At 44.0% G+C, this 262163-nt stretch overlaps 2 protein-coding genes and 1 long non-coding RNA gene across 9 annotated transcripts; all 3 read right to left on the minus strand.

Moving 5' to 3' along the window:
• Positions 1 to 3338: 3338 nt before the first annotated feature.
• On the minus strand, positions 3339 to 6893 carry LOC135969718 (uncharacterized). Its single transcript, XR_010585118.1, has 2 exons — positions 6458 to 6893; positions 3339 to 4163 (listed from the first exon to the last, which is right to left on the minus strand). It is a non-coding gene; the product is annotated as an uncharacterized lncRNA (long non-coding RNA).
• Positions 6894 to 18372: 11479 nt separating this feature from the next.
• On the minus strand, positions 18373 to 36081 carry CSPG5 (chondroitin sulfate proteoglycan 5). 6 transcript variants are annotated; one of them, XM_065540516.1, is made up of 5 exons: positions 35944 to 36081; positions 33755 to 34838; positions 29786 to 29974; positions 26276 to 26351; positions 18373 to 18905 (listed from the first exon to the last, which is right to left on the minus strand). In XM_065540516.1, the coding sequence occupies exons 2-5, from the start codon at positions 34531 to 34533 to the stop codon at positions 18744 to 18746; spliced, it is 1206 nt and encodes a 401-aa protein (XP_065396588.1). In that variant the 5' UTR covers positions 34534 to 34838; positions 35944 to 36081; the 3' UTR covers positions 18373 to 18743. The 6 variants fall into 6 exon arrangements, with proteins under 6 accessions (XP_065396588.1, XP_073888071.1, XP_045242296.2 ...); XM_074031970.1 differs by having other exon boundaries at positions 26195 to 26351; XM_045386361.3 differs by lacking the exon at positions 35944 to 36081 and adding an exon at positions 35497 to 35764.
• Positions 36082 to 42876: 6795 nt separating this feature from the next.
• Positions 42877 to 237430, minus strand: SMARCC1 (SWI/SNF related BAF chromatin remodeling complex subunit C1). 2 transcript variants are annotated; one of them, XM_045386358.3, is made up of 28 exons: positions 237140 to 237430; positions 224758 to 224877; positions 200501 to 200586; positions 191013 to 191094; positions 189064 to 189156; positions 180910 to 180979; positions 175892 to 175961; positions 169310 to 169385; positions 167757 to 167882; positions 162876 to 162997; positions 157455 to 157579; positions 149948 to 150007; positions 146088 to 146125; positions 143200 to 143321; positions 141674 to 141745; positions 139403 to 139516; positions 137847 to 138000; positions 136710 to 136823; positions 131275 to 131334; positions 123289 to 123547; positions 122444 to 122605; positions 99940 to 99995; positions 96990 to 97104; positions 95864 to 96018; positions 82307 to 82441; positions 68329 to 68590; positions 48134 to 48310; positions 42877 to 45808 (listed from the first exon to the last, which is right to left on the minus strand). In XM_045386358.3, exons 1-28 carry the CDS (start codon positions 237332 to 237334, stop codon positions 45711 to 45713), a joined length of 3318 nt encoding a protein of 1105 aa, XP_045242293.1. In that variant the 5' UTR covers positions 237335 to 237430; the 3' UTR covers positions 42877 to 45710. The 2 variants fall into 2 exon arrangements, with proteins under 2 accessions (XP_045242293.1, XP_045242294.1); XM_045386359.3 differs by lacking the exon at positions 224758 to 224877.
• Between the last annotated feature and the right edge of the window lie 24733 nt (positions 237431 to 262163).

Consider the following 262163-nt stretch of genomic DNA (forward strand, 5'->3'; position numbering starts at 1 on the left):
ATGCCTCTTGCACTCCAGCCTGGATGACAGCAAGACTCCGTCTCAAAAAAAAAAGAAATACTGGGTTGAAGTAGGACATCTTGAATGAGTGACTTCCCCACACTGCAACCTCGATGAAATTCACTGAACTTCAGGTTCCTCCTGTTTTTGAGACAAGGTCTCCTCTGTTGCCCAGTCTGGAGTGCAGTGGTGCGACCATAGCTCCCTGTAGCCTTGACCTCTTTGCCTCCTCCTGCCTTGGCCTCCCAAAGTGCTGGGATTACAGGCGTAATCGTTTTTCTTTTTTTTTTTTTTGAGATGGAGTCTTGTTCTGTCACCCAGGCTGGAGTGCAGTGGCGTGATCTTGGCTCACTGCAACCTCCACCTCCTGTGTTCAAATGATTCTCCTGCTTCAGCCTCCCAACTAGCTGGAATTACAGGTGCACACCACCACACTCCCTGCTATTTTTTGTGTTTTTAGTAGAGGCGGGGTTTCATCATGTTGGCCAGGCCGGTCTTGAACTCCTGGCCTCAAGTGTTCTGCCCACCTCAGCCTCCCAAAGTGCTGGGATTACAGGTATGAGCCACTGCGCCTGGCTGATTTTTTCAAAAGGTTAGGCCAGGCGCGGTGGCTCACGCCTTTAATCCCAGCACTTTGGGAGGCTGAGGCTGGTGGATCACCTGCAGTCAGGAGTTCGAGACCAGCCTGGCCAACATGGTGAAACCCCATCTCTACTAAAAATACAAAATTAGTTGGGTGTTGTGGCAGCCTGTAATCCCAGCTACTTGAGAGGCTGAGGCAGGAGAATCGCTTGAACCTAGGAGGCAGAGGTTACAGTGAGCCGAGATCACGCCACTGCACTCCAGCCTAGGTAACGAGAGCGAAACTCCATCTCAAAAAAAAAAAAAAAAAAAAAGAAAGGAAAGAAAAGAAAAAGAAAGAAAAACAGTAAAGGTAATGCCTACATACATCTGTGGGTTGTCATGAGAATTAAATGAAATAATGCTGTTGAGAACTGTGCATAGTATCTGGCTGTGTGACAGTTATTACTAAGCTTATGAATCATGGCTTAATAAAGCCTGAGGATTTGAGGGTTACTCTGGAAGGAATTTCTTGGCCATCCAAGGGTTGAGCAGAAATCTCCTAAGTTTCCTCATCAAGCCCACTGTCCTCAGCAGTCCTGTGTGCAGTGCTGTGCAGAGTGACCTGCCACCTGCAGGTTAAGTCAGCTAAGCCAACAGGCTGGGAAACAGTCAACTAGGGACTCAGGAAACAAGAACAGGAGCGTCACAGTTTCCAAAGCATTGTTCACACTCCCCACCACCGCACCCCTCATCAGCTTGCTTTTAGTGCCACTAACACTGCACCCTGGGACCAGCCACCACAGGCAGAGAGGAGTGTGATGCCAAGTGAAGCAGCCAGGCTCTGGGGTTGAGACTGGTGAAGGTCTTGGTTGGGGGTACAAATGACACATCCAACAAAGGTGCACATGGCAGGTGGCACTTGTAGTTAGCTCAGAATTCTGGAGGATAGAATTGGAGCTCAAAAGAATTTCAACAGGTTAGAAATATGATACTCGCCGGGCGCGGTGGCTCAAGCCTGTAATCCCAGCACTTTGGGAGGCCGAGACGGGCGGATCACGAGGTCAGGAGATCGAGACCATCCTGGCTAACACGGTGAAACCCCGTCTCTACTAAAAAATACAAAAAAAAACTAGCCGGGCGAGGTGGCGGGCGCCTGTAGTCCCGGCTACTCGGGAGGCTGAGGCAGGAGAATGGCGGGAACCCGGGAGGCGGAGCTTGCAGTGAGCTGAGATCCGGCCACAGCACTCCAGCCTGGGTGACAGAGCGAGACTCCATCTCAAAAAAAAAAAAAAAAAAAAGAAATATGATACTCAGTTTTTACAAAGGCCAAGTCTGTCCTTGTGCCCCCAAACCCATCTGAACAAATGGAGTAGTACTTTTTTTTTTTTTGAGACAGAGTCTCGCTCTGTCGCCCAGGCTGGAGTGCAGTGGTGCAATCTTGGCTCACTGCAACCTCCGCTGCCCGGGTTCACACCATTCTCCTGCCTCAGTCTCCCAAGTAGCTGGGACTACTGGAGCCCGCCATCTCGCCCGGCTAATTTTGTGTATTTTTAGTAGAGATGGGGTTTCTTTTTTTTTTTTTTTTGAGACGGAGTTTCGCTCTTTTTGCCCAGGCTGGAGTGCAATGGCGTGATCTCGGCTCACCGCAACCTCCACCTCCCAGGTTCAAGCGATTCTCCTGCCTCAGCCTCCCAAGTAGCTGGGATTGCAGGCATGCGCCACCATGCCTGGCTAATTTTGTGTTTTTAGTAGAGACGGGTTTCTCCATTTTGGTCAGGCTGGTCTTGAACTCCCGACCTCGGGTGATCCACCCGCCTCAGCCTCCCAAAGTGCTGGGATTACAGGCGTGAGCCACCGCACCCGGCCAGAGATGGGGTTTCAACGTGTTAGCCAGGATGGTCTCTATCTCCTGACCTCGTGATCCGCCCGCCTTGGCCTCCCAAAGTGCTGGGATTACAGGCATTAGCCACCGTGCCTGGCCTGGAGTAGCACTTCTATCAGAAAAATGACACTGGGGACCAGCTCAGGGTGACTAAACTGAGAGAGGCATGATGTTAGCAAGTCACTGAGGTCCTCAGACCTGGGCAAGAAGGGCTGTGATCTTCCCTATGGGGTAATGTTCCTCAGGGCCAAGGGACATGCCCACTCAGAAGCCACACTCACACCACGCTTGGCCCCGGGGACCCCAGAATCTATTGCCCAAAAGGCCCCAAACCCCTGCTCCGCAAGCGATGGGGTCTGAGAGGAGGCTAAGGGATTGTGAACAGAACCAGAACGTGTGGTCTCAGGGGGCCACACATGGATCCCTGAAATCCCCTGCATTACAAGTACAGCCTGGGGATACAAGGAGAGGGACCAGGTTGGGGTCAGCAGGGCTCCTCTCCTGGCCCCAGCACATTCTCAAACAGAACTCTGAAGAGTCCAAGAAATCTAAATTCAAACTTGGCCTTCCAAGTCATCATGAAGGTCAGAGTGGAGATTTGCTTATTGAATGGTTTGCTTGTACGATTGCTTGTAAACTTTCAGGCATGGGCCTCTGTGCATCCCCCAGTACTGTCCTGCAGATGTTCGTGTGTGCCGGGGCGAGGAGGCGTGTGTGCTCCTCTGAGTTCAGGCAGCACCTAGAGAAGTGCAACCCCTTCCGAACCCCCACAAATGTCCTAAGAAAAGCACCTGTGACATTGAGGGGCCAGGAGAGCTGTCATGTGAGGGTCAGCTGAGGGAACTAAAGACATTCAGCCAGGAGGAGAGAAGGTTCAGGAGCGGCACTCTGGTTGTATTTTGTTTTTGGAAAGTTGATGAAAGAAAAAGGAGGACTTACTCGTTTATTCCAAGTGCTGAGAGAGTAGACTAGGTCCACAGTGTGACTCAGGGAGGCAGGAGGGCTCAGTGAAAAAATGACCCATCTGACAAAAGGTGGGGAAGGCGGGGAAGGGGTAGAAGAACAAAACAGGGAGTAGAGCACGGTGGGAAGTCGTGAGGGCCTTCCTGCTGGAGGAAGTCCGACTGTGCGAGGCACGTGATCTTTGGAATTTTGCAGGGGTGATTTCAGCCGCAAATGGAGGTCGGGGCCAGCCTATGATCACGCTCGTCCTGCCCGGAGAGTCTCTCTGAGTCTGCCTGGGGAAAGCACGTTGCAAGTCCCTCACAGACCAGCCTCCCTTGGTCCCTGACATCATGTATCTGAAACTCTTTCCATTTTCCAGGAAGGGTAAGTTGAGGCACAGGACAGGGAAGTCACAGTGGTATGTGGTCACCAGCTTGTCCCGCTCCGTGTCAGAGGGGCCTGCAGTGTGCTCCTGCTGGTCATGCTCTCCTCCACCTTTTTCAGGTTGGCAGGGTCTCTAGGGTGGGTGACAGTTCTCACATGGACAGTTCTCCATGAATGCCAGAAGTTAGAGTCTGGTGTCTGGCATTTGGCAGGGCCTGGGAAGCCAGGGGAGCCAAAGGGAGGTCCTTTTTCCTGTGGGAACTCATTCCAGCTGCCAGCAGAGTGAGGAGCAAAGCCATGTCACTTGGCTTTCTGGTGGTTACTCCTGGCAACCTTGTCGTGGCCTTGGACATGGACCCGGTCTGCCCCAGGGTTTCTGTTTCTCCATCTGTAGAACAAGGGTGAACTTCTGCCCTGGCTGTCCATAGAGCTGGCCAGACCAGGAAGCATGCTGTCCTCCTCGAGAGGGCCAACCAGTCGCCAGAGTAAAGACAAGTGGGAATCAGGGCCTGCCGCCTCCCAGGAGAGGCCCAATTAGAGCAGAGAGCAGTTCCCACCAGAGGCTCTGGCCGGCCCTCAAAGCTAGCCGCGTGGGCAGGCAGCAGCAGGCTGTGTGATTAACGATGGCAGCTCGGGCCGCCCACTGGGCCTGGCCTTGGGAACTTCCAATGAGCACACATAGTGCCAAGGGGGAAGAGGACCAGTTCCCTTTCTTCTGCAGCGAAGGGATGAGGGAGCCGGCCAAGGGAGCACCCGGCAACCAGAGGGCAAACCCAAACAAAGGGCCACGCTTTTGAGGGCTCCTGAGACCTCAGCACAGGCCTCCCCGAGGGCCTCAGAGTGGGGGTGGCATCAGGGGTCCAGAGTTCAGCTCACTCCACAGGCTCCATCAATACATCCTGAGGAAGGCTCAGCCCTCTTCCAAGCCCAGGGCCATGATGCAAACAAGAAACTGCTCCATCCTCAAGGAAACAGAGTCTACCATTCATTCATTCATTCATTCATGCATTCATTCATCCATCCCTCCATTCATTCAACAAAGACTACCAACTACTGAGTGCCCTGGGACCATGTAGGGAACAAGACAATCAGGATCCCTGCTCTCAGAAATCTCTATTCTGACTCCTCAGGCAGAAAGCAAGTAAACCAATGTGGAAAAACTACACAGAGGCAAAGAGTGGTTATGGGCACTGACTCCACAGGCTGAAAGCTCTGGGTTCAAAGCCCAGCCCTGGCTGCACCTCTGATCACGAGAAAGCTATTTAACCTCTGTGCCTGGGCCTCCTCCTCTGTAAGGTGGGATAATAAAAGCATCTATCACACAGGATAGCTCTAAGAATTAAAGGAGTTAATATATGTAAAACACTTCAAGCACTACCTAGCACATAGTAAACACCACAGAAATTTTTTTTTTTTTTGGGATGGAGTCTCACTCTATCACCCAGGCTGGAGCGCAGTGGCACGATCTCGGCTCACTGCAACCTCCACCTCCTAGGTTCAAGTGATTCTCCTGCCTCAGCCTCCCAAGTAGCTGGGATTACAGGTGTGTGCCATCACGCCCAGTTAATTTTTTATATTTTCAGTAGAGATAGGGTTTCATCATATTGGCCAGGCTGGTCTCGAACTCCTGACCTCAGGTGATCTGCCAGCCTCGGCCTCCCGAAGTGCTGGGATTACAGGCGTGAGCCACCACGCCTGGCCAAGTATTTGTTAAATGAAAAATAAAGTAGTTTCCAGTAGAGACACATACTCTGAAGAACCTGAGTGGGAGGGAATGTCGGGGGAGGTGTGGGGTGAGGAGAGCCACATCAGGGAAGGTAAAAATTAGACTGCTTTTGGCTTCAAGTGATAAGAAACGTGGAAACTGGGCAGCTCCAGAACTGGCCATTTCAGGGACTCACGGACATCTTTGAAGAACCAGGCACTTTGCTGCTCTCTGTTCTGTTATCTTCAGCCTTGGCCTCAGGCTGGCGTCTCTTGTAGCCACAAGATGGCTGCCACTGTGCCAAGCATTACATCTAAGGATGTAATGCATGACAGAGGTCACTGGAGAAGAGATCATCTATTCCTGGTGATAGAAAAACTTTCCCGGAATTCACCCCAGTAAGCTTCACTTCACAACTCATTTACCAGAGCAGCGTCACGTGTTCACGCTTAAAACTGATCACCAAGGCCAGGCACAGTGGCTCACAACTGTAGTCGCAGCACTTTGGGAGGCCAAGGGGGGCAAATTGCTTGAGCCCAGGGGTTTGAGACCAGCCTGGGAACCATGGCAAGACCCTGTCTCTACAAAATTAAAAAAATAATAATAATTAGGGGCTGGGCATGGTGGCTCACGCTTGTAATCCCAGCACTTTGGGAGACCGAGGTGGGTGGATCACCTGAGGTACGGAGATGGAGACCACCCTGGCCAACATGGCGAAACCCTGTCTTTACTAAAAATACAAAAAATTAGTGTGGTGGCGGGCACCTGTAATCCAGCTACTCCGAAGGCTAAGGCAGGAGAACTGCTGGAACTCAGGAGGTTGCAGTGAGCTGAGATAGCGCCATTGTACTCCAGCCTGGGGAACAAGAGCAAAACTCTGTCTCAAATAAATAAATAAATAAATAAATAAATAAATAAAAATTTAAAAATAAAAACAATCACTGGCAAGGTGGCAGAAATCACCTGGATTGGCTTACCAATTAGGACTCGCTTCTAAACGCAGGGGCCTCAGAGGAGGCCTGGTAACGAAACAAAGAGAAGGTCCTCAGGAAGGATCACCACATCGTTGTTGGGTAGGCAACCACCAAATGCTGCAACAGAGGGTCAGGGGAGGCCTCGTTGAGGATGTTGATCTGAGCGGGCATCTGAATGACGGGAAGGAGCCATCTGTACAGAGATGTGAGGGAAAGATGTTCTCAGCAGACCGAGGAGCACGTGCAAAGGCTCTGAAGTAAGTCTTGTTATTCAAGGAACATAAGGAAAACCAGAGTGGTCATAGGATGGATTGAACAAGAGGGAAACAAGACAATAATAGCTTTTGGAATTTTAAATATATAGGGAGAATTTAAAAATATTAACTGTAGCGTATATATGAGGAGAGAAACAAATGAGTTAGTGTTCTAAGGTTCTTTAATTGCCTGGGAAGAAGATAACAATAATGTTAAAACCAGACATTGACAAGAAAGGGATGCAAGTTATAATTTCTACAACTATGCTATCTAATATGGTAGCCACCAGCCATGTGACATTGAGGGGCCAGGAGAGCTGTCACATGAGGATCAATTTACATTTAAATGAAGTAAAATTAAACAAAATTAAAAATTCAGTTTCTTCGTTGTATTAGCCACACTTCAAATGCTCAATAGCACATGTGGTTACTACACTGAACAGCAGCCACACAGAATATTTTCATTCAGTACAGAATGAAAAATTGGTCAAAACTATTCTAGAGAAATTACTAAATGAATATGGAAAAAGCAAATAACTTTCATTTCTCTTCTTTTTTTCTTTTTTTTTTTTTTTTTTTTTTTTGAGACGGAGTCTTGCTCTGTCGCCCAGGCTGGAGTGCAGTGGCTGGATCTCAGCTCACTGCAAGCTCCGCTTCCCGGGTTTACGCCATTCTCCTGCCTCAGCCTCCCGAGTAGCTGGGACTACAGGCGCCCGCCACCTCGCCCGGCTAGTTTTTTTTGTATTTTTAGTAGAGACGGGGTTTCACCATGTTAGCCAGGATGGTCTCGATCTCCTGACCTTGTGATCCGCCCGTCTCGGCCTCCCAAAGTGCTGGGATTACAGACTTGAGCCACCGCGCCCGGCCCTCTTCTTTTTTTCTTCTTCTGCTCTATCACCTAGCTGGAGGGCAGTGGTATGATCTCAGCTCACTGTAACCTCCACCTCCCAGGTTCAAGTGATTCTCCTGCCTCAACCTCTCGAGTAGCTGGGATTACAGGTGTGTGCCACCACGCCTGGAAAATTTTTGTATTTTTAGTAGAGACAGAGTTTCGCCATATTGCCTTGGCTGGTCTCAAACTCCTGGCCTCAAGTGATCTGCCTGCCTCCGCCTCCCAAAGTGCTGGGACAGGCCGGGCGCGGTGGCTCAAGCCTGTAATCCCAGCACTCTGGGAGGCCGAGGCGGGCGGATCACGAGGTCAGGAGATCGAGACCATCCTGGCTAACACGGTGAAACCCCGTCTCTACTAAAAAAAATAATACAAAAAACTAGCCGGGCGAGGTGGCGGGCGCCTGTAGTCCCAGCTATTCGGGAGGCTGAGGCAGGAGAATGGCGTAAACCCGGGAGGCGGAGCTTGCAGTGAGCTGAGATCCGGCCACTGCACTCCAGCCCGGGCGACAGAGCGAGACTCCCTCTCAAAAAAAAAAAAAAAAAAAAAAAAAAAAAAAAAAAAAAAAAAAAAACAAAGTGCTGGGACTACAGGCGTGAGCCACCGCACCCAGCCTTGAAAAAAGTTAGTAACTTTCAAACTGACAGTGGCAAAGCATGAAATGATAAAAATAATCATTTCTTATTTTGCAAACTGGGCAATGGTAATGAATAAAATTTGAAATTTTAATTTTACTCATGGATTTTCAAATGAGTTTTTTTTTTTTTTTGGAGACTGAGTCTTGCTCTGTTGCCCAGGCTGGAGTGCAGTGGCATAAGTTTGGCTTACTGCAGCCTCTGCCTCCTGATCTCAAGTGATCCTCCCACCTCAGCCTCCCAAGTAGCCACAGTGCCAGCCTCACGCCCTGCTAATTTTTGTATTTGTATTTTTAGCAGAGACGGGCTTTCGCCATGTTGGCCAGGTTGGCCTCGAACTCCTGATCTCAGGTGATCTGCCCACCTCAGCCTCCCAAAGCGTTGGGATTACAGGCGTGAGCCATTGCGCCCAGCCGAGATATTTTTTTAAAAATGTTTTATTAGGTAGTGCAGGTCAGGCATGGTGGCTTACACCTGTAAACCCAGCACTGTGGGAGGGCAAGGCGGGCAGATCGTTTGAGGTCAGGAGTTGGAGACCAGCCTGAGCAACTGGTGAAACCCTGTCTCTGCGAAAAAAAATTACGAAAACTAGCTGGGCATGGTGGCACGCATCTGAGGTCCCGGCTTCTCAGGAGGCTGAGGCGGGAGGATCACTTGAGCATGGGAGGTCAAGCCTGCAGTGAGCCAAGATTGTGTCAACACTTTTTTTTTTTTTTTTTTTTGAGATGGAGTCTCGCTCTGTCACCCAGGCTGGAGTGCAGTGGCGCGATCTTGGCTCACTGCAACCTCCACCTCCTGGGTTCAAGCAATTATCGTGCCTCACCCTCCTGAGTAACTGGGATTACAGATGCCCCTGACTATGCCCAGCTAATGTTTGTATTTTTAGTAGAGACTGGGTTTTGCCATCTTGGCCAGGCTGGCTTTGAACTCCTGACCTCAGGTGATCTGCCTGCCTGGGCCTCCGCACTCAGCTACTCAATATATTTTAGAAGGCTGACATAATGTTGATACCAAACATCCAACAAAGATAGGCAGGTTATAGGCCAATCTAACTCATTAACATATGTGCAAATACTAAAAATACACATTGGCAAATTTGGTCTAATAATAATTTGAAAGGTTAATGCATTTGACCAAGTTACGTTTATTCCAAAATTACAAGATTGGTTTAACATTTGAAAAATCGATGTAATTTTCTGTATTAAGCAAATAAGTTAGGAAAATTACATGATTATCCTAATAGACGTGGAAAAGCTTTTGATAAAATTTAACATCCATTAAAATTAAAACTCTTCAAGACTATGAATAGAAGAGAACTTTAATGTGATAAAGGGTAGCTGCAAAAAAGCTTACAGCAGGCAGTCTTGATGAAATATTGAAGGCTTTTTTTCCCTTTGAGACTAGTAATGATATGAGGATGTCTGCTCTCACCATATGTATTCTTACGGTACTGAAAGGTCCTGTCTAGTGTGATATCCAAGAAACAGAATTAAAATGTGTAAGGATTGTAAAGGAAGAAACAAAGCTATTACTTTTTTTTTTTTTTTTTTTTTTTGAGACGGAGTCTCGCTGTGTCTCCAGGCTGGAGTGCAGTGGCGTGATCTCGGCTCACTGCAAGCTCCGCCTCCCGGGTTCACGCCATTCTCCCGCCTCAGCCTCCCAAGTAGCTGGGACTACAGGCGCCCGCCACCACGCCCTGCTAGTTTTTTGTATTTTTAGTAGAGACGGGGTTTCACCGTGTTAGCCAGGATGGTCTCGATCTCCTGACCTCGTGATCCACCCGCCTCAGCCTCCCAAAGTGCTGGGATTACAGGCTTGAGCCACCGCGCCCGGCCCAAAGCTATTACTATATGTAGATTACATGATTTTATACATAGAAAATCCCAATGCACTGTGGGAGGCAGAAGCGGGAGGATTGCTTGAACTAAGCAGTTCGAGACCAGCCTGATAACATAGCAAGATCTCGTCTCTACTAAAAACCAAAAAATGTAGCTGGGCATGGTGGCGGGCACCTGTAGTTCCACCTACTCAGGAGGCTAAGGTGAGGGAATCACTTGACCTCAGGAGATCAAGGCTGTAGTGAGCTGTGATTGCACCACTGCACTCCAGCCTGAGCAAAAGAGCAAGACCCTGTCTCAAAAAAAAGGAGAAGAAAAGAAAATCCAAAAGGATGTATGGATCAATTATTATAAGGGTATTTAGCAAGGTTGCTGAATACCAAATCAATACTAAAAAATAATTGAGCTTCTTTACAAAAAGCAGTATGTATGTTTCAACACAAGAGGCAATATATAACTAAAAAATTAAAAACTAAAAAGTTGGCTGGCAGCAGTGGCTCACACCTGTAATCTCACCACTTTGGGAGGTTGAGGCAGGAGGATGGCTTAAGACCAGGAGTTCCATTTACAGTGTTATTTGTGTGTCACTGTAGTCCACCCTGGTTGATAGAGTGAGATCCTATCTGTAAAAAAATAATAATTAAATTTAAAAAAAAAACCAAATCAGCCAGGCTCAGTGGCTCATGCCTGTAATCCCAGCACTTTGGGAGGCCAAGGTGGGTGGATCACCTGAGGTCAGGAGTTCGAGAGCAGCCTGGCTAACACGGTGAAACCTCATCTCTACTAAAAATACAAAAATTAGCTGGACATGGTCGTGGGTACCTGTAATCCCAGCTACTTGGCAGGCTAGGAAAGAGGATCACTTGAACCCGGGAGGCAGAGGTTGCAGTGAGTCGAGAGCAAGCCACTGCACTCCAGCCTGGGTGACAGAGTGAGACTCCGTCTCAGGAAAAAAAAAAAAAAAAATATATATATATATATATATATATATATAGAATAGTTTCTACTGTAGACTTTATCCCTGACTTACTGTAATCTAGATACATTGTATGTGTATACACACACACACACACACTTTCTCTGATGAGTGGAATCTTCATCATTCATTGTTGCTTAACTATATAATATACCTTATCAATTTCTTACACAAATCGAAACCACTATGTGAATTTAAGAACATAAATTTTTCTCCCCAAAATTATAGCTTGTGTTGCTATGGTCATTTTTCTATAGAATAGATAACTTAAAAAGAGTGAGAAAACAAATTCCACGGATCCCAAAGAAAGATCATTTCCATCACTATTGGTCCCACTAATGCTGCTTTTCAACCCTGTTTTCTACAAACTGGGGCTACAAAGGGAGGCTAGAATAACTTGTCCTAACTTTGGGACTCAAGACAAATGTTTTAATTTTTTAAGCATGTTTTTACATGTTGAGAGAAATTGAAATTTACAGATTAAGAAAAAGATAACCTAAAAGAAAGATGGACTCAAGAGTTAAGCAGGTGCTGCCGGGCGCGGTGGCTCAGGCCTGTAATCCCAGCACTTTGGGAGGCCGACACGGGCGGATCACGAGGTCAGGAAATCGAGACCATCCTGGCTAACACGGTGAAACCCCGTCTCTACTAAAAAATACAAAAAACTAGCCAGGCGAGGTGGCGGGCGCCTGTAGTCCCAGCTACTGGGGAGGCTGAGGCAGGAGAATGGCGTAAACCCAGGAGGAGGAGCTTGCAGTGAGCTGAGATCCGGCCACTGCACTCCAGCCTGGGCGACAGAGCGAGACTCCGTCTCAAAAAAAAAAAAAAAAAAAAGAGTTGGCCGGGCGCGGTGGCTCACGCCTGTAATCCCAGCACTTTGGGAGGCCGAGGCGGGCGGATCACAAGGTCAGGAGATCGAGACCACGGTGAAACCCCGTCTCTACTAAAAATACAAAAAATTAGTCGGGCGCGGTTGTGGGCGCCTGTAGTCCCAGCTACTCGGGAGGCTGAGGCAGGAGAATGGCGTGAACCCGGGAGGCGGAGCTTGCAGTGAGCGGAGATCGCGCCACTGCACTCCAGCCTGGGCGACAGAGCGAGACTCCGTCTCAAAAAAAAAAAAAAAAAAAAAAAAAGAGTTAAGCAGGTGCTTCACAAAAGCAGAAATCCAGATTGCTAATAAACATGTTAAAAGCTGTGCAGCCCGGGTGCAGTAGCTCACACCTGTAATCCCAGCACACTGGGAGGCTGACGCAGAAGGATTGCTTGAGCCCAAGAGTTTGAGACCAACTTGAGCAACATAGGGAGACCCCCATCTCTATGAAAAATTAGAAAATTAGCCAGGTGTGGTGGCACATACCTGTAGTCCCAGCTACTTGAGAGGCTAAGGTGGGAAAAGCCTGACCTCAGGAGGTTGAGGTCGCAGTGAGCCATGATTGCACCTCTGCACTCCAGCCTGTGCAACAGAGCAACACCCTGTATCGAAAAAAAAAGCTGTGCAATGTCATTAATAATTAGAGAATGCGAATTAAAATCACTATTACTTGCCACTACATTTTAGCCAATAAGAATCTCTAAAATTGACAAGTATAAAACTATCAAGCACTGCTGTGGATGTGGAGCAAAGGCAATCCAGTGTTGGTGGGAGTATACAACCACTTTTTTTTTTGAGACAGAGTCACACAGGCTGGAGTGCAGTGGCATGATCTCAGCTCACTGCAACCTCTATCTCCTGGGTTCAAGAGATTCTTCTGCCTCAACCTCCCAAGTAGCTGGGATTATAGGTGTGTGCCACCACGCCCAGTTAATTTTTCTATTTTTAGTAGAGACAAGGGTTTTACCATGTTGGCCAGGGTGGTTTTGAACTCCTGACCTCAAATGATCCTCCTGGCTTGTTCTCCCAAAGTGCTGGGATTACAGTCATGAACCACCGCGCCCGGCCTGATACAACCACTTTTAACTATGATCTTGTAAAGTCAAGATAAGTTAAATTCCATCCTAGCAATTCTGCTTCTAGGTATGTGCTCCAGAATTGCGTGCACATGGGTACCTGGAGGTGAATCCTTCTGATCGCCACATTCTTCTTCTGGTTTTGATAAACCATTGGCCAGAGTGTTACTTAGTCTGGCTGGCCATCTGAGTCCTTAGGGTAACTCTGCAATCTTGTTCCTATGTACTTTGTGTCATATTACGGTTATACACTCAGGAGACAGTATTATTTCCAAGCTTGCTTTAGAGGAGTTCCTCACACTTTCCCCAAAGCTGCTTGTATGCCTGCAATGAGCTGTTGGGCTGAGGAAAGCGCCTCTGCTGTAGCACCCAGCAAGGGTGGTATTCGCATGCTCCCTGCTCCTGGACCAGTGAAGCTGCCTCTGTTCCCCTGCTGGTACCGCCCTTTCCCTTGGGCCTGGAGAACCCTGAATGAATTTCATGACACTGAGAAATACGCTTCACAAGGCAAAGTTTTTGGTCCGTTTTATTCATTGCTATATCCCTGATGCCTAGCTAGTCCTAGGAAAAGGCAAAGATTCTATAGATGAAGAGCCTTAGGTTCAGAAAGCACATGGCTCCTGAACAGAGAGAACTTCTAGCTCCGAGTTCAGTGTTTAGTGCTGCTTTCTGGAGCACAGATGAGCCTTTTCATCAGGATAAATTATCTGAGAAAGGACAAGGTCCCCAGAGAACTCTTGTCAGGCCTATGGATCACAGTCGTCAAGAAGCACAAACACTCTGGCAGGAAAGAGGACAGACGCAGATGGAAATCAATATACCCTGTTCTAACACTTCAGCCCCTTCTTTGGGTCCAAGACTCTTGGCAACATCCAGTAACTCTATTCCATAGGCCTCCGCCATCTCCTGCTCCCCTTCTGATCCGGGCTTTCCTATCCCTCTTGCATTGTGCTGGGTAGGTGAGACAGAGCCAAGGGCTTTGACACATATTTCATAACACTCTTGCAGCAGAAACAAAACAGAGCACAACACTAAGAAAACCTTCTGTCTGCTGAGATCTAGAATTTACAAAGCACTTTTTTTTTTTTTTTTTTTTTTTGGAGACGGAGTCTCACTCTGTCGCCCAGGCTGGAGTGCAGTGGCACAATCTCGGCTCACTGCAACCTCTGCCTCCCAGGTTCAAGCAATTCTGTCTCAGCCTCCCGAGTGCTTTTTTTTGAGACGGAGTTTCCCTTTTTTAGCCCAGGCTGGAGTGCAATGGGGCGATCTCGGCTCACTGCAACCTCCACCTCCTGGATTTAAGTGATTCTCCTGCCTCAGCCTCCCGAGTAGCTTGGATTACAGGCATCTGCCACAATGCTTGGCTAATTTTATATTTTTTCTTAGTAGAGACGGGGTTTCACCACGTTGGCCAGGCTGGTCTTGAACTCCTGACCTCAGGTGATCTGCCCGCCTCGGCCTCCCAAAGTGCTGGGATTACAGACATGAGCCACTACGCCCGGCCTACAAAGTACTTTTACATCCAGTCCCTCTTGATTGGGCCTAATTGTGAAAGGATCCAGAGGTACCTATCCACGAAAGACAGGTTCCCTAGTTAACAGAGTCCAGAAAGGCCCAAGCAGAACCAACGAGCTGAAAGTGGGTCAGAGATGTGGTTAGGGACCCATGACACACGTCCCAATATGCAGCCCTATGCTACAGCAAAGAGCAGACTGAGCTCATGGCGCCAGCTAAACACCATCTGGGCAAGGGACCCAAGATGAAAACAGAGGACTTCTGTTGTTAGTAAATGGGAGACTAGGTAAATTGTACCAACTCTTGCACTAGGAGCCAAAACATTTGAAAAGCATCAAAGAGCTAACAAGATACTAAAGAATTACTAGGCTAACATCCCAGAGAGGACACGAATCCAGACAGGTGAGCCCAGCATTTGGGCCACTTGGGCCTGGAGGCAACTGCCCATTTAGCAGAGGCAATGGAGAGAATGGGTTGTGTTTCTGAAAGTTTTGTAGGGCTGGGCAGGGGGAGCTGGAGTACGGGGCCTACCAAAGGTGGAATACTGGTAAACCACTGCCTGTTTTGAGGTGTGACCTGAGAGGATTATACCCTAGGGTTAAGGATAAACCAGAAGCAAACCAGCCCTTGCATAGTCTGACAGGTCTGTGGCTTGGTTTCAGTGGCTTAGAAAATATCCAACCTTGAATCTGGATTACTGTGACCCCAGAATTCTAGTGCTCCTGGGTACTTGACAGAAGCAAATAAAATTCCTCTCTAGAGGCAGAAATTGTCCTACGCTTCAAAATATTTTAATGAACAGGTTTTCAAATACAATGTCCAGCACAAAGTAAAAAATGAGGCACACGTGAACACACATCGGGGGAACCAGCAGAAATTAGGTGACAGGAACACACAAGGATTCCAGTTATTGGAATGATCACAGAGTGAACACAGGCAAAATGTTCAAGAAAACTCCAATCGCTGGTAAGTCTGGCTATTTGAAATCTTCACTCTCTAATCCATCCCCATACTACAATCCCCATCCTCAATCTGCCTTACCCACTGTCTCCAGAGTTGTCTTTAAACAAAACAAATCTGACTATCCCTCAGCTCTGTGCTTAAATGGCATTCAGGGCTGTTTGTAATCTGTCCTAAACTGCCCTTTTCAGCTTCATCATACAATCTCTTCATATAGACTACTTTCCTGGGTATTCCACCTTTGCCTTCAATGTCCTCGTCTCCTATTTTATCCTGAAAAATGCCTCCTTATCCTTCAAAGTCCAATTTAAACCTCCTCTCTTTGAAGCCTTTCTGAAATATATATATGTGTGTGTGTATATATATATTATATATATATATATTTTTTTTGTTTGTTTGTTTTTGAAATGGAGTCTCGCTCTGTCGCCCAGGCTGGAGTGCAGTGGCCGGATCTCAGCTCACTGCAAGTTCCGCCTCCTGAGTTTATGCCATTCTCCTGCCTCAGCCTCCCGAGTAGCTGGGACTACAGGCGCCTGCCACCTCGCCCGGCTAGTTTTTTGTATTTTTTAGTAGAGACAGGGTTTCACCGTGTTAGCCAGGATAGTCTCGATCTCCTAACCTCCTGATCTGCCCATCTCGGCCTCCCAAAGTGCTGAGATTATAGGCTTGAGCCACTGCGCCCAGCCTTTTTTTTTTTTTTTTTTTTTTTGAGACGGAGTCTTGCTCTGTCACCCAGACTGAAGTGCAGTGGCACCATCTCAGTTCACTTCAAACTTTGTCCTCTGAGTTCAAGCAATTCTCCTACCTCAGCCTCCCAAGTAGCTGTGATTTCAGGTGCCCGCCACCACGCTCAGCTAATTTTTGCATTTTTAGTAGAGACGGGGTTTCATCATATTGGCCAGGCTGGGCTCGAACTCCTGACCTCAGGTGATCCTCCCCCCTTGGCCTCTCAAAGTGCTGGGATTACAGGCATGAGCCACCCCGCCCGGCCCTTTCTGAAATCTTAACTCCAACTCTCATAGCTTTTTACACACTGACACAGTATTCTAATTATTTGTACTGACACACTGTTATAATTGTTTGTTTATGTCTGTTTCTCAAGCCGACTATTAACTTGTTGAGGTTTGGATCTATTTTATTCATTTAGTATTCCTAGCATCTAGCATAGTGCTGGCTCAGAGTAAGTGCTTAATAAACATTTTAATTTTTAGAGGTAGGGTCTCAGCTGTGTTGCCCAGGTTGGAGTGCAATAGCTATTCACAGGCTTAATCCCATTAATGATCACCACGAGAGTTTTGACCTTTTCTGCTTCTGATCTGGGCTGGTTTGCCCCTCCTTAGGCAACCTGGTGGTCCCATGCTCCCAGGGGACACCACATTGTTACCAAACTTAGTGTGGACACCGGATCATCAGAGTGCACTATAGCCCAGAATTCCTGGACTCAATTGATCCTCCTGTCTCAGGCTCCTGAGTAGCTGGGACTATATGTGTGTGCCATGCTGCCCAGCTTACTAAACATTTATGAAAGAATGAAAGTGTATATGTATTTTTTGAGACAGAGACTCACTCTGTCACCCAGGCTGGAGTGCAGTGGCATGATCTTGGCTCACTGCAGCCTCCGCATCCCAGGTTCAAGTGATTCTCCTGCCTCAGCCCCCCGAGTAGCTGGGACTACAGGCATGCGCCACCACGCCCAGCTAATTTTTGTATTTTTAGTAGAGACGGGGTTTCACCATGTTGGCCAGGATGGTCTCGATCTCTTGACCTTGTGATCCACCCGCCTCGGCCTCCCAAAGTGCTGGGATTACAGTGGGCGAGAGCTACTGCGCCCAGCCAGAGTATTCTTAATAATAGGTGATACAGACTGTTACAGGCTGAACTGTGTTCCCCCAAAATCCATACGTTGAAGCCCCAATTTCCACTGTGACTATATTTGGAGACAGGGCTTTTAATGGGCTAAGATTAAAAAGCTGATAAAGGAGGGGCCCTAATCCAATAGGATTGGTGTCCTTGTAAGAACAGGAACTGACATCAAAGATCTTTCTCTTTCCACATGCATACAGAGAAAAAGCCGTGTGAGGATGCAATGAGAAGGCAGCTATTTGCAAGCCAGGAAGAGAGGCTTCATCAGAAACCAACCCTCTTGGGTTGATCTTGAACTTCCAGCCTCCAGCACCATGAGAAAATAAATTTGTGCTGTTTAAGCCACCCAGTCTGTGGTATTTTGTCATGATAGCCTAAGCAGACAAACACACAGAACATTTCTGATATTTCAAACATGTTTAAATATACATCTTTGCCAGCCTGGCCAACATGGTGAAACCCTGTCTCTTCTAAAAATACAAAAATTAGCCAGGCCTGGTGGCACACACCTATAGTCCCAGCTACTTGGGAGGCTGAGGCATGAGAATCACTTGAACCCAGGAGGTGGAGGTTGCATTGAGCCGAGATCACGCCACTGCACTCCAGCTTGGGCAACAGAGTGAGACTCTGTCTCAAAAAATAAACAAACAAATAAATAAATATAAATAAATATACATCCTTGGCCAGGTGCGGTGGTTCACACCTGTAATTCCAGCACTTTGGGAGGCTGAGGTGAAAGATTGCTTGAGCCCAGGAGTTTGAGACCAGCCTGGGCAACATAGTGAGACTCTGCCTTTCCAAAAAAATGATGTATAAATTAGCCAGGTGTGTTGTCATGCACCTGTAGTCCCAGCTACTCCGAAGGCTGAGGTGGGAGGATCACTTGAGCTGGGGAGGTAAAGCCGCCATGAGCCTTGCACTCCAGCCTGGGCGACAGAGCAAGATTCCACCTCAAAATAAATAAATAGATAAACAAACATCTTCAGTGGAGGTAACTCAACTCAAACTTAAAGGAGTGGACACAATGACTAAGAAAATGAATAACTTTTTAAAAAGTTTTATTTCAAGAACTTTGTTTTTTTACTGGTATTTCAAAAAAAGGTGGGTCAAAGTACAAAAAAAAGTCAGTTGAATAACAGCACAGGTTTAGAAATCACAGCAGCAGAAGCAATGTACAGACAGCACAGACAAAACAACCCAATGTATGCAATTTTGTTCAGTTTCTTTGCTTATTTTAAGTATTTTTTTTTTTGCCTCCTGTACAAAATACATCAAAGCATGCCATGAGATCAGAAAAAGAAGAGTTTAACAAATGGTTACAAGAAATAGACTCTGTACAAGAGGAGATAATGTTTCTTTCCCCTACCCACCCCCCCCCCCACCAGCCCCGCTTCCTCTCTTCTTGCTCTGTTTTAGGTTAAATTATTCTGAAGACAGTTCACATCCAAGTCAGCCTGGTCACCTTTGCCACCCTCAAGTTTGGGCGACATGGAGTTCTGGATGTTAAATGACTCCTCCTCTTTCAGGCAGGATTTGAGAGCCTCCTGGATTTTGTGGGGAGCACTAGGATCATCCTGGAAGAGGGAAAAAGTTGGGGTGGGGGGAGACAATGCATACAGCAATCAAATAATAATATCAGGTTTTTCTATCTGGCTGAAGGAAGCATCACTGAAACAAGGAAAAAGCTCCAAGACTTGAATTAACTAAAAGGAACCAAAAAGTAACTCATTAGCAGCAACTTTTTAGGAAAGTCATCCTTAAAAGCAATGGCCAGGCAGAGAGGAAAACTTGACAGTAATCAGCTTACATATACCTTTAATTTGGGCCATGTCCAAGGTTTTCTCTTGAACAGAGATCGGGAAGAAAGAGTCCCTTGGCCCAGGTGCCTCTATAGCCTCATGTGTTGATGAGCTCTGCGTGGCCTGCTGAGCCCGGCCTTCCTCTGGCCTTCCATCCTGTTGAGTTTTGCTTTCACAAAGATGTCTTGGTCAGGGAACATGTCTCATCAGTGTATAGAGTGGGGTACGCATAGGACTGGTAAAGTGCAGAACTGCTCCTGGCTATGCTAGGGGCCTCTCTCCCCACAGTAAGAGCATGTCCTCTGACTAGAGGTCAAAGATGTGTCAGTCTCTCATTGTCACAAGCGAACCTGTCAAAAGGATGTCCTCAATCCAAGCCCGAATGAACCTGGCTGCCTCAATGGCTTGCCACACTCTGCATCACATGATATTTGCACTGCTGATTCTAATGTAATAATCCATGTATACTGCCTACAGCCCTGTGACAAGCTCTCTCTGACAAACTCCTGAACCTGAGATGAATTTGCATTTTATGTATATATGTATGTATGTGTTTATTTATTTTTGAGATGGAGTCTCGCTGTGTCACCCAGGCCAGAATACAGTAGTGTGATCTTGGCTGACTGCAATCTTGAACCTCTTGGGTTCAAGGGATTCTCGTGCCTCAGTCTCCCCAGAACCTGGGATTATAGGCGCTCGCGACCACGCCTGGCTAACTTGTATTTTTAGTAGAGATGGGGTTTCACCATGTTGGCCAGGCTGGTCTCAAACTCCTAGCCTCAAGTGATCCACCCACCTCGGCCTCCCGAAGTGCTGGGATGACAGGTGTGAGCCACCACACCAGCCTGAATTTGCCTTTTAAAGGTTCTCAGGAAGCCCACACTAGCACAAAGTCCTCCAGGTCTGCATTCTGCACATTCAGAGAACTTCTGTGGCAACTCTTGCTTTACTCATTTCCTTTAGGACCACCTAAGGGGAATATACCTAGTACAATTCAGTGGGCTTCAGTTCTTTCTCTGGTGCCCCAAACAGCTGTTGTAAGTGCTTGGAACTCTGCTGATGGAAGAGGGTGTGTAACCACTAAGGCAGATTCATGGATGGCAAGAAGGTAGAGAGTGTCCTAATCTGACCAGCTAGCTAAGGCCATTCTTGCTTCAACTACTACCAAAATTTAAGATTACCTTAAGGACCAGGATCATGCTTAAGGACCAGGGTGTTCTCCACAGAAGTCTGGTGAGTCCTCGTCTGTGCTGCCTGCTACTGAGTTTGACCCATAACAGCACTAGGTTATGGGAGTGATGAGTTGGAAAGAAAGTAGGGAGAGACCCCAGGCTTTCCATGGTGCTTGTACACACAGGACACCGGGGCGTCCACGAGTTCTGTGCGTATGGAAATCACTGCCAGCTGCCCAATGGCCACAGCCTCACTCAGTGCTTCTCCAGAGGCCAATATTAAGGAGGACAATTTAGTAGAGTTTCAAAGACTTCACACATGATTTGTAGACAGGGGAACACATGTTTCTTGTCCCAATGAGACAAGAACAAGACAATGAACTTCACAGAGTACTGAGGCATACATGAGGCAAGGCAGCTGCACATAGCACGTGTAGCCAGTTGAACGGTCAATCACTGCTTAGAATCAGAAAACACTGTGCAGCGACATAAATGTCCATCTGCTGAGACAGAAAGATCTCCATGATACATTGATTGAAAAAAAGTAAGGGGTAGAACATATGTATAGCAAAATCTCATTTATGTTTCAAAAATATAGATATAGGTGTGTGTTTGTGTGTATATATATACACACACGTGTGTACTTTATGGAGAGGGAAGTGGGGGTGACGTAGAGCTGCACTTTTTTATTTCATGTACTTCTGTACTGTTTGGGGGAAACCATGGGCATGAAAGCTTGAGAGCTGAGCTAACACTATCATTATGTAGGATGGACTTTGAATCACACTAAAATCTGAAACAGGACAAGAGGACCTATACTCACTTCTCCTCTTACAAGGATACAACTTGCTTTTATGTCTTTCAAGATAGCCTCTCACCCTCAACTCCTTCATCACATATTCTTTGGGGGCATACAGGGGTACAGAAACATTCTCATAACGTGAGGAAAAGTAGACTAAGGGACTCCTCACAGACCCAGGTCTCAGAGCTCTGATGCCATGAAGGTGAGCTCCCAGATTAAACCTGACCCCTCAAGGGCTCATGAGGTCCAGATTAGAAAACTGCCTTCGCGCGGTGGCTCAAGCCTGTAATCCCAGCACTTTGGGAGGCCGAGACGGGCGGATCACGAGGTCAGGAGATCGAGACCATCCTGGCTAACCCGGTGAAACCCCGTCTCTACTAAAAAATACAAAAAACTAGCCGGGCGAGGTGGCGGGCGCCTGTAGTCCCAGCTACTCGGGAGGCTGAGGCAGGAGAATGGCGGGAACCCGGGAGGCGGAGCTTGCAGTGAGCTGAGATCCGGCCACAGCACTCCAGCCTGGGCGACAGAGCGAGACTCTGTCTCAAAAAAAAAAAAAAAAAAAAAAAGAAAACTGCCTTCTGAGCCAAGGCATGGAAGAAGCATATCACAAAAGCAAGAGATATGCAAACAGCGCTATTAGACAAGCTGAATCCCTCCAACAAACACAACAGGCAAAGGAATGTCTACACCAAGATGGGGCTCTCCTAACCCAGGTGTTTGCTCTAGAACTTGATCCTATTAAGCCAAGGGTAGCTGAATTCCACAGCAGGTCCAACTGCCTTTGACTTAACAGAAGTACCTCATCACAAGGAAGCTGGATCAACATCTGGCATAAGTTTCTAGGAACCACTGTGGACTCACTGCTCCCAGCCTTCAACCCCAGCAATATGGACACCCTTCAACCCAGGGGTCATGTGGGTTCAGGTCTGGACCCCACTGGTCAGAGGCAAACGTCTATTGGAAGAGGGTGGGCAGTCAGTGCTTTAACAAATACATGCAAGAGGAGAGTCTGGGAAGTGAGAGTTAAATAGGAAAAAACAAACAAACAAACAAAAGCACAGGGGCATCAATGGAGAAACCCTAGTAATAAACTGAAATCCTGGAAGGTCTGTCAAATCTTAGTACAACCCAAGTTACCCCCATGGTCTCCACAGCACCGTTGTGGGGACCACCAGGGCAGCCCAGTGTTGGGGCAGCTGCCCTGAGTTTCTGGTGGCTTCATTCATGCAGTGTGCCTGGAGCGCGGGCAGCTTCCTACACTCTCCGTGCCTCCTGACATACCCTTCAAGGCTGGTTGTTCAGCTACACAAGACACTTACACAGACTCAGCCTAAGGCTGGCCAGCTACAGAGCCGCACATCAGCCTGAGGGCAGAGAGGAGTGGAGGAGGGAAGTAGGTGCCACTGGTACAGATACCAGCCACTGACCCTTCCCTGTCACAGGCCCAAAGCCCCAGACTTTTTTGTTTGCAATCTTTTCAGAGTGTGGCTAGTAGAGGTGATTGAAACAGTGTAGGAAATTGACCTGCTCAACCTATTTTGCTTATATAAAAGAAATAACGCCTCCATGAAAATAAATAAAACTCTCCAAAATTTTAGAGAACACCAATGCCAGCAAGGAGTTTGGGGGCGGGGAGAGAGGGGCGGGGAGAGGCCACAAGGCAGGCTGGACTCCAGTGCCCCCTCGTCTCTCCTCCCGGCTCATCTGGAGGATTTCTCACTCTCCCCGGCTGCTGGCACCCCTTGGAGGCAGTCAGTGTGGCGGCTGTAGCAGTGAGCAGGGCTTCACTTCATAAACAAGTGGCAACAGTGTTCATCAGCAATGCCCACAAGATCTTGAATATGACTAAGTTTGACCTTTGGGTGAGGTGGAGAGAATTAGAGATGAAGGTAGAAAATCCACCAGTACATTTCCTGCTGGATAGGAGAGTCACCTCTCTGCTTTCAGAGAGGAGAGGATGATGTCCCCTTGGGCACAAGCTGACAGAAAGACACCAGCCTCAATCTCCTTGGAGTCTGGGTATTTGGTTAAAAAAAAAGGGGGGGGGGCCGGGCGCGGTGGCTCAAGCCTGTAATCCCAGCACTTTGGGAGGCCGAGACGGGCGGATCATGAGGTTAGGAGATCGAGACCATCCTGGCTAACACGGTGAAACCCCGTCTCTACTAAAAAATACAAAAAATCTAGCTGGGCGAGGTGGCAGGCGCCTGTAGTCCCAGCTACTTAGGAGGCTGAGGCAGGAGAATGGTGTAAACCCGGGAGACGGAACTTGCAGTGAGCCAAGATTGGTCACTGCACTCCAGCCTGCGCGACAGAGCGATACTCCATCTCAAAAAAAAAAAAAAAAAAAAAAAAAAGAAGGCATCAGCCTCAAGATCTAAGAGGAGCCAGGAGAGAACCAGAGCCAGATCTTGCTGCTTCCTAACGGATGGCTTGAGTGCTGCCTTGGCCACCCCATCACCCCGTCTCAGGCATAGCCCACCATGGCCGACACCCTCACCCGCCCCGTAGCTGACCCCCAAGCCTCATGCTAGATCACCACTGCCTGTGGCCAACCACCCACTGTGGCCGACCACCACCCTTCTGTGGCTGACCACCCCCTGCTCTGCTGTTTTCAAGGCTTGCCATCTTCTGAACTAAGGGTCAGTGGCAGTGTTCAGGTACAAAAACCTCACTTTCCACAAAGCTGGATCAGCCAAGAACAAGAAACCTTTGCACTGGCTGTGTAGCCAAGCCCTCCAAGAGGAGCTCTTTCTTTTCCCCCTCTGGGAAGAGGAAAGGTGTCTGAAGCTATGGTACCAGAAACACAAGGGTCAGAAACTTTCCTAAGGACGCTTGCACTCTGTCAAGCGGAGTGGGAGGACTCTGTCCAACCGTGGACAGTGAACATGCTGACTACAGGAGCTCCCGCCGTGGCAGACCTGCTGCCATCTGCAGGATGGCAGATTGGCCAGTGGAACCGAGAGCCCCCGTAGCAGGCCATCACTCACTAGTATTCAGCAAGTGCTGACTGTGTGCATGTTACTGAAGAGGGCGGGGTAATGTGCTCACCGAGAAGAGTGAGCGAGACTCTGTCCTGCCCTCAGGGTGCCTACATCTCTGTGGGTTGATGAACATGGCGACCAATCTTACAGTTTATAAGACAGAGTGTTTCCTTGGTTATAATGTTCATCTTGACCTTACTTGTTGTATCTTGGTACATACCAAGTGAAATAATCTGTTCTTTTTCTACCCTTTACATCAAAGTCTTTAAAAAATTATCCTAAGTTTACCTCTTTTACTTCATATTTAAATTCACCCATTTACTTCTCCTGTACCAGGCCAAGATTTCCTATTCTGGGGTTTTGTGAATGAGGCCACACATTTACTCTTATTCTCTCTTCCTCCTTCTGGGGCTGCAATTTCCCCATCTATAAAAGGAAAAAGGACAGTCATGGTAGCTCACACCTGTAATCCTAACACTTTGGGAGGCTGCGGCAGGAGGATCACTTGAACCCAGGAGTTTGAGACCAGCCTGGGCAACATGGCAAAACCCCATCTTTACAAAAGTTAAAATAATGAGCCAGGTGTGGTGGCACATGCCTGTAGTCCTAGCGACTCAGGAGGCTGAGGCAGGGGTATCACTTGAGCCCAGGAGTCTAGGTCTGCACTGTGTAAAGTGGTAGCATTAACTACCTTTTAAGAGCTCTGCAGCCGCAAGTGGCTAGTGGCTGTTGTAGTAGACAGAGCAGATGTAGAATACTTGTATTTCACAGAAAGTTCCACTGGACAGTATTGGTCTAGACTGCTGAGGCCCCTGTGAGGTCTGACACTCTATGGTCCATGATTTCTAAGAACGTCTTCTAAATTTCTTCTTAAACTCCATTGCTTCAGTCTGCAGTCTCAGTTTAGCTTGTTTATCTGTGTAATAATCTGTGTAAAAATGCATTTATCTTGAAGTATGGAACCTGCATTATATAGAGAATTCTAGGATTTGGATGTGGCACGATTTGGGATTTGGATGGTTTCTGCCTTGTTTTTGAAATTCTCTCTAGTATTTTACTGGTCTAATCTAGGCAATACACTAGGCCATAGTCTTTAGAAAATGGTCTATTGAGGCCGGGCGCGGTGGCTCAAGCCTGTAATCCCAGCACTTTGGGAGGCCGAGACGGGCGGATCACGAGGTCAGGAGATCGAGACCATCCTGGCTGACACGGTGAAACCCCATCTCTACTTTAAAAATACAAAAAACTAGCCGGGCGAGGTGGCAGCGCCTGTAGTCCCAGCTACTCGGGAGGCTGAGGCAGGAGAATGGCGTGAACCCGGGAGGCGGAGCTTGCAGTGAGCTGAGATCCGGCCACTGCACTCCAGCCTGGGCGGCAGAGCGAGACTCTGTCTCAAAAAAAAAAAAAAAGAAAAAAAGAAAATGGTCTATTGGGATCTTTATTGGATTTCAACTGATATTTATAAGCCCATCCTCCTAAGAACAGGATTATTCCTAGACTTAAGGCTCTGCCAGTGTTTGGTTTTCAGACCTTGGCCCTAACCAGCTGTGTATAACCCTGCCAGTTCTTAGGGTCTTCAAATAGCAGCAAGGACACAGAACTCTTTCCACCCATCCCAAAGAGCAACCATCATTTGCTTCACTGACCATCATGAAATTCCTCAGCAGTGAAAGCAGAGCCTTTCTCCTTGATATGGAAAATAAGACAATAATCAGACTTCTAAAGCATAGATGAAGCAAAAAGTCATGAGTAATCCTAGAAAAAGATCTTCTCAGCCAGGCAGGTGGCTCACGCCTACAATCCGAGCACTTTAGGAGGCTGAGGCACGAAGACCACTTGAGGCCAGGAGTTTGAGACCAGCCTGGGCAACACAGTGAGACCTCATCTCTATAAAAATTTTAAAAAGAAAAAGACCTTTTCTATTTAAAATTCTGCTTGTCAAATAAGTGATCCATCATCAAGTGCTTATTCCCACCTTTGCTGCCCAACCCAGTTGCCCTAGGCTGACCTCCAGAACTCTCTGGGGATTTCATACTTTGAAATAGACACCAGACATGGGCTAGGGGCCAAAGCATGCATAAGAGGAGAGATGTGAAGAAAACAAGTTACCTGACAGATAACGTTATCATAGTGAGCCAAGGCACGGGCATGGGGGGAGGAGGTACGGGGAGTGTTGCAAAGTTTCCTTACATTTGGGTGAGAGCCCTCGGCAATGGTGGAGAGGGAGAAGTTATCATTGTGGAGTTCAGCTGGGGTCCGGAATTTGCTGATTAAGAGAGAAGAGTGAAGGAAAAATGTAAGTGAAATAATCACGACAAAACATGACAATGTCTCAGCTTCTGGATCAAATACTGTATTTCGGCCGGGCGTGGTGGCTCAACGCCTGTAATCCTAGCACTTTGGGAGGCTATGGCAGGCAGATCACTTGAGGTCAGGAGTCAGATTAGCTTGGTGAACATGGTGAAACCCCATCTCTACTAAAAATACAAAAATTAGCTGGCTGTGGTGGCATGCACCTGTAATCCCAGCTACCTGGGAGGCTGAAGCAGGAGAATCATTTGAACCCGGGAGGCGGAGGTTGCAGTGAGCCGAGATCGTGCCACTGCACTCCAGCCAGGCCAACAGAGCGAGACTCCATCTCAAAGAACAAACAAACAAAAAAACCAAATACTGTATTTCTTTCTTTATTAAAAAAAGTATTTTAAATTTTATTGGTAAGTGCAGAACTGTGCCTAGTGCTGGTTATCGGTTTTTAAAGGCTTTTCTTTTCTTTTCTTTTCTTTTTGAGACAGGGTCTCACTCTGTTGCCCAGGCTTGAGTGCAGTGGCACAATCACAGCTCACTGTGCCTTGACCTCCTGGGTTCAAGTGATCCTCCCACCTCATCCTCCCAAGTAGCTGGGACTACAGGTGCATGCCACCATGCCCAGGTAATTTTTGTAGAGATGGGGTTTTACCATGTTGCCCAGGCTGATCTTGAACTCCTGAGCTCAAGCAATCTGCCTGCCTCAGCCTCCCAAAGTGTTAGGATTACAGGTGTGAGCCACTGTGCCCAGCCAAATACTGTGTTTTATCAAATGCCACGGATTATCTTTTTTTTAAATTTTACTTTAAGTTCCGGGATATAAGTGCAGAACATGTCGGTTTGTTATATAGGTATACGTGTGTCATGGTAGTTGGCTGCACCCATCAACCCATCATCTAGGTTTTAAGCCCCACGTGCATTGGCTGTTTGTCCTAATGCTCTCCCTCCCCTCTCCTGGATTATCTTAAAACAAATTTTTTTTTTTTTTTTTGTAAAGATGAGGTCTTGCTATGTTGCTCAGGCTGGACTCAAATCCTTGGGTTCAGGTGGTACTCCTGCTTTGGCCTCCCAAAGTCTTGGGATTACAGGCATGAGTCATAGCATCTAGCCAAATGCCATGGACTGTAATAAGATGCACCATTATTTGATGTACCATTAAGAAAAAATAAAAACACTTCCACCACTTAAACCATCATCCAATACTTTCTTACACCTTAGAGGTTTTTTTTGTTTTTGTTTTTGTTTTTTTGAGACAGAGTCTTGCTCTGTTGCCCAGGCTGGAGTGCAGTGGCACAATCTCGGCTCACTGCAGCCTCCACCTCCTGGGTTCAAGCATTATCTGGCTCAGCCTCGCGAGTAGCTGGGACTACAGGCGCCCATCACCACACCCAGCTAATTTTTGTATTTTTAGTAGAGACGGGGTTTCACCATCTTGGCCAGGCTGGTCTTGAACACCTGACCTTGTGATCCACCCGTCGTGATCCACCTGCCTCGGCCTCCCAAAGTGCTGGGATTATAGGCGTGAGCCACCATGCCCAACTGAGCTTTTCTTATATACTTGAAGTAGTTCTTTTAGACTTTAGATAAGGGACTGACAACAATATGAACAGCTAGGAACCCATTTGTGCATGCCGGGGAATTACCACTACATCATAACTACCATGTGGCCAACAGTGATCATAAGATGCCAGTGGCTGGGCACAGTGGTGCATGCCTGTAGTCACAGCTATTTGGGAGGCTGAGGTGGAAGGATCACTTGAGCCCAGGAGTTCAAGACCACCCTAGGTAACATAGTGAGACCCTGTCTCAATTAAAAAAAAAAAAAGATGCCAGTGATTGTAAGACACAATCCAATTTCAGAGATGTTAATATGTGGGGGAAAAAAGGTATATTTTAGAATAAATAAATTATGGCAGTATCTGCAGTGCACCAGGTGCATGTCACACCATCAAAGCAGTAACCAGGCTTGGGAAAGAAAGAAGGCATGTGGAGAAACAAGAGGGCCATGCTCTGTGAAAAACACAGGGCTGGCTAGAGGAGGAGGCCCTAGAATAGTGTCCTGCACCTGGCTTCAGCTCTTGCTTCTTCACTGCCCTGGCTGTTGTTCCTTTCTCTCCTCCATCCTCATCAGCAACTGCCGTGATTGAAGCAGTCCCATCTCCTGTCCCCTGGATACCCCTGCTCACCCACCCCCTTGGTGTAGTCGTGAGGAGCCAGGGGTCCAGGACTGTGTCTTTCTGGAGTGATCACGTGCGTAGATGCAGCCCGCCTCAGTGCACAGGCACAATGGAGAGGCCCTACCAGCCCCGCGGCGGTTAGCTGAAAGGCTGCAGAGAGCTGCTGGCATCTGTATATTGTGTGAGTCTACCCAGCAAAGGAGCAACAGATGGTGTTTTGTCCTTTTCCCAGGACCCAGGGAAAGTCCTTCAGTCATATTCTCTAGAGGAAGTCTCAGGTCAAGGGGAGGGGGATTAATGGGGCAACAGGTTGAAAGGGAAGTGGGAGCAGTTCTGCATAAATTGTTTCTGGGGTCCTAAGGAAGCTGAACTCCAATCTCCCTTTTGTGACTCCTGTGACACTTCCAAAAGGTTTTCTAACTTTGCTTAGTGATAGGAGTAATTCTCTCATAGCGTATAAGGTCACATCCTAGTGTTCAAGGCACAGGCTTAAAGGCAAACACATGTTGATTCTCACATGCACACAATAGTCACTGCTTTGCTAAGGGAAGAGCTGAAATAAGATTCTACATCCCATATGGCCCTTAAAATCCACAGTAGAGGAAGTTAAACCTAGTTCTCCCCACATATTCTTTTCAGGAGAGGTAAAGAGGATTTCCTTAAGTTCCTTGCACTTCCGATTGGACACAGGCTTGACTAGCTTTCAAAAACCAATGCAGTATGGTGCTCAATAAACACTTTCTCCTCAGCATTCACCGAAGAGGAGATGGTTTTGGATGACAGATGTGAAAGAGATGGAGTTCCTCCACACAGAATTGTGAATGACATCTCGCACTGGCTGCTGGCTGTCACAGTCCAGGGAAGAAGGGGCTATCAGGAGGGTGGACAGACTGAGTAACTTACTTGGGGGCTAGAGGAGTAGCTACATGCTGGTTGCCTTTTTAAAGCAGGCTCTCAGATGCCTAGGGCAGGGGTTTGGGAAAGCTGCTGGACAGCGGCAGTGTGCCACAGGGGCTTCACCTCTGCTGCAGCTCCAGCACATTTTGTGTGGGAACAGATGAGCCTGGGTGAATCTTTAGCACCAACAAAACAGCTGGGAATGGAGCACAGGTGCCAGAAACCCTCAGGACAAAGTCCCTGGATCAATTGGAGGGGTATAGCAGGGTCGGGGGCCTCCCACACCCTGACCTGGGTGGACGGGTGAGTGACACAGACTCACTTGGTCCTACGCAGCTTGGTGTTCTCCGTCTTGAGAAGGTAGAGCTTCTTGGCGAAGAACACCGTCATCATGAAGAGCAGGAGCAGGACGAGGGCAGCTGAGCCCACGGCCACGCACATCACCTGGAAGTCGGTGATGATGGACTCGCAGCGCATCCCCTTGTGCCAGATGTAGTCCTGTGTGTTGCACCTGCAGCAGCGACATTGAGAAACCGTAGCGATGGAGCAGGCAGCCACGGCCACAGCAAGGGCCTGGGCCCTCACCCCAACACCTATCTCCGCAGCCTGTTCCTAAGGCCAACTAGAGCAACTGCAATGCTCCGAATCTGCACAGACCTCAGAGCTGGTGTGATCGCCCCCACCTTCACAACCATTCTATGAAGTGGGCCAGGGAGCTCTGAGGTCTGTGATATAAATGAGGTAACCGAGGAGTAGAGAAACTGAGTGAACTGGTCAAAGTTCTCTGACTGCTAAGTGACTGAGGAGGGAAGGGAATCCTGGTCTTCTGCTGTGCAGCCTCAATGAAGACACCAACAGGATCCTCTCAGGTCTCTCCCTGCCCTTGGCTCTGGGTGAAAGAAAGATGAAAAACAAGAGGAATAAGAGCTACAGCTACAAAGTCCCAGGACCTGCCCTGCACATGCAAACCTATCTTGCTGCTTTGTAGTCCCACCTAGTTCACGTGGCTAAGAAGACACCGAAAAATAAGGAAGTGACAGACAAGGACAAACAGAAAGATGGATGTAGATCCTTCTATCTCTGCAGCCCCCCAAGTTCTGCCCCTAAAGCTCCCTATTCTAGTACTATGAGAACTGTCATGCAAGCACAGTGAGAATCAACCCTCTGGGTGGGTTTTAGTCTTTTTGTTGAGTGACTTTCTCCTGCCCTTGGGGACATTCCCAGGCTCCAACTCTTCCAATGACATTGCTGTTTCCATGGGAACGAGGCTACTTCAAAGAGGAAAGATGTGGAAGGATACAGAGGCAGGCAAAGGAGGGAGGACATGAACCTCAGGGTGAATGACTGACAAGAGAAAAGGGTCCAGAAATGGGGAAATTATGCACCAGAGAACTGGCTACTCCACATCTAGAATAGGGTGGGGAGACATGGCTAGCAAGAAATTCTTTGTTTTCCAACTGAGCCTCTGCCGTCATGGAGGGCTATCTGTTTGAGGTTGCCAGGGAATGCAGACCCCTCTAAGCGGGGCCCTCTACTCCAGTGTTCTAGAGAAGTTCTGCCACGGCTCTGCTCATTTCCCTGCAGTGGGTCAGGGTGACAGAGACAAAGGCACACTGCAGTCTGCAACCAACGGCTCAGCAGTCTCCTGTGAGTGGAATGCAAAAATAGTTTTCAAGCCGTGGCCAGGCCTGGGTGTACATAGCCAGGGGAGGAATCTGGTAGGAAGGCCCGAATGTGATCCTGGGATGGAAGCTAAGCAAGGGGAACTGGAGTGGACACGTGGAGAAGCCCTTGCGAGGCAGTGAGAGGCTGGTAGACCCATGCTGGCAGAGCCATGTAGCTTAGTGAGGAAGACAATCTTATTCTTCTACTTGGGAATTTTCCGAGAGTTCCAGGAGATTCTGGGAATTTTTACAGCTCTCTAGAGCTGTAAAATTTCATACTATTATGAGGAGTTCACTTTGAAGGTGAAAATTCCAGGCCTCCAATAGGATGAAAGATGATGATTTTGCAAAGAGGTTGCACAACCCCCAGGCTACATCACTATAGTCCCCCAAACTGAAGTTTGAGGAGCAAAATCACAGGGTTTCCTCATATTTCTGGTAGCCCTTAATCAATGGGCAAGTTAGTTTATTGCCATATTTTCTTTTTTAAAATAAAACTGCTACAATTTCTTAATCACAGTACCTCCTTTTGGCAGTGGCTGGGCAACTCCAAGAACTGTGTGGTCACGTCCTATGAGTGACCCTAAAGTCATGACCATTTATAAAAAAGAACTTCGGCCAGGCGCAGTGGCTCACGCCTGTAATCCCAGCACTTTGGGAGGCTGAGGTGGGCAGATCACGAGGTCAGGAGATTGAAACCATCCTGGCTAACACAGTGAAACCCCGTTTCTACTAAAAATACAAAAAATTAGCCGGGTGTGGTGGCGGGCACCTGTAGTCCCAGCTACTCAGGCGGCTGAGGCAGGAGAATGGTGTGAACCTGGGAGGCGGTGATTACAGTGAGTCGAGATTGTGCCACTGCACTCCAGCCTGGGCGACAGAGCAAGACTTCATCTCAAAACAAACAAACAAAAAAGAACTTCATAGAAAGAAACTGGAACTCAAGTTACAATGCCAAGGACAAAATGCTCATTGCTTTCTATATGTTATTCTCTGATCACTACATCAGGACTTAAGGAACTTGAATTCTTCATATACCTGCAGAACAAACAAGAACAAGAAGGATGGAGAATGACACTTGAAAAAGAGATACCCTGGCCGGGCATGGTGGCTCACGCCTGTAATCCTAGCACTTTGAGAAGTTGAGGTGGGCGGATCACTTGAGGTCAGGAGTTTGAGACCAGCCTGGCCAATATGGTGAAACGCTGTCTCTACTAAAAATAAAAAGAGACAGTCAGATGACAGAAGTGCTCCACTTAGGACTAATGGAGACAACCCTCAAAGGAGTCTGAGGGCTCTACTCCACTTCTACAGCCAGTAAAGGATGGAGACAAGCAAACCACCTGATCACCCCAACCTGGGATTCTTCTGGAATCAGGCTGCAAGCTCTGCAGCAAGTTAAATACCTCACTGTGAGGGCAGTTCCCAAGAGTGAGGTGAGTAGGGTAATTACTGATGAGCTGCAGACAATGCCCTTAGGGAAACTAAACTCTGAGTCTTTAAAAGGATTATGGATATGATATCCCAAGGTAGACAAACATCAAAGTAGAGAGAAAAAAGCCACCTCCCAAAGTCAAGAAACACCCCTCCATCTGCAATACGAAGACCCTTAGCTTGATTTTACCTGTGTGAGTGGCTGCATTTTGGGGTCTGTTTCCAAGAAGGTCCTTCCTTTTGAGTTTGCATGCCTACATCCCTTCTGAGGAACTGGCCCCTCCTCCCTCTGTGCACAAGGCACAGAGCAGTGTTCAGCAGCTGTCTTTATCCCACAGAGTAGGTTTATGGGCCTACCCCTCTCATCAGTACCGCCAGAACTCTCTCCAGCAAACACTCCTCAACCCAGCCCTCTTTCCAAAAGTCTTAAAGAAGTCCCTTCATTTTGCCTTTTTCTTTTCTTTTTTTTTTTTTGAGACAGAGTTTCGCTCCTGTTACCCAGGCTGGAGTGCAATGGTGCGATCTCGGCTCACCACAACCTCCACCTCCCAGGTTCAAGCAATTCTCCTGCCTTAGCCTCCCGAGTAGCTGGGATTACAGGCGCCCACCACCACATCCGGCTAAATTTTTTATGTTTTTTTTTTTTTTTGATACGGAGTCTCGCTCTGTCGCCCAGGCTGGAGTGCAGTGGCACAATCTCCGCTCACTGCAAGCTCCGCCTCCTGGGTTCACACCATTCTCCCTCAGCCTCCCTAGTAGCTGGGACTACAGGCGCCCGCCACCACGCCCGGCTAATTTTTGCATTTTTAGTAGGGTTTCACGTGTTAGCCAGGATGGTCTCGATCTCCTGACCTCAAGTGATCTGCCCACCTTGGCCTCCCAAAGTGCTGGGATTACAGACATGAGCGACGGCGCCCAGCCTCATTTTGCCCTTGTAACTGAGGGTTTGGGTAAGGACACAACGCACAGAGGAAAGACAGAATCTTATTTCTGAGGAATCTCTCCTAGTGATAAGGTCACAGGAAGTGTATTTTACGAAGTAATTCTGTAGAAGCCTGAGTGAACATTTCTCCACCTGGGAATCCTACGACTGTACAACCTCTTGCAAGCTGTGCCTGTCACACTGCCCTCTGTTGAGTCGGCCTCACATACACACTTCAGTGTCCCTATGCACCTGCCTGCCATGCCCTTACCTGCAGAAGGCCCCTATGTTCTCCACCAGGTAGCACTGGCCGCCATTGTGACAGTAACTTGGGAAGAGGTCGCACACTGACCGGCAGGAGCCGTTATGCCGCACAAAGCCACTGCGGCACTCAGTGCCATTTTCACTGGAGGCCAGGTCCCTGCCTGGCTCTCCTGGGCGGGGCCTGAGGGCGATGCTGCTGCCGGGGACCGACCCCAGAGTGTGCTGTGGAGGGGCAGCATGCCATCGACTGTTGGGCTGGCCTGTCCCGGGCCCCAGACCGGGCTTCCCAGTGGGCACTAGAAGCTCATTTTCATCTTCTAGGTCTCCACCTCCTACTGCATCTTTGTCATCCTCCTCCTCCTCCTCCTCTTCATCCAAGTCATCGTAAAAGGATGTGGTGGGGTAGAAATCAGATTCATCAAAGGGGGTGAAATCATCGTATAAGTCAAGCAGGCTCCAGGAAGGGGTCTCTCCCTCAGTATCAGGGTGGTTCTCTGAGGTTCCTGGTGACCCTGGGAAGCTCCCCAGGTCTGCGCCACGACCCTCACCATCCAATCCTTGGAAGTAGTCGATGTCAATGATATCTGATGCCGGTTGGGGCTCCAGGGTGCCCTGAAAGGGGTAAGTCGGCTCTGGCCCTTGAGGGTCGGGTGTGCTGCCCCCCAGGTTCAGCCAAACCTCCAAGGGGCTCTCCTTGGGGAGTTCAGAAGCTGGGCTCAGGTTGTCGCCAGGGGTGGGGGAGGGTGGCCCGCTGGCTTCTGTAGCCTCAGGAATGGCAGGGGGCATGACTGACTGCCCGAGGACCTCGTGGGGAGCCTGGAGCGTAGCTGGAAGGGCCTGGGCATCGCCACTACCCGCCTCTGAGGTCACTCCTCCCAGGCCTGGGTTGTCAGCCTCCAGCCAGGCGGTGCCGGTCGCCTGCAGCACCTCCTCTGGCCCGGCCAGCTCGCCGCCAGGCGCGGTCCACGACGCCTCATCTTCCCCAGCCGCTGGTGGGCCGGCTTCTTCTCGCGTGTCGTTGGCACGCGGCTCCCACGCCGGCCTGCCCTTCACCAGCTCTTCGGCCTCGACCGCGCTGCCCGCCTCACGCGCTGCGGGCGGGAGGGCGAGGGGCGGGGCGTCAGGGCGGCGCGCTGGGGAGCCCTGGAGCCCGGGCCCGACCCAGCCAGGTCAGCTTGCCTAGACCCGGTCAACCCAGACCCCGCCACCCGCAGACCCCACCGCCCCAGTGTGACCCCATTCACCCGGCACCTCTAAGCCCCGTCCCGGAGTCTGCCCCCAAGCCCAGGATCACAGCCCGTCCAACGGCTCGCGGCTCGGGTCCCGCCGGACCTGCCCTGCCGTCTGAGGAGCCAGGCTAGGGCGGCCCCCAGCTCGGCCCACCCAGAAGTCTCACCCTCGGGAACCCACCCTGAGCCGCGTCCACAGGCTCGCTCCTTCAGCTCCAGGTTCCGCCCTGAAGTCTCACCCTCAGGCCCCGCCCCAGCCCCGCCCCCGGCCCCGCCCCCAGCCCGCACATTGGCCCGCGCTCTTGGGTCCCGGCTACCCCCACCTGGGTCGGCCTCCATCCGGGTCGGCCTTCCCCGGACCCCCACCACCTCCTGGGACCCTTCCGCCGCCCGGCCGTGGCTAGGCGGTGCCCCGCCCCCTTGCCACAGCTCACGGCTCCACCTGTCCCTGCAGCCAGCGGGACCCCTGCCCTGGGTGGGGCGCGAGGGCCGCGGGGGTCCCGGGCGCAGTCATACCTACCCGGCACGGCCCCAGAGGCCAGGACCAGCGCGGCCCCCAGAAGCAGCAGCAGTGGCGGCGGCCCCCGGCCCGGGCCCCCGCCCCCGGCTCGCCCCATGGCGCGGCGCCCCGACCGCTGTCCGCGGTCCGCCCGGCTGGCTGCGCCCTCGGCTCTCCCGGCCGCCGCGCCTCCCGCCCGTTCTGCGGACGCCTCAGCCCACGATGGGCAGCGCGAGGAGCCGCATGCCGCCGCCGCCGTCCGCCGCTGTCCCCGGCGCGCCGCGCCTCCCCGCCTCCCGCGCCGCCGCTGCCGCCGCTGCGCTCAGCGCCGCCCTCACCCCGCCCGCCGCGCCGGCCCCGCCGCACGTAGCGCTGACGCCGGCCCCTCGGTCCGCCTGCCAGGGGAACAGACAGACCCCTCGCTGGGGACTAGGAGACACATGGACTGGGAGCGCTGGGCAAGCGTACTTGCGCGGCGCGGCAAGCGGCGTTAGGCGACAGGTGCACGGGCGGGAGACCTGTGGGATGGGGCCACGGTCCTGCCCCAGGTGAACAGGCGGCACGGGGCCCCGACCCGGAGGAACCCACCCGCCACGCGGCAAGCATGGAGGCGGGGACGTCGCGGGCCCAGATACCCGCAAGGTCGGGGCGGGGCTCAGAAGAGCCGCAGGGGGCGGAAGCAAGAGCCCCCACTGTGGAAACAAGCCAGGCCCGGGGCGCATGGAGCCTCTCGAATTTCTGCACCAATCCCGTGTTCCGGGCGGGAAGGCTCTCAGGGAGGTCTCCGGGTCTCCACCAGGGAGGGGCGGGCGTTGGCAGAGCCTGGCAAGGGGGCGAAGCCGACGGCCCAGGCTCTAATCGGATCAGACCTAATCCGTTCGCAGCCAAAGCCACTAGCCCAGATTTCGCACAGCCAGGCCCGCCAGAACGCATCCCTGGAGCAAGGGGTGAGACCCTCCCTGGGACTGCGGCTACCTCGCCTTCCTTCTAGCCTCCTCCGGGCAGCCTGGGGAGTGGCCTTTAATCCTGGTCCCTTCTCCGGGATACGTCGTCCCCCAGGTGTCTCAGACCACCAAGACTCAGATTCCTAGGTAGACCAGGGGGGCCTAGATCCCCAGCCGGGCACACATGGACGCCTGGCTTTAGAGTATCTGTGGGGCCCATTCACAGCTTCAGGGCTCACAGGGCAACCCAAGACCACTCACCAGGAGGTCTGCTTAGTTGGGAGGAGGAACCGCAACCTAGTCACTTAGTTTATTCCCCCAAACTGACCGTCTACCCCTTAATGTGTTATTCACCCAAATGTGACAGTTCAGGGTATCAGCCCAAGGAGACAGGACAACTCCAGTATTTAAGAGACTCTCGGTCCCATTTCTGTCTTAGAGGACCAAGTAAGTGACCAAGATGGAGATTCCATCTCCTAATCTTTCTTATACATGTCTCCAGATGGAGTTGCCTTGGTTCAACACCTGTTTCTCCACAGAATTATGGCTGCAGCCTATTTGCCTAGCCTAGCGTCTCTACTTCTCCTGCCTGGTAAACTCCTCATGCCAGAAAAGCTCAGTTCTTATCACCTTTCCCTTTATGAAGCCTCCTCAGCAGTTACACTTATGCCCATCATCTCATCTTACCTACAGTTAATCCTCACTGGACTGCAAGGCACTTGAGTGCACAGGGCTGGTAACAGAGGGAGGCTCCATATCAGACAGGCATAAATGAACGAATGGCAACCACCCACACCCAACCCATAACTGTGGTCTGGAGCTCCTTGAAAAAAGGGGTAAGGCTCTTTCTTTCACAGTTTCATGCTGCCTCCAGGGACCAAGTAAAATATGTTTGAAACAATAGCCTTCTCTAAACAGGGCACCGTAGGGCTTTGCACTCACCTCTTGGCCACAGAGGCAGCAACACACCCTTAATTGCCTCCAACCCATCTCGGCTTCCCTTGTGTGCAGCTTACCTCCTGTCACCTTTTACTGTATGTAGACTCTCTGTGTTCCTCTGCTTGTTTCCTCAACTCAGGTTGTGGCTGTCAGAATGGCCTACTTCCTCCTTCCCTTCCTGAGGTCGGTCTGTGTGGGAAGGCCTCATGGATGGGTTCCTTGATGTCTGGGGCATGACAACCACTCACACGTTTTCAACAGCATTTGATGGAGGAAGTTCTCCCACTCATTTTAAATATATTGTGTTAACTATTTAAGTATCTTCCCTTTCCTGGAGATGAAGTCTGCTAACACTTACTTCAATGTGGATTTTTTTTTTTTTTTTTTTTTGCGACGGAGTCTTGCTCTGTCGCCCAGGCTGGAGTGCAATGGTGTGATATTGACTCACTCACTGCAACCTCTGCCTCCCGGGTTCAAGTGATTCTCCTGCCTCAGCCTCCTGAGTAGCTGGGATTACAGGCATGCCACGCCTGGCTAATTTTGTATTTTTTGTAGACACGGGATTTCTCCATGTTGGCTCAGACTGGTTTCGAACTCCAGGCCTCAGGTGATCCGCCCGCCTTGGCGTCCCAAAGTGCTGGGATTGCAGGCATGAGCCACCATGCCCTGCCCAATTTGGGATTTTAAATCAATTGTTGCTACTCAGTTTCGTTCTGATCTTCCCTAGTGGATCTCAATAGCAGTTTGAGAAGTGAGCATAGCACACTTGGTTGGGTAACACCTCCACAAGATGAATGGGAAAACTCAGCCAGTGGAATGTGATGGGAAGGGCAGGATTCAGCATCAGTGTGACTTTGAGTTAGCAACTTGTCTCTCATATGTGAAAGTGCTTGGTAACCAGAGTGTCAAATGAACATTTATTCTGAGCACAGGACTGTGGTAGGGTAGAAAAGAGACAGAAGATGTAGGAACCACAGAGTGAAAAAAAGGGAAACTGACGTCCTTACACCCATGTCCCCATATTTATGTCTCTTGCATCTGGGCATCAGGGATGTTTTATGTGGCAACAGTTTCTTCATGCCTCTGAGGTTCTTACTGGGTTGGCAGCCTGGCTCCAGGGCTCAGGTAGGCTCAAGGTCCATTGCCATGAAAGCAGCCAGCCTCCATCTGCATGAAAAGCCCCTGGTTTGACCAGGGGGCTGCAGTCCAGAGCAGGAGTGCTACAATTGCCATGGTTGGGGGCATAGCTGCGTGGACTGGAAGATCCCGGCTTTAAGTCCTCAGTATTAACCATTAACATTGATATGGTTTGGATGTTTTATTCCCTCCAAATCTCATGCTGAAATGTGACATGCAGTGTTGGAGGTGGGCCTAGTGGGAGGTGTTTGGGCCATGGGGGTGGACTCCTCATGAATGGCTTGGTGCTCGAGGTAATGAGTTCTTGCTTCATGGGTTCATGTGAGATCTGGTTGTTTACATGAACCTAGTACCTCCTCTCGTCTCACTCCTGCTCTCACCATGTGATGCTGGCTCCCCTTTGTCTTCAGTCAAGATTGTAAGCTTCCTGAGGCCCTGACTGGAAGCAGATGCTGGCTCTATGTTGTGTACAGCCTGCAGAACCGTTAGCCAAACACACTCTTCCTTATAAATTACCCAATCTCAGGTATTCTTTTATAGCAACACAAACAGGCTAACACAAACATATTGAGTTTTTAGTTTTCCTTGTGCTAATGTGCCTAATTCTTCACAATCACACTACAAATATCTTGTCAGTCCTATTTTACACATCTGCAAATGGAGAGAATTAGCAATTTTGTCCAAGAGTACGCTAATGAAGTGGTAAGGACAGGATTTGAACAAAGACCCTGATTCCAAACCCTTTCGTTTCAATATGGAGGTTTTCATTCTTGCTTGAGAAATCAGGACACAGAGGTAGACTATCAATTGGCAGAACAGAGGACCTCCCTCCTCCCCTCCCCAACTCTTCTACCTTCACTTAGCCATTTAAGAAATAATGCCATGATCTCTTACCAGGGAACACAGCAACAAGACCAGACTCCTGGTTCTAGGCTGCATGGCAGTCTGCTCTGTGACCATTTTATGTGATGTGCCTCTTTACACCATCCCCAGAAAGGGAAGGGCTAAGAGGTAGGGGTCTGAGTTCTTTGTGCTGACCACCACCTCCGCACTGCAGAAAACTCTGGATTCTCAGTTGAGCAAGTGCTGTCATCTAAGGACATCACAACCTGAAGAAGGTGGTAATCTTGTTCAGGCAATGGGTCTGCAACCAGATGGGAAAGGCCTCTTGAATTTCATTACCCCAAAGCCAAACCAGCAGGGAGAAAGCCACATAGCACAAGCAAACACAGGGCCTCACCATGTGGAGAAACTTTTTTTTTTTTTTTTTGAGAGTTTTGCTCTTGTTGCCCAGGCTGGAGTATAATGGCATGATCTTGGTTCACTGCAACCTCCACCTCCGGGGTTCAAGCAATTTTCCTGCTTCAGACTCCCGAGTAGCTGGGATTACAGGCATGCACCACCACACTGGGTAATTTTATATTTTTAGTGGAGATGGGGTTTTGCCATGTTGACCGGGCTGGTCTCGAACTCCTGACCTCAGGTGATCTGCCTGGCTGGGCCTCCCAAAGTACTGGGATTACAGGTGTGAGCCACTGCGCCCAGCCAAGCAACTGTTTGTCTGCAGAAGAGACCTGCTGCCTCAGCAGGTGACCTAAGCACTTCTCGGGCATCCTGTAGCTACTGTGGAATAAGCTGACTGCAAACAGGGATGCCACAGGAAACCCATCCATGTCTGGACCAAACCAGACACATCAATCAGCCTGTGCCGATTTGGTTGGATCCACCGTCTATCACCTGCTCAGTTCTGAAACTGCTACAGAAATCTGCTAGGGAGGATCAGAATGAAACTGCGTAGCTATTACCATCCAAGACTGTTCCCACTTCCTTACATTCTTCTGGACCAACTGACCTGAGAGAGCACCTTAGATGGTAGATTGCCACAGAACCAGAGCAGGAGGCATTTTCCTTGTCACTTGTCTGAAGGTGGTTGTCACACTGTATTAAGGCACGGCTATTTTCCAGAGGCCTGCAAAAGCTGTATCCTAAGGGGAGGTGGGAGTATCTCCCCTGAAGGGTAAAGTTGCTGTCAGAATTAGTCAACTGGCTGCCCTCTATAGGTTAAAAGGGCATGGAAAGGTCTTTGGGGGCAGTGGTAGTAAAGATGACAACAATTCTGTGTGGCAGGCTAAGAGCAGGGGTTCCGTAAGAATTGGAACAGGGCTAGAGCTAGCTACAGTTGGTTTTGGAACCTGTTTAGTTTGATTCATAGCACCTTCTCTATCCCTTTAGTCACCCTTTGTGTATGACAGTGTTGCCTCAACTTTGTCCCAAGGACTTCAGGATCACAGGTGTATCCTAATGGCCAGAGTGCTGGCATGCCTAAAAACAAGCCACAGGGAAATGAAGCTGGGGGGAGGAGCTGCTCACAAGGAGATCCAACAAAGGAGGTTTGGGTCTGAAGGCAGGTAGCGCTTCCTTCAGGGATATACCTTTCCCATCCCATTCTGAAACGACCTCCTTAAATGGAGATAATCCATCAACAGGGAATTGAGGGTACTTTCACATTGTTTCCAGGAAGACACCCCCCTTTAATGGGAGCAAAAGAACTATGCTCCTGGAACTGTAGAAAGCAGGGGTTTTGTAATAAACAGTTACAGGCAGAGCGGTTTGCAGAGTACTCTCACAAACTGGCATTATATAGACAAAAGGGTGCTCTGGGTATTCAGATGGGTATTTTTCCAGAATGAAGGTCAACCCCTCAGGCTACCATATCCAGCAGGACAGAAATCATGGGAGACCACGCAATTCACAGACTATCCACATTGTCCACCCGGAAGTTGTCCCCAAGAAACTTTTTGAGAGTTTCGCTCCTGTTGCCCAGGCTGGAGTACAGTGGCGTGATCTCCAGCTCACCGCAACCTCCACCTCCTGGGTTCAAGCAATTCTCCTGCCTCAGCCTCCCGAGAAGCTGGGATTACAGGCATGTGCCACCACACCCGGCTAATTTTTTTATATTTTTAGTAGAGACGGGGTTTCTCCATGTTGGTCAGGGTGGTCTTGAACTCCCAACCTTGGGTGATCCACCCGCCTCGGCCTCCCAAAGTGCTGGGATTACAGGCATGAGCCACCACGCCCCACCTCCAGGAAACTCTTGATTGCATTTATTTTCTTTATGAACACTTGGAAGAATACAAAACATTTTTTTTTAACCATTTATGGTCTTGTACCCCACCCCATTAGAATAAATGGCCTGGATGGCATAGGCCCTGCATACTGTATTCACAACTGCAATTTCACTGTATTAATTGACCAATGTCTGGCAAATAGTAGCTCCTCAAATGTTTACTGTATGAAACATCTCATACAATAAACTGTAAGGAACTGTAGGGATCTTGCTCTATCATACGACCTTCTTAACCACTAGCTCTCCAAGGTTGGTTCCTTGACCAGCTTCATCAGCATCTCCTGGGAACTTGTTAAAAATGCGAAATTGGGCTGCGCGGTGGCTCACGCCTGTAATCCCAGCACTTTGGGAGGCCGAGATGGGCAGATCACAAGGTCAGGAGATCAAGACCATCCTGGCCAACACAGCGAAACCCCGTCTCTACTAATAGTAAACAACCACAACAAATTAGCCAGGCGTGGTAGCGGGTGCCTATAGTCCCAGCTACTTGGGAGGCTGAGGCAGGAGAATGGCGGGAACCTAGGAGGCGAAGCTTGCAGCAGTGAGCCGAGATGGCGCCACTGCGCTCCAGCCTGTGCAACAGAGCGAGACTGTGTCTCAAAAAAACAAAAACAAAAACAAAAACAAGCAAAATTTGGTTGGGCGTGGTGGCTCTCACCTGTGATCCCAGCACTTTGGGAGGTTAAGGCGGGAGGATCACTTGAGTCCAGGAGGTTAAGGCTGCAATGAGCTATGATCATGCCACTGTACTCTAGCCTGGGTGACAGAGCAAAACCCCATCTCTAAAAAAAAATTTTTTTGAGATGGAGTCTCACTGTCACCCAGGCTGGAGTGTAGTGGTGCGATCTCAGATCACTGCAACTTCCGCCTCCCGAGTAGCTGGGATTACAGGTGCATGCCACCATGTCTGGTTAATTTTTTGTTTTTACTAAAGACAGGGTTTCACCATGTTGGCCAGGCTGGTCTTAAACTCCTGACCTCAGGTGATCAGCCCACCTTGGCCTCCCAAAATGCAAGTGCTGGGATTACAGGCGTGAGCCACTGCACCCAGCCTAAACTATTCTTAATTGAATGTGGGGGAATTACTCCATGGTAAGGACCCAGGGAACCTATGTAAGACTAGTTGATCATGCATGTCCTCCAATATCCTAAAAATAATTCACACTCAAGTTTATAAACCAGTCTTTAGTTTGAATAAAGGATTAACCTTCCCCATCACCCTTGAGAAAGTACAGGAATCTGGTGAGACCCAGCTGGCTTTGGCTCTCTTTATTAGAGGCACACTTTTGTGAAGAGCAGGGCATTCATCTCATGGCAGACACAGAATCCTCTTCTTTTGCTTCACTGGATTTATGAGCATCCTGAAAACAATCACTTCTTTTTTCTGCACAGGGTTTATTGTCCTTAGAGTATGTCAAGGTTCACAGAACCTTCTGCCCTCAAGGCCTGCCTCCAACTTGGGACTGTCTAAACTGCATCCTGACAAACATTATCCCATTCACTAAGGAAAGCTATTTCTCACACCAGGAGGTGCCAGGATGTTGGCCATCATTTTTGGAGAACTTCCACTCATTTTCACTTTGACCATGCAAATGAACACTGGGTGAGGTATGCTCAAAATGTATGTTCCTTACACATCGTGCAGGTGGGCAGTCAGAAAGGAAGCCCGAGTCACAGAATTTTAACTGCCGACCAAACCAAGACAAGGCGGGGCCAAATGTTTAGGTTCTTCATAGGATATATGAAGAAACTGGTATATGAATGCAGAAAATGGGACTAGAATCCAGAAATGGTGTTCCATTTATTCACTGAAAAAGAGGGAGATTAGGCCTTCTTCATTCATTTTCTCCAATCTCGCCAAACTCCCTCCCCTCATTTTCTCCAAAATAACAACACACTGAGAAACATGTTTGTACAAAAACCACGTATTATTCCCCCCCCTTCACAAAATCAGGTGGCTGTGAATTACAGGAATAAAACCAGATCAAAGACATGAAAAGAAAAAGCCACCACTTATACTGAAATATAACAGTGTTAAGAATTCAGGTATTTTGTAGAATTATTATTATAGTAAAAATATTTCCACCTGGATCTTTTAAATTTGAAAGTGATCACATTAAAGACCTGAGGTTACAAGGGACCACAGTATGAACCAGAATTCCATTTTCCTTCTAGGACTCCAGGGGAACAGGTAAGTATTTGGAATGAGTTTCCTTTGGGAAAGACTGGCAGGAAGTAGGGAAAACCCTGGCCATTGTCAAAAGGCACTGGGGTCTTTCTGGAGCCAAATGCATTGGAACTAAACTCCAGTAGGAATAAACTCATTCCCATTTTCCACTCCCAAGAGTCCAGAACAAAAACAAAAGGACCAAGGTCTCCTCGGTTCCAGTATTCCAGTACTCTGATGGTGACCAGGGACACCTGGTTAGAGGCAAACCTGAGGGTTTGAAAGGCAAATCTCAATTGTGGTTTTATTTTTTTTTTGCTTTCTGATATTAAGGAAAAAAGTTCCCTATACCCTCTCATATGTAAAGCTTTAGAAAATATATAGAAAAAGATATCCAAAAGATGTCCACCTTGCATTCTAAATAATGAAACTGCCACTTGAGAATGTGAAGTAAGAAAGCCAGGCGCTTTGGAAACCAAGCTCTACCAAAAACACCCTTTCCCCACACATGGAAGGACAGAAGGGAGGGAAGGACGAGAAAACCGGGAACTTTCAAGTCACTTATCAGCAGGGGTAAATACGAGCTCAAATTAAGGCATTTTTGTGGCTTGTCCTCTGGAATGGCATTCTACCCTCCCAGCCTGAGCACCCCAAACCTCAAAGCATGATGCTCTGACTGCCAAGTGAGTTCCTTGTTACCCTCAGCATCTCTTTGAAAACCCTGTGATAGATGGAATGTGAGATTCTCAGAAATGGAAGGGAGAAGGTACAAGGAACTAATATCCTGCTTCACTTTTCCCATCCCATCCTAACCTTAAAAGTACCGGTTCATGAAATTCTACTCCCTGGCTACTGTAACAAGAGGTAGTTTGGGGACTTGTACCCCCAGCCATCCTAACCAAGTTTCACGAGCTAAAACATTCAGCACTATCTACTTTTTTTTTTTTTTCTTCTTGTAAAGGGTTTTTTAAAGAGGGAGAAAAAAAAATGCACACAAAGCAGTGAATAGTAGGCTAGACTCATTGCAGGGGTCATTACCCAAGACTCCTAACTTTCAAGGCTAGTTGAGGAAACTAAGGAATGCTTCCCAATATTACAACCCTCAAAGGTCAAATTGCCCCCAGAAAAACAAAACACTCACCCCCAATCCAATGAATCATCTGCATAGAAAACCAGAGCCAGCGGGCCTAGGGAAGGAGCGGATGTTTGTGCTCTCCTCTAGCACATACTAGTTCAGTGGTATGTTCTGCCAGGCAGTGTGGAGGCCCTCAGAGGCCTCACTAGGGAATAAAATCACTGAGGTTCTCCTTCCACATCTCTTTTAATTTTCACACATTTGTGTGTGGCAAAAGTCTCAAACTTTACCATCAGCACCATTCTTAGCTCAGAAAAGCAGAAATAAGGTCACTTATAATGCCTTAAGGTTTGTCCCCTGTGGCTATCCCCCTTCTGCCCATCACTATTTTTTGGTTCCTATTAACTTAGGGTGCTCTCCTTTAAAACAATAATAACAGAAAGATAAAAAGATAATGATTATATAGCATTATCCATAGAAGCATAAGACAAAGCAAAAAACTGCAAGAGAGCAAAAATGATAAAGACATAGCATGCTAAAGTTGACAGGACCTGCAGAGAAACTGTCAGCTTACTCCCACACCAGGACAGGGGAGATGCAGGTTATTTTAAGGATGACCAGGGCACACTGTCACCACAGGTTTCCCCTTGAGTGTTGGCTAAGGACCCAACACAAAAAGTGTCAGAAGGAGGGGTGGTAAGAGGAGTGGGGAGGCACTGGACACGTGCTTGGAGCTGTGAGAAGAAAAACCCTGAAAGAAACCAAAGAAAGTTTGAGGAACACAAGTCTTGTCATCCCCACTCCAGCTCATGGTGGTGGACGTGGATGTTCTCTGCATCTTCCAGGCTAAGGAGCAGCTGAGGCTGGTGGGCCAGGAGCAGGAGGCGGAGGGACCCCATCTGCAGGTGGTGGTGGCGGCGGCTGCTGCTGTGGTGGAGGGGGATCTGCAAACATATCCAAGAGTAACTCGTTATTGCTGGAAATACAAGGGACTTAGAGGAAAGAGCCTACTCAATGAAAAAAAGACACAGAAGTCATTTTCTTAGTGGCAGGCAACCAATGCACCCTCTGAGGCATTGATTCCACTGTGGTCTATGCAGGTCAATTCCTTCTGAATCTCCAGGGTGCTGCTCATGTTGCTTAGCCTAACCCTAGTGGCTGGGGAGTGGGAGGTGTCTGAATTTCCCCCACCCTCCTTCCAGGCCAACTCCTTCCACGAATTGTTCAGAAGTTAATTTTGATTTCATTGTATTTCAATGGTTCTAATTTTATTTCTTCAGTTAAATAATAAGCTCCTTCCTGGGACAGTTCTATGTCTTATTTTTCTTTCTCCCATAAGTCCCTAGCCTAGCTGGGCACACAAGAGATTATCAATAAATTCTTGCTATTTAAATGTCTCCACCAGGGCCAGAGAGCTTCACTTGAGGCAGTTGCTGACAAACTGGATAGTCCAGGGAGGCCTCCACAGCTCCTGAACTGCAGTCCTTCGATTTTTGGCCCAAACTAGGTCATGTCCTGAAGGGAACAATTAGTGTGAGTGTCTGGGACTCTTTCCTATGTCAACTTTAGCTGCTTTAGTGTACAAAGGAACCCTAGAGATCATTTAATCTGGGTTTTAAAAACCCCTAGATCTTGCCAGAATTGAAAACATATGAAACAAAGTGCAGCCTTGCTCACCAATCAATTCACCCAACTCTATGCCCAAGAGGTTTCTACCAAACCCTTAAGACTCTTCAATGCATTTTGAAACTCACTGATCTAATCCCTTGTGTCATCTTTCAGTGGAGGAAATGAAGGGCTGAAGTGGAGAAGCAACTCATCCAGTGTGGCCTACCTAGTATCCTAGAACCAATTCACATGGCTCAGAATTCCCAGAGCACTGACTTATGGTAGGAACCAGGCAGCAGGTGGGAAGGTTCCACCTGAAACCCTCCACATTCTCAACGAGCTCTACTGAGGTCCCTTTGGGAAGGAATCCTGAAGTGCAAAACATGCGTGACCAGCAGGGCATGACAGTGGTAAATTGGTAAAGACCAGTGACACTACCTCTGCAACAGGGATGGAAAACTGGTCAACTCTCCTGACAGGCGGGTTCATTTATGTACGGTTTGCAGGGTGGCTTGGCAAACATTTTCTTGCCAAGAAAAAGAGGTACCAACTGTACTATACAACCTCTGACCACTAGCTTAAGGGAGGTAATTAAAAAAAAAATTGTTGTGATCTTATATACCTAGATAAATTAGTGTCTTTCTTTTGTGTATCTACTTTGTCCCAGACTCTGGGGGCCAGAGAAGAGTAAGACACGTCTCAGTCTGTGAAACCTCCCAGAGTATTACAGTGTACTTAAGGCACATCGTAGTCTCATGTAACCTATGGTAAGTTCTATATGCCTTCATGTAACATTTGCTAAGTTCTATCCAAGTTTTCATTTCTTGTTTTCCCAACTAAAGCTCCTACAGAGCAAGAATTCTTATGCTTCCTATCTTTCTGAACTATAAATAGTAGCTAAACTTTTGGCCACACGTGAACTTCTACATGAACCTAAGATTACAGATGTGGCTGGGGTACCCGACCCACTATTGGCTGCATTTCAGCATCATCCTCACTGGGAAGACCTTCTGGAGTAAAAGGCAGGCCAGGGTCTCTGAAACAACCCTCAGGCCAAGGCTGAAGCCGAGCAAGAGCCTATGGGAGAAATGACCTGGCCTCTAAACACAGCCTCAGACAACTATCACTTAGCAGCACCAGTGCTTTCTTCATTGAGCTTGCTGGGACTTCGTATTTCCTCTCAACACAGACCCCAAATACTACTTTCTTAGCCTACACAGCCACTACTAATACATCAAGAATGGCTACAAGAAACATATGTTATTCCAGCTCTAAACTCACTTCTTTTCTTTACACACATCACTTTTGAACCCTGTATCCACAAAAGGCTGCTGTAGGGAAAATCACCACCAGTAGCTCTACATGTCTGTTGAGAGTCATAATGAGACAGGCTTAAACAGAGGAATATCTTTTTGGCCCCAATGCCGACAGTGCATGCCATAAAGGCGCAACCCTGATTAGAAGCATTTTGTCATCTGTGCACCTGTCCATCGGGGTGCCTAAGAACAAAGACTGAAAACTGGTCTTCTAGAAGCCACTGTCACAGACTGCATCATCCATGGACCTGCCAAATCTCGGGGAGAGAACAAAGCCTCCTTCCCTTATCTACAGCCCTCCAGGACAGACCCTGGGATAATGCATCCCCCTACCGTGTTACTTACACATGCCGTTAGGTGCTGTCAGGGATACCCGGGGTCCTAAGATGTTTCCTGGCATTGGAGGCATGCCAGGAGGGGTAGGGCCACTCCCAGAGGGGTGGATGTTGGCTGCAACAGTGGGAATCATGCGGCCTGGCATGTGCTGCCCGGGCATCATGGAACCTGGGCCTGGTATCTGACCTGTGGAGGGAGATTTAAAGTACTATAAGTATACTAGAAAGGGGTATAAGAAAGGGATCAACTTAAATCCAACTCCTAAATACAGATAAATATCCAACCTTCCAGAGGATCTGAAATACCAACAGAGCAATAATCTGTAATAATCTCTACGTCTAGCTTTTTGTATTCTGAGTTTTTTGGAGGAGGGTGTTAATGGGGGTAGATCTGTGGAATGACTGATTATTCTAAACACTGGCAAGAAGGTGGCTGTAAAAAGAAATGGCAAAGGTTCCCTAAAATAAAGCACTCACTCTGGTTAGTTTGGGTGAGCAGTAGATTGTCAAATGTCTTCCTGAGGATATACAATGCCAAGCACAGCCCACAGGGAATGGAGAGGACTTTAAAAGGAAGTCAGTAAGTAAAAGTCAGTAAAAGGACCACAACTCAGTCCAGATTGTGCTCCATGGCTTACAGGGAAGGTTTGTCTGAAAGGGTATTAGTACTGCGAAATCACCATTAAAAGGGGATTCTGATTTGAATCCCCAATTCCTGTCCACAACTATTTCTCCCATTAAAAGCCTCATGTATGATTTAAAAAAAAAAAAAAAAAATCATTCCTTATAGAGGTTACTATGAAGCACTCGCCTGATAGACTCATATGGGAAAACACAGACAGCTCCATCTCTTCCTACCGTTTTCTCCCTTTCCCTTCCTTTCATTTCATTTCTTTTTTTTTTGACAGTCTCACTCTGTTGCCCAGGCTGGAGTGCAGTGGCATGACCTCAGCTCATTGCAACCTCCGCCTCCTGGGTTCAAGCAATTTTCGTGCCTCAGCCTCCCAAGTAGTTGGGATTACAGGTGCCCCACCAGGCCCAGCTAATTTTTTTTGTATTTTTAGTAGGGACGGTTTTTTTTTCTTTTTTTTTTTTTTTTTTTTTTGGAGACAGAGTCTCGCTCTGTCACCCAGGCTGGACTGCAAGTGGCGCCATCTCTGCTCACTGCAAGCTCTGCCTCCCGGGTTCCCGCCATTCTCCTGCCTCAGCCTCCCGAGTAGCTGGGACTACAGGCGCTCGCCACCACGCTTGGCTAATTTTTTGTATTTTTAATAGAGACGGGGTTTCACCGAGTTAGCCAGGATGGTCTCGATCTCCTGACCTTGTGATCCGCCTGCCTCGGCCTCCCAAAGTGCTGGGATTACAGGCGTGAGCCACTGCGCCCGGCCGAGACAGGGTTTTGCCATGTTGCCCAGGCTGGTCTTGAACTCCTGAGCTCAGGCAGTATGACTGCCTCAGCCTCCCAAAGCGCTGGGATTACAGGCGTGAGCCACTCTTCCTATTGTTTTCTAATTAATGACAGAAGACTCTACAGTATTCAATACTGTTGTTCAATACTGAGGGACATGAACACTAAAGGAATCATTTGAGAGATGAAAATCATATGAGAGTCAATATAGTTTTTTTTCTTTAAATCCAGGGGCTTTACTATCTTTTTGTAAGGACAACTGTATGCAACTGAATATAGGTTAGAAGACAGTACCAAGACAGCTAGAAATAAGAATGCTTGATCTTGAAAAATGTGGAGATGGGACCATTTGATAACTAACTGGCAACTGAACACTGAAGGACAAGAACACTAAAATACCTCCCGTATTCGGTTTCACACTGAGCTTTCTGACCCTTTAGAATGTTTAGCCAACTTTTTCTGTAAAGAGCCAGATAGTAAATATTTTAGTCTTTGCCAGCCATATGGTCTCTGTCACAACTATTCAACTCTGCAATGTAAGCATGAAGGCAGTCACAGATGATACACAATAGACTGTGTTCTAATAAATACATCTTTATGAACTCTAAAAGGTTAATTTCACAAATTTTTCATGTGACATGAAACATTATTCTTCTTTTGATATCCCCCTCCAACCATTTAAACTATAAAAACCACTCTTAGCTTACAAACTGTATGAAAAACAATTGATGAGCCAGATTTTGACCTAGGCTGTAGGCGATTCCTGCTTTGGATATGATGGTAAATATTTACTAGTTCTTAAACCAAGGGATTTGGCTGCTGGGCTTGTTTTCTTTTGTTGAGAAAGAATTCTCTACTGAGGTTGGAGTGCAGTGGTGCAATCACAGGTCAGCTCACTGCAGCCTCAACAACTCAAACTCAAGTGATCCTCCTGCCTCAGTCTCTCAAGTAGCTGGAACTACAGGTGAGCATCACCATGCCTGGCTAGTTTTAAATTTTTTTATAGAGATGGGGTCTCACCATGTTTCCCAGGCTGGTAGTCTTGGTTTTTTTTTTTTTTTGAGACAGGGTCTCTCTCTGTCACCCAGGCTAGAGTGCAGTGACACGATTTCAGCTCACTGGAACCTCTGCTTCCTGGGTTCAAAGGATTCTCCTGCCTCAGCCTCCTACATAGTTGGGACTACAGGTGTGCACCACCATGCCCGGCTTTTTTTTTTCCTTTGGTATTTTCAGTAGAGACAGGGTTTCACTATGTTGGCCAGGCTGATCTCGAACTCCTGACCTCAAGTGATCCACCCACCTCAGGCTCCCAAAGTGCTGGGTTTGTAGGTATGAGCCACCGCACCCGGCCGTAGTCTTGGTTTTAAAGAGTAATAAATCAAGAAGAATAGTTTAATGGGCACAATCAAGGCTTATTTTATTTTATTTTTTTAGACAGAATCTTGCTCTGTCGCCATCTTGGCTCACTGCAACCTCTGCCTCCCAGGTTCAAGCAATTCTCCTGTCTCAGCCTCCCAAGTAGCCGGGATTACAGGTGTGCATCACCATACCTGGATAACTTTTGCATTTTCTGTAGAGACAGGGTTTCACCATGTTGCCCAGGCTGGTATCGAACTCCTGACCTCAAGTGATCTGCCTGCCTCAGCCTCCTAAAGTGTTGGGATTACAGGCGTGAGCCACCGTGCCTGGCCTGAAATTTTTTTATGTAGGACAAATTATATTCTCTACAGAATAAGAAAACAGAATCAATGTAGTTTTTCTTTAAATCTAGGGACTTTACTATCTATGTAAGGACAACTGTATGAAACTGAATATAGGTTAGAAGACAGTACTGAGACAGCTAGAAATAAGAATGCTTAATCTTGAAAAATTTGGAGATTGGACCAAATTAAAATACACAAAGCAGTATTGAAGATAATTCAAATAAAGACTCTCTGTCACTACAGAAAGAGGTCTATCTAAACAAAGACATACAAAGCTTCAAACCACACCCTGCCTATCTCCAGTGGCTGTTCCTTGACCCAAGAACCTAAGAGAGGAGCCCCTTACTTCAGAGGTGTCAATGAAGAGAACTACAATGAAGTATGAGAATTAGGAATAAGGGGCTGGGCACGGTGGTTCACGCCAGAGGTCAGGAGTTCATGACTAGCCTGACCAACATGGTGAAACCCCATCTCTACTAAAAATACTAAAATTAGCCAGGCATAGTGGCATGCTCCTGTAATCTCAGCTACTTGGGAGGCTGAGGCAGGAGAACTGCCTTGAACCCCGAAGGCGGAGGTTGCAGTGAGCCATGATTGCACCACTGCACCCCAGCCTGGGTAACAAGAGTGAAACTCTGTCAAAAAAAAAAAAAAAAAAGAATTAGGAATTAAGGTAGTCCAGTCTTCCAGGGACTACTTTTTAAAACAAAATACATCAACATTATGTCCCAGAATATACAGAATAGTGAGTTTTGGGCCCTCTGGCCCATATTTCTGCACTCTATAATGTAACGCAAAGCCCGGCAGAGGAGTCTCAGAGATCCGCTTGCTGGAAAATAACTTGGTCAAATCACTTTGGCAAAACCAAGAGCAGCTGCTGAATCTACTCCTACGTGGACACTGCCACTAGGACCAACTGACCATTATTAATTTTTGTCTTTTTGTACTTGTGCCGTGTAGCTAGGATAGAAATAGGCAGTGTTGGAGAGTCTGCCAATCTAGGGATTGACTCAGAGATAAAAGGGACAAATGGCAAGAATACTACAAGGCATATGAACGATGAGTGCACATAAAGGAGTGAAAGGCAAATCAAGGAAAAACCATGGAAGGAGCAAGCCAAAAAAAATGAAGACTTTCCAGCTGATCAATAAAAATTTGTGAGTAACCTGGAATTGTGGATGAGATGTAAGTAAAGTGAAGGAAAGGGATTAGGGATAGGACTAATCCTAAAAACACCTGGGACAGCAGGGACCCAAGGACTCAGGCATCCTTGTGATGGGACTGTGAAGCCACATGCTTGTAGATCCACAAACCAATAAGAAATAACAGAAATCCTGGGTGCCTTGGCCCACCCCCAGGGAATATGCTGCAGGACAGCAGGTACACCTTGATAAGATCTGCATACCTACATCCCTACAACCCATCCTGACTCCTGCAGCCGCTCCTCTATTCTCCATCTCTGACCTGTTGTTGCAGGAATGTTACTACATAAGTGGAAGCACTGTTTGCAATGTTTTGGAATTGGCTTCTTTTTTCACTCCAGGTAATTTCCTGGAGAGTCACCGGTTGTGTATGCAGTCACGGGCTGTTCCTCTCAATGCTGGGTGGTGCTCCCTGCTGTGGATGGACCACACACCTTAAAGAGGACATCCAGTGCTTCTCACTTTTTGGCTACTATGAATAAAGCTGCTAGAAAAGTTTGTGTATGGGTTAAGATTTTTTTTTTTTAAAAAAAACACATGGCCAAGTGGGCGCGGTGGCTCACCACCAGTAATCCCAGTACTTTGGGAGGCCGAGGTGAGCAAATCACCTGAGGTCAGGAGTTCAAGATCAGCCTGGCCAACATGTTGAAACTCTGTCTCTAATAAAAATACAAAAAAATTAGCCAGATGTGGTGGCGGGCACCTGTAATCCCAGCTACTCTGAAGGCTGAGGCAGGAGAATCGCTTGAACTGGAGAGGCGGAGGTTGCAGTGAGCCGAGAACGAGCCATTGCACTCCAGCCTGGGCAACAAGAGTGAAATTTCGTCTCAAAATAAATAAATAAATAAATAAATAAATAAATAAATAAATAAAATAAACACACAGCCAAGCCTAAGTTAAACAATCAGAAAATAATGTGAATATCACTCCTATTGTAACTGAGAGGTACCATTTATATGTAGCATCTACATAAATACCATACCCTTCTGTGGTACCTTACTATCTTTCATCTGTATTACACTGAGGCTTATAAAGGTTTTTTTGTTTTGTTGTTTTTTGAGACAAGAGTCTTGCTCTGTTGCCCAGGCTGGAGTACAGTGGGGCGATCTTGACTCACTGCAACCTCTGCCTCCCCAGTTCAAGTGAGTCTCCTGCCTCAGTCTCCTGAAGAGCTGAAACTATAGGCTCACGCCACCACGCCCAGTTAATTTTTGTATTTTTAGTAGAGACCGAGTTTCACCATGTTGGTCAGGAAGGTCTCAATCTCTTGACCTTGTGATCTGTCTGCCTTGGCCTCCCAAAGTGCTGGGATTACAGGTGTGAGCTACCAAGTCCGGCCAGATTTTTTTTTTTTTTTTTTTTGAGACGGAGTCTCACTCTGTCCCCCTTGCTGGAGTGCAGTGGCCGGATCTCAGCTCACTGCAAGCTCCGCCTCCCGGGTTCACGCCATTCTCCTGCCTCAGCCTCCCGAGTAGCTGGGACTACAGGCGCCCGCCACCTCGCCCGGCTAGTTTTTTTGTATTTTTTAGTAGAGACGGGGTTTCACTGTGTTAGCCAGGATGGTCTCGATCTCCTGACCTCGTGATCCACCCGTCTCGGCCTCCCAAAGTGCTGGGATTACAGGCTTGAGCCACCGCGCCCGGCCCAGGTTTTTTTTTTTTTCCCCCAAAACAAAAATAAAACAAAACTGCTGGGTCTGTCATGATTCAAAGGAAAAAGGGCTACATTAATTCAAAAAAAGAGTCATGCATGTAGAACAAGGGGTGAGAACTTCAATAGTAAGGCTACAGAAGACTTAGTGAAAAGTTGTGAAGAGAAGAGAAGATTGAACCTAATTTTTTGTGGGATGGAAAGCAATTTTTTAGAAAATGTTTAAGAGATGGGGTCTTGGCCATGTGCGGTGGCTCATGCCTCTAATTCCAGCACTTTGGGAGGCCAAGGCGGGTGGATCAAGGGGTCAGGAGTTCAAGACCAGTCTGGTCAAGATGGTGAAACCCCATGGTGGTTACAGGCATGGTGGCAGGCGCCTGTAATCTCAGCTACTCGGGAGGCTGAGGCAGGGAACTGCTTGGACCTGGGAGGCGGAGGTTGCAGTGAGCTGAGATCATGCCATTGCACTCCAGCCTGGGCGACAGAGTCAGACTCCGTCTCAAAAAGAAGAAGAAGAAGAAAAAAAAAGATGGGGTCTTGCTATGTTGCCGAGGCTGAACTAGACCTCCTGGGCTCACGTGATTCTCCTCCCTCAGCCTCCTCTGTAGCTGGGGTTACAGGTGCATGCCACCATGCCCAGCTAGGATAGAAAGCTTTAAGAAGGGATGGAGAGGAGTTAGTGCCTAGAGCAGAGAAAAAGCGCTTTTGCAGAGAAGTATGGGCTGAATGTCAGGTTGATGAGATAGACAAGAATAGGAGATGGCACTCTGCAAGTTCCTTCTTTTTTTTTTTTTTTTTTTTTTTTAATAAAAGAGATGAGGTCTTGGTTGGGGGCGGTGGCTCATGCCTGTAATCCCGGCACTTTAGGAGGCTAAGGCGGGTGGATCATGAGGTCAGGTGTTTGAGACTAGCCTGACCAACGCGATGAAACCCCATCTCTACTAAAAATACAAAAATTAGCTGGGCATGGTGGCGCACACCTGTAATCCCAGCTACTCAGGAGGCTGAGGCAGGAGTTGCAGTGAGCTGAGCTGAGATTGCGCCACTGCACTCAAGCCTGGACGACAGAGCAAGACTCAGTCTCAAAAAAAAAAAAAAAAAAGAGATGAGGTCTTGCTCTGTCACCCAGGCTGGAGTACAGTGGTATGATCATAGCTCACTAAAGCAGTGAACTCCTGGGTTCAAGTGATGCCCCCACCTCAACTTCCTGAGTAGCTAGGATTACAGGTGTGCACCACCACGTCAGCTAGTTTATTTATTTAATTTTTTATTTTTTGAGACGGAGTCTCACTCTGTTGCCCAGGCTGGAGTGCAGTGGCGCAGTCTCCGCTCACTGCAAGCTCCGCCTCGTGGGTTCACGCCATTCTCCCGCCTCAGCCTCCTGAGTAGCTGGGACTACAGACGCTCGCCACCACGCCTGGCTAATTTTTTGTATTTTTAGTAGAGATGGGTTTTCACCGTGTTAGCCAGGATGGTCTTGATCTCCTGACCGCGTGATCCGCCTGCCTCAGCCTCCCAAAGTGCTGGGATTACAGGCGTTTGAGCTACCGCGGTCGGCCCATACCAGCTAATTTTTTATACAGATGGGGCCTTCTATGTTGCCCAGGCTGGTTTCAAACTCCTAGGCTCAATGATCCTCCTACCTCAGTCTCCTGAGTTGCTGAGACTATAAGTGTGAGCTACTGTGCCCAGCCGCAGGTTCCTTAAAAACAGGCATCCTGGGGATTGGTGACAGAGCAAGGAGGAAGGGTGAGCATGGAACTGAGATGGAGAATGAATTTGGGTTTGGTATCTGACTGCTGGGAGTGTGAAGATGGGATGATGTGAAGAGGACACAGAACTTTTGCTTTGGGAACAGGAGATATAGGCTGGGCAGCCACACAATGAAATACAGAGGTATGTGTAAAGGGAAGAAGGTATAGAACTCCCAGAGTTTCAAATAGAGCAGTGGCAAACACAGAGACTTACTATTCTAAGATTCTCCACAAACTGTCAAAGGGGCAGTTTTTAAGGTAGTACTGTCCCAGCTTTGTTTTTAAGGTGGCACCTTTGTTTTTAAGGTGGTACTGTCCCAGCTCCCTTTTGGAGGCCCGTTTTTTGCTCTCTTCCTACCCCACATCACCTGCTACGCCATTAATAAAAGCAATGCTTTGTTTTCCACACTCTAAATCACTACTAATGATTCTCTAATGGTATTCTAGGTGGTGTGAAGGGTGACAGGAGATGACTTCGTTGCTGCTGGAAACAGGAGGCCTACTTTTAAGCTAAAAAGTACAACACTCTAGCCTGCAGACGAAAGAACACTCCTAATGGACTTGTGAGAAAGGGAAGCCATATACTAGGAGAAATAATGCCGCCCGTGTTTATCAACAGGTACAGGTTGCTTCCTTCCACCAAGTCCAACCTGGACAGAGGCCTTAAACAAGTTAGGAAGAACATATTGCCACCCTTCACAGGTCTCCTCCTCTCTCTCTGAATCCCTGAGCTTTGGTTTCCTGAGACTTTATTGAATAAAGCTATGTATGTGGCCCGGCACAGTGGCTCACGCCTGTAATCCCAGTACTTTGGGAGGCTGAGGTCAGGAGTTCAAGACCAGCCTGGCCAACATAGTGAAACCTTGTCGCTACTAAAAATGCAAAAATCAGCTGTGTGTGGTGGTACATGCCTGTGGTCACAGCTACTCGGAAGGCTGAGGAGAAGATCGTTTGAACCTGGGAGGTGGAGAATGCAGTGAGCTGAGATTGCGCCACTGCACACTCCAGCCTGGGCAACAGAGAGACTCTGTCTCAAAAAAAAAAAAAAAAAAAAAAAGAGAGAGACACACACACAGAGACAGAGACATAGAGAGGAGAAGGTGATGTAAAGATGGAGCAAAGAAAGACGTGGCCATAAGACAAGGAATGCTGCAAGCCACCAGAAGTTGGAAGAGACAAGGAACAGGATTCTTCCCTATACACCCTGGAAGGAGCATGGCTTTGCTGGATGTTGGACCTGATTTCTCAGAAAGTAAGAATAAATTTCTCTTGTATTAAGTTATTATGACAGGCTGGGTGCAGTAGCTCATGCCTGTAATACCAGCACTTTGGGAGGCCAAGGAGGGTGGATCACCTGAGGTCAGAAGTTTGACACCAGCCTGGCCAACATGGTGAAACCCCGTCTCTACTAATAATACAACAATTAGCCAGGAGTGCATATGCCTGTAATCCCAGCTACTTGGGAAGCTGAGGCAGGAGAATCACTTGAACCCAGGAGGCGGAGGTTAGAGTTAGCAGAGATCACACCACTGAACTCCAGCCTGAACGACAAGAGCAAAACTCTTGTCTCAAAAAAATTATAGCAGCCTCAGGAAACTATGTAGGAAACATGTGGTATGCCTTAGGCACTGTACTTAAGAGTTTTATAAATGTTAACTCATTCAATCCCCATACAACACTATAAACCAGGCACTATTATCCCTGTGAAAGAAAGGGAAGGACACAAAGATTAAGTAGCCTGCCCAATGTCATAAAGCTGTAAATGAGGGAGCTCAGATCTGATGTAGGTACTCTGATTCTAGAGATGGTGCTTGCAGCCAGTATGCACCTCTGACAATCAAGGTCTGGGGGAGAGGGGTCTAACAGGTGCTCAGAGACAATGTGATGCAAACCCTGGTGTCACCAAACTGATTGACCTGTTATTTGCCCCATGCTCAGCTCCAGACAGAAATTACTTTCTGAACCAGCAATTCAGAGTGTATGTTCCAGCAGAGAAATCAACTATTCAAGAAACAATCTGGCAAAGAGGAGCATCACTGGCTGACTGACAAACGCCCATGAAGTGATATCTACCTATCATGCACTGGGAAATGCCTGCAGGCTCTTGCTCTTAAGTCCAGTAGTACTATTTCCAAAGCTATCTTCTCAGTGGCAGTGGCCCATTTACCTATTTCCCTACATCTTTATGAATACAAGCTGGGATAGGGCAGCTTTAGGGTTTTCCAAGGCTGTTAGCCCAACAGATAAAACCTTTCTTTTCATTTATTATAAATTCTAAAGCCTTGTGGAAAAGATTCTTTATCCTATTGTCACAAACAAGGTCATAAAGCCGCTAGGATACAGGTGTTCTGAGTAGGAGAGGACAACAGCTTCTCAGCAGCAAAAATGAAGGTATAGAGGAAAAGCAATTTACTTCTGCTTATGGCACCTTGCAAAGACAAACATCTCACAGGAAAGCAAAGGGTACTCTAAGAGTGAATGATGTCCCTTTGCTGTCCAGAGGTTCCTTCTGTCAGATGCTATGCAACTCAGCACTGGTGTACCTGGGGCAGTGGGTTTAGAGAAAAGACAGGAAAGGAGGTAAGAATAAGGCTGAGTAAGGGTCGACCATGCCAGGTGATGTGACAGTTATCTCTTTGAAGCCTCCAGGTTGTTAGGAAGATGATGGTAAGGGCCCAGTTTTGAGATAAGGAAACTAAGCCTCAGAGAAGCTATGTAATTTGGCCCAAAGTCACAATGAACAAGAGACTGAGCTGAGATTCAAATCCAGGTCATTCTGATCCTGAAGTCCATTCTCTTTTCCTTTACCCCACCTTCCTTTCGAAGGAGTAACTTTCCCCTTAGAAAAGGTAACTTCCAAGGATGAAATCTGAAATGGGTAGAATTTAAGAAGACTCAGGAGAAGACAAAATCAATTTCTCGTAAAGCAACCCTTGTCCTTACAAAACCTAAACATCCTTATGGTTTTTGTGGTGTCTTAATATAGGTCTCACCACTTTTAAATGAACAACAGTGTCTGAAGGCATTTCCATTAATTCTTACTAACATTAAGAGATCTGGGCCGGGCGTGGTGGCTCAAGCCTGTAATCCCAGCACTTTGGGAGGCCCACACAGGCGGATCACAAGGTCAGGAGATCGAGACCATCCTGGCTAACACGGTGAAACCCCGTCTCTACTAAAAAATACAAAAAACTAGCCGGGCGAGGTGGCGGGCGCCTGTAGTCCCAGCTACTCAGGAGGCTGAGGCAGGAGAATGGTGTAAACCCGGGAGGCGGAGCTTGCAGTGAGCTGAGATCCGGCCACTGCACCCCAGCCTGGGAGACAGAGCAAGACTCCGTCTCAAAAAAAAAAAAAAAAAAAAAAAAAGAGAGATCTGGCCCACACAAATCTGAAATGCATAGGAACAGGCCTTGGCAAACGAAGTAAAGGGTGTATGTCTTTTCCATTAAAAAAAAAAAAAAATCAGGTATTTTTTTTCCCAACAGACAGGGAGAGGAAGAAAATGAGAGAGAGACAGAGAGAGCGTGTGCATCAAAACAGCAGTATCAAAGCTTAGAATGGTGGCAGTCTGACCTACATACAAGCTTTTTTTCTTTTCTTTTTTTTTTTTAAACAGCAGGCATCTGAAGCCTGAAAAATTAAAAGGTTTGCTAAAATTAAGTTTAGTAGAAAAATCCCTCATTCTCTTTCAGGTTTATTATATCTTTTACTAAAGCATTACACTCATGACACTTAATGGAATATTAGTAAAGTATCTTAATTTTATACTTTGGGTTGAGAAAGGAGGGTAGGAAAAGAAAGTTAATCTAGGAAAGGGAACCTGTGAATTTCCAGTCTTGAGCACATTTCATCAATCCATTTCTAACTGTCTATATAAGCCACATCCTCTGGCTGAGTCCCCTGGAGAACGGAAATAACAAAATCAGGGCCAAGTGAGGGGAAGCCCAGGCTCCTCAGAGACTGTGCCTTCCCCACAGCAGCTTCCTGGGGGTGCCTGTGACAGACTCTCTTTGTTGAAGACTGGGCCCTCACTGTTCTCTTTGTGAGGGTAACCTGCTACTCCGGAAAGTAGCATGGCAGCCTTGTTATCACATGATGCAAGTAGGACCAAAGGCACCGCAGATAAAAAAATCTTGGCTGATGTGATGGGCTATTGCTTTTTTCTTTTTTTTTTTTTTTTTGAGACGGAGTCTCACTCTTGTCACCCAGGCTGGAGTGGTGCAGTGGTGTGATCTCGGCTCACTGCAACCTCTGCCTCCTGGGTTCAAGTGATTCTTCTGCCTCAGCCTCCTGCATAGCTGGGATTACAGGTGCCTGCCACCATGGCCGACTAAGTTTTGTACTTTTAGTAGAGATGGGGTTTCGCCATGTTGCCCAGGCTGGTCTCAAACTCCTGACCTCAGGTGATCTGCCTACCTTGGCCTCCCAAAGTGCTAGGATTACAGATGTGAGCCACCACGCTCGGCCAGGCTATTGCTTTTCTTTTTCAGTGTGGGGTTGAGTCCAGGGGTGGGTTAGAAAGTGATAACTGGTTGTAATCCTTTCCTGAGCTTTATTTCTCATGAGGTACGGTTGTGTAAGTAGGTCTGAGGGGCTTAAAAAGCCAAGTGTAGCTGGGTGTGGTGGCACATGCCTGTAGTCCCGGCTACTCAGGTGGCTGAAGTGAGAGTATTGCTTGAGCCCAGGAATTCGAGGCTGCAGTGGGCCATGACTGCACAACTATACTCCAGGCTGGGCGATACAGCAAAACCCTGTCTCAAAAAAAAGTTTGTTTTTTTTTTAAAAGACAGGGTCTTGCTCTATCGCCCAGGCTGGAGTGCAGTGGCGGGATCTTGGCTCAACGCAGCCTCGACCTCCTGGGCTCAAGTGATCCTTCTGCCTCAACCTCCCAAGTAGCTGGAACCACAGGCGCATGCCACCACACCCGGCAAATTTTTTTATTTTCGTAGAGACAGGGTTTCATCATGTTGCCTAGGTTGGTCTCGAACTCCTGAGCTCAAGCAATCTGCCTGCCTTGGCCTCCCAAAGTGCTGGGATTACAGGCGTGAGCCATCATTTCCAGCCCATTCTAGTTTTATCATTAGAATATCACTGTATTATGTCTGAGTTCTCATCAAATCAGACCAATTCTATTCTGATTTTCTAGGCACTTTCAAAAATTCTTACACTATTAATAATGATGAAACAATGAAAATATTTAAATCAAACATGTTCTTTCCCTCTGCTTACACACATCGAGCACACACAAAGGCTTCCCCAATGCAGGCAGCTGACTTAAGATCCATGAGGCAAGAATATTCAAGAGTGTCTCATTTATTACAAATGCCTAGGATGGGCTGGGCCTAGTGGCTCATGCCTGTAGTCCCAGCACTTTGGGAGGCCAAGGCGAGAGGGACACTTGAGCTCAAGAGTTTGAGACCAACCTGGGCAACATAGTGAGACCTTGCCTCTACTAAAATACATCCCTGCCTATGGAGAGCAGAGATTACCACTATAATTATATACTAGATTTCTGTCATTTCCTTCGAACTTAATGATAGGTAATCTTCCTTTAAACATGTGCTAAAGTTCCTACAGTCCTGACCATCTCAACTTAAAGGAGATCCCGCCGGGTGCAGTGGCTCACACTTGTAATCCCAGCATTTTGGGAGGCCGAGGCGGGTGGATCACCTGAGGTCAGGAGCTGAAGACCAGCCTGGCCAACATGGTGAAACCCTGTCTCTACCAAAAATAAAAAAATTAGCTGGGCATGTTTGCAGGTGCCTGTAATCCCAGCTACTCGGGAGGCTGAGGCAGGAGAATTGCTTTAACCCGGGAGGCAGAGGTTGTGGTGAGCCAAGACTACAAAATTGCACTCCAGCCTGGGTGACAACAGCAAAACTCTGTCTCAAAAAAAAAAACAAAAAAAACAAAAAAAAGAAAAAACCGGAGATCCCAGGAAGTCAGAGGTGCCCTCCTGCTCGAGTAAGCAGCACACCTCAGCAAACAGCAGCCACCACCTGGGCCATTCTCCTCTATGGTTCCCCATGTGCTTTCATATTAACAGATACCATGGGCCAGGGTATGGTCAAGGGAATAACACACATGTGCTTAAGAATTGGTTTCTATTATGACTATTCACCTTTTGCCATCTGGAATGGCAGCCTTATAGGGAGAATCTTAATGTAGGCATCATTTGATACAATTTTATAGTTTAAATGAAAAGGAATGAAATGCAGTGCTGTGTATTTCATTAAGATCAACAAAACCTAAACAAACAGAACAGGTGGGGCCAACCTTCAGTTTCCATTTGCCAACTGGATACCAGAAACACTCTACTACAGATACTTCCCTTGTCTTTTTGTTTGGTAGGAAGAAACCAAGTTAGGACACTATAAGAGATAGGAACAAAATAATAAGAGCCAAGGAAGAGCAATAGAGGCATGCACACAGTCGTCTCTAAACAAAAATTACAAGCATTTGATGAATCAAAGGTAGGGGATGGGGCAGAGGGGCTGAAGGACTTACAGAGGGGTACAGGTACGAATTAAATGGCATATGTACAGGTACCAGCTTATACCAGTTACACTGAAACCTAGAAGTCCATAAGTGTTTGAGAGCCTAGCAGATTCATAATACCAAGCTGCTACTTTAACAGGCTCCACCACTAACTGATGGAGAGTTGTGTAGAGAAAAATTACATGTAACTTATCTGCATACTTATACAGAAGCCAGAGAGATGAAAAATTAACCACTTGGTAATAAACCTGCCTAGTCCCTGCACTCAGCATTTCCCCAACCTTACTGGCATTCAGAGGCTGATTATTCCCATCATGTATCATAAAGTCTAGCCAAATACCAAAGACAGCCAACTGACAGTCTTCAGCTCCCAATGTAAGTTGTGGCCTGTTAACTTTTCTGGAACTTAGGAATCCTAAGTTGGAAGGACCTGCTCATAGTTCTTACCCTGTGGCAACTCAGAGACGAAAGCCATTCTGGCCCCAGAACGCTACGGACAATCTTACTTGTCCTGGTTTGAAAGTACTCTGTAGCTGACCTTTAGAATATGGTCTATCAGACCTACCTGTTAGAACCAGCTTTTTCTGAACCGATAACTTTAAAACAGCGTGTTTACTTTTTTTTTTTTTTTTGAGATAGAGTCTCTCACTCTGTTGCCCAGACTGGAGTGCAGTGGCATGATCTCAGCTCACTGCAACCTCTGCCTCCTGGGTCCAAGCAATTGGGTCCATGCCTTGGCCTCCTGAGTAGCTGGAATTACAGGCGTGTGCCACCAGACCCGGCTAATTTTTCTGTTTTTAGTAGAGATGGGGTTTTGCCATGTTGGCCAGGCGCTGGTCTCGAACTCCTGGCCTCAAGTGATCCACCTGCCTTGGCTTCCCAAAGTGTTGGGATTACAGGCATGAGCCACTGCGCCCAGCCTAATTTGCTGTTGCTCTTAATTTTACTCTTTAACAGACTTAATTTTACATTCAAACTCCAAAGCAACGCAACAAAGGGATAATTTGGGAAAATTATTATCTTGAATTGCTGGAACTCTCACATACTGCTAGAGTGTAAACAGGCACCACCACTGTGCAAAAAGTTTGGCAGCATCTATTAATCTGAACATATGCATATCCTATGATCCACTCTTAGGTTCATAAATACTCAATTCTATACCTCAGGGATATATACAACAGAAATGTACATATATATCTTATCAAAAGACATGTGCTCATGTATTTCACAACACCACAAACTATTCATAATAACTAAAATCCAGAAATCAGTCAAATGTCCAACAGGAGAACAGACTAGTAAATAATACAGCCACAGAACACTGTATAGCATACAGAAGGAACAAATGTACAACCACTAACAACAATGTGGATGCATCCCAGATACACAGTGTTGAGTGAAAGAAGCCAGACGTGGCCGGGCATGGTGGCTCAAGCTTGTAATCCCAACACTTTGGGAGGCAGAGGTGAGAGGACTGCTTGAGCCCAGGAGTTCAAGACCAGCCTGGGAAATATAGTGAGCCCATGACTCTACAAAAAAATTTAAAAAGCAGTGGGGCGTGGTGGTGTGCACCTGTGGTCCCAACTACTCAAGAGGCTGAGGCTGCAGTGAGCCTTGATGGTGTCCCTGCACTCTAGCCTGGGTGACAGAGTATGGTCCTGACAAAACAAAACAAAATAAAACAAAACAAAACAAGGAAAGCAGCCAGATATAATAAATATCATTGTGGTTACATTTAGATAACATTCAACCAGCCCAACTAGTCTACGGTGCTAGAAGTCAGGTGCCAGAAGGCGACTGAGTATGATGAGGGCCTCTGTGTGTTCGTTACACATGAATATTCTCTGTTAAAACTCATCAATTCTGTAAGTATAAAGGAAGTAAAAAAATTTAAAAAAAACCCTCAGCTGAATATTTATGATTGTGCATTATCCAAAATGTACATTTTATTTCAATAAAAAGATCATAAGACTATCTTGTCATAGACTAAAAATAAAAAAAACCTCTCATCATGCACTGCACTCAATAATTCTTTCCTTTACAAATTCACTTTAGAAAAGTCTATTTTTGTGAGAAAGTAAAAAGATTAAAATGACCTATTTCTCTTCCAAAGACTATTTTTATGAACTCTAGTTTGCTGGCACTGCTTCACTAGAATAGCTGTATCTGAATCTGCTGTAAATCCCCTTAGTCTTCTGTCACGGGAGGCAGCACTGTGGCACTGGCCTCACTTTGCAATTAGATGGAGCTCAGTGTGAATCCTGGCTCCACCATGCAGCAAAGTTCTGTGGCCTTGCCATGCTTTGTAAGGTGAGAATGAAAAGTAAGTGAAAAGTAAATGAAAAGTAAGTGAAACAATGTGGGTAAGGGGCATGGCACACAAATACCTATTATCACCAAAATCTCATTTAGGGAAGAAAGTAGATGCACCTCTCTGCTCATCTTTTACAAACTAAATGCAGATGCTAGTGCTCCTTAGATGTTCTGTGAGATTTAATGTGAATATGATGCTTTAGCACCATTAAAAGCCAAATACCATGTAGCTACAGTAAACTTCCTCTTAAAAGTTTATCCCAGTATTTTAGAAACTGAATTTTTATTTATTTATTTATTTTTTAGAGACAGGGTCTCACTCTGTTGCCCAGGTTGGAGTACAATGGTGCAGTGTCATAATCACAGCTCACTTGCAACCTCAAACTCCTGGGTTCAAGTGATCCACCAACCTCAGCCTCCTGAGTAGCTAGGACTACAGGTATGTAGTGCCACCACACCTGGCTTTTTTTTGGTAGAGACAGCTTCTCTCTATATTGCCCATGCTGGTCTCAAATTCCTGGGTTCAAGCAATCCTCAAACCTTGGCCTCCCAAAGTGCTGGAATTAATGGTGTGAGCCACCAAGCCTGACCTAGGAATTTAATTTTTGAATAACTACTGTTTTTGAAAAATTACTTTGAGATCTGCACTCTGTTAAGCATTTGTATCTTTTGAAAGCTTAACCCTGGAGAAAATCAGATTCTATACAGAGAATTTAAGATCCACTCAAGTAGACAGAGAAGAAGACTGAGAAAGAAAGCATCTGGTTGTGAGCAGGGCAAACTTCTAAGGCTTTCTCCGCAAATGTCATTTAGAGTGGCAAGTCTGGTGATGGTAGTAAATCTCATGATTGCACATTAATCCTCTGAATGTGTCTAAACAAAAGCTTCCCAAAGTAAACTTAGCCCTGTTTTTCAGTAAAGCCAATAAAAACTACTAAAACTAAGGCCTAAAATATATTTTGGGTTGTGAATAAGTGTGTTGATAATACCATGACTTGGCCAGAGAATTTGCATCCCAACCCCAGAAGCACAAACTTTGGCTCTGGCTAAGCACTTAGTATATTACTGTTGATAAACAAACTATAAAAATCTTACAAGATGACTTTCACTAGACTAACAATACACAGCACACACTCACACATATTGCCCTCTAAGAAGAGAAGGAATGTGGGGTTGGGGGGTGAACTGGAATTAAAAGTACATCTTAGGTTTTAATGATGCTGGCAGTTAAGCTTGAAGGAACTATGAGTTCAACTTCCAAAATGGTTAAAATTTAGTAAATAATAGCCAACTCGAAACAGCTCTCACAAGCTACAAATGGGACAATTTAAGCATAAGAAAATGCCAAGCACAGTGGAACATGCCTATAATCCAGCTACTTCAAAAGCTGAGGCAGGGGGATTGCTTGAAACCAGGAATTTGGGTCTAGTCTGGGCAACTCAGTGAGACCCAACGTCTTTTAAGAAGCAACACAAATAGTATCTATGATAGACTGAAACACACAAAATATTTAAAAACTTGTAATTTTACAATATTAAAAATATACACAAAAAAACCTTCACTGGTCACCTTTGGTGACTGGGGGGCAGCAACTCATTATACAGACAACCAATAGAGGGAAAATATGATGCATTTATCCAGGTTTTCCTATGAGAACTGATTTTCAGGGTAACTAATTGAGACACAGTCTCACTCTGTCACCCAGGCTGGAGTGCAATGGCGCAATCTTGGTTCACTGCAACCTCCACCTCCTAGGTTCAAGCAATTCTCATGCCTCAGCCTCCTGAGTAGCTGGGACTGCAGATGTGCACCACTATGCCTGGCTAATTTTTGTATTTTCAGTAGATATGGGGGTTCACCATTTTGGCCAAGCTGGTCTCGAACTCCTGACCTCAGGTGATCTGCCCACCTCGACCTCCCAAAGTGCTGGAATTACAGGCATGAACCATCATGCCCAGACTAAAATAGCTAATTCAGGAAGCAATTCTGAATGCTAAATTCTAAAACAATTAAGTTGAATGGGGATTTTTATAATGGATGAATCCAACTGATAACACCAGAACTACTGATCAATCTTAGTATCACAAAAAGAAAAACTGACATTATAAGAATGCCTGACCTCATAAGTTAATCTTGGCTGGGTGTGGTAGAGCTCATGCCTGTAATCCCTGGACTTTGGAAGTCCGAGGTGGGAGGATTGCTTGAGCCCAGGAGTTCAAGATCACCCTGGGCTACAAGGCGAAACCCTATCTTTATAAAAACATAACCAAAAATTAGCCAGGTGTAGTGGTGTGCGCCTGTAGTCACAGCTACTCAGGAGGTTGAGATGGGAGGACTGACTGAGCCTGGGGGGTTGAGGCTGCAGTGAGCCATGATCATGTCACTGATGTCACTGCACTCCAGCCTAGGCAACAGAGCAAGACAGTGTCTCCAAAAAAAAAAAAAAAAAAAAAGGTGAATTTGAATCTGATAAAATATCCAGAGCAATCCTCTGGTTTATAGGAAATGTGTGTTTGTGTGTAGGTGGGGTGGGGGTTAGGACATATGACATGACACTATGCACCTTTGGTGTATAATCAGGCATAGCCACATTGCAGAAAAACCCTGGTTTCTTCAACACATAAATGGCACAAAAAAGGGAAGGTGAATTATTACATAGATTTTTAAGAGACATGTCAACAAATGTGTGAATCTTAATTGAATACTGATTCAAACAAACTAAGCACTCAAAGATATTTAACGAAAGATATTAGGAATTATGGTTACTTTTGTTTGATGGTGATGATAGTTATGTTAAAGAATAAGACTCCTTTGGCCGGGCGCGGTGGCTCAAGCCTGTAATCCCAGCACCTTGGGAGGCCAAGACAGGCGGATCATGAGGTCAGGAGATCGAGACCATCCTGGCTAAAATGGTGAAACCCCGTCTCTACTAAAAAATACAAAAAAAACTAGCCGGGCGAGGCGGCGGGCGCCTGTAGTCCCAGCTACTCGGGAGGCTGAGTCAGGAGAATGGCCTGAACCCGGGAGGCGGAGCTTGCAGTGAGCTGAGGTCTGGCCACTGCACTCCAGCCTGGGCGGCAGAGCGAGACTCCGTCTCAAAAAAAAAAAAAAAAAAAGAATAAGACTCCCACTGGTTAGAGATATATTTGAAGTCTATCTCATTTCCCAAAGTGAGGAGGAAAAGATAAAAACAGACTCGAAAATGTTGATAATTTTGAAGCTGTCCAATAGGTACATGGGGGATTATCATACTATTCTCTCTACTTTATCTATGGTTGCAGATTTCTGTAACAAAAAGTAAAAGTGGCAGAAAGATGATGGTTGCTGAAACCAGGTCATGGGAGTTTGCTGTGTTACGTGTGTTTATCTTTGAAAATATCTACAAATTTTTTAAAGTATCAATAATCCAAAGATAAATTCTGAATGAACTCTGAGATATTACTGTCCATTCAGAGACCGACCTACTCAAAGAAAAGGCATCATACCAAGAGAAAAAGAACATGGAAGGCCTTATATGGCGATAACCCTAAATCTCACATGCCTACAATTTTCTAGATGACAATGAAAATTTTGAACAGTCTTCATGAGAAAACACCAACTGTGTGGTTGGCCTCAGTGATGCTCTGTGCCTCTGTAGTGACCAAAAGCTTTTTCCAAGAGCAGGGCCTTCCTCTTACCTGGCTGGGGTGGATGAGGTGGTGGCATCTGGTGGTGCATCAGAGGGTAAGGAGGGGGCTGTTGATGAGGCATCATGCCAGGGTGCCCTGCTGCTCCAAGTGGGGCCAGGCCAGGTCCTCCTGAGTGCTGGTGGGCCTGTTGAGGGTTCTGGCCATGCTGCTGCTGTTCCATTTGCTGTCGTGCTCGTAATTCAGCATACTTGAGCTGTTCCATGTGGAAGTTTTGGCGTTCAGTAAGCAACTGCTGCCTCTGTTGTTCTAGCTGTAAGCAAAGGAAGTGGAAGGGAAGAGACACCAGAAGAGGCTTTCAGGATTGGATAACACAAAGAACAACTACATAATGCCTGAATTCCTTCTATCCCATCACACTGACATCACCACCTCACTTCCTGCACCTTCTACAGTGAGAACAAAGGCGTTATTTGAGTAGCATATTTCCATTTGGACATCTGTTACCATGCAACGTCTTCTCCATGTTGAGTCTAAGTCTTTCCTTGTAATCTTCCTGCAGTAGGGCTACTGCTCTTTGGGCTCACTTGGACACATGTAATCCCCTCTATGTTTGGCAGGCCTTTAGATAACTAAAAATACTTCCTATGGCTGTCTGAGTCTTCCCCAGGTAAAATGAGCCTCTGTTGTCCTTGTAATAGTTCCTCAGATGTTAACATTTCAAGTTCCCCCAACTTCCTATGTGCTCTCTTTTGGATGTGATACTCTTTTGGTTATCATCTATTTTAGAACATAACACCAGAGTTAAATTACTCTGCATGAGTTGATGTGGCCTTAGCTGCAAAGATATGCATTTCTCTATGTGGAACTTTGGCAGTGCCACTGCAAATCTTAGCTTTCAAGTACCCAAAATTATACTTGGTGACACATTCACGGAATATTTTAGTTGCCTATAAAAAAATCAGCATGAATCTTAGTTTAACGACTACAAGCATTTCAATATTCAAGATAATCTTTCTGGCACCCAAATGAGAATAAAGAGAAATACAATATTATATGTTTAGTTCAGAGAATGAAGCCTATCCTAAATTAATTTAATTCAGGGATGATAAAGAAAATCATGCAGGAAACCTGAACATGTAGGAAAATGAAAATCCAGATCTCTGAAAGTAGTATAAAAATCATAAGCATTAGGAGGGTTAATAAACCCACTTCTTTTCAATAATGTCTCCATCCCATCATTTTCATAGAAAAATCTGAGTCATTGGGAATCATTTTCTTGTGCGGTGTTGTCCAATACAGCAGTTACAAGCTACACACAGCTACTGAGCACCTGAAGTGTGGCTAACACGAAATGAGATGTGCTGTCAGTGATGCACAGTAAAATGGAAGACTTAATATGAAAAATTGTTCATATAGGCCGGGCGCGGTGGCTCAAACCTGTAATCCCAGCACTTTGGGAGGCCGAGACGGGCGGATCACGAGGTCAGCAGATCGAGACCATCCTGGCTAACCCGGTGAAACCCCGTCTCTACTAAAAAATACAAAAAACTAGCCGGGCAAGGCGGTGGGCGCCTGTAGTCCCAGCTACTCGGGAGGCTGAGGCAGGAGAATGGCGTAAACCTGGGAGACGGAGCTTACAGTGAGCTGAGATCCGGCCACTGCACTCCAGCCTGGGCGACAGAGCGAGACTCCGTCTCAAAAAAAAAAAGAAAAATTGTTCACATAGATTACATATAGAAACAATGTATATATGTAGGTTTTACATATACTGAATTATGTAGAACATCATTTCACCTGTTTTTAATTTGGTTACTAGAAAATTTCAGTTATATATATGGCTCACATATTTCTGTCAGATAGCACTATTCTGATGCATTTAATAGGTTAGGGAAATAGAACATTTTTGCTTTTGGGGGCAGCCAGTTCTGTGGATAAACACTACACACTATTATTTGCAAAAACCAGATGGAATAAGCATGAGAATTAGCCTAAGAATCTGGGCCTTTGGCAGAGGGCCAACTGGGGAAAATCCCTGTGAAATTGAGTGAGAAGCATCACTGGTTATAGGAGTAGCAACTAGGGTATTTCCATGGACAGATGGGGTGTGGGAAGACAGGCCATGAACACAGTATGAAGAAAAGACGCATGAGCAGGCGAAGAGGAGAACAAATAAAAAGAGTAAATGGTATAGCTTATGTCCTGGATTTTGGTAACTGGCTTGTAGACTTTCCTTAGGGAGAGGGAGATCTTCTGAAACAAAACATTTTGAGAGAGGTTGACGGTTACCAGGAACAAGCAAGACAGGGTTCTACTGGTCCTAATAGTCTAGTGTGGGCTCTTCATTTTCTGGGAAAGGTGATCTGAGGAGGGTAAAGCCTGGCCTGGTTCAGTTTCCTGTGTGCATGATGAGAAGGGAGCTATAAGATGTAAACAGCAAGAGAATCTTCTGGAAGTCCAGTTCTGCAGGAAGACTAAACAGATTAGTAAGTAAGAGGCAAAATGATTATAAAAGGTGGGGTGGGAAATCTAAATATTCTGGCTACAGATCCTTGGTTTTGCTTTCTTCTTACCATTCTTTCTAGGAATTTAGGACTTGAATTTGCTTAAGAGGTAGCCAGAAAACGTCCTCTTATCTATGTTTTTGTTGAGTGACTACTGGTCTGAACAGCTTGGCTGTAGTCCTACCGTTATGTAAGAACTATGGAATTCAGGTCAAGATATGCTTTATAAGGAAGCTGAACTGCTACTGGAGGGAGCAGTGACTCTAAAAAGAAATTTTGGTCTCTGCATTCTCTAGCTGAATTTTGGGTTCTGTTTTTAACCAAACTAGTCTTTCTTTGGGGGCTTACCTTAATATCAAGGTATTATCTTTGGAAACAAAAAAAGAATCTACTAATAAGATGAGAGGGCCAAGCTGGGAAGAAAAGATTGGCCAATTTTCCTTGCCTACAACATGAGCTAGCCTGTATTATCCTCTTTATTTTCTGAGTTTCATCTGTCATTTTAAAACTTAGAAGGTAATTTAAAAAAAGTAATTAGAAGAATTAGAAAGGATAAGCGATTAAACACATACATAAACCTGAAAGAGAACCCAGTTTAAACCAAAAGTTCCAATGTGGGGCTAAACAGATCCTATGAGTTGAGAGCAATGTCCAAATAACAGGCTACCAGTTGGCTCCACAAGGGCCATGTCTGCTCTGGGGCAGATGCAGCAGAGCTTGCCACCATGTACTGGCCTCATTATGCAAATAAAATAACTTTTCTTGTTCTAGACATCTTATTTTTATTAAATCAAGTTGAAGACTGCATTCACTTTTGTGACAATCAGAAAGAATGTTAACTAGGAATTTTTGAGGGAAAATTGCCAGTACTGGTCATATTTTAAATGCACTTAACCAATGAACCAGTGATTAGGCATCTGGAAATACTGTCCTAAAATACCGTATGTATGCACGTGTAAGGATGGTCATCAAGGCATTCTTTTTGATGTTCAGTTACATAAGATAACCTGAATGTGGAAAAAAACAAGTTGCAATAAAAATATTTATAAGATAATCCAAGTATATAAAAATGACTTTGTGATCATGTATAAACACATTTAAAATGTTCTGAAAGATACAAACTATTAACAGTGATCATCCATAGGAATGAAACTGGGAGTAGGAGAACTTTTGTCTTTTTTTTTTTTTTTTTTTTTGAGACGGAGTCTCGCTGTGTCGCCCAGGCTAGAGTACAGTGGCCGCCTTCCAGGTTCAAGCAATTCTCCTCCCTCAGCCTCCCAAGTAGCTGGGATTACAGGGGCCCACCACCACAACCAGCTAATTTTTGTATTTTTAGTAAACATGGGGTTTCACCATGTTGGCCAGACTGGTCTTGAACTCGTGACCTCAGGCGATCCACCCGCATTGGTCTCCTAAAGTGCACAGGCATGAGCCACCGCACCTGGCCAGAACTTTTTATTTATGATTTGAAAATTTAAAGTACACACATAAATATTTTTTAATAACAAAAAAATAGGCTCCAGCGAACCCAGTTTTTCATACAAGGCAGCCTATGGCCCTGCTCTGAAGACACATCCTGAGTCCCCACTTCCCCTGCTTTCAAAAACCCTGCCTTCCTCTCCCTCTTCACTGTATATGCATAAAGCAGCCGTATCCGAGCAAAATCTAACACAACAGAGCACTTTTCAACACCAAGACACCAAACACAGACACAGCTGCAAGTGCAGCTGAAGTTCACACAAAGCTCTTCTCCCTTCTATTTGCATAAAGCAGGGAGGGGGGTGGGAAAGAGTAAAAGACAGTGAGGGTCACAAAAATTTATCTATAATGCCAAGGACTGAAATACCAGCTGAGACTTGAAGCCTCAGAGCTAAAGTAAATAATCACACCTTCCTTTTCAATGCTTTGTATCAGTGATGAGAAATTCACTGAAGAAAACCCAAATCCTAAACAGACATATCCATCCCTTTTTATACCTGAGGTAAAAGAAAACAATGTAATTGCGTTTTGCTGCTTCCATGTGTACTTCTGGAAGCAGAAATCAAAAAAGGGAGCCTGCATCATTATTGTGGGCTGGTCATTTTATCTTTGTTGCAGTGTGCTTGCTTCATGAGGCCACATGTCTTTCTGCTTCAGAACTGAACCTGCTACTGGGTACAGCTTTCTAATCTCAAATAAAACTACCTTTAATGTAATAGCAAATGTTGAACAATAGATTCAATTGTATGACAAGCAGCACAGAGATGAATTACTACAAATACACAGAAAACAAAGTTAAATATAATTACCCTGGGACAGTATGAAATTCTTTTTTGCTGTTCTTTCTTCCTTAGTTTGTCATAAAATATAACAAACTTTTCCGATAGCCCATTATCTCTATCTTCAAAATCCATCCAGAACTTCACCATTTCTGTTAACTTTCATGGCTGACACCCTGGTCCGAGCCACCGTATCTCACACGCATTAACCTAACAGCCTCCACACCCAGTCTCCCTGATTCTGACCTTGCTGCCTTATAATTTATTCTCTCTACATAGTAGACAGAGTGATTCCTGATAAACTGTAAGGAAGATCACTTCAGTCCTCAACTCAAGGTCCCTCAATTATTCCACATTTTAGAGTAAAGCAAAAGGCCTCTGGACGGCTTTCAAGAATTTCTGTGACTTGGTCACCATGATCTCTTTGACTTTATCCTCCTAACTCCCTTGACTCATTTATGCTCCAGCCCACCCGCCTACTCCCTTGTTTTGGAACATGTCAGTCATACTCCTGCCTCAGGGCTTCTGCACTGACTGTTTCCAGCACCTGGAAGTGCTTGCCCATCAACTGTCAGTTTCTCAATAAGGCCTAATCTGATGACACCACTCAAAACAGAAATCCCTTCCCTGCCACTCCTAATCTCCCCCGACTCAGCCCATAACATACACACAAAGTTTGTATGTATACCTATATATATGCAGCATATACCTTATTACTTATATAACTTCCTTAATTCACTCCTGATTTCAAAATATTTGAGATCCACCAAAGCAGAGATCTTTGCTGGGTTTTATTTACCACTGTATCCTCACTAGCTACATGCCTGGATGACAGCAGATGCTCAGTGAGTATTTGGCAAATGAACAAATAAATCATTTTATCCACCACAAAAACTATCAAGGCAGGCTGATTCTCCAGTCTCCTAAGCAATCATTCTTTTCATATTTCAAGAGCTGGACCTTTCTTACAAATCATTATCAGTCCTCCTCTTCCAGGAACCTTACCTTGATAATCTGAGCTGACCATGAGACCTCCCCTTTCTCTGAATTTTCATAGCCCCATCATCTCATTGTATTTGGTTTCGTGTCAATGTCTCATCCATCCTTTAACTTCCTTAAGTACAGAGTCTGGGTTTCTCACAGCTTTGAGTTCCCTAATAGTCCCTCTTTTCTGAAGGTAGACAGTTTCTTTTTTTTTTTTAAAGACAGAGTTTTGCTCTTATTGACCAGCCTGGAGTGCAATGGAGCGATCATAGCTCACTGCAACCTCTGCCTCCTGGGTTCAAGGGATTCTCCTGCTTCAGCTTCCCTAACAGCTGGAATTACAGGCGCCCACCACCACGCCCGCCTAATTTTTGTATTTTTAGTAGAGATGGGATTTCACCATATTGGCCAGGATGGTCTCGAGCTCCTGATATCACGTGATCCACCCGCCTCATCCTCCCAAAGTGCTGGGATTACAGGCGTGAACCACTGCACCCAGCCTCTGAAGGTATAAAATTTCTATACCTAGCCAAATGAACTTCAGAGACACAGACAACATTTAGTCCAAAAGGTATAAATGGAATCAGCTCATAGATCCATTCTCAATGGCCTGAGAGTGTCTTTTTTTTTTTTTTTTTTTTTTTTTTTGAGACGGAGCCTCGCTCTGCCGCCCAGGCTGGAGTGCAGTGGCCGATCTCAGCTCACTGCAAGCTCCGCCTCCCGGGTTCCCGCCATTCTCCTGCCTCAGCCTCCCGAGTAGCTGGGACTACAGGCGCTCGCCACCTCGCCCGGCTAGTTTTTTATATTTCTTAGTAGAGACGGGGTTTCACCGTGTTAACCAGGATGGTCTCGATCGCCTGACCTCGTGATCCACCCGTCTCGGCCTCCCAAAGTGCTGGGATTACAGGCTTGAGCCACCGCGCCCGGCCGAGAGTGTCTTTTAAAAGAAAACATTTAAAAGAAAACATTTAAATGTAAACGGCTTATGTGGGGCCCAGGCTCTTCAATTCTCTCCAGGTAGTTCTAGTCTACAACACAACCCATGTCTGAAACCTGCTCTGTTGACTGCTGCTCAGTCTACAGACACAATGAGCGGTAGACTCACTGGCAGCTCAACACCTTCCCCTGAACTGGAGTGCTTTTCTCATGCCAATTCCCTGACAGACTCTATAACTTAAATAACTGCCTTTCCTTTAATATTAACGCTTTAAAATATGAGGAAGCTGGAATAGCTACTAATTATAGCTGAGTTCATGATACCTATAACAAATTGGGATTTTTTTTTTTTTGAGACAGAATTTTGCTATTATCACCCAGGCTGGAGTACAATGGCATGATCTCTGCACGCTGTAACCTCTGCCTCCCGGGTTCAAGTGATTCTCCTGCCTCAGCCTCCCAAGTAGCTGGGATTATAGGTGCCCGCCATCACGCCCAGCTAATTTTTGCATTTTTAATAGAGACGGGGTTTCACCATGTTGACTAGGCTGGTCTCGAACCCCTGACCTCAGGTGATCCTCCCGCCTTGGTCTCCTGAAGTGCTGGGATTACAGGCATGAGCCACTATGCCTGGCCCTGAAATTTTTATATGATTACATCTAATTACAATTACTTAAGACTAAAAAGAACATCTGGCTTTAAGTCATCAGACAAAAAAAAAAGCTTTATATTTGACTGTGAGTCTTAATTTCTGAAACCCATTGCTATTTAAACAAACCAAATGTTCCATTTAAGAAAACGTTATCCTAAAGCTACTGCTTACTGAGTTAAGATGAGCAAGAGTGCACCCTAAAATGAACTGAGGCAGTGTGGGAGGTGGAGAGTTAGGTGCCTCTACTCCTAGCTGATCTATTCACTGTCTCGAGTATCAACTTTATTGATTCATAATAGAAGGATGACAGAAGCTGCATATATATCTCAGAGTCCCTAGGTTAAAATGAAATAGCAAAAGCTCATTTCTTTATAAATTATGAAGTACTAGATAAATACAGAGAACAGAACAAACAGGTTTGATATCTGGCTCTGTCATTTCTGACTCATGTAATCTGAGGTACACAACCTACCAGGTTCAAGCTCCAGTCTGGAATGTAAGAAGGGCTAACAAAGAAGTGGCTTATGTTGTCATCCGACATCACTGCTGGATTCTTGAATAAGAGGATTCAAAGCAAACATTATTTTCTTGCTTGTGGCTTCCTCACATAGTTTGCCGGGAAATAAACTGAGTAAATCCATTTAAAGTGCTTTGGCATAGTAACTGACCCAATAAATGCTCACAAGGCCAACAATAGCTTATGAATCTTTTTTTTTTTTTTTTTGAGATGGAGTCTCGCTCTCTCACCCAGGCTGGAGTGCAGTGGCGTGATCTCGGCTCACTGCAACCTCCGCCTCCCAGGTTCACGCCATTCTCCTGCCTCAGCCTCCCGAGTAGCTGGGACTACAGGTGCCTGCCACCACGCCCGGCTAATTTTTTTGTATGTTTAGTAGAGATGGGGTTTCACCGTGTTAGCCAGGATGGTCTCGATCTCCTGACCTTGTGATCCACCCGCCTCGGTGTCCCAAAGTGCTGGGATTACAGGCGTGAGCCACTGTGCCCGGCCGGCTTATGAATCTTAAGAATTTTCTATATATTTGTTGATTACTGGTTTGCATAATGGGAGGCGTATATTTACCAAACACTATGTATGTGCTAGACACTGTGCCAAGGCATATGTCATACTTCTCTCAATTTTCAAAAGAATTCTGTGTGGAAATCATCAGTAGAAAAACATTCATAGCTTTGCTTCCCACAGGGAAGGATAGGATGTTAGTGCTAGGGTGAGAAAGAGGTTATGTCTTAATTATACACAAAATGAACGGGTGGCATTTTGAAGTTCAAATGACCCATTTTTGTTGGTCTGAGAACGAGTCTCTAAGCTGGTTGCCAACGATCCTGCTTTCTAATATTTACACCGTCTCCACTGAAAACTTTCACCTACCCCAGATCCAGAGTTGGTCTCTGCAACCAACAGGATGTGGCAGAACGGATGTGACTTGCATGTTTACATTATAAAGAACATTACAGCTCCCATTTTGGGTGATTTTTCATACTCTTAACTTTTCTGAATCGCTTAGAAACCATAGCAATTTATAACCAATACAGTTGGATTACTGACATTCACTCAGTAGGGGTAGGGACTGTCTCAAAGAATTTTCCTGCCACAAACAGCTGACATTAAATGCTGATTAAGAAAATAATGGTTGGCCGGGTGCGGTGGCTCAAGCCTGTAATCGCAGCACTTTGGGAGGTCAAGATGGGCAGATCATGAGGTCAGGAGATCGAGACCATCCTGGCTAACACAGTGAAACCCCGTCTCTACTGAAAAATACAAAAAACTAGCCGGGCGAGGTGGCGGGCGCCTGTAGTCCCAGCTACTTGGGAGGCTGAGGCAGGAGAATGGTGTAAACCCAGGAGGCGGAGCTTGCAGTGAGCTGAGATCTGGCCACTGCACTCCAGCCTGGGCGACAGAGCAAGACTCCGTCTCAAAAAAACAAAAAACAAAAAACAAAATAACGGTCGACCATGAAAGAATTCAAGCATAGCAGCCTTGTGTATTGGGATGGAGTCTGGAGAGTATTTCTGCAACATTTTCAGCTGTGTTGTTTTATTCAGAAAATATTTATGAAATATTGTGTGTGATCTGATTAGAAAGCAACATTTGTTAAAAGTCAAAAAGCTGGACACAGCAGCTCATGTCTGTAACTCAAACCCCTTGGGAGGAGGAGGCAGGAGGATTGCTTGAGGCCAGGAGTTTGAGACCAGCCTGGGCAACATGGCAAGATCCTGTCTCTATTTAAAAAAAAAAAAAAAAAAAAAAAATTAGCTGGTCACAGTGTCTCATGCCTGTAGTCCCAGCTGCTTGGGAGACTGAGGAGGGAGGATCACGTGAGTCCCAGGAGTTTGTGGCTGCAGTGAGCTATGACTGCACCACTATACTCCAGCCTGGGCAACAGAGTGAGCCCTATCCCCCCAAAAAAAAAGTCAAAAGAGAAAAAATAGTGAAGTTACATAATTTAAGCAGTTATTTAAAAAATATACACCACACAAGGAAACTTCTGCAGGCCTGAGAGAAGTGGAGCAGTTACACATTGCCCCTTGGTGTCTGGGGGCCAGTGGACAGAAGTGGAAAGGGGATACGAACTCTGCTATTCTTAGGGGACAGACAACGGGTGCATCAGAAGGTTTAAAAAACTGGGGGACCAGCAGGTTCATTCTTTGAAGACAAAGCAACTTAGTGCTGAGGAAAGAGCTCCTTGCCAAACTAGATATATTATTTAAGTGCTCAGGGTCGCCTCAATATTCAAGATTAATGGATCACTTACACTTTGCAAATGACAGCAAGACGTCTTGTTGCCAGTGGGATCTACCCAACCATCATTTGAATTCTGCATATACCAATAATCCACTCCACTATATTACAGCCCCCCTATTACTCCAGGTCCTCTAAGAAAATCCGTAAAATGTCAAAAGGGAAGCTTATAAGAGAAAGATAAACACAAAGACTCATCCCCCAAAGCTCCACCTGTAGGACATTTTCTCTGATAACTTCTCCCTCTCCCCATCTCCTGGGGATGCCTCCTTTCTGTTCCCATAGCACCATCTGTACAACTGCTGTACTATACAAGCATACTGTATTGTCATTATTTGTTGACTGTTTCTCCCATTAAAATAAGTCTTTAAGGGTGGATTACCCTTTCCACTTTCCCAACTACGCCAACAATGCTGGCACACACTCATTTAAGTAAGGGCCTCTGATGTGCTACTTCTGTGTTAAAAAAGACATCTGATTAAGTCCCTACCCTCAAAAAGTATACACTCTGGTACAGAAATGCGAACACATGAACTGGTGATTACAGTACAATTAAGTGCTTTGTGAGACTGCCATAGCAGTAAATGTGAAGGCCATGCCACCCATAGCTGAGGAATGCAGGAGGTAGGCAAAAAGTGGGGCAAAGGGCCTTCTTGGCCAGAGAAGCAGAAAGCAAACAGGTGGCAAGGAGAGTAAGGCTGTGAAGGAAGCCTGCATTTGGTCCAGCATACACAGAGGGTGACAGAGATGAAACAGAGGTCTCATGAGCTCCCAGGGCAGGAGAGGGTCAATGGTGTGAGAGATGCTTACATAGACAAAAGCTCAATGACAGATGTAGAGCATGGAGTGAGAGGCACAGTAAGTCTCTGATTAGGCTCCTTCCTAATCAGGGAACTGAGGGTGGGGTGGTATAGAGCTGGGGTAGGAGAGCTACTGAAGCAGCTTCTTCCTACTCATGGGGCCAGATGGTCTTAGGACAAAATGGATAGGGCTATAGTGACAGGTACTGGGCTGCTCATCATGAGTTCAACAGAGGACTTGCTTGGGCCACTAAGAAACACTTTAAATAATGCAAGAAGATACTTAGGCAAATGTAAACAGTGATCCTAAAATGATCAGTATTCTGGAATAATTTCTTTTTAAAGTTCTACCATTTGGAGTCAGAATCTCATATGTAGATAAAAAAGTCAAAATAGTCAGAGGGAAAAAGCCCTAACTAAAATGCTCAAATTTAGCCCATGCTTAGGGAGTCACTAATTCTTTCTCCAGTCAACTCAAAAAAATGTATTTTTGGCCAGGTGCGGTGGTTCACGCCTGTAATCCTAGCACTTTGGGTGGCTGAGGCACGCAGATTGCCTGAGCTCAGGAGTTCGAGACCAGCCTGGGCAACACAGTGAAACCCTGTCTCTACTAAAAAAACAAAAAATTAGTTGGGCGTGGTGGTGCATGGCTATAATCCCAGCTACTCGGGAGACTAAGGCAGGAGAATCACTTGAACCTGGAAGGTGGAGGTTGTGGTGAGCTGAGATCATGCCACTGCACTCCAGCCTGAGTGACACAGTAAGATTCCGTTTAAAAAAAAAAAAAAAATTTTTTTTTTTTCCCCACAAAGAGCTTACTTAATCTCTTTTTCTCTAGAACTTCTCCCAAGATAACCAATTTCTTACTTTCTATGACTTCCACTCTCACTTTTGGCCCTTTTCATAATTCTCTTGGCCCTGTTTGGGCCATGACCTTATGTCAAAAATTTCTGTTCCAGGGAATGCTAGGTACAAGACTCCAGATGGGCCTAATTTCAGTTACCATTCAGTATAGGAGAGGGAAGAGAAGTGTGAGAAAGCCCAAGGATGGATCTGAGGGAAGATAAGAGAAAATGTGGTTCCTAATTCAAGATGAGATTAAGTTCTACTTTCTAGTATTTATTTTGAAGAAGTCAAGGAATCAAGAAAATCTCTGAACACTTACATACTGCTGATGAGACCGTACATTAGTTCAGTGTGGAAAGCAGTTTGGAGGTTTCTCAAAGAAATAAAAATATTATTCAACTATACTACTATTTAACCCAGTAATCCCATTACTGAGTATATACCCAAAAGAAAATAAATTGTTTGGCCGGGCATGGTGGCTCATGCCTGTAATCCCAGCCCTTTGGGAGGCTGAGGTGGGCAGATCATGGGGTCAAGAGATAGAGACCATCCTGGCCAACATGTGAAACTCCATCTCTACTAAAAATGCAAAAATTAGCTGGGCGTGGTGGCACGTGCCTGTAGTCCCAGCTACTATGGAGGCTGAGGTAGGGGAATTGCTTGAACCCGGGAGGCAGAGACTGCAGTGAGCTGAGATTGTGCCACTGCACTCCAGCCTGGCAACAGAAAGAAAAAAGACTCTGTCTCAGAAAGAAAAAAGGAAAATACATCAATTTACCAAAAATGCACCTGCATGTGCATGCTTACTGCAGCTCCATTCGCAATAGCAAAGATGTGAAATCAAACTAGGTGCCCATCAACTGTGGACTGGACAAAGAAAATGTGGTACATATACATTATGAAATACTACACAGCCATTAAAAAAAAAGAATGAAATTATGTCCCTTGCACCACCATAGATTCAGCTGGAGGCCATTATTCTAAGTGAATTAACCCAGAAACAAAAAATGGCACATATTCTCAGTTGTTTTTTTTTTTTTTTTAATTTTTTGAGACGGAGTCTCACTCCGTGGCCCGGGCTGGAGTGCAGTGGCCGGATCTCAGCTCACTGCAAGCTCCGCCTCCTGGGTTTATGCCATTCTCCTGCCTCAGTCTCCCGAGTAGCTGGGACTACAGGCACCCGCCACCTCGCCCGGCTAGTTTTTTGTATTTTTCAGTAGAGACGGGGTTTCACCGTGTTAGCCAGGATGGTCTCGATCTCCTGACCTCGTGATCCGCCCGTCTCGGCCTCCCAAAGTGCTGGGATTACAGGCTTGAGCCACCGTGCCCGGCCATATTCTCAGTTTTATGTAGGTGCTAAACACTGGGCATATACAGACATAAAGATGGAAACAATAGACAATGGTGACTCCAAAAGGGGAAGAGGAGAAAAGGGTGAAAGACCGAAAAGCTACATATTGGGTACTATGTTAACTATTTGGGTGACAGCTTCAATAGAAGCCTAAACCTAAGCATCATACAATATATCCATGTAACAAACCCACACAAGTACCTCTGAATCTGAAATAAAAATTAAAACTTAAAAAAAAAAAAAAAAAGAAAAAAAGAAAAAATTCCTGAATCAGAAAATGGAGTTATGGGCCGGGCGCGGTGGCTCAAGCCTGTAATCCCAGCACTTTGGGAGGCCGAGACGGGTGGATCACAAGGTCAGGAGATCGAGACCATCCTGGCTAACACGGTGAAACCCCGTCTCTACTAAGAAATACAAAAAACTAGCCGGGCGAGGTGGCGGCGCCTGTAGTCCCAGCTACTCGGGAGGCTGAGGCCGGAGAATGGCGTGAACCTGGGAGGCGGAGCTTGCAGTGAGCTGAGATCGGGCCACTGCACTCCAGCCTGGGCTACAGAGCGAGACTCCGTCTCAAAAAAAAAAAAAAAAAAAAAAAAAGAAAATGGAGTTATACAGTTTCTACTTTATTGGTAACAAGTAGGTAATGAAATAAAACTCTAAGTTTTGTAGAAGGAAGAATTTAATATCATCATGTATCTTCACAGCCAACATGTACAAGAAGCTGAGATTTAGAGAATTAGCTTTAGAAAGTTAACAGAGTACCTTTTACTTAACATCACTGGCTAATAATCCTTTTGAAATGGCAAATCAAACATAGGAAAAAGGACAGAAGTTAGCCATGGAGACCAAGAGAACAGGCTACCATTTATTTTACCTAACTTGTGTTTTGTGAAAAGTGACCAAGGTTTAATCATGAAAAAGCCACTATAAAATTCCAAATACTTACAGCTTCTTTCTCTCTGTCCATGATAGTTTCCAGCTCTTCAAAATGTCGAAGTTTGATCTCTAGTTTCTTCATTTGTGTCTCAACCAACAGAGCTACCAGGGACTTGATCTTTCTTTCTTCCACTGCAGCCAGGTGCTAAGGGTAAAGATCATTCAAGCTATTTAGGTAAACATTTGCTTAAAGAACATTAAGAAAATGCTGACAATATGCAAAGTGGAGATTATATAATTTACAATGGTACCCTATATGTCTCCTTTGTACGTTTCTACTAAACATTTATTTCAATCTAAAATAACGTCTCTGAATTTCTGGTCCTTAAACAGATAAACCAACCCTTAAAAGATTAAAGGAAATGCCTCATGTGGTAAACTACTACCTTCAAAAGGCCTATCAAGAAGGAGAGGGCAAACTAGGACCCTGATGGGCCAAAGATGAGGACAGGAGGTACTTTGCCACCTACCATCCCATCCTGGCACTCGGTCTGTCCCCTCACTATCCTTTCCTCCCTAAGACTTTTCCACGGGTTGGCAGGCAGGCAGGCAGGCAGTGATCTCCTCAGCACCTGACACTCTTACAAAAGCCTCTCCCTTCTCTTTGGTGAGCAGACCTCACGTGTGGAAACAAAAGGGAAAACAATATTTCACCTGTAATTCCAGGTCCAGATCCATAGCTGGAAAAATAAATACAGTACTAAACAGAAAGGTACTCTGGAAGACTACCACTCCTTTCCGCAAGACCGATGGTGACTCCTACTCATGCTTCTTGCCAACTCAACAGCACAAAGAGGAAGATGCCACATTACTTGTATCTGCTTAAGACCCTAACTACTAGCCAGTAATCAATCCCACCCTCTACAGACTTCCAAGAACTTCCCCAACAAACTCCCAGCACCATTTTTCATTCACTTTTATTACGCCTGCTGAATTTACGTGTTTATCTTGCTTCTGCACAAGGCTTTTTTTAAAAAAAAAAAAGCAGCAGCAGCAGCAGGGTCATTAAAAAAAAAAAAAAAAAAACCTATGTTGCTCAGGCTGGCCTCCAACTCCTGGGCTGAAGTGATCCTTCTGCCTAAGCCTCCTGAGTAGCTGTGACATGCCACAGCTGTGCATGTCACAGTACGCATCTTCCCAAGGTCTTAAGAAACAGCATGAAGCGGCTACTTTACTGATCTCTTAATGATCTTAGGTTTCCTATAGAACCTAGGAGCAACCATGCAAGAGGAACTTAATATAGGCTTTTGGGAACTATGCTGAGACCTAACACTTAGACGAAAGCCTAGTTTTTTGTTCATCTACAGTTGAAAATAAAAACTGTAGTTTTACAGATATGGAGACCCATTTGCAGAAAGATTCAGAAATGTAGACAAGAGGTGAAAATGAGGTTTTATAGCTATTAATGATCATGTGTGCCACCCTAAACTACAATGAGCTACATCAATGACACCAAAACTTTAAACAATTATGTAACTCAAGCCATTATCACTGTACAATGTTATACAATTTATATTTTTGAACAAAAAAATTTATGTACATGATATAAACTGAAAAGTTACAAACAGGTATAAAATAAAAAGTAGGTCTCCTCACTTCTGTCAGCTATACATCAATAACTCTTCCTTTGAAGATAATAATGTTATCAATTTCTGGTCTTTTTATGAGAATGTGACTCCTAGAACTCAGCTGGTTTGAAAGAAAATGTTTGTTTGTTTGTTTGTTTGTTTGTTTTTGAGATTTATGCAGGAACAGGGGGGGAGGGTGGTAGGTGGAAAGGGGGTCCTCAAGTGTTATTCATAAAATAATACGAAAATAGGGTCTTCAAGTATTATTCAATAAAATAATATGAAAATATTTCCTTTTAAAACTGCAGGTCACTGGTCAGCCGTGGTGGTTCACGCCTGCAACATCAGCACTTTGGGAAGCCTAGGTGGGCAGATCACATGAGATCAGGAGTTGGAGACCAGCCTGGCCAACATAGCAAAAACCCTGTCTCTACTAAAAATAAAAAAAATTAGGCCGGGCGCGGTGGCTCAAGCCTGTAATCCCAGCACTTTGGGAGGCCGAGACGGGCGGATCACGAGGTCAGGAGATCGAGACCATCCTGGCCGACACGGTGAAACCCCGTCTCTACTAAAAAATACAGAAAACTAGCCGGGCGAGGTGGCGGGCGCCTGTAGTCCCAGCTACTCGGGAGGCTGAGGCAGGAGAATGGCGTGAACCCGGGAGGCGGAGCTTGCAGTGAGCTGAGATCCGGCCACTGCACTCCAGCCTGGGCGGCAGAGCGAGACTCCGTCTCAAAAAAAAAAAAAAAAAAAAAATTAGCTGGGCGTGGTGGTGCACATCTGTAATCCCAGTTACTTGGGAAGCTGAGGCATAAGAATCGCTTAAAGCCAGAAGACAGAGGTTGCAGTGAGCTGAGATCCCTCCACTGCACTCCAGCCTGGTGGCAGAGCAAGACTCCATCTCAAAAAAAAAAAAAAAAAAAAAAAAAAAAAAAAAAAAGCGGGTGGGCAGCAAGTATCAAAAAAATTAAAAAGATCCATAGCAAGAAACATTACTGAAGTTTTAAGAACACAAGACATAGACAATCCTACAAGCTTTTGGAAAGGCACCGTCCCAAAAAAACAGGTTACCCCAAAAATTGGACTGTATCAGACTTCTTAAGAGTAATATCAGATGTTGAAAATAATGGTAAAATGCCTTTCAACTCAGAGCTAATGAATTTCAAACTAGAATTTCCTGTACAGCAACCTGTAACAGTGTGAATATAGAACAGACATTCCTGAAATCAAGGACTAAAAAGTTCACTTCCTACACATGCTACTGAGGTATGTGTTCTAGCTCAAGTAATGTAATATCAGAAAAAGGTAAAAAGACCTTAGATTCAAAAGTCACAGACCCAACCTAAGAAAGAAACTCTGAGTTTATAGGGCAAGCAATGATTCAAAAATAAACTGAGGCTGGGCACAGAAGCTCATGCCTATGCCTATAATCCAAGCACTTTGAGAAGGTGGATGGATCACAGAAGGCCAGGAGTTCAAAACCAGCCTGGCCAACATAGTAAAACCCTGTCTGTACTAAAAATACAAAACAAAACAAAACAAAACAAACCATTAGCTGGATGTAGTGGCACACACTTGTAATCACAGGAGGCGGAGGCTGTGGTGAGCCAAGACCGCGCCACAGCACTCCAGCCTAGGCGACAGAGCAAGACACTTTCTCAGAAAATAAAATAAATTGAGACAAATGAAACAAGACTGGTAAGAACTTGATAACCAAAGCTAGATAATGTGTACACAGAGACTCATTTTACTACTTTGTCTACTTCTGTATATATTCTTTTTTTTTAATTTCTTTTTCTTTCTTTTTTTTAAAGACAGAATCTGGGCAGGTGCTATGGCTCATGCCTCTAATCCCAGCACTTCAGGAAGCCGAGGTGGGTGGATCACTCGAGGCTAGGAGTTTGATACCAACTTGGCCAACATGGCAAAATCCCTTCTTTATTTTTATTTTATTTTTACAATTTAAAAAAAGAAAGGAAAAAAGGAAAAAAGACCAGCCTCCCAAGTAGCTAGGACTACAGGCGCACACCACCACACCCAGCTAACTTGTATTTTTGGTAGAAACAGGGTTTTGCCAGGTTGCCCAGGCTAGTCTCAAACTCCTGAGCTCAAATGATCTGCCTGTCTCGGCCTCCCCAAGTGCTGGGATTACCGGCATGAACCACCGTGCCCAGTCTACTTCTATATATATTTTAATACTTTCATAATAAAAGTTTAAAGGTGGGTTGGGGTAGGTCAACAAATGGAGCTGGGAAAACTGAATATCCAATACAAAAGAATGAATTTAGACTCCTATCTCACATCACTCACAAAAATTGACTTAGTGGATCACAGATCTAAATATAAAAGTATACAATAAAAAATTCTTAGAAGAAAAAACAAAGTATATCTAAATGATCTTAGGTTAAGCCAAAGATTTCGAGACATGTAAAGAGCACAAACAATAAAAGAGAAAATTAGGTTGGACCTCATCAAATTAAAAACATTTGTATCACCAAGAAGTTCACTGAAAACACGCCAGTTGCAGTTGCCCACATCTGTAATTCCAGTGTTTTGGAAGGCTGAGGCAGGAGAATCGCTTGAGACCAGGAGTTTGAGACCAGGGCAACATGAGACCCCGTTCTACAAAAAAATAAAAAAAATTAGCCAGGAATGGTGGCACATTCCTATAGTCCCAGCTACTCAGGAGGCTGAGGAGGAAGGATCATGTGAGTCTGCGAGTTTGAGGCTGTAGTGAGCTGTGATCTTGCCACAGCATTTCCAGCCTAAGTGACAGAGCGAGCCCCGTCTTTTTTTTTTTTTTTTTTTTTCAGACAGAGTCTAGCTTTGTCGCCCAGGCTGGAGTGCAGTAGCGTAATCTCGACTCACTATAACCTCCACCTTCCAGGTTCCAGTGACACTCCTGCCGCAGTCTCCCGAATAGCTGGGATTACAGGCGCCCACCACCAAGCCCAGCTAATTTTTGTATTTTTAGTAGAGACATGATCTGCCTGCCTCAGCCTCCCAAAGTGATGCTCCCAAAGGGATGGGATTACAGGCGTGAGCCACTGTGCCTGGCGAAACCCCGTCTTTAAAAAAAAAAGAAAAGAAAGAAAGAAAAAGAAAAAAGAGACTAGTAAATGGCAGAGCTGGAACCAAAAATTTAAATTCCAAACCCAAAGGCCCATGAATTATTTTCCAGTGCATCTTTGGAATAACTGATACTTCAGTGGATACTTTCCTGGGTAATTCTTAGAAGGGACTTGTGGTAGATTAAAGATAGCCACAAGTTCACTGGCCTTTATTTCATTAAGAGGCAGATCAAGACAGGCTCTCTGCCTTGCCCAATAAAAATTAGTGGTAGCCTTTTCTAAGCCCAGGCCTTACAATCCTGGAAACTTTCATGTCCTGTTCTTGGAATGTTCTCTCTGGGAGTCTCAAGTTGCCATGTACAAAGTATGATCACCCTGCTGGAAACACCACAAAGAGAAATTCTGAGACTACATGGAGCGGAAAAAAACCTCAGTTACCCCTGCCAAGGACTAGGATTCTAATGAAGCCGTCTCAGACCTACATAAACCTACCTATGAAGTTAAGACTGCTAAATGACTCAACTGATACATGAAGCAGAACTGCCCAGCTGTTCGGTGTTAAAATTTAACAAAATTATGAGATTTAATAAATTGTTATGTTTTAAACTACTCAATTTTGCTATTGTAAAATAATTTGGTTATCTGGAAATGGGGAGCTTTTGTAACAGAAACCTAAAATGCTCCTCTTTGGCTTTGGGACCACATAGTGGGTGTAAGCTGAAAGGGCTTTAAGAAAACCATCAGTAGGTATATAAAGAGAGGAAAACAGTATTGAAGGTTGAAGAAGTAGATCTTTATTATCTAGTAGCACAACTTTTGGAAACACCATCATCTCTAGTCATATGGAAATAGAAAGGGTAATTAATACACTTGAGGATATGGTTGGGGCATTTCCAGGCAGAATGGAAAAATTCTTTTTCTATTTTATTGTAAGCAGGTAGAAGAACATGGAAGTAAAGAAAAACTATTGGCCGGGCGCGGTGGCTCACGCCTGTAATCCCAGCACTTTGGGAGGCCAAGATGGGTGGATCACGAGGTCAGGAGATCAAGACCATCCTGGCTAACACGGTGAAACCCCGTCTCTACTAAAAAATACAAAAAACTAGCCGGGCGAGGTGGCGGGCGCCTATAGTCCCAGCTACTCGGGAGGCTGAGTCAGGAGAATGGCCTGAACCCGGGAGGCAGAGCTTGCAGTGAGCTGAGATCCAGCCACCGCACTCCAGCCTGGGTGACAGAGCAAGACTCCGTCTCAAAAAAAAAAAAAAAAAAAAAAAAAAAACTATTAGGTTTTCAGGCAGAATTTAGAGGAAATATGAAAAAGCAGGGTTTGAATAAAACATTATTTCTCATGTCTGGTTCCTTCCAGCAGAGTCTGAAGCTAAGAAATGGCTTTGGGAGAAAGATCCAATCCAGAGCACTACCAGCAAAGGATGACCTGAAGGTAAATAGCTCAAGGTGCAGCTATAAAGCTTTTTGAATGGTATTTATAGTAGGACTTCTAAGAGTCTTGAGTATATGACTTAGACCTTTCTACTAGACATGAGGGCCTCTAAGCATCTTTTAGACGTTTTTTTGAGACAGGGTCTCACTGTCGCCCAGGATAAAGTGCACCGGTGAAATCACAGCTCGCAGTAACCTCAAACTCCTCGGCTCAAGAGATCCTCCTGCCTCAGCCTCCCGAGTAGGTAGGATTATAGGCATTACACGACCATGCATGGCCAACTTTTAAAAACTTTATTTGTAGAGACAGGGTCTCTCTCTGTTGCCCAGGTTGGTCTCTAACTCCTGGCCTCAAGCAATCCTCCTGCCTCAGCTTCCCAAAGTGCTGGGCTTATGGTGTGAGCCACTGTGCTGGGTCTAAACATCTTTACAGCATGTCTCCTCTATATATATATTCTTTTATTGAGCTTCTTAGGTCTGGAAGTTAAAGTTTTCATCAAATTTGGAAAGTTTTCACACAGCCAATATTTATTTTTATTCTGCCTACATCACTCTTTCCTTTCTTTCTGAACTCCCATGTTTGGACACTTGACTTTTCCCACAATTTCCTAACCAAGCTCTTTATGATCTTTCAGGAATAACTGCCTCTGCTTTTGTTTTCTGCCTAGTTCATATCACTGTGCTGAAATATTTGTTTTTAACTACTGTCCCTAGTTTTAAACTAGTTTTCTGTGTCACCTCTACGAGTTTACCTCTCAATTTCTTTGTATCATCATTACTGAAGTTACAAATCTAAGATCCCTCCAACTAGACAAAAAGGGATCCAAAAATTAAGGGCTTTGTTCTCATAACATCTTAACTAAGACTAGGCAAAAATTGAGGGCTTTGTTCTCATAACATCTTAACTAAGACTAGGGCAAAAAGGGAACTATATAGGCAAGAAAATATAGGTGTGGCTTTTGTCTAATGGGAATTACTTTTTTTTTTTTTGAGACAGAGTCTCACTCTGTCCCCAGGCTGGAATGCAGTGGCGTGATCTCAGACCACTGAAACCTCCGCCTCCCAGGTTCAAGTGATTCTCATGCCTCAGCCTCCCAAGTAGCTGGGACTATAGGCACGTGTCACTACGACTGGCTTAATTTTTGTATTTTTAGTAGACATGGGGTTTCACCATGTTAGCCAGGCTGGTCTTGAACTCCTGACATCCCTCAAATGATCTGCCCACCTCAGCCTCCCAAAGTGGGGATTACATTTTAAACACAGAATTCCCACAAAGTTCTTAAAAAGGTATAATACCTTGAACTGAAGTAGAAAGAATATAAACTGGGCCTAAAAGTAGAATGCAGGCCAAGAAGCAAAACTCTGCTAATTTTTTAATGGAAAAGGAAAAAGACTCAGAAGAAAAAACTGAAAAAACTGAAAGCCCAGAGGGCCGAGTCAAACTGTGTGGAGAACAATTCTGCGAGTAGGACTGGGCCCTGATGAAGGAACTGGAAATGTGTGCCTGGCTAGATTTCAAATTTGCCATGAAGTATGACTGTTTTATGTCTTCAATTCAAACCCTCCTTGAACGGAGTGCAGTTAACCTTGATGTGTCTCACCCCTGTTATACCAGTGCAGAAAATCTTCAAATTACAGTATCAGCATTCAAGAAGCTGTAAATAGGTAAATAGGAATCACTCCTAAAGAGCCTCATCTGTACGTGGACCTGATTTACATAAGACTTCCAACCTCAGCTTGATATGATAATGAGATAAAGTCATGAGAGATCTATTTTTCAGTGGGGGAAAGGTATACAATTTATGATAAGAGAGCAGACTGTGGTGGGTTAAGGTGGCACATCTTCTACCTTGTCCCCTTACCTTGAATTTGGACAGAACATTTCACCAGTAGAGTAGGGCAGAAATTATGCTGTGTCAGTTTGGGGCTCCAAGTCATAAGCCACTGGCAGATCCTCCTCCTTGCTGCTTGTGACATTCTTCTCTCAAAGTTCTAAGCTTTGTAAAAAGTCCAACTACTCCTGGAGACTACCTTACACCTGCTTCTTAGGAAGGATGTATAGAGAGTGATGGTAGCCATCTCAGCCTAGGCATAGGCATATAAATGAAGTTGTCTCTGGCCCTCTCTAACAGCCCAGCCATGAGGTAGTACTGAGTGACTCTGGTCAATGCGACATGGAGCACATTTTGCCAGCTAAGCCTGCCCAAGTTCCTCACTGCAGTATCATGACAGATAATAAAATGACTGAGGTTTTAAACGACTAACTTCAAGGGTAGTTACATAGTTTACATAGCAATAAATAACTGAAACAGGAATATAGCGGATGCTCAGATCATGGATTCTTGAAAGGTCTGGCAACAGTGATGACCAGGGTGTTTCAGGGAGAAGCTACAGGGAGAGGCCCAACCCTTCACATATTGGCTTTACAGACCTAAGAAGAATGATGAGGTCTGGGATGGTGCCACAGAAGATACACGGCAGCAGTCCCCAACCTTTTTGGCAGCAGGGACAGGTTTCATGGAAAAGGGTGAAAGACAATTTTTCTACGGGGCAGGGTGGGGGTGGCGGGTGGTTTCAGGACGAAACTTTTACACTTCAGATCATCAGGCATTAGATTCTCACATGAAGCACACAACCTAGATCCCTCACATGCACAGTTCACAAAAGGGTTTGCACTCCTATGAGAATCTAATGCCACCACTGATCTGACAGGAGGCAAAACTCAGCATTAATGCTTGCTATCACTCGCTCTGACACTCACCTCCCACTGTGTGGCCTAGTTCCTAACAAGCCACTGGGGTTGGGGATCCCTAATACATGGAACATAGAAGAAACAACCTGAGATAAGTGATTAATGAGAAGTAATAATCCAGCTAGAATAGGGTTGAGGCAAATTTTGCATTACAAAGCATGAATTCCAACAAGTAGAACAGAAATTACTTTCTATGTAGTCATACAAAAATGAAACTGAACAGGACTAACTGTAGGCAAAATGATCAAATGGGCTATTTTTTCCTTCTGTCTCTTCTCAATAGGATTATTAAGGTATGGTAACAATGATCAACATGCTTAGTGTAAATCAATTTCAATCAACCCTTGTCTGTTAAAGCCTTGTGACTAAAATATATAATGACAATTTTCACACCTCCAGAAAGAATTTCATGCTGGAAGCAGTGGCTGACACCGGTAATCCCAGCACATTGGGAGGCTGAGGTGGGAGGATTGCTTGGCACCAGGAGTTTAAGACCAGCCTGGGCAACATAGGGAGACCCTGCCTCTACAAAAAAATTTAAAATTAGCTGAGTGTGGTGGCACATGTCTGTGGAACCAGCTACTCGAGAGGCTGAGGTGAAAGGATCTCATTTGAGCCCAGGACATGAAGGCTACAGCGAGCCGTGATCACATCACCACATTCTAGCATGGGCGACAGAGCAAGACCCTGACAAAGCAAGCAAGCAAGCGAGTGAGAGAAAGAAAAAGAGAGAGAGGGAGAGAGAAAGAAGAAAGCAAGAATGAATGAGAGAAAGAGAGGAGAGAGAGAACGAAAAGAATGAGAAATTGCAGAAACAATGCATCAAGTTATGAGACGTTTCTGAGGGGTAAGAAAGAGTCTTCCCGTTGTCCCAGAGCTAATATCCAATTACCATGTTGCCACGAATACAAACCTACTTACGCCATTTTGGAAAACGTGGACATGGGGTGGTTTGTAGAATAAATCCAAAGGAAGTATCTGTGGTTTTAAGAAAATGTGATCTCTGCTTTCTTGGAAGAACTGAACCTACTATTGCTGACAAAAAGAGAACATGCTCTAATATGGTGGATTTACAGTTTATTCTGGCAATAGTTCTGGGGCCTTCCTTCTCCTCTAAGCCTAAAGACCCAGATGGTAAGGATCCAAAGCATCCAAACAATGGTACTTCTGCTTACACCCACACATCACTCCTTTAGTTGAGACAATTCACAGCCTGTCAGCAGGTGCAGTGAAAAAATGGACATGCTCTTGAAGAACCTTTCAGGGGGCAATAATAGAAGCCATAAAGCATGCCACCTCATCTATTTAGGAGATAGATCTAGAATCTCTAATTATCACTCCACGTCTGTATGACAAAAGATTCTTACGGAAAACTTTTAATAACAAAGCTGTTTACAGACACAGAAGAAGAAAATGAGAATAAGAGAAACTTGGACTGGCTACATAAGTTAATATTAATTATAGTAATTTCAGTGGAATCCTTACCCCCCTAAGTACCATGTAGTATGAAAATGATTATGTGTGCTATCAAATTTATCAGATCCAGCTGTAAGTGGCACTGAAAGGTTCACATGTGCCAAGTCGTGCAGCATGAGCATTTGTACACTTTCGTAACTCAGAGGGAAACCTAGGTGTTTTGAGTATGAAGATACGAGCTCCTAGTAAATAGAAGAGTGAATGATGATGAGGGAGTGAAAATTCAGTGACCTGGAGAGAAATTCTTCTTTGGACACCTTTTAAATTTTGTATGGAATAGTGAAGAGGCAGGCCAAATGATCCATAAAAGTAGTTTCTCTGCAGTGAAGGAGTCAGGCCATTGTAAGATAATCAGTAGTGCATACCAGGCAAATCTTTTGTGCCCAAAGTTGCTCATATTAACAGCTATGAGGCCAGAGGAAAACATCATGAAGCATTTGTGAAACTTTTAAAAAAATTCTTTTTTGTAGAGATAGAGTCTCACTATGCTGCACAGGCTGGTTCTGAACTCCTGAGCAAAAGTGATCCTCCTGCCTTGGCCTCCTAAAGTGCTGCAATTACATGTGTGAGCCACTGCACCCAGCCTCGTGAAACTTTTAAAAGGTAATCTACCATTTCAGTTCTTCCTATGGCAACATATACTGAAGCACAGCAGAGTGATAACAAGAGGAGACATTGGCCAGGTGAGGTGGCTCACACCTATAATCTTGACACATTGAGAGGTCAAGGTGGGCAAATCTCTTGAGCCCAAGAGCTCCAGACCAGCCTGGGTAACATGGCAAAACCCAGTCTCTACAAAAAAAAATTTTAAAAAGAGAAGAAATAATAGAAAGAAAAAACCATGCTCTGTAAGAAAAGAATGTCCGAAAAAGCTTAGATAGAGATAAAAGAATAAATTCTGTTTGGCAGAGCTACAAGAAACAGTTCAAGAAGGACAGGTATGAAATGAGAGTTGAGAATTAAGTAGGGTCCTGATTATAGAAAAATCCTAAGTTCTCTACTAAAGAGTTTGAAATTGTAACCTGAGAGAGATAGGGAGGTTACTGAAGAAAGCAACATGCTCCTATTTGCATTTTTAAAGATTTCTGTGAATAATGTAGGATTCCATTTATATGAAGTGGAAAAAAAAAAAAGGATAAACTAATCTACAGTGTAATGAGACAGACTAGTGATTACTCTCCAGGGAACGCAAAGTAACTGGAATAAGAGGAAGCTTCTGGAGGGGCTGGTATGTTGTTTATTAAAATGGATGCTTGTGACATGGGTGGGCTCAGTTTGTCAAAAATTCACAAAGGTGTAGGCTTAAGTATGTCCATTTATTTGAATGTGAGTTATACTTAAGAACAAGTTAAAAAGCAAAAAGATTACACTGGCTGCAGGTTAGAGAATGGGACTGAGAAGACAGGCAAAAGATTAAGAGATGCTGACCTGAGTGGGCAGTTGAACATTAGCCAGTGATCTAAAGCACCATGAAGGATTTGCTGGCTGAATAGCTATGGAAAATGAAGGAACCAAGAATAAAAAATGAGCTGAGGTTGCAGGTTTGAAGACTGAGGAAGGGCACAAAGGAGAAAGCCCTCTCCACCTCTAGCTCCTCATTTATAAGGTGAGAGTCTGGGCACAGTGTCTCACACTTGTAATATCAGTACTTTGGGAGGCTGAGGCAGATGAATCACCTGAGGTCAGGAGTTCGAGACCAGCCTGACCAATGTGGTAAAACCCTGTCTCTACTAAAAATACAAAAGTTAGCCGGGTATAGTGGTGGGCGCCTGTAATCCCAGCTACTTGGGAGGCTGAGACAGGAGAATCGCTTGAAAACCTAGGAGGTGAAGGTTGCAGTGAGCCAAGATCACACCACTGCACTCCAGCCTGGGGGGTAGAGTGAGACTCTATCTCCAAAAAAAAAAAATAATAATAATAATAATCCTTAAGGTCTCTGAAACACCTAATGACAGTATTACAGTAAGAACTTAAACAGCTCAGAGACAAAGAGATGCCCAAACACTCCAGGGTAGCAGAAGACAGACTAAAAAAGATGTTTGCAATGAAAAAGCAAAACCAGACAAATGGTGAAAAAGAGTCAAGTTATATTAGTCGTCACTTAAGCAAGCATGTACCTTCCCAGAGGTGAGGGGGATGTAGGGGAGATAGAACAACTAAAATTAGCTCAAGAATCAGAAAGATCAGGAGATATCTTACTGATTCTTGAGCTAATTTTAGTTATTAGGAAGTATTAGCTAGTTTTAGTTATTAGGAAAAAGGCAGGTAGTATGAATTTGTAGGACTTCAAGTTAGTATAATAACGATGATCAGCCAGGTAACTGTCTGGGTTGACTGAGCATTTGCTGCGGCCTGTAAACACCTCCCTAACCGCCATTGTCTCTATGTTAGATGGGTGGTCATTCAAAACAGTAATCTTGTAGTTTGAATTGGTTCATCACATCAGATTAAACACTTACAGAAGTAGTTCACAGTAGATGAATGATCCAGGGAATTAAAGACTATGAAAAAGCATCTTTATTAAGAGATCAAAAACAGTTCAAAATAAAATGATTAGCAATGTTCTAGTAATCACTGTTTCTTGAAATGTGGTATCCTATAATGGAAGGAAACTACTTCTGAAGTAGAATGAAGAATAGGGGAAAAGATTTTTCAAAACTTTACATATTCATGTTTAGAATTACTTAAAATGTTAAATTAACACAGAGAGGAAAATAACATTCTCATGTCTTCTTAAATATGCTCTGCAGCTAATACTATAAATAGAAAAAACCACCCCCAGAAAAGCTGGCAAATTCAAGAAGAAAAAGAGCTATTTTAGGGTCTCTCTCTCCTTTCAGTCTGTAAGATCAGGGTGAAGTATTTAGGCAAGGAAACGGGTTTTTGTCTTGAATATCATAAATATTTCAATCTGATAGAAATTATTGGAACAATAGTCCAAGATAAGTTCTGCAGGCAAATTAAAAACAAAATGATAATCAGTTCCTTAAAGAGACTTCAAAATTTGCCTTCATTCTCTGTAGTCTTTACAAGGCTAAATGATACAATGAATGGAATGAAAGTCACCCTTTAGACTGGATCTACTATTTCTATCGCCCTCCTCCTTCCTGTGGATTTCTTAACCTAGAAATGCCATTCAAGCAAATAGTCATCTTCTATTGGGAGCAAAGCTCTTTATACTAAATGTTCCCAATTAACTAAAAACAATACGACCATTCATGCCTTAAGAGAGCACTGGAAAAGGGCTGTCAGGGGCAAACCTTGGCTTTGGTAGCCGCTGAGGCAAGAGCAGCTGCTGCGGCTGTGGCAACATTTCCTTCGGAAATTTCATGTTCTACTTTCTTCTTCCCAGTATCACTTTCTCTTTCTTTACACGTATCAGTGAGTTCTTTGTTCTCTTCAGTCTCCTTTTCTTCTGAAAATATCAGAAAGCTTTATTACTAGTGTGCCCAGTCTCAAAAATCCATCTTTCTCCTCACCTCCACCACCGTAACAAACTAGGACTGATGTGACAAAGAGATGTCAATGCTTTTCTCATTTCTTTTTTTTTTTGAGACGGAGTCTCGCTCAGTTGCCCAGGCCGGAATGCAGTGTCGCGATCTCGGCTCGCTGCAAGCCTCCCGGGTTCACGCCATTCTCCTGCCTCAGCCTCCCAAGTAGCTGGGACTACAGGTGCCCACCGTCACGCCCAGCTAATTTTTTGCATTTTTAGTATAGATGGGGTTTCACCGTGTTAGCCAGGATGGTCTCAATATCCTCAATACCCGCCTCGGCCTCCCAAAGTGCTGGGATTACAGGCGTGAGCCACCGCACCCGGCCAATGCTTTTTTCTTTTTAAGAGTTCTGTTGAGGCATTCCATGCATTTAGGTTTGCCTCTATTGGGGGACATGTTTTCTAAACAGTACACTTGTTTTCCTATCATTTTGCTAAGTTCTATGTGGAGGTCCCTTGGATATATATATAAAGGAAAATTCAGGGGAACTAAGTCTAAAACCAACATACTTGCCTATCAGTCAATGAAATGCCCTAGGAACTCTAGGGTCTGTAGGAAATCAGAAGCTGACAACAGACTACTTCTGTAAGCCTGACAGGCATGATGGGGTGTATCAGCAACTGACACAGAAAATAAAATGGCAAGTCTGTGAGGTGACTTCAATACTGCTGAATAACTTGTTGTTCTACATATTAAAAGCACAGAGAAAAAGTGTAGCCACCAGCATTAGTATTAGTACCTATGTGATAAATGAAACTCAATTACATACTTACTGTTACATTAAGAAACAAACCCAAAATAAAGGGGAAATATTTCTATATAAACCACCTTCATTTCTCCAGTGCCTTTTACAGTTTCACATAAGAATATATAAGGAGTTTCCTCAAATTACCTGATTTGGTATCCTCACTCACTTCACTATCCTGTTCCTTTTCACTATTTTTTTCATTTTCTCCATCTTGTGCTTTATCACCTTCATCTGTTTCATTTTCCACTTTGTTTTCTGCCTGAAAGGGATACAAAGCAAGAGGACAGGCAGTGAGCAAAAAAACCCCAGACCTTTTTACGAGTAATTATCTTAGACTAGCAAAAGGTTCCAATATTTTTGGCAAGAAGTAGACTAGATTCAAAAGTGACTTGTAGAGAACAGCTGGAAAAAAACTAATAAATTCTGAGCAATACTTTCTACCACTTCAACACTTGAGTGCTCACAAGATATTCCTCCGAAGCACAGAGTCACTGCCCTCTCTGCATACTCTGCTGTAAAGCAAGGTTTACAATGCCCAAAGGAAAGTGAAGGGAATGAACTGATATTATTTGTTGACTAAAAACAGGCCAGGCCGGGTGCAGTGGCTCACACCTATAATTCCAGCACTTTGGGAGGCTGAGGCGGGCGGATCCACCTGAGGTCAGTAGTTTGAGATCAGCTGGCCAACATGGTGAAACCCTGTCTCTACTAAAAATACAAAAAAGAAATTAGCCGAGCATGGTGATGGGAACCTGTCATCCCAGGTACTCGGGAGACTGAGGCAGGAGAATCCCTTGAATGCCCAGGAGGCAGAGGTTGCAGTGACCCAAGATCACGCCATTGCACTCCAGCCTAGGCAGCAAGAGTGAGACTCCATCTCAAAAACAACCACCACCAGCCGGGCGCGGTGGCTCACGCCTGTAATCCCAGTACTTTGGGAGGCTGAGACGGGCAGATGACGAGGTCAGGAAATCGAAACCATCCTGGCTAACACGGTGAAACCTCGTTGTATTAAAAAAACAAAAAAATTAGCCGGGCGTAGTGGTGGGCGCCTGTAGTCCCAGCTACTTGGGAGGCTGAGGCAGGAGAATGGTGTGAACCCGGGAGGGGGAGCTTGCAGTGAGCTGAGATCACACCACCGCACTCCAGCCTGAGGGACTGAGCAAGACTCCGTTTCAAAAAGAAAAAAAAGGAAAAAGAAAAAGAAAAAAAACCCCACCACCACCACATACACGTGTGTGTGTGTGTGCGTGTACTTAATAATTACTGATTTAAAGAATTAAGAGCTTTTAAATTTCACACCATCAACAAAGAAGTTGAAATACTGCTGGAAAAGTTGACAAAGTCTTTTAATACAGCCATCTGCTAACAGTTTCAGGAAGAACCATGAGAGAACATCAGTGATCATGCTTTAGAAACTGAAAAAACTGCAACTGACTATCACTGACTTCATGAGGCTATATTGTTTGCTTAGAGGTAGGGTCCCCATACAGTGCCTAGGGTGGTTTCAAAGTCCTAGTGTCAAGTGATCCTCTAACCTTCCAAGTAGCTGGGACTACAAGTATGAGCCACCACACCCAGCTGAGATTATTATAGGAATTAAATGAAATAAACAATGTGAAGTACAAATATCATCTTTAGAATGCTGCAGGAACTATAATCAATTTCATTATTACCCTCACCCTCCCCTTGACTATATACAATTTTAGAATACCACATGTAATCAAGACCTTCAATCCTGGCTTATATATATTCACTCAAATAGTGACTGACTGCTCACTACGTGCAGTAAAAGCATTAGGAATACAAAGGCCCAGAGGCTGGGCGTGGTGGCTCATACCTATAATCCCAACACTTTGGGTAGCCAAGGAGGTGGATCACCTGAGGTCAGGAGTTTGAGACCAGCCTGGCCAACGTAGTGAAACCACGTCTCTACTAAAAATACAAAAATTAGCTGGATGTGGTGGTGCGTGGCTGTAATTCTAGCTACTTGGGAGGCTGAGGCAGGAGAATCACTTGAACTCAGAAAACGGAGGTTGCAGTGAGCCAAGGTTGCGCCATGGCATTCCAGCCTCGGTGACAGAGTGAGACTCTGTCTCCAAAAAAAAAAAAAAGGAATACAAAGGCCTACATCCTGACTTTTGTAACCTCCTGTTCTGCCACACCCATGATGCATTTACAGTCTCCTACAGAAGAGAGATTGAGCCACTAACACACTGGCTTTAGTGTCTCTCCTCCCCAACCAGTGTGAATCTTTGATTTTCTAACCTCTATTTCAATCTTTATATTTCTACCTACTCTTTAAAACCTACCTCAAATGTCATCTTCTCATTAATTATTTTCTAAAGATTCTTCAGCAGGCAGTTAGCCCTCATAGGAAATCACTTATTATTCTGTCATTCTCTTCTGGCACAAGTATAGGACTCAAACCTTACAATTCGATATTCACAAGAACCACAACTTTTTTTCTGTTGTTGCTGAGACGGAGTCTCACTCTGTTGCCCGGGCTGGAGTGCAGTGGCACGATCTCGGCTCACTGCAAGCTCCACCTCCCGGGTTCACACCATTCTCCTGCCTCAGCCTCCTGAGTAGCTGGGACTACAGGCGCCTACCACCACACCTGGCTAATTTTTTTGTATTTTTAGTAGAGATGGGGTCTCACCATGTTAGCCAGGATGGTCTCGAACTCTTGGCCTTGTGATCCGCCCACCTCAGCCTCCCAAAGTGCTGGGATTACAGGCGTGAGCCACTGAGCCTGGCCAAGAACAACTTTTGTATTCATATTCCCAACTTGTGTATTCATATTCCCTCTTCTTTTGTGGGAAATTTGTATTCCTTCTTCTTCTAATACAATGAAATTAGATGTTTAAAATATAAAAGAAGAGGATAGGGAGTGAATATACCTTCTCCCCAGTGAATAAATGAAAAATGTCCCATATTATATCTTGTGAGAACTATATCTTAAACCAGCGAAGTCCAAGTAGCAGATAGAATTACTTACAGTTCCCTAAGAGGGACTCAAAAACACCAAAAAAACAAACCATTATGCTCCAAAAGGCATGCTATCTGTGGTTTTACTGCTGTGAGACTTTACCTTTTCAGGCTGCTGACCATCAGGGTCGGCTTCCATTTTTTCCTCTTCAGCTCCTTCTACAAGTAAAAGAATAAAAACAAGTGCTCCAATGTGGAAAAAGGTAAAACTATTATACAACTGTAAGCATGTCTGAAATACAAATATACACAGTAATACATACGAATATAGCCATACAGTCAGGCACAAAACACACTATATGATAAAGTTCAAAAACACGTAAAAAGTAATCTATGGTGTCAGAACTCAGAACAGTGGCTAACAGGGGGAAGAGGTGAGTTATACAGAAAGCAGGTTCAGTGGGGAAATGGGAGGTCCTAGGGTGCTGGTACTTCTCTGTTTCTAGGTCTGGAATTTGTAGAAATGAACTAGGCTGTCTGCTTATGATTTTCGATTTTCTGTATGTATTAAAATATAAAGGCAAAATAAAAATAATTCATTATTATTTAACAGATGCTTGACAAGTATATATTTTGACTCAGGTACTGGGGGAAACACTGCTGACCCAGATATTCACTGAAATCTCAAGAGGATAACATTTTGGCTAAACAGGACACAAACCAACAAGTCCAGCACAGTATAACAGAGGCACGTATCAACAAATTACAAGAGAAAATTGTTTCACATATGAGAAAATTATTAATTTTCTATAATTTTAGGAACCTAATAAACTAATGTCAAACTATATAAGCAGCCAGGCATGGTTGCTCATGCCTGTAATCCCAGCACTTTGGGAGGCTAAGGCGACTGGATCACGAGGTCAGGAGTTCGAGACCAGCCTGGCCAACTTGATGAAACCCTGTCTCTACTAAAAATACAAAAAAATTAGCCAGGTGCGGTGGTATGCACCTATAGCCCTAGCTACTCGGAGTCTGAGGCAGGAGAATTGTTTGAACCAAGGAGGCGGAGGTTGCAGTGAGCCGAGATTACAACACTGCGCTCCAGCCTAGGAGACAGAGCGAGACTAACAAACAAAAAAACAGACCAACCGGCCAGGCGCGGTGGCTCCAGCCTGTAATCCCAGCACTTTGGGAGGCCGAGACGGGCGGATCACGAGGTCAGGAGATCGAGACCATCCTGGCTAACACGGTGAAACCCCGTCTCTACTAAAAAATACAAAAAACTAGCCGGGCACGGTGGTGGGCGCCTGTAGTCCCAGCTACTCGGGAGGCTGAGGCAGGAGAATGGCGTGAACCCGGGAGGCGGAGCTTGCAGTGAGCCGAGATCCGGCCACTGCACTCCAGCCTGGGCGGCAGAGCGAGACTCCGTCTCAAAAAAAAAAAACAAAAAAAAAAACAAAAAAAAAACCAGACCAACCAACCGTATAAGCAAAAACTGAGAATGGCAGGGAAGAAACAAAGACAAACATCATCATAAAGGATTTGAACACACCTCTCAATAAGATATAGAGCAGATATGAACACAGAAAAACGGTACAAATGTACATATGCTGAATTCTACATCCACCAATTAGGCAATAATACACATTAATTTCAAGCTCACACAACATTTTAAACATAGTGATTACCAATTAGGTCACAAAGTTTTGAGTCCTCACAAATTTCAAATAACCACTATCATACAGATCAATTTATCCAACCACAATGCAAAGAAATCAGATACTTAAAATATAAAAATAAACTTCTCTATGCATGGAAACTCAATTGTGGGAAGTAAAAGTAGTTATTACAGAGAATGTAAAGTCTTAGGTTTAAATCAGAAAAGAAATAAAGGCTCAAAGTATATGAGCTCTATGTCCTTTATGATATAGCAGAAAAAGAAAACAATATAGAAGATAGGGAGGAAAAAAAAAACAGAAAAAAAATACACTATAGATTTAGAAAAATATACGAGAATTAATATTCCCAAATGTTGGTTCTTTGAAATGATTAATAAAAATGATAAATGTAACTGATCAAGAAAAGAGAGAGATGGCATAAACAAACTATATGAGGAATGGAAGAAAGATCATGACAGAACAAGGTCAAAAAGGAAGTGATAATATATTCTGAATAACTTTATTCCAACTAAAATTTAAAACTTAGATCAAATGGGAAAATTACTAAAAATTTATTTTTATCAAACTGATTCCAGAAGACAAAGAAGTCCTGAATTGTCTTTATATTAGTTAGAAAAACTGAAATAACTATAAAACTTAAAAATACACTAGTCCAGATGTTTTATACTGGGAAATTCTACCAAACTCTTAGGGAAAAGATGATTACAATCTTACATAATCTTTCCTAGAGTATAGAAAAAGAAGGAATTCCCCTACCTCAGTCTATGATACCAGTATAACTTTGATTCACAAATCAAATAGGGATAATGGGTAAGAAATATTAGAGGCTAGGCTAAATCTCATTTGTAATCACAAATGAAAAACTAAGCAAATTATATGAAAACAGAATAGAGCAATGTGTTAAAAAAGAAAACCTATACTAGACAGAGTAATATGAAGGATGACTTAATATTAGTACTCTACAAACCTATTTAATTAAATGCATGTAAAGTATCTGACAAAACTCAGTATTGTCCATTATAAGCTCCTGGAAAATTAAGGCTACAAAGAAGGTTCCTGATCTCCAAAAGGCTGTTCTCAAAAATCCTACAACAAATAACATTATTCACTGAAAGATGCCAACAGTATTCTCTATATAAAATTAAGAGCAAGATAAGAATACAAATATTATTATTTCCCTTCAATATTGTCATACAGGCCAAAGCCAACACAGTTAATTAAGAAAAAAATCTTAGGCTGGCCATAGTGGCTCATGCCTCTAATCCCAGCACTTTGGGAGGCCAAGGTGGGTGAATCACTTGAGTCAAGGAGTTTGAGACCAGCCTGGGCAACACTGTGAAACCCCGTGTCTACAAAATATACAAAAACTAGCCAGGCATGGTGATGAGCACCTGATCTCAACTACTCAGGAAGTTGAGGGAGGAGGATCGCCTGAGCCTAGGAGGTCAAGACTGAAGTGAGCTGAGACCTTGCCACTGCACTCCAGCCTGGACGACAGAGTAATACCCTGTTTCAAAGGAAAAAAGAAAGAAAAAAGGAAAGCTGAAAAGATATGCAGAGAGTAAAACTGTCTACATACAAAAATCTGCAGAAAACTTATTAGAAATAATGATAGGGTTTTGGAAGGGAGTGAGTTATAAAATTACCATATAAAACCAACTGCTACATTTTGATATGTTAACAAAAAAAAATCTAGATAAAGACACATGAAAAAATAAAACTTGAATGTTATCTTAAACAAGACACAAAAAGCACTTAGGATAAAAATGACAAACAACACTTTTAAAAAATTACTCTTATGTATATTTTTAAGAGAAACGGTCTCCCTCTGTAATGCAGGTTGAAGTGCAGTGGTGAGATCACAGCTCACTGCAGCCTCAAACTCCTGGGCTCAACTGATCCACCCACCTCAGCCTCTTCAGTAGCTGGGATTACAGGCGTGCACCACTGTGTCTGGCTAATTTTGTTTATTTTTTGATAGAGATGGTGGTTTCACTATAATGCACAGGCTAGTCTTAACTCATAGCCCTAAGCAATCCAACCACTTCTGCCTCTCAGAGTGCTGGGATTACAGATGTGAGCTATCGCATCCATCCCTGAAACAAAGAACTATTAAAATCAACGACTTCTCTTCATTAAAAGACTCCAAAAGAAAGAAGAAAGAAGTAGCATGTAGTGTAGTAACTTGCAAAAGATTAGTACATAAGGCTGGGCGCGGTGGCTTAAGCCTGTAATCCCAGCACTTTGGGAGGCCGAGACGGGCGGATCAGAGGTCAGGAGATCGAGACCATCCTGGTGAACACGGTGAAACCCCGTCTCTACTAAAAAATACAAAAAACTAGCCGGGCGAGATGGTGGGCGCCTGTAATCCCAGTTACTTGGGAGGCTGAGGCAGGAGAATGGTGTAAAACCCCGGAGGTGGAGCTTGCAGTGAGCTGAGATCCGGCCACTGCACTCCAGCCCGGGCGACAGAGCGAGACTCCGTCTCAAAAAAAAAAAAAAAAAAAAAAAAGATTAGTACATAAGATCTATACAGAAAAAGACAAATACTCTACAAAAGTAAGGAAGTCAGGAAGAGTTGCTTTACAGGAGTACATATGACCAATAAATATAAGAAAAGATATTAGGTTTTGCCCAGTGCAGTGGCTCAGACCTGTAATCCCAACACTTTGGGAGGCCAAGGCAGGTGGATCACTTGAGGTCAGGAGTTCGAGACCAGCCTGGCCAACATGGTGAAACCCCGTCTCTACTAAAAGTACAAAAATTACTGGGTGTGGTAGCGCATGCTGGTAATACCAGCTACTCAGGAGGCTGAGGCAGGAGAATGGCTTGAACCCAGGAGGTAGAGGCTGCAGCGAACCAACATCGCGCCTCTGCACTCCAGCCTGGGCAACAGGGCGAGACTTTGTCTCAAAAAAAAGAGAGATACCTAATATAAGACCACGATGAAATGTCATTTTACACCTGCTAGATCAGCAGAGTCTAACACCAGAAAGGACTGGATCAAGTGTTGCTGCCTGAAATATAAAACAGCACATACACTTTGGAAAAAAAAACTGAAATTTCCAGCCCACGTATGGTGGCTCATGCCTATAATCCCAGCAATTTGGGAGGCAGAGGCAGGAGGATCACCTGAGTCCAGGAGTTTGAGACCACTCTAGGCAATGTAGTCAGACTCTGTCTCTATCAAAAAAGCAAACAAACAGACAAAAAGCAATTAGCCACGCATGATGGTACATGCCTGTAGTCCCAGCTACTCAGGAGGACTGCTGAGCCTGGGAAGTTGAGGCTGCAAAGAGCTATGATCACCCCACTGTACTTCAGTTTGGGTGGCAGAGCGAGACCCTGTCTGAAAGTAAGCAAACAAACAAAAAAATTGGAATTTCCTAAAATGTTGTTACTCATAGAACCAGTCCACAACAAAATAACGATTTGAGCAAGACGTGTTCAAAGTTCAATATTCAAGAACGTTCACTACTCTTCCTTCACTGACAAATTCATCTGATGAAAAAGTGACAAATGACATAGACAGCAAGCTTAGTGATGCAAGCTCCTTATCTTGGCGTGTCGGCTGGTCGATCACCCACACTTTGAGTAGCACCGCATCTAAGAGACATCCTGTGCATGTGCACTGTGAGGCATATACAAGACAGTACATGCATGTGTAACATAGAAACCACTGGATACAACCCAAACTGCTCATTCAATAACAGAATGGATAATTAAACTGGATTAGAATCACACAAGAGGATTTTACAGCAGTGAAAACAAACAGCTACATGCATAATGTAACCACATGAATAAATCTTAAAAACATAATATGGAGTGAACAACAACAAAAAATCAAGTTTCAGAAGTCTGACACGGTCACTTAGAGGTCCAAGAAAAAAATAAAGTCTGAATATACCATGTTTTATAAACTTTAAAAAAAAATTACATGTCACATAGTGCTTAAGTACATTTATGTTTGTGATAAAAGTTATTTTCACAGTACTTAATTCTAACTCAAAATTCAAGATGCTTAGTGCTGGGAAAGGGAAAGTGAGAGAAGATATGGGAGGAACAGACTGATTCAAATTACTGGTAATGTTCTAATACTTAGTTCAAATGAAATATATAACCTGCATTAAGACACATTGTAATATAATAATGAAGAGAGATGAACAAAAAACTAAACAACTAAATGCAGATGTGATTATAAAAAACCACAAAATGCAAGGCATGGGTGGCTCATGCCTATAATCCCAGCACTTTGGAAGGCTGATGTGGGAGGACTGCAGCCAGCAATTCAAGACCAGCCTAAGCAACAAAGCGAGACTCCATCTCTACAAAAAAATTAAAAATTAGCTGGGCATCGTGATACATACCTGTGGTCCTGGTTACTTGGGAGGCCGAGGAGAAAGGACTGCTTGAGCCCAGAAGTGCAAGGCTACAGTGAGCAATGATTGCCACTGCACTCCAGCCTGGGTGACACAGGGAGACCTTGTCTCTAAACAAATAAAAATTAAGGGCCGGGCACGGTGGCTCAAGCCTGTAATCCCAGCACTTTGGGAGGTCGAGACGGGCGGATCACGAGGTCAGGAAATCGAGACCATCCTGGCTAACACAGTGAAACCCCGTCTCTACTAAAAAATACAAAAAAAAAAAAAAAAAAAAAAAACGAGCCAGGCGAGGTGGCAGATGCCTGTAGTCCCAGCTACTTGGGAGGCTGAGGCAGGAGAATGGTGTAAACCTGGGAGGCGGAGCTTGCAGTGAGCTGAGATCTGGCCACTGCACTCCAGCCTGGGCGACAGAGTGAGACTCCGTCTCAAAAAAAAAAAAAAAAGGCTGGGCGCAGTGGCTCATGCCTGTAAAGCCCAGTACTTTCAGAGGCAGGGGTAGGACAGCTTGAGGTCAAGAGTTTGAGACCAGCCTGGTCAATATAGTAAAAGCCCATCTCCACACAGAAAAAAAAAAAAGAAGAAAAAAAAAAAAAATTAGCTGAGCACAGCAGCATATACCTGTAGTCCCAGGTACCTGGGAGGCTGAAGCAGGAGGATCACTTGGGCCTAGGTGTTTGAGGCTACAATAAGCTATGACTATACCTCTGTGTACTTCCGCCTAGGTGACAGAACAAGACACTGTCTCAAAAGAAAAATTTTTTTTTGAAATGGAGTCTCGCTCTATCACCCAGGTGGGAGTGCAGTAACATGCTCTCAGCTTACTGAAACCTCTGTCTTCCAGGTTCAAGCAATTCTCATGCCTCAGCCTCCTGACTAGCTGGGATTACAGGTGTCAGTCACCAGGCCTGGTTAATTTTTGTACTTTTAGTAGAGACAGAGTTTCACCATGTTGGCCAGGCTGGTCTCGAACTCCTGACCTCAAGTGATCCACCCGCCTCAGCCTCCAAAAGTGCTGGGATTATTGGCAAGAGGCCACGGTGCCCGGCCAATAATAACTTTTTTAAAAACTAAAAATTTTAAAAGGCTGGTTTTATACAAATAGGAAACAAGGATGAGATTAATATCTGTATTTCTCAGTATCTTTATTAACTGTATCATCCTCTTGGTATTCCATGAAATGGCAAGGTAGGGGAGTCAACCCAATCTTGACTTTCTTCGCTCTCTCACCTTCCAGTAGCAATTAGTCAATAATTTCTATCAACTCTATCAGTGAAAATATCTCAGGCTGGGCGTGGTGGTTCACTAGGAATTTGAGAACAGTCTGTGTAACAAAGTGAGACCCTGTCTCTACAAAAAATTAGCTAGACGTAGTGCTGCATGCCTAGGGTCCCATCTACAAAGGAGGCTGTGAAAGAAGGTTGCTTGAACCCAGAAGGTCTCTTGATCCTAGGTCAAGCCTGCACTGAGCTGTGTTCAAGCCCCTGCACTTTAGCCTGGGTGACAGAGTGAGACCCTGTCTCCAAAACAAAACAAAACAAGACAAAAAACAACCCTCAAATATGCAGCCATACAGTGAATATGAGCAGACATTAGATGAAGATAAAGGTTCAACCTTCTTAAAATGAGTAAAACTGAAGTTAAATAAAACTGAAATAAAAATGACAGTAGCCTTAGGCTACCTGGGAGGCTGAGAAGGCAGGAGGATGGCTTGGGCCTAAGAGTTTGAGGGTACAGCAGGGTATCATTGTGCCACTGCCCTCCACACCAGGTGACAGAGTAAGAACTTGTTTATTAAAAACAAACAAAACCCCCAAACTTCACGTTACTTTTAAAATTTCTTTCTAATCCCGTGACAGATTAAGTACAAATTACTTGTAAATAAATACGCATTAGGTCACCTTGACTGAGTTAGCTTAGAGACTGAATAAGTATAATGTGGGAGAAATGCAATATGATTTTTTTCTCACAAAGATATCTGCTTTTGAAATGACTACCCACCATCTGTAGGTCCACATTCCAAAAGGATGACACACCCACTTTCTGTATTGGTAAGGCAAGCCAGATTTGAAATCAATTCTTTAATTAGCTATGATTCCAAGATAAAGTTACATAATATTAATAGCTATTTACATGGTAATAGCACAGTTAGAGACAGACTCTCTATAAGTGAAAAAATCCAGAGACAATGCTCAGGTCTTTGTTTTGGTTTTTAAGATGGGGTCTCGCTGTGTTGCTCAGGTCCACCTGACTCGGACTTTTAAGGTGATGTCTGTTAAGCATTTATTGGTAGGGCCAGGTGTGGTGGCTCACACCTGTAACCCCAGCACTTTGGGAGGCCGAGGTGTGGGGATTCTTGAGGAGGTCAGGAATAGCCTGGGCAACAGAGCAAGACCCTGTCTCTAAAAAAATAAAATAAAGAATTTAATGGTGTGTTGTCCATCTCTCAAGATGCTATGTGGAACAGTATGTAAAGCAATTTCTATTCCACAAAATATTTGTTTAAATCTGCTATGTCTTCTTGAAAAAAGAAAAAGTCTCTCTTTGGTCTAAATTCTGGTCTGAATCATAAACCCTTAGGAGGCTGCAGCCTCTCCATGAATCTCATGTCATTTTGTTGTGGTTGATAAACCAACAGGTTAAAAATCCTTCCCCAAAAACATGTAACCTGACCCATATCTGCAGCGTTAAAGAGGATTAAACGACTTAAACAAGAAGGCATATAACTTAAACTAGTGGGTCATGTGCCAAAGACATTCTAGTAATAACATGGCTAGGAAAAACAGTATGAAAAAAGGTCTAATAACTATTTCCTAACAGGTTGAAAGAACTGGGAGAGGCATACTGGAGAAGAGATTTAAATGTTTGCCACATAGCTGCCTTTAATGTAAGCATGTAATAATCAGGCACTATGACTATTTGGCAGGAACCACCCTCCATTTTCTGCACTTCATTTGTAAACTGCCAGCAGTTATTTTCAAAAACAGACTGAATCATGCTACTTCTATTTTCTGATGACTTCCTAATATCTGCAAGGTAAGAACCCTTCAAAATCAATCCCACAGCCATCTCCAGAGCTGCATGCACTTGACCAGAGTACCTGCTCCCCACAGACCTCTTGGCAATCATTCCAGAATATGCCACCTACATTCATTTTTTTTCCCCTTACTTGTTCCTGTATAAAAGGTCACATCCGGCCGGGCGCGGTGGCTCAAGCCTGTAATCCCAGCACTTTGGGAGGCCGAGACGGGCGGATCACAAGGTCAGGAGATCGAGACCATCCTGGCTAACACAGTGAAACCCCGTCTCTACTAAAAATACAAAAAAAATTAGCCGGGCGAGGTGGCGGGCGCCTGTACTCCCAGCTACTCGGGAGGCTGAGGCAGGAGAATGGCGTGAACCCGGGAGGCGGGGCTTGCGGTGAGCTGAGATCCGGCCACTGCACTCCAGCCTGGGCGACAGAGCCAGACTCCGTCTCAAAAAAAAAAAAAAAAAAAAAAAAAAGTCACATCCTTTGTGAAGACTTCCCTAAAGGACCCAAGCAAAACTAACAGTGTTTCTTCTGCATGAGCCTCTACTTAAAGTCAAAACTATTTTCATAGTAACATTAAGATGTTATTTGCCTTTGCATTCTCATTCTCACACAGATTTAGAGTCTGACACTTTAGAGGCTGCATGATGCACAATGAAATGATCAGTCAGATAGCGAAAACAATGCACTCGTGAATTCTTTCAAAAGTTCCTCAGTCTTGATTTATATTACAGATGGTACCTGACTTATAATGGTTTGACTTGTGGCATTTCAACTTTACAATGGTGCAAAAGCGATATGCATTCGGTTGAAACCATAATCTGAATACCCATATGATCATTCTGCTTTTCATTTTTGATGTAATACTCAGTAAATTACACGAGACATTCAATATGTTAGTAGGCTTTGTGTTACATGATTTTGACCAACTGTAGGCTAATGTAGATGTTCTGAGCATGCTGAAGGTAGGCTAGGCTAAGTTACGTTTGGTAGGTTAGGTGTATTAAATGTATTTTTGACATATTTTCAACTTATAATGGGTTTATCAGAACATAATCCCATTGAAAGCCAAGAACCATCTGTATAGCAAACATCAACAAACATAATCCATATAAACTGAAGCATCTGGGGTTCTCCTAGATATTTTTTAAGAGTATAAAGGAGTCCTGAGACCAAAAACTTGGAGAACTTACAGTCTCATAGATTTCTGTCTTGTCAAAAGCAGAATGAAGCACATGGCAGGAACCCAGTCAATACTTCTGTGAGACTGATCACGTCACTCCCTATATTTAACTGCAAGGATTTCATAAAGCCAGCAATACACAGCCCAAGCTCACAACCTTTGGCATCACAAATCTCTATAACCTAGCTACAACCTACCTTTGTAGCCTATTCTTTCTATGTTCTTATTTGAACTTTGTATTGTGGCCAATCTAGTTTATTTCCCATTCTCTAAATAACTTCTCATTTCTGTTTCTGTGACTTCAATCACATTGTTTTACAGAATCAAATACTTTCTCGAATCTGCTCAGTGACATTCTAAACCTCTTTTACTTTTTTTTGAGACAGAGTCTCACTCTGTTTGCCCAGGCTGGAGTGCAGTGGCACGACCTTAGCTCACTGCAGCCTTTGCCTCCTGGGTTCAAGTGATTCTTATGCCTCAGCCTCCCAGGCTGCTGAGATTATAACGATGCGCCACCACACCCGGCTAACTTTTGTATTTTTAGTCGAGATGGAGTTTCACCGTGTTGCGCAGGCTGGTCTCCAACCCCTGACCTGAGGTGATCTGTGTAACTCAGCCTCCCAAAGTGCTGGGATTACAGTCATGAGCCACCGCGCCCAGCCTTCTAAACCTCTTTTTCTACGTTCAGCTCAAATACTACTTTCTTTGTGAAGCATTCCTCCATCAAAAATTACACGATGCCTTTTAAGAATTCTTTTTTTATTTTTTAAGAGATAGAGTCTTGTTTGGTCACCCAGGCTGGAGTACGGTGGCAGAAGCAGACCTCACTGCAACCTCAAACTTCTGGGCTTAAGCAATCCTTCCATCTCTGCCTCCCAAGTAGCTGGGACAACAAGTGTGCATCACCATATCTGGCTAGGTTTTTTTCTTTTTTGTAGAGACGAGGTCTCACTATATTATGTTGCCCAGACTAGTCTCAAACTCCTTAGCCCAAATGATTCTCCCACCTCGGCTTCCCAAAGTGGTGGGATTACAGTCATGAGCCACCACACCTGGCTCCTGTATAATAATTCTTACAGCCCTTCCTATGTAGAGTTTTCCATGAACAAATAATACTATACTTCATTTTATCGCCAACGCCCCAAATGCTGAAATTATTTTTTTCATGTATGTGTAGCACAAAAAAATAGCTTCAATTGGTAGAGGGTATTAACTGTATGTCGCATGACATGACTTGCCCACAGCAAGAGGCATATATCAAATATCCAAAATGCCTGATTTGATGAAACAATCTCCCAAAGGCAGACAGTTATATTTTGTAACAAAAGTCAATTTCTTCCTGAAAATATACATCCTACTACCTAATAAATATGAGGAAAGTCACATAAATCCTAGTCAGTCCTTAGAAATTAAATGTCCAATTATGAGCTATTCAGAAGTTAGAGTATATATTTCAATATGTTTTTACAATACTTGAAAGAGCCTTTTAAATATAACAAAGAGAAAGCAGCCCATTCCACATGATGTAAGTCTGATGATCAAATATGGTTCCACATTTTTCTTACATGCATTGGCCTAGGGTATTTTCACACATGGTGTTTTAGAAGTGCCTGACTTTAAAAATAATGTTATGGAAATCCTCATGGTGAGAAGAGTGAGGCTACTTATAAGCTATGAATAGTATCTGAGGCGAGAATTCTAACAGTCATTTCTGGGCTATATGTTCTTAGAAAGTTACTTCTTCAGTATTATTTATTGTCAGGATTATCTTAATCTCATAATGTCTAGACTAGTCCTTAACCTTCTTAAAAACTAGGAATGATTAGTTGGGTTAACACAGAGCTGTGACAACTGGCTCAAGATGTACTCATTGGAAACCTGTATTCCATAGGTTATTAAGGAGCTCAGTAGACAATCTACTCATTGACATATTTTTAAAAACTCTGATTATTCTATTTGTGATTAAATTTCACCAAAAGTCATCAACTTGCAAGGAAAACACTTCAATTAACCTAATCCCTCAAAATCTGTCCAAACCAGAATTGAGATGCAGACAGTAAATCCACTCAGTAGCAAAAGAAATGAAATTAATACTTGAGATCAGGAAATATAAATGACAGTAACAACAAAAGGTTTTTGACAAACCCTTGACTAGCCCCTTGAATGTACAAGTACATTCCAACTCTCTTGAGGGAAAGCGCTGGTGTCCTAAAAAGGGACTAAAATCATTGTGTTAAATAACTGATTTAGGAAAGTGTCCTTATCCTTAGGAAATATATGGTGGACTATTTAGGCTACAAAGAATCATCATGTCTTCAAATTACTTTGAAGTAATTCAGGCTGGGTGCGGTAGCTCACGCCTGTAATCCCAGCACTTTGGGAGGGCGAGGCGGGCAGATCTTGAGGTCAGGAGATCGAGATCATCCTGGCTAACACGGTAAAACCCCATCTCTACTAAAAATACAAAAAATTAGCCGGGAGTAGTGGCGGGCACCTGTAGTCCCAGCTACTGGGAGGATGAGGCAGGAGAATGGTGAGAACCCAGGAGGCAGAGCTTGCAGTGAGCGGAGATCGTGCCACTGCACTCTAGCCTGGGTGACAGAGCGAGACTCCGTTTCAAATAATAATAATAATAATTCAAGAAAAAGAACATTTATTTAGAAGGCTAAATATCAAAAAGTTGAACCTAACTAGTAGGTATACAAGATTTCACTGTGCTATCCTATCAATGTATCAGTATGTTTGCTATAAGTAAACAAATTATAAGATAGGCAATTTTGTTTAGTTTCCAAGTCATGTAAAAGAATATCTACCTGTAATCCTAGCAAAACACAAGCATAAAATGTGGCCTTGGGTTGAGCGCAGTGGCTCATGCCTGTAATCCCAGCACTTTGAGAGGCCAAGGAGGGATGATGGCTTCAGCTCAAGAGTTTGAGACTAGTCTAAGCAACATAGTGAGACCCTGTCTCTACAATAACTAAAATAAGTAGCCCAGGATGGTGGTGCACGCCTGTAGTCCCAGCTACTTGGAGGCAGAACTGGGAGATCACTTGAGCCCGGGAGGTCAAGGCTGTAGTGAGTCATGATCATGCCACTGTATCCAGCCTGGGAGACATAGCAAGACCCTGTCTCTTTAAAAAATAAAAATAAAAACATAAAGAAAAATTTAATAAAATCTTTAATAGAGCTTTCTAATAAAAGCCTTAGTTATGTAGTGAAGAAAATTTTCTTTGAAAATCATATATATGTTATCTAAATAATAAATCAATTTAATGACTTCCACATGAGAGTATATTCTCAATTGAACAGTTAGAGTAAGACTTGAAAAAATATAGGTCAGACTCAGGCCAGGCGTGGTGGCTCACACTTGTAATCCCAGCACTTTGGGAGGCTGAGGCAGGCAGACTGTTGGAGTCCAGGAGTTTGAGACCGGCCTAGGCAACATGGCAAAACCCCGCCTCTATAAAAAAACAAAAAAATCTAGGTGTGGTGATGCACCCCTATGGTCCCAGCTATTCGGGAGGCTGAGCTGGGAGAATCACCTGAGCCCAGGATGCAGAGGTTGCAGTGAGCCAAGATTGTGCCACTGCACTCCAGTCTAGGCAACAGAGTGAAACCCTGTCTCAAATACATATGTCAGATTCTGACATTCTTTTGGTCAAACTGCTCCACTTCCTCCACTTTGCATAAAGTAAACATCACAATAATCCACAAATTACCTTAACATCTCATATCCTCCCCTCCCCCACCAATCGAGCTATTATGACTTTACATGAGCCTCCTTGCTGTTCTTCAAGTATGCCAGGTACCTCCTACCCAGAGGGCTTTACACTGGCTTCTCCCAATACTGGGAACACTCTTACACTGCATGTCTACATAGCACTCTTGCTCACCTTATTTACATCTTCGCTCAAAAGTCACTTTCTCAATGAGACTTTCCCTGATCATTTAAAATTGTAATTCCCACACTTTACTCATATTCTTGCAACCCTGCTTTGCTTTTCACAATAGCACATCAGCCAACATACTCTTCATAAATAATTACATCTATACACGCTAAGTTTTACTTATTTGATTAGATTGCTGTCAATCTTACACTCGATAAATATAAAACATAAAGGGGAGAAATTTTGGTTTACTTTACCTGTATCCTAGCATCTAGAACACAAAGAAATGATGTGACAATATGATACACTGAGTTTGATTTTTTGTGATTATGTCCAAGAAAGCTTCTCTGGCACAGGCTCATGCACTGAATGACACTGACTGAATTTTGGTGTAAGGTTTTTGGTTTTTATTTGAGACAGGGTCTCGCTTAGTCACGTAGGCTGGAATGCAGTGGTGTGGATCACAGCTCACTGTAGCTTGGGCTCAAATGATCCTCTCACCTTGTGTTCCTGAGTAGCTAGGACTAAAGGTTTGCACCACCATGCTCAGCTAATTTTTTTATTTCTATTTTTTTGTACAGATGGGGTCTTGCTATGTTGACCAGGCTGGTCTCTATATCCTGGCCTAAAGCAATCCTCCTGCCTGCCAAAGTGTTGGGATTACAAGCATGAGCCATGGCACCCAGACTTCTGTGGGTTTTGCTGGTATTCAGTGGCATATAGAGGAAGTCAACCACAGCTGCTCTGACTGATGCATTTGCCTATTTCAGGAGACAGGTGTTAAGTTCTCAAGAGGGCTTGGGCTCTTTAGTATTATATTTCCCATAGTATCTAAGACAGAACAGTAATTTGGAGCTATTAGGCCTTTAAAGATGCTTGTTCAATGAATGAAAACCACACAGACAAACCTACATATTTTACTTCTGGCAGCCTGCTACAGTGAAGAGAAGCAGAGCTTTGGGATTAGAGAGATTTAGGTTAAATTTCTGGTTCAGCTACATACCTATGTAACCTCTCCATGCCTCAGTTTACTTGCTTTTGCCAAAAAAAAAAAAAAAAAAAGTTACTTCCTCCAAAGGATTCTCCTAAAAAGAAACTCAAAGGTCTCCCAAAGAAACCAAGGTTGCTAGGTACTTTAGTCTTGTTTCAAATCTCAGTAAACTAGAAATGGCTAAATTTGCAGCCTATTTCATAGCCACTAATGCTCTATGGTATCATCTACCAAAATATGTTTTCAAAACGTACATGTAAAAACACATCCCTCATTTGGCAAAGTACACAAATCTCACTGACTCAAAACATTTAGGAAATTAAGACCCAGGCTTCATTAGTCCCAGGTTTTTCCAGCCTATGCTGGGTACTGTCTGATGGTGCAGAATCAGGAAAGAAGAACAGAGAAGTGACTTGGCCTGCTAAATTCAGTCTTCATATAAAAAAAGAAAATAAGTTAATTTCAAACTAAGAATTATAGATACTCTCAAATTACTTTTAAATCAAAGAGCTGGGCCGGGCGCGGTGGCTCAAGCCTGTAATCCCAGCACTTTGGGAGGCCGAGACGGGCGGATCACAAGGTCAGGAGATCGAGACCATCCTGGCTAACACGGCGAAACCCCGTCTCTACTAAAAACACAAAAAATTAGCCGGGCGAGGTGGCGGCGCCTGTGGTCCCAGCTGCTCGGGAGGCTGAGGCAGGAGAATGGCGGGAACCCGGGAGGCGGAGCTTGCAGTGAGCTGAGATCTGGCCACTGCACTCCAGCCTGGGCGACAGAGCGAGACTCCGTCTCAAAAAAAAAAAAAAAATAAATAAATAAATCAAAGAGCTGGTGCTCTAGGTGTAACAATGTTAAGAAGAATTAAAACAATAATTTGCGCAGAGGGCTGGTATCTTAGTCCATTTTGTGGCGCTATAAAAGCATATCTGAAACTAGGTAACTTACAAAGAAAAAGGGTTTATTTAGCTCACAGTTCCACAGACTTAGAAATTCAAGGGCATGGCCGGGCGCGGTGGCTCAAGCCTGTAATCCCAGCACTTTGGGAGGCCGAGACGGGCGGATCACAAGGTCAGGAGATCGAGACCATCCTGGCTAACCCGGTGAAACCCCGTCTCTACTAAAAAATACAAAAAACTAGCCGGGCGCGGTGGCGGGCGCCTGTAGTCCCAACTACTCGGGAGGCTGAGGCAGGAGAATGGCGTGAACCCGGGAGGCGGAGCTTGCAGTGAGCTGAGATCCGGCCACTGCACTCCAGCCTGGGGGACAGAGCGAGACTCCGTCTCAAAAAAAAAAAAAAAAAAAAAAGAAATTCAAGGGCATGGCCCCGATTCCTAGCAAAGGATTTTATTCTGTGTCCCAACAGGGCAGAGGAGGTCAAAGGAGAAGCAGACAGGTGTAAAGAAGAGAAACCTGAGGAGGGTCCTGAAATTATAACAACCCACTCTGAGGGGAATGAATCCATTACTAGGAGAACTAATCCAATTCCCCAAGAGTGAGAATGGAAACTCATTCACTACTACAAAAATAGCACCAAGCCGTTTATGAAGGATCTGCCTCCACAACCCAAACACCTCCCAACACCATCACATTAGGGATCAAAGTTCAACACAAGTTTTGGCGAGGACAAACAAACCATATCCAAACCCCAGCAGCAGGGATGAGAGGCTTCATTAATCTGAAAAAATGTTTCTGTATAAGCAAAATGAGATGGCTAGACTGGCACTTAATTCAAACAAAGTAGAAAGAACAACAGGGGTAGGCCCTATGCAAACTCATAAAAAATGGTAAGATTTGAGACTTGAAAGGACCTCACTGATATCCACTTGAACTGCCAAGAATGGAGCACTAGGTGTTCAGATGGTATGTTCTGGAGAGCAATAGCTAGCAATTTTAATTTTTACTTCCTATTATCTTTATTTTAAGAATAAATGAAAAAGAATAGCCAAGAATGGTGTCATGTGCCTGTAGTTCCAACTACTTGTGAGGCTGAGGTGGGAGAATCACTTGAGCCTGGGAGGTACAGATTGCAATGAGCTATGATCATGCCACTGTACTCCAGCCTGAGTGACAAAGCAAGACAATGTCTTAAAAAATAATAATAATACGCCAGGCACAGTGGCCCACGCCTGTAATCCCAGCCCTTTGGGAGGCTGAGGCAGGCAGATCACTTGAGGTCAGGAGTTGGAGACCAACCTGGCCAACATGGTGCAACCCCGTCTCTACCCAAAATACAAAAATCAGCCAGGTGCTGTGACACACACATGTAATTCCAGCTACTCGGGAGGCTGAGACAGGAGAATCGCTTGAATCTGGGAGGTGGAGGTTGGAGTGAGTTGAGATCACACCACCATACTGCAGCCTGGGTGACAGAGCGAGACTCCATCTCCAAAAATAAACAAACAAACAGACAAATGAAAATCATTGTATCTAAAGCACAGTGTATATAAATTTCATACAGGTGAGATAAAGATGGAAATAATTAGGCAGAATGACACCTATAATTCTTTAATCAGCAGACATACAAAGTTTCACAATGAAAGAAAAGAAAAATATTAATGAACAATGTAAAACATGCTGGGAATATACTGGAAGGCAGGAGAATTGCTTGAACCCGGGAGGCGGAGGTTGCAGTGAGCCGAGATCACGCCACTGCACTCCAGCCTGGGTGACAGTGAAAGACTCCATTTCAAAAAAAAAACAGCCTTTCATATAAGGGCACTTCCATTTGAGAAGCTGTACTACATATAAAGCTGCTTTATTAAGTGCACTTCTCTTTAAGACTGATTAAAGAGAAACAGGTAATTAAGTCCTTAATAGCAAAAATGTCTCCTTTCTGACATCATAAAACAGCACTAGTAAACGATACATTACAGAAAGTATCTAATAATACCTTTTCTACAGATGAGACAATTCAGAGCTAACCAGCAAAGGTAAACTGCTTTTGAAAGTCCTATGGCTATGAAGGGTAGAAACAAAGGTAGAATCTAAGTTTCAACTTCTCAAATACAATGATGTTAATGCAGTCTGTAAGAATCACTTTTGATACCAAGAAACAAAGAGACTGAAAGTAACAAGACAGAAAAGTGATTCAGTGTAAACAGAAACCAGGCCCTGCCCCGTGGCTCACACCTGTAATCCCAGCACTTTAGGAGGCAGACGTGGGTGGATCACTTGAGCCAAGGAGTTCGAGACCAGCCTGGGAAATAAGGTGAAACCCCGTCTCTACTAAAAATACAAAAATTAGCAGGGCACAGCGGTATGTGCCTGTAGTCCCAGCTACCCGAGAGGCTAAGGCAGGAGGATCACATGAGTTCAGGAGGTGGAGGCTGAGGTTGCAGTAAGCCAAGATCATGCCACTAAACTCTAGCCTGGGCAACAGAGGCAGACTCCATCTCAACAACAACAAAAAAAGTAAACAGAAACCTAACAGCATCTGAAATAGTATACTAATATAAGATAGACTTTAAGACACAAAATGTTATATAAGACAAAAAGGACATTTTATAAAGATAAAAGGTTCAATACAACAAAAAGATGTAACAATTATAAACATATAAGCAACAACAGAGTCTCTAAATATATAAAGCAAAAACAGAACTGAAGGAATAATTCAACAATAATAGTTGGAGATTTCAATACCCCACTTTCAATGAAGGAGAGAACTATGCAAAAGATAAACAAGGAAGTAGACAACTTGAACGACCCTATCCAATAAGAACAGAAAACTTATTTTTCTCAAATGCACAAAGAACGTTGTCTGGAATAGACCACATGTTAGGCAACAAAACAAGTCTTAATTTAAAAATACGGAAATCACACAAATTACCTTCTCTGATTACAATGAAATGTAACTAAAAATCAGTAAAAGAAGAAAATCTTTAAAGTTTACATATTTATGAAAATTCACAATAACATCCTCTTAAATAGCCAATGAGTCAAAGAAGAAATCACAACAGAAATTACAAAGTACAGGGGCTGGGCTCAGTGGCTCATGCCTGTAATCCCAGCACTTTGGGAGGCCAAGGCAGGTGGATCACCTGAGGTCAGGAGTTCGAGATGAGCCTGGCCAACATAGTGAAATCCCATCTCTACTTAAAAAAACAAAACAAAACAAAACAAAAACCACACATACAACAAAAAAAATAAGCCAGGAGTGGTGGTGGGTGCCTGTAATCCCAGGTACTTGGGATTACAGGAGGCTGAGGCAAGAGAATGGCTTGAACCCAGGAGGCAGAGGTTGCAGTGAGCCAAGATCGCACCACTGCACTTCAGCCTGGGCAACAAGTGTGAAACTTCATCTCAAAAAAAAAGAAAGAAAGAAAGAAAGAAAAGAAAAGAAAAGAAAAAATTACAAAGTACTTTGAGAAGAACAGAAACATAAATAAATATATCAAAACTTATGGAATGTCACAAAAGCAGTACTGAGGGAAATTCATAGAGCTGTAAACACCTACATTACTAAATAAGATCTCAAATAACATACACTATCTTAAAACAACTAGGAAAAAAAAGCAAATTTAACCCAAAGCAAGCAGAAGGAAAAAATGAAGATTAGAGTGGAGAGAAATTATAGAACAGAAAAACAAAGAATCAATGAAACAAAAAAGCTGGTTCTTTGAAGAGACAAAATTGACAAGCCTTTACCTGGACTGACTTTAAAACAAGAAAAGCAAGTGGATGAAATTACTATAATCAGTAATGAAAATGAGGACATTACTATTGACAGTTATGAGAGAACACTATGAACTTAAAAAGATAGCTTTGAGATATAATTCACATAATATAGAATTCACCAATTTATTGAGATGTAATTCACATAATATAAAATTCACCCATTGAAGGAGTACAATTCAATGAAATTTAGCATATCAACAGATACGTGCAACCATCCCTATGGTAAAATTTAAAACATTTTCATTACTTCAAAGAGGTATCCTTTCGCAATCAACCCCAAATCCTCCATTCCACCTATGCAGAGCAACCATTAATCTACTTTGTTTTTATAGATTTCCCTCTTCAGGACTTTTCTTATAAATGCAATCATATAGTATATTGGCTATTTTCACTGGCTTTTCACTTACCAAATGTTTCCAAATTCATCCATGATGTGGCATATGTCAATACTTCATTCCTTTTTATAGCCAAGTAACATTCCATTGTATGGATATACTACATTTTGCTTATCACACATCAGATGATGGACATTCCAGTTGTTTCCCCTTTTTGTTGTTATAAGTTTTTTGCCAACAAATTAGATAGTCTACACGAAACGAATAAATTCCTATAAGACACAAACTACCAAAACTGACTCATTAAGAAATGTTTAAATCTCAGTAGAATTATAACGAGTTAAGAGACAGAATCAGGGCTGGGTGCGGTGGCTCACACCGGTAATCCCAACACTTTGGGAGGCCGAGGCGGGTGGTTCACAAGATCAGGAGATCAAGACCAGCCTGGCCAACACAGTGAAACCCCGTCTCTACTAAAATACAAAAATTAGCCAGGTGTGGTGGCACGCACCTGTAGTCCCAGCTACTGCAGGGGCTGAGGCGGAAGAATTGCTTGAACCCAGGAGGCAGAGGTTGCAGTGAGCCAAGACCACACCACTGCACTCCAATCTGGGTGACAGAGTGAGACACCGTCTCAAAAAAAAAAAAAAAGAAAAGAAAAGAAAAAAAAGAAAAAGAGAGACAGAATCGGTAATCAAGAAAGTAAGAAAAGCCCAGGATGTGATGGCTTTACCAGTAAATATTACCAAATGCTTAAAGAAGAATTAACTCCAAAGCTCCTCAAACTTTTCTTAAAAAAAAAAAAAAAAAAAGAACAATTCCTAACTTATTCTTTGAGGCTGGTATTACCTTAATACCAAAACTAGACAAAGATATCACAGAAAAAAAAACTACAAACAATCTATGAATACAGATGCAAAAATCTTCAACAAAACACTAGCAAACTGAATCTGATAGCATGTTAAATGGATTATTTACAAAGGCCAAGTTGTATTTATCAAAATAAAAACCAAAAAACAACAACAAAAAAAAGGTAGGGTGGTTCAACATGTGAGAATCAATTACAGAATAAACTAAAACTTTGGACTGCAGTTGATGATGATGTGTTAAAGTAGGTTTATCAACAAATGTACCACTCTGGTATGGGATATTGATCGTCGTGGGGGAAACTGTGCATGTGGGGGGTAGTCAGGTGGTATGCAGGAACTCCGTAATGTCTACCAAATTTTGCTATGAACCTAAAACTGCTCTAAAACATAAAGTCTACTAAGAAAAAAAAAAAAAACGGGGAGGTGGGCCATGAATCTGAGTAGGTATTTCCCAAAGAAGACATAAAAATGGCCAATAAACACATGATATTCAAGATTATTAATCATCAATGCAAATACAAACCCCAACATCAAACCACTAGACTGGCTATTAAAGGTAAAAATAGAAAAATAAGTATTGACAAGGATGTGAAGAACTTAGAAATGTCATACATTATGGGTAGGAACATAAAATGGTATAGCCACTATGAAAAACAGGCTGGCAGTTTCTCAAAAAGGTAAACAAAATTACCATGTAACTCAGCAATTCTACCCCTAGGTATATACCCAATCAAAAGAAGTGAAAACCCTCTGTTCACAAAAAAGCTTGTATATAAGTGTTCATAGCAGCATTTTTCATAGTAGTGTAAAAGTGGAAACAAAATGTCCATGAATTGACAGATAAATATAATTGGGTATATGACAGATAAATATAATTGGTTATATCCACCCAAAGAAATAGTCAGCACTGACAAGAATGAGGTACTGATGGATGCTACAACATGGATGAACCTTGAAAACATGCTAAGTCAAAGAAGCAGACACAAAAGGCCACATATTACATGATTCTGTTTATATTAAATGTCCAGAATAGGCAAACCCATAGACACAGAAAGCAGATTGTTAGTGGGTACCACAGCTGAAGAGCAAAAGGACTGGGGAGTGACCGCTTAATAAGTATGTGATTTCCTGTTGGGATGAGGAAAATGTTCTGGAATTAGATAGTGGTGATAGACACACAGCATTGTAAATAGAGCAGAAGCTATTATACTTTTAAGCAGTTAAAATGAGGAATTTTATGTTACAGGATTTTCTCCTCAGCTAAGAAAACCCACAAAACAATGAACTGAAACCCATTCAGCAACATATAAATTAACATAATCATAAGTCATTTCTTTTTTTTCACCTACAGTTCCATCCATCTTTCAGTATTCTTCTGTCTATTCAAAACCTGGATCTACAAACAGTAACCAGATAATTCACAACTGTAATACCATTAACAATTACAAGACAATTTTTTTAGTTCTAGCTACCAAAAGAAACAGACAAGAGAAAACAAATCATGTACTAATCTTAAAAGACAAGTTTATACTGATCATTGTACTCACTTTTTAGTGCAGGTAAACCCAATTACTTGAGTAAGCTGACAGGAATACAAACATATATTAACCCTGTCCCTTGAAAGCAGCAGTGACTCACCAAGCTTCTCTGGCTCATCGGGCCCTGTGCCCGCAATGCAGCTGCTCTCCAGGCCGTAGGTGGGATCCACTTTCCCAGAGGCTCGTGCTGCTTCTTGTACTTTCTTGACATGAGCTTCAACCAATTCCAGCGGTACCTCCTCCCGGACCCGAGAAAACTCCTCTGGTTCAAGAATAAAAATGGAACAGCAATCTAACTTTGCACAAAAATTTGCTTCAGTGTAAAACCACCATCGGGAAACCCAACACAATATTATTGTCTTAGGTGTAGCAACCTCTTCAGGCTCTCAGTCCCTCTACACCAGCAAAATGAGAGGACTAAATGAGATTTAAAAAAATAATAATGAAATTCTATGGCTCTACATTTTATCCTACACATCACAGAGCCTTGATATAAGAGATCTTTCAACTCATACCAGCAATAATCAAAACTGCTGTCCATATTTTAACTTTGCTTACTAGATTAATAAATCAAAAAAACAAAAACAGCAAGGATTAAACACCCATAAAACCAAGAAAGAGTTCTATGATGTGACGAAGTTCTAGTTATAATTAATGTGTAACCCATGAATATCAAATGACTTCCTTTGCTAGTTATACCAAATTATAAATTAATCACAAAATATACAATAAAAAACCTCTGTCCCTCCAATTCCTAAAGCTCTTAATTTTAAGACGCATTACTTAAAAATTTTGTAATACTTCCACAAAGAATATGGTATCTTTCACAGGTAATATCTGATTTTTGTTATTTACATTAAAAGAAATGAATGTAATGGCTGGTAATATTCAAATTGAGATAAACTGAGTTTTTCTGTTGAGGAGATGGTTTAGGGAAGTCCGTACCCAAAGCCGCTTTTGCTGCAGCAGATGCCACGCGAGGGTCCACCACAGATGCCAAAAAAGCAACAGTACTCATGACTGGATTTCCTGACTGACTAAAGGGGACAGGCTGGTAAGCCAAAGGCCCAAGGGAAGCATCTGAATTCTCAAGGTATGGGTCCTCAATGGGAAGTCTCAAAAAGTGGAGGATGCATTCATCCTGAGTACGACTTCCAACATGTTCCGACACTTTGTTCCAATCATCCTTATACATCTCCAGGGCCTAAAACAGAAAAAACAGATGCTTTAATGTCCAGTAACAAGAAAGTAATGTGTAATATTAGAAGTTCTTTATATAGCTTTTAAAAAAAAAAAATTAATGCAAATAGTTAAGCATAAATAGAAAGATTTGATGGCTTTCTTTATATTATTTTCAATCAGGCAAGAAAAATAAATAAAAGACATGCATACTATAAAGAAAGAAGTATTCCAAGCATGGTGGCTCACGCCTGTAATCCCAGCACTTTCGGAGGCAGATCACCTGAGGTCAGGAGTTCGAGATCAGCCTGGCCAATGACATGGTGAAACTCCCTCTCTACTAAAAATACAAAAATTAGCCGGGCATGGTGGTGTGTGTCTGTATTCCCAGCTACTCAGGAGGCTGAGGTGCAAGAATCGCTTGAACCCAGGAGGCAGAGGTTGCAGTGAGCCGAGATTGCATCACTGCACTCCAGCCTGGGCGGCAAGAGTGATAGAAAGAAAGAAAACAGGGAAGGAAGGGAGGGAGGGAGGGAGGAAGGGCTGATATTTTTACTAATATAGAGAGACATGACTGTTTATATAGAAAATTCCAAGGAAGCTATAAAAAAAAGTACTAAAACTAAACAGCTGAGCAAAGTCAAAGGATAGAAGGGCAATAAACTCAACTATATATCCATATATAATAGCAATGAAAAATTTTAAACATGAAGAAAAAAAGTATTTAAAGTAATATAAAAACTGGGTGTGGGGGCACACATCTGTAGTCCCAGCTACTCAGGGGGCTCAGGCGAGAGGATCTCTTCAGCCCAGGAGTTCAAGGCTAGCCTGACAAACACAGCAAGACCCTGTCTTAAATAGCATAATTAAATACTTAGGAGGAGGAATAAACATAATAAAGAATGTATAAGAGTAACAGACTGGAATGAGTAAAACATGAGAGAACTAAAAGACCCAAATAAAATAACGAAGAGATATATTGTGTTCATTCACCAGAAGTCTCAGTATTAAGATGTCAATTATTTCCAAGTAGAACTTTAGATTCAATACAATTCCAGTCAAACTCCAAGTAGGCTTCTTTTTAGTAGAAATTGATAAACTGATTCTAAAATTTATAAACTACATACATTTCTAGTTGTATAATTTATTATTTTTTCAGAGAAAATCCTGAAAGAAACCAACAAAAAGTTTAAAAGGAGTCTCCAAGGGAAAAATGGATAGAACAGTAGAAAGAAAACCACAACTATGTGGTGCTAAGAAAGTTGAGGAATTAATTGGATAACAAGAATTTATTTAGTGGCATACTGAAGTTGCTACTCTAACACCATTCTCTCCAGGACCATGGTTCTCAATGAAGAGTAATTTTTGCCCCCTTGAGGACATTGGCAATGTCTGCAAACATTCTGGTGGACCCAACTGGGGAAGTGCTGCTGGTATCTAAGAACAAGGAGGGGCCATATATGCTGTAAAACATATATGAACCCTCCACTCCAACAACAAAAAAACTAGCCCAAATGTCAATATTGAATGCTCCAACTGAAAAACCTTGCATTAGAGCCTAATTTGCTGATCTACACTGTGAGATTGAGCTTTCTATAACAATAGTTGTCTCCATGTTTTACTTTTTCAGTTAATTATTTTACTTCAAAGTTTGTTTGTTATTTTTTAATTTTTAGAGATGGGTTCTCACTATATTGCCCAGGATGGTCACGGACTTCTGAATTCAAACAATCTTCCCACCTCAGCCTCCCAAAGTGCTGAGATTACAGGTGTGAAATACTGTGCCTGGCCATCAATTAATTCTTAACTCTGGGTTCCAACTGCTGCTCAGGCTTTCATTTCTGCTGGAATAATATAGGACTTCTCAAAACCCAAGCCAGCAAACGGTCTGAGTCATTAAATCCCTTGAAACACTAGGCTAATTCTAGGTTTCCTCTGGATATTCAGTGACCTCTGGATATTCAGTAACCTCAGGTAGTTTCAGAAGGAATTACTTTTTGAAAGACCCAGATTGTAAGAAAAAAGAAAAATAAATCTATCTCACGCAGGTCCATGGAAGTAGAAATATATCTACTGGGGCTGTATTATGTTTCTAATTATAAATAGGGATTTTCTAGGCATGCTCTATCACGCCCTTTTCCAATGAAGTTTTTATTTTAAAAATATTTTTTCATGTTCCTTTCGCCAGGGAACAATAAGAAAGTTCAAGTTTTTTTTCCAGAATAAAGGTGGAGTTGGGGAACCTTCTGAGATACAAAATCCAAGCAAGAATCAGCATCCAGAAGAGCACAGAGTGGAGAATCAGTAAATGTCTGAGCCTGGGAACTGAGAGTAATGTTAGTAAGAGAGGAAAATAAAGAGATGTTTTGAAAAGAGAATACACTGGCCAGGAAGGAGAATGATTCAATTAAAGGTTCAATTAAAGGTTTTTAGTAAGTATCTTATAATACTACAAAACAGCTTCATTCATTCAATTAAAGGTTTTTAGTAAGTATCTTATAATACTACAAAACAGCTTTATTCATCCTGCCATAACCCAGGTTCAGGTCTTCATCATCACTCAACCTGGATACGTTCTCTCTCTCTCTCTCTCTCTCTCTTTTTTTTTTTAGAGACACGGTCTTGCTATATTGCCCAGGCTGCTGTCCAACTTCTGGCCTCAAGTGATCCTTCCATCTCGGCCTCATAAATTGATTCTTATAATTACCTTTTTATACTTTAATTTCATCCTTCTCCAAGCTGCTAGAGTGAAATATGTTTTATGTAAAACACTCTTTCTCTCCTGCCTAAAACTATTTCATTATGTGTCATTATCTTATGAAACTAAGCCAAACATGATCAGGACACTGCCTACTTCTCCCACCCTATTCCCTACTCTTTTTGTTTCAAGAATACACAGGTCCCACTGATATATTCCTACTAGGTATTGTGCCTATGAACCATTTGTTCTGCACTGGAAACATCATGTTTTAGGACCAACACAGCTATACCATTCCCAGAAGGCTGCTCATTGTCTTATCTACCTGGTCTGTTTGCAAAGCAACTCCTCTGTACAGCTCTTGTGCTCCGGACATACCTCTAATCATAAAGTTGGGAATTCTGCATTCAAGCTTTGTGTTTTATCTTTCTCTGTCACCTAGTAGACTATGAATTCCTTAAAGGTACAGACTATGTCCTATAGATCTCAACATGCAGTGTCTGTCATAGTGTCCGACACACAATACCTAATAAAGTTTACTGAACTCAAACCACAGGAAACTGAACTAAACCAAAAAAGAAATCTGACTTTGCTAAGGCTCTCAAATGTAAAAAGGCTGACTATTTTTTAATTAAAAAAAAAAAAAAAGGCTTCTCCTAAACCAAGCTTATCCAACCTGCGGCCTGCAGCCCGCATGTGGCCCAGGATGGCGCTGAATGTGACCCATACAAATTCATAAACTTTCTTAAAACACTATGAGATTTTCTGGGGGATTTTTTTCTTTTAAGCTCATCAGCTATTGTTAGTGTTAGTGTATTTTATGTGTGGTCCAAGACGGTTCTTCCAGTGTGGCCCAGGGAAGCCAAAAGATTGAACATCTCTGTCCTTAAGAAAAGTTTTTTAATAGAAGATTTACTATTCCTCTTAGTGTAGTTCAAAAGTACATAGAATGAAATATTTCCTGGGTTGCGTATCAAGAAAAAGTATGTAAGTGCATGCACACTGTGAGGAAATCTTGCATGTTGGTTACTAAATATCTTCTAATGCTATGTTTCCTGTAATTTAGCTGGCATAAAAAAATGAGAAAAGGCTGGGCGCGGTGGCTCACGCCTGTAATCCCAGCACTCTGGGAGGCCGAGGCGGGACGATAACAAGGTCAGGAGATCAAGACCATCCTGGCTAACATGGTGAAACCCTGTCTCTACTAAAACTACAAAAAAAGTAGCCGGGCTTGGTGGCGGGCACCTGTAGTCCCAGCTACTTGGGAGGCTGAGACAGGAGAACAGGGTGAACCCAGGAGGCAGAGCTTGCAGTGAGCCAAGATCATGCCACTGCACTCCAGCCTGGGTGACAGAGTGAGACTCCGTTTCAAAAAAGAAAAAAGAGAAAAACTCTTATAGTGATACATAAATGTTAATAAATTATAAGTTTTATTTCCAGGTATAGCCTTTATGTCTATTAATTATCTAAGGGAAAATAAATAGCATGAGAAAGCAAAGCATACATGACAAACACTAGAGTTATCAAGGGAGAATCAGTGAGCTTACAAATTCAAGTCTTGTCACTTTAAAGCCCAGGAATAATTACAAATGAACAGGAAGAATAGTGCAATCAGTTGTGGACTTAAAAGAAACTGTGAAGGCCAGGCGCGGTGGCTTGTGCCTGTAATCCCAGCACTTTGGGAGTCTGAGGCGGGCAGATCACGAAGTCAAGAGATCGAGACCATCCTGGCCAACATGGTGAAACCCTGTGTCTTGTGAAAATAACAAAAATTAGCTGGGCGTGGTGGTACGTGTCTGTAGTCCCAGCTACTGGGGAGGCTGAGGCAGGAGAATCGCATGATCCCAGGAGGCAGAGGTTGCAGTGAGCCGAGATCATACCACTGCACTCCAGCCTGGAAGACAGAGTGAGACTCCGTCTCAAAGAAAAAAGAAACTGTGTACCCAGCACAGTGGCTTACATCTGTAATCCAAGCACTTTGGGAGGCTGAGGCAGGAGGATCACTAGAGACCTGGAGTTCAAGACCAGCTTGGGCAGCGTAGCAAAACCCTGCCTCTATATTAAATAAGTATGTGTAAAAATATATAGATATGTATGTACATATATATTAATTTGAAAAAAAATTTTTGATCGCCTTAATCACTGTGGAATAGAGTGGCTCCATTATCTCTCTTTCCTTCTGATGCCCTGATTCTAACAACAGAATTTCAAACTTCCATAAAGACTGTGGTGGTCTTTTGTAGCTTCTTTTTGTTGTTGTGCTATTTTGTTTTTTCACCTCAAACTTCAGACTTTATATGCCTACTCATTCTAATGACACATTTTCAAGTAGAAATTCCCCATACCTTTTTACAACTGAAGTCTTATTCAAACAAGCCGTCGTCATCTCGATCTTACAGAGTAATTTCTTTTTAAAAAGTTAATATAAAATCTTACATTATCCTTCATTTCTACCAATTAAAGATCTTTCTTTTTCAAACTGCATTCCTTCATCTATTGTATACATTCCACTTTGACTATTTCCAAAACTGAAATGTTGCCTCCAATATTTACAATAAGATAACAAAGAAATGAACATGACCAGATATTAACCTTTAGCATTTACTCAAAAACTGTGCTTTGATAAAAGACTTTATGAAACAAGGTCTTTTAAAAATCAAAGCGGTGGGCTCAAGAATACAAAAAATATTTGGAATGCTTCCTGTGTGGTATATTTGTTTAATAAAATAGTATGCCAGCCTGAGCAACATGCTGAAACCCCATCTCTATTAAAAATACAAAAAAACTAGCCAGGCATGGTGGTGCACACCTGTAGTCCCAGCTACTCGAGAGGCTGAGCTGGGAGGATCGCCTGAGCTCGGCAAATTGAGGCTGCAGTGGACTGAGATTGTGCTACTGCACACTAGCATGGGGGAAGGGAGTAAAACCCTGTCTGGGGGGAAAAAAAAAAAGTACGAAGCTATTTTGAAAACAGCAAACCCCACTGAGTCTACCAGATTTATCAACGTATTAGAAAGAGACGATATTTGATTATAAATCCATTTAAAAATACTCATGTGACTTCATATTCTTAAGCTATTGAGTATCTCTAAATAAACTATATAAATGGAAGATGTTAGAGGTAAACACTGATGTGGAGAAGTCTTTTATTTCTCTTTGTGTAATCGCAAACAATTACTGTTGACTGAATTGCAAGTTTAAAAGAAAAATCAAACACTGCACAGATTCCACCTGCAAGAGAGAAAATGCACTATTGTGTAAGAATACTGTGGTTTTCTTGGATGTTTTGTTTTTTGTTTTTTTTTGAGACGGAGTCTCGCTTCGTTGCCCAGGCTGCAGTGCAGTGGCGTGATCTCTGCTCACTGCAAGCTCCGCCTCCCGGGTTCACGCCATTCTCCTGCCTCAGCCTCCCAAGTAGCTGAGACTACAGGCGCCTGCCACCACGCCTGGCTAATTTTTTGTATTTTTAGTAGAGACGGAGTTTCACTGTGTTAGCCAGGATGGTCTCGATCTCCTGACCTCGTGATTCGCCCGCCTTGACCTCCCAAAGTGCTGGGATTACAGGCGTGAGCCACCCCACCGGATGTCTTTAAACAGTAGTTCAGTTATTCTTACCTCACTTTTACTACCTACTAATCTTAAATGTGAAAAAGGAGAAAAGTTTCAGCGTCAATGTGCAGCATGAAAAAGAACAATTGTTGTCCTAGTCATTGTTATATAACTTACTTTCTCTCCAGAGCCCAAAGATTCCAAAATAGCAATACAGAAGTGTGTTTACAGTCACCCACAAGTACTGAAAACACGATTCATTTTAATTAATATTAAAATCTAGTAGATATGGCTATACAAAATAGTCCTGAAATTAAAAGTGAGTCAGTCAGTACCATAGGAAAGATAGTTAAATAAATAAGAAAAAAGTGAGTCAGCAAAGCTCTCTGCATATCACTGATACTGAATGGGCATATGAGAACATATTAAAGTAGAGGCAAAAGAACACACAACTAGGGATCGTTTTGATTTTGATCACAACAGAGAAAGACAAGGTTTGGGGGAGAAGGAGAAAACAGCAAGAAAAAGTAAAAGAGGAATGCAAAAAAGAAATGAAAATAGTTTGATGCACCAAGGATACTTCTACAGTAATTACAACAATTGGAACAACCTGAAAAACCAAATCAAAGCAGTACAGCAACCAAAATGTCACCAAGTCCACTCTACGTGGTCTGGGAACCCAGAGGGCACCAGGCTCTTTTAGGACTGTGATGTCAAACAATTTCCTTGATAATACTAAGGCACTACTACTGTCTTTTTCATTATGTCGACATCTGCATTCATGGTGCAAAAGGAGCGGCAACATCTTAGCATAAATCCAGGCAATGAAACCAATTGTCTTAGTAGTCACTTTATTCCTAATTGTCACACACTCACAACTTATTTTGTTGTGAGTGTGTGACAATTATGAATTAGCTTCACTTAAACATCCTCGATGAATCTATAAAAATTATCAATTTAATCGTCTAAATATCTAACTCCACGGTTTTAAAATTCTGTACTATCAATGGGAGATACAGAAAAGGATTTAAGTATCAACTATCAAAGCATGATGGCTGTTCTAAAGGAAAACACATGTGTGATTGAGTTTTGAGCTCCAGTGGACACTTTTTAAAACAGAATACTAAAGGTGAATTTAAAATGCTAGTCACAGGCCAGGCACAGTGGTTCATGCCTTAGTTCCAGAACTTTGGGAGGCCAAGGTGGAAGGATTACTTGAGTCCAGGAGTTTGAGACCAGCTGGACAACATGGTGAAAGCCCACTGCTACAAAAAATACAAAAATTAGCCAGGCATGGTGGCACATGCCTGTAGTCCCAGCTATTCAGGACTAAAGGTAAGAGGATCGCCTGAGCCTGGGAGGTAGAGGCTGCACTGAGCCATGATCAGGCCACTGCACTCCAGCCTGGGTGACAGAGCAAGACCCTGCCTCCAAATAAAACAAAACAGAATAAAATGCTAGTCATAGAATCTTAGCACACATCCCATATGCATTAATCTGCTTACCTCCAGGAGTAGAAGGGTCTCCTGTTCAGTCCATTCTCTTCCAGCACTAGCACCTTTACTCTAAGGAAACAAAATCAGAAATTTTTTGCTCATTTTTAAAGTTGAATATGGAGCTCAGTAGAATTACTTTCCACGCTCAGGTGACTGTGCTATACAAACTATCAACGTAAGTCTTTGACTAACAGGAATAAAACACTTTAAGGAGCCTAAACTTCTAAAAGAAATGCTGGCTTATTTCAAAGACTGGCTGGCCACAGTGGCTCACGCCTGTAATCCCAGCATTTGGGAGGGCAAGGTGGGTGGATCACTTGAGGTCAGAGTTCTAGACCAGCCAGGCCAACACCATGAAACCCCATCTCTACTAAAAATACAAAAATTAGTCGGGTGTGGTGGCTCTTGCCTATAGTCCCAGCTGCTCCGGTGACTGAGGCAGGAGAACCCAGGAGGCAGAGGTTGCAGTGAGCCAAGATCGCGCCACTGCACTCCAGCCTTGGCAACAGAGCGAGACTCCATCTCAAAAAAACACAAAAACAAAAACCAAAAAAGACTTCCTGCTGTCAAACAAGGACCCATAACTATTTGGATATGTTATTTCTATTATTTTGATACTTAACAGTATCTTTAGCAAGCTAAAAAGGCATATTAATTTACTGCATACCATAAATCAGCTGTAATACACAAACATAACACACATCTTGGTAATAACTTAAAGACAGTACTGGCCGGGCGCGGTGGCTCAAGCCTGTAATCCCAGCACTTTGGGAGGCCGAGACGGGCGGATCACGAGGTCAGGAGATCGAGACCATCCTGGCTAACAGGGTGAAACCCCGTCTCTACTAAAAAAAATACAAAAAGCTAGCCGGGCGACGTGGCAGGCGCCTGTAGTCCCAGCTACTCGGGAGGCTGAAGCAGGAGAATGGCGTAAACCCGGGAGGCGGAGCTTGCAGTAAGCTGAGATCCCGCCACTGCACTCCAGCCCGGGGACAGAGCGAGACTCCGTCTCAAAAAAAAAAAAAAAAAACGGACAGTACTTCTTCCAGGATTCAAGGATCAGATGTACTACAGACATAAAACACTGACAGGTTCTTGATTCCAACTGCAGTAAGTCTATACTATCTCATTTTAAAACACCTCTCAAATATAAAAGAACCTCCAAGTGAGTCCATAAACTCAAAATCACCTTTTCCATGTGAGTCCCTTATAGTTTATGATTCATGTGACAATGTGAGTATAAGAAAAGTGAGACTGGCTTGTGTAAAAACTACAATTTAATCGATTAATTTATATTTCTTGATCTGCATACCCTGCTGCATTCACTCATCTTCAGGAGACTTGTAGTATAGCTGATATTATCATGCAGCTATAAACATTACTAATTCAAAATATACATTCTAACGTATTTCCCTCTCTCAAAACTCTATTTTGAGAGATTACCATTTAATAAATAAACATTTCTACAATCCGTGATTTTCCTGTATATGTCAATAGTTTCTCAGTTTAGATAATTAAATCTCTTAGTGCAATAGTGCTACACACTGCATGAAAAAATTAAATTCTGTATGAAGGAAGAAAGAAAAAACAAAAATAAAACAACAACAACAAAATTAAACCCTGATTTGCTACATCTCTGGGGCATTCAATTCACAGCATTCTGACACACCCTGTTCACTTGCAAAAAGAAAAAACAGGGCCGGGCGCGGTGGCCCAAGCCTGTAATCCCAGCACTTTGGGAGGCCGAGACGGGCGGATCACGAGGTCAGGAGATCGAGACCATAACACGGTGAAACCCCGTCTCTACTAAAAAATACAAAAAACTAGCTGGCCGAGGTGGCGGACGCCTGTAGTCCCAGCTACTCGGGAGGCTGAGGCAGGAGAATGGCGTGAACCCGGGAGGCGGAGCTTGCAGTGAGCTGAGATCCGGCCACTGCACTCCAGCCTGGGTGACAGCGCGAGACTCTGTCTCAAAAAAAAAAAAAAAAAAAAAAAAAAAAGAAAAAACAAATAATGCATCAAAAATAAGTAGTCTTTTAACTAAAGAATAAAAACAGTTGACCTAAGCATTGCAGAATTAATAATTAAACTCCTACAGTATGGCTTTGTGAGAAAGAAAAGATGCCTGTATCTATAACACAGAATATACAGCTGAGATCCCCAAGGATTACTTTAAGATAACCAAAGGTTCTTTTAAAAAACCAAAATCAGAGGTAATCACCAATCAGATTTGGAGCACCAAGAAGAACAAAATTCATTAACATCTAATCTAAATTCTGAAGAAACAAAACCTGAGCAAACATAAGGAAGATCTCTACAACCTAGACCCAGACATTTATTTATAGGGAAGGTCCTCAACAACCATCTCTCCACTTCTCAGCCACAAAGTGTAGAAAGAATTTTTTCTGCCCCACAGACTTAAGTCAATGTTTCTTCCTCTTCTTTTTTTTTTTTTTTTTTTTAAAGATGGAATCTTGCTCTGTCACCCAGGCTGGAGTGCACTAGCGTGATCTCAGCTCACTGCAACCTCTTCCTCCTGGGTTCAAGCAACTCTTGAGCTTCAGCCTCCTGAGTAGCTGGAATTACAGGCGCCCGCCACCATGTCTGGCTAGTTTTTGTATTTTTTTTTTTTTTAGTAGAGACGGGGTTTCACCATGCCCAGCCTGTTTCCTCTCTTGATAACAACTGGCTCTACAACATAAGCCTCATCAGAGCCCACAAAATGATTGCTGAAGCTTCCATATGATTAAAAAAAAATTTTTTTTTTTATTAGGCTGGGCCTGGTGGCTCATGTTTGTATTCCTAGCACTCTGGAAGGTCAAAAAAGGTGGATCACTGGAGCTCAGGAGTTCAAGACCAACCAGGACAACACAGTGAGATGTCCTCTCTTTAAAAAAATACAAATACAAATACAAAAAAGCTGGGTGTGGTGGCTCATGCCTGTAATCCTAGGACTTTGGGAGGCTGAAGCAGGAGGATCACCTGAGGTCAGGAGTTTGAGACCAGCCTGACCAACATGGTGAAACCCCATCTCTACTAAAAATACAAAAATTAGCTGGGCGTGGTGGCACGTGCCTGTAGTCCCAGCTACTTGTGAGACTGAGGCAGGAGAAACGGTTGAACACAGGAGGCACAGGTTGCAGGGAGTTGAGACTGCACCACTGCACTCCAGCTTGCGCAACAGAGCGAGACTCTGTCTCCAAAAAAAAAAAAAAAAAAAAAAAAAAGCCCAGGCCCAGAGGCTCACGCCTGTAATCTGAGCACACTGGGTGCCCAAGGTGGGTGGATAACCTGAGGTCAGGAGTTCAAGACCAGCCTAGTCAACATGGAGACACCCTGTCTCTACTAAAAATATAAAAATTAGCCAGGTGTGGTGGCACACACCTGTAATCCCAGCTATTTGGGAGGCTGAGGCAGGAAAATCACTTGAACCACAGAGGTGGAGGTTGCAGTGAGCCAAGATCGCCCCACTTCATTCCAGCCTGGGAGAAAAGGGCAAACTCAGTCTCAAAAAAAAAAAATTCTTTTGTATTTCTGAAGGTATGATACATATACAATAAAATACACAAATTAGTATAAAACTTGATACAATTTAACTTATATGACAATGTAATAATACTCAAATCAAAACCCAAAAGGCTCCCTCCTTTAAACCTCAAATTGATAGCCACTCACAAAAGTATATACTAGTCTTTTACACAAAAGTATATACTAATCTATACTTACAGAAGTATACACTCACTAAAGTATATACTAGTCTTACAGAAGTATATACACTCACAAAAGTATATACTTACAGAAGTAAGTATAGACTAGTATATACTTTCTGTAACCATAGGTTAGTTTTTCTTGGATCTGAATTTTATATTAACAAAAACAGGCGTGAGCCACCGTGTCTGGCCAGAAGATGTCTTTTATACTGACTCACATGTTGACCTTTTTTCTAGCACTCTTTATTCTTCCATTAGATCCAGTCAGGTCCCAAAATGTTGTGTCAAATTATAGTTTACCCCAAATCAGGACTTTTGTCATGTTTCCAAATAATGTAAACTTTTTAACAATTTATTCAATTTAATCTCCTTCTGCCTTTCTGCCATTCTTATAATTTCTACCATTATAAATCCCAAATATTATTGTTTAAACTATCTGTATTACTTTATATTTAACCACATAGATTACCCTTTTCTCTGCTCCTTATTCCTTCATGGAGTCATGTGCTTTCATCTGGGATCATTATCCTTTATGCTGAAGACATTCCTTTACTTTTCTTAGACTGTGTGCTAGTGATAACTTTTCTACATTAAGAATGCCTACAAACGTCTTTATTTCACGTTCAATTTTGAAAGTAGTATCTACTGGATACAGAATTCCAGAGAGATATTTTTTCTTTTACAATTTAAAAATGTTATTGTATTTGTCCTTTGGCTTTAATCATTTTTGTTGAAAAGTCAGCTATCGGTTTTATTATTATTCTTTTGAATTTAGTATGTTCTTCTCTACCCTTATCCCCACCCTCCATGTCTGCTTTTAAGATGTTAGTTTTTAAGAGATTAAGCATAAAGTACCCGAGTGTGATTTTCTCTATATATAAATCTGGATCTGTTCTTTTTGTGTGTGTTTTTCAGTAGAGGCAAGGCTTCTCTTGAACTCCTGGCCTCAGGCAACCCTACTGCCCTGGTCTCCCAAAGTGTTGAGCCTGGCCTGGCTCTGTCTTTCTTGTTTTTTGAGTTGGTATCTTTTAATTTGTTCCAACATCTTTTTGGCCATTATATATTCAAGTATCACTCCTCCTTCATTCGTTCTCTTATGGGTTTCTAATGACAAACATTAATTCTTTGGACTCTATCATTCTTTTTTCTTTTTCTTCTTCTAATAATAGAGACACACAGTCTTGCTATATTGTCCAGGCTGGTCTCAAACTCCAGAGCTCAAGGGATCCTCCTGCCTTGGCCTCCCAAAGTGCTGAAATTACAGGTGTGAGCCACCATGTCCAGCCTGAACTGTATCTCACGTATCTTTTCCACTCTCCTCTCTGTCCTGGCCCCTCCCTACCTCAATCCAATTTCTTTTTCTCTTGGTACTTCAGTTTCAATATATCTACTAATTTGTCTCTGAGTTCACTAACCTGTCTTCTGCTGTATGCAGTCTGTTGTTAAACCTATCAAATAATTTCAAGTATACTTTTCAGTTCTAAAATATTCATGATTCTTTTTACAGATTCCAATTCTCTCTTCAAATTCTCCATTTTCCCATCGAATTTCTCTAATAGTGTTATTTTTAAAATACCTATCTACTAAGTCATATGGGAATATAAAAGGTAAGATAAATCATAATTGTTTTTAAAAATACCATCAGATTTGAGTAGAAAGCTCATCAGATGTATCTTAGAAGGACTAAGATGTGCTGGATTGTAGCCTACATGTGATTAGAAAAAAAATCCTTACCTTTGCTAATGTTTTCTTGGAGTAAATATCAGTACGTAGACCAAAGTTCTGCAAATCAATTGGTTTTTCCTTGTTTTTCTCAGGAAAATTTAGCATCTGTTGAGCAGCAGGAACCTGAGTCAAATAAATGATAAACGGCTGAGTTAGCCTCTTTAAAGTCAAGAGGGTAAACGTTTTTTAAAATTTGTTTAGGCCGGGCGCGGTGGCTCATGCCTGTAATCCCAGCACTTCGGGAGGCCGAGGCGGGCGGATCACAAGGTTAGGAGCTCAAGACCAGCCTGACCAAAATGGTGAAACCCCATCTCTACTAAAAATACAAAAATTAGCTGGGCGTTGTGGCATGTGACTATAATCCCAGCTACTCAGGAGACTGAGGCAGTAGAATTGCTTATAACCCGGAGGCGGAAATTGCAGTGAGCCAAGATCATGCCACTACACTCCAGCCTGGGGAGCAGAGACAGACTCTGTCTCCAAAAAAAAAAAAAAAAAAAAGGTTAATATTGGAACTTAAGCCACTCTTGGTGGATTTCCTACGAAAAACAATAAATACCCACACTTCTACACTATACTTCTAACAAAAATTCAACATACAAGTTACATTTTGGTGTCCCTTAAGTCCAGAAAGGATAACAAATTTTCATTACTATATTCTATTTCACAATGGAACAAAATTTATACCTTAGGTTCCTGTGAATCCAACTTAATGCTATACAGAATTTGTCTGACATAATCTGTTTGATAATGTATATATGGATGTCCACTTTACAAATCTTAGGACAAGTTATAAAGATTTCTTTGCTTCACGTTTCTAGAACACAGACTGAAGGAAGGGAAAGAAGATTTTGCATCATCTGCTTACTTATGTGTGTCTTTTTGATGACAGAAGGATAAAGGGAGTTATGCATATAAAAGTAAATTAATAATTTGATAGACTAAGGCATTGGGTTTTGGGATTGGTGGGACAGCATTAACTTAAACACTATATATTCTTTTGGACTGTAATATTTACAGTACACCAAAACACACATACAAACAAGCATCAAAGAAACAGCACTAACAACAGCATTCCTAAATAGATATGCTATAAACAGACATTTGTTACTATTCAGGTCTGATGAAAAGTCAACATTAATTTACCTGAGGTGATCGAAGATGCAGAGGCACAAGCCCAGAGGGAGTATCAGCTAATACATTAAAATGAGGAGTAGGAGGAGGTCCCATTGCCATAGGTCTACTTTCCGGGTCAACTTGGTAATTAACGAGTCCCCACTGCTCTAAAAAGGCATGGACCCTAAAGAATAAAGCTCGGAAAGTTAAAATCTAAAGAATCAATTTCATGTGCTTTATTATCATCATTACACCATTAAAAAACAGAAACAATAAAACAAGTAAATGTGCTCAGCAGGCTATCAAACACCACAAATTACTTGACAGATTTTGTTTGTTATGTAGGGAACAATTTCTACAAGCCACAAATAATGTTGATAACACAGCACCCCCCAAACCTATTACAAAGTTTAATCATTTAAATCACAGAAATGAGAGCACAAATACGCATTTAGGTCCATGGTAATAAAAGAACCCACACACAGACCAAATACACACATAGAAAAAATCCACATTTTTCTTGACAGAGTCTCGCTCTGTCTCTCAGGCTGGAGTGCAATGGTGCAATCTCAGCTCACTGCAACCTACTCAGCCTCCTCGGTTCAAGCGATTCTCCTGCCTCAGCCTCCCAAGTAGCTGAGAGTACAGGTGCCCGTCACCATGCCCAGCTAATGTTTGGTATTTTTAGTAGAAACAGGCTTTCACCATGTTGGCCAGGCTGGTCTCGAACTCCTGACCTCAGGTGATCCACCCACCTCGGCCTCCCAAAGTGCTGGGATTACAGGTGTGAGCCACTGTACCTGGCGGGTTTTTTTTTTGTTTTTTTTTTGGCAGAGCTAGGGCGCAGAGTTTATCCACTCCCAACCTGAATCTACTCCTTCCCTGGTTATTTTATGATTTGACTAAAAAAATTAAAATGTGAACTGTAAAATCTAGAAAACTAAATATTTATCTTACTTATTTTATTTTTTTGAGACACAATCTCGCTCTGTCGCCCAGGCTGGAATGCAGTGGGACAATCTCAGCTCACTGCAATCTCTGCCTCCTGAATTCTCCTGCCTCAGCCTCCCCAATAGCTAAGATTACAGTCATGTGCCACCACGCTCGGCTAATTTTTATATTTTTAGTAGAGAAGGGGTTTCACCATGTTGGCCAGGCTCGAACTCCTGACCTCAGGTGATCCGCCCACCTTGGCTTCTCCAAGTGCTGGGAATATAGGCGTAAGCCACTGCACCCAGCCTAAATTAAATATTTTAAATTTTCAACCTCTAATGCTGAACACAGTGCTCACGCCTGCAATCACAATACTTCAGGAGACCGAGGCAGGAGAATTGCTTGAGGCCAGGAGATTGAGACCAGCCTTGGCAACATTATGAAATCCCATCTCGACAATAAAATTAAATTAATAAAATAAAATAAAAATAAAATAAATTGAATGAAATGAAAGGAAACAAAATATAATCCACCCCTAAATGACACAACTAAAATTAGGTGTTTTACCCAGTTGAAACAACCAGTTTAATATGACAGCAAAGCATAAGTAAATTCCTACAGTTAAATGTCTCAGAAAAAGTCAAACATTTTACCTCATCACAGCACACACATCTCCAGTCAAGTTCCTCCGACAAGCAGTGCTAGTTAAATACTCTTGGGGGTTTAGGCGATACGTGTCAATCATAAAATTTCGATATGCCAAGTATCTAAAAAGCAATGGCAAAATTCATAAGGTGGACACGTATCCTTTCAGAAACAATGTTACTCAGAAACTCAAAAATCTTCAGATTCCTTAGAAATACAATAAATTAAAACAAGAGCATAAAAAAACGGTGATATTATATTGCATATTAAGTTATGAGTGAATTTAGAACCACAAATATGCAAAACAACTGTTTACTAATGTATAATAACAAGTAATGTAACGACATTCATGTGAAGTAACATAAATTCAAACTTGGTCATGGTGGTAGTTAACTGCAGAATTTGAAACTAACACATGGTTACATAGGCTATCTGCCTCACTACCACATATCTATACTTTACTGTGTGCAGGGCACTGTTATAAGCAATGTATGTCTGACAACTGAATCCTCATAATCGCTCCATATTGCAGGTAGGGTCTGCTATCATCCCATCTATGGGTGAGGAAACAAACACTGAGTTGTTAGAGAATTTGTCCTAGCCACAGGGTTGGTAATTGATGGAGCCAGAATTCATCGCACCCAGTGTGGTGGCTCTTCAATCTATGCTCTCAACCTCTGTTGCCTATCACTTCTGTATTTCAAATGTGGCACGTGGATTTGGCTCTGAAAATAGCTATGTAACTTCTCGTGGCAGTTCTTTAAGGGAGATCATGGCTGGGCAATAAGTAGAATCCATGAGACCAAATCCAGAAAAGAACATACGAAAATGGAGAGAGAGACTGAGATTCTGTTACAGCAGATTCCAATGACTTCTGTCACAAAATACAGTACTTAATAACAAGAGTGTTAAGGACTCTGAGACCTAGCAACAGTTCTTGGCACACAAGAAAAACAAAACTCAGGCAGCCAAGATCATGCCACTGCACTCCAGCCCGTGTGACGGAATGACTTTGTCCCCCCGCCACAAAAAAAAAAAAAAAAAAAAAATCAACAGATTATACCCTGATTAATACATGGGAGCGTATCTACAGTACTGAAAGGTGTGTACTTATATATAGGGACAAGTGTTCCAGAAGTATATACTGATGAATCATCAGGGAAAGACAAAAAGTACTTTCTGCCAAACTTCTTCCTTCCAATAAGAGTTTCTCTATTTCCAATGCAAAAGCACAAAAATCCTTTATGTAATTAAGCTTAATTCACATGTAGCTATATCACCATGTCTCTCTTTTAATTAGCACTCATGCATCAGGAAGATAAAGATTCATTTTCTCCTGGATGAATAGAAACAATCCATAACATACATGCACACACAAGCTGAAAGTTGTTAGGACAGACCGGGCGTGGTGGCTCATGCCTATAATCCTAGCACTTTGAGAGGCCGAGGCAAGTGGATCACTTGAGGTCAGGAGTTCGAGACCAGTCTGGCCAACATGGTGAAACCCCATCTCTACTAAAAATACAAAAATTAGCCAGGTGTGGTGGTGCATGCCCGTAGTCCCAGCTACTTGGGAGGCTGAGGCAGGAGAATAGCTTGAACCCAGGAGGTGGTGGCTGAAGCAAGCCAAGATTGCAACATTGTACCCCAAGTCTGAGCGACAGAGTGAGACTCCATCTCAATAAAAAAAAAAAAAAAAAAAAAAGGGTAAGTTGTGAGGATAAGCCTGAATTCATTATAGTAAAAATTGGTTTAAAATCCAAACTTAAACTCCAAGAGCTGATGTCCATACAGTTCAAGGTTTAGAAATAAAAGAATACCCTAGGCAACATGGTGAAACCCCCATCTCTGCCAAAAAATAGATAGATAGATAGATAGATAGATAGACAGACAGACAGACAGACAGATAGATATCAGCCAGGTGTGGTGACATGTGCCTGTTCTCCCAGCTACTGAAGAGGCTGAGGTGGGAGGATCCTTTCAGTCCAGAAGGCAGAGATTGCTGTGAGCCAAGATCATGACACCGCACACCAGCCTGGGCAACAGAGTGAGACCCTGTCTCAAAAAAACACGAAAGAAAAACCCCCAAAAAACAGAAAACAAAACTAGATACAATTTCCTTTGTACCATGGAATGCTATACAAATGAGATATGAACACTGTTCTGAAAGGAGTATTTGCAAACTTCCAAGAATCAGCAATAAGAAACTCAGGTGGATGCTTGAAGAGGCCCTACCACACACAGGCAAATAAACAAGTTTTCTAAAACACTGGCCTCACATTTCTGGAGTCTTGGATTTGTTTTTTCCATTGAAGAACTCAGGAAGAGCACGCCGTTCAATCACATGAATACTGAAAAGAAGAAGAAAAAAAAAAAGGTTTAGGAGCCTTCTTTTTAAAAGAATAAAATCATTAAATATTCTAAGTAAAAGTGATAAATCCAAAACCTCAGTACCGCTTGCCAAAATTAATTGGCTTACACTAGTTTCTATGTATTAACAGCATACAAGAAAGTTAAGGAAAGCCTTCTCTTTCTTACTCCCAATACTTACTGTAGTTTTCCTATTCCCATAACCAAACTAAAAAACTACTATCGACACACTGAAAACTATACATTTTATTATTTTTTGACGTAATACATCATAACTAGATAAGAAGCCACAAGATACGAAGAATTCTTTGAAAAATGTTGACAATAACAAAGTAGCTGGCATGGCATGGCAACAAACTGATGAAACAAATGACCAGAATAGACAATAAATTTGCAAGTCTCAGCTTCTCAGGCTGTTAACATAAATGAGCCTTTGTCCAGCCCTCAGAAACACTGTGATAAATTACTTTTTAGTTTTTAGTTTTGGTGGAGGTGCTGGGGAGATAAATTAATTTTTTAAAATTTTCAGTATCAATTGCTTTTAATAATATCATAGAAGTACATTTTAACAATATATACAAATGCTAATAATTTTATGAAATGTTACAGGTCATAAGCAAAGATCAGGTAAAATGATCAGGCCTAACGGTATAAAAATGAACCAACTGTATATCTAGCAAAAAGTTTCTGCTGCTAATACAAGTGTCATCTTCCTGATGACATTTTAAGTTTCTCAGTGGCTTTCCAGATATGCAACATGTAAGTATTGGTTGCATGGCAAAGAGCAAATCGATGGTCTGGGAATATAACTCAAATTATTCACTCTTTGAGTATTTGGTAACATTTAAATTAAATTGGATTTGCACAGTAAAATACTATAAATACAATGAATTACCTGCAAACTTCTAGAAAAACAATTTCTAAGATGAATTAATGCTATATAAATATACATAATGACTTCTAAAAGAATAACCGTAAGGAACTAATTACATAATTCTAATATAACTCCCAATGTTTTCATTGTTACAGGTGAGGAAGAGCCCACTTTAAAAAAAATTCTGTTTATCTTTGGAATGTGTTTGTGTTTTTTTGTTTGTTTTGTTGTTGTTGAGACAGAGTCTTGCTCTGTCACCCTGGCTAGAGTGCAGTGATGTGATGTAAAGACATCCGTGAACCCGGGAGGGAGAGGCTGCAGTGAGCTGAGATCACACCACTGCACTCCAGCCAGGGTGACAGAGCAAGACTCTGTCTCAACAAAAAAACAAACAAAAAAAACCCATAAACACATTCCAAAGATAAAAATCACTTTCCATCTCCCTTCGTCAAAGGTGACAGTAATTTCTGACGAGGAACATGGGCAGAAAGGCACAACCTGATTTGAAGGAAAGTTCTTGTACTGCTCAGTACCATGCTCACAGATGAAGTGGTCACTCACCAGTTATAATCAAACCATGATGCATAACTAGGAATAATAATGTGATTAGTCTGCTCTGTCACATTATCTTCCCCAGGGTCAATTGATCGACTCTGATCACCTTTGGCAGGATCTTCATCTTCCTACAGAAAAGAAGACAAAGTGGAAAGAAAGAAAGAACTACAGATATCCATCCATCCATCCATCCATCCATCTATCTATCTATCTATCTATTGATACATATGTATCTATATATAACATCTCTCACACTTTAGTTGTTAGGTTAAATAAAATGAAGCGGCCGGGCGCGGTGGCTCAAGCCTGTAATCCCAGCACTTTGGGAGGCCGAGGCGGGCGGATCACAAGGTCAGGAGATCGAGACCACAGTGAAACTCCGTCTCTACTAAAAATACAAAAAACTAGCCGGGCGCGGTGGCGGGCGCCTGTAGTCCCAGCTACTCAGGAGGCTGAGGCAGGAGAATGGCGTGAACCCAGGAGGCGGAGCTTGCAGTGAGCCGAGATCGCGCCACTGCACTCCAGCCTGGGCAACAGCGTGAGACTCCGTCTCAAAAAAAAAATAAAATAAAATAAAATAAAATGAAGCTCCCTGATTCAATCAGATATCCGAAAAACAAATTTCAAGTAAAAACAACCTTTCACAGTATTTAAGGTTTAAGGTACAAGGTAGCCAGCTGACAGATAAGGTTTTGTTGCTCATTTATGATAATGAGGGAACCAATGCAGAGAAGGTAGGTCTCTCATAATAAGATTAACAAGTTGATTGAAGAAAGTCTGTTTCAATGCACAGGACTTCAGACTAAATAAATAACTCATAACCTAGATCTCATTCCATAACAGCTTGCTTCTTCCTTGCCCAGTTTTACTTAATCTAAAGTAAATGTTTACTTGATATACATTCTTATCGCATACATTTAAACGTATTTTAAATACGTTTTTTGATACTGAAATGTTCTCCAATTTTCTCTCTGTGGTGATTTTATTATTTGTAACCTTATGAAATTGTTTTCTATTAAAAAAACAAATTATGGGCTGGGCAAGGTGTCTCACACCTGTAATTCCAACACTTGGGAGACTGAGGCAGGAGGATCACTTGAGACCAAAAGATCAGGACCAGCCTGGGCAACACAGTCAGACTTTGTCTCTACTAAAAATTTAGAAATTAGCTGGACATAGTGGTGCATGCCTGCAGTCCCAGCTACTTGAGAGACTGAAGTCAGGAGGACTGCTTGAGCATAGGAGGTCAAGGCTGCAGTGAGCTGTGTTTCCACCACTGCACAGCACTCCAGCCTAGGCAAGACCCTGTCTCAAAAAAATAAAATAAGCAAAAACCCAAATTTTAAATCAGTTTTCTTTTACAATGGTTCCAAAATTTAATTTCTACCTTTAACTTAATTCAACCTAAATTTCCTGTTCAGTATCTGAAATGACGATCTAGTGTACTACCTATAAACTTAACAGTTTCTATAAGAATAGTAAAAAGGAATAAATTTAAAGCTGAAAACACCAAGGACTCTAGTTATTACTTAAATGATATCGAATACAAACGTGATAATAACGATGACAAGGGTAACAAATTTTATTTCCCAAATCACAGAAGCTAGCAAAAAATATTCTCAAGGCTGACCTCTTTTTATTATGGCTTTAGTTAATACATTTTTGTGGCATAGACTTTACAAATCATTTAGGACACAAAATATTTTCCTTACTCAGAAAAAACAGGAAGAGGCTGGCATTGCAATTAATGAAGGACAACAGTATAAGTTGTAATGACCTCAATCAGAAAACAATAAGGAGGATGACATTCTGGGAGACTGCTTTAGAGACAATACCTTTAATCCTTTTAAGCTATATAAACGACTGGTACATGGCTTCAAATCCTCTTATCTTTGGCATTAAAATGAAGGAATTTGACTTTCCTTTTTAGCTGGGACCACAGGCAGATGTCACCACACCAAGCTAATTTTTTAAGTTTTTGGAGACGCAGGGTATCCCCATGTTGTGCTGGCTGGTTTTCAACTCCTGGGCTAAAAGTGATTCTCCCACCTGGCCTCTCAAAGAACTAGGATTACATACATAGCCACTGCACTCAACACTTTACATTAAAAAAAGACAGAGTGTCTTGCACTGTCGCCCAGGCTAGAGCACAGTGGCAGAATTTTGGCTCACGCCAGCATAGAATTCCTAACCTCAAGAAATCCTCCCATCTCAGCTTTCCAAAATGCTGAGGTTATAGGTGCCAGTCACTATTTACTTTAAATAATATCTTTTTGCACAAGTAATGTTCATTAATAAGTGGCTCTTTGACTAAGTAACTTTTATTTTTGTTTTTTCAAATCATAGCACATCAGGGACACTAGCAGGGAGGATGAAAATTTCCTCTAAGTAAAATCTTGGGGTCCAAGAAAGTCAAGTATTTTGCCAAGTGCAGTGGTTGTCACCTGAAATCCCATCACTTTGGGAGGCTGAGGCAGGCAGACTGCTTGAGCCCAGCTGTTCGCAACCAGCCTGGGCAACATAGAAAAACTCCATCTCTACAAAAAATAAAAAAATTAGTTGGGTGTAGTGGTGCACACAAGTAGTCTCAGCTACTCGGGAGGCTGAGGTGGGAGAGGGATCACCTGAGCCCAGGAGGTCAAGGTTACGGTGAGCTGACAGCCTGTCTCAAAACAAAAAACTAACAAAAACACCTTCCAGAAATGGTTCTTATGCTGTATTTGTTTTCCTTGGGGGGAAAACTAAAAAAAAAAAAAAAAAGAAAAAAGAAAAATTTAAAAACCAGAAGGGCCTCATAGTCCAAAAATTGGGCTACGTACAATTCAGTGCTTCTACTGTTCGGTACACAGGACCCTTAGAGAAGCTCTCTCACAACAGGCTTAACTGAATGTTACCTTTCCTCCTGCTGTGACTGTTTCTTCATCCTGCTCATCTGCAAAACCAAAACACACAATTCATTTTCGAAACAGGTAAATGTTCTTTGGGTTATTTGGAAAATTAATGGTGTAAGAGCTGATACTGGACAAAGAAAAGGAATGAAATAGAGCATTATAAAAGCAAAATCACTCTGAATAATTCACTAAATTAGAATTTTACACAGAATCACAGACGTAATTAGAAATTCAAAGCAAAGATCATTAAAAATTTCAAACAGTAGGGAATTTAATTACTACTTGAGCTAATATCATAGTCATGATCTTAGTAACAGATACAGGACTTGATTATGATTCTTGTCTCCTGGGTTTTGCTAAAATAACAACTTTTGGGTTCCAAAAGAATTGAGTAAAGAATGATGAATAAAAAAACAAGTGATAACCAATCCCTTAATAATCTTAGTAAGACAATGCCTTCTGAGGATACAGGGCTCAGCATGAGAGAAAGCCCAGGTAAAATTTATAAACTAGACAGTTGATTTCCACAGTGAAAAGCAAAACTGCCAATACAGAATAGGAAAGAGGTAGTATTAAAGAACAACAAATTACGTTATTATATGCCTGTAATATTTAAGCTTTTTATGACTACTGTGACAGCTGGCACTAGGTAAGGCATGATGAAGTTCAAAAAGAACATGGGATGCTGGGTGCAGCAGTGCACATCTACAGTCCCAGCTACTCTGGAGACAGAAGTGGGAGAATCACTCAAGGCCAGGAGTCCAAGTCTAGCCTAGGCAACAGAGCAAGATCTTACCTCTCATTTAAAAAAAAAAAAAGGGGGTAGGGTGTGGTCGCTCACAGCTATTATACCAACACTTTTGGTGGCTGGTATGGGATATAGCAAAAATAAACAGAAATTTATCAGATTTTGAAAAATGCTATACAAAGAATAAACATAAATATATTAGAGAGGAAGTGGGTAGGCGGACACTTCAGAGCAAGTAAAGAGGTATCTCTGAAAAGTTGGCCTTTAAGTTGAAATGTTAAGAGATGAGAAAGACAAGGTAATTATTCCACAAAAAGGAAAGAACCAAATCAAAGGGCCTCCAGTTGGATTGGTTTGGTGACTTCACAAAACAGAAAGCCACTATGAAAACACATAAAGGCTGAGCAAAACAGACAAACCACAACAGCAAGTGCAGTGATACAAAGCACTGGCAGGAAACGTAAGACAGACCAGGACCGAAATCGGGGTTCTGCAAAATATTTGGAAAGAGGTTACTGAACTTATTTAAATCTCCATTTCCTCACCAATAAAACACAACAGTTTAATAGTGAAGTGCAAACACATGTAGAACAAGATCTGACAACTACTCATGCCACCCAGAGATGGACATGGTGGCTTAATGTGTGAGTTAGTCACAAATACTTGCTAACAAGGAATAGGCGATTCTGGATGTGAAAAAAATACTGTATTAATTACCAGTAGGAGTTCTGCAGCTCTGCATAGTGACTATTTTTATCTAGGAAGTAACTAACAGAAAGAAATCTAGGTAAGGCTGCCAAAAACAAACACTTGGTCCATTGGACAATGGTAAACCATAGGATAACCAACCTCTTACTAGAAACTATTAGTTTGACTTAATAATCTCTCCCATTACTCAAATTACACATTTTTAGTCTGACAAATTTCATTCCCCAAGGTAGTCTTGGTACTCAATGGAAAGATATGTCTGATAATACTAAATTAGCTGATCCCTAAATGGTAATATTCAATAAATGTTCTCTTCCTTCTTTCAGATGTGAGAAAATATGCTCCACACCAAACAACTGAATCCTTCAGAGACCTGAAGAATGAAAGACCTATATTTGACGAGGTAGCATATAAGGCAGAACACAGAGCAGTTAAAACAACAGCTCTGGTCAGGCACGGTGGCTCACGCCTGTAATCCCAGCACTTTGGGAGGCTGAGGTGGGTGAGTCGCCTGAGGTCAGAATTTCAAGATCAGCCTGGCCAACATGGTGAAACCTTGTCTCTACTAAGAATACAAAAATTAGCCAGGCATGGTGGCAGGTGCCTGTAATCCCAGCTAGCTGGGAGGCTGAGGTAGGAGAATCACCTGAACCTGGGAAGTGGAGGTTGCAATGAGCCGAGATCACACTACTGCACTCCAGCCTGGGTGACAAGAGCGAGACTTCGTCTCAAAACAAAAAACAAAATACAACAGCTCTGAGAACAAAAATTTACAGTTGATGGATCACTATCCAAAATACCCACTCATATCTGCCATCAATAGTAATTGTAATTGCCTAGCGCGAAAGCTCACACCTGTAATCCCAGCACTTTGGGAGACTGAGGTGGGTGGATCACCTGAGGTCAGGAGTTCGAGATCAGTCTGGCCAACCTGGTGAAACCCCATCTCTACTAATAATACAAAAATTAGCTGGGCATGGTGGCACGTGCCTGTAGTCCCAGCTACTCGGGGCTGAGGCAGGAGAATCACTTGAACCCGGGAGGAGGAGGTTGCAGTGAGCCAAGATCGTGCCACTGCACTCCAGCCTTGGTAACAGACCGAGACTCCATCTCAGAAAATAATAATGACTGCAATTTATTCAAATACAGAATTCCTTAAATAGAAGATAGAATTGACATCTCATTTTCTAAAAAAGGAGATCTTGAAAATCCCTTTCACGTTTAAAATTCCATAAAGTCAAACATTTAGTATATACTGAAAACATTAGGTTCTCCTTTACAAGTGAATAAAAGAAATAAAGGCTATTGTCTCATCCACAACTCTCCAGAACAAAGATGTTTAAAACTACCCCTATTTAATTTTTAAAGAGAACAAGTGATTATACTTTTCTCTATTTTCCTGCAAAATCACTCAAGAATTACACCTTACTTGTGAAAATGTACTCTAAGACTTGGAAATACTAGGAAAAGATGATGTCATTCTCATTTCATACTGCTTAGAAACTTTAATTTGGCTTACAAAGTATTAACACTCCACAGATTTTTGTTCTAATACAATATCAATTTGCATGTTACAAAAACAATTCTTTCAGCGACATTTGAAAAAGCACTTTAATTAGAACTATTTCGTTAAAACTCATATTCATATTCAATTATAATATTACCACCTTTGCTAGTTTGTAGAAAAATATGCTCCAACAGGGGGAGATCACTAAGAATGGCAACAATGGATCACAGGAAATTAACTTTCCTACAACAGTAGCTACCCAAATCATAATGGCACTAAGAGTAAGCCACAGCTAATATCCTGCAGTGGTTAAGCACAAGTCTCACTTAAGAAAGGAGTATCGGCCAGTCACGGCGGCTCACGCCTGTAATCCCAGCACTTTGGGAGGCCGAGACAGGCAGATCATGAGGTCAGGAGTTCGAGACAGGCCTGATCAACATGGTGAAACCCCATCTCTACTAAAAATACAAAAATTAGCTGGGTGTGGTGGCGCGTGCCTGTAATCCCAGCTACTCAGGAGGCTGAAGCAGGAGAATTGCTTAAACCCAGGAGGCAGAGTTCGCAGAGAGCCGAGGTCGTGCCACTGCACTCTACCCTGGGCAACAGAGCGAGATTCTGTCTCAAGAAAAAAAAAAGAAAAGGAGTGTATCAAGCTGGGCATGGTGGTATGTGCCTACAATCCAAACTACTTGGAAGACTAAGGTGGGAAAATCACTGGAGCCCAGACGTTTAAAGCTGTGGTGGTCTACATTACACCACTGCACTCCAGGTTACCAACAGAACAAGACCTTGTCTCTAAAAAACAGATAAAAATAAAGAAAGAATAGACTATCAAAGGAGATGACATATTCAAGAGAGAAAGCACAGACCATTGTATATTTTGGGGGGGGGGGTGCTTACCTAGATCCGCTACAGTTCCTCCTTTAACAGGTGTATTTTCACTATCTTTCTTTAGGTTCACTAGAAAAGCAAAAGAGTTATGTTTATGTGGGAAAGTTGTACTTCTTTTTAGAAAGAAAACAGAATAGGACACGATTAAATGACATGCATCTCACTACAACTGCGACACAATTCAATATTTTCAGGTAAAAATCATAAGTCCAGATATGAAATATTTAGTAGACTATATTCTAATTACCCAAGCACTATGTATTTTCATCATAAAAGTAAACAATACAAAATACTCAACAAAACATGAAAATAATCTTTCAATTGCTTCCACAAAGTTTTTTTATTGAAGTTTATGATGCATTTGTTTTGATTCTCACTTATATTCCATTCATTCATTTAAAAAAAAATTAAGGAAGAACTAATACCTTTTCAGTTTGTTTTGAGACAGGGACACAGTCTGTCGCCCAGGCTTGAGTGCAGTGGTGCGATCATGGCTCACCACAGCCTTGACCTCCCAGGCTCAAGCAATCCTTTGATCTCAGGCTCCCAAGGAATTAGACTACGGGCACATGCCACCATACCTAGATAACTTTTTTATTTTTTATAGAAACATGGTTTCACCACATTGCCTAGGCTAGTCTCGAACTCCTGAGCTCATGCAATCCACTCACATCAGCCTCCCAAAATGCTGGGATCACAGACATGAGCCACTGCGTCTGGCCAAACAAATCTTTTATACATCCATATGGACGTCAAAATATATCCTGAGGGTTTTTTAACTCTATGTAAATGTTATCAATACTGTGCTTAGTTCTTAGCACTGACCTTTCCACGTAAGAACTTTAAGTTACATTACATTTCTTTCATTTTTAAAAGTTCACTGTGTCCATGGGTGGATGTAAGTTAACTGGCCCTACATTTGTGGAAACCATGTTTATTTTGAATATTTCACTGTTCAAAAACATTCTTTTGTAATTATCATTGTGGGCACATGTAATTATTTAAGATAAATTCTAAAAATAAAACACTGCAACTAAAGGTACACATTATAAAATTTTAAAAACACAGTCAAGACCGGGTGAAATGGCTCATGCCTGTATTCCCAGCACTTTGGGACGTTGAGGCAGGTGTATCATTTGAGGTCAGGAGTCTGAGACCAGCCTGGCCAACATGGTGAAATTCCGTCTATACTAAAATACAAAAACTAGCTTGACATGGTGGTGTGCATCTGTAATCCCAGCTACTCAGGATGCTGAGGCAAGAGACTCACTTGACCTGGGAGGTGGAGGTTGCAATGAGTGAGACTGCGCCACTGCATTCCAGCCTGGACAATACAGCGAGACTCAGATTCAAAAAGAACAAAAAACAACAACAAAAAAAATACAGCCAAATTGCGTTAAACGTCTTCATTAATTTACACTTTCCATCAACAGCATTTGATAGTACTCATTCTTCAAAACTTTCACACTTTTCCATCTACCTTTTAGGTTTTAAAAATCTTATTGATGAAAACAGTGATCTGAAGAACTTGCCTATCTTTAAGTGACCATCTGTTCACACACTTCTTGGCCATGTATTTCTAACAAGTTACCAATCTGACATAATCAACAGTAAATACTTAGTCTAAGGGGTTCAGACTCTTTATACATTTTTAGTATTCTAGTCCTTTGTTATATGGGTAAATACTTCATCCCCCCCCCAAAAAAAACCTGTTTAAAGTGCTAAATTTCTTGTATTTTAACCTCAACTAGTTAACAGTGATTCTAAATATATTTGATGAGCTAAACACATAGTAACAGAAAAAAATGTGTGCCCATAAAATTCTTATGTTGAAACCCAACTGTAGTGTCCTGGCATTTAGAAGTGAGGCCTTTGGAAAATAATTAAGTCAGGAGGATAGGCCCCTCAAGAATGGGATTAATGCCCTTATAACTGGGTGTAGTGGCTCATGCTTGTAAGTCCTAGCTACTAGGGAGGCTGAGGCAGGAGAAACGCTTGAGCCTAGGAGGTGAAGGCTGTATAAGTTATGATTGCACAGCTGTATTCCAGTCTGGGTGGCAATGCAAGTATGCACTTTTAAATAATTAATTTTATGTTATGTGAAGTATATCTCAATTAAAACAATGCTATATTATGCATAAAATCATACACTGGAAAATTGAATGCCTGTTTTCTACTTCACCCTCAGCATCTGTCCCTATAGTGGTTGAATAAAAGTTACTTTGTCATCCAGGCGCAGTGGCTCATGCTTGTAATCCCAGAACTTTGGAAGGACAAGGCAGGCGGATCACCAAAGGTCAGGAGTTCCGACCAGCCTGGCCAACATAGTGAAACCCTGTCTCTACTAAAAATACAAAACTTAGCTGAGCATGGTGGAAGGCACCTGTAATCCCAGCTACTAGGGAGGCTGAAGCAGGAGAATCACATGAACCTGGCAGAGGTTGCAGTGAGCAGAGACTGTGCACTCCAGCCTGGGCAACAGAGCAAGACTGTCTCAAAAAAAAAAAAAAAAAAAAAAAAAAAGGTCAGGCGCAGTGGCTCACACCTATAAACCTATAATCCCAGCACTTTAGGAGGCTGAGGTGTGCAGATCACTTGAGGTCAGGAGTTAGAAGACCAGCCTGGGCAACACACTGAAACTCTATCTCTAATAAAAATACAAAAATTAGCCAGACATAGTGGTGCACTTCTGTAATTCCAGCTACTCGGGAAGCTGAGGCAGGAGAATCACTTGAACTCAAGAGGCGGAGGTTGCAGTGAGCCGAGATCATGCCACTGCACTCTAGACTGGGTGACTGGGCAAGATGCCGTCTCAAAAAAAAAAAAAAAAAAGGCCAGGCGAGGCGGCTCATGCCTATAATCAGCACTTTGGGAGGCCGAGGCGGGTGGATCACCTGAGATCAGAAGTTCGAGACCAGCCTGGCCAACATGGCAAAACCCCGTCTCTACTAAAAATACAAAAACACTGGCCAAGCGTGGTGGCGGGCACCTGTAATCTCAGCTACTCAGGAGGTTGAGGCAGGACAATCACTAGAATCCTAGGGGCTGAGGTTGCAGTGAGCTGAGATCACACCACTGCACTCCAACCTGGGCAACAGAGCCCAGACTCTGTCTCAGAAACAAAACAAACAAACAAATTTATACAACACTAGACTCAAAAACTGTACAACACATGTCCTTTTCCAGTAGTACAAGCAAACGTTCACCAAAATAAACTATATGCTGTGTAATAAAACAAGTATGAATAATTTTTTTTATTTTTGAGACAGAGCTTCGCTCTTGTTGCCCAGGCTGGAGTGCAATGGTGCAATCTCGGCTCAATGCAACCTCCACCTCCCGGGTTCAAGTGATTCTCCTGCCTCAGCCTCCTGAGTAGCTGGGACTACAGGTGCCCGCCACCACACCCGGCTAATTTTTTGTGTGTGTTTTTAGTAGAGATGGGGTTTCACCATGTTGTCCAGGCTGGTCTTGAACTCCTGACCTCAGGTGATCCATCCGCCTCGGCCTCCCGAAGTGCTGGGATTACAGGCATGGGATTACAGGCCGTGCCTGGCCAAGTGTGAATAAATTTCAAAAGACTAGATTTTCAGTGAATGATTTTGGGTTTTTTTGAATCAGGGTCTCACTCCTTAGCCCAGGCTGTAGTCCACTGGTGCGATCATGGCTCACTGAAGCCTCAATGTCCTTGGTTTCCAGCAATCCTCTCACTGAACAGCTAGGACTACGGGGAAAGACCACCATGTCCAGCTCTGCCATAGATTTTAATTAGGAATTAACTATAAAATAAGCCAGACATGGTAGCTTGCACTTTGGGAGGCTGAGGCAGGCAGATTGCTTGAGCTCAGGAGTTTGAGACCAGTTTGGGCAATATGGCAAGACCGTGTCTCTACAATGAATAAAAATTAGGCAAACGTGGTGGTGAGCACCTGTATCCCAGCTAAAACGAGAGGCTGAGGTGGGAGGATCACTTGAGTGAGCAGTGAGTCATGACTGTACCAATGCACTCCAGCCTGGGTGACAGAGCGAGAGACCCTGACTTTTTTTTTTTAATTCCAGGAATGCAAAGTTGATTCAACCACTACAAAAATCATACAATGTAATTAAATAATATTAACTGATTAAAAGGAGAAATATCATTACATCAGTGGATATTGAAGAATGGTATCAAAATTTGGCATTCATTCATAAAAACTCACAAAAATCCAGGAAGAAAGCTTCTTGAAATTGATGAAACATCTATTGTGTGATATCACACGTCATGGTAAAATAAAAATGTGTTCTTTCGAAGACAGAGAAAAAAGCAAAATGTCTGCTTTCTAAACCGCTATTAAAATTATAGTGGAGGTATAACGTAATTGGAGGTTTGTGTAACAGAAAATCCTAAGAAATCTACAAAAAAGTGCCAGAATACATGATTTTTTAAAAAGCAACAGAATACACGGTCAAAAATTAAGGAATATTAATTCTCTTTCTACATACTAGCAAAACATAAGTGGAAAATTTTAAACTTTCAGTAACAAAAAAAATTGAGATATAAATTTAACAAAATGTGAAAGACCTCATAATATACAAAACACAGAAGAGGAAAAATTACATTAAACGCTGGTGCTAAGACTTACATGGAAAAGCTAAGAGCTATAATAGCAAAAACAATATTGAAAAATGTGAACAAAAGTTGAAGTTTACTCAATTTCAATACTTACTAAAAAAACTATAATAACTCAGGCCCTGTGGTATTAAGTACAATGAGATGGTTAGAATAGAATACTGAATCTAAATGTAGACACGTGTGATGATTTTCAACAAAGGCATCAAAATAGTTCAATGTGAGAAGTAGTGTCTTTTCAGCAAATGGTGTACAAACAACTAAATACCTATGTGGGGAATAAAATAATCTTCGACCCGTAATTCATAACATCCTCAAAATCAACTTTAAATTGGGTCACAGACCTAACTATAAAAGCAGAAGGCATAAGCCTTCTGCAAGAACACACAGAAAAACACATTTACAACACTAACGTAGGCAAAAAATTTCTTAGGACACAAGAAGTTAAGAGCACCTGTCCTCCAAAAAAAAAAAAAAGTGTTAAGAAAATGAAAATACAAGCAACTGTGAATAGGGGCTTGAACTGGTTATACTTAAATTCAGAAAAATCAAATGCTTGAATGGTGTAATTTATAAATTCACTAGAGAACAGAAAACCAATAAAAAGGACAACTACCAATTCTCCTGCTTATTTTTTTTTATCCTTTAATCCCTCCATCTGGATGTCAAGAACTGCTTGGGACACTTTCCTTGCCATCTTTGTCACCTTTAGCCATAGTGCTTTAGCCTTCGACCGGACAACACACCATCAGCTGAGTGCAAAATACAGACAGACCAATGCTGATGAGCCTAGCTTCTCCTGGTATTCTTAACTGTCCTGTATGTATATACATATGTATATACATATATATACCCAGTGCCCATCTTATACATATGTATATTGTCCTATATGTCTATACATATGTATATTTCCTATGTGTGTGTATATATAGGTATATACATACATATGCATATTGCCCTACATGTATATACCTATGTATATATACATATACACCCAGTACCCATCTTAATTATTTATCAATTGCTCTGTCTTTAGTGCCATATAAACCATATAGTCTTCTTTATCAATTGCTCTGTTTAGTGCCATATAAACCATATAATCTTCTCCTATTTTTAACCGTATACTTTCTGAGTTTTAGTAACTCATCTTACTTTTAGATCCAGATGGCTTCCTATATTTTACAAATTTCTCAACAATGTACAAATGTACAAATAATGTTCTGGTTTTTCCTAGGCTTTTTATAATACTCTTTTCTGTCACTGCATAAGTTTAGCACAGGAGAGATAGTTATACGCTTCATATACATCTTAATCTAAATCCTAGATTTTTTTTCTACTTTTTCATTATTTTTCATGCTCACAGAATAGTAAAATAAAAAAGAGATACCTTATAATTTACTACAATCCTTCATCTTAGGCTGTTTTGAAGAAATTGTAATTCAGCTTCTAATAACCAGAAAAAGTTCTAATTCCTCCAGTTATTTCAATAAAGTATATTTAAAAAAAAAAACACTAATAACTTTAATGACTTAGTTTCTAGTTCCCAAATTTTAAATCTCCACTTTCTAGATTCCAGTGAAATTCTATAAACTCAGATGATTAGTATGAGAGTTATAATTCACCAACTGATATATATAGTCATATATATAGTCTCTTATTTACAAGCTGTACCCACAAAGATGGGTGGAGAAGGCTAATAAATCATAAAACGCCAATCATAGGTCTTTACTTTATAAAGTATGCTAGAGCTTATTTTTTTAAATCTAATCACTGGCTCACTGAGGACACAAACATTTAATCATCAATAAAAAATACCTTATCGATATTTAAAGAACATTTTGGCTTTTTTATGTTTGTTGTTTTTGTTTTTGAGACTGAGTCTCACTCTGTCGCCTAGGCTGGAGTGCAGTGGTATGATCTCAGCTCATTGCAACCTCCGCCTCCTGGGTTCAAATGATTCTTCTACCTCAGCCTCCAGAGTAGCTGGAAATACAGGCGTGCCACTGTGCCTGGCTAATTTCTGTATTTTTAGTACAGATGGGGTTTCACCACGTTGGCCAGGCTGGTCTTGAACTCTTGACCTCAAGTGATCCCCCTGCTTTGGTCTCCCCAAGTACTGGGGTTACAGGTATAAGCTACCATGCCCAGCCCACTTTGAATTTAATTACATTGAATAGAAGTCAGGTCAGAATTTACATAACTGGTAACTAAGGTTCATCACACTTAGAAGAAATTCATTACTGGAGATCTTCAAATTTGCATTCACATAAAGCATTCCCTAGAGATTTCAATAAGTTAAACTGTATATAAGTACATACTCCACTTTTTCATATGAATATGATTCTGTTGCAATTTAAAAACCATTAATTTTAAAACATTCCTAAATTTAAAGTTGTTTTTGGTCGCTGTAAGTTTTCTCAATAAACAAAGAGTAGGGCCGGGCGCAGTGGCTCACGCCTGTAATCCCAGCACTATGGAAGGCCGAGGCGGGCGGATCACAAGGTCAGGAGATCGAGACCATCCTGGCTAACACGGTGAACCCCAGTCTCTACTAAAAACTTCAAAAAATCAGCCGGGTGCGGTGGTGGGCGCCTGTAGTCCCAGCTACTCGGGAGGCTGAGGCAGGAAAATGGAGTGAACCCGGGAGGCGGAGCTTGCAGTGAGCTGAGATCGCGCCACTGCACTCCAGCCTGGGCGACCAAGAGAGACTCCGTCTCAAAAAAAAAAAAAAAAAAGAGTAAAACTACTCAAATGATTACAGAACATTCAAAAATGATATCCATAAAAGGGATAATCTATTCATACTTGAAAGTCGAGAACTGTGGACCCACAGCAAGCAATGACTCATCCCATGGTATTGCTGAGAATGACTAAATTACATCTAACACTCTCATGCAGAATAATACAAACCATTTTTGGGAAGTACTACTTCTTCTATATTGGGTACAGGTGTTGGGTCTTCCATATCCTTGGTTAGATCTTCTTGTTCGTCTTCCTCTTTCTGACTTCTGCGCTTCCCATAAAGGCTAGCTTGGCTAAAACATACAAGGTATATGAAATATAAACAAGATTGATTATTGCTACTTATAGCAAACAGTTTCTGAGGCTGTACACCTTCATTATTTGTAGAATATATGCTCAAGATCACTTTAAAAGACAAACAGTAGGTCGGTCGCAGTGGCTCATGCCTGTAATCCCAGCATTTTGGGAGGCTGAGGCAGGTGGATCACTGAGGCCAGGAGTTTGAGACCAGCCTCGCCAACATGGCGAATCCCTGTCTCTACTAAAAATACAAAAATAAGCCAGGCATGGTGGCAGGCGCCTGTAATCCCACCTGCTCAGCAGGCTGAGGCAGGAGAATTGCTTGAACCCAGAAGGTGGAGGTTGGAGTGAGCTGAGATGTCGCCAGTGCACTCCCACCTGGGTGACAGAGGGAGACTCTATCTAAAAGAATTTCTAAAAATAAAAAAGGCAACATTAAAAAAAAAAATTAGATAACTTCCCCCAAATTACATCTAACCAGCCAATAAAACAAAAATAAAAGTTAACAGGCATAAAAAATGGGCAAAAAATCCTACTAGACAATTGCTGGCACTATCACAAAAGGGACTTAAATTAGTGTAATAAAAGAAGAACTGCTAAGGAAATATGATATATTCTAAGATTATAAGCAATCACATATGTGATCAAAGATCTGTACCATTGTGTTTTAATGGCCATTTTATCATCCAAATATCAGGAATGGCAAGTAGAGTCCTTAAACATAGTACTAAATCTACCGTATAAAATCATCCACTGCTCTTGCACCAAAAATTCAATCAAATCATTATTAATTTTTAAAACTAATAAATGCCAGGGGGGCTCAAAAAAATAAACCCAGTAATGATTCTTTACCTTTAGGGATTACAAGGGATATACAACAGAAATCCTTACCTCACATAACAGGATTCACAGAAACACAGAGAAATACAATAGAAGTATTATATTTCAGTGCAGAGAAATGAATAAAAGTACCAAGAAAATACATCATAGAGAGGTTGTAAGGACTGAAGATTAGAGTTAAGCTGAACCTTGAGAATTGTTTAACAATTCACTAAGAGGTAAGGGCTGGGTGTGGTGGCTCATGCCTGTAATCCAAGAGCAAGGGAAGGCCAGGAGTTCGAGACTAGCCTCGGAAACAGAGCGAGACCCCATCTCTACCAAAAAACAAAAAATTTAAATTTTGAGACAGGGTCTCACTTTGTTGTCCAAGCTGGAATGCAGTGGTGCAATCACAGGTCACTACATCCTTGAACTCCTGGGCTCAAGTAATCCTCCTTCCTCAGGCTCCTGAGTAGCTGAGGCTATAAGTGCACACCATCATGCCCAGACTATTTTTCTTTCTTTAATTTATTCTAGACACAGGGTTTCACTATGTTGTCTCAGGTGATGTCAAACTTAAGCGATCCTCCTACCTTGGCCTCCCAAAGTTCTGGGATTACAGGCATGAACCATGGCTCCTGGCCCAAAAAGTTTTGTTTTCTTTTCTTTTGTTTTGGTGGGGGCGGAGGGAGGAGACAGTCTTGCTCTGTTGCCCAGGCTGGAGAGAAGTGGCACGAATCTCAGCTCACTGCAACCTTTGCCTTCTCAGGTTCAAGCAATTCTCACGCCTCAGCCTCCCCAGTAGCTTGGATTACAAGGGTGCACAACCACGCCCGGCTAATTTTTTTTGTATTTTTAGTAAAGATGGGGTTTCACTATGTTGCTCAGGCTGGTCTGTAACTCCTGAGCTCAGGCAATCTGTCCACCTCAGTCTCCCGAAGTGCTAGGATGACAGGCATGGACTATTGCACCCAGCCTCCAAAAAGTTTTTAATGCTAAGCCAGGCATGGGGGCATGCACCTGTAGTCCTAGCCACTGAGGAGGATTGCTTGACCTCAGGATTTTAAGGTTACATGATTGCACCACTGCACTCCAGCCTTTATTCTGCACCCTGAATATTCTGCATTGTCTTTTTTTAATGATTATTTATTTATTCTTCAGCAGATGTTATTATACTAATTTAAGCCCCTAATTTATTTGTTATTGTTTTTTATTTTTTTCTGCCAAAGAGCAAGATCTTGTCTGGCAAAAATAAATAAATGAAATATTAAAAAAAAAGACAATGCTTCAGGATGCAGAATAATGGCCAAAAGGTATAAGAAAAGAAAAACACACTTGCTTTGGGAAGTACTGCATAGCAATCTAAAGTGCACTGTGAAGTGAGAGTGGAAATGGAGAAAAAGCTGACTGAAACAGCATGCTGGGCCAGCCTGAGTTCTACAGTGCAGAAAGAATGTTCAAAGTTCCCTTTGAGGGATGACATATTGGCTTAGGTTAGAATAGGATACATAAAGTAAAACTGTTTTCCAAATAAAAATCACATGAGTTTTTTTGTTTGTTTGTTTTTGTTCTTTTTTTTTTTTTTTTTTTTTTTTTGTTGAGACAGAGTCTTGCTTTGTCGCCCAGGCTGGCGTGCAGTGGCCAGATCTCAGCTCACTGCAAGCTCCGCCTCCCGGGTTTACGCCATTCTCCTGCCTCAGCCTCCCGAGTAGCTGGGACTACAGGCGCCCGCCACCTCGCCCGGCTAGTTTTTTGTATTTTTTAGTAGAGACGGGGTTTCACCACGTTAGCCAGGATGGTCTCGATCTCCTGACCTCGTGATCCGCCCGTCTCGGCCTCCCAAAGTGCTGGGATTACAGGCTTGAGCCACCGCGCCCGGCTTGTTTTTGTTCTTGTTTTTTTTTTTTTTTTCTTTTTCTTTGAGACGGAGTCTTTCTCTGTCACCCAGGCTGGAGTACAGTGGCGTGATCTCAGCTCACTGCAAGCTCCGCCTCCCAGGTTCACGCCATTCTCCTGCCTCAGCCTCCCCCGAGCAGCTGGGACTATGCCCGGCTAATTTTTTTTTTGTATTTTTAGTAGAGACTGGGTTTCACTGTGTTAGCTAGGATGGTTTCCATCTTCTGACCTCGTGATTCACCCATCTCGGCCTCCCAAAATGCTGGGATTACAAGCATGAGCCACCGTACTCAGCCTTTATTTTTTTTTAAACAAAAGGAAGGAAAGTACACTTGGAAGAGGGCTAAGCAGGCAACTTGAAAGACAAGTGCTACATGATGATTTTTTAAAAGCCTATAAACCTAAAGGCAGCAGAGAGATAAAATACTTAAAGGGGAAGAAAACATACAATGCAGATGAATGAAACAAAAGTTGGGAAAACAGATTTCAAAATATTTTCTAATTATATTTTCAACATAATTCTAAGGAGAAACGTAAAATGAGAAAAGGTGTGGTCATTACAAGGCAAATGTATTCCATTAAAGTACATGCATACATATATTTTAGAGAACTCAATCTGGTATGCGTTATATTCAAAGTGGAGGGTACATGTCACCACTGTGAGCCTCAAGCCTCCTAGGGATCACATCTCGGTTCAATAACCACTGGTGTCCCGGCACCCCATTTTATCTCATCATAGTTGACAGTGCCCTCCCTGCAGAGATCTCATGTAGCTCCAAAATCTCTGAACAGCAACAGCAACATTCAGACTAGAAATGTAAGAAATAGGCTAGGTGTGGTAGCTCATGCAAATAATCCCAACACTTTGGGAGGCCGTGGTGGAAGGACTGCTTGAGACCAGGAGTTTGAGACCAGTCTGGGTAACAAGGAGAGAAAACATCTCTACAAAATATACAAAAATTAGCTGAGTGTGGTACTGCGCACCTGTAGTCTCAGCTACTCAAGAGGCTGAAGTAGGAGAATTGCCTGAGCCCAGGGGATAGAGGTTGCAATGGGCTGAGATCACACCACTGTGCTCCAGTCTGGGCAACAGAGCAAGACACTGTCTCAAAAAAAAGATGAAATGTTAAATATATATAAAAGGAATGTATGCCAGGCACAGTGGCTCATGCCTGTAATCCCAGCACTTTGGGAGGCTGAGGCGGGTGGATCACGAGGTCAGGAGATTGAGACCATCCTGACCAACATGGTGAAACTCTGTCTCTACTAAAAATACAAAAAAATTAGCTGAGCGTGGTGGCGCGAGCCTGTACTCCCAGCTACTTGGGAGGCTGAGGCAGGAGAATCACTTGAATTTGGGAGGCGGAGGTTGCAGTGAGCTGAGATTGCGCCACTGCACTTCAGTCTGGCAACAGAGTGAGACTCCATCTCCAAAAAAAAAAAAAAAAAAAAAAAAAAAAAAAAAAAACCTGTAAAAAATAAAGTTACCCCATAAACAGCTAATGAAAAATCTATTTTTATAATTTCAATTTTCATGTCATAATACATATGGGCTCAAAAACTAAGTTTTTAAAGGTTTTTTGATGACTGTAACTTGCTTAATAATATATGAAACTAAGAGGTTTTTAAATGCACCTAAAGACTTCTATTAGTAAGAGTGTTGTCATAACTACCCTTCAGGAAGCAATATGATTCAAGGAATCTTCTGGGAACAGAAATGCTAACTAGGGTAGGGAGGAAAGTCTATATAAGGAAACTGCAGGAGAGATGATGTCAATTGTACCTTTACACTTCAATCAACATCCAAAAAGTTGACTGTCACATGAAAATAATCAATTTACAGACCATAATTATCTTGCTAAGTTTAAACTATAAAAATTATAATGAAAATATTTTAAGCTATGCAAAAAAGAAATTATGTATCTTAATATATACCAATTATTAACTACCATATACCATTTATTAAGTGTGTATTTAAGGCCAGGCAATGTGCAAAGGCTTTAAAGTCTCATTTAACCCTCAAAACAATCTATTCAGTAGAAATCATAATCCTCATTCAACCAAAGCTCACTAAGTACAAAAGTTGTACTGCCATGCTTTGCCGAACATCAAGCAGCCACGTATTCACCTCTTCTATGAGTACATTTTGTCACAAATGGGACAAATGGTAAAATCAGAAAAGGAGACACTAAACTTGGTGAATATAATGTCTTAAACTCCTTACCAGCCATGCTTCTCAATACATACTTAGATACCAAAAAAAAAAAATCCAAGTGATTTTCCAGGCTCAGCCTCCCAAGCCTCATAAATCCAACAGCCAGTTCCACATCTTCTTGTGTAGAACGTCTAACAAGCATTCCAAACCTAACATTCAAACAGGCGTGCACCACCACGCCCAGTTAATTTTTATATTTTTTAGTAGAGATGAGATTTCACCATGTTGGCCAGGCTGGTTTTGAACTCCTGACCTCAGTTGATCTGCCTGCCTTGGCCTCCCAAAGTGCTGGGATTATAGGTGTAAGCCACCACATCCGGCCTGTTTTAATGCCCTTTGAATCATGTAATCGTTCTTACCCTTTCTTGCCACTTTTCTTCCGTGATTCTGTTGGTGTCGGAGGGGGAGGCGAAGGCGAATGTTTCCTCTTTCGAGCATTAGCTGATGCTTTTCTATCTCTTCTTTCTGGACTTCTGACTGGCTAGGAAGAAGTAAATGGAAATAAATATCAGCTATCTTTGCTCCTCAGTTTCTACAAATCCTTGGCAAAAGGTGAGTCTCCACATACAAAGACAAGAGCATATCCTTAGTTCAGAGCAAATGAAAAGAATATCATTAATCATCCAGGAACACCAGTAATCAAGAAACTTTCCCTGACCTTTCAGGTGATATGTATCATCAATGGAAGTATCAGCTATCAGTTATTCAAACTATGCTATAATAGACATGCTGAAACCCTGCACAACTAAAAACTGGTACTGTTCACATTCTATGTTTTGAGGTGGGAAATGTATTTCAATAACTACTGGAAAAATATGAAATACACTCTATTAAACTGACAAAATACAAAGACAGGCCAAATGATCCTGTGAAAATGTAGCATTATAGGAATTATTCTTAATCTCTAAAACAAATAGAAGATAACTTTATGTTATAAGAAATGTTAAGCAAGATGGCAACATAATTTAGAAGTCAACGTCTGGCCGGGCACGGTGGCTCAAGCCTGTAACCCCAGCACTCTGGGAGGCCGAGATGGGCGGATCACGAGGTCAGGAAATTGAGACCATCCTGGCTAATATGGTGAAACCCCGTCTCTACTAAAAAATACCAAAAAAAAACTTGGTGGCGCCTGCAGTCCCAGCTACTTGGGAGGCTGGGGCAGGAGAATGGCGTAAACCCAGGAGGCAGAGCTTGCAGTGAGCTGAGATCGGGCCACTGTACTCCAGCCTGGGTGACAAGAGTGAGACTCAGTCTCAAAAAAAAAAAAAAAAAAAAAGAAGTCAAGGTCTAGGGCCGGGTGCCATGAATCATGCCTGTAAACCCAGCACTTTGGGAAGCCGAGGTGGGAAGATCACTTGAGGCAAGAGGCAAGGAGTTCAAGACCAACCTGTCCAACACAGGGAAACCCCATCTCTACTAAAAATACAAAAAATTAGCGGGCTATGGTGAAGCATGCCTGTACTCCCTGCTACTCAGGAGGCTGAGATATGAGAACTGCTTGAACCCAGTAGGCGAAGGTTGCACTGAGTCGTGATCATGTCACTGTACTCCAGTCTGGGTGACAGAGCAAGACTCTGTCTCAAAGAAGGAAAAAAAAAGTCAACCTTTATAAGTAAAAACTATCCTGGTTTGCAGATGATACAATTTTATACATAAAAAAAGCTACCAGACCTAATGAACAAGTTCAGGAAAGTTGCAAGACATAAGATCAACATACAAAAGCAAGCCTGCAGACAGTAACTACCAATTTAATAAAACAGACTATCATAAAGAAAAAAACACCTAAATGATCAGTACTAGATTAGGTAAAAGCATGAAAGGCATAAGTAAATAACCTAAAATTAAAACATCAATTAGGCTGGTCATGGTGGCTCACACCTGTAATCCCAGCACTTCGGGAGGCCGAGGCAGGGGGAATGCTTGAGCCCAGGAGTTCAAGACCAGCCTGGGAAACATAGTAAGACCTTGTCTCTACAAAAACAAACAAACAAAAAGTTAGCTGGGTTTAGGGGTGTGCGTCTGTCACCCGAATTACTCAGAATACTGAGCCGGGAGGATAGCTTATGCTCAGGAGGTCAAGGTCACAGTGTGCTATAATTGCGCCACCACACTTCAGCGTAGGTGACAGAATGAGATTCTGTCTCACGCCAAAATGAAAAAAATCCATGAATTAAATGTTAATTTTCTCTGTTGCCATCCTATTCCTTTCAACTGCATTTCCATTGAGAAGCTCCATGGCATCAAACTGAGAACCTTGAACACCTTATGAGTATGTAATAGCAGTTTGAAAAAAATCTAAAGGATATACACCTTTGAATGATACAATAAATCTGAAGTTGAATTTTTTTCTTTTTTTTTCTGAGACAGGGTCTCACTCTTGACACCCAGGTTGGAGTGCAGTGGCATGATCTCAGCTCACTGCAACCTTCACCACCCGAGTTCAAGCGACTATGGATCACTGCAGCCTTAACTTCCTGGGCTCAATTGATCCCCCTCACCTCAGTCTCTCAAGTGGCTGGGACTTCAGTTGCGCACCACCAAGCCCAGCTAATTTTTGTATTTTTTGCAGAGACAGGGTCTTGCCATGTTGCCCAGGCTAGTCTCAGACTCCTGCGCTCAAGCACTCCACCTACCCTGGCCTCCCAAAGTACTGGAATTACAGGCGTGAGCCACCATGCCCAACCCTAAATTTTTAAACAAATATCCTTTTTTTTTTTTTTTTTTTTTTTTTGAGATGGAGTCTCGCTCTGTCGCCCAGGCTGGAGTGCAGTGGCCAGATCTCAGCTCACTGCAAGCTCCGCCTCCCGGGTTCACGCCATTCTCCTGCCTCAGCCTCCGGAGTAGCTGGGACTACAGGCCCCCCCCACCTCGCCCGGCTAGTTTTTTGTATTTTTTAGTAGAGACGGGGTTTCACCGTGTTAGCCAGGATGGTCTCGATCTCCTGACCTCGTGATCCGCCCATCTCGGCCTCCCAAAGTGCTGGGATTACAGGCTTGAGCCACGGCGCCCGGCCCAAATATCCATTTTTATATAACCTCCTAAAAATAAATGAATAAACAAACTAAATCAGAACAGAAATGGGTATGAACTGGTCGGTTAAAGAATGTAATGTAGAAACTGGAATATTCCTAATGACAAAAAAGCCTTCAATTAAAATATATTAAGGGAAAGCAAATATGTAAGTGTATCTTCTGGAAGGGTTAAAATAAGAGAATATGGAAGAGTCATCAGCACCATAAGACTGGTGGAAAAAAAAAAATTTGACGAGTCCAATTCCAAAACAAACAAGAACCAACTGCAAGTAAAAAGGTATGACAAAGACTCAACTGTAAAACATTTTTCTCTTCTCTTTTTTTTTTCTCTAATTTTTTTTATCATTTGAAGAGACGAGGTCTTGCTACATTGCCCAGACTGGTCTCAAACTTCTGGGCTCAAACAATCCTCCCACCTCGGCCTCCGTAACTGCTGGGATTACAGGTGTGAGTCGCTGGGCCCAGCCATTTAACATTTTTGTTTCCTAATATTTTTCCTAAAAATTGGCAAGGCATGGTGGCTCATACCTGTAATCCCAGCACTTTGGGAGGCCAAGGCTGGTGGATCAACCGAGGTCAGAAGTTCAAGATCAGCCTGGCCAAGATAGTGAAACCCCATCTCTACTGAAAATACAAAAATTAGCCAGGTGTGGTGGCACGTGCCTGTAATCCCAGGTACTTGGGAAGCTGAGGCAGGAGAATCACTTGAACCCAGGAGGCAGAGACTGCATTCAGCCAAGATCGTTCCACTGCACTCCAGCCTGGGCAACAGAATGAGACCCCGTGTCAAGAAAAAAAAAAAAATTAATGTGAAAAACAGTAAGGTTTTCATAGTAAAGTCACAACACTGAAATAGGTATGAAAGAACTGTACTCTGCATGTCAGTGGTTCAAAGAATATCCATCTCTAAGATGTTTCAACAAAGTAAAACAGGCCAGGCGCAGTGGCTCAGGCCTGTAATCCCAGCACTTTGGGAGGCCGAGGCGGGCGGATCACCTGAGATTAAGAGTTCAAGACCAGCCTGGCCAACATGGTGAAACCCCATTTCTACTAAAAATACAAAAATTAGGCAGGTGTGGTGGCGCGTGCCTGTAGTCCCAGTTACTTGGGAGGCTGAGGCAGGAGGATCGCTTGAACCCAGGAGGTGGAGGTTGCAGAGAGCCAAGATCACACCACTGCACTCCAGCCTGGGCAACAGAGTGAGAATCTGTCTCAAACAAACAAACAAACAAATAAATAAAGTCAAACAACACCCCAGGAAAAGGAACCAGAAGTCTCTAAAGCTACCACAAATCCAATACTAACACCCCTTCTTCTCAGTGTCAAATTGTCTTCTAGTGACACCTACCGCACGAGTTGTGCCTTCCACAAGTTGTGCCTTACAAGGAATCACGGGTAAATATCTAAGCGACTGAACTTCTCAAAGGATTAAATGATATAAAATGTCAAATCATCCACCCTCAGAAAAGCGGATTGAACTATAACTGTTAAGATGTTTAAGGCCTGTACTTTACACTACCTACCATCTGTGGATTAACAGTTATTTAAGAATATTAAACAGGTCGGGCATGGTGGCTCATGCCTGTAATCCCAGCACTTTGAGAGGCCAAGGCATGTCACCTGACGTCAGGAGTTGGAGACCAGCCTAGCCAACATGGAGAAACCCTGTCTCTACTAAAAATGCAAAACTTAGCCAGATGTGGTGGCAAACGCCTATAATCCCAGCTACTTGGGAGGCTTGAGGCAGGAGAATCGCTTCAACCCAGGAAGCAGAGGTTGCAGTGAGCCGAGATTGTGCCACTGCACTCTAGCCTGGCCAACAGAGCAAGACTTTGTCTCAAAAAATATATACACATATTAAACAAAATGAGTTTTCCATAGGAAAACCAACGGCTACATTAAATTCTGCTGTGATGATATTACACTTCAGATCTAGTGGGCAAAATCAGCTATACCACTATCCTTCTGCATGGGCCACTTTAAATCTTAATAACCTTTTAAGATTTTCATACCCCTTTTTGGGAGGTTATTAGCTTCTGAGATGGCTGTTACAGCCACTTAGGAATTTTCACCTGATGGCACATCAGCCATCAGGTAGATGTGAAAGTTCCTAAGTGGTTTGTATATGACAATTTATTGATGAAGATTTAGTAACATTTAGGCCAAGAAGACAGACTTAACGGTGAGAAATCATGCCAAAGAAAATACCTCTTCATTCTTGGTTGAAATCCGCTGACGAAAACTCACAGGCTTCCTATTTTCATCCACCTCATAATCCTCCTCATTCATCCATTCATTGAAAATATCAGTGTCCAAAATCCATTTCACATGAACCTAAAACCGTATCAAATCATGAATATCTACATAAATAACAAAATCACTCAAGGTTTTAAAGTATTGAAAAGGAAACACGCTGATTTATTTTCAAAGCCTCAAATGCATAAAACACATTAATAACGTAATACTACTAATGATATATGAGGTATACTCTGGAGCCTAGTTTCCTTCCTAACAATGTGATACCATAGTAAGTAATCATTCCCAGTCTTAAACTTCTGACACTATAATCTACAGGGCAATAAATGTCTAAAAATCCTTCAGTAGTACTTCGCAACATTACATGGTTCATGAGTCATATGGCTTACTCCTTTACTATTAGATGATAGTATAATTTCAACATTTAATTTCCAAAAATAGTTAAAAATAGAAAAATCTGGAAGAAGAGTACAAAGTAGTGCTTTTGTTTTGGACTACTCTTGCAACCTGTACAATTAATTTTTTTGTTTTGAGACGGGGTCTTGTTACAAAGGCTGGAGTGAAGTGGTGCAATCATGGCTCACTGCAGCCTCAACCTCCTCAGCTCAAGCAATCCTCCTGCCTCAGCCTTCTAAGTATGTAGCTAGGACTATAGGGCACTTGACATTATGCTCAGATAATTTTTTTTTTGGTAGCTCAGGCTGGTCAAGCAATCCTCCTGCCTTAGCCTCCCAAAGTGCTGTTATTACAGGTATGAGTCACCATGCCCCACAAAGTTTAAATTACTTCCACTTCAAAAGCTGACTAACAAGTCAGTGTATGGACTCTTACTACATTATGGTAGAAATGATTAATAAAGTGAGTCTACATCATTCTAAAAGTCACACAGGCACTGCTTCCAAGCTTTCCAAATGACATCATCAGTGATGTTCAACTCTACTCCTCACACTCCTCTCTCACAAACCACAATCTGACCTGCCTTTGGATTCTCCTCAAACATCAAGCACTGCAGACATCTCATCTAAGACCTAGATAATAAAGTCTTCGTAGCCATGCATATCTTGTAAATGGATGACAGGAAAGGGAAACCAACATTCTGTATCTCCTTAGAGAGACTGCTTAGAAAACAGCTGAGAAGAGCTATTAGATTATTATAATAATTTTTTTTGGCCGGGCACGATGGCTTACACTTATAATCCCAGCACTTCAGGAGACCGAGGCAGGCGGATCACCTGAGGTCAGGAGTTTGAGGCCAGTCTGACCAACCTGGTAAAACTCCATCTCTACTAAAAATACAAAAATTAACCAAACATAGTAGCGTGTGCCTGTAGTCCCAGCTACTTGGGAGGCTGACGCACGAGAATCACTCGAACCCGGGAGGCAGAGGTTGCAGTAAGCCAAGATCACACCACTTCACTCTAGCCTGGGCGACAGATGAGACGCCATCTCAAAAAAACAACAAAAAAAGAGATTATTATAAGATTTTTTTTTTTTTAATCATTTACCTTCCATGGCTTTTCCTGAATTGGTGGATCTTCAATTTCAGCATCAACATCATTACTATGGACCCAAGTATCATAGCTATAAAGGAACAGAAAAGAGAAAAACAAATTAGAGTCAAAGGTAATTTACTAGAAAGACTTTTACAAATACTAAGAACATATTTTAGAAATACTACTAAAATCCCAGCCTGGTCAATATGGTGAAACTGCGTCTCTACCAAAAAATACAAAAATTAGCTGGGCATGGTAGGACGTGCCTACAGTCCCCGCCACCCAGGAAGCTGAGGTGGAAGAATCGCTTGAACCCAGGAGGCAGAGGTTGCAGTGAGCTGAGATCATGCCACTGCACTTCAGTCTGGAAAACAGAGTGAGACCCTATCTCGAAACAAAACAAAACAAAACAAAAAACTAAAAGAAATACTACTAAAATCTATTAATAGCAACTTATTAGACACTTTTCTCCTTACTATTCTGCCAAGAAAGCTCCTCTGTAGAGGTCACCAGTATATAACGTATATATTGCTAAACCCGAAGTTGAAGACTAAGACCAAAAAATTTTAAACAGCTGCTTGCTCTTTCCTCAAAGCATTTCCCACACTTGGCCACCAAGAAAGTACTATATCACCTAATAGTCCTTATATTCACCAGCCTCTCTTCAAGTTTCCATGCCAGTTTCTGGTCTTAGTCCCAAACGTCTTCAACCTTCAAAAGTTCCGAGGTTCAGTTTTTGGAAAAATCCTTCTCCCCTGATAATTTCATTCCTTCCTATAACTTTAAATACACACTGATGACTTCAAATTTTATGTCAGCACTCTCCCATGTATTCTGAACTCATAAATCCAACAGCCAGTTCCACATCTCCTTGTGTAGAACGTCTAACAAGCATTCCAAACCTAACATTCAAAGCTCAACTTGCAATGCTACCCTGGCCCCAGCGATGTACTCTAGCCAATCATTTCCACTTCAGTAATGGCAACTTTATCTTTCCTGCTGTTCAGGCCAAAATTATTGCAAACAGCCTTGATTCCATTCTCAAGCACATCCTGTAATCAAACCAACTGCAAATGTGACCAGCTCTAACTTCAAAAGTATGTCTAGAATCCATCTAATTTTTACCCCTCCACTCTGCTCACTGGTTTTCCGGCTTCTGCCATTGGTCTCTTGGTCTCTCAAGAGTTAATTTTTCACATAGCAACCATAGTGATCTTTTTGAAAACTAAGTCAGTCCACATCACTCCACTGATCCAACCCTTCCAACAGCTCTCACCCAATGAGAGTGAAAGAAAAAAACCTAATGATGGCTTGCCATGGCTTCAAGATCTGATTATCTGATGGAGACGCTGACCCCATCTCCTGCTCTTCTCTCCTTACTCATGTTATATTTGAGTCACACAGGCTTTGATAACATTATTCCAACATGCCCTACTAAGCCTGCATACACTCTACACAGACTGGTCCCTCACTGCCGAGATATCCATATAGCTTAGTCTCTCATTTCTTCACATCTCTTTGCTCAAGGAGCCTCTTTATCAACAAGCTCTAAGTTAATGACATAAATCAGGCCACCTACTCCAACAAAATCATAAAATAAGCATAACATTTTTCACCAAAATAAAACACTGTGAATATCACTATACTGACCAGTAAACTATGAAACCAAATGACATCTAGTATGATGACAAATATCAGCTTCCTTTTAGTCACCATTCAGAAGTCAGTTCAAAAGCATATAGAACCTGGCCAGGTGCAGTGGCTCACGCCTGTAATGCCAGCACTTTGAGAGGCCGAGGGGGTGGATCACCTGAGGTCAGGAGTTCAAGATCAGCCTGGCCAACATGGTGAAATCTCGTTTCTATTAAAAAATACAAAAATTAGCAGGGCGTTGTGGTGGGCGCCTATAGTCTCCACTACATGGGAGGCTGATTCAGGAGAATAGCATGAACCTGGGAGGCGGAGGTTGCAGTGAGCTTAGATCACACACACGACTGCACTCCAGCCTGGGTGAGAGTGAGACTCTGCCTCAAAAAAAAAAAAAAAAAAAAAACTCAATCTTATACTCTTCCAGTCTTGATTAGAAATCCAAATGTGGGCAGAAGTGAGGGCACAGGCCATAGTTAATTTTTAAAAGGTAAATTAACAAGACCCCTTGAGAAGACAAGACCTGAGCCAGCTGCCACATCTTAATTTGATACATAAAAGGTGAGTAAACAGGCTACTGTCTTAAAATGTGTTACAAATGTGTTATTTTGGAATTTATACCAACTCTATACTTATGTAGCTTGTCATCATAAATTTAAGTTTCCACTGAAGTGTTTCAAAGGGCAAACTGCTTTCCTATCATAGTTGCTGAGATATTAAAAGGTGTTTTTGGATGCAAGGACTACTGACTTGAAGCCTTTAGACTAGAAGTGCTTTACAGAAAGCACTTATTCAAATGATGTTTTAAAAATAAGCTGGGCCTACTGACATATACTTGTAGTCCCAGCTAGTAAGGAGGCAGAAGAATCCCTTGAGCCCAGGAATTTGAGGCCAGTGTGGGCAACATATTTTTTAAAAGTAAAAACTAATCCTTAGGGGACGGGAAGTTATTCACTTAAATTTGTCAATTATGGTTCACACGAGACTGATTACAAAGGTGACTTTATTTAGTTGTAATTAACTCGAACTACATAAAAAGACGGCATATACTCTTAAAATGTTGAATGAATCTAAAGACAAACTTCCTTCTTTTAAAAATATAATTACAAGTAAAATAAACTTAAATAGACTAACAGAAACAATGCAAAACCTGACATTTTGTTTCCTGATAAAGAACACACATATATGCAATAGTCTTGTTCCTCCCCAATTAAAATGGAATCTGATTAACCTCTAGATCCGGCTACCAATTTAAGGGAAATACAGAGAACAGAGTAATCCATTCAAATAAACCACAGTGCTGCCACTGAAAAACTCCATACTGTGGTAAACAAAACATGACAAACCAACTGGTTTCTTAAAACCAGTAAGGTTTTAAGAAAGGGGAGGTCATGAAGACAGAAGAAAAACCTATACAACTATAAATTAGAAAAGTACTTAAATACACCAACTAATCCCAACAGGTAGATTTTATCTAAATTCTAATTCAAACAACTATCAATCAATCAAATGTGTCATTTAATTGACAACATTGACTGGATTTTTATTTTTATTTGAGACAGGGTCTCGCTCTGTTGCCCAGGCTAGAGTGCAGTGGCATGAACTCAGCTCACTGCAGCCTCAACCTCTGGGGCTCAAGTAATCCTTCCACCTCAGCCCCATCCCAAGTATCTGGGACTACAGGCACATATCACCACGACTGGCTAATTTTTGTATTTTTTGTAGAGACAAGGTTTCACCACGTTGTCCAAGTTGGTCTAGAACTCCTGGCCTCAAGTGATCCTCCCACCTCAGACTCCCAAAGTGCTGGGATTACAGGCATGAGCCATCGTGCCCAGTCATGATATTTTACATTAAGGAACTGTTTGGGGTTAAGATGACAATGGTATTATTACTTTGAACTGTTTGAGGCCAGGAGGTTGAGACCAGCCTAACACACAGAGACCACCCCCCAACCAAAAATTAAAAAACAAGGCACCTATGGGTGGCACGTGCCTGTAGTGCCAGCCTCTAGGGAGGCTGAGGTGGGAGGATCACTTGAGTTGTCTTCATGCCACCGCACTGCAGCCTGGGTAACAGAGCATGACCTTGTCTCCAAAAAAAAAAAAAAAGTCCAGGCATGGTGGCTCACACCTATAATCCCAGCACTTTGGGAGGCCAAGGTGGGTGGATCACCTGAGGTCAGGAGTTTTCAAGACCAGCCTAGCCAACGTGGCAAAACCTCATCTCTACTAAAAATACAAAAATTAGCCAGGTGTGGTGGCTTGCGTCTATAATCCCAGCTACGCAGGAGGCTGAGGCATGAGAATCGCTAGAACCAGGGAGGCGGAGCCAAGATTGTGCCACTGCACTCCAGCCTGGGAGACAGAGTAAGACTCCATCTCAAAAAAATTTTAAAAAAGAGAGAATGTATTTCTTTTTAAACACATAATAAAATACTTATGATTCAAATGGTGTTTGGGATTTGCTATAAATAACATGAGAAGACGAGAAGTAGATAGAAGTAGAGGTTAAAAAAAAGTGGGGGTGGTGGCGAGGGATAAAAGACTACAAATAAGGTGCAGTGTATACTGCTTGGGTGATGGGTGCACCAAATCACCATTAAAGAATTTACTCACGTAACCAGATATCACCTATACCCCAATAACTTATGAGAAAATAAAATAAAAACATAAAAATTAAGCAGGTGAAAGAAGACTGACTAGACCTGTAGAAACCACAATGAAAATCTCCACTTTACTTGACAAGAATGAAATGAATACTAAAGCTGCTCTACTATAGGTTTAGAAAAATAAAGTATAAGGAATGTTATCCCTATTTCCATGTGCACTATGCAGGCATTAATATTAAATAATTTTTATTTAATAAATAAAAAAAAATTTTTTTTTTGAGACAAGAGTCTCGCTCTGTCTCCCAGGCTGGACTGCAGTGGCGTGATCTCGGCTCACGGCAAGCTCCGCTTCCCGGGTTCATGCCATTCTCGTGCCTAAGCCTCCAGAGTAGCTGGGACTACAGGCACCCGCCACCACGCCCGGCTAATTTTTTTGTATTTTTAGTAGAGACAGGGTTTCACCATGTTAGCCAGTATGGTCTCGATCTCCTGACCTCATGATCCGCCTGCCTCAGCCTCCCAAAGTGCTGGGATTACAGGCATGAGCCATCACGCCTGCCCCCACTATTTTCACTAATATCTAGCTCTTGTTTACAATACTCGTTATACACACTATAGATACTGAAACCAGTATGGGTTATAACATGTAAAGCCACAACAGTACTAGGCAAATACATTTCTGATGAGAAGAAAAACTCAATTTTCGACATAAATTAATTTCATCCTTAATGGTTTGGCATGAGTAGTTTTTGAAAAAAGCAAACTGATCAGACTGGACGTGGTGGCTCATACCTGTAATCCCAGCACTTTGGGAAGCCAACGCAGGTGGATCACCTGAGGTCAGGAGTTCAAGACTAGTCTGATCAGCATGGTGAAACCCGGTCTCTACTAAAAATACAAAAATTAGCCAGGCATGGTGAGGCACACCTGTAATCCCCGCTACTAGGAAGGATGGAGGCAGGAGAATCACTTGAACCTGGGAGGTGAAGGTTGCAGTGAGCCAAGACTGTGCCATTGCACTCCAGCCTGGGTAACAGAACGGGACTCTGTCTCAAAAAAATTTAATCAGTAATAAACACTAGAAAAAATTCTTTATTTGTTGAAGACAGAGTGAGACTCTGTCACCAAGGATGGAGTGCAGTGGCATGATCTCGGCTCAGTGCAACCTCCGTTTCCCAGGTTCAAGTGATTCCTTTTTTTTTTTTTTTTTTTTTTTTTTGAAACGGAGTCTCACTCCGTAGCCCAGGCTGGAGTGCAGTGGCCAGATCTCAGCTCACTGCAAGCTCCGCCTCCCGGGTTCACGCCATTCTCCTGTCTCAGCCTCCCGAGTAGCTGGGACTACAGGTGCCCGCCACCTCGCCCGGCTAGTTTTTTGTATTTTTTAGTAGAGACGGGGTTTCACCATGTTAACCAGGATGGTCTCGATCTCCTGACCTCGTGATCCGCCCGTCTCGGCCTCCCAAAGTGCTAGGATTACAGGCTTGAGCCACCACGCCCGGCCTGGTTCAAGTGATTCTCATGCCTCAGACACCTGAGTAGTTGGGATTACAGGCGTGTGCTACCATGTCTGGTTAACTTTTTATAGTTTTAGTAGAGACGGAGGTTCACCATGTTGGCCAGGCTGGTCTTGAACTCCTGACCTCACATGATCCACCCACCGTGGCCTCTCCAAGGGCTGCAATTACAGGCATGAGCCACCGTGCCCGGTAAAATTCATTTCTTAAAAGAAACAAATATAAATTAGCAACCTAATACCACACAGACTTTCTCGGCAAATACATAAAAGACACCAGGTTTTTTGGGTTTTTTTTTTTTGAGACGGAGTCTTACTCCGTCGCCCAGGCTGGAGTGCAATGGTGCAATCTCAACTCACTGCAACATCTGCCTCCCGAGTTCAAGCAATTCTCCTGTCTCAGCCTCCCGAGTAGCTGGGATTACACCCGACACCACGCCTGGCTAATTTTTTTTATTTTTAGTAGAGATGGGGTTTCACTATGTTGGCCAGGCTGGTCTCAAGCTGCTGACCTCATGATCCACCTGCCTTAGCCTCCCCCAAAGCGCTGTGATTACAGACATGAGTCATCACGCCCAGCGCTGATATCGATTTTTTTTTTCAAAGATAAATAAAGCCATTTATGGCTTATTCATTCATGATTTAATGGTGATCTCATTAAATTCTGTACCTTAAGAAAATAGTCAATGAAAGACTCTGGAAGAGTCTAATAGACTACACACAAATCAACAAATTGTCACTATTCAGAAAATAAAACTATAAATAAATGTGCCTTCCTTTCACAGAAATCTTTATACCAGGTCTCACAGCAAATGAACATTACCTGTCTGGGTAAAAGCCCCAATGCACTAACACTTGCTTGTCTTTTCTCATCACCGGTCTCAACCATTCTTCTGAAAGAGAAAAAGAAAAAAATTTTACTCAAACTGACAAAATAATGAAGAAACTATTATTTTTAGCCTTAATTTTTACTAAGATGTTTTAGTTTGCTAATGAACAACATTTTTCCAACATGCCATTGCTGGTTTAGAAAGAAAAAGTTTTCAAATTGAGTACTATCTACCAGATTAAAGGGAAATTTCTCAGTCTTTCAGACTTACCAAACTGTAGATCTACTATCCATCACTCTTGACAAAACCAACTATCCACTGTGGTAAAATACTCCCATCCCATTCTCCTGCCAGCCTCCCCTCTCTCTTCTACCCAAGTAATAATCATCATATTATTTAATGCTTCACTTCCCATGGTGAACCTCTCATCCCTCTTTCTGTGAGGCTTAGCAATTATTACACATCTTTCCAGATGTAAACTGTACTTCATCTCATTGATGAAAGTTTTACTAACTACTCTGCTTCCTCTAGATTCCCTTTTTCTGATGTTCTGTAAGTTATACAGTGCTACATCAAAGTTTTTATCAAAAATACTATTTTTACTATTCTTTAACTGCCTCATACCTATTAATTTGGCCCTCCCAACAAGAGTGTAAGCAATGTGATTACATATTGTAGACTTTTTTTTCAAGTTTCCTTTCCAAAGATAAGTGCAAATTACACAATAAAGTGATTTTCATTCTAATCATAGTTAAATTACCTCCACATTTCAACAATGGTTATCATGTGCTTCTTTGGTAGTCTGAATTTAGCTTAGAAAATGTATGCCTAATAGCAAGAGAGAAGTTCTGAAGCAAGCCCCCTTAAAGCCCAAGAAAGAGCAAAAAAAAAAAAAAACAACCACCAGACCTTAGTAAATTAGCCAAGTAAAAATTACTTTCCAGTGCTGGTTTTAACAAGATATAGCCTTGTTTTCACTGAATAAAGCCATGAAGCCCCTACACCTGTGCTGTTTTTAAAGCATACAATGACTCACCTAACCATCTCAAAAGAAAGTGAAAGGGGGCCAGGTGTGGTGGTTCAAGCCTGTAATCCCAGCACTTTTGGAGGCAGGGGCAGGAAGATCACTTGAGCCCAGGAGTTCAAGACCAGCCTGGGCAACAAAGTAAGATTCGGTCACTTAAAAAATTTAAAAATAAAAATAGCTAGGCATGGTGGTGTGCATCTATACTCCCAGCTACTCAGGAGGCTGAGGCAGGAAGATCACTTGAGCATTATAGTTTGAGGCTGCAGTGAGCTATTAATAAGTGCACTCTTGCTCTTCAGGCTGGGCAAGAGTGAGTCCCCACCTCAAAACAAAAGGTGAAAATGACAGAATCAGGTCCTGTTCCCTAACCTGGTAACTCAACATGGCAGAGGAAAAAAGAAAAGAAGGGGCCAGAGGATCTTTCTAAATCCCCACTACCTAAACTACCTGTCCTGTCCTGTTAAGAGTGTCTTGGTGGTATTCTGACTAGTAAAAGCTGACTTTCAGAACACTGATTATCTTGTCAAAGACTATGTACTTTAATGAGAAAAACAAGAAAACATATCTTTCCTAACCACAGCTGACTTTGATACAAATTTTGACTTTTTTTTCTTTTTTGAGATGGAGTTTCACTCTTGTTGCCCAGGCTGGAGTGCAATGGTGTGATCTCGGCTCACCGCAAACTCTGCCTCCGAGGTTCAAGCGATTCTCCCGCCTCAGCCTCCCAAGTAGCTGGGATTACAGGCACGCGCCACCACGCCTGACTAATTTTTTTTATTTTTAGTAAAGACAGGGTTTCTACATGTTGGTCAGGCTGGTCTCAAACTCCTGACCTCAGGTGAACTATCACCTTGGCCTCCCAAAGTGCTGGGATTACAGGCGTGAGCCACTGTGCCCGGCCAAAAAAATTTTTGATTTTTATCAAGACAATTTTTTTTGTTTTGTTTTGTTTTGTTTTGAGACAGAGTCTCGCTCTGTAGCCCAGGCTGGAATGCAGTGGCGCGATCTCGACCTCGGCTCACTGCAAGCTCTGCCTCCCGGGTTCACACCATTCTCCTGCCTCAGCCTCCTGAGTAGCTGGGACTACAGGCGCCCGCCACCGTGCCCAGCTAATTTTTTTTATTTTTAGTAGAGACAGGGTTTCACTGTGGTCTCGATCTCCTGACCTCGTGATCTGCCCGCCTCGGCCTCCCAAAGTGCTGGGATTACAAGCGTGAGCCACCACGCCCGGCCAAGACAATTTTTTAAATTGTCTTTGAAAAATTTCCTAATAGCAGAAACAACAAGAGGTGTGAGATGTAAACTCACTCTCTTCCCAGGTATTATAAATTTATACCCAAGAATTAATTTATAGAAGTATGGCTGAATGACAAGAGTAAGGCCAATGCCACTGAAAGATGAATTACTTACATATCCCAAAAGAAGGGAAAGAACATACCATGCAGAGCCACTGCAGAGGCATCACAATAGTCAAGAGGTAGAAGACAGGAACAAGGGGAAGCCTAAGCCAAAGCCTGTATTGGGGTTTCCATAGAAAAGGTAACACGGGGCAGAGTAAACAGTTTAGGGTAGGGATGGCTGAATAATTCCAAGAAACATTGGGGCACAGAGGTTGTCTCTAATTGCCTAGTACCTCACCCTGGAATGATTTAGAAAAGGGGAAATATTGGTTTGGTGTGTGAGTTAGATAAGAAGATGGTTACAGCTACATACTCAGATTGGTTGGTTTACATATGAAAGATATGCTCCTAGAGAAGTTATTATCTTTAGAAATTAGCTAGCCCTCAAAAGGGCAATCTCTCCCCAGGGCATCAAATGCCAGAGCAACACAAATACAGAAAATAAAAATATACAGTTAATATAATAATTAGTATAATATAAAATACAGTTAATAATTAGCATATCATACAGTTAATATAATAATTAACTGAAATTAGCTTAGCTAGAAGAACAGAATTGGGTTTTTTTGTTGGGTTTTTTTTTTTTTTTTTTGAGACGGAGTCTCACTCAGGAGGCTGAGGCAGGAGAATCACTTGAACCCGGGAGGCGGAGTTGCAGTGAGCTGAGATCACACCACTGCACTCTAGCCTGGGTGACAGAGCAAAGACTCCGTCTCAAAAAAAAATTTTTTTTTAAATTCCACTGTATGTATATGCCACATTTTGTTTATCCATTCATCTAATTATTTTAACTTAGGTTTTAGATATTTTCCTCTTTTACCAACAGGAATCTTCTTTTTTTTTTTTTTTTGTAAGAGAGTTTCGCTCTTATTACCCAGGCTGGCGTGCAATGGCGCAATCTCAACTCACTGCAACCTCCGCCTCCCAGGTTCAAGCGATTCTCCTGCCTCAGCCTCCCGAGTAGCCAGGATTACAGATACCTGCCACCATTCCCGGTTAAACTTTTGTCATTTTAGTAGAGACCAGGTTTCACCACGTTGGTCAGGCTGGTCTTGCACTCCTGACCTCAGGTGATCCACCTGCCTCAGCCTCCCAGAAAGCTGGGATTACAGGCCTGAGACACAGCGCCAGGCCTTGTTTTTTAAGACATAAGATTTCACTATGTTGCCCAGGTTGGAGTGCAATGGCTATACACAGGCACAATTATCACACACCACAGCCTCAAACTCCTGACCTCAAGTGATCCTCCCACCTCAGCCTCCAGAGGAGCTGAATACAGGCACATACAACCACACCTGGATTTAACCACCTTATTAGTCCGGTTTTTTTTTTTGAGATGGAGTCTCCTTCTGTCGCCCAGGCTGGAGTGCAGTGGCGAGATCTTGGTTCATTGCAACCTCCGCATCCCAGGTTCAAGTGATTCTCCTGCCTCAGCCTCCCAAGTAGCTGGGGTTACAGACAGGTGCGAGCACACCCGGCTAATTTTTGGTATTTTTAGTAGAGATGGGGTTTCACCATTTTGGTCAGGCTGATCTCAAACTCCTGACCTCAAGTGATCCACCTGCCTTGGCCTCCAGAAGTGCTAGAATTACAGGCATGAGACACCACATCCGGGCCTTATTAGTCTTTCATAAGAACCACTTGACATTGCTGAATATCTCACTAATGTGTATTTTCTACATCATTGATTTTTGCTCTTTTATTATTTCCTTTTTTCATTAGGTTTAATTTGGTGGTGTTTTTCTAATTTCTTGAGAAAGATGTTTGGACCACTGATTTCTAACCTTTCTCTTTTCCTAATATAAAGAAATAAATGGGCCAGGCGCGGTGGCTCAAGCCTGTAATCCCAGCACTTTGGGAGGCCGAGACGGGCGGATCACGAGGTCAGGAGATCAAGACCATCCTGGCTAACACGGTGAACCCCCATCTCTACTAAAAAATACAAAAAAAAACTAGCCGGGCGAGGTGGCGGGCGCCTGTAGTCCCAGCTACTCGGGAGGCTGAGGCAGGAGAATGGCGTAAACCCGGGAGGCGGAGCTTGCAGTGAGCTGAGATCCGGCCACTGCACTCCAGCCTGGGCAACAGAGCCAGACTCCCTCTCAAAAAAAAAAAAAAAAAAAAAAGAAATAAATGTTCCTCTAGGCACAGCTTCTACTACATCTTTTAAAAGTTAATGTTGGCCGGGTGCAGTAGCTCACACCTGTAAACCCAGCACTTTGGGAGGCCAAGGTGGGCGGATCACAAGGTCAAGAGATCAAAACCATCCTGGCCAACACGGTGAAACCCCATCTCTAATAAAAATACAAATATTAGTTGGGCATGGTGGCGGCCGCCTGTATTCCCAGCTACTCAGGAGGCTGAAGCAGGAGGATCTCTTGAACCCGGGAGGTGGAAGTGGCAGTGAGCTGAGATCACGCCACTACACTCCAGCCTGGGCAACAGAGACTCCATCTTAAAAACAAAACAAAACAAAACAAAAACAAATAAAAAGCTGGTTATTCTGTTTAAGACTTTGAGGATATGACATTAAATCCATATGGTATGATGTATGAGCTTATCCGTTCACAACGCAAAACCAACTTACCATCATCTTGTGAGGAAGAATATGGGTAAATGTGGTGGGAAGCTTTTGACTTCTCATCCGTAAATGTTCCCTGGAAAGCAAATGAACAAAAACCACAAAAATAAAGCACATGGCAAATGAACTATGGGATCCCAGATACAAATTCCATACAAATTCTAAAAGCATGGTTTTACTTATAGACTTTATTTAAAAAGTATTGCTTATTTTTAGTCAAATAAAAAAAATAGTGATTAACAACAATAAACCAAGAAATTGTCTACACAGTTTAGACTGCTGTATAGAAAAAGTAATTCGAGCATCTATTAGCTAGTTCTCTACAGATCTCTCTCTCTCTGGGTACCCATATCAGTAATATGGGTACTACTAATTCTTTTTTTTTTTTTCCTGAAATGAAGTCTTGCTCTGTCACCCAGGCTGGAGTGTGTGGCAGCATGATCTTGGCTCACTGCAACCTTCTCCATCTCCTGGGTTCAAACAATTCTCCTGCCTCAGCCTCCTGAGTAGCTGGAATTACAGGCACCTGCCACCACACCTGGCTACTTTTTCTACTTTTAGTAGAGAGGGGGTTTCACCATGTTGGTCAGGCTGGTCTTGAACTCCTGACCTTAAGTGAGCCGCCTGCCTTGGCCTTCCAAAGTTCTGGGATTACAGGTGTAAGCCACTGTGTCTAGCCAGGTACTACTACTTCTTAAAATTACTTCCAAGGTCATCACAAATTATCATTATTTAAAGTGAATCAATGCAGTTTCTGGCCTTGAGCCATAAGCTAGGACTCTGTGCAAGCATAACACAGAAATATTGTCAAGTTCAGTTTCAGACCACTGTGATAAAGCATTACAAAATTAGTTGCACAAATTTAGTTTCCTGACGTATATAAAAGTTACATTTATGGCCAGGTGTGCTGGCTCATGTCTGTAATCCTGGCACTGTGGGAGACTGAGCCAGGTGGATCACTTGAGGTCAGGAGTTCGAGACCAGAGTGGCCAACATGGTGAAACCATGTCTCTACTAAAAATACAAAAATTAGCTGGTGTGGTGGCACATGCCTGTAATCCCAGCTATTCCGGAGGCTGAGGCAGAAGAATCACTTGAGCCCCGGAGGCAGAGCTTGCAGTGAGCCAAGATGGCACCACTAGCTTGGGGGACAAAGTGAGACTCCGTCTCAAAAAAATAAAAAATAAGTTACATTTAGGCCAGGCGCAGCTGCTCACACCTGTAATCCCAGCACTTTGGAAGGCTGAGGTGAAAGGATCACTTGAGCCTAGGAGTTGAAGACTAGTCTGGGCAACACGGTGAGACCTTGTCTCAAATTTAAAAATTAGCCAGGCAGGCTGGGCGCGGTGGCTCAAGCCTGTAATCCCAGCACTTTGGGAGGCCGAGACGGGCGGATCACGAGGTCAGGAGATTGAGACCATCCTGGCTAACACGGTGAAATCCCGTCTCTACTAAAAAATACAAAAAAAAAAAAAAAACTAGCTGGGCGAGGTGGCAGGCGCCTGTAGTCCCAGCTACTTGGGAGGCTGAGGCAGGAGAATGGCGTAAACCCAGGAGGCGAAGCTTGCAGTGAGCTGAGATCCAGCCACTGCACCCCAGCCTGGGTGACAGAGCGAGACTCTGTCTCAAAAAAAAAAAAAAAAAAAAAAAAAAAAAAAAAAAGCCAGGCAATAATGCCTGTAGTCCCAGCTACTCAGGAGGTGAAGTGGGAGGATCACTTGAGCCCAGGAGTTCAAGGTTGCAGTGAACTATGATTATGCCACTGTACGTTAGCTTGGGCAAGAGAGTGAGAGAGACCCTGTCTCTCAAAACAAAAATAAAAAGTTATGTTTACATGGTTTCAGAAAACAACGTATATACCTTAATTTAAAAATATTTTATTGCTCAAAAATGCTAACAATCACAGCCGGACCCAGTGGCTCACGCCTGTAATCCCAGCACTTTGGGAGGTCGAGGTGGGTGGATCGCCTGAGGTCAGAAGTTCAAGACCAGCCTGGCCAACATGGTGAAAACTGTGTCTACTAAAAATACAAAAAATGAGCTGGGTGTGGTGGCAGGTGCCTATAATCCCAGCTACTCAGGAGACTGAGGCAGGATAATCCCTTGAACCCCAGAGGCAGAGGTTGCAGCGAGCCGAGATCACGCCATTGCACTCCAGCCTGGACAACAAGAGCAAAATGCCACCTCAAAGAAAAAAAAAAAAATGCTAACAATCATCTGAGACTTAAGCAAATCAGTCTTTTTGCTGATAGAGGATACTGCCTCAATGATGCTGGCAGCTGACTGATCAGGGGTGGTGGTTGCTGAGGGTTAAGGTGGCTGTGGCAATTTCTTAAGATAAGTCAACAGTAAAGTTTGTCACATTAATTGACTACTTTCACAAACGATTTCTCTGTAGCATGTGATGCTGACAGCATTTTACACACAGTAGAATTTCTTTCAAAACCCTGCTGTTTGCTTTATCAAGTAAATTTATGTAATATTTAAAATCCTTTGTTCTCATTTCAACAATGTTAACAGCAATTATGCCAGGAGTAGATTCCATGTCAAGAAAGCACTTTGTTCATCCATAAGGAACAACTCTTCCATATGTTCAAGTTTGGTCATAAGATCGCGGCAATTCAGTCACATGTTCCGGCTTCAATTCAAATTCTAGTTCTCTTATTTGAACCACGTCTGTAGCTAAAGTCTTTAACCCCTCAAAGTCAACCATGAGGGTCAGAATCCACGTCTTCACAACTTCTGTTACTGTTGATATTGTGACCTCTGATGAATCACATGTGTTCTTAGTGGCATCTAGAATGATGAATCTGTTCCAGAAGATTTTCAATTTACTTTGCCCAGATCCATCATACGAACCATTAACTATAGCAGCTATATCTTTACAAAATGTATTCCTTAAATAACAAGACTTGAAAGTCGAATTTCTCCTTAAAACATGGCTGCAGAATGGAAGTTGTGTTACTATGCATGGAAATAACATTAATTTCCTTGTACATCTCCAATAGAGACTTTGGTGACTAGGTGACTGTCAATGAGCAGTGGTATTTCAAAAGAAATTGTTTTTCCTGAGCAGCAGGCCTCTACAGTGGGCTTAAAGTATTCAGTAAACCATACTGTAAATAGATGTGCTGTCATCTAGGCTTTGCAGTTTTGTTATGGAGCACAGGCAAAGAAGATGTAGCATTATCTATACGGCCTTTGGATTGTAAGAACTGCAAATGACCATTGGCTTTAACTTACAGTCACCAACTGCATTAAGCCCCAAAACAGCCTGGCTGAAGCTTTAAAGCCAGGCATTGACTTCTCTAACTATGACATCTTATAAATAAGATGCTAAATAGCATCTTATTTTAATAGAAGACTATCATTTACATTGAATATATGTTGTTTGGTGTAGCCAGCTTCACCAATTATCTTTGCTCAATCTTCTGGATAACTTGCTGCAGATTCTACATTAGCACTTGTTGCTTCACCTTGTATTTTTATGTTCTGAAAACGGCTTCTTTCCTTAAACCTCATTAAGCAACCTCTGCTACCTTCAAACGTTCCTTCTGCAGCTTCCTCACCTCTCTCAGCCTTCACAGAATTGAAGAGAGTTAGGCCTTTGTTCTGGATTAGAATTTAGCTTAAGGAAATGTTGGGCTGCTTTGATCTCCTATTCAGACCACTGAAGCTTTCTCAGTATCAGCAATAAGCATGTTTTGCACCGTATCATCTGCATGTTCACTAGAGTTCCACTTTTAATTTCCTTCAAAAACTTTTCCTTTGCATTAAAAACTTGGTTGTTTGGCTTAAGAAGCCAAGTTCTCACCTTATCTTGGCTTTTGTCATGCCTTCCTCACTAAACTAAATCACGACTAGCTTTTGATTTAAAGTGACAGATAAGCAATTCTTCCTTTGACTTGACCAGCTAGAGGTCATTGTAGGGTTATTAATTGGCCTAATTTTAATACTTGTGGGTCTCAGGGACGAGGTAGAGAGAGGAATAGCCAGTCAGTGGAGAAGTCAGAACACATATATCAATTAACTTCACCATCTTCTATGGGTGTTGTGCTAAACCAAAGCAATTAAAATAATATCAAATAGCATCTATCACAGATCACCATAACATATACAATAATACTAAAAAAGTAAGCCAGGAGTGGTGGCTCACACCTGTAATCCCAGGACTTTGGGACGCCAAGCCGGGGAGGATCACAAGGTCAGGACTTCAAGACCAGCCTGGCCAACATGGTGAAACTCCGTATCTACTAAAAATACAAAAATTAGCTGGACGTGGTGGCGGATGCCTGTAATACCAGCTACTCGGGACGCTGAGGCAGAGAACTGCTTGAACCCAGGAGGTGGAGGATGCAGTGAGCTGAGATCGCACCACTGCACTCCAGCCTGGGTGACAAAACAAACAAACAAACAACTAAAAAAGTTTGAAATATTGTGAGAATTACCAAAATGTGATACACAGACACAATGTGAGCACATGCTATTGGGAAAATGGCACCAACAGACTCGTTTGACACAGTTTCCACAAACCTTCCATATAAAAAAAGGAGTGGGGGGGAGTGTGTGCTGCAGGGTGGGTTCCGTGGCTCATGCCTGTAATCCCAGCATTTTGGGAGACCGAGGCGGCAGGGAGAATCTCTTGAGGCCAGGAGCTTGAGATCAGCCTAGGCAAGACCATGTCTCTTCAAAAATAAAACTAAAATAGCCAGGTGCAGTGGAGCACACCTGTTGTTAAAAAAAGAAAAACAACAAGGCCGGGCAAGGTGGCTCATGACTGTAATCTCAGCACTTTGGGCAGATCACAAAGTCAGGAGTTCGAGACCAGCCTGTCCAATATGGTGAAACCCTGTCTCTACTAAAAAACACAAAAATTAGCAGGGCATAGTGGCACATGCCTGTAGTCCCAGCTACCTGGGAGGCTAAGGTAGGAGAATCGCTTGAACCCGGGGATTGGAGTTTGCAGTGAGCTGAGATCACGCCACTGCACTCCAGCCTGGGAGACAGAGTGAGACTCTGTCTCAAACAAAGAAACAAAAAAGAACAACAACAAAAAAGAAACAAAGTAATAACAATAACACCTATATCATTAGAATTCTTTACAACTGAATTAACAAATACAATGAATTAAGGCATTAGGAACACTGAAGGTACTCAATCAATGTGAGCTGTTGGTTCATTTACTTATCATCTTGTAGAGGTTTTGCCTTGTTACCCAGGCTGGTTTTGAACTCCTGGGCTTAAGCAATCTGGATGCCTTGGCCTCTGAAAGTGCTGGGACTACAGGCGTGAGCCACGGTGCCCAGCCTGTTAATTCATTTAAAATGCTTACACATAAAGGCCTGATCATCAAATCAATGAAGGTACTATTATTATGACCTATTAAGGTCTCTTTCCTAAGATTCTAAGAAGCCAGTTAGACCTCTGCATCCCTCTGGAGGGTATCCCTAGAAAACAATCACTAAGGCAGGTTTCATCAAAAATATAACAGCTAAGGCCGGGCGCAGTGGCTCATGCCTGTAATCCCAGCTCTTTGGGAGGCCGAGGCAGGCGGATCACAAGGTCAGGAGACCGAGACTAATACGGTGAAACCCTGTCTCTACTAAAAATACAAAAAAAACAAATTAGCCAGGCAAGGTGGCATGCATCTGTAGTCCCAGTTACTCGGGAGGCTGAGGCAGGAGAATGGCTTGAACCCGGGAGGCAGAGCTTGCAGTGAGCCGAGATCGCACCACTGCACTCCAGCGTGGGTGACAGAGCGAGACTCCACCTCAAAAAAAAAAAAAAAAAAAAAATATATATATATATATATCTATATATATATATATATATAAAACAGCTAAATATTCAGCATAAATTGTAGGACAATACATAAAATGTTTCCAGTACAACCTGGTAGCAAAAAGAGTAGGTAATTTCAGGTTCAAGGCAAGAAACAGCAATCAATTTGTTCCACTCCTGTCCTGGTAACATTCCACATATAAACTGCATTTGACAGTCAATCCAATAAAAAGATATTCCAAAAGAGAGAGGTTTAAGGGATCTGTTCAAAGCCATAATACTAGTAAAAAAAAGGAACTGGACTTCAGATTGCTCAATGTGATAAAATAATTATATTACCTTACACTTTGAGATATCATATATAAAAGAAAGAATGTACTCAATCTTTAATTGTATGCAGTACTAGAAACATTAACTTTCAGAACATGCAAGATATTTTACTAAATGCTAAAACATAATTCAATTGGTAATCTCTTTTGCAGCAGGAAAAAAAGACATTTCATGAGGCTTCTCAACCAATTCTAAGGATACATAAAACTCTGTCACACAAGGAATGTTTCAGAAAATTATCTTCTACATAAGTCTCCTCAGCTAGATTACTATGTGATGGGCTTAATTACAGTTTAGTCACGTGTAATTGTAAACTTACATGTAGTAAATACCCAAAGTCTCAGCCTAAAAGGAAGTCAGAAGAAGAAGGCTAAGATGTCAGAAGACAGTACTAGTACATGTGTATCAAGACAAAGTAAGCTTGAGGGGGCAGAATTTTTCTGAGACACAGTCTCGCTCTGTCACCAGGCTGAAGTACAGTGGCGCCATCTCAGCTCACTGCAACCTACACTTCCTGGGTTCAAGCAATTCTCCTGACTCAGCCTCCCCAGTAGCTGGGACTACAGAGGCGCGTCACCATGCCCAGCTAATTTTTAGTAGAGACGAGTTTCACCATGTTGACCAGGATGGTCTCGATCTCTTGACCTTGTGATCCACCCGCCTTGGCCTCTCAAAGTACTGGGATTACAGGCATGAGCCACCACGCCTGGCCATCAATTGCTTTTTTTTTAAATAATGTATGTAACAGAATACATAAAATGCGGGGTTAAGGGAGACAGGATTACTTGAAAGTAATATGTCATTTCTTCCTACCAATTATGTTACCAACTCTATTTGACTTTATAATCTCTGTGATGTAGATAGAGCTCTGTGATATAGAATACATTGGTCTCCTTAGGTCTATGAAAGCATACTTCACAATAAGACTAAAGACTCCATACCAATGACTTTATTAAATGCTACTCTAGGCTAAAAGCTAAAGATGAGTGGAGAGAAAAAAAACACTGCTACTTTAAGAACTCAAAAAGAGGCCAGGTCTGGTGGCTCACACCTATAATCAATCCTAATACTTTGGGAGGGCGAGGCTAGAGGATGACTTTTTTTTTTTTTTTTTTTTTTTTTTTTGAGACGGAGTCTCGCTCTGTCTCCCAGGCTGGAGTGCAGTGGCCGGAACTCAGCTCACTGCAAGCTCCGCCTCCCGGGTTTACGCCATTCTCCTGCCTCAGCCTCCGGAGTAGCTGGGACTACAGGCGCCCGCCACCTCGCCCGGCTAGTTTTTTGTATTTTTTTAGTAGAGACGGGGTTTCACCGTGTTAGCCAGGATGGTCTCGATCTCCCGACCTCGTGATCCGCCCGTCTCGGCCTCCCAAAGTGCTGGGATTACAGGCTTGAGCCACCGCGCCCGGCCGGCTAGAGGATGACTTGAGGCCAGGAATTCAAGACCAGCCTGGGAACATAGTGAGAAACCATCGTGGCCGGGCACGGTGGCTCATGCCTGTAATCCCAGCTCTTTGGGAGGCTGAGGTGGGCAGATCACTTGAGGTAAGGAGTTCGAGACCAGGCTCACCAACATGGCAAAACCCCATCTCTACGAAAAATACAAAAATTAGCCAGGCATGGTGGCACACACCTGTAGTCCCAGCAATTCTGGAGACTGAGGCACAAGAATCACTTGAACCTCGGAGACAGAGGATGCAATGAACCGGGATCGCATCACTGTACTCCAGCCTGGGCGACAACACAAGACTCTCTCAACAACAACAAAAAAAAAACCACACACACACACAAAAACTGGAAGATCTCTTGAGCCCGGGAGTCTAAAGCTACAGTGAGCAAGGATGCTAGGATAGCGCCACTGCACTCCAGCCTGGGCAACACAGTGACACCTCACCTCTAAAAAGAGAAATAAAAACTCAAGAAAAAAATTTATTTTGATGTAAATATATCAAGAAATCCAAAGCATTACTATGGTTGACATTTATTAGAGGCTTACAATTACAAAATGAAGTGATCGTGTCTATTATTATCTAAAGTGATTGTGTCTATTACCTGATGTCGTTTGATGATATCTTTCAATTTGTTAGCCAACTTCAGATCAATGTCTGGAATGAGGTAGATGTTGGGTCTGGTCAAACAATTGTTCTGAGGATGAAAAGAACAGACTTTCAAATTCTCTTGGTTTTGAAATAATATCACATTATTTATGTAATACACAAACCACCCCCAGATAACCTTTTCTGCCACAAAAAATATTGAGAAGCATGACCTAAAGAAATTCAGCAGCTTTTTCATTAAGATACCACACCAGATTGCCAGATTAATCCTCCTCCCCAATTTTACCCAAATTTACTTTAATGGTCTAATGTAGTGTTTTTAGCTATGGAAGGGGATTACAGTTAATCTTAAAAATAGCAATGACAAAACATGTATGTTGACTCCCCAAATCATGAAAAAAACTCTCACCCAACAAACAAAACATATCCAATTGTTTCCCTAGCTAAGAATCTGTGAGACAAACAACTTTCACATATTAAGTTAACAGTAATATCTAACTGAATTTTTGCCAGCTACCTCTCCCCAGGAAGGTTAATTTAGTGATCACCATAAATTATTAAACAATGAACATATTAGGAAACACAAATAAGGACATTAAGCATTCTTTTTTCCAGGTTATAATATAGTTAGAGAAATAATATGTGTATTTATGGTACAACCATGGAACAAACCCAAAGAAAATATTCAGTCAAGTGAACAGTAGGATGGAAGAGTGCTTAAACCAAATAAAATGAAGGCAGGCCGGACTCGGTGGTTCATGCCTGTAATCCCAGAACTTTGGAAGGCCAAGCAGGCAAATCACTTGAATTCATGAATTCGAAACCAGCCTGGTCAACACAGCAAAACTCCACCTCTACAAAATATACAAAAAATTAGCCAGGTGTGATAGCATGTGCTTGTAGTCCCAGCTACAGGGGAGGCTGAGGTGGGAGGATCACTTGAGCCCGAGAGTTCAAAGCTGCAGTGAGCCTAGCTATGACCGCACCACTGCACTCCAGCCTGGGTGACAGAGTGAGACCCTGTCTCAAAGAAAATAAAAATAAAATAAAGGCAAGTCAAACAATACATTAGGTAAAATTAATGAAGAAAATTATAAATTATTTCACCATAAATTTTAATAGTCTTAAAGACAAGATTAATCATAGCTCTAATCCCCAAACACCCATAAAAATAATAAAACAGGCCGGGCGCGGTGGCTCAAGCCTGTAATCCCAGCACTTTGGGAGGCCGAGACGGGCGGATCACGAGGTCAGGAGATCGAGACCATCCTGACTAATATGGTGAAACCCCGTCTCTACTAAAAATACAAAAAACTAGCCGGGCGAGGTGGCAGGCGCCTGTAGTCCCAGCTACTCGGGAGGCTGAGGCAGGAGAATGGTGTAAACCCGGGAGGCGGAGCTTGCAGTGAGCTGAGATCCGGCCACTGCACTCCAGCCTGGGCGACAAAGCGAGACTCCGTCTCAAAAAAAAAAAAAATAATAATAATAATAATAAAACAATACCTTTCAGAACATTTTCTTCCTTTGTTCTTTTGGCAATCCAATAAAGCCAATCTGTTTTTGTTTTGTTTTGTTTTTGAGACGTAGTCTCGCTCTGCTGCCTAGGCTGGAGTGCAGTGGCGCAATCTTGGTTCACTGCAAGCTCCGCCTCCTGGGTTCACGTCATTCTCCTGCCTCAACTTCCTAGGTAGCTGGGACTACAGGTACTCACCACCACACACAGCTAAATTTTTGTATTTTTTTTTTTTTTTTTTTTTAGTAGAGACGAGGTTTCACCATGTTAGCCAGGATAGTCTCGATCTCCTGACCTCGTGATTTGGGAGGCCTGCCTCAGCCTCCCAAAGTGCTGGGATTACAGGCGTGAGCCACTGCGCCCGGCCCGCCAATCTTAAAACTGAAAATATATTAAAGGCAAACTTTTTAAATAACCTGTTTCCAAGTTACCTGCACCAATGTTTTTTCAATGTTCATAAACATTTCCACATTACGATCCATTCGGGATGGGTTCTGTAGGTCAAACCTCCGCCTAAAAAAAAAGGAAAAACCCTAGTTAATTTGTCTCCCACCTTAAACACAAATGAAAACTTGGTTTTAGAATTCGATGCAAATGAGTTAGAAAGATTTGGAAATTAAAATAACACTCTACAAAACATGTGAGATATTCTCTCAGTAATATAAGAATACACAGTATCAACACCCTTATAAAAGAGATATTAAGATCCACCTCAGTGAAAATGAAGTATCAATTCCATGACATATCTATCTAATTTTCCTTAAATCTAAGACATCTTACATCTTACAGAAAAGTAGTTCACAGATCCATGCTGGGTACAGTGGCTGACGCCTGCAATCCCAGCACTTTGGGAGGTGAGGCGGGCGGATCACAAGGTCAGGAGTTCAAGACCAGCCTGGCCAACATGGTGAAATCCCATCTCTACTAAAAATATAAAAATTAGCTGGGCATGGTGGAGCACGCCTCTAATCCCAGCTACTCTGGAGGCTGAGGCAGGAGAATCGCTTGAACCCGAGAGGCAGAGGTTGCAGTGAGCCAGGATCATGCCACTGAACTCTAGCCTGGTGACAGAGCAAGACTCCGTCTCAAAAAAAAAAAAAAAATCATTTGTTCAAATTCAGCAGTATCTGTGTTCTCTTAGATAAAGGAAAGCATCTTGGGTATTTAATTCTGATACAGCTGTAAGACGTGATTTAAACAGACAAGGTTTCTCCAAATAAAATTTTTAACTGGCCACAGTAACAGTCAAGAGCAGAGACTATCCCTTAATCTGAAATCACTTGATTGCTGGGGGTATACCAAACCCGCAAGTATGAATAACAAGCACTGTTTTCCTAAATGTGGTAAAACTGATGTATTTACCTTTACTTGAAACTCTTCTCCAATGTCTCTTTACATTAAGTTCCCAAGCATGTCACCTCCATGTGGTTAAATCTTTACAAAGTCTAACGCCTGTTTCTCCTTACTTTTTATTCAATACCTACTTTGTTTTTGCTCTGTTTTAGTTCTTTTAACACTAACATCCAGGAGAGGAGTAGAGCTTAGTGACTGAAAGTAAGGATTGTGGAAAACTACATTAGTCTTGAGCAATTTGTTAACCCAAGGATTGACTGCTTCATAAATGTAATAGCCTACTGTGGGTTTTTGTGAAGGTTAAATGAGGTATATACTACAACAGTGCTTAAATTTAATATAAAGTAACTGATCAATAAATGTTAGCTATAGTTATAATTTTTGTTTTTGGAGGCAAAGTCTCACTGTGTCATCTAGGCTGGAAAGGTCTGGTGCAGTAAGAGCTCCCTGTAACCTTGAACTCCTGGGCTCAGGGGACACTCCCACCTCAACCTCAGCCTTGAGTAGCTGGGTCCACAGGCACCAGCCATCATACCCAGGTAATTGTTTTTTATTTTTATTTTTGTAAAGCCAAAGGTCTCACTATGTTGGTCCAAACTGGTCTCAAATTCCTGAGCTCAAGCAATCCTCCTGCCTCAGTCTCCCAAAGTACTGACATTACAGAGGTGAACCAACACGCCTGGCCCAGTTATAATTTTCTTAATAATTACCAGATACTACCTAGCATTAGGCAGTCTGAGTCCAGAGCTCATACGCTTAACTCACATGTCATGCTATTTTATCCTGGAGATGTTCCCCACACTTCCAATCTTTCTTTTTAAACTCTATAGCCTTTCCAGGATGTTACTACCCACTCAATGGGCCTGACACTATCACTTCCAGAATCAGTCCCCAAGTCACTTGCTCTATGAAGCTAAGCCTATCTTCTATGTTGTTGTTGTTTTAAATGGAGTCCCACTCTGTTGCCCAGGCTGGAATGCAGTGGTGTGATCTCGATTTACCACAACCTCTGCTTCCTGGATTCAAGCGATTCTCCTGCCTCAGCCTCCCGAGTAGCTGGGATTACAGGCATGCTCCATGACACCCAGTTATTTTGTATTTTTAGTAGAGACAGAGTTTCACCATGTCAGCCAGGCTGAACTCGAACTCCTGACCTCAGGTGATCACATGCTTCGGTCTCCCAAAGTGCTGGAATTACAGATGTGAGCCACCACACCTGGCCATCTTTCATGTTTTTTTCTTTTCTTCTTTCTTTAATAAAGATGGGGTCTTGCTATGTTGGCTAGGTTAGTCTTGAACTTCTGGCCTTAAGTGATTCTTCTGCCTCAGCCTCCCAAAGTGCTCGGATTATAGGTGTGAGCTACCACACCTGATCCTACTAGGATGTTTGCCACCCTTTTGGGGTACAGCATACTAGACCATCCTGTGGGGATGGTCTCCAGGGTAGTCTAGCTTGCTGTCATCATACAAAGCTCCTTATTTGAGACCGGCTTTAGCAACTTCCCCACAAAACTGTTTGGCTGTATTGTTGTCTTGCGCTTGGCTCAGTGCATTTTTGTTTTTCCCTTTAGAAGTTTCCTTCTGAAGCCCTTTTACACAACTTCTATGGAATAAACTCTTCACCTGGGATCCATCCAGTGTTAAAGAGTCTGATTAGGCTGGGCACAGTGGCTCACGCCTGTAATTCCAGCACTTTGGGAGGCCGAGGTGGGCGGATCACGAGGTCAGGAGATCAAGACTATCCTGGCTAACAGCGAAACACTGTCTCTACTAAAAATACAAAAAAAAATTAGCTGGGCGTGGTGGCAAGCAACTGTAGGCCCAGCTACTCAGGAGGCTGAAGTAGGAGAATGGTGTGAACCCAGGAGGCAGAGCTTGCAGTGAGCCAGACTGCAACATTGCACTCCAGCCTAAGCAACAGAGTGACACTCGGTCTCAAAAAAAAAAACAGACTATTTTTATTCGGACCATTTTCTTTCTTTCTTTCTTTCTTTTTTAAAGACAGAGTCTTGCTAGTCTTGCTCTGTTGCTAGGCTGGAGTGCAGTGGCGTGATCTTGGCTCACTGCAACCTCCGCCTCCCAGGTTCAAGTGATTCCCCTGCCCCAGCCTCCCAAGTACCTGGGACTACAGGCATGCACCACCATGCCCAGCTAATTTTTTGTATTTTAGTAGAGACGGGGTTTCACCATGTTAGCCAGGATGGTCTTGATCTTCTGACCTCGTGATCCACCCACCTTGGCCTCCCAAAGTGCTGGGATTACAGGTGTGAGCCACCGTGCCTGGCCCTATTTGGACCATTTTCTAGAGGTAGCCCTAAATATACTCACGAGAGGCAATAAAACTGGAGGAATACAGTTAGTAGAGGAACTTTTTTTAAATTTTCTATTTTTATTTAATATATATATTTTAATAGACTCTTGCTCTGTCATCCAGGCTGGACTGCAGCAGTTCAGTCATAGCTCACTGTAGGTAGCCTTGCATTCCTGGGGTCAAGCAGTCCTCTCGGCTCAGCCTACCGAGGAGCTTGAACTACAGGTACATGCTACCTTTCTGGGGTAGTATTTTAAAATTTCTTCAAGAGACAGTGCTTCTCTATGTTGCCCAGGCTGGTCGCCAACTCCTGGGCCCAAGCGAACCTTTCACCTTGGCTTCCCACCAGCCCGTAATTCCTTTTGACACACAATGCATATTTACTGCCTTAGATTGAAAGGCTACAGCAAGATATTGCCCAGTAGATTGACAAAAGGAAACAATGCAGAAGACTTTTATATTAATGAGTAAACCCTCAACTGAGAGCTTGCATTTACAGTTTAAATGGCCAAAGATTTAAAAAGTCAGAAAGGCGGGACGCAGTGGCTCACTCCTGTAATCTCAGCACTTTGGGAGGCCTATGCGGGCGGATCATGGGGGCGAGAAATAAGAGACTATCTTGGTCAACATGGTGAAACCCTGTCTCTACTAAAACATAATTAGCCAGGCATGGTGGCGTGTACCTACAGTCCCAGCTACTTGGGAGGCTAAGGCAAGGGAATAGCTTGAACCTGGGAGATGGAGGTTGCAGTGAGCTTAGATGGCGCCTATGCACTCTGTACTGGCGACAGAGCAAGACTCGGTCTCAAAAAAAAAAAAAAAAAAAAATGCCAGGCACAGTGGCTCACGCCTGTAATCCCAGCACTTTGGGAGGCCGAGACAGGCAGATCATAAGGTCAGGAGATCAAGACCATCCTGGCTAACACAGTGAAACCCCCATCTCTACTAAAAATACAAAAAAATTAGCCGGGCGTGGTGGCGGGCACCTGTAGTCCCAGCTACTCGGGAGGCTGAGGTAGAAGAATGGCGTGAACCCGGGAGGCGGAGCTTGCAGTAAGCCGAGATCATGCCACTGCACTCCAGCCTGGGCAACACAGCGAGACCTTGTCTCAAAAAAAAAAAAAAAAAAAAGTCAGAAAAGGAAAATGTATTTATTTGCTTTTCTCTATAGGACTGTGATAACATAGGGCAAGAATATCTCTTTCCAGTTGATTTTGTTTTTTTTTTTTTTCTAGAGCCCTCCTATGGGATTCTTCTAGAACCTAGTACTAGTCAGATGGATTTGTAAGGAATTAGAGATACTCAACTTGAAATAATAAGAAACATAATACAAACGTAACACAACTGGCAAAATCATCTTTCAATAAAATGGTATTCATTTATAGTTCCACTAAGAATGTATTATGCTTTCTCCCTCTCAGTAGCCAACTATGTACTTATTTTTATTTTACATTACCTCACCTTTTAATCTTTGTCAATCTGCGATAGATTTTAAAATATTTAATGATTATAGTTTTTGTGGTTTTTTTTTTTAATTGACAGGGAGTTTCACGCTTGTTGCCCAGGATGCAGTGCAACAGTGAGATCTCGGCTCATTGCAAGCTCCACCTCCCGGGTTCAAGCGATTCTCCTGCCTCAGGCTCCCGAGTAGCTGGGATTACAGGCACCCACCACGATACCCGGCTAATTTTTTGTATTCTTATTAGAGACGAGGTTTCACCATTTTGGCCAGCCTGGTCGGTCTCCAACTCCTGACCTCAGGTGATCCACCCGCCTCGGCTTCCCAAAGTGCTGGGATTACAGGCGTGAGCCACCACGCCGGTCTAATGATTATAGTTCTAATTTGCATTCCTCTTTCGGGTTGAAGCTTGAACACCTTTCTGCATTATTAGAAAGCAAAACTTAATTTAAACATTCTTGGTAAATTCAAGATAGTGTTCCAGCTCGCTGGGTGACAAAGCAAGACTCCATCTCAAAAAAAAAAAAAAAATTTAACAATCTCTTTAGAACTGTAGGGAAAAATAAACAACATCCTAATCTCTGGGCACGTGGGCACTAAAGTCAATTCTCTATTACTTAATTGAACTTGGTATTTAATCTCTCCTTTGGGAGATCTGTTTGGATTTCCATGAATAGGTCAAACTTGTTATCCTTCAGTTACATATAACTACAATTTAAATCTATACAAAGTTTTATCCTTCAGGAGAAAAACCATTAATAAGACACTCATTGATTTTGCCTATTTAGAAACATCCAGAAAGATCAAACTTAACATTTCAATTCTGTAATTTCTCTTTTTTTTTTTTTTTTTGACACAGGGTCTCTGTCACCCAGGCTGGAGTGCAGTGGTGCAATCTTGGTTCACTGCAGCCTCTACATCCTGGGCTCAAGTGATCCTCCCACCTCAGCCTCCCAAGTAGCTGGGACTACAGGCATGTGCCACCATACCCAGCTAATTTTTCTACTTTTTGTAGAGGCTGAGTTTTCCCATGTTGCCTGGGCTGGGTTCAAACTCCTGGGCTCAAGCAATCCGCCCACCTCAGCCTCCCAAAGTGCTGGGATTACAGGCATGAGCCACAACAGCTGGCCAATTCTGTAATATTAATATGTACAGTCTCTTCACAAATATGCTAGTAATTACCAGGTATTCCCATTCAACCTCATATGCATGACATTAGAGCTTCATGCCATTAGCGACTAAAACAAAGACTACTGAGAAGTCAGTAAGAAAGCAGAACCACAATGAAATAAGAAGAAAATAGTGCTTGCCATAATAACGAAACCAGCAAACTTTGGACCTAAAGCCAGAAATGCAACCTAGACTGTGAGGTTCAATTAAAGAACACACACAAGGTTCTGAGAGGCATGTTAGGCATGGGGCAAGTCAGGGCATGGTCAGAATGACAGGTCAGCATTCAGATATCCAAACAGAGTGGGGAAGTTACTAACATATGCACTCACTTCAAGTGTGAGGCACAAGAGATGAGAGAAGGTACACACTGAAACTGGATACATAACTATACCTGAAAGGAAATAATTGTGGCACAATCTGCATAAGAGACTTGGAAAAATTCTTATTCCTGACAATGCTAACCCTATCCTTTACGTCTTTTTTAGCCCCACTTTTAATTTTAAGGAAATCGTATTACATATGTGTCTCTCTCTTTTTTTTCTTGAGACGGAGTCTCGCTCTGTTGACAGGCTGGAATGCAGTGGCGCGATCCCGGCTCACTGCAACCTCCACCTCCCGGGTTCAAGCAATTCTCCTGCCTCAGCCTCCCAAGTAGCTGGGACTACAGGCGCATGCCACCATGCCCAGATAATTTTTGCATTTTTAGTAGAGACGAGGTTTCACTATGTTGGCCAGGATGGTCTCTGACTCCTGATCTCGTGATCAGACCACCCTGGCCTCCCAAAGTGCTAGGATTACAGGTGCAAGCCACTGCGCCCGACCTGTATTATACATATCTTTCTAAACTACTGCAAGTGATTTCAGATAAAAATATTTCACTGTGGCCGGGCACGGTGACTTAAGCCTGTAATCCTAGCACTTTGGGAGGCCAAGGCAGGCAGATCACCTGAGGTCAGGAGTTCAAGACCAGCCTGGCCAACATGGAGAAACCCGGTCTCTACTAAAAATACAAAAATTAGCCATGTGTGGTGGCAGGCACCTGTAATCTCAGCTACTCAGGAGGGTGAGGCAGGAGATTCGCTTGAACCCGGGAGGTAGAGGTTGCAGTGAGCCGAGATTACACCACTGTACTCCAGCCTGGGTGACAGAGCGAGATTCTGTCTCAAAAAAAATTTTTTTTTCATTGTGCAGAAACTATAGACACAAAGCAAGTTCCACAATACGTGACCTATGAAAAATCATATCACTTTGGAATTCTGTCCTTAAGTGTCCAGGTCAGGACTTGTGATAGAAGCTGAACAAGAACCAGGGACAGAAAGAGTTCCAACCGGGAACCCAGAGTCAAGAGTAGGGAACAAACCATCTCTACAAGTACTGAAACATGCCGTTGGTCCTAGATCAGGGAATAATACCCTCGTGAGAGGTCCAACATCAGAGCTAGACACAGAACTGGAAAACAGAGAGCTACCTCTGAAAACAAAAACAAAAAAGACTCATGCTTTTAGTCAATATCTTTTTTTTTTTTGAGACAGAGTCTTGCTCTGTTGCCCAGGCAAGAGTGCAGTGGCGCAATCTCAGCTCACTGCAACCTCCGTCTCCCGGGTTCGAGTGATTCTCCTGTCTCAGCCACGTGAGTACCTGGGATTACAAGTGCCCACCACCAAGTCTGGCTAATTTATTTTGTATTTTTAGTAGAGACGGGGTTTCGCCATGATGGCCAGTCTGGACCCGAACTCCTGACCTCAGGTGATCCAAATCAACATCTATTCAACACCATCCATATATAAAAAGTTTCAGTAAATACACATGTTAGTTTATATGTCCTATTTACTATATAAATAATTTAATTGCACACTTGTCCTTATTGTTGATCTAAATATTTATTTGCACTTCCCAGCCATAAAGTATGGGGTTAGCTTAACTTTGAAAGTAAAATATATAAATTACATGTGTATTCTCCTGGAAAGATGCTAAGCTTATAAACGTGCACAGCTAACTCAACTGAAAATACCAAACAATTTCAAGACAATATACTCCACTCCCCCAACCCTACCCTGTGAAGTATGTCCCTGACAACCCCACAGATCAGGACCATCATCGTCAAACATCACTAGTCCCAGCAACTGATGGAAACCCCAGAGTTCAAGGGGAAAAAAAAGAAATAGTACCAAGACAGACAGCTAGAAAAGGGGAAAAGACTGAAGGGAGCAAAATGGCAGGAACATCTGCAGGGATTCTCAATCTATCTCCAACACTGATCTAGGCAAAGATATGTATTTCTCCTTTTATCACTGTCCTGAGGATAGCAAAATGGAACACTTGAAGGCCTAGCTAACTTGATCTCTTAAAACTGCTATCTGGCCAGGCACGGTGGCTCACACCTGTAATCCTAGAACCTTGGGAGGCCAAGGAAGGTGGATCACCTGAGGTCAGGAGTTTGAGACCAGCCTGGCCAACATGGTGAAACTCCATCTCTACTAAAAATGCAAAAATTAGCTGGGTGCATGGTGGCAGGTGCCTGTAATCCCAGTCACTCAAGAGGCTGAGGCAGGAGAATCACTCGAACCTGGGGGCAAAGGTTGCAGTGAGCCAAGATTGCACCACTTTACTCCAGCCTGGGTGAAAGAGCGCAACTAAGTCTCAAAAAAACAAAACAAACAAAAATACTATCTATCCACTTCAAACATAATGTATGAGTTCATTATACACATTTACACATTTCCTGGCAAGCCTACCTTCTAATTTGCTAATAATGTATACCTGTTACTATAAAAATCAAATATAAGAAATCACACTGGGCGCAGTGGCTCACACCTGTAATCCCAGCACTTTGGGAGGCCGAGACGGGCAGATCATGAGGTCAGGAGATCAAGACCACCCTGGCTAACACGGTGAAACCCCATGTTAGCTAAAAATGAAAAAATACAAAAAATAATAAAACATCAGCCAGGCGTGGTGGTGGATGCCTGTAGTCCCACCTACTCGGGAGGCTGAGGCAGTAGAATGGCGTGAACCCGGGAGGTGGAGCTTGCAGTGAGCTGAGATCACGACACTGCACTCCAGCCTGGGCGACAGAGCGAGACTCTGTCTCAAAAAAAAAAAAAAAAAGAAATCACTTGCCTAATAAATACATGGTTGTGGCCAGGTGCAGAGGCTCATCCCTGTAATCCCAGCACTTTGGGAGGCTGAGGTGGGTGGATTGCTTGAGGCCAGGAGTTCGAGACCAGCCTGAACAACATGGCAAAACCCTGTTTCCACTAAAAATAGAAAAATTAGCCAGGCATGGTGGTGCATGCCTGTAGTCCCAGCTACTCAGGAGGCTGGGGCATGAGAATTGGTCGAAATCTGAGAGGCGGAGGATGCAGTGACCTGAGATTGCACCACTGCACTTCTAGCCTTGCTGACAGCCTTGGTCCTATTTTTAAGACCCTGTCTCAAAAATAAGTAAGTAAATACATACATGGTTGGTTGATATTTTTCTTGGATGTAGAAACAAGGTAAATTAGGGCTCTTGGTAAAACACATTAATCATAATGTGCTTACAGAATTTTCTAACACAAGGAAATAGGACTTAAAAGTAAATAACTTAAGATCAAAACATGCAAACAAATACAAAAACTTACCATCCCTGTTCATTTTTATACTTGTAAGCAGACCCAAGAATGTGACATAAGGTGCCTCCAGCTTTGAAATCCATGAAACACTTTGCCTAAAAATGATACAAATTACACGTGAGAAAAATAAAGCTTCTGACAAAATTACTCATGTCTGAATCCTAAGTTTTATAAATTCAAAGATATAAACACATATTAATTAAACAACCTCCTTAAATATCTTCTTGAATAAACTGAGGAATCAATAAGTTTTTCTAAAAGTCGATTAGGCTGGGCATGGAGGCTCATGCCTGTAATCCCAACACTCTGGGAGCATAAGGCAGGAGGATCACTTGAGCCCAGGAGTTCAAGACCAGTCTGGCAACACAGGGAGATTCAGTCTCTAGAAAAAAAATTTAAAAATTAGCTGTGCATTGTGGCACATGCCTGTAATCCTATCCAGGAGGCTGGGGTGGGAAGATCACTTGAGTCTGAGAGGTTGAGCCTGCAGTGAGCCCTGATCGCCCTACTGCACTCCAGCCTGGACGACAGAGTGAGATGCGGTCTCAAGAAAAATGGAATGGGCCGGGCGCGGTGGCTCAAGCCTGTAATCCCAGCACTTTGGGAGGCCGAGACGGGTGGATCATGAGGTCAGGAGATCGAGACCATCCTGGCTAACACGGTGAAACCCTGTCTCTACTAAAAAATACAAAAAACTAGCCGGGCGAAGTGGCGGGCGCCTGTAGTCCCAGCTACTTGGGAGGCTGAGGCAGGAGAATGGCGTGTACCCGGGAGGCGGAGCTTGCAGTGAGCTGAGATCCGGCCACTGCACTCCAGCCTGGGCGACAGAGCATGACTCCGTCTCAAAAAAAAAAAAAAAAAAAAAAAAATGGAATGAAATAAAATAAACTGAATTCAAACTACTTTCTGGTAGCAAGTACAGTGGCTCACACCTATAGTCACAGCTACTTGGGAGGCTGAGATGAAAGAATCACTTGAGCACAGGAATTCAAACAGCCTAGACAGTATAGCAAGACCTCATATCCCTCCCAAAAGAATTCCTTTTAAATTCCATAAACATACTATAATTTGAGTAAATAGTCTGTCAAAAGAAAGATTTTAAAAAGCTAAATTTAGGCCAGGAGCAGTTTGTTGTTGTTGTTGTTTTTTCTGAGACAGGGTTTCGCTTTTGTTGCCCAGGCTGGAGTGCAATGGTGCTATCTCGGCTCACTGCAACCTCTGCCTCCCAGGTTCAAGTGATTCTCTTGCCTCAGCCTCCTAAATAGCTGGGATTACAGGCATGCGTGACCACGCTCGGCTAATTTTGTATTTTTAGTAGAGACAGGGTTTCTCTATGTTGGCCAGGCTGGTCTCGAACTCCTGACCTCAAGTGATCTGCCCGCCTCAGCCTCCCAAAGTGCTGTGATTACAGGCGTGAGCCATCGCGCCTAGCTACACACCAGTAATTCTAACATTTTGAGACACCAAGGTTGAAAGAATCACTTGAGCGCAGGAGTCTGAGACCAGCTTGGGCAACACAGTGAGATCCCACCTCTACAAAAAGTTTAATCCCAGCATTTGGCAGGCCGAGGCGGGCAGATGGCTTTAGCACAGGAGTTCAAGACCAGCCTGGGCAACATGGTGAAACCCTGTCTCAACAAAAAATGCAAAAGAAATTACCCAGGCATGGGGGGAGTGTGCCTGTAGTCCCAGCTACTGGGAGGCTGAGGTAGGAGGATGGCTTGAACCTGGGAGGCAAAGGTTGGAGTGACCTGAGACCACGCCATTATACTCCAGCCTGGGCAACAAAGCCAGAACTTGTCTCAAAAAAATACAAATACAAATACAAATACAAATACAAATATAAATATAAATATAAATATAAAAATTAGCTGGGCATGGTGGCACATGCCTGTAGTGTCCCACCTACGCAGGAGGCTGAGGTGGGAGGATTGCATGAGTATGGGAAGTTGAGCTATAGGGAACTGTGATGGTGACAAATCCAGGCTGAGTGACAGAGTGTGACCTTATCTCAAAAAAATTTTTTTTAATAAAAAAGGTAAATCAAAATGTTCCAAAAGAAAACACCTATAACCCCAGTACCCTGGCTGAGAAAGGCGGCAGGGAGGAAGAGAGGAGTGCTTGAAGACAGGAGTTCTGAGGCCAGCCTGGGCAAGGAAGTGAAACTTTGCCACAAGAAAAAAAAAAAGGAAACAAAAAAATAAATATAGAGATAGTAAGAGTTTTTCATCTTATAGATTCTTGACTATAAATTATACAAAAATTAGGCCAGGCGTGGTGGTTCACGCCTGTAATCCCAGCACTTTGGAAAGCCAAAGCGGGTGGATCATGTGAGGTGAGGAGTTTTCCACCAGCATGGCCAACACGGTGAAGCCCCACCTCTACTAAAAATACAACAACTACCTAGGTGTGGTGGCGGGCGCCTGTAATACCAGCTACTCGGGAGGCTGAGGCAGGAGAATCACTTGAACCCGGGAGGCAGAGGTTGCCAAGAGCACACCACTGCACTCCAGCCTGGGCGACATAGTGAGACTGTCTCAACAAAAAAATAAAAATAAAAACATAAATTATACAAAAATTGTAAGTGAACACTTTTATTATACTTATTTTTTTTTCTGAGACAGGTTCTCAACTGTGTCGCTCAGGCTGGAGTACAGCAACGTGATCATGGCTCACTGCAGCCTCTGCCTCCCGGGTTCAAGGAATTCTCATATCTCAGCCTCCCACGTAGTTGGGATTACAAGCGAGTGCCAATACGCCCAGCTAATTTTTTTTGGTTTTTGCATATTTAAAAGACAAAGTTTTGTCATATTGGCCAAGCTGATCTCAAACTCTTGACCTCAAGTGATCCGCCCACCTTGGCCTCCCAAAGTGCTGGGATTACCGGCATAAGCCACCACACCTAGCCTATTATGATATTTTAATGACCATAAAAACGTGGTGTAACTATGTAAAACTATATTTAACTAATAGCTAAAATCTATGCCACAATTCAAGAGATCTGTGCTTTATGGATTAAAAATATAGCTCAAATTAAATGAAATGGTGAATAATTTCCACATTATGAAGGTATAAGCAATATAAACTGAGCATCAGATAGGCGAAATAGGATGAAGTGTTATTAGAAACACCCATGCATTTTTTTCTTTAAAAACTATTACTACAAAATAATATACTACAAAGAACCACATGGTATCAAACATTAAAAAAAGAGACAAAAAGCAGAATGGTGGTTGCCAAGGAAAGAGGGACAAGGAATGGAAGTCATTGTTTAATACATACAGAAGTGAGCATAGTTTCTCCATCCCATAATCCCAAACCTTTGGGAGGCTGAGGCAGGAGGATCACTTGAGCCCAAGAGTAGAAGACCAACCTGGACAACATAGTGAGACCCCACCTCTGTTAAAAAAAAAAAATAGTAATAAATAAAAAATAAAAAGTATCCTGTAATCCCAGCGCTTTGGGAGATCGAGTTGGGAGGCTAAGGTGGGAGAATCACTTAAGCAAGGGAGGCAGAGGTTGCAGTGAGCTGAGATCATGCCATTGCACTCCAGCCTGGGCAACAAGAGCAACACTCCGTCTCAAAAAAAATTAAGAATCATTAAGATCCCTTAGATCACTTGATGTCAGAAGTTCGGGACAAGAGTGGCCAACATGGTGAAATCCCATCTCTACCAAAAAATACAAAAATTAGCAGGGCGAGGTGGCAGGCGCCTGTAGTCCCAGCTACTTGGAAGGCTGATGTGGGAAAATCACTTGAACCTGGCAGGCGGAGGTTGAAGTGAGCTGACGTCACACCACTGTAATAGAGTGAGACCCTATCTCAAAAAACAAATGAAAATCATTAAAATGGTATATTTTGTCATAGATATTAGAACATAATTAAATATAAATAAAATTTAAAAAAATAAATAGGCCAGGTACAGTGGCTCAGGCCTATAAAACCCGCACTTTGGGAGGCCAACGAGGCAGGATCACGAGACCAGTAGTTCAAGACCATCCTGCGCAACATAGCGAAACCTCATCTATAAAATAAAATAAACTATAAAACAAAAATGAACCATGTGTGGCGGCACATGCCTGTGGCCCCAGCAACTCAGGAGGCTGAGGTAAATGGGTTGCTTGAGCCTGGGAAGTTGAGGTTACAATGAGCTGTGACCACACCACTGCACTTCAGCCTGGATGACAAAGTGAGACCCTTTAACCAAATAATTACACACACACACACAGGGGTAGAGAGAGAGAAAGAGAGAGAACGCGACAGAGACACAGAGAGGTGGCGGGGAGAGGGACAGAGGGAGGGGCAGGCAAATAATCAATCAGCTGGGCACAGTGGCTCAAGCCTATAATCCCAGCACTTTGGGAGGATGAGGCAGGTGGATCACTTGAGGTCAGGAGTTTAAGACCAGCCTGGCCAACATGGTGAAACCCAGTCTCTACTAAAAATACAAAAATTAAGGCCAGGTGCTGTGGCTCACACCTGCAATCCCAGCACTTTGGGAGGCTGAGGCGGGCAGATCACCTAAGGTTGAGAGTTCGAGACCAGCCTGACAAACAGGGAGAAACCCCATCTCTAATAAAAACACAAAACATTGGCCAGGCATGGTGGCACCTGTAATCCCAGCTACTAGGGAGGCTGAGGCAGAAGAAGTGATTGAACCCGGGAGGCAGAGGTTGCGGTGAGCCGAGATCGCACTATTGCACTCCAGCCTGGGCAACAAGAGCAAAACTCCGTCTCAAAAAAAAAAAAAAAAAATTAAGAAGAATCATTAAGATCCCTTAGAGTTCTTCCAAATTAAGCTGATACACTCTCCAAGTCAATCTGGTTATTCTGTGCTTTTTAAATATGCAGCTTTTCTGATCTCCTACTATTTTGGCCAGCTCTATACCCAATACATCCCAAATGCTACATTATAATGTCCTTAAAAAAAAAAAAAAAAAAAAAAAAAGGCCAGGCGCAGTGGCTCACACCTGTAATCCAGCACTCTGGGAGGCCGAGGCGGGCGGATCAGAAGGTCAGGAGATCGAGACCATTCTGTCTAGCATGGTGAAAGCCCGTCTCCACTAAAAATATAAAAAATTAGCCAGGTGTGGTGGAGGGTGCCTGTAGTCCCAGCTACTCAGGAGGCTGAGGCAGGAGAATGGCGGAGGGAGGTGGAGGTTGCAGTGAGCCAAGATCATGCCACTGCACTCCAGTCTGGGCAACAGAGCAAGACTTCATCTAAAAAAAAAAAAAAAAAAAAGTACATTTGGGTGCAATTCTTATCCACTGATAACATTTTATCTTTGAAAATCCTGTAGTGCTGACATCTCAAAATAGACTAATGTAGGCTGGGCATGGTGGCTCACGTGAATAATCCTAACACTTTGGGAGGCCAAGGCGGGCGGATCACGAGGTCAAGAGATCAAGACCATCCTGGCCAACATGGTAAAACCACATCTCTACTAAAAATACAAAAATTAGCTGGGCATGGTGGCACATGCCTGTAGTCCCAGCTCCTTGGGAGGCTGAGGCAGAAGAATCGCCTGAACCCGAAAGCCAGAGGATGAAGTGAGCCAAGATCGCGCCAGGGCACTCCAGCCTAGCGACAAACAAGACTCCATCTCAAATAAATAAATAAATAAATAAATAAATAAACTAATGTAATAGGTGGGTATCTACTACAGTAGAATGAGACTTACTTCTCCTACACAAAGCCTCCCCTTAATCCTCAGATTGATCTAAAATGTTCTCCTCAAACCATGCCTGTAATCACTATTGCACCTCAGCATAATACTGACATGACTGATTCACATATTTTATGTGGGATATGAACTCCTTGTGGACAGGAACAGTGCTTATTCAAATCTATCACCGACATTCAGCAATGTGCCACCTGATAACATAGGTAATCTGAATTTTCTCAATAGTTCAACTATATTGACACCACTTAAAATGAGAGATCCATGCTACTCAGAAATATATACTGAGCAGGCCATAACAATAAAACATCTGTATAAATAATTTAAGGTCAATTTCTCAACAGATATTAAATTTGAAAAATGAAATCATTACCAAATATACACTTAAGACAAACTTTTTTTTTGAGACTGAGTCTCGCTCTTGTCACCAGGCTGGAGTGCAGTGGCGCAATCTGGGCTCATTACAACCTCCGCCTCCCAGGTTCAAGTGATTGTCCTGCCTCAGTCTCCTGAACAGCTGGGATTACAGACACGTGCCACCACACCAGGCTTATTTTTGTATTTTTAGTAGAGACAGGGTTTCACCAGGTTGGCCAGGCTGGTCTTGAATTCCTGACCTTAGGTGATCCACCCACCTCAGCCTCCCAAAGTGCTGGGATTAACAGCGTGAGCCACCGTGCCAGGCTAACAAAGTAACTTTTATTCAACCACTACAGGGGCAGATGCTGAGAATGAAGTAGAAAACAGATGGCCAGGCACGGTGGTTCATGCCTATAATCCCAACACTTTGGGAGGCCAAGGCAGGCTGATCATGAGGTCAGGAGTTCAAGACCAGCCTGGCCAATATGGTGAAACTCCATCTTTACTAAAAATCACAAATTAGCTGGGTGTGGTGGCAGACGCCTGTAATCCCAGCTACTTGGGAGGCTGAGGCAGAAGAATCGCTTGAACCCAGGAGGCGGAGGTTGCAGTGAGCTGAGATCACACCATTGCACTCCAGCTTGGGCAACAGAGCAAGACTCCGTCTCAAAAAAAAAAAAAAAAGAAAACTGACATTCAATTTTCCAATGGTAAAATATACATAAAAGCAGTGTAATTCCAGCACTTTGGGAGGCCACAGTAGGAAGATTTCTTGAGCCCAGGAGTTCAAGACCCACCTGGGTAACATAGGGAGACCTTGTCTATATTATTTAAAAATAAAAATAAAAAGGAATAGACAGAACTCACGAACCTATCAAAGGTATTAGTTCCAACAACGAAGTTCAACAAGATAAAAACCTTGGTCGGGCGCAGTAGCTCACGCCTATAATCCCAGCACTTTGGGAGGCCGAGGAGGGCAGATCACGAGGTCAGGAGTTCAAGACAAGCCTAACCAACATGGTGAAACTCCATTACTACTAAAAACACAAAAAAATTCGCAGGACATGGTGGCACACACCTGTAATCCCAGCTACTCAGGAGGCTTGTGAACCCGGGAGGCAGAGGTTGCAGTGAACCAAGATTGTACCTCTGTACTCCAGCCTGGGTGACAGAGCCAGATTCCATCTCAAAAACAACAACAACAACAACAACAACAACAAAAAAACCTCTACAGATGTGGCAGAATAAAATGATACTGGCAGGGCAAGGTCTATCCATATATCAAGGATTCTCACGGCTTGCACACAAATGGATTTGGGATAGAAATGGACTTGGGATTGGCTCATAAAGCTCAGCAGCACAATCACCCAAATGAAAACATGAGAAACCAAAGTCAGGTAATGGAAAGTTGAAGATGGGGACAAGAAACTTCTTAGAGACATTCACTGCACCTTGACTGTATCTCCCATTCCAGCACCATCCTATAAACCCCAGTGCTGAAGAGGCCCTGCTGTAATTCATAGTGAGTATGGTTCTTAAACATTTCCTAAATGAAAAGCACAGGATGTTAGAGTAAATACTTGTTAATTCGTATCGGAAAATCTAAAGAATAAAAAGGTAGCCAGATGCAGTGGCTCACACCTGTAATTCTAACACGTTGAGAGGCCAAGACAGGAGGATCACTTAAGGCCAGGAGTACAAGAACAGCCTGAGCAACATAACAGAGCAAAACCCTGTCTCTAGAAAATAATTAAAATAAAATTAGCCGGGCATGGTAGGATGCACCTCCCAGCTACCCAATAGGCTGAGTCAGGAGGGCTAGCTGAGCCTAGGGCTAGCTGCGGCAAACCATGATCATAGTCCTGTCTGAAAAAAACAAACATAAAAAAAGTAGCAAAAACTGAAATTTCCAGAGCTAGCAAAATGATGCCTTACATGAGTATCTCAACAGCTGAACACTCTAATTAGAGACTCTGGGGGTCAAAGTCATCTCTAACAGGCTGCCTCTACTCTCAACTGTGTGACCCAATTGCTTTTAATAAACAATTCTATCCCTGGCTGACTCTATTGGAAATTTAATCTGATCTTATTCTGGATATATGTAAGTGGTCTCATCCTACTTATTCGTAGCCCACCTAACATCTTGCTGAGCTTAATGAAACTTAGAAAAGATAGGCCGAGCGCGGTGGCTCAAGCCTGTAATCCCAGCACTTTGGGAGGCCAAGACGGGCGGATCACGAGGTCAGGAGATCGAGACCATCCTGGCTAACACGGTGAAACCCCATCTCTACTAAAAAATACAAAAAACTAGCCGGGCGAGGTGGCGGGCGCCTGTAGTCCCAGCTACTCGGGAGGCCGAGGCAGGAGAATGGCGTAAACCCGGGAGGCGGAGCTTGCAGTGAGCTGAGATCCGGCCACTACACTCCAACCTGGGCGACAAAGCAAGACTCCGTCTCAAAAAAAAAAAAAAAAAAAAAAAAAAAAAAGAAACTTAGAAAAGATAAATCTAGGCCAGGCACGGTGGCTCACGCCTGTAATCCCAACACTTTGGGAGTCCGAGGCGGGCGGGTCATGAGGTGAGTTTGAGACCATCCTGGCCAACATGGTAAAACCCCATCTCTACTAAAAATACAAAAATTAGTTGGACGTGGTGGCACACACCTGTAGTCCCAGGTACTCGGGAGGCTGAGGTAAGAGAATCACTCGAACCCAGGAGGTGGAGGTTGCAGTGAGCCAAGAACACGCCACTGCACTCCAGCCTGGGCAATAGAGCAAGACTCCATCTCCAAAATAAAAAATGAAAAGATAAATCTACTACAATAATTTGTGCCATTAACCCTTACTTCTTTACTTATTCATAAAAGACAAAGTAGGCCGGGTGCGATGGCTCACGCCTGTAAACTGAGCACTCTGGGAGGCCGGGGGGGCGGCGGGGGGGCAGACCACCTGAGGTCAGGAGTTCAAGACCAGCCTGGCCATAGTGAAACCCTGTCTCTTATAAAAATACAAAGAATTAACCAACCAGGCATGGTGATGTGCACCTGTAATCCCAGCTACTCGGGAGGCTGAGGCAGGAGAATCGCTTGAACCCGGGAGGTGGAGGTTGCAGTGAGCCGAGATTGCACCATTGCACTCCAGTCTGGGCAACAAGAGCAAAACTCCATCTCAAAAAAAAATTTAAAAAAAAAAAAAAAAAAGACAAAGTAGTGCTAACGACTGGTAAAAAACGTGTGTTTCTATGAAAGGAGTGTACACATTTATAACACTATGTTTAGGTCTATCAGTCAATAAATGACTGTGCCAGAAAAGGGATGTGAAGTAGTAAATAAGCAGAGAATGTGTCCAAAAAACCAAGAGAGTTCACAGGAAATCACAAAGTCATCCTCACACCTTGAAAACGGTCGAGAGAAAAAAAAACACATCATTTAAATTCCAGAATTCTTATACCTCACAAAGTAAAATGACATACATCAAAAATTCCATACATTTACTTATCTATTAAACTTATTTGGAAATTGTATTATTATCAGCACCTCTAATGATAGGTCATTGCTACTGTAATAGTCTTGGAGACAACAAAAAGTACTAGCACTGATACCAATCACTGAGAATTTACCATGAAGCACTTTTGACTTATTTCCTCATTTACTTGTCACAACAATCACACGAACTTTACTTTTTTTTTTTATGACACAGAGTCTTGCTCTGTCGCCAGACTGGAGTGCACTGGTGCAATCTCAGCTCGCTGCAACCTCCGCCTCCCAGGTTCAAGCAATTCTCCTGCCTCAGCCTCCTGAGCAGCTGGGACTGCAGGCGCGCGCCACCACACCCAGCTAATTTTTGTATTTTTAGCAGAGACGGGGTTTCACCATGTTGGTCAGGATGGTCTCGATCTCTTGACGTCGTGATTCATCCGCCTCGGCCTCCCGAAGTATTAAAATTACAGGCATGAGCCACGGCGCCTGGCCTGAACTTTGCTCTTTTACACCCATTTTACAAGTGAAAAAAGTGTTGCTGGCTCCAGCAATATTGTAGACTAAACAACTATTACACACTATCACTAACATGTAGAAATATTGGGTAAATGTAACAGACATTATTTTAAATGAGCAGCTGAATTCCTAGAAAGAAAGCAAATCAAAGGGAGGAAAAAAAAGAAACAACTAAACGTCAAAGTGGTAATCACGCAAGGTAAAAAATACAACCCTAGGCTAGGCACAGTGCCCCATGCCTATAATGCCAGAACTTTGGGAGGCCAAGACAAGCAGACCACTGTAGGTCAAGAGTTGAAGACCAGCCTAGCCTAGCCAACATGGTGAAACCCCATCTCTATTAAAAATAGAAAAATTAGCCAGGCACGGTGGCAGGCACTTATAATCCCAGCTACTTGGTAAGCTGAGACAGGAGAATAGCTTGAACCCAGGAGGCAGAGGCTGCAGTGAGCCGAGACTGTGCCACTGCACTCCAGCCTGGATGACAGAGCAAGACTCTGTCTCAAAAATAAATAAATAAATAAAAATTAGCTGGGCACGGTTATACATGTCTGTAATCCCAGCTACTCAGGAGGCTGAGGCAGGAGAACTCGTTGAACCCAGATGGTGGAGGTTGCAGTCAGCCAAGATTGCACCACTGCACTCCAGTCTGAGTGAGAGTCTGCCTCAAAAACTAAATTAACTAAATAAAAAATGAATTTTTTTTTTAAATTGCACTTTTTAAAAAAAATTATCATGTAAAATGTAAGATAGGCCAGGCGCGGTGCCTCATGCCTGCAATCCCAGCACTTTGGGAGGTCAATGCGGGCAGATGACAAGATCAGGAGTTTCAGACCACCCTAGCCAATGTGGTTAAACTCCGTCTCTACTAAAAATACAAAAAATCGGTGGGGTGCGGTGGCTCACACCTGTAATCCCAGCACTTCGGGAGGCCAAGGCGGGTGGATCATGAGGTCAGGAGATCGAGACCATCCTGGCTAACACGGTGAAACCCCATCTCTACTAAAAATACAAAAACTTAGCCGGGCGTAGTGGCAGGCGCCTATAGTCCCAGCTACTCGGGAGGCTGAGGCAGGAGAATGGCGTGAACCCGGGAGGCGGAGCTTCCAGTGAGCTGAGATCGCACCACTGCACTCCAGCCTGGGCAACAGAGCGAGACTCTGTCTCAAAAAAAAAAAAAAAAAAATAGGCCAGGAGCAGTGGCTCATGCCTGTAATCCCAGCACTTTGGGAGGCTGAGGCAAGTGGATCGCAAGGTCAGGAGTTTGAGACCAGCCTGACCAACATGGTAAACTCTGTCTCTACTAAAAATACAGAAATTAGCCAGGTGTGGTGGCAGGCACCTGTAATCCCAGCTACTCTGAAGGCTGAGGCAAGGGACTCGCTTGAACCCAGGAGGCAGAGGTTGCGATGAGCCGAGATGGTGCCACTGCACTCCAGCCTGGGTGACAGAGCCAGAATCCATCTTAAAAAAAAAAAAAAAAAAAAAAGCTGGGCGTGGTGGCAGGCGTCTGAAAACCCAGTTACTCGGGAGGCTGAGGCAGCAGAATCATTTGAACCCAGGAGGCACAGGTTGCAGTGAGCTGAGATCGCGCCATTTTCCAGCCTGGGCGACTGGGCAAGACTCCATCTCAAAAAAATTATAATAAATAAATAAAAAATAAAGCTTCTGGAAGAAAATACAATAGAATATATACATGACTTTACAAAAGGCAAAGATTTCTGGCCGGGCGTGGTGGCTCATGCCTGTAATCCTACCACTTTGGGAGGCCAAGGCAGGCAGATCACTTGAGGTCAGGAGTTCGAGATCAGCCTGACCAACATGGAGAAACCCCGTCTCTACTAAAAAGACAAAATCAGCCAGGCGTGGTGGTGCATGCCTGTAATTCCAGCTACAAGAGGCTGAGGCAGGAGAATCGCTTGAATCCGGGAGGCGAAGGTTGCAATGAGCTGAGATCGTGCCATTGCACTCCAGCCTGGGTAACAAGAGCGAAACTCCGTCTCAAAAAAAAAAGGCAAAGATTTCTATAAGAACACAAAAAGTATTAACAATACAGAAAAATTTTCCTAAATTGTTCTGTACCAGGAAACGGAAAATGATGGTCCACTGATCAAATGCAGTCCACTCTTGTTTTCGCAGATAAAGTTTAACGAAAGCAAATTGACACTCATTCATGTATTTTTTTGTGGCTACTTTCACACAATAGCAGCAAAAGTGAGTACTTGCATCACAAACCACATGACCCAAAAAGCCCAAAATATCCGGCATTTTACAGAAAAAGTTTACCGTTTCCTGCTGTATATTACAATTACAAACCTCTGGTCATCAAAGGACATCATTATGAGAGTAAAAACATAAACTATTGCCGGGCGCGGTGGCTCAAGCCTGTAATCTCAGCACTTTGGGAGGCCGAGGCGGGTGGATCACGAGGTCAGGAGATCGAGACTATCCTGGCTAACATGGTGAAACCCTGTCTCTACTAAAAATACAAAAAACTAGCCGGGCGTGGTGGCGGGCGCCTGTAGTCTCAGCTACTTGGGAGGCTGAGGCGGGAGAATGGCGTGAACCCGGGAGGCGGAGCTTGCAGTGAGCCGAGATCACGCCACTGCACTCCAGCCTGGGAGACACAGCGAGACTCCGTCTCAAAAAAAAAAAAAAAAAAAAAAAAAACATAAACTATTAAGCGGGAGAAGAGATCTGTAATAAATATTTCTGACCAATGAACCATATCCAGAATACCTAAGAAAAATTCAGCCAGGTATGGTGGCTTACACCTGTAATCCCAGCACTTTGGAACACTGAACTGGGAGAATCGCTTGAGCCCAAGAGTTTGAGATCAGCCTAGGAAACAAGGTGAGACTGTCTCCACAAAAAAACAGAAAAAATTATCCAGGTGTGGTGGTGCACACTGGTAGTCCCAGCTACTCGAGAGGCTAAGGTGGGAAGATCCTCTGAGCCCAGGAGTCTGAGGCCGCAGTTAGCTATGATCAAGCCAATGTACTCCAGCCTGGGTCATTAGGCCAGACCCCGTTACAAAAAAGAAAAAAAGAAAAAGAGAGAAAGACCAATGTGCAAATTTTTAAACAGGCAAACAGGTACTTCTCAAGAAAGGATAGACAAGTGGTCAATAAATAAAAGTTGCTCACATTAATTATTAGCAACTAGAAAATAATGCATTATAACCACATTTGGGAGGCCGAGGCGGGCAGATCACGAGGTCAGGAGATCGAGACCATCCTGGCTAACACAGTGAAACCCCGTCTCTACTAAAAAATACAAAAAACTAGCCGGGCGAGGTGGCGGGCGCCTGTAGTCCCAGCTACTCGGGAGGCTGAGGCAGGAGAATGGCGGGAACCCGGGAGGCGGAGCTTGCAGTGAGCCGAGATCCGGCCACTGCACTCCAGCCTGGGCGGCAGAGTGAGACTCCGTCTCAAAAGAAAAAAAAATTATAAAAACAAAATAATTTTTTCAGTAAGTTCTGACAACTGCTTTAAAATAAGTCAGTATTATACTTCACCATTTTTGTAGCTATATTAAGAAAAGCTCAATTTCACAAGATTGTTGCTCAGGCTAGTCTCAAACTCTTGAGCTCAGAGGACCCACTCACCTAGGCCTCCCAAAGTATTGGGATTACAGATAGGCATGAACCACAGTGCCCAGCTGAGATTTTTAAGAAAATAAATATATATGTATACAGTATTCTGTTTTATGTTTACACTATGTTTTCACAACACAAAACACTTCAGTTAGGCTTTTCTTCTGAAACAGGGTCTCACTGTCGCCTAGGCTGGAGTGCAATGGCATGATTATAGTTCACCACAGCCTTAACATCCTGGGCTCAAGGGATTCTCCCACCTCAGCCTCCCAAGTAGCTGCGACCACAGGCATGCACCACCACACCAAGCTAATTTTTTAAAATTTTTTGTAGGCAGGGTGTCTCACCATGTTGTCCAGGCTGGTCTCAAACTCCCGGGCTCAAGGACTCCTCTAGCCTCAGCCACCCAAAATGCTAAGATTATAAGCATGAACCACTGCACCCAGCTTTTTTCTTTAGAAAAAAAAAAGAGAGAGAGAAAGAGAAACTGATGGGATTTGGCTCTGTCACTCAGGCTAGAGTGCAGCAGTACTACTATAACTCATGGCAGCCTCTAACTCCTGGGATCAAGTGATAGTCCTGGGTCAGCTCCCAAGTACTTGGGACTACAGGCACACAGCACCATGCACGACTAATTTTTAGTTTTTCTGATAAATAGGGTCTCACTATGTTGCTCAAGCTGGTCTCAAACTCCTTGCCTCATGTGACCCTCCTGCTTCAGTCTCCCAAGTACACCGGATTACAGACATGAGCCAGTGTGCCCAGCTAAATATGTACTGTTTACTGTACATTAGCCATACTTCAGCAAAGCTGGAGGACACATTATAGGGAGAGAGAGAAAGATGAAAAAAAGTAAAAATATGGGAAAAAATAAATAAATGAAACATCAATCAAATAAATAAGTACAATGCCAGTGAACTCAGGTATCTACCTGTGAATCCATATGATACGGAGTACAAGCCTGCATTGAAGTTGATCATACAGCTCTCCAGAGCCTTGCCCACCACCTGGTCCAGCATGCCCTCTGCCTGGAATACTAGTCCATGTCTCCAACATAGCAGCCCATATTTTGCAGCCTACTGAGCTCTATCTAACTGGTCATGCTAGATCATGTAGGCTCACTGCCCTTGCACATGAATTATAAAGGCCAGAAGCTAGCTAACTAGATTTTTCAGAGACTTAACTCTTCTACAGTAATTTGTTTTATCCACACGTATATGGCTGAGCAGTTCAGTTAGACTATTTGTTTTCTCCATGTTTGCAAATTATTTCCTACATGGCCGCCAAGTTACAAGAATATCTATGAGTTCATTAGTACAAAATTCAAAAACAAGCAAAACTATACTATATTATTCAGGGATGCATGCTAACACAGTGATACCTATAAAGAAAAGCAAGCAGGCCGGATACGGTGGCTCACGCCTGTAATCCCAGCACTTTGGGAGGCTGAGACAGGTGGATCACCTGAGGTCGGGAGTTCAAGACCAGCCGGAACAACACGGAGAAACTCCTTCTCTACTAAAAATGCAAAATTAGCTGGGCGTGGTGGCGTATGCCTGTAATCCCAGCTAGTCAGGAGGCTGAGGCAGGACAATCGCTTGAACCCAGGAGGCAGAGGTTGCAGTGAGCCAAGATCGCACCATTGCACTCCAACCTGAGCAACAAGAGCGAAACGCCATCTCAGGAAAAAAAAAGAAGCAAGGAAAAGATTATCTGTGGGGGAAAAAGGGGAGTTTAAGGTTAGGGAAGGAATACATACGCTTGTTAGGGTTGTTAGCAATGTTAGCAATTTCTGACCTGGACTGTGGTTAAATGGATGTTCTCTTTATAATTATTTAAGTCAAAATGTATTTTACTTTCCATATATTTTGCAAAACGAAACCATTATTCCACAAGTACATTTCCCATACTATTTTGCTTAAACAGGTGCTTATATTCTACTTTCATCAGACAGAATTCTAAGCTACAAACTCAAATGCTCACTTCAAATATATATACAACACTTATGGTCTCCTTCCTAGTCCCATGTTCCCAAAGATAGTCTCTCCATTCTGAAATTCATACAATGGCAGAGTGAAATCAGTTCAGGAATATAATACTCTACATTTTTCCTCCAGTTGCAAATTAAATTTTTTTTTTTCTTTTTGAGATGGAATCTTGCTGTCACCCAGGCTGCAGTACAGCGGCATGATCTTGGCTCGCTGCAACCTTCGCCTCCTGGGGTCAAGCAATTCTCCTGTCTCAGCCTTCCGAGTAGCTGGGATTACAGGCGCCTACCACCATGCCCGGGTAATTTTTGTATTTTTAGTAGAGACAGGGTTTCACCATGTTAACCAGGCTTGTCTCTAACTCCTGACCTCAGGTGATCCACCTACCTCAGCCTCCCAAAGTGCTGGGATTACAGGCGTGAGCCACCGCCCCCAGTCTAAATAATTTTTTTTTTTTTGAGACGGAGTCTCGCTCTGTTGCCCAGGCTGGAGTGCAGTGATGCGATCTCGGCTCACTGCAAGCTCCGCCTCCCAGGTTCATGCCATTCTCCTGCCTCAGCCTCCCGAGTAGCTGGGACTACAGGCGCCCGCCACCACACCTGGCTAATTTTTTTGCATTTTTAGTACAGATGGGGTTTCACCATGTTAGCCAGGATGGTCTCAATCTCTTGACCTCGTGATCTGCCCGCCTTGGCCTCCCAAAGTGCTGGGATTACAGGCGTGGTGAGCCACCTCGCTGGGTCAATGATTAATTTTTTAAGTGCAATGACAGGTTTACAATTTTGGGAATACATTCTCAGGATCTCCTGGGGCTGTGTCACGTAAAAAAGAAAACAAAATCTTGGACATCTCCCAAACACAATTAAAATCCAGTTACTTGAGACTCTCACTTAACCTTCTACATTTCTTACTCTCAGAGCTTTCTTGTTTTTTTAAACACAGATGCTTATAATCTATTTTAAAATGCAGAATTAAAAAAAATAGCTCTAGGTCGGGCACTGTGGCTCATGTCTGTAAACCCAGGACATTGGGGGGCCAAGGCGGGAAGACAGCCTGAGCCCAGAAGTTCGAGAACAGTCTGGGCAACAGGGCAAAACCCTGTCTCTACAAAAAAACACACAACAATTAGCAGGGTGTAGTGGTGCAAGCCTATTGTCCCAACTACTCAGGAGGGTGAGGTGGGAGGATCTACCTGAGCCCGGAAAGTAGGGGTCGAAGATGCAGTGAGTTGAGATCATACCACCACACTCCAGCCTGAGTGACAGGGTGAGAGAGACCCTGTCTCAAAAAGAGAAAAATAGTTCTATTATTACGATTACGTTTATATTATGTAGACTAAAGCCTTGGAGGGCTTGTAGAAAAATTAGAAACTTTACTTGTAATGAAGGTAAAATATATTTTTCTTTTTTGTTTTATACCCACATCTTAGCAATTTTTTTTTGTTTCAATTCATGTGTTTGCTAATGCAACACACCTTTAGCCTTAGCCTTATGAAGTGTTTGGTTCTTTCTTTCTAAATCTCTCAGCATTTGATAGAACAAGAGCCAGTTGTCTGACATCCAGCATGATTTGGGAAGTTACTATATAAAGTTCCACTCTAGCCGGGCATGGTGGCTCACTCCTGTAATCCCAACACTTCAGGAGGCCAAGGTGGGCGGATCATGAGGTCAGGAGTTCGAGACCATCCTGGCTAACACAGTGACACCCCGTCTCTACTAAAATACAAAAACAAATTAGCCGGGCGTGGTGCCAGGCGCCTGCAGTCCCAGCTACTTGGGAGGCTGAGGCAGCAGAATGGCGTGAACCCGGGAGGCAGGGTTGCAGTGATCAGAGATCGTGCCACTGCACTCCAGCCTGGGCGACAGAGTGAGACTCCGTCTCAAAAAAAAAAAAAAAGTTCCACTCTGATTTTTTCTTTTTTTGAAATGGAGTTTCGCTCTTGTTGCCCAGGCTAGAGTGCAGTGGCGCAATCTCAGCTCACCACAACGTCTGCCTCCCAGGTTCAAGTGATTCTCCTGCCTTGGCCTCCTGAGTAGCTGAGATTACAGGCAGGTACCACCACATCCGGCTAATTTTGTATTTTTGATAGACACAGGGTTTCTCCATGTTGGTCAGGCTGGTCCTGAACTCCCAACCTCAGGTGACCTGCCCGCTTCAGCCTCCCAAAGTGCTGGGAATACAGGCCTGAGCCACCGCACCCAGCCTCTACTCTGATTTTTTTTTTAAAATGATTAGTCCAAATAGCGATCTCGGTTGGGCATGGTGGCTCACGCCTGTAATCCCAGCACTTTAGGAGACTGAGGCGGGTGGATCACGAGGTCAGGAGTTCAAGACCAAGGCTGGGCGCGGTGGCTCAAGCCTGTAATCCCAGCACTTTGGGAGGCTGAGATGGGTGGATCACGAGGTCAGGAGATCGAGACCATCCTGGCTAACCCGGTGAAACCCCGTCTCTACTAAAAAAATATAAAAAACTAGCCGGGCGAGGTGGCGGGCGCCTGCTGTAGTCCCAGCTACTCGGGAGGCTGAGGCAGGAGAATGGCATAAACCCAGGAGGCAGAGCGTGCAGTAAGCTGAGATCCGGCCACTGCACTCCAGCCTGGGCGACAAAGCGAGACTCCGTCTCAAAAAAAAAAAAAAAAAAAGGAGTTCAAGACCAGCCTGGCCAACATGGAGAAAACCCGTCTATACTAAAAATACAAAAATTAGCTGTGCATGGTGGCGGGCGCCTGTAATCTCAGCTCCTCGGGAGGCTGAGGCAGGAGAATAGTCTGAACCCAGGAGGCAGAGGTTGCAGTGACCGAGATCGCACCATTGCACTCCAGCCTGGACAACGACAACAACAACAACAAAATAGTGAACTCTTTTTTTTAAAACAGAGTCTCAGCTCACTGCAACCTCTGTCTCCCAGGCTCAAGTGATCCTCCCACCTCAGCCTCCCAAGTAGCTGGGGCTACAAGCGTGCATACACCACCACACCCAGATGATTTTTCTTGTATTTCTTTTTTTTTTGAGACGGAGTCTCGCTCTGTCGCCCAGGCTGGAGTGCAGTGGCCGGATCTCAGCTCACTGCAAGCTCCGCCTCCCGGGTTCACGCCATTCTCCTGCCTCAGCCTCCCGAGTAGCTGGGACTACAGGCGCCCACCACCTCGCCCAGCTGTTTTTTTGTATTTTTTTAGTAGAGACGGGGTTTCACCGTGTTAGCCAGGATGGTCTCGATCTCCTGACCTCGTGATCCACCCGTCTCGGCCTCCCAAAGTGCTGGGATTACAGGCTTGAGCCACCGCACCCGGCCAATTTTTCTTGTATTTCTTTGTAGAGACGGGGCCTATATTGCCCAGGCTAGTTTCAAACCCCTGGGGTCAAGAGTTTTGACCACCTCAGCCTCCCAAAGTGCTGAGATTACAGGTGTCAACTATGCCCAGCATGAACTCTTATACCATACTGATTACTCAGGGAAAAAACTTTTTAAAGTATATAACTTATATGTCTCACTGAAACATTCTTTGCTTTGTTAATTATCTATCTCAACGAATTTTGTTTTATACCATTACGGATTGTATCAATTCCTTTCATCTGGGAAAACGTTGAACACCATTTTGAGAGGAAGGCAAATACATCTGGTCCCAGTGGCACTAAACCAGGAATTGTTTTTAATTACGGCTTATGCCTAAAAACATTCCTCCCTAATACTTTAAAATCTGGAACTAAATAATGGTTTAGTTCCCAGGAGTCAAAGAGCCCACACATAACGCTCTCTGAAAACACCATTTTTGAAAACATGCATATTTTCCTAATTAAGAATCCCAATATAATTTCAATCATATTATGTAAAATACTTTATATAATATAATCTGTAATTTTACTCTAAATTACATGTTACAATTAATAAAGTGCAATCAATATGTACTATATTACAGTGAATTAAGCTATCGAAAACCTCAATCAATAGTTAATTTGATAATTCTAGCCCAGTTCACAATGCAAGAGAACAGGAAATGAATACTTTAGCTGTAAAGGAACAAGGAACTTTCAAATTTTTCACACATAAAATACGTAACACACATCCCACAGAAAATGATAATGATAAAGCAAATGGGTAAAATGTTAGCAACTGTAGATTCTGAGTGAAGGGAAAAGAAAAGTTCTTCATACTAATCTTGCAAATTTTTACTTTTAAGTATCTTTAAACTTTTGTTACAAAAAACATCAGGCAGCTAGCTGGGCACGGTGGCTCACACCTGTAATCCAGCACTTTGGGAGGCCAAGGCAGGCAGATCGCCTGAGGTCAGGAGTTCAAGACCAGCCTGGCCAACCTGGTGAAACCTTGTCTCTACTAAAAATACAAAAATGAGCCAGGCGTGGTGGCAGGCTCCTGTAGTCCCAGCTACTGGGGAGACTGAGGCAGGAGAATTGCTTGAACCTAGGAGGTGGAGGTTGCAGCGAGCCAAGATTACACCGCTGTACTCCAGCCTGGATGACAGAGTGAGACTCCATCTCAAAAAAAAAAAAAAAAAAAAAAAAAAAAATAGGCCAGGCACAGTGGCTCACGCCTGTAATCCCAGCACTTTGGGAGGCAGAGGCGGTCGGATCACGAGGTGAGGAGTTCGAGACCAGCCTGGCCAAGATGGTGAAACTGTGTCTACTAAAAAATACAAAAATTAGCCAGGTACGGTGGTGGCACCTGTAATCCCAGCTACTCTGGAGGCTGAGGCAGGAGAATTGCTTGAACCCAGGAGGCAGAGGTTGCAGTGAGTCGATATCACGCCATTGCACTCCAGCCTGGGCGACACAGCAAGACTCCGTCATAAATACATATACATACACACACACACACATATATATACATACATACATAAATACCAAACTTGACTAAGCCACCTTCTACTTTCCCCTATGATGTGGTTTCCCATCACCTTCAAGATAAAATGCACACTTCTAGCACAGTAAACCAGTCCTTTTATGACTGACTCTGGCCCATCTCTCTGCTGACTGCCCTCTACCTACCCTTAGGTCTAAATGTGCTGAACTATGTGCAACTACCTTTAAGTATCACATTCTCTCAGACCGTAATGCTTTTATGTGTTGCTACCACTGCCTGAAAATCCCATCTTCCCCCACTTAGCTGAAGAACTCACACTCAACTTTCAAGACACAATTCAAATGTCCTTTTCCACAGAAACATTTCCTGACATCACCAAGTAAGTCAAAGTCTCCACTCACACAGCTCATTAGACTGTGAGTCCCCTGAGGACAAATAATATACAGTATTTGTTTGTATTCTTAGGACCCTGCACCTAATCAAATTCTTAGCATTTGCTGAGCTCCAATCAGTGGAGAAAAGGAGCCCTTTTAAATGAACTTTTCTGGAATAACCAGATAACCATAACGAAAAACATAAAAATGGATCTGCCATTTCCCACACCAATTAACCAGGGCAAATCCTAAACGGATCAGAGAGCTAAATGTAAAAATAAGGCTGGGGACTGGCACGGTGGCTCACGTCTGTAATCCCAGCACTTGGGGAGGCTGAGGTGGGCAGATCACAAGGTCAGGAGATTGAGGCCATCCTAGCTAACATGGTGAAACCCTGTCTCTACTACAAATTTAAAAAAAAAAAAATTAGCCGGGCATGGTGGCGGGCACCTGTAGTCCCAGCTACTCGGGAGGCTGAGGCAGGAGAATGGCATGAACCCGGTAGGTGGAGCTTGCAGTGAGCTGAGATCGTGCCACTGCACTCCAGCCTGGGCGACAGAGCGAGACTCTGTCTCAAAAATAAATAAATAAATAAATAATAAGGCTGGGTGTGGTGATTCATACCTGTAATCCCAGGACTTTGCAAAGCCAAGGCGGGAAGATCACCTGAGCCCAAGAGTTCAAGACCAGCCTGGGGCCGGGCGCAGTGGCTCACACCTATAATCCCACCACTTTGGGAGGCTGAGGCGTGTGGATCACCTGAGATCAGGAGTTCAACACCAGCCTGGTCAACATGGTGAAACCTCGTCTCTACTAAAAACACAAAAAAATTAGCCAGGCGTAGTGGCAGGTGCCTGAATTCCCAGCTACTTGGGAGGCTGAGGCACAAGAATTGCTTGAACCTGGGAGACAGAGGTTGTGGTGAGCTGAAATAGCACCATGCACTCCAGCCTGGGAGACAGAGCAAGACTTTGTCTCCAAAAAAAGACCAGCCTAGGGAACACAGAAAGACCCTGTCTCTATCTTTATAAATTTAAAAAAAAAAAAAGTGAAAAATGAAACCATACAAGTACTAAAAGAACACATAGCTGAATTCCTTTATAACCAAGGAATGATAAAAGCTTCCCAATTATAATTCAAAATGAGAAAAGTAACCACATCAATCTATTTAACTAAATTTCTTTAACTTTTTGGATCATAAAAACATCATACGCAAACACATTTAACGGTAAGATCATTGAAACACTATTTTTTTTTTTTTGAGACGGAACCTCGCTCTCTCACCCAGGCTGGAGCACAGTGGCCCGATCTCAGCTCACTGCAAGCTCCACCTCCCAGATTCACACCATTCTTCTGCCTCAGCCTCCCGAGTAGCTGGGACTACAGGCGCCCGCCACCACGCCCAGCTAATTTTTTGTATTTTTAGTAGAGACGGGGTTTCACCGTGTTAGCCAGGATGGCCTTGATCTCCTGAACTCGTGATCCGCCCGCCTCGGCCTCCCAAAGTGCTGGGATTACAGGCGTGAGCCACCGCACCTGGCCTATTTTTTTTTATTTTTTATTTTTTTTGAGATGGAGTCTCGCTCTGTCACCCAGGCTGGAGTGCAGTGACGCAATCTCGGCTCACTGCAAGCTCCGCCTCCCGGGTTCACGTCATTCTCCTGCCTCAGCCTCCCCCAAGTAGCTGGGACTACAAGCACCTGCCACCATGCCCAGCTAATTTTTGTACTTTTAGTAGAGACAAGGTTTCACCTTGTTAGACAGGATGGCCTCGATCTCCTGACCTCGTGATCCGCCCACCTCAGCCTCCCAAAGTGCTGGGATTACAGGCATAAGCCACCGTGCCCAGACTACTATTTCTTATTCTCAATTATATTTGAAAGATCAGTAAGTTGTTAAACGATTTAGTGATCAAGAACAGTCCCCACAAAAAAGGTCTACTGATCATAGATTCATAAAGGCAGCTAACACCACGCTAGAAACAAAACCCGAAATGAATTCAGAGACAAAAATTATGAGAAAAGATATGACAATTCCTAAAAATCTAGTATTTGTACAATCAGAGTTCAAAAATATAAATGAAGGAGTATAAGATAGCAGAGGCTGGGCACAGTGGCTCACACCTGTAATCCCAGTGCTTTGGGAAGCCGAGGTAGGCAAATCACTTGAGTTCAAGACCAGCTGGGCCAACACAGTGAAACCCCATCTCTACTAAAAATACAAAAATTAGCCAGGTGTGGTGGGTGGTGCATGCCTGTAGTCCCACCTACTCAGGAGGCTGAGGCAGGAAAATCACTTGAACGCGGGAGGCAGAGGTTGCAGTGAGCCGAGATCACTCCACTGCACTCCAGCCTGGGTGACAGAACAAGACTCCATCTCAAAAAATAACATAAAATAACATAACATAAAATAAAAATAAAAATAAAAATAAAGGCCAGATGTGGTGGTTTACACCTGTACTCCCAGTACTTTGGGAGGACAAGGTGGGTGGATCACTTGAGGTTGGGAGTTCAAGACCAGCCTGGCCAACATGGTGAAACCCTGTCTCTACTAAAAATAAAAAAATTAGCTGGGTATGGTGGCGCGCACCTGTAATCCTAACTACTCAGGAGTCTGAGGCACAAGAATTGCTTAAACCCAGGATGCAGAGGTTGCAGTGAGCCGAAATGGCACCACTGCACTCCAGCCTGGGCAACAGAGCGAGACTTTGTCTCAAAAATAAAATAAAATAAAGATAGCAGAGAAGGGCTGGCATGGTGGCTCGCATCAGTAATCAAAGTGCTTTTGGAGGTCAATGCAGAAGGATCGCCTTCTGGCCAAAATTTTGAGACCAGCCTGGGCAACACAGCAAGATCTCATCCCCACAGAAATTTAAAAGTCACCCATACGTGCATGCTAGCACGTGCTAGTAGTCCCAGCCTCTTGGGAAGCTGAGGTGGGAAGATGGTTAGAGCCCAGAGATCAAGGCTGCAGTACACTGTGATCAAACCAGCCTGGGCAATAGAACAAGACCCTGTCTGTAAAAATAAAAATAAAACACACAATTGCAAGGACACCAAAATTATATTCTCACACAAGTTCAGAAGGTATCTCACCTACAAAATGTAAAAAATTCCACAAAACAGTATTCTAGGCACAAAACCTGCATCAGGAGAAAGCATGGAGAAGACTCTCACAGCGAGAGGATAGGGAACTGCAACATGGTAAAATATTTTTAGGTCTTCACAATGACTGCTCCAATATTTAATGCAAATATCAAGTGCTTCTTCAAAAAGCAGCTTCCTACGTTAAAAAGTAGTAATATTCTATAACTAAAATTGTTCTCTTGGGGTTTTTTTTTTTTTTTTGGTTTTTTTAATTCTACACGCTAGCAGCAGCAAAGGAAAAAAGCCGGATGCTATACCTAAAAGTACAGCAACTGTGGATGCCCAAATAATAATAAGTTGATGTACTTACAGGGAGTTTGGTGAAGGCCGGGTTGGTGACATGCTTCCCAAAGGCATCTTCCTGGAACTGAAGAAGCTGCACCACCAGCCCAGCCAGTGTTTTATTGGTAGGAGCATCCGCATGAACATACTGCAAGATAAAGACAGGCATTCAAAAACAAGTACAATTTTTGCAGAAGAAAATGTTGGCTTACTTCCTAGTACCTACTAAGTACTTATGTTATGGGAAATTTATAGATGTCTGAGACACGCTCTGTGCTATAAAGGAGCTTACAAAAACAAATACGTGTGTGCATTTAAAAATGGTTAAGATGGTTAATTTTCTTCTTTTTTCTTTTCTTTGAGACAGAGTTTCTTTCTTGTCACCCAGGCTGGAGTGCAGCGGTGCGATCTCGGCTCACTGCAACCTCTGCCCTCAGGTTCAATCGATTCTCCTGTCTCAGTCTCCCAAGTAGCTGGGATTACAGACATGAGCCACTATACATAGCTACTTTTGTATTTTTAGTAGAGACAGGGTTTCACCACGTTGGACAGGCTAGCCTCGAACTCCTGACCTCAGGTGACCTGCCCGCCTCGACCTCACAAAGGTAAATCTCCTGTGTTTTTTACCAAAAGAATGAAAGTAAAATGTTATCCATATTAATGTAAAGAATGTCAAAAGCCCAACCCAGTAATAGACACATCAGCTAGGAAGCTTCACAGCAAGGAAAAACAATGGGTAACACAACAAGAAAAGCATAAATTAGTGAGTTAAATGTAAAAGTTTTATTTGGCAATTAAATGTTCAATATCACTGAGTAGCCAATACACTCAAAAAAAATTTTTTTTTCTTTTTTTTTTTTTTTTTTTTTTTTGAGACAGAGTCTCGCTGTGTCTCCCAGGCTGGAGTGCAGTGGCATGATCTCGGCTCACTGCAAGCTCCGCCTCCCGGGTTCACGCCATTCTCCCGCCTCAGCCTCCCAAGTAGCTGTGACTACAGGCGCCCGCCACCACGCCCGGCTAGTTTTTTGTATTTTTAGTAGAGACGGGGTTTCACCATGTTAGCCAGGATAGTCTCGATCTCCTGACCTCGTGATCCACCCGCCTCGGCCTCCCAAAGTGCTGGGATTACAGGCTTGAGCCACCGCGCCCGGCCACTTTTTTCTTTTTTATTGAGATAGTCTTGCTCTTTCACCCAGGCTGGAGTGCAGCGGCACCATCTCAGCTCACTGCAACCTCTGCTTCCAGGGTTCAAGCGATTCTCCTACCTCAGCCTCCCTAGCAGCTAGGACTACAGGGGCACACCACCATGTCCGGCTGATTTTTTTTGTATTTTTAGTAGACACGGGGTTTCACTATGATAGCCAGGCTGGTCTTGAACTTCTGACCTCATGATCCGCCCGCCTTGGCCACCCAAAGCGCTAGGATTACAGGTATGAGCCACCACGCCTGGCCTCAAAAAGTATTTTTAAATCTCCAATTCCGAGCAAGAAAAACATCTACACTCGCCTTTCAGTTGGACAAGAGAGAATTTTTTTTTTTTTTTTTTTTTGCTGGAGCAAACTTCAAACTACCACCCGACATTTCAAGGTTAATGTGGTATGTCTCCATTACAATAAATATTTTTTAGATGACTGGTGTATGGTCAAAATTATATCAGCTGCAACGTCTACAATTACTATGCATAGGACAAAGGGCACACAATTTCTGCTACCATTGAAACTTACAGCATATAAAAGGGCAATCATTTATTTATTTATTTATTTTTCTGAGATGGGGTCTTCTTCTATCACTCAGCCTGAAATGACGAAACCCCAGCTCCACTAAAAAAAAATATATATACAAAAATTAGCTGGGTGTGGTGACAACACACCTGTCCCCAGCTACTCGGGAGGCTGAGGCAGGAGAATCGCTTGAACCTGGGAGATGGAGGTTGCAGTGAATCGAGATCACATCACTGCACTCCAGCCTGGGTGACAGAGCGAGACTCCGTCTCAAATAATTAATTTTAAAAACATTTTTTCTTTTTTTTTTTTTTTTTTGAGATGGAGACCTAGGATGGACCACAGTGGTGTGATGACAGCCACTGCAGCCTCAATCTCCTGGGCTCAAGTGATCCTCCTCCTCGACCTCCCAGAGAACTAGGACTACAGAGGCGTGCCAACACATCTGGCTAATTTTTTAATTTTCTGTAGAGAACAGTTTTCACCAACTTCTCCAGGCTAGTCTAGAACTCCTGGGTTCAAGTGATTCTCTCACTTTGGCCTCTCAAAAAGCGCTGGGAGGCCAAACGCTAGAGGCATAAAGTACTGCACCTGGCCCATATACTTTCAAGTGAAAATTGTCAATCACTTTTTCTCCAATTTACTCAACATAGTAAAAATTTAATAGATAACATTCAAGGGCCGGGCATGGTGGCTCACGCCTGTAATCCCAGCACTTTGTGAGAACAAGGCGGGCGGATCACAAGGTCAGGAGATCGACACCATCCTGGCTAATGCAGTGAAACTCCGTCTCTACTAAAAATACAAAAAATTAGTCGGGTGTGGTGGTGGGCACCTGTAATCCCAGCTACTCGGGAGGCTGAGGCAGGAGAATCACTTGAACCCGGGAGGCAGAGGTTGCAGTGAGCCAAGATCACGCCACTGCACTCCAGCCTGGGTGGCAGAGTGAGATTCCAACTCAAAAAAATACATAAATAATATTCCATTTGGGCCGGGCATGGTGGCTCACACCTGTAATCCCGACACTTTGGGAGGCTGAGGCAGGAGGATCACCTGAGGTCAGGAGTTTGAGACCAGACTGGCCAACATGGTGAAACCCCATCTCTACTAAAAATACAAAAAACAGCTGAGTGTAGTGGCACACACCTGTAACCCCAGCTGTTAAGGAGGCTGAGGCAGGAGAATCACTTGAACCCAGGAGACAGAGGTTGCAGTGAGCTGAGATCACGCCACTGCACTCCAGCCTGGGCAACAAAGCAAGACTCGTCTCAAAAAAAAAAACAATAATAAGATTCAATTTGCTAAATAATTAGTGATACTCAACACAGTATTTTTTTTTACCTGTTATTTGAGGTTCAAGGATAATGTGCAGGTTATGTAGGTAATTGCATGTTTTGGGGATTTGGTGTTAAGGTTATTTTGTCACCCAGGTAATAGGCATAGTAACCATAGTTTTTTGATCCTCTCTCTCCTGCCACCCTCTCTCTAAAGCCAGCCCTGGTGTCTTGGTGTCTTTTGTTTCCTTCTTTGTGTCCATATGTACTCAAATGTATCTTTTTTTTTAAGAGTCTCACTCCTAGTCACCCAGGATGGCATGCAGTGGCATGATCATGGCTCACTGCAACCTCAACCTCCTAGGGCTCAGGGGATCCTCTCATCTTAGCCTCCCGGGTCGCTGGGACTACACACATGTACCACCATGCCTGGCTAATTTTGGGGGCTTTTTTTGGTAGTGACAGGGTTTCACCAGGTTGCCCAGGGTGGTCTCAAACTCCTGGACACAAGCAATCTGCCAGCCCTGGCCTCTCACTATGATTACAGGTGTGAGCCACCGCGCCCAGCCTAATTTTTACTTAAGAATAAACTTCGGGCTGGGCGCGGTGGCTCACGCTTGTAATCCCAGCATTTGGGAGGCCGAGGTGGGCAGATCACAAGGTCAGGAGATCGAGATCATCCTGGCTAACATGGTGAAACTCCATCTCTACTAAAAATACAAAAAACTAGCCAGGCGTGGTGGCACGTGCCTGTAGTCCCAGCTACTCGGGAGGCTGAGGCAGGAGAATGGCGTGAACCCAGGAGGCGGAGCTTGCAGTGAACCGAGCTTGCAGAGAGATCGCGCCACTGCACTCCAGCCTGGGCGACAGAGTGAGACTCCACCTTTAAAAAAAGAGAAAAGAAAAGAATAAACTTCGAGGCCGGGCGCGGTGGCTCACGCCTGTAATCCCAGCACTTTGGGAGGCCGAGGCGGGCGGATCACAAGGTCAGGAGATCGAGACCACGGTGAAACCCCGTCTCTACTAAAAAATACAAAAAATTAGCCGGGCGCGGTTGTGGGCGCCTGTAGTCCCAGCTACTCAGGAGGCTGAGGCAGGAGAATGGCGTGAACCCGGGAGGCGGAGCTTGCAGTGAGCCGAGATCGCGCCACTGCACTCCAGCCTGGGCGACAGAGCGAGACTCCGTCTCAAAAAAAAAAAAAAAAGAAAAAAAAAAAGAATAAACTTCAAAGCTGGACACGGTGGCTCACGCCTATAATCCCAGCACTTTGGGAGGCAGAGGTGGGTGGATCTCATGAGGTCAGGAGATCGAGACCAACCTGGCTAACACAGTGAAACCCCATCTCTACTAAAAATATAAAAAATTAGCCGGGTGTGGTGGCGGGCACCTGTAGTCCCAGCTATTTGGGAGGCTGAGGGAGGAGAATCGCTTGAACCCGGGAGGCAGAGGTTGTAGTGAACTGAGATCGCGATCGCGCCACTGCCCTCCAGCCTGGGCGACAGAGCGAGACTCAGTCTCAAAAAAATAAATAAATAAATAAAAGAATAAACTTCAAGACAGACCTGCTATGTACCCAAAAAAATTAAAAATTAAAACTGTGGCCAGATGCAGTTACTCACGCCTATAATCCCAGCACTTTAGGAGGCCAAGGTGGACAGATCACTTGAGCTCAGGAATTCAAGACCAGCCTCATCAACATAGTGAAACCCCGTCTCTACTAAAAATACAAAAATTATCCGGGCATGGTGCTGCATGCCTATAATCCCAGCTGCTTGGGAGGCTGAGGCAGGAGAATGGCTTGAACTCAGGAGGCAGAGGTTGCAGTGAGCCGAAAGCGCGCCACTGCACTCAAGCCTGGGTGACAGAGCAAGACTCCGTCTCAAAAAAGGAAAAAAAAATGCTTCAAGTATATCTTACAAAACTGACAGGCCGGGCGCGGTGGCTCAAGCCTGTAATCCCAGCACTTTGGGAGGCCGAGACGGGCTGATCACGAGGTCAGGAGATCGAGACCATCCTGCCTAACACGGTGAAACCCCGTCTCTACTAAAAAATACAAAAAACTAGCCGGGCGCGGTGGCAGGCGCCTGTAGTCCCAGCTACTCGGGAGGCTGAGGCAGGAAAATGGCGTGAACCCGGGAGGCGGAGCTTGCAGTGAGCTGAGATCCGGCCACTGCACTCCAGCCTGGGCGGCAGAGCGAGACTCCGTCTCAAAAAAAAAAAAAAAAAAAAAGACAAAATACATTGTACATATCCACAAGATAACTTCATAATCTTTAATAACCACAGGTTTCCTAAAGGAGTCATATAATGCACTGCACTTTTTTTGTATAAGGTAAAGCAACGTAAAAAAATAATGACTGATCGTGGCCGGGCGCGGTGGCTCAAGCCTGTAATCCCAGCACTTTGGGAGGCCGAGACGGGCGGATCACGAGGTCAGGAGATTGAGACCATCCTGGCTAATACGGTGAAACCCCGTCTCTACTAAAAATACAAAAAAAAAAAACTAGCCGGGCGAGGTGGCGGGCACCTGCGGTCCCAGCTACTCGGGAGGCTGAGGCAGGAGAATGGCGGGAACCCGGGAGGCGGAGCTTGCAGTGAGCTGAGGTCAGGCCACTGCACTCCAGCCCGGCGACAGAGCGAGACTCCGTCTCAAAAAAATAAAAATAAAAATAAAATAAAATAAAATAAAAATAATGACTGATCGTGCACAGTGGATCACACCCATAATCCCAGAACTTTCAAAGGCCGAGGAGGATGGATCACTTGAGGTCAGGAGTTTGAGATGAGCCTGGCCAACACAGCCAAACTCCATTTCTACTTAAAAAAATACAAAAACTAACCAGGCAGAGTGTCACACACCTGTAATTCCAGCTACTCAGTAGGCTGAGGCTGGAAAATCGCTTGAACCCAGGAGGCAGAGGTTGCAGCAAACCAAGAGTGTGCCACTGTACTCCAGCCTGGGTGACAAAGTGAGACTCTGTCTCAAAAACAGTAACTACAATCTTTATTTTTCAGATAACTAACAATACCAAACTCTATAGCTGAAAAAGACAATGTCCGTGAAAAAGGCTGTTCAGATGGAACCAAATCAACTTTTCAGGTAAATATACATATATATGTAAACATGTACGTGTATGTATGTGTGTGTGTGTGTGTATGTGTGTGTATATACATTTTTTTTTTTTTGAAACCCAGTTTCGATCTTGTTGCCCAGGCTGAAGTGCAATGGCACGGCTCACCACAACCTCTGCCTTCCAGGTTCAAGCAATTCTCCTGCCTCAGCCTCCCAAGTACCTGGGATTACAGGCATGTGCCAACATGTCTGGCTAATTTTTGTATTTTTAGTAGAGATGGGGTTTCTCCATGCTGGCCAGGCTGGTCTCGAACTCCCAACCTCAGATGATCTGCCCACCTTGGTCTCCCAAAGTGCTGGGATTACAGGCGTGAGCCACCGCACCTGGCCTCAGGTAAATATTTATTTTTTTTGAGACAGAGTCTTGGTCTGTCGCCTAGGCTGGAGTACAGTGGCATAATCTCGGCTCACTTCAGCTTCTGCCCACCGGGTTCCAGCGATTCTCCTGCCTCAGTCTCCTGGGCAGCTGGGATTACAGGCATGCGCCACCATGCCTGGCTAATTTTTGTATTTTTGGTAGAGACGGGGTTGCACCATGTTGGCCAGGCTGGTCTCAAACTCCCGACCTCAGGTGATCCGCCCACCTTGGCCTCCCAAAATGCTGGGATTACAGGCATAAGCCACCATGCCCGGCCTATACCTTTAATAACTACAGTGAATATAGGCCAGGTGCAGTGGCTCACGCCTGTAATCCCTGCACTTTGGCAGGCCAATGTTAGAGGACTACTTGAGTCCAGAAATTTGAGACCAGACTGGGCAACACAGTAAGACCCTGTCTCTATTTATATATTTATTTTTTTTGACACAGAGTCTTGGTCTGTCACCTAGACTGGAGTGCAGTGGCCTGATCTCAGCTCACTACAACCTCTGCCTCCCAGGTTTGAGTGATTCTCGTGCGACAGTCTCCTGAGTAGCTGGGACTACAGTTGTGCGCCACCACACCCAGCCAATTTTTATATTTTTAGTAGAGAAGTTTCACCACGTTGGCCAGGCTGGTCTCGAACTCCTGAACTCAGGTGATCCACCAGCCTCGGTCTCCCAAAGTGCTGGGATTACAGGCGTTGAGTCACAGTGCCCATTCTGAGTCCAATTTTTAATAAACTATAAAATATTTAATTCTGATTAGATTTTTTTTTCCCAAATCATCCCACCGAATTACCAAACATGAAAATGCATGTAGGCAAGGCACAGTGGCTCACGCCTGTAATCCCAGTACTTTGGGAGGCAGAGGCTGGCGAATCACCTGAGGTCAGGAGTTCAAGCCCAGCCTGACCAACATGGTGAAACCCCAGCTCTACTAAAAATGAAAAAAATTAGCAGAGCGTGGTGGTGGGTGCCTGTAATCCCAGCTACTCAGGAGACTGGGGTAGGAGAATCACTTGAACATGGGAGGCCGAGATCGCACCACTGCACTCCAGCCTGGGCAAAAGAGCGAGACTCTATCTCAAAAAAGAAAAAAAAGAAAAAAAAAAAAAAAAAAAAAACCACTGACTCCTAATCAATAAATTTTTAAATATTTCTTTTTTTTTTTTTTTTTTTTTTTTGAGACGGAGTCTCGCTCTGTCGCCCAGGCTGGAGTACAGTGGCCGGATCTCAGCTCACTGCAAGCTCCGCCTCCCGGGTTCACGCCATTCTCCGGCCTCAGCCTCCCGAGTAGCTGGGACTACAGGCGCCCGCCACCTCGCCCGGCTAGTTTTTTGTATTTCTTAATAGAGACGGGGTTTCACCGTGTTAGCCAGGATGGTTTCGATCTCCTGACCTCGTGATCCGCCCGTCTCGGCCTCCCAAAGTGCTGGGATTACAGGCTTGAGCCACCGCGCCCGGCCAATAAATTTTAATTTTGATGTCATAAACAATCTGTTGGGTTTTTTGGGTTTTTTTGTTTTTTTTTTTTGAGACAAGGTCTTGCTCTGTTGCCCAGGCTGGAGAGCAATGGCGCCAACACAGTTCACGGCATTCTCAACCTCCTAGGCTCAAATGATCCTCCAAGGACCCTTCCTCAGCCAAGTAGCTGGGACTACACATGCATGCCACCACAATTGGTGGGGTTTTTTTGTCTCTTTTTTTTTTTTTTTTTTTTTTTGAGAATGTCTCATCATGTTACCCAAGCTGGTCTCCAACTCCTGGGCTCAAATGAATGTCCCACCTGGAATTCCCAAGTGCTGGGATTACAGACCTGAGCCACTGCAGCTGGCCCAATTAATCTTTTGATCAAAAAAAGTCTATCATATTTTATTTAAGAAAAGAAAAATATATTAGTCTCAAAATATTTCAAATAAGAGTCAGTATGGGCCAAGTGTGGTGGCTCACACCTGTAAGCCCTGTACTTTGGGAGGCTGAGGCAGGCAGAGAGCCCAGGAGTTTGAGACCAGCCTGGAAACATTGCAAAACCCTGCCTCTACTGATAATACAAAAAATTAATCAGGTGTGGTGATTCATGCCTACAGTCCCAGCTACTGACGAGGCTGAGGTGGGAAATCACCTAAGCCCAGGAGGTTGAGGCTGCAGTGTGCTATGATCGCACCACTGCACTCCAGCCTGGGCAACAAAGCGAGACCCTGTCTCAAAAAAAAAGAAAAGTTCCTAAATGAAGTCTCAGGTATCTTTCATTTGAAAAAGAAGGTAAATAATATCTATCATTTAGGACTGCTGTGAGGATTTTAAGTGAGTTATACTTTAAGTACCTGGCACATGGTAAATGCTCAGTTGTTCACTGAACGCATGAGCTGAATGCAAGAGTTTGAGGTTGCAGTGAGCTATGATCACACCACTGTACTGCAGCCTGGGCAACAGAGAAAGACCCTGTCTCAAAAAAATAAAGTAAAATAAAAATAAATAGGCCGGGCGCGGTGGCTCAAGCCTGTAATCCCAGCACTTTGGGAGGCCGAGACGGGCGAATCATGAGGTCAGGAGATCGAGACCATCCTGGCTAACCCGGTGAAACCCCATCTCTACTAAAAAATACAAAAAACAGGCCGGGCGCGGTGGCTCAAGCCTGTAATCCCAGCACTTTGGGAGGCCGAGACGGGCGGATCACGAGGTCAGGAGATCGAGACCATCCTGGCTAACACAGTGAAACCCCGTCTCTACTAAAAAATACAAAAAACTAGCTGGGCGAGGTGGCGGGCGCCTGTAGTCCCAGCTACTCAGGAGGCTGAGGCAGGAGAATGGCGTAAATCCGGGAGGCGGAGCTTGCAGTGAGCCGAGATCCGGCCACTGCACTCCAGCCTGGGCGACAGAGCGAGACTCCGCCTCAAAAAAAAAAAAAAAAAAAAAATACAAAAAACTAGCCGGGCAAGGTGGCAGGCGCCTGTAGTTCCAGCTACTCAGGAGGCTGAGGCAGGAGAATGGCATGAACCCAGGAGGCGGAGCTTGCAGTGATCTGACATCCGGCCACTGCACTCCAGCCTGGGTGGCAGAGCGAGACTGTCTCAAAAAAAATAAAAATAAAAATACAAAAAACTAGCCAGGTGAGGTGGCGGGCGCCTGTAGTCCCAGCTACTCGGGAGGCTGAGGCAGGAAAATGGCGTGAACCCGGGAGGCAGAGCTTGCAGTGAGCCCAGATTGCGCCACTGCACTCCAGCCTGGGCGACAGAGCGAGACTCCATCTCAAAAAATAAATAAATAAAATAAAAATAAAAAATAAAAATAAAAATAAAAAACAACACTAGCAAAATCATGTTTACTGAGACTGAAACTGTTGTCTGCTCTGAAAATGCAGTATTACATGCACTAGAAACGGTTAGTTAAAACCAATGTGTACACAAATAGAAATGCATTGTGTAGAAAAGAAGCAAAGAACCTTCTGATAATATTTTCACCACTTCGACACTAACACCCAGAGACTGAAAAGATTCTGGCTGTCAGGCCTAGGGCATATATGATTCTCAATCTCAGTAGACCACAGAAATACACTCTGGCTTTACAAAGTCCTGAGAAGTCAAAGACAACTTTGTCTATAAAGTCTCAGGGATAGTGAATCAACATTAGCCTAGTGGTCTCAATACTACTGGGCAATTCTTCAAACTGCTTTGTAGCCACTTCCCTACCCACCCAAACAAATATCTGAAGATGATTATCCACACCTAAAGCTTCTTGTAGTTGGTCCCAAACTGATGCACACTGAACAGTGTGGAGAGGTAGAAATTACTGAAATTTGCCTTTTTCTACTCTCTTCCTTGATATTCAAAGGAACATCTCTAGATTATTTTTCTTTGTTAAAGCTTCACTGAATTTAAGACCCAAAGCATTGGCTAAAAGGAATGTAATAAGAAAGAATTAACCAATATTTTCATAACATATTCAATCCCACTAGCCACTCCTGGAAGCTCTATTACCTACGTTTAAAAAGCGCGGTGGCTCACGCCTGTAATCCCAGCACTTTGGGAGGCCGAGGCGGGCGGATCACGAGGTCAGGAGATCGAGACCATCCTGGCGAACACGGTGAAACTTCGTCTCTACTAAAAATACAAAAAAATTAGCCAGGCGTGGTGGTGGGTGCCTGTAATCCCAGCTTCTAGGGAGGCTGAGGCAGGAGAATGGCGTGAACCCGGGAGGCGGTGGAGCTTGCAGTTAGCGGAGATCGCACCACTGCACTCCAGCCTGGGCGACAGACCGAGACTCCGTCTCAAAAATAAAATAAAATAAAATAAAAAGTGACCAATTTATCACTGTGTAAGAAAGGGCAATATTACTAAACATCTAGAGTCTAAATGTAATTTGGGGGGGGGGTCCAAGCACCTAAAAATATAATTACTGTCTCTCACTTCCTCAAACTTCAGACAAGAAATGTAATTTTTCCCAGCTGAACTTCCAAAATAAAAAAGAAAGAAAGAAATGGTCATTTCTGGGGTTTGTTTTTTGCTTGTTTGTTTTTGTTTTTTGAGACAGAGTCTTACTCTATTACCCAGGCTGGAGTGTAATGGTGCGGTCTCGGCTCACTGCAGCCTCTGCCTCCTAGGTTCAAGCTATTCTCCTGCCCCAGCCTCCCGAGTAGCTGGGATTACAGGCGTGTGCTGCCACACCCGACTAATTTTGTATTTTTTGGAAAGACGGGGCTTCACCATGTTGGTCAGGCTGGTCTCGAACTCCTCACTTCAGGTGATCCACCCGCCTCGGCCTCCCAAACCGCGCCCGGCCAGAAATGGTCATTTCCGAATGTACCACGTGTAATGCCAAAGGAACCCAAGATCCCTGCCCATGCCTAATAACTGCCAAACACTGACAGGCTTCACTGAGCTGTAAAGGCCAAATAAATAGGTTCCTAGTTTATCTTTTCATTCATTAAACAAATATTTACTAAGCAGCTACTAAGGGTAAGGCACTAAGTATCAGCCACGTTCCCGGATACACTGTAGTGAACAAAGCCCTTTCTTCAGTGCTATGATCCTCAATAGGAGAAAGTACAGAATTAAAGAGGGTGATAGGAAAACTTCAGAGGCTGGGGAGCCTTTTTGACTACCTGCTTCATTACACCCTTTAAGGGAGTTCTCCGGAATATTTACACAAAGGGGAAGTTGGAGAAAAAAAAAATGTTATAAACAAGGGATTAAGTCAAAACTTTGAAAACTACTGACTCGGCGGAACTTCCATTCCAAAGGTAGGATAAATAAGTAAATGACTAATTTCAAAATGTGGTAAACACTACGAAGAAAATAAAGGTGACATAAGAAAAGTGCTCTAATAAAAACTGGGTTCTCGGAAGGCCTCCCTGAAGAACACTTTACGTACAAGTGAACATTAACTCTCACGCCACACAGAACCAGAAGCACAATGAGGTAGAAACCGTCGTTAATAGCTCTCATCCATCCTAGAATTCACATTACCTGTTAGTAATTAACGAATACAATCATCCCAGTCGTTTAGCAAATCAACAACAGGTAGCAAACCCCCTCGAGACTTTGAATACTCTCTAAACAAAACTTGAAGCTGCTTTTACCACGCTTGCTCGGTCTTTAGGGATCATTGTTCATACACCTAAGGCAGCTGACAAAAGAGAGTCACACTCGCCTAGTGGCTGAGCTCGACCTGCTCTGGCACACGAGACTGAGCAGGGGCTTTCGCCAGGGGTGCGTGGGCTCACAAGAACAAGCGCCTGACCCGTCAGGCCACCGGCGCGCGGGCGCCCAGAGCGGACGGCGGGGGCGTGGCGGGCCCTGCGCCTGCCTTTGTTGTCCCTCGTGGCGTGCGGGGGGGAGGGGAGGCCCGAGGCCCGCGAGGCCAGATGCCGCCTCCGGCCCCAGTCGCGTGGTCTCCCGGCCCCCATGGGCGCGCGAACCCACCTTCTTGTAGTGCTTGCCCAGCCAGACCCGCACCGAATCCAGCTGGGACACCGTCTCCGGGCTCTCCCAAAACTTGGTGGCCGGACCCCCATCCTTCCGCCGATAAACGGCTAGGCCTGCGGCTACCGCCGCGGCCCCCGAGCCCGTGGCGCCTACCGCTGCCCCAGGCCCGCCGCCGCCCGCCGCTGCGGCCATCGTCGCAGCCCGTCGTCCCCACAGCCTGGCCCACCCCAGCCCTCGCGGTGTTTCCCGTTCGTTCCCGCGCGCGCCCGCGCGCGCGTAGCCGCCACTGCCGCTTCCCGGCCCCGCCCAGCCAACCCCCTTCCGGTGCGGACGCCCGGCCCCGCCCCCTCTCGGGACTGGCGCCGTATCCGACGCGAGCCCGCGCATACGCATGCGCAGCACTCGTGCGGGCGCGCCTTGGACTAGCACGTCCAGCCGCCTCTTCCGCCAGCCTCTGTAGGCTCCGTTCTCCCCTAGTGAGTGCCGGTTATTGAGCCATGCTCTTCCCTCGCTACCGACGTCGAATCGTTATGCGGTTAACAACCGCAGGTTGATTCTGTGTCATAGCCTGCCTCCGCTGAAGGGAAAAGGTCTGGTGCGAGAAGTGCCGAGGGGAAAGCCTGCCTAGGGTATCGAGTGCGCCGGGCCCGGCTTTCCCTTAGACCCTCCACCCCCAGCGGCCCGGCGGCATTTGGGAAGAGCCATCTGGGACGCCCACGCCAAGGCTTTTCGGCTTCACAGACCTTCCACTCCCTCAGGGGTCCAGCCACAGCGGCTCATTCCTGCCCCCACGGGCCCTTGCATCGGCTGTTTCGGAGACCTCAGCGGGTCTTCCCTTCTGATTTTCACTTATGAGACGCGTTCAGATTCACTGGTTCAAAGGACTTCAGAAAGCCGTTGTCATATCTTACAATCTTGAACTGTTCACACCCATACACTTTCTGCGTAGCGCTTACCATGACCCGGTGTTTTTAGTTTCTCATTTACCTTCCACATAAATTACATGAGAACCTAATCTTAACTTGTTCACAGGTGTATCCTGAACACCTGAGACAATGAATACATGTACAGTGAATACTTGATGAATTAATGAATGGCCCATATAGAAGCCGAAAATTTTTAAATTATCAAGGTATGATTGGCCGGGCGTGGAGCACTTTGGGAGGCTGAGGCGGAACGATCGACTGACCTCAGGAGCTCTAGACCGCCACGCCCGTCCCCGTCTCTCCAAAAAAGTACAAAAAGCAGCCGGGCATTGTGTTGCAAGCCTGTGCTCCTAGCCTCTTGGAGGGCTGAGGTGGGAGGATCGCTTGAGCTGGGGAGATGCAGGCTGCTGCAGTGAGCTATAATCGCGCCACTCACGACACCATCCTGGGCGACAGAGCAAAACCCTGTTTCAAAAAGTACGACTGGCCATAATGGAGTTGTGAACATAATGCTATATGATCTCAGAGAAGCAAGTAACTAATTGCTTATGAGAAAGTGACTAACTGCTGATAAGGTTTTGAGACCTTTTAAAAATGAGGGTATGTACGTTTTCAGGATCTCCTGAGGGCTGTGTCACGGACAGTAAAATATATTAAATAAAAAAATGAATAGAATGTGATCAGGAGGGCCAGGCGAGATGGCTCACGCCTGTAATCCCAACACTTTGGGAGGCCAAGGTGGGCTGATCACAAGGTCAGGAGTTCGAGACCAGCCTGGCCAACATAGTGAAACCCCGTCTCTACTAAAACTACAAAAATTAGCCACGCGTGGTGGTGCATGCCTGCAATCCCAGCTACTCGGGAGGCTGAGGCAGGAGAATCGCTTGAACCCAGGAGGTGGAGATTGCAATGAGCCGAGATTGAGCCGCTGCACTCCAACCTGGGCGACAGAGCAAGACTCCATCTCCAAAAAAAAAAAGTTTTTATTTTGAAACTTTCTCAGATTTAACAGAAAAGTTGCAAATATAATACAAAGAACTTTTCCTGAATCATCTGAGAATAAGTTGCTGATAACTTATTCTCATAATGCCCATAACTATCAAAAATTTTAAAGTGTATTTTCTACAGACAAGTATAGTCTATATATTCTCTTACATAATCACAGTACAATCATTTATACTGGGAAATTAACACTGATGCCATCCCCAGACCCCATTCAGGTTTTTCCTATTGAACCGTGAGGTCCTTTATAGCAAAAGTTTCCAGTTCAAAATCACACTTTGCATTCAATAAAGTTTCGTTTCCTTCAATACGGAACAGTTCCTTAGTCCTTAAACCTTAACAACATTGATACCTATGAAGATTACAAGGCATTTATTTAGTAGAATGACCCTCAATTTGAGTTTGATGTTTCTTCTTTGTGTTCTTTGCATTGCATTCTATCAGGTGATGCATAATTTCATTTCTCCTGTTACATTGATGACAAAGTATCATTCAAGTTTCTCTACTGTGAAGTTATTCTTTTTGCCTTTGTAATTAATCACTATTTTCTATGGAGGTATTTGGTTTTTTTGCTTTTGGGGGGTTTTTTGAGATAAAGTCTTGCTTTGTCACCCAAGCTGGAGTGCAGTAGTGTGATCATGGTTCACTGCAGCCTCCACTTCCTGGGCTCAATTGATCCCTTTGTGGAGGTGTTTTGAAAGTATATTAAGGCCTGGTGTGGTGGCCCATGCCTGTAATCCCAGCATTTTGGGAGGCTGTGGCAGGCAGATTAATTGAGGTCGGGCATTCAAGACTAGCCTGACCAACATGGAGAAATCCCGTCTCTACTAAAAATACAAAATTAGCCAGGTGTGGTGGTACATGCCTGTAATCGCAGCTACTCGGAGGCTGAGGCAGGAGAATGGCTGGAACCCAGAAGGTGGAGGTTGTGGTGAGGTGAGATCGCACCATTGCACTCTAGCCTGACCAAGAAAGAGCAAAAACTCCATCTCAAAAAAAAAAAAAGTATATTTAAAAAAAAAAAAAAGAAGAAGTGGCCAGGCACTGTGGCTCGTGCCTGTAATCCCAGCACTTTGAGAGGCCGAGGCAGGTTGATCATCTGAGGTCAGGAGTTTGAGACCAGCCTAACCAACATGGTAAAACCCTGTCTCTACAAAAATACAAAAATTAGGCCAGGAGCAGTGGCTCACGCCTGTAATCCCACATTTTGGGAGGCCGAGGCGGGCTGATCACCCAAGGTCAGGAGTTCAAGACCAGCCTGGCCAACGTGACGAAACCCCATCTCCACTAAAAAATACAAAAAAATTAGCCAGGCATGGTGACGGGCACCTGTAATCCCAGCTACTCGGTAGGGTGAGGCAGGAAGAGTTGCTTGAACCTGGGAGGTGGAGGTTGCAGTGAGCTGAGATTGTGCCACTGCACTCCAGCCTGGGCAACAGAGCAAGACTCCGTCTCAAAAAAATATATGTATAAAAATTACCGGCCGGGCGCGGTGGCTCAAGCCTGTAATCCCAGCACTGTGGGAGGCCGAGATGGGCGGATCACGAGGTCAGGAGATCGAGACCATCCTGGCTAACACGGTGAAACCCCGTCTCTACTAAAAAATACAAAAAACTAGCCGGGCGCGGTGGCGGGCGCCTGTAGTCCCAGCTACTCCGGAGGCTGAGGCAGGAGAATGGCGTGAACCCGGGAGGCGGAGCTTGCAGTGAGCTGAGATCCGGCCACTGCACTCCAGCCTGGGCGGCAGAGCGAGACTCTGTCTCAAAAAAAAAAAAAAAAAAAAAAAAATTACCTGGGCACGGTGGCATGCACCTGTAATCCCAGCTACTTGGGAGGCTGAGACAGGAGAATCGAAGAATCACTTGAACCCAGGAGGCAGAGGCTGCAGTGAGCCAAGATCAGGCCACTACACTCCAGCCTGGGCAACAGAGCAAAACTCCCACTCAAAAAAAAATTATATAAATAATTCATTTCCTCATCAAACTTTCCACTTATTTTTGTCACACAAACTCAAACCATTCCAAACTTGACTAAATGCATATTTGTAAATTTTTCTCTCACAGTGAGTGATTTGGCTGCCATTATTCTCAATATGTTTATTTGTTTTCTTAGTTCTCCAGATATACCCAGTCTCCATGCTGAGTTACCCTCCTACGTAGCTACTCTCCAACCAGCCTTCCCAACATCCCATGCTAGTCCACCCTAAATATGCTAAGACATGCCTTGCTCTCTCCAATCGAATGACTTTAGGACTGAATTATTTGAGAAGGGATGATAGAGGATTAGGAAAGATAAAAATGTCACTCTTGGCTGGGCACAGTGGCTCACTCCTGTAATTCCAGCACTTTGGGAGGCCGAGGTGGGTGGTTCCCTTGAGGTCAGGAGTTCAAGACCAGCCTGGCCCACATGGTGAAACCCCATCTCTAAAAATACAAAAATTAGCTGGGCATGGTGGCTTACACCGGTAATCTCAACACTTTGGGAGGCTGAGGGCAGATCACGAGGTCAGGAGTTTGAGACCAGCATGGCCAAAATGGTGAAAACCCATCTCTACTAAAAATACAAAAATTAGCCAGGCATAGTGGTGCATGTCTATAATCCCAGCTACTTGGGAGGCTGAGGCAGGAAAATCACCTGAACCCAGGAGACAGAGGTTGCAGTGAGTCGAGATCATGCCACTGGATTCCAGCCTAGAAGACAGAGTGAGAATCCGTCTCAAAAAATAAAAATACAAAAATTAGCCGGGCATGGTGGCGGGCACCTGTAATTCCAGCTACTTGGGAAACTGAGGCTGGATAATTGCTTGAATCCGGGAGGCAGAGGCTGCAGTGAGCTGAGATCGTGCCATTGCATTCCAGCCTGGGTGACAGAGCAAGACTTCGCATCAAAAAACAAAAAAAGTCACTCTTGGCCGTGCGCTGCGGCTTATGTTTGTAATCCCAGCACTTATGGAGGTTGAGGTGGGTGGATCCTTTGAGCCCAGGAGCTCCAGACCAACATGGGCATCATAGCGAAATCCCATCTCTACAAAAAATACAAAAATTAGCTGCCAGGTGTGGTGGCAGATACCTGTGGTCCCAGATACTTGGGAGAACTGCTTGAGCCTGGGAGCTCTAGCCTACAGTGAGCCATAATAGCGCCACTGCACTCCAGCTTGGGTGACAAAGGCAGACCTTATCCAAAAAATAATAAATCTAATCAAGTCTAAATATGTACTAATATGATGGCCACAGTCAGCTGCAGATAGTCCTTTTCTTTTCTTTCTTTCTTTTTTTTTTCCTTTCCTGAGGCGGAGTTTCACTCTTGTCGCCCAAGCTGGAGTGCAATGGTGCGTTCTCCGCTCACTGCAACCTCCACCTCTCGGGTTCAAGTGATTCTCCTGCCTCAGCCTCCCAAGTAGCTGGGATTACAGGTGCCCAGCACCACACCTGGCTGATTTCTTTTGTATTTTTTAGTGGAGATGGGGTTTCACCATGTTGGCCAAGCTGGTCTTGAACTCGTGACCTCAGGTGATCCGCCCGCCTCGGCCTCCCAAAGTGCTGGGATTACAGGCGTGAGCCACGGCACCCGGCCTCTTTTTCTTTTTTGAAACGGAGTCTCCTTACGTTGCCCAGGCTGGAGTGCAATGGTGTGATCTCGGCTCACTGCAGCTTTCACCTCCCGGGTTCAAGCAGTTATCCTGCCTCAGCCTCCCAAGTAGTTTAGACTACAGGCGCCCACTACTACGCCCAGCTAACTTTTGTATTTTTAGTAGAGACAGGGTTTCACCATGTTGGCCAGGCTGGTCTCGAATTCCTGACTTCGTGATCCACCCACTTTGGCATCCCAAAGTCCTAGCATTACAGGCGTGAGCCACCATGCCCAGCTTTTCTTTTTTTTTGTTTTTTCTTTTTTTTTTTTTGAGATAGAGTTGCTCTTGTCACCCAGGTTGGAGTGTAGTGGCGCTATCTCAGCTCACTGCAACCTCTGCCTCCCAGGTTCAAGTGATTCTCATGCCTTAGCCTCCTGGGTAGCTGAAATTACAGGCACCCGCCACCATGCCCAGCTAATTTTTGTATTTTTAGTAGAGATGGGGTTTCACCATGTTGGCCAGGCTGGTCTTGAACTCCTAACCTCAGGTGATCGACTTGTCTCAGCCTCCTGAGGTCAGGAATCCGAGTCCAGCATGGCCAACATGGTGAAACCCCATCTCTACTAAAAATACAAAAATTAGCCAGGGGGCGTGGTAGCAGGCGCCTGTAATCCCAGCTACTCAGGAGGCTGAGGAAGGAGAATCAGTTGAACCTGGGAGATGGAGGTTGCAGTGAGCAGAGATGGTGCCACTGCACTCCAGCCTGGGCAACAGAGCAAGACTCTGTCTCACACACCCAAAAATATAAAGAGCCGGGCACAGTGGCTCATGCCACTTTGGGAGGCAAGGTGGGTGCATCAACTGAGGTCAGGAGTTCGAGACCAGTCTGACCAACATAGTGAAACCCCGTCTGTACTAAAAATACAAAATTAGCTGGGCATGATGGCACATGCCTGTAATCCTACCTACTTGGGAGTGGGAAGTGGGAGAATCACTTGAACCTGGGAGGCGGAGGTTGCAGGGAGCCGAGATCCCACCGTTGCAATCCAACCTGGGCAACCAAAGCAAAACTCTGTTTCAAAAAAAAAAAGTTACTCAGGAAGAAACAGACAATCTGACGGGGTGAATCCTCAGCCGCCCAAGTAGCTAGGACCAGAGGTGTGCACTACCACGTCCAGCAAATTTTTTTTTTTTTTTTTTTTTTTTGAGATAGAGTCTCGCTCTGTCCCCCAGGCTGGAATGCTGTGGCGCGGTCTCACTGCAAGCTCTGCCTCCTGGGTTCATGCCATTCTCCTGCCTCAGCCTCCCCAGTAGCTGGGACTACAGGCGCCCGCCACCATGCCCGGCTAATTTTTTGTGTTTTTAGTAGAGACGGTGTTTCACCGTGTTAACCAGGATGGTCTCAATTTCCTGACCCCGTGATCCGCCCACCTCAGCCTCCCAAAGTGCTGGGATTACAGGCGTGAACCATGGGTGCCCAGCCACGCCTGGCTAATTTTTAAATTATTTGTAGAGACAAGGTGTCACTATATTGCCCAGGCTAGTCTCAAACTCCTGGGCTCAAGTGATCTTCCCACCTCAGTCTCCCAAAGTGCTGGGATTATAGTCTTGAGTCAAGGCACCCAACCTGTGTTTCTGTTGGGATTTCTTTTTCTGTTTTTTGGTATTAGGGTGATACTGGCTCATAAATGAATTCACTCCTGTTTTTGAAGAGTTTGTGAATAATTGCTATTTTGTAAACATTTGGTAGAATTAAGTGGTAAAGCCATCTGGACTAGGCTTTTCCTTGTGGGTAGGTTTTTGATTATTAATTTAATCTTTTTTTTTTTTTTTTTTTTTTGAGACAGTCTCACTCTGTCACCTAGGCTGGAGTGCAGTGGTGCAATCTCGGTTCATTGCGACTTCCACCTCCTAGATTCAAGCGGCCCTCCTGCCTCAGCCTCCCAAGTAGCTAGGACTGCAGGCACACACCACCATGCCTGGCTAATTTTTGTATTTTAGAAGAGACGGGGTTTCGCCATGTTGGCCAGGCTGGTCTCGAACTCCTACCTCAGGTGATCTGCCCACCTCAGCCTTCCGAAGTTTGGGGGTTACAGGCATGAACCACCATGCCCAGCTGATTAACTCAATCTCTTTACTTCTTATAGATCTATTCATATAATCTGGGATTTTTGTTGTTGTTATTTTTCGTTGTTGTTATTGTTGTTCTTTTTGAGATGGAGTCTCCACCTGTTGCCAGGCTGGAGTGCAAAGTTGCTATCTCGGCTCACTGCAGCCTCGACCTCCTGGGTTCGAGTGATTTTCCAGCCTTAGCGTCCAGGATAGCTGTGATTACAGGCGCATGCCACTGTGCCTAGCTAATTTTTCTTTTCTTTTCTTTCTTTTTTTTTTTTTTTTTGAGACGGAGTTTCACTCTTGTTGCCCAGGCTGGAGTGCAATGGCACGATCTCAGCTCACTGCAACCTGCACGTCCCGGGTTCAAGTGATTCTCCTGCCTCAGCCTCCCCAGTAGCTGGGATCACAGGCATGTGCCACCACACCCAGCTAATTTTGTTTTGTTTTGTTTTTGTTTTAGTAGAAACGGGGTTTCCCCATGTTGGTCAGGTTGGTCTCGAACTCCCGACCTCAGGTGATCCACCCGCCTTGGCCTCCCAAAGTGCTGGGATTACAGGCATGAGCCACCGTGCTCGGCCTACGCCTGGCTAATTTTTGTGTTTTTAGTAGAGATGGGGTTGCGCCATGTAGGCCAGGCTGGTCTGGAACTCCTGACCTCAGGTGATCCACCCACCTCAGCCTCTCAAACTGCTGGGATTACAGGCATGAGCCACTGTGCCTGGCCAGGATGTCCTAGTTTTTGTTTTGTTTTTTTAGGCAGGGTCTCCCTGTGTCACCCAGGTTGGAATATGTGGCTCTATCACATCTCACTGCAGCTTCAACCTCCTGGGCTCAAGCAGTCCTCCAACCTCAGCCTCCAGAGTAGCTGGGACTACAGGCTTGTGCCACCACACCCTGCTAATTTTTGTATTTTTAGTAGAGGCAGATGGGGGTTTGCCATATTGCCCAGAATGGTTTCCAACCCCTGGGCTAAAACAATTTCATGCCTTGGCCTCTCAAATTCCTGGGATTACAGGCATGAGTCGCCTCCAGGGTCCTGGATAGGCAGGTTAGAATAATTTCAGCATGCCCTGGGGCATAGGGGCTTTCCCTAGTCATCTCCTACCTGTCCCCAGGGTAGTTAGGGCAGGAGGATAGTGGTTGGGGGTTTGGGCTGTGGATTGGTTGGTTTACATATAAAAGGCATACTTACTGGCAAGTATTTTACTATCTCTAGGAACTGACTAACCCTGGTGGGGGCAGTCCCTCCAGAGTCAGCAAGGCCTGAAGATGTCAAAGCATCAAACCAGAGAAAATAGGCATGATGACTCATGCCTGTAATTCCCCCATTTTGGGAGGCCAAGGGACGTGGACCACCTGAGGTCCGGAGTTCGAGACCAGCCTGGTCAACATGGTGAAACCCTGTCTCTACTAAAAATACAAAAATTGGCCAGATGTGGTGGCACACATCTGTAATCCCAGCTACTTGGGAAGCTGAGGCAAGAGAATCACTTGAACTTGGGAGGCGGAGATTGCAGTGAGCCAATATTGCACCACTGCATTCCAGCCTGGGTGAAAGAGCGAGACTACATCTCAAAAAAAAAAAAAAAAAAAAAAAAGCCATGATTTTGTTTTAAGAGGTGGGGGTCTTGGCTGGGCATGGTGGCTCACGCTTGTAATCCCGGCACTTTGGGAGGCTGAGGGAGGCTGGTAGATCACTTGAGGTCAGGAATTTAAGACCAGCCTGGCCAACATGGCAAAACCCCATCTCTACTGAAAATACAAAATTAGCTGGGCGTGGTGATGCAGGCCTATAATCCTAGCTACTTGGGAGGCTGAGACACAAAAATTGCTTGAATACAGGAGGCAGAGGTTGCAGTGAGCTGAGGTTGCACCCCTGCACTCCAGCCTGGGCAACAGAGTGAGACTCCATCTCAAAAAAAAAGAATAAAGAGATAGGGGTCTTGCTATTTTGCCCAGATTGGTCTTGAATTTCTGAGCTCCAGTGATCCATCCACAACTCAGCCTCCCAAGTAGCTGGGACCACAGGTGTGCACAACTGCACGTGGCTAAAAGGATATGATTAATACAGTAATACACGATTGCAATAGAGCTTTTTAAAAATCTGCCCAGGCTGGGCGCGGTGGCTCAAGCCTGTAATCCCAGCACTTTGGGAGGCCGAGACGGGCGGATCACGAGGTCAGGAGATCGAGACCATCCTGGCTAACACAGTGAAACCCCGTCTCTACTAAAAAAATACAAAAAGCTAGCCGGGCGAGGTGGCGGGCGCCTGTAGTCCCAGCTACTCCGGAGGATGAGGCAGGAGAATGGCGTAAAACCCGGGAGGTGGAGCTTGCAGTGAGCTGAGATCCGGCCACTGCACTCCAGCCTGGGCGACAGAGCGAGACTCCGTCTCAAAAAAAAAAAAAAAAAAAAAATCTGCCCAGTGCAAAATGGCGCATACTTGAAATCTCAGCTACTGAGGAGGCTGAAGCAGAAGGATTAACTTGAGGTCAGGAGCTCAAGACCAGTCTGGGCAATGTAGTGAGACCTTGTCTCTACAAAAAATTAAAAATTAGCCAGGTGTGGTGGTGTGTGTCTGTAGTCCCAGCTACAGGAAGTTGAGGCTACAGTGAGCCATGATCACACCACTGCACTTCAGCCTGGGTGACAGAGCACAACTACATCTCTAAAATTTAAAATAATAATAGTAATAATAATATATGGAATTGCAAAGGACCCAGAAAAGCCAAAAACAATTCCAGAACAGACCAAAATAGAAGAATTCACACTTCCCAATTTTAAAGCTTACTACAAAGCAATGGTAATCAAGAGAGTGTGGTCCTAGTAGCACAAGGATAGACGTATAGGTTAGTGGAATAGAAATGAGAGTCCAAAATAAACCCATAATCTATGGTCAATTTTTTTTTTTTTTTGAGACTGAGTCTCACTCTGTCGCCTAAGCTGGAGTGCAGTGGCATGATCTCAGCTCACTGGAACCTCCACCTCCTGGGTTCAAGCAATTCTCCTGCCTCAGCTTCCCAAGTAGCTGGAACTATAAGCTTACACTACCACGCCCAGTTAATTTTTGTATTTTTAGTAGAGACAGGGTTTCACCATGTTGACCAGGAGGTCAAACTCCTGACCTCAGGTGATCTGCCTGCCTTGGCCTCCCAAAGTGCTGGAATTACAGGTGTGAGCCACCGTGCCTGGCCTAGTCAATGAATTTTTGACAAAATGCCATGATCATTTAATGAGGAAAGAATACCTTTTTCGACGAAGGATGCCTGAAAAACTGGAGAGCAGCATGCAAAAGAATGAAGTTAGGACTTTACCTCATGCCATACATAAAAAATAAGTCTAAATGGATCAAAGAACTCAAAGTAAGTACTAAAACTAAAACCTAAACAAACAAAAAAAAGACTTAAGGCCGGGCGCGGTGGCTCAAGCCTGTAATCCCAGCACTTTGGGAGGCCGAGACGGGCGGATCACGAGGTCGGGAGATCGAGACCATCCTGGCTAACACGGTGAAACCCCGTCTCTACTAAAAAAAATACAAAAAACTAGCCGGGTGCCGGGCGCGGTGGCTCACGCCTGTAATCCCAGCACTTTGGGAGGCCGAGGCGGGCGGATCACAAGGTCAGGAGATCGAGACCACGGTGAAACCCCGTCTCTACTAAAAATACAAAAAATTAGCCGGGCGCGGTTGTGGGCGCCTGTAGTCCCAGCTACTCGGGAGGCTGAGGCAGGAGAATGGCGTGAACCCGGGAGGCGGAGCTTGCAGTGAGCTGAGATCCGGCCACTGCACTCCAGCCTGGGCGACAGAGCGAGACTCTGTCTCAAAAAAAAAAAAAAAAAAAAAAAGACTTAAAACTCACATTTTGTCTTTTTTTTTTTTTTTTTTTTTTTTTTTTTTGAGACAGAGTCTCGCTTAGTCGCCCAGGCTGGAGTGCGGTGGCGCGATCTAGGCTCACTGCAAGCTCCGCCTCCCGGGTTCACGCCATTCTCCTGCCTCAGCCTCCCGAGTAGCTGGGACTACAGGCGCCCGCCGCCTCGCCCGGCTAATTTTTTGCATTTTTAGTAGAGACGGGGTTTCACAGTGTTAGCCAGGATGGTCTCGATCTCCTGACCTTGTGATCCGCCCGCCTCGGCCTCCCAAAGTGCTGGGATTACAGGCGTGAGCCACCGCGCCCGGCCACATTTTGTCTTTTTTTAATTTCATAATGGGGCAAACAGTCATGACCTTGATTGGCAAAGACTTCTTAGAAAAAAAGTGTAGGCCAGGCGCGGTGGCTCAAGCCTGTAATCCCAGCACTTTGGGAGGCCGAGACGGGCGGATCATGAGGTCAGGAGATCGAGACCATCCTGGCTAACACAGTGAAACCCCGTCTCTACTAAAAAAATACAAAAAACTAGCCGGGCGAAGTGGCGGGTGCCTGTAGTCCCAGCTACTCGGGAGGCTGAGGCAGGAGAATGGCGTGAACCCGAGAGAAGGAGCTTGCAGTGAGTTGAGATCCGGCCACTGCACTCCAGCCTGGGTGACAGAGCAAGACTCCGTCTCAAAAAAAAAAAAAATACAAAAAAACTAGCCGGGCGAGGTGGCAGGCGCCTGTAGTCCCAGCTACTCGGGAGGCTGAGGTCGGAGAATGGCGTAAACCCGGGAGGCGGAGCTTGCAGTGAGCTGAGATCTGGCCACTGCACTCCAGCCTGGGCGACAGAGCGAGACTCCGTCTCAAAAAAAAAAAAAAGAAAGAAAAACGAAAAAAGAAAAAAAGTATAAACAGTGGCCAGGTGCGATGGCTCACACCTGTAATCCCAGCACTTTGGAAGGCCGAGGCGGGCGAATCACAAGGTAAAATGATGGAGACAATCCTGGCCAACACGGTGAAACCCTGTCTCTACTAAAAATACAAAAAAAAATTAGCTGGGCGTGGTGGTGTACGCCTGTAGTCCCAGCTACGCAGGAGGCTGAGGCAGGAGAATCACTTGAACCTGGGAGATGGAGGTTGCAGTGAGCCGAGATCGTGCCACTGCACTCCAACCTGGCGAGGGAGCATGGCTCAGTCTCAAAAAAAAAAAAAAAAAAAAAAAGCCGGGCGCAGTGGCTCACACCTGTAATCCCAGCACTTTAGGAGGCCGAGGCGGGCAGATCACGAGGTCAGGAGATCGAGATCATCTTGGCTAACACAGTGAAACCTCATCTCTACTAAAAATACAAAAAATTAGCTGAGCGTGGTGGCGGGTGCCTATAGTTCCAGCTACTCGGGAGGTTGAGGCAGGAGAATGGTGTGAACCCAGGAGGTGGAGCTTGCAGTGAGCTGAGATCGGGCCACTACACTCCAGCCTGGGAGACAGAGCGAGACTCCGTCTCAAAAATAATAATAAATAAATAAATAAGAAACTTGTTTCTAGAGTATAGAAAGAGCTCTTACAACTCAGTAATGAAAAGACCAGTAACTCAGCTGACCAATTAATCAATAACCCAATGAAATAAACTGGATACATGCAACACTGGGGAGTCTTACCCAAGAGTATATAGTGTATGATTCAATATACATGGAGTTATAGAATAGGTTAAACTGAAGTGTGGTTGCCTCTGGGAAAGTGAAGGGGCATGAGAGAACTTTCTGGGGTGATGATAATAAACTGCAGTTTGATACAGATTTATATTACACAGGTGTCTGCATACCAACTTATGGAATGGTATGCAAGATTTGTAGATTGTATTGCGTGTAAATTTTACCTCAAAAGAAAAGAACTCTAGGAACCGGCCATGGTGGCTGAGTCAGGAGGATTGCTTGAGCCTATGATTTCAAGTCCAACTTGGCCAGTGTGGCAAGATCCGTGTCTAAAATTAAAGCATCAGGCCAGTGCAATGGTTCATGCCTGTAATCCCAGCACTTTGGAAGGCCAAGGAGGGTGTATCAATTGAGGTCAGGAGGTGGAGACCAGCCTAGGCAACATGGCAAAACCCCATCTCTACAAAAAAGGTTAACTGCACGTGGTGGCACGTGCCTGTAGTCCCAGCATCTTAGGAGGCTGAGGCAGGAGAATCGCTTGAACCCGGGAGGCAGAGGCTATAGTGAGCTGAGATCATACCACTGCACTCCAGCCTGGGGACAGAAGGAGACTCTCTCAAAAAAAAAAAAAAAAAAAAGTCGGCCGGGCGCGGTGGCTCAAGCCTGTAATCCCAGCACTTTGGGAGGCCGAGGCGGGTGGATCACAAGGTCAGGCGATCAAGACCATCCTGGCTAACATGGTGAAACCCCGTCTCTACTAAAAATACAAAAAACTAGCCGGGCGTGGTGGCGGGCGCCTGTAGTCCCAGCTACTCGGAGGCTGAGGCAGGAGAATGGCGTGAACCTGGGAGGCGGAGCTTGCAGTGAGCTGAGATCGCGCCACTGCACTCCAGCCTGGGTGACACAGCGCGAGACTCCGTCTCAAAAAAAAAAAAAAAAAAAAAAAAAAAAGTCAGAAACTGCATGACCATTTACCAGCCATTACAGTCATTAGCTTTCTCAGTTTATGATAAGTTTACCAAAAAGGTTTCTGAAAAACATAGCAAAGGCCAGGTGTGGCGGCTCATGCCTGTAATCCCAGCACTTTGGGAGGCTTGGGTGGGTGGATCATCTGAGGTTAGGAGTTCGAGACCAGCCTGGCCAACATGGTGAAACCCCATCTCTACTAAAAATGTAAAATTAGCTGGGCCTGGTGGTGCATGTCTGTAATCCCAGCTACTTGGGAGGCTGCGGCAGGAGAATTGCTTGAACCTGTGAGGCGGAGGTTGTAGTAAGCTGAGATCGTGGCATTGCATTCTAGCCTGGGAAACTTCATCTCAAAAAAAGAGAGAAAAAAAAAAAGGAGGCCGGGTGCAGTGGCTCGTGCCTATAATCCCAGCACTTTGGGAGGCCCAGACGGGCAGATCACAAGGTCAAGAGATCGAAACCATTCTGGCCAACATGGTGAAACTCTGTCTCTACTAAAAATATAAAAATTAGCTGGGCATAGTGGCGCATGCCTGTAGTCCCAGCTACCCGGGAGGCTGAGGCAGGAAAATCGCTTGAACCTGGGAGGTGGAGGTTACAGTAAGCCAAGTTCGCACCACTGTACTCCAGCCTGGTGACAGAGCAAGACTCTATCTCAAAACAAAAAAAGAAAAAACATATCAAAGACTAGGCTTAGCAAACGTTTTCTGCAAAGGTCCCAATGCTCTCCATTGCAACTACTCAACTCTGTCATGAGAGTTCAAAAGTAGCCACAGACAATAGGTACATGAATGAACACGGATGGGTTCCAATAAAAATTTATTTACAAAAAGAGTTGGCAAAAAGGGCACGGTGGCTCAACCCTATAATCCCAGCACTGTCAGAGGCTTAGGCAGGAGGATCACTTGAGACCATGAGTTTGAGACCAGCCAGGGCACCATAGTGAAACCCTGTCTCTACAAATAATTTTTTTTTTTTTTTTTTTTTTTTGGTGACAGAGTCTAGCTCTGTCGCCCAGGCTGGAGTGCAGTGGTGCGATCTTGGCTCACTGCAAGCTCCGCCTCCCAGGTTCATTCTCCTGCCTCAGCGTCCTGAGTAGCTGGGACTACAGTTGCCCGCCAGCACACCCAGCTAATTTTTTGTATTTTTAGTAGAGACGGGGTTTCACCGTGTTAGCCAGGATGGTCTCCATCTCCTGACCTCTTGATCCGCCTGCTTTGGCCTCTGGAGTCTTGCTCTGTCGCCCCGGCTGGAGTGCAGTGGCGCTCACCGCAAGCTCTGCCTCCCAGGTTCATGCCATTCTCTTGCCTCAGCCTCCTGAGTATCTGGGACTACAGGTGCCTGCTCAAGTGATCTGCCTGCCTTGGCCTCCTAAAGTGCTGGGGTTACAGGTGTGAGCCACTGTGCCCGGCCTTTTCTATTATTTTATTTATTTATTTATTTATTTATTGAGATAAAGTCTCTCTCTGTCCTCCAGGCTAGAGTGCAGTGGCTTTGTCTTGGCTCACTGCAACCTCCGCCTCCCAGCTTCACGTGATTCTCCTGCCTTAGCCATCTGACTAACTGGGATTACAGGCAGCCACCATCATGCCCGACTAATTTTAGTATTTTTAATAGAGATGGGGATTTTCACCATGTTGGCCAGGCTTGTCCCAAACTCCTGACCTCAAGTGATCTGCCCACCTCGGCCTCCCAACGTCCTGGGATTATAGGCGTGAGCCACTAAGTCCAGCATCTATTCTTTTTTTTTTTTTTTCTGAGATGGAGTCTCGCTCTGTCACCCAGGCTGGAGTGCAGTGGCATGATCTCGGCTCACTGCAACCCTGCCTCCTGGGTTCAAGCGATTCTCCTGCCTCAGCCTCCAGAGTAGCTGGGATTGCAGGCTTGTGCCACCATGCCAGGCTAATTGTTGTATTGTTAGTAGAGACAGGGTTTCACCATGTTGGTTAGGCTGGTCTGGAACTCCTGATCTCGTGATCCGCCCGCCTCGGCCTCCCAGAGTGCTGGGATTATAGGCGTGAGTCACCGCACCCGGCCACCTCAATTCTTTTTTTTTTGAGATGGAGTCTTGCTCTGTCGCCCAGGCTGGAGTGCAGAGCCACTGCGCCTGGCCTAAGATTTCTTTTTCTTTTTCTTGTTTTGAGACAGTGTCTCACTCTGTCACCCAGGCTGGAGTGCAGTGGCATGATCATGGCTCACTGTATACTTGACCTTCCTAGACTCAGGTGATCCTTCTACCTCAGCCTCCTGAGTAGCTGAGACCACAGGTGCACGCCACCACACCTGGCTAATTTTTTATTTTTTGTAGAGACAAGGTTTCACTATGTTGCCCAGGCTGGTTTTGAAATCCTGGCCGTGTGTGTGTGTGTGTGTGTGTGTGTGTGTGTGTGTGTGTGTGTGTGTGTGTGTGTCAGGGTCTTGCTCTGTCACCCAGGCTCAAATGCAGTGGCAAGATCATGGTTCACTGCCGCCTTTCCCTCCTGGGCTCAAAGTATCTTCTTGTCTCAGCCTCTCATGTAGCTAAGACTACAGGTGCATGCCACCATGTCCAGCTCATTTTTATTTTATTTCCTGTAGAGACAGGGTCACACTCTGTTGCCCAGGCTAGTCTATAACTCCTGGGCTCAAGTGATTCTCCCACCTTGTCCTCTCAAAGTGCTGGGATTACAGGTGTGAGCTACTGCACCCAGGCTCATTCAGATTTTTTAAAAGCCTAAATGTTGGTCCTTTGGCAGTACCATTTTTAACAGTAAGGGCTAGCTGGGTACGGTGGCTCAAGCCTGTAATTCTAGCACTTTGGGAGGCCGAGGTGGGCGGATCACAAGGTCAGGAGATCGAGACCATCCTGGCTAACATGGTGAAACCCTGTCTCTATTAAAAATACAAACACAAAATTAGCCAGGCGTGGTGGCAGGCACCTGTAGTCCCAGCTAGGGAGGCTGAGACGGGAGAACGACATGAACCTGGGAGGTGGAGCTTGCAGTGAGCCGAGATCACGCCACTGCACTCCAGCCTGGGCGACAGAGTGAGACTCCGTCTCAAACAAACAAACAAACAAAAACAGTAAGGGCTAAAAAACATTCTGGGAAGTTAAGCTTGGTGCCTCGCACCTGTAATCCCAGCACTTTTGGAGGCCAAGGGAGGAGGATCACTTGAGCCCAGGAATTCAGGGCCAGCCTGGGCAACAAGGCAAAACCTCATCTCTATAAAAAATCAATCAATAAATTAGCTGGGTGTGGTGGCATGCGCTTGTGGTCCCAGTTACTCAGGAGGCTGAGGTGAGAAGATTGCTTGAGCCTGGGAGGTTGAGGCTGCAGTGAGCCACAATCATACAACTGCACTGCCGCCTGACAGAGCAAGAGACCCTGTCTCAAAGAAAAAAAAATGGCTGGGTGTGGTGGTTTATCTGGTTAACATGAGACCTCCATCTCTACGAAAAAAAAGCTAGCATGTATGTCTGTAGTCCTCTCTACTCAGGAGGCTGAGGCAGGATAATCCCTTAAGCCCAGGAGTTCAAGGCTATAGTGAGCTATGATTGCACCATTGCACCCAAGCCTGGATTACAGAGTGAGATCCTGTTTCTTTTTTTTTTGAGACAGAGTCTGGCTCTGTTGCCCAAACTGCAGTGCAGTGGTGCAATCTTGGCTCACTGCAAAACCTCCACTTCCCGGGTTCAAATGATTCTTGTGCCTCAATCTCCCAAGTAACTGGGACTACAGGCACGTACCACTACGCCCAGCTAATTTTGTTTATTTATTTCTTTATTCTTCTGAGACAGAGTTTTGCTTTTGTTGCCCAGGCTGGAGTGCAATGGTGCGATCTTGGCTCACTGCAACCTCTGCCTCCTGCTTTCAAGCGATTCTCCTACCTCAGCCTCCCGAGTAGCTGGGACTACAGGTGCCTGCCACCACGCCCAGCTAGTTTTGTATTTTTAGTAGAGTCGGGGTTTCTCCACGTTGGTCAGTCTGGTCTCGAACTCCCAACCTCAGGTGATCCACCCGCCTCGGCCTCCCAAAGTGCTGGGATTACAGGCATGAGCCACCAAGCCTGGCCGGGGAATTTCGTTTATTTTAAGAAGAGACAGGGTTTCACCACGTTGGCCAGGCTGGTCACAAACTCCCAACCTCAGGTGATCCACCCGCCTCGGTCTCCCAAAGTGCTGAGATTACAGGCAGAGAACAGTGGAGTGAGATCCTGTTTCTTTTTTCTTTTTCTTTTTCTTTTTTTTTTTTTTTGAGAAGAAGTCTTGCTCTGTTGCCCAGGCTGGAGTGCAATGGCACGATCTCGGCTCACCGCAACCTCCACCTCCTGGGTTCAAGCGATTCTCCTCTCTCAGCCTCCCGAGTAGCTGGGATAACAGGGATGCACCACCACGCCCGGCTAATTTTGCATTTTCAGTAGAGACAAGGTTTTTCCATGTTGATCAGGCTGGTCTCGAACTCCTGATCTCAGGTGATCCACCCGCCTCAGCCTCCCAAAGTGCTGGGATTACAGGCATGAGCCACCGCGCCTGGCCGAGATCCTGTTTCTAATAAAAAAGAAAAAGAAAAAAAAAATCTGCCAGGCGCAGTGGCTCACATCTGTAATACCAGCACTTTGGGACGCCAAGGCAGGCAGATCACGTGAGGTCGGGAGTTAGAGGGAGTCTCTATGACCAACATAGAGAAACCCCGTCTTTACTAAAAATATAAAATTAACTGGGTGTGGTGGCACAGGCCTGTAATTCCAGCTACTCGGGAGGCTGAGGCAGGAGAATCGCTTGAACACTGGAGGTGGAGGTTGCGGTGAGCCAAGATAGTGCCATTGCACTCTAGCCTGGACAACAAGAGTGAAACTGTGTCTCAATAAACAAACATGGTGAAACCCCGTCTCTATTAAAAATACAAAAATTAGCCAGGCATGGTGGCATGCACCTGTAGTCCCAGCTACTCAGGAGGCTGAGGCAGAAGAATTGCTTGAACTCGGGACACAGAGGGTGCAGTGAGCTGAGATCATGCCACCGCACTCCAGCCTGGGCGATAGAGTGAGACTCCATCTCAAAAACAAAAAAAAACACAAACAAAAATTCTGATCCGGGCTTGGTGGCTCACGCTTGTAATCTCAGCACTTTAGAAGGCCGAGGTGGGCGGATCACAAGGTCAGGAGTTCAAGACCAGCCTGGCCAACATGGTTACCCCATCTCTAATAAAAATACAAAAAATTAGCCGGTGCAGTGGCATGAGCCCATAATCTCAGCAACTTGGGAGGCTGAGGCAAGAGAAGTGCTTGAACCGGGACCCAGGAGGCAGAGGTTGCAGTGAACCAAGATCGCACCACTGCATCCCAACCTGGGATACAGAGTGAGACTCTGTCTCAATAAATAAATACAGAAATAAATAAAATTTAATTTAATTAAAAAAAATACTCCTAAGCGTGGACACCGTGGCTTAGCCTGTAATTCCAGCACTTTGGGAGGCTGGGGCGGGTGGATCACCTGAGGTCAGGAGTCTAAGACCAGCCTGTCTACCACGGTGAAACCTTGTCTCTACTAAAAATACAAGATCACAACACTGCATTCCAGCTTGGGCAACAAAGTGAGACTCAGTGTTTAAAAAAAAAAAAACAAAAGGCAGGGCTCGGTGACTCTTGCCTATAATCCCAGCACTTTGGGAGGCCGAGGCAGGTGAACCACCTGAGGTTGGGAGTTGGAGACGAGCCTGACCAACATGGAGAAACCCCATCTCTACTAAAAATACAAAATTAGCCAGGCACAGTGGTACATGCCTGTAATCCCAGCTACTTGGGAGGCTGAGGCAGGAGAATCGCTTGAACCAGGAGGCGGAGGTTGCAGTGAGCTAAGATCGTGGCACTGCACTCCAGCCTGGGTGACAGGGCGACACTCTCTCAAAAAAAAAAGACAAAATTTCTGGGTGCAATACATCTCTTTTCAGTTTTACTAATATATATTTTCCAAGATTGAAAATAACTGACTTGGGCCAGGCGCGGTGGTTCACACCTGTAATCCCAGCACTTTGGGAGGCCGAGACAGGCAGATCATGAGGTCAGGAGATGGAGACCATCCTGGCTAACATGGTGAAACCCTGTCTCAACTAAAAATAAAAAATAAAAAATAAAAAAAAAGAAAATTAGCCAGGCATGGTGGCGGGCACCTGTAATTCCAGCTACTCAGGACGCTGAGGCAGGAGAATGGCGTGAACCCGGGAGGCAGAGGTTGCAGTGAGCCAAGATCACGCCACTGCACTCCAGCCTGGGCGACAGACGAGAATCCGTCTCAAAAAAAAAAGAAAATAACTGACTTGTAGCCAGGCACAGTGACTCATGCCTATAATCCCAGGACTTTGGGAGGCTGAGGCTGGTGGGTCACTTGAGGTCAGGAGTTCGAGATCAGCCTGGCCAATATGGTGAAACCCCGTCTCAACTAAAAATACAAAAATTAGTAAGGTGTTCTGGCAGGCATCGGTAACCCAAGCTACTCAGAAGGCTGAGGCAGGAGAATCGCTTAAACCCAGGAGGTGGAGGTTGCAGTGAGCTGAGATTGTGCCACTGCACTCCAGCCTGGTGATAGAGTAAGACTCCATCTCAAAAAATTAACAAAACAAAATGAAAGAAAATAACTGACTTGTACAAATTGGCCATGACATTAACTAGAGCGTCTATCAGAAATTACTTATCTTATGGCCGGGCGCAGTGGTTCATGCTTGTAATCCCTCCCAAAGTGTTGGGATTACAGGTGTGAACCACCCCACCTGGCCTCTATTCTTTTATCAGTGTTGGTAATTCCAGCTAATCTGGAGGCTGAGGTGGGAGAATCACTTGAACCTGGGAGGCCGAGGTTGCAGTGAGCTAAGATCTCCCCACTGTACTCCACACTCCAGCCTGGGCAACAGAGTGAGATACCATCTCAAAATAATGATAATAATAAATTACTAATTTTATAACAAAGTGTTTAATGCATACCCCAAAATGTGATGCTCCATTACCCAAATTCCCTTATCTTTGCAGTTGAAAGCCAAAAAAGTAACCCCAGGGTTTGAAAGAAGTCCATAAATAAATGATATATATTCCTATTTTAATGTTGCAGTAACAACTTAAAATATTGGCACAAAGGATGGGGATAAGATACAAATTTACCCGAAAGAATTTATTGGCCAGGAGAGGTGGCTCACGCCTGTAATCCCAGCACTTTGGGAGGCCGAGACGGGCGGATCACGAGGTCAGGAGGTCGAGACCATCCTGGCTAACACGGTGAAACCCCGTCTCTACTAAAAAAAAAAAAAACAAAAAAACTAGCCGGGTGAGGTGGCGGGCGCCTGTAGTCCCAGCTACTCAGGAGGCTGAGGCAGGAGAATGGCGTAAATCCAGGAGGCGGAACTTGCAGTGAGCCTAGATCCGGCCACTGCACTCCAGCCTGGGTGACAGAGCGAGACTCCATCTCAAAAAAAAAACAAAAAACAAAAAACAAAAACTAGCTGTGTGTGGTGACGTGCACCTGTAGTCCCAGCTACTTGGGAGGCTGAGGCAGGAGAATTGCTTGAACTCAGGAGGTAGAGGTTGCAGTGAGCTGAGATCACGCCACTGCACTCTAGCCTGGGCGACAGAGTGAGACTCTGACTCAAAAAAAAAAAAAAAGAATTTATCTATTGTTAGGAATTTTGCAATGATATTAAGGATTTACTAGCTTTTGAAGGTATGACATTGGTTTTTTTTTTTTTTTTTTTTTGAGACGGAGTCTCACGCTGTTGCCCAGGCTGGAGTGCAGTGGCGCGATCTCGGCTCACTGCAAGCTCCGCCTCCCGGGTTCACGCCATTCTCCTGCCTCAGCCTCCTGAGTAGCTGGGACTACAGGCGCCCGCCACCGCGCCCGGCTAATTTTTTGTATTTTTAGTAGAGACGGGGTTTCACTGTGGTCTCGATCTCCTGACCTTGTGATCCGCCCGCCTCGGCCTCCCAAAGTGCTGGGATTACAGGCTTGAGCCACCGCGCCCGGCCAGCGACATTGGTTTTATGGTTATGATGAATAAATAGGAATCTTGTAGAGATGCACCCTGTTATATTTACAGATGAAGTGGTATGATTTGATTTTTAAAATCTGGTGCGAATTAGGGCATGAGGACCTATAGATGAAGCAAGGTTAGCCTTCGGTTGATAATCCCTGAAGCTGGGTGATGGCTAATATGGGTGTTCATTATACTGTGAGGAACTGTGAAGATGCAGGTCTGGAATTTTACCCTACTTACAAGCTGTTAGTGAGCCTGCCACTATTTCCTCTATGCTGGTAGAAGACACAAGACTCCTGGGTCAGAGACAAAACAAAACAAAACCATAATCACAGCAAAAGTAGCAGCCAGGACAGCATGGTAAAACCCATCTCTACAAAAAATACAAAAATTAGCCAGACCTGGTGCGTGCCCATAGTCTCTGCTACTCCGGAGGCTGAGGTGAGAGGATTCCTTAGGCCAGGAGGTCGAGGCTGCAGTGAGCTGAGATCGCACCACTGCATTCCAGCATGGGTGACAGACAGAGACCCTCTTTCAAAAGAAAAAAAAAAAAAAAAAAAAGCTGGGGGCGGTGACTCATGCCTGTAATCCCAGCACTTTGGGAGACCATGGCAGGCAGATCAGCTGGGGTCAGGAGTTTGAGACTAGCCTGGCCAACATGGTGAAACCCTGTCTCTATTAAAAATACAAAAATTAGCCGGGCATGGTGGCGGGCGCCTGTAATCCCAGCTACTCAGGAGGCTGAAGCAGGAGAATCACTTGAACCTGGGAGGCAGAAGTTGCAGTGAGCTGAGATCTCACCACTGTATTCCAGCCTGGGCGACAGAGGGAGACTCCATCTCAAAAAAAAAAGGAAAAAAAAAAAGAAAAAAAAAACCAAACCAGGCTTGGTGGCACCTGCCTGTAGTCCTAGCTATTCTGATGACTGAAGTTGGAGGACCACTTTAGCCCAGGAGCTTGAGGCTGCAGTGAGCTATGATTGCCATCACTGCATTCTAGTCTGGGTGATGGAGCAAGACACTGTTTCAAAAAATCCAAACAACAAAACAAATAAAACCAACATTTCCTTCATATTTTTCCATGTCTGCACATTTGATCTAACTTGTTCTTTTTTTTTTTTTTTTTTTTTTTTTTTTGAGACAGTCTCACTCTGTCACCCAGGCTGGAGTGCAGTGGCGTAATCGATGCTCACTGCAACCTCCGCCTCCTGGGTTCAAGCAATTCTCCTGCCTCAGCCTCCCGAGTAGCTGGGATTACAGGCGCCCACCACCAGGCCCAGCTAATTTTTATATTTTTAGTAGAGACGGGGTTTCACCATGTTGGCCAGGCTGGTCTTGAACTCTTGACCTTAAGTGATCCACCCGCCTCAGCCTCCCAGCGGCGGGATTCCAAGCGTGACGCACCACACCTGTCCTAACTAATTCTTTTTTATTGCTGCATATTATTTCATTAAATTGATGTCATGGACTGAATTGTGTCCTTCAGAATTCATATACTGAAGCCCTAACCCTCAACTGTAACTGCATTTGGGAATAGGGCCTTTAGAGAGGTAGTTAAGGTTACATGTGGATATAAGGGCAGGCCCCTAGTTAGATAGGACTGTGTCTTTGTAAGTAGGGGAAGAGTCACCAGAGACCCTTCTCTTTGCACACACAGAAAAATAGCCATGTTAAAGACAGAGTAAAAAGGTGGCTGTCTTGCTCTGTCACCCAGGCTGTAGTGCAATGGCGGGATCACAGTTTACTGCAGCCTCCACCCCCTGGGCTCAGGCAATTCTCCCACCTCAGCTTCCTGAGTGGCTGAGACTACAGGTATGTACCACCATGCCTGGATACATTTTTTCAATTTTCTGTATAGATGGGGTCTTACCATTGTTGCCCAGACTGGTCTCGAACTCCTGGGCTCAAGCAATCTGCAGGGCTCAGCCTCCCAAAGCGCTGGGATTACAGGCATGACCTACTGCTCTGGGCAAAAATTTTCTTTCTTTTTTTTTTTTTTGAGATGTAGTCTCACTCTGTTGTCCAGGCTGGAGTGCAGTATTGTGATGTCGGCTTACTGCAACCTCCACCTCCCAGGTTCCAGTGATTCTCCTGCCTCAGCCTCCCAAGTAGCTGGCATTACAGGAGTGAACCACCTTATTTTTGTATTTTTAGTAGAGTTGGGGTCTCATCTTGTTGGCCAGGCTGGTCTCAAACTCCTGACCTCAGGTGATCCACCCACCTCGGCCTCCCAAAGTGCTGAGATTACAGGTGTGAGCTACTTCGTCTGACCTTTTTTTTTTTTTTTGAGACAGGGTCTCACTCTGTCACCCAGTCTGGAGTGTGGTGGTGTGACCTTGGCTCACTGCAACCTCAATCTCTCGGGTTCAATTGATCCTCCCAACTTTTTTTTTTTCTTTTTTCTTTTTTTGAGACGGAGTCTTGCTCTGTTGCCCAGGCTAGAGTGCAGTGGTGTGATCTCAGCTCACTGCAAACTCCACCTCACAGGTACAAGCAATTCTCCTGCCTCAGCCTCCTGAACAGCTGGGATTACAGGTATGTGCCACCACACCCGGCTAATTTTTGTATTTTAGTAGAGACGAGGTTTCACCATGTTTGTTGGTCAGGCTGGTCTCGAACTCCTGACCCCTGCCTTGGCTTCCCAAAGTGCTAGGATTACAGGCATGAGCCACCATGCTTGGCCGATCCTCCCATGTTATCCTCCTGAGCAGATGGGACTACAGGCACATGTCACCTAACCCAGCTAAGTTTAGTATTTTTGCAGAGAGGAGTCTCACTTTGTTGCCCAGGCTGATGTCAAATTCCTGGGCTCAATTGACCTGCCCATCTCAGCCTCCTGAAGGACTGGGATTTCAAGCTTGAGCCACTGCGCCTGTGGGAGATACATCTATTCAAGTATTTTGCCCCCTCAGCTCACCGCAACCTCCTCCTCTTAGGTTCAATCGAT

The sequence above is a fragment of the Macaca fascicularis genome, chromosome 2 (genome assembly GCF_037993035.2).
Source record: "Macaca fascicularis isolate 582-1 chromosome 2, T2T-MFA8v1.1".
In the NCBI taxonomy this organism is placed as follows: domain Eukaryota; kingdom Metazoa; phylum Chordata; class Mammalia; order Primates; family Cercopithecidae; genus Macaca; species Macaca fascicularis.

Coding starts and splice junctions, on each gene's coding strand:
- CSPG5 (XM_045386360.3), bottom strand. CDS start 35,593: ATGGGGCGAGCCGGGGGCGGGGGCCCGGGCCGGGGGCCGCCGCCACTG. Junction 29,975..33,754: donor AACATAGGGGCCTTCTGCAG/GTAAGGGCATGG, acceptor TCGCTGCTGCAG/GTGCAACACACAGGACTACA. Junction 26,352..29,785: donor ACCAAGCTGCGTAGGACCAA/GTGAGTCTGTGT, acceptor TCTCTTAATCAG/CAAATTCCGGACCCCAGCTG.
- SMARCC1 (XM_045386358.3), bottom strand. CDS start 237,334: ATGGCCGCAGCGGCGGGCGGCGGCGGGCCTGGGGCAGCGGTAGGCGCC. Junction 167,883..169,309: donor TTCAGGAAAAGCCATGGAAG/GTAAATGATTAA, acceptor ATACGGTTTTAG/GTTCATGTGAAATGGATTTT. Junction 150,008..157,454: donor AGTAGTACTTCCCAAAAATG/GTTTGTATTATT, acceptor TTGCTTTTCTAG/TGAACCTAAAGAAAGATAGT.